Source organism: Periplaneta americana, chromosome 13, assembly GCF_040183065.1.
Source record: "Periplaneta americana isolate PAMFEO1 chromosome 13, P.americana_PAMFEO1_priV1, whole genome shotgun sequence".
Taxonomy (NCBI): Eukaryota; Metazoa; Arthropoda; class Insecta; order Blattodea; family Blattidae; genus Periplaneta; species Periplaneta americana.
Genome location: NC_091129.1, coordinates 125,564,881 through 125,794,415, shown reverse-complemented (window position 1 = coordinate 125,794,415; position 229,535 = coordinate 125,564,881). Strand labels below are relative to the sequence as shown.

Genomic DNA, 229,535 nt, shown 5'->3' with positions numbered 1-229,535 from the left:
TTATGTTCTGTTCAATATATAAAACGTTATTTCAATGCTACCCATGGTAAAGATTAGGGCGAAAACAAACTTACAGGTACTTAATTATGTAAAATTCTTGTTGTAGTTCTTATTTTATGGAATTTTGTTTATATTTGGGATTTTTTAATTTCACAAATGACAAAATGGTTAAACAATTTATTTGCAAGTTTCATAAAAACATTAGGAAAAAGTGGTCGAGATTTATATATTAGTTACTGGCAATAGAAATTATTTCAATAAGAAAAATAAAATAAAATAGCATATAACAAGGTTCAATTCAAAGATGTTAATTGTAACTGTGCATGGAAGTCACAATCATGAGTTCGAAACATGCCTAATGCATGGATGTTGTTCCTTATAAATGTGATATCCTATCTGAATGATTACTATACTACTAGATCTGAGGTTCACAACTTAAAACCCAGCTGAAGGAAACTGGTTTTTAAACGCGATAAAAATCCTTAGATGTCTTTCTCCAGGAGGGAAGTCCAGTCAAGGATTCTATGTTATAAATTTAGGACGTGTAAAAGAACTCTGTCCATGCAAAATAAGTCTATGACAAAATTCGTCTGTGTTCATCATCCTCATATACCATCACATCATTACAGGTGTCCCCACTTGAGATATGGAATTTGACTCTGCAAGATTATCTGAGTCCAGAGGATATTAGTTAACCAAATCTGAAGGCACCAGAAATGAACCAACATAAATATCACTAATGTCCATATTGAAGATTAAAAACCAATGGATATCAATGAGTACATCTACTGCCATCACAAAATTAGTTCACATAATCATATGGATTCACATAAAAGCAATGGAATGTTATTCTGAAGAAACAGCATTACAAAATGCAGTAAATCTGTTTAACCTTTGTTGTTGTGTTTTGGTTTCGGATATAAAAATACTATTTGTAATTCTATACCAGGGTAAATTTACATTAGAAGTGTACAGACCAATACTCAACATATCAAATTTGTCAAAAGTGGGCTTCAGACTTTCGCACATATGAGGAGCATCGTTTCAAAACGTATTAAGTCCCCCAGTGGACGAAATTAAATTTGTTACTTTCTATTTATTTACTTTCATGCTGTGAAGTCTGATGGTTCCAAGTCGTCATATTTGTAAACTGTTAAACCAGTACTTAAAAATGGTTTTGTGTAGTGTTTTGAAAACTTCTCCGGTTTACGAGTAATCCAGTTTTCCGTCGTTCGTGTACAAAAATTGTAAGGGGCACATAATACGTTTTGAAACGATGCTCCTCATATGATGTCAAATGTAACTTTTTGGGAGAAATTGCTGGAAATATTTTCCGATAAAAGTATCAAGACTTTTTCTTTCTTTCAATATTACACTACTTAATATAGTGTCATAAAAAATTTGCCAGTATTAATGTAACATAATTTAAGAAGTGAAAATTGCAAATATTTCTAATTTTGTAATCGAAATAGGAAAAGGATTTCACTCGACAATTCACTAAATATTTTCATAAAATTACATGTCCATGTGAAGCAAATCATAGATATTGGCTTTTAGATAATTTTGTTCAATCGTTGAGATAGTTGAGGGAGTAATATGCCTGCTGAAAACCCTGGATTGGTACATTATGTCATGTTGTATTCGTTGAGTGATGTCATAAGTTTAACTCGATTATAATTATACGATGGGCCAGTATTATCTTCACAGGTTTCTCACTTATTAAAGAAGGTAAGAAGCAAATCTGTGGGACAATCAACTACGATTACTTAAACATTACGTTAGAAATTGTTGACTTACATTTCATTAATAGTTGCAGGTTTCTATACCAGTAAAGATAATTCTGGTCCGTCTCATGCTTCATATTATTGGTCTGTTCAGTGCTCTTTCATTTCTCACAATTCGTGACCGCAGAACAAAAAGGCTTTATCTATACAAGAGACCAACATTACAGGAGAAGCTATAAATGTGTTTGTTAGAATTCTTTACATGGCATATAATTCGAGCAAGAAGCAGAACTTACAGATTACATGAAACTATGTATGAATGGCCAACTAGCAGTCATAACTTAATTTTGAGAAAGGTGCAGAGAGAGCCTTTTTATTTCGAGGCCATGAGTCTACAAAATCAATATGAGTATTACATCCAACATTGTCCGACCGTCTGACAGCTCTTCACTCTCTTTTGATTAATCACACATTACCATTTTGATTAATTTACAAGTCGAAGGCAGGGCTTCCTAATGTTGGCAACATCGGGTTGGATGTGAGACTGCACCATCTTTACACATACTGTAAGTGGCAAAAGCTGACGTGAATGCCGACAGCAGTTATTGCTTATGCATTTTATATTTGTTCCTGATTTTTTCACGATAATAACAATGTGTTTAGGATCTAATAAAATATATTTCTCGACAAATGATTTAATTAAACACAAACAGAGTATGATGGTATTCTGTTTCTAAAGAGTAATAAACTGCAAAATCTAATTCTATTCTAGTGTGAAGACACTACAGAAATACAGATGGACATACTATAAACAAAGATGTTGCTACTTATTGACAACAATCGTACTAAATGATACACAGACAATTGCAACATGCAAATTTGTTTACTAGTTAGTGACCGCCCAAAAAAATGGCAAGTCAAAACGAAAATGCGACATTAGACAGAGTTTAGACATTACACGTGTGTCTCACAACCTTACCCTGTTTCGTCTCTATTCCCTGAGACTCACTGTTTTCAATTTTGTGGTCCAATGTTCGTAACCTGAGTCATGTCAGTGACGCGAGTTGTGCCAACAGTTGGCAGCCCTGTTTCACTTGCCACAAATTGACATCGGTGTCTGCCACTCCCCACGCCATCACAAAATATCCTGCCCAGCAGTTACCACTGTTACAAAGTTAAGAACAAACCCTAACTTTACACTTGAAATAGAAAACAAAGCTGTATATTAAATATTTGTACTAAGTACCTAGTTACTTTCCACAACAGTTGGTAGCATTGTCTTTGTTCCCTCGAATGGAATGACTAAAATGGCTGTCTGCTCGCACCATCAACATCACCACCACCACCACTGCCTCGAAGCTGAGAGTGAATAGAGCATGCGTCGAGTTGTGCTGCACGTCCCCCCCAAGCACTAACATCAGATAAAATGCACATCTCTATAAAAACATAAGTAGTCATGTTTGTACACCGCGTTTCAACCACACGAGAAGTGCAATGCCAGCACAATGTTGCCACAGGCCTCAAACTTTAAGCTGTAACGCATGTAAACAATGACGAGGTGAGAAAGACTCCATAAGAGCCATGATCAATGCTGCACAAGTGAGTACAGTGGCAGGTGAAATACACTCCAAATTGTGACCATACCTAAAGCTTCTGCCCATATAGTGAGGCCCTTCGCAACATCCATCACCATGCTGTCCGTTCTATGCTGGCTGAGGTACTCAAGGAAGTAGGGTTTACAGACCATCAAGAGGTGCAGGGACTAGCCACACAAGGAAGTGTTCGGCGAATTGATATCATTGCCATTAAGAACAACTCGGCATACATTCTCGATCCCACCATCAGATTTGAGACACATGCAGATCAATCGCATGAGGTGGACAGTGAAAAGAAACGGATCTATGAACCAACATTCCCGTTCTATAAAGATAAATATAGCCTGTCCCACATTGATATAATAGGTCTGATGGTGGGAGCACGAGGTACCATACCAGCCTTCTTTGCCAACAAATGTAAAAACCTGGAGCTAACACACAGCATTGTGAAGGAAATAGCCATTAGTGCCCTCAAAGGATCGGTTCAGATATTGAGAAATCACTTGTATGGGAGTGATAATGGAAATTTCAAGTTATCTTAACCGATGGCTGTTGATTGGTTTATATATCAATGCCAATAAATCCGTACTACTATTTTTCTCGCGGTATATGGCATTCAAATCATTCTAACCTATCTGATGATATTCCCCCCCCCCCCCCTACTTAACTGTAAATGAGCACAAACGCTATTTAGGTGTAAATTTTTCTGACATTTTGTATATTCGATTCCCTAACCATTTCAAATGTATATCATTTCACCTTTTAGGTGTGTTTCCAAATTATACGTAATACGCTTTGTCAAATCTGGCAACCTTTTCATAAGGGAAGCTAAATTTATTATTATATTGATTATATTCACAATCATCAAAAATGAGGTTTGAGTATTCATTCAAAAAGTGTGATACATACATGTACACACTGCTGAGTAATATAGCTGGCAAAGGTCCCATGCTTTCTGGACCTCAGCATTAGAAAGAGTTGATGTGGTCAGTATTATACTCCAGACATCATCTACTCTTGGGGAAGAGTCAGTACTCAATTTCATAGAGAGCTGTGAGTTCCCAAATCATGAAAAATGTGTGTTACTCCACAAACAAATACTGAGCTTCATTCCGACTTAAGTTGAATTTGCTTTTCTAATTATTGTTACTGAAATCTAATTATCTTCTACGAAAGAATGCTCAGAAAAATGAAATTAATAAAAATACTTCTGAAATAATGCATATATTATTGCTTATAAAAAACTAATGTCCACTAAATTATTAAAACTCTATAATAACTGCTTCAATTTTGTACTTTTTTATCATTCAAATTATTTAGATAATTATATGAAAATGAAATTCATTTTCATTTTTTTAAGTTTATAGAAAAGATTTTAGGTCTATTTGTGTTTAATTTCATTTCTGGGTTTGTAAGACAATTAAGAGGACCCAACTATTAAGAACAGTGATTTGCAAAGTTCTATATATTTTTGCATCGAAGTCAAATATTTAACTATATATTATTTTATTACAAAATTTAGAAGAATAGTACTAGAGAAGCTACAGTTAGAATTAGGTTGTGATATTTCGTATACTTTCAGAGTACAAATAAAACAACATTAGGAAATGTCAAAATTTAAATTTACAAAATATATAAGTTAGGTACAAACGAATACTGAATCAAGAGACTTAAAGCTTTACTAATAGAGTAATGAAATCTGTACATGAAATGATGTTATGATGAGATCCTTGGAGCATAAAAACATATTACATATGAATACTTTTAATATTAAAAATTAACTTTATTTCTTTAGATCTGACATTATTTTCATGGTATTAATTATCCACTGATCCCACCCAGCTCAAATGTGGGAGTGGGAACACTAAGAGCTATCCTCCATTGGAGAGGCCATTGCCCTATGTGGGATTTCAAGGCTATTATTATTATTATTATTATTATTATTATTATTATTATTATTATTATTATTATTATAATTATTATCCATTGTATGATTTTCATAATACATTATTTTATTCCTAATAAACTGATTTTTCACTATGGAAATTCCAAAACAACAGTCTAATACTTTCTGAGAAAAATGTACCTAAAGTTTAAAAAATGTAATAATTAGAAAAATTGCCTTAAAATTACTCGTATTACAGTGTGCTACACAAGCGTCCATTTAAAAGCCAAAGAGGATCCTTAAAAATGGTGGAATGTGCGTATCTTTGATAGAAATTGGCTCAGAATCAAATGTTTAATATTAAGTGCATTAAAATTATTTCTTTAACGTCCTGTTACTTGTAAGAGATTCAGCATAATGGTGCTGTTGTTCTGTTCTATTGCTATATAACCTTTACTTATCATACATTTCCCGTCTAAATACTAACATATGTAGTGCCAACAAATGCATCAATATTGTCGACATTACAGCAAAAACTTGTTAATTTTTAATACACAATTGAAACAATCACAGAAAGAAAAAATATGAGCAAAGAAATTGCATATCTATTCTTATATATGATGCATGAGTGATCGAACTAGAACTTTTAATGTGCGTCCAGTTATGATTATTAACCAATTGTACGACATCCACAGAAATCTGTGGGATGTCAATCTCACAGTACCTCAAACTAAGAGGAGAAACTGTAGGCAGATGGTACTTTGGGGGAGGGACAGGGTTGTGCACGACGTTAATTAGTTGAACATTATAAGGGTTTTTGAATTGCCAAAAGTTTGTTACATTGGGCCCACAGCTTACTTTTGCATTTTCTAGCTTAAAAAAATGCATTTCCCTCAGCGAAGTGTGAACATGTAGTATTTTAATTCAACATTCTAGAATTTTCCTTAAATTGCTTCCATTTTCTGAGATCACTGGTCCTTATATATAAGCAGGCACGTATTTCTCCTAATCAAAGAAAAGTGACTCTGCCACTTATCTTGTACAGCATTGATCAACAGGCTATCCATTTTATCAGTGGTTCCCAAACTCTGCTCCATTCTGTCTCTACAGATTAGAATGTTACTGTTTTTAAAATCGTCTGAAGGGATATTTCAATACTGTAGTATTAAAATAATCGTGAAATTTCTTTATACTGGAAATACATTGTTCTTCTGAATACCATACTTTTACTTACTCGTGCATATAGTATGCAGCATAAATGTCATGATAAACAATGTAATACATTCTTGCATGTGCTCGCAGCATTAATATATCGGTATGCCTCAATATGTCAGGTATGGAGTCAAACATTTTGACTGACTTACTCGAACCAAAAATTGCTTTTGACTCCATGACTTGATTCAAACTTTGCAGCCTACTTTTACTAATATTTACTCTTTTTTTTTTAAAAAGAATCAGATTTATTAAGGGAATGGTATTTTGTTTAATGGTAATGGCTACTGAAAAAAAAAATAACACCTAATCAATACGTAATCGTCGCCATTGCATAATAGTTGCACTCTTATTTACAGACAAACTGACCAGGACTTTAAAATTTCACCGCATAATCGTCGCATTGATATTTGTTTATCATGATCTAGAATTGTTTCTGCCACTACAATACAAAGTATCTTTACACTCAAGGTCGAATATGCAAGAAACAGTAGAGAAGCTCATGAAAATGAATGGAATGGAGTTACGAGATGTTAGCACCAAGCCAATAGCCAGAAATGCTGTGTTCAAATACTTTTTTAGACCTACACCCATGACCATCTTTCTGCGGACTGGTCCAGTAATCATATAATATCGAGGTCAGTGTATCAGATATACCGGTACATGTGATTCAACAATACTGTAAATGTTTTAGTCAATAAAAAGGTGTTTTTAATTCAATAACAACAAGTCATTTTTATTTTTTAAGATATTATTCACGTTACAGTTCAAACATTGCACACTAATACCGTTTCCTTTCTTTCCCTCTCTTTATTCTTCTGCTACAAATCACGCAACTTGACCCTGCTTGCGAAATTGTTAACTGCATAATTATGAAGCAATCAAGATACAGTACTAAAACTACACTCAATATTGATTTGTAAGTTTATTCGACCTTTTTATCTGGAACACCTTATATGATGCTTATTTTTATAGGCATTGTTATAACTTCATTTATAAAATTAACACTTGTCAATTAGTCGCCATTATTTCCATACCATATGATTGAACACATTGTTGTATCTTTCTAAGCATGAAATTGTCAACTCTATCCCTCTTATGTAGCCGAGCTGGTTGTACACTCTAATGCTTTTTTTTTTTTTAACTTCCTTCTTATGGTTGAATATAGTTTTCTCCTCACAATTTTGGAAAATGACAATTCTCCCTTTTCTTCCTGTCTCGAAACAATATCCTGCTCTCTATCTCAACTCTCAAGGCTAATCTACTATATTACCTACACGAACTCTCATCACACATTTCGTTCAACTTCTCTACCTATGATTCATAAACAAAACAATGAACTATACCATTGAAAACTAGTGAGAACACCCAATAAGGACAACTTTGATTTGGGAGTGGCAGTCCTGCTCACCGAAAGCACCAGTTCTCTCTTGTCTATGGAGTAGGCAGAGTCACAGCGAATACACTTTGCCTACACCATGTAACTCAACACATCAATATGTTCCTAAACATGAGCCCACTAACTTATGTCCATTATTAACTCTGTTTATGCTACAGTAGGTTCGTTCCAACAAGCGGTTCATGGATCAGTTCATGTACGGTTCCTGTACCATCTTATGTGCATGTGCTAGTTGAGCATCTGCTATGGGATTGAAACTGGACTGGACGCTGTTGGAACGCTTTCACGGATCGTTATGTATTAAATCCAGAGATGCTAGAACTGTGATCATCTTTGCTAAGAACGGGACGCTTATTATTATCATTTCGCAGCTAATTCTAATTGCAGAAAATAGAATTTCGATCATTTTCTATTAAAAGATGACAAAATGTATGGAAGGCAAGAATTCCGCTAATTCAATGTCGTGTACTGGGGGACTCTCATCTAAAAATAATTTTTTTTATTATTAATTTATGTAAGTTATTTATTATACTTTTAATCAAAGCTGCATGTTGAAATTGTAATTAACTATTTCAATACCAAAATAATTTCCATTCCTTTTCTTTTTGGCGAAAATTTAAATTAAATCTCTAGTTTTATTATTCGTCTGCACTGTCACTTTTCATCTTAACCTCATTGTTGTGAACAGTCGAGCTTGTCTTTCTTCAGCATCCAGGAGACGTTGGTGAGCTTATGCGCATCCGCGTCTTGCGTACTCTTCCGTACATGCCTCAATCCGCGGACTATTTCTGACCGTTCCGAACCCATGTCAAAAGTTTGTTGGAACTCCCGACTGCAGTACATGTTTCCAGTTCAGGACTGGTTCGGATTGTGTTGGAACGCTTTTTCTGTACTGCGAATGCTCACGATGGTTACGGACGGTTCCTGACTGTTGTTGGAACGAACCTAGTGTTTTCTTCACCTCCTCCTTGTGGTCGAAAATCACCTCTTTCTTCTGATACTTGAAGGAAAATAGCTCGAGATTGCATAGAAAGTTGTATATTTCCTTCCTGTTCTTTTCTATATCAATTCGCAAGTCTAACCCCTACTCTCTATATGCGCGTTTATCTTATCTACCTTTCAACTTCTTCACCCACAGGAATCAATGCTACTCAAAAATACAATAAACTACATCACAGGATAGCAGTTGAAAACTCCTATGAGGAGCAGCTTCATTTAAGGAGTGATGACACTGCCTACTGAGCACTAGGTCTTCTATGGTGTAGAGCTTGATGTCTACACACACAGAATACTAACAAGAGGTAGTAAAAATTGTATGACAAAACAATTCTGTAGGAAGCAGGTACCCAGGAAGACAATCCGAAACATTGGGAGATTGCAGCTCAGCAACTGAGTCTCCAACAATCGACTGGTATAATTAACCACAGACCTGTAGTAATGACGAGGAATAAAAAGAAGAAACAATTAAGTGTTCTCGACGTTACCACCAAATTCTAGCTCTCTTGCCTGTAAACACGTTTTCCTTCACCTCTCCTTCATTCCAGAGAGAGTTTAACAGAATTCATCTTATGCAAATCTGGCTTTCAGGTAGAAGCTCACCATGAAGCAGGCTTGAATAATTTCAAGGAAAAAAATTGTTCTGGGCTGGGTATCGATCCTGGGACCCTTCACTCAGTGCACGAATGCTCTACCGACTAAGCTACCCCAGGAACTATACACGACACTGTCACTGTAGGTATGTTAACAGAAAGCCACAATTTAAGCCACACAGATTGTGTGCACTCAAAATTTGGTTTCTGGCATCTTGCCAGCCTAATTGAGTTGTGTGGATATAAAGGGAAGAATTGTGACGGTGTCGTGTATAGTTCCTGGGGTAGCTCAGTCGGTAGAGCATTTGTGCACTAAGCAAAGGGTCCCGGGATTCATACATGGCCCAGGAACAATTTTTCCCTTGAAATTATTCAAAATGCATCTTGTTTCAGTATGATCGATAATCCATTATTGCTCAATTTCCTTGTATTATATTTCGTACTAAATCAATTTCTCTAGAAGCAATAATGCATTATGATCATTGCAAAATCAGTCATGGTGAATACGGTTTGAAGCCACTCTAAAAGTATTACATATGAGCCAGTTTACAGAAAATGGCAATCTGTACAATTTTTTGAAACCAAAAAGATTCAGTAGTTTGGGAAACACTGATCAGAATAAAAGTTTCAATTCCTCCACCCCAATTACCCGACTTTAACAAGATGTAATACAAACAAAGATGATAACACTTACATCTCGTAATATTTGTTAGTCAACGGATTGCAGCAACATGTGGCAACACTGCACTGCATGAGTATTGACTGGCCAGGCACTTGGAGGTCTTGATGTCCGTGTAAGATTGCTCGGCCACAGTCTTGAGCTATGATTTTGATTTAAGACAGGAGCTTGGCCAGTTTTTGGCGCAGGAACTCCTTGGCTGGTTCGTAGTAGTCGCGCCTCAGCACCACCATCTCTGGCCAGCGTCGAAGTGTGCCAAGCACCTCACAGTCCGACTCCAACACGAGCACTGTGGCCAGTGCCAGGGAGAGTGCAACACACAGGAACGACGGCACGAACACCTGCAGCAGATTGAACCGCTTGGGAGTGGCAGCCGCCGTGACTGGGACAGGGGCAGGCGGAGCTGGCAGTGGTGCGGGCTTGGAGCCAGGACTTGGCCTTGCAATTGGCTGCGAAGTTAGCTTCGCCCCCAAGCCACCAGAGAGCTCCACCAACTGCGACTCAGATGAAGAATGCTCAAATGAGTCGCGGAAGTAGTAGTCGTCAAAGCCATGGCCACCTTCACCTTCCTTACCACCTGCAACATGCAACAAAGAGTATGATCCTCTTATTGAAATTAAAAATGAAGTTGGCAGAGAGCAGAGCTTTCCGATTCCTGAAATATCACTAATTTCTTAAATTTGACACTGTTTACAAAATCCATCTTCAGATGAATATTGCTTGAGGCCTGAAAGAGTAAACTTCTCTTTTGGGTTTGTTAACAAGACGTAGCTACCAAACACATCAAAATATGTCATGACGAAACATGATATACACAACTGAAGTTGAACATCTACAGAGCATAAAAGTGGGGAGTAATAATAATAATAATAATTATCCGTGAAGTAAAATGTTTGGACTTCACAAATAAGAAAAGGAAATCCATGTGGTTGATAGAAGAAGAAATCGAAAATGAAATAATAGACAAACAATTAATACTGAACAGATGGACGAAATATGTAGAAGAGTTATATGAGACAGGGAATTGTGCAGATGACTTAGCTATAGAAAACAAAGTGGCCGTATCAGAAGACGAAAAATTTTGTATTTTAAGGGAAGCAGTTGAACTAGCGCTTAGGGAAATGAAAAATTGAAAAGCAACAGGAGTTGATGGAATCCCCATTGAATTAGTGAAATGCTTGGGTGAAGACAAGAAGGAAATTCTATCATTATGCAACGAAATATATGAGAAAGACGAATGGCCTGAAGATTTTACAGAGACAGTGTTGCATCCAATACCGAAGAAAAATAATGCCAAGAAATGTAACGAGTTCAGGACTATCAGCCTGATATCACACTCGGCGATGATTCTCCTGCGAATATTGAGTCGACATTTATATTCTATGATGGAAGGACAGTGGGAAGAAGAGCAGTCTGGCTTCAGGAAGGGAAAAGATACGAGAGATGCAATTTGACTGCTATGGACAATTGGTGAAAGATACCTAGAGAATAATAAAGAAGTGTATGTAGTTTTTGTGGACTTAGAAAAGGCGTTTGACAGAGTGGATTGGAAAAAACTGATGGGGATCCTAAAGAAAATTGGTGTGGACTGGAAAGAGAGAAGGCTGTTCAGTAATCTTTATATGAAACAAGTCAAATTCAGGATAGCAGAAGAAATGTCAGAAGGAAATGAAATAGAGGAGTATGTCAAGGATATCCTTTATCATATACCCTGTTCAACATCTATTTGGAGCATTTAATGAAGAACTATTTTCAGAACATAGGAGCATTGATAATAGGAGGAAAAAGAATAAAATGTGTAAGATTTGCTGATGATATGCCATTGTTAGCAGAAGAGGAGATATTGCTATTTTGTCAACTGTCCAAAGACACGTCTGAACCTCATAAGCGATATCAACAAGGCACTACTTATAAGGCAACTAGGCCAGGAGATAATGGAGCAGGGTGGCCAGTTCCTTTCCCCCTCCATTGCTGATTAGCTATATATTACACTAATCAGACTTCAGATGCATACAAACAATTGTTCTTCCTCTGACACATATCGTCAAGTGAGATGTACTGCCTGATAAATAATAGATGTACATATCAGCTAGAATCTCAATTAGAGGCAAAGAGGATATGATACTAAGAGATATGCTAGTGGAGCTAAATGACGGCTGTGAGCAGTATGGAATGAAGATAAATGCAAACAAGACGAAGACCACAGGAAGAAAAATAAAGAAGGTAAACTTGCGAATTCTAAATGAGGCAGCAGAGCAAGTGGACAGCTTTAAATTCTTGGGGTGTTGTTGTTGTTGTTTTCTAATGCCAGGCGTTTGACAATAAAGTCATTTGACCTCTTGCACTCCAATATTTTTCAAAGATATTATCATGGCCAGCCACTGAAGCACAGATTTTGAGGTGTTCCGAATCCATTTCTTGGTTTGAGTTGCACAATGGGCAGTTAGGGGACTGATATATTCCAATTCTATGCAGGTGTTTGGCCAAACAATCATGGCCTGTTGCCAATCTAAATGCAACTACAGACGATATAGAAGCAGTAACATGAGCTACTGCCAAGAAGTCAAAAGGAGGATAGCAATAGCCAAGGAAGCTTTTAACAGAAACAGCAGCATTTTGTGCAGCCTCTGGAAAAAGAACTAAGGAAGAGACTAGTGAAGTGCTTTGTATGGAACGTGACATTGTAAGGGGCAGAAACAAGTTACATTATGATATATTTGAAGATATGGCAGAAACAGCAGCTGAACCTACATTACAACAGAAAGTAATGTCATCATACTATGTAGTCTGCTAATACAAACCAACACAGAACCAGATATCACAATTCGAGACAATAACACAAAAAGCAGATTATCTATGCAGTTATTCCAGCTGATATAAAAATAATAAAAGAACAGCTGAAATCTACTCCAAAACGTTGATCTATAAACAAAAATACAACAAACATGAGAAGTGCAAATTCCCAAAAAATTGCCTGCTACTGGTACTCAGGAAACAAGGCAACTCACGATTATCCGGGAGCAGATTATCTGCACTGAGGCTAACTGGGATATAAAAAAAGCTGCTGTAACAATATTTCAATGTTTGTCAAAATCATCTTTACTATAACTCTAAGTGTTTATTCATGCTCGGTCACTATTATTTTTATAGTTACAGCAAAACAACAATGGGTACGACAAAATGACAAGAGGAGGAAGAAGAAGAACATCAACGACAATAGTAATAATGTTTCTCAATTATAGCTAAAAATGTATATGACTTGGCATGGGGAAATGGGATGATAACGACAATTGTGATGACAGGAATGATTGTTATTACTAATAATTAAGATTTGTTACAAATTACACCTTTGTGTTCTGTTACAGTAATATACAGGGTGATTCACGAGGATTTACCGCCACTTATGAAGCTTATTTCCGATGACATTTTGAGCAAAAAATGTCATATAAACATAGGTCCTTTTACTTTACTTTACTTTACAAATGGCTTTTAAGGAACCCGAAGGTTCATTGCCGCCCTCACATAAGCCCGCCAGCGGTCCCTATCCTGTGCAAGATTAATCCAGTCTCTATCATCATACCCCACCTCCCTCAGATCCATTTTAATATTATCCTCCCATCTACGTCTCGGCCTCCCTAAAGGTCTTTTTCCCTTCGGTCTCCCAACTAACACTCTATATGCATTTCTGGATTCGCCCATACGTGCTACATGCCCTGCCCATCTCAAACGTCTGGATTTAATGTTCCTAATTATGTTAGGTGAAGAATACAATGCGTGCAGTTCTGTGTTGTGTAACTTTCTCCATTCTCCTGTAACTTCATCCCGCTTAGCCCCAAATATTTTCCTTAGCACCTTATTCTCAAACACCCTGAACCTATGTTCCTCTCTCAGAGTGAGAGTCCAAGTTTCACAACCATACAGAAGAACCGGTAATATAACTGTTTTATAAATTCTAACTTTCAGATTTTTCGACAGCAGACTGGATGATAAGAGCTTCTCAACCGAATAATAACACGCATTTCCCATATTTATTCTGCGTTTAATTTCCTCCCGAGTGTCATTTATATTTGTTACTGTTGCTCCAAGATATTTGAATTTTTCCACCTCTTCGAAGGATAAATCTCCAATTTTTATATTTCCATTTCGTACAATATTCTGGTCCTATTCTCAATATTTTCAAAGTTACACTAATTTAATTTTGTTTGTAAAATACCTTTATTCTTTAGTTTTAGGTGTAAAGGAATATCACAGATAAAGAATGAACTATTCAGGAGTATCATTTCTTTAATTAGCTAGTATTTTGAAGCTAAAAATGTGTTTTTGAATTCCATAGATGTTTCGTAAAGAATTTTATTTTCGATTTTTAACTACAAAATTACATTTTTCTTACGTACTTATCACAACAATTGTTACAAATCACGCCACTCTTGTAAATACTTCAAGACTGTTCATTAGGATGCAGAATTAAACTGTAAAGAATCAAGTTCCTAAAGTCGCATGATTTATAACAATTGTGATAAGTGCGTAAGAATGATGTAATTTTTAGTTAAAAATTGAAAAACAAAATCTGTACAAAGCAATTAACATATAATTAGTTTCAGAACACTAGCCAATTACAAAAATGACATTTATGAATAGTTCATTTTATATTTGTAACATTCTTTTACCCTTAAAAAAAAAAAAAAAAAAAAAAAAAAAAAAAAGGTATTTTACTAAAAACTTCAAATTAGTGTAACTCTGAAAATGTTGAGATTAGGATGTATGTTTATATGACATCTTTTGGTCAGTCAGAATATCTTCGGAAATAAGCTCCGTAAATAGCAGTAAATACTCCTGAATCACCCTGTATATGACTTTATTAATAGTTTATTAAAAATTAAAAACTTAAATTGTATCAAGTCATAATTTGTACATGCCGAAATAAAACTTACACAATCAATAAAAAGAGAGTACATTCTTATAACATGATCATGCTGGTTACACAGATCTCAAAAAGTCTAAATTTTCTGATGGAAATAAAATTTGTAATTTACCATCAGAAAAATGAAAAACCATGCAGAAAAAATTGTAAAAATGTAAACAGAACTTACTCAAAAAATTCTGAAAAACATTCAGCTTGATAAGAAGAAAAAAGAGTAAAGTATGTAACAAAGTGAATTTACAAAACTGTGATTAGTCGTAACTAGGGGAATTGTGCCCACAGGATGAGATCTGCTAATTCGTAAACAAAAATACGTAGAGGAAGTAGTAAAGCAGTATGACAACTGAAAACAAGCCATTTGTTAGGTGCAGTGAACAAAGAGAGCAAGGATATAGATTTTGCATAAATATAACACTTGCTGACGAATCTTTAAGGAAAGAAGGAACAGAATATAAACAAGTTCAATCTGTGCGTCACTGTCAAAGATGGTGGTGAATCAATAATATATGCTTAACCAAGTATGTAAAAGTATTAACACTTCAATGATGAATTATACATCATAACATGTATCCAACTGTATGTAAAATAAGCTTGCAAACATATGCAAAAACTGTGCAGTAAGAAAGACTTCCGGGAAAATTATTGTAAGTATAATTTTGGAAATCATCTGTGTTCATTCAAGTAGTTACCACGTTTTCAATATAGTTAAGGTTCTCAAGTGCGAATATGACCCTGTACAATGAATTTTTTTTCCTAACCTAGAGAGCTCTAAGTAAAATTCATCAGCTATTTCTCGCTTACATTTAGCTCTGTTAATCATCCTCAATCCTCTGATTGTGCAAGATATACTTACAAACATTTTATACAGTCTCTAAAATACAGTAAAACCCTCCATCAACTGAACCTCTATCAACCGAAAATCAGTTTAACTGAAACGTGTAAGTCATGTAACTGAATTTTTTATAAAGAAATTTAAACGTCATATTATGTACTGCATTTATAAAATACAGAATTTATTTATGATGTATTGTATACCCATTATATTTATTTTTAACTTCAACACTTTATGGGCAAAATATAAGGGCAAAGTAGAGGCAGTTTCGAAGGCAAGTAGTTGTTACTAAGCAGGTCAGAGGAAGGTGTGAGAGCAACAACACGTCCTATTGTTTATGTAAACCACCCTTGGCAATAAGCAGACGTACATTGCTGCTAAAATAAAATGCAAACAAAAAACCCACAAGAAAATTTCGGATTTTTTCTAAGAAATATTGTAATGAAGAATCAATGATTAGATATGGTAATACTGTACCTACTGTATGCACTGTATAACTTTTTTTTAATACACGTCATGCTTTCATGTACACAACTTATGAGTCAGTTTCTAACCTTTAAGTCTAAAAAGGGATCCGAAATGGGGTCAGTTCCCTTCATTTCGGTTACCGTATTACTAATATGCATGATTTGGCAGAAAACAGCACTTTCTTTACCTCAAATCTTCCATTTGTTTACATGTTGGACTGTAAATATCAATTTCACCCAAACTTGATTCAAGCCCTATATGGCTAATTTTTATGAATAGGATAAACAAAATCTTGTTTAGATTTATAACGAATATCTCAATGTAGATGCTATTTGTGTTAAAATGTAGATCAAGACAAAGAATTTGATGAAAATAAAATACACTCACAAAATATCACTATAACACCCCATTAAAGCTCTTTCCACTGTTCCCATACATATTTCTATTGAGAGCAGTATTTTCTGGTACTCCTTGAGGAATTTTCCTTGTCAAATTATGGCTTATGTGCATACCAAACTGTTCTATCAATAAATGTTATCCTTCCAGCAATAAAGTTTATATATTGATATTAATTTCTGGTAGCGAAGAAATACAGTAAAGGACTTACATTCTTACAAATGACTAAACTGAATTATTTTGTTCAGCATTATAACTAAGAATGCCTGTCTAATAGCATGATTTGTCCCTGTCACTGAACAATTCCCATCTAAACTTTATACACAAGGTGAATCTTTGAACTCGTCACTGGACCTGAAAAAGAAAGAAAGTAGCCAGAAGATTCATTTCTGTTCCTTTTTGCTCCTATCACCTGCCCATGACTTCAGATGCAGTCAGGCTTCAGTCATGTTCACAGTAGTCAACTAATGCATTCTCAGTCAGTCATAGTCATATCAGTGCATATGTGTGAAAATGAAATATGGTGTTGAACAATGCACAATGCATTCTTATTTGTGAGACATTCATAGAGCAATTCGCACAAAGAACGTGTTTATACTCTAAAGGAAGTTCCCCAATTCTACAGTTTCCGACAACATAACAATATACCGCTTAGTTGAGAAATTTCATTCAATGGATTGCGTTGGATGAAAGTTTTAAAATAGAACTAATTGTCTTAACTGAGGAAAAGTTGCACAAAATTGATGCTCGATTAGAAATCAGTCCTTGAAAGTAATCAACCTATGCACATCAGATGAGGAGTAAGTCCAGAACATCAAGCCACAAAATTGCTTAAAATAAAATAAATTCCTAAAATTCAATTTTAAAAATTCTACTGAGTTTCAAGAAACATAATCCAGAGATGAGAGGTATGCTCACAGAGTGATGATTATTTCGAACATCTACTTTAAATAAAAGATGTGTAAGTATACTTATTTGATTACAATTTAATGGCGGACAGCTCATCATTGTAACAAAAACTGTCATTTGAGACACTTGGGGAAATTACGGACCATTTGTGCAATTTAATAGCGTCATTTTTTCTCAATCTTACACCTCTCTTCACTCTGAATCTCGAAGATTACTTGTATTATAACCAAGGGAGAATCTATAATAGGTAAATTAGACATGACTAAGTACAATAGTAGTATCATATACATCTGTAACTAATCAATGGGGATATGCTTATTATTTCATTTGGGGACAAAATTTCAATCCTACATAAGTTATGATATGAAAGACATTTTTTCATAATAACAACACGAAATATTAATGTTATGAAAATACTATTATGATGAAATTTCATAACTCTGAAGAATTGTAAAGAAGAAGAATCCATAGCAAAATGTGTGAATGGTTTAAATTACTTACCACAATAGCGTACACAAACAGCTAACTGTGTAACTTGCCATATCACCAACCACCCCCACCTGGCAATAGCAAATTGTCTTACCTCCACCATTCACCAAGTGGTGCATCAGAACAGGTTCAGTCTGAGCTATTGGTTCACTGGCAGTTGCAGTTACGTCATGTTCACCACGTTCATGTCTTAGAAAGTCCTCAATCACTTCTCCTGCTAGGGTAAACAGAAACCAAATAAAAACAACGCAAACTGAAACAGAACAATGGGAGGGCAACAAACTACGACAGGCACAAACACAGCATGAAACACCAGACAGGCTGTCTGCATCTAGCAAGTCTTCAATGTGCTTATCTGCAAACTGTGGCACGCCTAAGTGTTGTACTCCTAAAATATCTACCTAAAGTACTTTCTATAGTTATAAGTATTTTCAACGTGTATGACAAACAAGATAAATCAAATGTGAACTGGTAAAATAAGTAATAGCATCTAGGAAAATAAACCTCAAATGATACTTCTTACTTTTTAGTATGTTATGTCTATACATTATTATTAGCTGATAACATTACATACTGCCCGTGCCTCACTTCCTGAGCTGTTTCTTTGCGGGGCGATATGCAGAGAGGGGGAGTAGGAGGTGCTGGGTACTGTATGTGTCTACTACCCTACGTTCAACACATCGGCCTTTTCAGGATTCCTTTCGTCAGCTATGGAGCAAGATCAGCCATGGACAAGCGAATGTGTAGGCTATCCCCTCACAAAACAGATTATGTCCTCAACAATTCCTGTAACTAAACACTAATACCAGTGGTAGACTACAGTCTCTACTCGAGATTATCGACCTAATCGCGATTACGGTTGTCATGTGTACACATCCGTAAACTCTTTCTTCAATGGCAGTGTTTCTCAAACTTTTTCCACCGCGAAACCCCTTTTAATCTAAAGTGTAATTGAGGAATCCTTGTAATATTTTATTAGTATTTAATAATTAACAGACAAGTGAAAGCTAGTATCTCAATAATTCTGTTCAGTGGGACGAATGTTTTTGCTTTTTAAGCCTGCAATCTGGTTTTATGGAGGAAAGTTGTAGTCTCATTTCTACTGTACTCCTGAATTTTGTCTTTTCGATATTTTGTTTTAGTGAACACATACACAGAGAATCCAGTGATGAAAGTGATAAGTATTATGGGTATTTTCCGTTTTAGATGTTCATTAAACATATTATTATTACACATATTCTTGGATTATTATTATTATTATTATTATTATTATTATCATCATCGGTGGTTTCATGTTATTATTGATTCATATTTTCGTAACATTTATATATTTTTATAGTATCCACTAAGTATAAAATAGCCACCAGAGCAGCCCAGTCAGCTAAGGTGCTTGTCTATCGATCCTGAGTTGCGCTCGAGCACGGGTTCGATTCACACTTGGGCTGATTATCTGGTTGGATTTTTTCCTCGAGGTTTTCCCCAACCGTAAGGCGAATGTCAGGTAATCTTTGGCGAATCCCCGACCTTATCTCGTCAAATACTATTTCGCTATCATCAATCCTATCGATGCAAAATAACCTAGTAGTTGATACATTGTCGTTAAATAACCAAGTAAAAAAGTATAAAATAAAAATTTAAAATCGCATAGGGCTCACGGAACCCCGGAACATACTTTGAGAAATGTTGCTCTATGGTAATTCAGCAGTTGTCAGACTCAACAAAGAATGGCCTAGTGTGTACATACATTTTAGGAAATCGCCATCAGAGATAATAGCGATAGTGGTAACCACGATTAGTGTCTCCAGTAATATAAACAGTAAAGACTCCTGCAATGGCATAGGATAATGTTTTCAGAACATGTAATATGCTGCCGTGCCGCCACGCTGCATCTGCCGTGCCGGTCCGAGCAGACCTAAGAGGCGTGGTTATAAGCACTAGGGAACTCTCGGTTCAGGATGTGAGACACGGGCAGTACAGAGATGTGCAAGGCAGTGAACCTTACAACATCCATGATGCTAAGATATCACTTGAAAAATTTTCACATAATTCCTACTTTCATGCCTGAGAACAAGTGTAGACAGCCGATACAATGACTCTTTTGAGAATTTTGTTTACAATATTAACCAGTGAAATGTTATATTGTCCTTTTATATTCCACAAACTTAGTGCAACTTGAGGGCTTTTCTTGGGGTTTCTCCCGTTTCTCTCCATCATTCTACCATCACTCTCCATTTCAATGTTGTTCAATAAGAAAATGGCCATTCAAACTCCAGTAACCATTACCACATAAAGGAGTGGTAAAGCCAAATAAGCCTTTGGCTGCATTGCAAGTCTTCGGCACTCTCCTTCATACAAGTGAGGTGAAGGGGTGGATAGATAGAACCCACTTTCTTCCCAGAGAATGTTTCATTTTAGAATTTTTCAAGAAAATTTCCATCGTTCTCAACCATGTTTGAACTTGCGATACTTTAGACAGGAAGCAAACAATGTTAAGCATTAAGCACTATGGGGGGGAGGGGAGGGGGGGCGAGCCGCACAAGATGTCCAAAATCGAAAACAAAGTTTCTGTAACTGATACTTTTTAAAATTTCATGTCTTATTTTTCTGATGTGATGAAATGCATGTTTAATTTTTTATCTGCATTCATAATTATTAAACGTACCAGCCTAATAGGCTAATGGTCAGAGCTTCTGACTACATTTCATGAGGTCCCGGGTTCGATTTCCGGTTAGAACAGAGATATTTTTTCTTAAAAGGGGAATGATCCTGTGTTCGTCCATGGTCTGGAAATTAGGTTAGGCTTAGATTTAAGACTTCTCCTGGCACTTCATAATATATCATTGGAGAAGCATAACTCCGCATTTCAGATGCCCCAACCTCAGATGTGGGTTACAAATAAACCAGTGCCAGAAGAGATCAGAAATGTCAAATGACAACCTGATGGCGTTGGGGGGGGGGGGGGGGGAGAAAAACTATATGAACAAGTAGACTATGAGATGTTTCTATAAGTTTCTGACTTCTTTCTTCTAAGCTTACAATTATAGGACTACTCATAACTCACATATTCCCCAGACTATGAAATTTTAAAATACAATTCAAGAAAAGAATTAACATATTTATTCCATTGTTCTCTCATGTGTGCCAACAGTACTGAGGTATCATTTTAGCCACACATTACCAAAATCTTGGGGAAAGTGCAAACTACTAATACCCAGATAAGAAAATAGTCACAAACTTTTGTGTTGCAACAAATGGATGGTGGTGAACTTGTTACATTTTGTAGTGTGCCTGCAAAGTACTGTTTCTCAAAACCAGCAAACATATTTTGGGCACTGATGCAGAGCAGCCTTGCTGGTGTCTCAGAACAGTCAACCATGGAATACCTGCACTGGGCGTGGCAGCTGTGGCAGCAGAGGGTGCCCGATGCTTGTTGCACATTTCCTGGTCTTCACTCACTGTCTCCAGCAGTGGCAGTGTGTTGTCAGGAATGTACGGCGACGAAAGGGGTGCTTCCACCAGCAGGCCCCCATCCAGCCGTGAGTCTGACACAGGTGCAGAGTGGTTGGCACGAGGCAAGCTCCCATATCCTGCAAAAAGCCATTATAAATCTTCAGTCATAAAAAAACGTACTAGAAAGACATGAAATGTCTCATGAAAATATGCACATAAAAGTTTCGTTTGCAACAGAAAGTCAGCTCAAACATGCCACAAAATTTGATACAAATAATTATTATGATAAATATATATAATCTTTTCGCTGTAAGAAAAATCCTAATGTAAACAATAGCACGTGACTGAAGTGAGGCTTCATTGGCTGCTGTTTGGCGCCATAGATTCTCAGTACATGTTCCCGCCTACTGTTGTACATTCTGTTTCATGTTAAACATTTCCCGTTACTCGTCAAGTAGGCCTGACCTCACTACTATGCATCCATTTGCCTAGGAGACATTTACTTTACAATTACTGTGATTAAAACTCACATAACTTATTATATACATTTAAGACTATTTCTTTTTCTCCGCTTATGAGAGGGTTTCCACTCTTATGTTTAATAACCACACACCGAGAATGCAGAAGCCATACTTCAGTACCACGTGCTTATGTGAACAACTACGAGCTCAAGTGACGCCAGCTTGTTACAAGAACAGACTACCTCGGTATTACTATTTTTATTCATCCGCGTTCACAGTACATAACAAAATATAAAAGTATCTTTTCTTTTACATATCGTTTTAGATATGAGTGAAGTTACATGTTTCATTGCATTTGACAACCAGAATTCAATTTTTTGATTTTCAAATAATACAAGATGATAGTTTCCAAATATGGACTATATTTTCCTGTGTCGTGTGAGTGTTTCGACTGTGAGCCAATCACGAGTATGACAGTAACGTGCTTGTGTTTACATTAGGATTTTTCTTACAGCGAAAACAGTATACATATTCTTTTTTACTTGTCGGTTGTGTTTTACTTTGTCATAATATCACAGCTTGATAATATTGTAATAATCACACTACCAATGATTTGAGACCAAAACATTATGTTTAGCATTTTTGCTGTATTTATTTTATTTACACATTAATATATTATATCCAAGATCTTTCACTTCCACTGTTTTTTTTTCAAAAAGATAAGACATGACAGTTAGTGATCGAGCTTGGAACAACAGGATTATGTTGCCAATATGGGCGACTACACAATCAGCTGATGTTAAAACATTACTACTTACAATATTATATATAATATTTGATGTTTTATAGAGAACTGTGATACATAAGATAAAGAAAAATGTAACTATTTATTCCATATTCTTTGCATATGACACAATATGACAATTGAACACTCACCACGTAGCATAAATGTAACATTGACAACTCAGTCATTGCTACCATAGCAACAGGTCTTCCGTGCTATGTTATATTCAGTTCTTTTTCAGAACTCAGAACTAATGTCATGTCCCATCTTTAGAAAAACAGGCATAAACTAACAACCACACATTCAGATATTATAATACATCTTACTATCAAAATCCCTATTGCAAGTAGCATAATATCACCCTTTGGCTTTTTGTGTTACATTTATGGTTGTAATATGCCTACCTAATTTTTGTTTCCAGGTTTACTTCTAAGCTCCTAGAAGTGAAAAGACTTTTTCAGTAAAATGTACATCGAATTCATGTTAGTGGAACAATAAACATGACAAACATGCAGGTAAATACTGGTGAAATATAGTCCTGAAACTACCACAATGCACAGATATTTCAGTAACAAACACAATAAAAACTGGCAATGCTATATCACCAACAATTCACATGCAAGCACACAAAACACGTTTTTGTTGTCATTTCACTAATGCTATCTCATTCTAGTACTGCACCAAATATAATTTTCCACGTTTTGGTAGACTAAATAAAATACGAGAAAAGGAAACATTTTATTCAACAAAATAATCACTTTACTCTAGTTCATTGCAGAGAAGGGCAGCACTGCTTTTTACAGACCTGTTACTAAATCTACGTATTACTCTGTGAAAAGATTTATTAAATCTACCTACTTAGACTTCAACAAACAAAATTTGATAACACAATCTCAAGGGAAAAAATGAAACTCTCTGCATCATAATCCAAGTTAATTCCCGATTTACCACGAAAATCGTCTGTAGCTGCATTTAGATTGGCAACAGGCCGTGATTTTTTGGCCAAACACCTGCATAGAATTGGAATATATCAGTCCCCTAACTGCCTATTGTGCAACTCAAACCAAGAAATGGATTCGGAACACCTCAAAATCTGTGCTTCAGTGGCTGACCATGATAATCTCTTTGAAAAATATTGGAGTGCAAGAAGTCAAATGACTTTATTGTCAAACGCCTGGCATTAGAAAACGACGACGACATTGCAGCATAAAAAGCAGCATTCACTAGTTAAATGTTATTTCGTAATTAATAAAGGAACTTAGTATTTCATTTGTAACAGAAATCTCCAAACAAAGATTTTTTAATACTTTCGATAAAGCAGTAGTAATCCTATAGAATTGTTAGATTAGAAGATTACTGTATGACTCCATAAAGTGACCAAAATGTTTTTTTATAAATAACAATGTTGTCATCCACACGTTCTATCACTGGATTGTACTGTCATGCATTGAAGATGCTGTACTACACAGACAATTGCACGTTGATAAAATATGCTGTATTACACAGACAATTGCACATTGATAAAATATTCTTCTTTCAGAAATCTCTCCTAGAACAAAATTACAGTTGTGGAAGAATTTTGTCCAACCTTTCCATAAATAACTTTCAAGTACACATATCTGCAGGTCATGAATCTATCATGTTAGCAGTTGTAATAAATAATAATAGTGCTGATTGACAAAGGTGCTGTAAAACTAATACTGTGATTGCGATCAGAAAGAGGGACATGGAAATGGTTCTATAGTGCGATTCACACAATAACATTCTTTGTTAGTATTGTGAAATGGCACCTGCATAAAGCGAGACCAAAAGGCTGGATAATGCTTGCCTCTCCATCTGGTGGTCTCAGTGATTCATACAGCTTAGTATTTAAATGTAGTTGTTATTGTTATTTAAAATCAATTCCTTAATGCTTTTTGCTAAACCATTTTAAATTTCATTATTATTGTTAAAAAGAAAAATTATCCCATTTACAATGAAATGTAAGATCTAAATTACAATTATTACTGTTAAAACACATTGTTAAAATAAAGCCATACATTTAAAATTTTCTACATTTCATTTACGGTTGGGTAGGAAATAAAATTAAAAGAAAAACAAATCATTTGCGGTTAGTTCATTTTCTTTGTTATAAAAAAATAAAAATGGAAGATTTTGCAATTCATATTTCAGAGAATCAGATAAACCAATTTTAATTTCTTGTGTAAACGTTTTTGCCTTTGTGGCATTGCTAATTTTAATATCCAGTGTATACACAGCGATCATTTTTATAATTAATTTATACAAACACAATTAAGTATATTTATATAAGTATTTTATGCAATTTGACAATGAACACTATGAACTTATTTGCGATTAATTTGTAAATACATAATACAACACATTTTAGATAGCCTATATAACTTCATCACACATACTGTATGTTCCGATGTACATTTATGCAGTTTTTAAATCTTACTTGATATTGTATCACCCTATGTCTGAAGATCCCACAAAGGCGAAAATGTTTACACAATAAATGTATGTAATGTAAACTGTTTTAGTATTAAATTTGTTGTAAGTCATATGACTGGTTTACAATTGATTACTTTATTTATAAAAAAAAAATGAAGAATTTCTTTCATGTAGTTACCTATCTACCTCTTTGCTAACTGTTCTTTCATTTAGCTACCTATCTACATCTTTGGTAACTGTTCTTCCATTTAGCTATCTAATCTCTTTGCTAACTGTAACGTTTTGAAACTCGTAAAAGAAAATTAGGTTAACAATTAATAAGAATAAATTTCTATAATACTGATTTATTATTCAGAGCACATTAACATTTTTCTTGCAGTTTTTCAAGTCAGTTTCGGAATGAGTTCCGACAACAAACCAAATAGACTGAATTTCAATAACCCAATTACGTGCTATCTTGTGTATATGTGCTCTGGGTCTCTGATCATGCACATCTACTTACACAGTACAATTCATAATTGAAGTCAAACATCTTAATTTTTGGGTATAAAATATATTTGTGTCCAAAGCAGAAAATAACATTTTATAATGTTATTCGGGTACACAGTGCATTTCATTTTTGTATGTCTTGTAAATGATAGCTCGATAGGAATTACTAACGGAAATATCATTGGTAACAGGGGAAAAAAAAACATATTAGTTGTGAAACACTTAAAATGTTTAAAGAAAAAGTATCGGTTATCTTTATAACACCATTTTATTTTCCACTTTAACAAGGCATTAAAAACTATCACAATACATGCAAAACAGACAAGCCAGAACCCCTGCATGCTGCATAACAAGTGATGGAACACTCCCTTACTAATCTCACCCAGTTCGGATCCGACAGGGGTTGAAGGCGTGGCAGGTACAGATGAAGCCTTACGGCGGAGACTCGATGATCGAAAACTGCGATTAATGGCAGGTTCTTCCCTTCGAAGTGGTCCAATATCTTCCAATATCTCTCGCTCAACACGACCTGAATATCGAAACTTGGTTCCCCACGAGAAGAAACTACCTCCAGTCACGACTGTTGGAGCCTCTGAACTTGATGGTAACCTATGATAAAACATTAAAGAAAGACAGTAAGCATATATGGCACTGGTTCCCAAAGTGTACACTACGGTGCCCGAGGGCCTTAATTATACTGTATCCAACAAACACACAAACATAAAAAAACTTGACAGTATAAGGAGTTTGATTATGTAAAACTATAACATAGAACTTGTTAATAAAATGTACCCAAAAAATGAATAATTCAAATAAAACCTTCCCCTGTAAAATTTAGTTTTCTAAACTTGGGCTGTTGTTTTATGGGAACCTCAATGGTATATAAGAAAAATTAATTAAATCACAATTACCTCTTACACAAAATGTTTACTAATTTCACTGTCAACGAAATTTTAGTGAAATAGACTGTTTTTGTTCATAACTGTAAGGAAGGTTGATTAATAATGGTAAAAAAAAGTTCCAAAAATGACCAAAATGGATTAATGCAAGTTTAAAATGTCTCAAGGGAAAATATTTCTGTTTACAAATTGCAAAGTGATTTGCTTTTCTCAAAAAATTTAAGATAATATTAATGAATAGTACTTTGTTTGATGTGTAATATGGTGGATGATCATAAAATTTGAGTGCATTAAAACGAATAAATATAAACTAGCTTCACACACTTATGGTTAGTAAAGCTAACGAGATACAGTATTTTATAAGTTCAAACAATTATGTAGCATAAGTTAAAACAGATTGAGCTGACTTATGATCATTTTTTATACATACAGAATTTTATCTAACAACAAAAATGTGTCGAATTTTTAATTTTGTATGTTAATTAAAAATGATCAAATAATAAAACTTAATATTACGAAGCTAGAAATAAAGTTTAAAAATAGCACACTTCAGAGAATTTCTGAGGTGGACATTATATGAATTTAACCCAGAATTATCCTTTTGCAGCATTAAAATTATAAACAAACAACTTCTGTTGAAATAATTTCTTCCAGAAACTACTGTCCAAGTGTTATTTTCTTGAGTTTATTACCTTATTTTTAATAGATTCATTTAACTTTATAACTCATACCAGAAGTCAATTTCTTTCTTCACTCCATGAATAAATGTCTTCCCTTCATCTGGCAGAAAATGTCCGAATTCAAGCCTGGCCACAAAAATTTGTAGAGAACAAAGTAATGAAGTGAAGCTCTACATATAAACTACAGCTCTTTGCCACAGAAACAAGATGCAAGATCAAACCTTAATCTGCACAAAGCCATGAGTGTGATCAAACAAACTTACGTGAAGAACAGCATCTGTTCAATCGCACAGCGCCACACATGTCGACATGCTGCCCCCGTCGGACACTTGAATCCCACTGTGTGCTTCTTCTGGAAGAGTCACAATGCATATACAATGTCAATAACAGTAGAACATTACACGTAATAAGAACAGAGATAAACTTGTTTATGGGACAGAGGATATCATTCTTTGCATTAATAACACTTCAATTTTGGCTATATGAATTAAATTTCCTTAAATATCTAAATTTCAACTCTATTACAATAAATTTCGTTTTATATGTTCTTAAAATTATATTAACTTATTTTACTTGTAAAAAAAAAAAAATTCAAGGCAATCAAGTAAAATTGAATCGTTGAGTTGGAAAAGGGGCCATGTCCTGAAAAGTAAATTGTTCAGGAGAGACAAAAAACTCTGGACATGACCCCTTCTCCAACTCAATACTAATCTAATGCACACTACTGTGGACGGGACATGACTCCTAGTTATACTAAACGATGCGTACAGACATAGCAGTCAGATATCACCAATAAATGCCAGTATGAAAAATGATGGACTTGACCCCTTTTCCAACTCACCGATTCAATTATATTACAGTAGTATAGTATGTTCATGTTATTTGTTAAAAGAGCCTGAGTACATGGTTGTTCAAAGATCTAATATATAAGTACTTCAAATGCATTCATACACAAAACAGAGGTAGGAGACATGAAAATAGAATCTCAGTAACAGCTAGAGCAGAGAAGATTATCTCTGTGCAGGCAGATGCTACTCTAATCTAGATATTGTGACAGTGAAAATCTATTTTGAGTTTTCTATTTTTTATTTTCAAGCAGTGCTCAGATGTGCATTAAATATTATAACGGAAGATGGTAAATGGTATTATTAAACAAACATGTACGATATATCATTTTAATGTACCGAAGTACATATGATATTTCCATGCAGATATTCTGCGTAATCATACGATGAAAGAGTAATGGAACGGAGAAAAACTCTCTGGAAATATCATATGTACTTCGGTACATACGGTGCTTATTCTGTCGGATCCCGGCCAACTAGTCACTCATAACGAGTGCACCTCAGCACATGTGTGGACTTTAGTCCTACGTTCACAGACATCTATGACGTAGTGCAGAGGGCGGCCACTAGAGGGAACCCAAGAGTTGGAACTTAAACTGAGACAATTCTGTCCGACACCGGGGTGGGTATCCGGTGTGGTTTAGTGGATAAAGCATCAGCACATAGAGCTGAAAACCCGGGTTCAAATCCCGGCGCCGGAGAGAGTTTTTCTCTGTTCCATTACTCTTTCATCGTAAACATGTACGAGACTTTAAAATTCAATATCATAACACTAAGTGTAACACTTGTTCATATGCAAGATGTCAAAAGCTTTTGCTTGTGGAATCAAGATTTTCATAACAGAAAACATTTTAGAAGCTAATACTAATAACTATGGAAACACCATAGCTGATGGAAAGAAAGTCAAAACTTGGATGACTTTGGGTCATTGTGCTCAATGGAATATAAATTGCAACATCGCAAATATATATGTCTCATTCCTGCTGCACGAACAAGTTTTTATTCCCCAACGCTGATACTGTATAACTCCTGTACTCTAATAAAATTGAAAATATATAACAACTCTATTATAAAATGTATCTTTCAGAATTACATCTTAAAAAAAATTGAAACTTAGAAGAAAATTTTGGGTTTTTCAACTGTGAGATGAAGGGAATTCTCCGACATTTTAAAATTACTTGCAGGTTCCTTCATCAGAATTGTAACACCGAGAATCTGCTCGCACTATTGGGTCTGTCTTTGCACTAAGTCCTAATGGAACTTACAGAGTACTGTAATCGATCTTTTCAGATCTTCGATGATACAATCCTGATGATAGAACCTGTAGGTAGTACCAAAAGTGGCAGGAAGATCATTATCTCAACACATGGGTGAAAGACCCAAAATTTCCTTCTCTACTCAATCATAGCAAAGGCTTGAAATCTCTTCCAATCTAATGTTCTAGGCAGAATGACAAAGAGATTCTGACTCAAGTACCAATGCTAATTTTAAAGTTATCTCGAGAGAGAAAGACAGTTAAGATATTTCCAAAATGATACAAGACCTTGTCATTTCAACACTATTTAGTGATAAGATGTGTGAGGAATTTGGTCTAAGAATGTCTAATTTCTAAGACACAAAAGAAAATCAATTCTTCACAGAAACCGAGGTACAAAATCACGATGTGAGTGATGTCGTATATTTCTATTGACCTTGTATTTAAATGAATTATTGTGCATGTGTTTCTGGAATTCATATAAATTTAGCAATTGAGGGGTTTGCCGGAAAAAGGGCGTATACGTCAATATGGTGAATTGAGATACAGGCAATCAAAGATTTTAAAACGCATCTAAATAAAATGTTATACAGATAGTGAACAAAATTATACATTAAATTAAAAATCTTAGCAAGTATAAATGTTTTGTAGCATTTAAGCAATTTATATTATTAAATTTCCTTATATTTGTACCATATAAAACTTCGGTCTATACGTCCTTTATCCATATAAGGATTTGCTTAGGGGATTTAATGTAGATTTCAGATTTAAATTTCACACGGAATTGAAACAAAGATACATTTTATGACATTTTATTATCTACTTCTAAAGTAATTTACATTATTTCAGATATACTGAGTAGACATTAAGTACGCAAAGCAAAATCTCTGAATATAACAGAAAAAGAAATCTCCATTTTGTGTGAACATAAATAAATGAAATTTATTCTTTGTATAATCCTGATAACAATAAGCCCAAAAATCTGAATACTGTAACAAATCTCTTTATAGAACATAAAATATTTCTGTCTGAATCTACGAGTTTCATAAGTTTGTTTACTCTTAAAGCAAGGACAATAATGAACATAAAAAGCAGTCAAAGGAAACAACTGGACTGACTAAATTGAACTATATATATTTGCTTAGTCTCTACCAAGAGAAAACGCATGCAGTACAGTATGCGGTAAAGTGCAGCACTAGCTCTACTTGTAGACTGACTGACTAAATCACGCACGCACGCAGCCCTGTACAATCAAAACAAAATTTCGCTCCTATAATTAGCGAATTATTCACTACATTTTAAACCGTTTTCCCGAAGAAGGGCGTAGAGATCTATCCGCCTTTCTCCTGGCAAACCCCTCAATTACAATTCCCTATTCACTAGTGTATAAATGTGTTATCATTCTCACATATTTTATATCACACTGTTTCACTGTATTAGAATTCTAGTTCTGTATGTATATTTTTATGATACAATATTTTCGAACAGACTATTAATAAAAAAATTGTAATTCTTCGACCACTTTTAGTTTATAAGAAATTACAATGTGACTAACGGGTTATTCTTGTTGCAACAACAAAACATCAAAATGGTGAATCCAAAAGAGGGTTCACTCGAGTTGACAGCAAGTATAATTTGTTAGCTTGTAATTACGATAAACAAAAACAGGGACAGAAGAGGCAGGCTCAGGCACATGGTATGAAGTCATCTATATCAAGGTATATCATTTCTGTGTTACAGCCAACATACTCACTTTCGTTCTGGGATCCTGGATTAGCAGCATAACATAAATTTGAATTACATGACTAATTTCGAAAGAAAAGTGACGGTGTTTAATTACAAACAATTTAGAGGTTCCCCCCCCCCCCCACACTCAACAAACCATGCAGAAGTAACTGAATAGAGCTTCGATAAAATATTGTTAAATCTTCATCAACCCTTTGACAATGGAATGAATATCACAAGACGTACTCTTGATACACAACTGTACAATTTATATTTGAACTAAATGGACTACCTGCAAATTAACAGTGACTTTCTATTCAAGAAATTTGGGGTTGAATTCTCAATGTCCACTACTTTGGATGATGAATTTTTATGCAGAAAAGGCTATAAATGCAACTTCTCACATTTTAATGACTTCAACTAATCTCACCTCATTGTACGTAAGGTGAACAATGAACATTTTCCCCTCATAGTTGATTTTCTGTACTTCAGCCCATCTAAAATGGTGAGTCTTTCGGGAGCCCTGGAAGGTCAGAATGCCACAGTGGTTGATACCCAGGTACAGCTGATTGCCTCGATGGTCCTATAACATGTAATGTACTTGATAAACAACAGGACCAGTCACTCATATTCCACATTTATGGGAGAATCTTGCACGCAACATAGTTTATTATATTCTTACATTATATGTAAAATAAATAAATAAATAAGTAAATAAATAAATAAAATCTTCTTAATGTATCCAGCTGTTTGCTGACAACATAAAGTCCACTGTAGTCTATTCAGTTTTTGTTTTTCATGAGATATGAGGGGTATTTTGATCGGTGTTCATTATAGATGGCTGTTGCTAATAGCCAAAGTTGGGGTGTAGTCAATATATACTGCAGGGCTGTGTCTTCTGCAACTGGTACTGATGATTTTAATTTATTCTTTTGTGGTTTATGGCTGCACAATATAGTTAAATGGCGTTTGGATTAGTGGTACATCAAACCCAAGTTCAAGTGTTTTAAGTATATAGTTTGTGTAATTATATTTTGAATGGAGTCTTCATGTATGAGTATGCATATTGCTCGTTGAAAAGAGCTTAAAAAATGTAGCACCTCCTATCAGCTGGACGGAACAGAGGACATGTTTAGAGAAGTGGAAGTGAAGACAAATGCCTGGGCGATGACGATGACGACAATAATGACCAAAACAGCGCAGAATGAAGAAGTTAGTAGTGATGACAGGTATTTATTATAACAAACTACGTAGTATCATGTTTTTAATATCGCACGATATCGTATAAACAGCCAATTAAGCATGCAGTGTGTGGGTTTGAAATGCGCCCTGTTCCAGGATAAAATTTATTGTTACCTGAAATGTATTTGTGTTTGTTTTTAATTTATCGTGAATACATTTGATAAAAACTTTATTTCTGTAGTTTTTTCTTTTCCCCCTTTTCAAAAGTGGTGTGGGTGGTTTATTCAAGGGTGTGGGGTATTCGAGGTCTACATATCAATCTCTCTACTTACTTATTGAACATAATTTACTTAACCAACCTTTTCCACTAATCATACTTAACATACGGCATGTTACCCGTTACCTACAGTACATGTTGTATATATTTTACCCCAGAAACCTATCATACTTATCTAATGTATACCAATGTTACCCATTTATCTATTCTAACCTATCTAATTCTTCTGCAGTTTTAATGTTTAAAAAATTATTTATATTTCAATGCATAATTTTTATTTTACCTTGATGCACACTTATATAATTCTAGTTTCGGTTTACTTTCCTATTTAAAAGCCACAATACATTATACATATCAACTCTAACATCATTTACACACACATACGATAACAATTACCATTCAGAAATACCCAAGTACCTATGTAACGGAATATCAAATTAATTAATTTTTATTTGGCTTCAGTTAAATTCTGTAATTAAAAAAAAAAAGTCCTCACTAAACATAAACCCAACCTAAACTAGATTAGGCTAGGATAGGTTAGGTCTATTTAATATAGGTTAGGTTTGGTGAGGAAGGGAGAGCAACCTTTCCTCTGAAATTAGCCTAAATTCTATTTTGAAAAATATTATTTTTCTATCCAAAAAAGGGCTGATTGATTACCTTGACAGGGTGAGGATCAACACCATATGTGTCCAATTGGCAGGCTTTACGTAAAAAGTTATTCTCTACTTGTGCTGGTGTCTGTCCCTTGAGCTGTGTCTGATGGATCTCCATCATCTTCTCTTCTATCTCTGGTGTCTGTTTCAGCAAAAGCTTGAACTCTGACACATAATTCTCCTCATGCTCCTCTGGATCATAATCCCCCAGTTCAGCTGAAACATTCACATACATTGTCAATCACGATAAAGAAACAGCATAATGCATTCAATTCGAGGCATGGACTAAAGTTTACTCATTCTTTTACCCAATGACAGATTCTGTACAACAATAAGAATAAAGTTTTCAATGTTTGATATTATTCACAAATGGAACTCAGCTAATTTTATGAAACCACATCTATCTGCAGATGGTTACAATATTGTATCAAACAATAAATATAGTGCAAAAAATAATAAACATTATAATTCAAATATAATCTAAACATTCTACAGAATATTCCAAATTGATCAAAATTAATTAATGATAAATTGTTTTAACAAGCTAGTTATTTTAGCATATGTGGTACTATAAACAGAATGATAAAATATTTAAGAAATAATTAAAGTTTTATAAAATGATGGCACTACTCTGTCATACGATGAAAGATGGCACTACTCTGTGATGGGTATCCGGTGTGGCTTAGTGGATAAAGCATCAGCACGTAGAGCTGAAAACCTGGGTTCAAATCCCGGTACCGGAGAGAATTTTTCTCCGTTCCATTACTCTTTCATCGTATGATGATGCAGAATATCTGCATGGAAATATCATATGTACTTCGGTACATTAAAATAATATATATGATATACGTAAATCACTTCGTGATTTAAGACGGCGCTTATTCCATTGGATCCCGGCCAACTAGTCACTCATAACGAGTGCACCTCAGCACATGTGTGGACTTCAGTCCTACGTTCATAGACATCTATGACGTAATGCAGAGGGCGGCCACTAGAGGGAACCCAAGAGTTGGAATTTAAACTGAGACGATTCTGTCCGACACTGGGATGGGTATCCGGTGTGGCTTAGTGGATAAAGCATCAGCACATAGAGCTGAAAACCTGGGTTCAAATCCTGGTGCTGGAGAGAATTTTTCTCCGTTCCATTACTCTTTCATCGCATGATGACGCAGAATATCTGCATGGAAATATCATATGTACTTCGGTACATTAAAATAATATACTACTCTGTGAGTCACGTGGGGCAGAAAACTTAAGACAATGGAAGAAGAAAAAGAGTAGGCCACAAGCAGAGATTGGAAAAAGAACTAAGGAAGAGACTAGTGAAGTACTTTATGTGGTATTGTAAGAGGCAGAAACATTGATATTATGACGAAGTGAAGAGAAATGGCTGGAATTATTTGAAATGGGATATGGAGAAGAATGGTACGTGTGAAATGGATGGAGAAAATAAGAAATGAAGCTGTGCTAAAATGGATGGATGAAGAAAGAGTAATATTGAAAATCATCAGGAAGAGAAAAAGAAATTGGCTGGATCAGCTGACTAAGAAGAAAACTGCCTATTGAAGAATGCACTGGAAGGAATGGTGAATGGGAAAAAAAGTTCGGGGCAGAAGCAGATGATACAAAATGTTAAGATATATGGATCATATGCGAGGACTAAGAGGAAGGCAGAAAAGAGGGGATATTACAGAATGCTGGGTCTGCAGTGAAGGATCCGCCCTTGGGCAAAAAACTAAGAATGAATGACAGACAGAGAAGCCAAAATGAGATTAATCAATATTGGAAATTACAAACTGAAACAAAGTGAAAATGTTTTCTTTCAAAATTAAAATTAAAGTCGAGAATTATAAAAACAATGCCTAGACCGCATAAAAGAATGAATAAAAGGCGACTTCTGAAATAAATTATTAATTATAAACCAATATGAAAAAAAAAAAACAAGATGGTAATAGACATAAGAAGACAAAGAACAAAATGATTATGATTATTCAATAACAGGATAATTATAAGTTTATAACTAACAAGTTCATAATAAGAACTATTGACCAGAAATACTAAATTTAAAACGTTTACTAACCCCATTTTAATCTCAGTTCAGAACGTTTAGTATGCAAAGCCATCACTGTGACAATACTCAAAACATTTCTCTTCATCTTCCGGTGATGATGCAATGATGATATTAAATTGGAAAATGACATCTGTTTCATACCTAACTGACAGCTAAACAACCAGAACAACTATAACAACTACTTTCAACGCTCTTGCTTTATATGTACATTAGTGTCGTCAACTAGATCATATTGTTTTCCAGAACGTTAAGTTTTTAATCAATTATTTAACATTGCTGTATCAACTGCAAAGTTATATAGAGTCTGAGGAATTGGTGCTGGCGTAATGGTATTTCACAAGATGAGACCAAGGGGGTTCACCATGGGATTACCTAGCATTTGTCTAACAGGTGGGAAAAACCTTGGAAGGAGGGAAAAATTCAATAAAGTAATCAGCCCAAATTAAATTTGAATCGGAAAAAAATCCAATAAAGTAACCAGCCCAAGTGAAATTTGAATCGGAAAAAATCCAATAAAGTAACCGGCCCAAGTGAAATTTGAATCAGAAAAAATTCAATAAAGTAATCAGCCCAAATGAAATTTGAATCAGAAAAAATCCAATAAAGTAACTAGCCCAAGTGAAATTTGAATCGGAAAAAATCCAATAAAGTAACCAGTCCAAGTGAAATTTGAATCGGAAAAAATCCAATAAAGTAATCAGCCCAAATGAAATTTGAATCAGAAAAAATTCAATAAAGTAATCAGCCCAAATGAAATTTGAATCGGAAAAAATTAAATAAAGTAATCAGCCCAAATGAAATTTGAATCGGAAAAAATCCAATAAAGTAATCAGCCCAAGTGAAATTCGAATCAGATCAGAAGACCTTCATCTGAGTTACATCAGTTTCCAAAAATGTTAAGGAAGTATCTTTCGACTTTAGTTTAAAATACCTGAAGAAAGAGACCTCTCTCTATACGTATCTCCAAATTCAATTCCTGCAATCTATACTTACTATAACTAACCCTGTATTTCTCACTGTTCTTATTCTGCAAATACGAGAATATAAATAAATTAGACTTGTTGTTCCCACTGTATGTTGCACTTCAGAATAGTAGTATCATAACATGTTATTTAGTGCACATCATGTTGTTCATAAATTTCTTTTTTGGAACATTGTTTTTATTTTTAGTTCCAACGTAAAAAATATGTAATAATATTTCATCTCTAAAACACAGACTCTTAAGACCCTAACAAGCTAGTACCTTCACCCCATTTCGATATTAGAAACTGTTCGTTCGTTGGTGCAAAGAACTCGCAAATATCAATTTCGAGTCAATATTTCAAAGAAAAAAATCGCCCATAAATAAAATATTTGTCATAAAATTTTAGGGATGGTAAAGATTTAGGGGGAGAATTTTGGAGATTTATTCTAAAATCATCAAATCCTTCTTAAATTAGCACTTATTTATTGTTCTGTAAAAAAAAAAACTTTCTTTTGTTGTACTTCTTTCACGAAGTTCTGAATTGTATCCTTGTAAAGTACATCTACTTGGAGGTAAATTATTATTTCGTTTTAATATTTAATATATACAAACAAGTACAGGTCTTTATGGAAGAGAGAATTACATGCATTCATAGACAATACAAACAGTTACTTGCTTCAGTCAGGGACTGCTGCTCATTATTACTTCGCATTATTCATTTTATAGATTTCTTTTATAAAAGATTAATTTTCTTTCCATTCGCGTGCACTCCTAATAAATTCATAAGTTAAAAATTTGACTTCCTAGTCTCTTGTGCTTTGCTTGCCCTTTGTGCAAACTTATAAACTGTGTTTGAAAATTATAGTAACACTTTAATATTACCATTATTAAACGTTATAAACGCTCAATGTGAGAACCTCTTGTTACACTGTATACAGCAACATGATAGTCAAATTCTTGCCATACTCGCTTCAACATATGTTTATGGATGGAATCGCAGCAACGATCCGATGTTTTACTTCTTCAAGGTCTTGGGGGTAGAGTTGTTACATAAACTGCATCCTTCACATAGAACCCCAAAGAAAGAAGTCACATGGTGTCAAGTCTGGTGACCTAGGAGGCCAAGGGCGATAGGCAAGATCAGTGGTAGCACGTCCAATCCAACAATGTGATAGATAGTAAATTCTGAAATATCTACGAAACAATCTTTGTTACTGAATTTGTTTTCGCAAGCTGCAGAATGCAAAATGATTTATGTTGTGGAGTTTCCAGTTTTCAACAATGCCTCTCATAGCAACAGAATGAAATATGTTTCTGAAACTTATAACTTGAAACTTTAAAATTTTGACTGTTAACTGACGTGTACCGTGTCAATTTCTCATTAATACTGACTTAATAATAAATAATAATCATATGAAAGTGTTACCATAATTTTGAAACATAGTGTATTATCTTCATCTTTCCCTCTCGTTCTGAATCCATAAACAGTAGAGTTTCAAGAATAATAATAATAATAATAATAATAATAATAATAATAATAATAATAATAATAATTTAATTCGCAAGAAATGAAAACCGATAGCATAAAAAACAAACGTACTTTATGAAAACAATTATACAGGGTGATTCAGTGACTGTGTTACAAACTCTTAGGAATGATAGAGAAGACAATTACAAACAACTTTCATATAGGAACCTATGTCCGGAACCAGCTAGAATCGAACTCAAGGCCAGCCTTTTCAAGTTCGGTTGCAGACGAACTGTTCCTGCAAACATTGGTGATTTCTCATAAACATGGTACTCGGCATTGTAAATCATATTTTAACTGATTATACCTTGCAACTTTCCTTCATTGCCTTTTGCTCTTCCATAAATGAAATGCATGAGCCAGTTGCGAGAAATGTTGCAAGATTTAATCAGTGAAAATATAATTTACGATACCAACTAGCTTGTACCATGTTTATGAGAAATAATCAAATTTGCAGGAACAGATCGTCTGCAACCAAACTTCAAAAGGATGCCGCTGAGTTCGATTCTAGCTAGTTACACTGACTAACATATCTCGGTCTGTAACTACCAAACAGAACGTTTCCGAACATAGGTTCCTATATGAAAGTTGTTCATAATTTATTGTCTCCTCTATTAGCCATAAGAGTTTGTAACACAGTCACTGAATCACCCTGTATATCTCTGTTCCGTGTGGTTCAGTACACCTAGTTTGCATAGTCAACAAAGACTGGACAGACTCACACTGGATGATATAAGCTGCTAGCAGCGCTGCCTCTGCTGGAGTGCAGTAGAGCCGGCCATGCAGTAGATCCCGCTTGAGCTGCAGGTAGATCTGGTAGCGTGTGATCTCCTCCTTGAGCCGAAATGGGTCTGGGGGGTAGAATTTGACCCGAAAGCTAAATAAAATAGGTTCCATATCTGCAATGATAACGCAACATGAAAATGATGACTTTTAAATATCTTGGAAATTATCACACAATTCCACTTCAGTCACTGATCTACAGATCTTACCTTTGACTTGCTTGACGACTGTTTTGGCAGGATCCAGCCAGTGCTGTAATGCAAAAGAAAAGCTTCTTTACTAAAATACTGATTTTAACACCTTAAGTCCTACCCATTTCTGATTAGACTTATGAGATACATCAACAAAGTCCACATCTGTGGAGTAACGGTCAGCGCGTCTGGCCGCGAAACCAGGTGGCCCGGGTTCGAATCCCGGTCGGGGCAAGTTATCTGGTTGAGGTTTTTTCCGGGGTTTTCCCTCAACCCAGTACGAGCAAATGCTAGGTAACTTTCGGTGTTGGACCCAGGACTCATTTCACCGGCATTATCACCTTCATATCATTCAGACGCTAAATAACCTAGATGTTGATACAGCGTCGTAAAATAACCCAATAAAAAAATACATCAACAAACAAGTGAAATGTACAGGGTCCTTAAAAAGATACTCCAGTTTTCATTTAATTTTATTTCAAAACTACATAATAAGTGTAACAATTTTTGTGCGTGGGTAACCAGTAAATTTGGGAACATAGTAATGATGTGAAAATATTTTCAATATTTGCTCCACTAGCATCCAAGATCAGCGGCATCTGATTTCTTTAGTTCTCCACAACTTCAACAAGGGTTTCTCTTCTCATGCAGCTCATGCAGATCACTGCAATCTCCAATCCTTTAATACTAGTTAGTTAGTGGGGTTTAAAAAGGGCGCGTCAACTACTATGGCTATTTGCGCCTTTTCTAAAATCCTTCACAAAACAGAAACACAATACAATAATCAGAATACTTAAAAGAACTAAAAAGCGTTGTTACGGCTAAAACGAGGTAAACAAATGCAGTTTCATCCTTTAATACTTTCCAAACTATTCTTGTACATGGTATCCTTTAGGAAACCCCATAATACAACAAGAACTGAAATCGGGGGAGTATAGTGGTCAGGACCATGCATAACTGAATAGTTCCGGAAACTGATCAGACAACATTCTGTGCTCAAATTGCTTATTGATAATATTCAAGATTGTAGCCTATTTGCAGTATGGAATCAAGACCAGTCATCATGTTGAAAAACTTTTCTCCAAAATTAATGTTCATTCCTTGGAGAAAAAAAAAAATTAAAATAAAAAACTACGGTTTATTTAACGACGCTCGCAACTGCAGAAGTTATATCAGCGTCGCCGGTGTGCCGGAATTTTGTCCCGCAGGAGTTCTTTTACATGCCAATAAATCTACTGACATGAGCCTGTCGCATTTTAAACACACTTAAAATGACATCGACCTAGGCCAGGATCGAACCCGCAACCTCGAGCATTCAAGGCCAGCGCTATACCAAGTACGCTACTGAGGCCGTCCATTCCATGGAGAAAAGAAAGAATCATACAAGTAAATGGCTACAACGAACAGTATTCACAGTATCCATAAAAAATATTGGTTCAACAATAGCATGTGGTGATACTGCACAACATACTAAGTATTTTAGGAGATGTAATAGCGTCTCCATTATAGAATGCAGTTGTTCACTGACCCAAACACATATTTTGTTTGTAGACGCACCTATGTATTTAAATGAAAATGAACCTCATCATTGAATCACACATTGTGCAGTAACTCAGGATTAGTTTCCACAAATATCTTAAAGCTAGTGTACAAATCAACTTTGCCAGCTTTATTGAATGCATGAAGAACTTGGTACATTTTAATTTTGTGCACAAAAAGAATTTTACATTTTTTTAACACCCGGCATCATGTTGTCGACGAGTTGTTGAGCTACAAGATTTAATGACTTTTTGGAACTCTGTACCAGTAACATATCGAGTGTATCTTTCAGTGTTGTAACCGACCTCTTCTTACTACACTTCTTGTTATCCATTAAATTCCCTGTATTTTCGAATTTATTCAATAATCTGTTCATTGCAGACTTACTCCGTAGTTCTCTGCTTTCGAATTTCGCTCTAAATTCACACTGCACTGTAATAACATTCTTTGTTTGATAAAATCATGTCATAATATCATAATATACACACGCTACTGTAATGTTTACCCCACATTTATCACTGCTATACTGCCATACTGCTGCCTCAGAATTAAATTTCTCAACTGATTCCCTAGACAGTTTTGAAATAAAACTGAATAAAAACTGGATCTTTTTTTTTTTTTTTTTGAAAAATACAAAGCACGCAACTTACAACAAAACAGCAAGAAAAATATTTTTAATTCACCCAAATTACAATATTTACAAGATTAACTTCATAAATTGTCGTCTTACAGCTGGGGAAAACGTCGGAAAAAACTCAACAAGGTAATGAGCCCAAACTGGAATCGAACCCATACCCGAGCACAGCTCCGGATAACACAGGCAAACGCGCCTATCACGTGGGCTACGCCGATGGCCTAAAATTATTTCATAATCCGTATCTGTATCTAATCTCTGAACAGAAGTACACATTTTGTAGACAAAGCCTGATTTTGATTTATTTGAATCTTTCTTATATTTTAACATGTGAAATAGCCACGGAAGTATTATCGAGCTTCTATGCAAGAAGATTTTCCAAATACACGTTATGAAAAATCATAGAGAACGAGGAGCGAGCAAGCTTATAGATTAACATTTAATATACAGAGTGATTCAAAAGTCTCTTGACATTTTCCTGATATCGCCAATGTATGGACTTCTTTTATATATAATTGGAAAGAATGCTCACCATACAAGAAAGAATAGCAGTCGTTTCAGCTCGACTACGTGGAATGACCTACGAATAGGCACAGCAAGATTTCGAGAGAAGATTCAGGAAACCAGGGCCTAGCAGGCAAGCTATCAGAGATCTGGTAAACAAATTCCAACGAACTGGCAATTTTGCAGATGAGGAGCGTTCGAGAAGACCGGCTACAACACCACATAACAGTGCAAGCCATACAGGATGCCATCACACGGAGTCCCACCGCTTCTACCAAGAGACTGAGGAGGGATGTTTCACAAAGCACTGATGGCGTACCTTACGCTATACGCCATATCACATCCAGATAATGCACAAGCTTGAACCTGAGGATTTTACAGCTCTACAAGCAATGTGTTTTGACTTGTTAGATGCAGTCGAGAATGAAAACCTGATGAACAATGTGCTGTTCAGTGATGAAGGGTCGTTTATGTTCGCTGAGCGAACAATTACAGGGAATACCTACCTTGACATGCTACAACACTTCTTGGTACCCCAGCTGGAACAGGATGGAATAACAGACACCGTTGTTTTCCAGCAAGATGGCGCACCACCCCATTTTGCCTTAATTGTAAGAGAATACCTCAATGAACACTTTCCCAATAGGTGGACAGGTCGTGGCTCATCGAGAATTTGATCATCCCGCTCTCCAGACCTGATGCCCTTAGACTTTTTCGCCTGGGTATTCATTAAGTCTAATGTGTATCGATTACGGGTCGACACTCTATAGGAATTAGGACAGCAGCAGACGAGATCATGCATGCTATGTTGAACAAAATGTTCCGGTCTACGGAAGAAAGATGGAGGCTCTGCCTAGACGTAGAGAGCAACCACATTGAAATGCACTAAATGTAGTCTTTGGTGTAGTATGTTTCAGAAGTATAGGAACTTTTGCAATTACATGCCATTTTCCATAAAATGTCAAGAGACTTTTGAATCACCCTGTATTGTTTCTCTGACTTAAACAGGAGTATAAAGAGACCTTTGACGAATCGTCGAAATAGCATATACAGAATGATAAGCCACTCCATATTTTAAACTATTTATTTATTAACAGATATTGTTGAAACCAGTTTATAATATACACCATTCCTTGAAACCAATATAAGATTCTTTGCAAGTGAACTATGGCGCCTGTGTTCAATGTGGAAGTGAAAGCCAAAGTTGCAGTCCCTTATAAGGTCTGGGGATCTGTGGTACGAGTAAAAACGTGGAATCCATGTAACACTGGTCGCAAAAACTATATACAAATTATCATCGTAAGTTACTAATAATGGACAGTGTCACCGATACAAAAAGATCAGAAAGACCATTAACCTCGAGAACACCAGAGAATGCCGCCAGAGTTAATGAGATGTTCGTGAGGAGCCCACGGAAATATATGCATCAAGGAGCTAGTGAAAGTGGTCTCTCACGTCATGCAGTTTCAATTATTCTCAAGAGAGATCTCTTTTAAGGAAGTCTCATTATGTACAGCTATAGTTCCCTGATGGCCGATTGTGACAAAAGAACTGAATTTGCAGAAATTTCCTTGGATGACTGGCCCGATGAAACAATGTTTCACAATGATAATGAAATGGAGAAATGGTGACGGAATGATGTAAATGCCTAATTTGGGAAAAAACGGGAAAACCCCAACTGCAACCTTGTCCGCCACAAGTATCACTATGGAGACCTTACCGGGAATCGAACCCGGGCCACCTGCGTGACAGTCTGAAGGTCTGACCATTCAGCCACCGAAGAGGTGTGGTTGGGTATCACTTCTTCTACAGTAAGTTTTTCCTTACTTTCTGCAACAACAATGCATTCCGAAAGATACCTGGAAATTCTCTAAGAAAACCACGCGACTTGGATGAATTGGAAGTAACAATCTGCAATGTGTTAAATAAAAATATAATGATTCGAAAACTTTTTGGTGTCGGCAATAATTGAACTTAATAATAATTTACTGTTCGCTTAATCCTGTCACATGTTCGAGTAGGTTACAGTTTTCAGTTTTTACCTTCAAAATTATGTTTTTCTTGAAGAAGAAAAATTGCTTACGTGTCTAGAGTCTGGAAATTTGTATGAATGTGATTGTGAGAGTGTCGGGTTAATATTAATTAGCCAATTTTCAAAACTATAAAATACAATATATCAGGACTGTCGCTGGGCAGTAACTGAACACAAGTTTCATCGTCACATTGTTAACAAGACAACTCTATCTGTTAGCACGAACATAAAGCACTAATAGATGTTCTAGAGTTACCAACAACGAAAAAAAAAATGCAAGTCTCTTTAGCTCGACAGTATACTCAAGATTGGGACTAATAGCTAACAGACTTCGAACTTACAAAAGGTCTTTCGTCAGTTTAAAAACTCTTTACGAACAATAAAGGAAATAAATATATTTGGACATTCAAATTGCCATGAAACGGTTACAGAATGAAAGTGTGTAATCTTCATGATATCGTTTATTTAGATTTTGTCCAAATTTCCGCTCCTTGCCATTTTTTTATTTTTACGCACGGCAGGCATATCATCCTCCGTGACTGCGGTAATGTTGCTAGCTATAAACTGAGTGTACTCGTGTTCGATTCCGATGATAGAATAGAACATTTATCTATAGTAATGTCACAAGTTCTCTCGTGGATTTATCGGGAAATCTCAGACCTCGAGTGACATTTATCAGGACTATTCCGTGAATAAAATAAAAATGTAAATAATATATCCCTAAAATTCGTTCACAAAATGTTAATAATTGCATATGTATGAATATCGATTACTGCAATAAATAAATTGGAAGTTATTAAGTAATGCCAATTGAGAAAAGCGAAATACAGGTTTAACAATGTTAATTACATGTATTGCGCTTTTATCTTGTTATTATAACAGAAATACGTTTTCATTATAACATTTTATAATATAATTACAAATAACCTATTAATGCATTAATTAAATGAACGCTTGTTGAAAACGTAGTTATCAAATATGGATGAAGGATTTGTAATTTTCTTTAGATACAATGGACATGGAATTAAAAAATTAAGATGTAGATGTGGAAGTAGGATTTCGCATTTTATTTAGTACTTCATCGTTACGTTAATGGATTCATGCTCTTCGATTTACGGGGAAACAGTTGGCGACAGTGACTAAACAAAAGATTAATCATGCGGTAAATTGATTGTGATAAATCTGGTTGCAAAATTATCGCGATGTATGATTGGTTGCAATTCAAAATTTCGTTACACTTCATTGGTCGAAAATGGAGTGACGTTGTAAAAACGAAATAGTCTCCTTTAAATATACAGACATACAGTCTATAGTGATAAGGCAAACCACGCAGTGGCCCAAGTGGCAGCAAACTTGAGTACGTTTACTATTCCATCATTCCCGAAACCTCTTGCGCGGACACGAAATTGGGTTTACCTTTGAGATTTTTATCCCCCCCCCCCAAGTTCCCTTTGACATGTTTGGATTGTTCACTTGTTTACGGAATCCGTCGCCTCATCCAGAACTTTGTATTAAGTTCGCCAACAATTGTTCCACTAGTTATAATCCTCCATGTTTGTCTGATTTTATGAAATTCGTAATATTTCCATGCCTGTAGCCATAGAACATATTAAGACACTGGAAAAGATTAAAAAACGGGCTCTCAAGTGTTGTCGGAAAAATTCATCATTAAAATGGGACACACTCAAGGACAGGAGAACGCGAATTCGATTATGCGCACTGTTCAAAACATATAGAGGTGAGCCTGCCTGGAGAGAAATAAAAAATAAAAAATAGGTTGCAACCGCCAAATTACTCTTCAAGGAACGACCACTCATACAAATTGAGGGAAAGAAGACAGAGGACGGACACTGGAAAGTTTTCTTTTCTCAATCGTACTATCAGGGACTGGAATGCTTTACCTGCAGACTTACTAAAGGCTTTACCAACAACCAAAAACGTATTTAAAATAGGCTTAAGAACTTTACTAATAGACGGTAATTATACACAGTATGTAAAGGATGTAAATGATATTTTGTTATTGAAATGTTGTATCAGTGTAGAATTATGTTGTGTCAGTGAAGTGTGTTGTGTCAGTGAAACGTGTTCCTGTCAGGGAAGCTTTATAGTTTATAGTGGCAGTGCAAAGTATTTGAACAGTGAAATGTTTTTGAAGCGTTAGTGAAATCAGGATAGAATCAGTGAAATGTGTCGTAGTTCCAGTGCAGTGAGTGAGTTGACAGCGAAATGAGTGTAATGTGGAAAGGTACTTGTGCAGATATGACCATATCATACTCGTGGGTTTTAGTTCGAACTTAGATTTAAGATACAAATTAGATTTATTTTAAATGTTATTTTAAGTGATCATGCTTCATTTAATTTAGGATATTCCCTATTATTATTATTATTATTATTATTATTATTATTATTATTATTATTATTATTATTAATTATTTTAATTATTGGTATTATTATTAACTGTATTTTTAATTAATAAGTTTATTATTGTCATTATTGAGTGTAATTAGTTACCACTGCCACCGGGTATATACCCATTGCAGTGTGAATAAATAAATACATACATAGTCACCTTCAATGTGAGGCCCCAGCAAGGTCAACTGGAGACATTGCAGAAACAGATGTATACTGTACATCCGACGGAACTGATATCTCACATTGAGTCAGGGGCGACGCCAGCAGAGGGGCTTCATTGGGCTAGTGCCCGCCCAAAATTAACTAATACCCACCCATATGGAATACTGCCGCCCATCTTCCCTCTCTTATCTGCCCCCTCCCACATTCCGCACAGATATTGAAATTGCAGCTAAAACTAGTTTCAGAACACTTTTCAACCCACTTTACTAATCTATTATTATTATTATTATTATTATTATTATTATTATATCATTTAGCTCACAACTTTGTCCTAGTAGTTTCTTCGCAGCTTCTCTAATTGCTGTGGATAAACCAACAATGTTCATCTTCTAATACGTTAAATCATCTTTAAATTTTAGTGTACACTTTCTTAATCATTTTTCACGTCTAGGTGATACGCAAAATAGAAACTAATGTTATACAAATTAACACCTATAATATTTAGTATTTATTTATTTAACCTGATAGAGATAAAGCCGTCAGGTAATATGATTAATCTGTTGAGCTATAATAATAATAATAATAATAATAATAATAATAATAATAATAATAATAATAATAATAATAATAATAATAATAATACTGTAATGGCATAACGAATTCATTGGGATAGGCCATAAGGAGAAAGAGTTGCTATATTTAGTAAGTTCTCCCACCTGAAATCAAATTAAAAATTCTTTCTCCGCCTATGCATTGAGCACTGTGTAACGTGACATACTCGTACGTTGTTATACAAATTCAAATTCAAATTCAAATTTATTTACAATTTACATTTGAATTGAATACATATGAATAGATACCCGAAATGAGCATAATGCTCGTGCTCGGGTACAGACTGATCGTTTTGAGAAGACAAAATAAAATCACTATAAAAATTATATCAGAAGTAATACAAACGTTATCCCAGTTTCAACTAGTGTCGACCGTGGTTTAGGCATTGCGCGATCTTCAGAATGAATCATATTTGGTCTTCATACCACAGCTGTTGCAGGCAAACCAATGAACACCGTGTTCCAGCAGACTGGCGCACCACCTCATTGAAGAAAAGAAGTTCGTGTTTTCTGAATTTTAGAAATCGAATGTCTGCGTTATTTAAATTATGAAATTTGGGTTAAATTTGTTGTGGCGGTAAATATTTTACCCCATCTTTTGAATGATTGAGAGTTCTGTGAGAACTCTACTAGTCGTTTGTTCAATAACCTACTGTACACGTCATACGTTCAAGACACTCATTGCTTACTAGTTGTGAATTACATTCATTTCATTGTAATTTTTCACGTCAGAACTCTCAGCTTTCCTATTCGAGATTTGAAGGGTAAGTATTTCAGATAAGATTTTTTTTTTTTTTCCGGAAATAATACACATCCCCCCCCCCCCTCTCCCGTACAAAATTATGAAAGATGAGTTTGCCACGCCATCTCTGTTTATAAGCTATGGTGATTAGTATTACAGTTTAAAATGGCAAGTTGGAATTCATTCTTAGTAACTCGTAAAATTGAAAGTATACTGCGTTGTAACATAAATTTTAATTATTACACAATGAAGAAGTTCACAAAAATAATCTACGTCAGTTAGAACAAGGGATGAAATAAAGTTTTCGTACTAAGACGCCGATTGGTCATGTACCAATGTGCGCTCTTATTACGAACAAATTCAAACATGTATTGGCAGTTTTCTTACGCACAAACTGAAATAATGAACGTATCATTTGCAACACCGTACACAAGTGTTAGACGCTAATTGGTACACTCTGATGAATCCTACATTCCCTGTGGTGTCATTATAACGACAATTGGTTTAACAGCGCCGTCAGTGTTGTATTTTACAACTTTCAAATGGGTTAAATGCCTCACAATGCCTCGACTTGTGTTTAACTGCTCGTTGAAATGCTCAACTTCCAGGGCACGTAGATGTATGCAGAACGTACGTTCCATGTGGAAAGTCGTATTTTGTATTATAATTTGCGATGACTATAAAAACTTATTTATGAATTAGACAAGAAGTGTGTGCACGTTTCATGTGGTCACATTTTTAATGTGAATATGAGGATGTTTCTGTGAACTTTTACCGTTTACCGGATGAACACGAGGAGTGGTGTGCTTTTATGTAATTTGTTGTTTAATAAACAAACATTACATACCGTGGCTTGTACAAAAACAAAAGTTTGGTGTCATATAATGGGCACATATTTTCTCATACATTTTATATCTCATACGTTTTACGCTGGAACTGCTGTGTTAATATCTTCTGTCAAATTAATTGTGCATAATTATTATTTCGACATATATTTAATTTCAAACATTCACTAGCTTCCTACCATTTCAACACAATGCCAAAATCATAATTTCAGGTTAAAGAAAGAAATAAAAAATCTTTGTTATTCTACAACCGAATAACATTTTTATTTTGATATGAGCAATTCGAAATTACAGGGAGTTGAATTGAAACGGAAGTATCCTTTATTGTAAATGATCGCTACAGAATGCCTGGTAAGTGACTCCCTATTTTAAAATAATATAATTTCTTTATTTTGTTAACCGATTTTGTTCAAACTGGTATTATAATACACGTCATCCCTTGAAGTTTGTTTGACATAATTTTAAAACTACAAAGTGCTCCAGCACTTCCGATACATTTCTTTAAACGAACTGATACGTTCGCAATTAGATAATCTGTTAGAATTATATACAAGATTTAGTCAAAACTCTTTACGAATGGAAGATTTGTATTTTTTTTTTTTTTACTATTTCTCACGAATATACAATTAAAACATTACAAATCAGTAACTTTAAATTAATAATGAACTTTCACAGGAACTATGCCGTCAAGGCATCAAACAACATTCCGTTTATTAACATGCTTACCCTTTGTCTGGTGTGGTCAACATAGCGAAGCCCGAAGTAGTCTTTTTCGATGAGATTTAACTGGCGACAAACGTATTCCAACAGGTACTTCCCTTTGTGATGACTCTGCAACAGAAAGTGACACGTGACCAGCTAAGAGATGAAGATACAAATGAAAACTGTATATTAAGCATAGCATACACTGTTAGACTAAGATAATCCGAACATAGCGTGGATCTCGTCTGTATATTTCTAAACACCGTCACTACATTCACCTTTTCTCTCCTCCGTTACGAAAATCGAAATCTAAATCGACATCATTTATAATGGTGAGCTGTCTATCTCTTTTGCCTCCAAAACGCTTCGGTCTATGAAGGAGTATTTGCTGCCACTTTTCTGCTTTGTCCGTCAGAAGCATATGCGGTTTCACAAGACGCCTAGAGGATAGTGCAAAGCTTGCGATAGAATTACTTACATTAAATTAAATTACGGTTTATTTAATGACGCTCGCAACTGCCAAGATGTCAGCGTCGCCAGTGCGCCGTAATTTAGTCCCGCAGGAGTTCTTTTATATGCCAGTAAATCTACTGACGTGAGTCTGTCGCATTTAAGCACACTAAAAATGTCATCGACCTGAGCTGCGGCACACTACCTAAGAATACGAAATAGTAATGTAGAATATGTCAGGTTCCCTTCATTCTTACAGAATATAATACAACTGTACATACAGCAAGGTTCTGCTACTTGCATAAACACCAGGCGGTGTTCTATATCAGCGCTATTCTTTTAAACATATTGTCGGGATGAGCCCTAAAAGAAATGGGCCACGGACCACTTCCCTTCCCCCACTCTTTCTCTTCTACTATCACAAAGAACTTGCTAATTTCTTAGATAACAAACATGTACTATGATAATAGGGGAAATAATTGTATTGCAACTTCACAGGGCTAACGGCTTCGAAGCTGGGTACCTGGTTCAAATGAAGTGCACTGGTAGCAATTTAAACATGGGGGCATGAGATAGTTACTCTGCCTGCCATAAAAAATTCACTTCAATTAAATCCCCAAGGTAAAAATAAAATAAAATAAAATAAAAACATGAAGATATAATAAGCAGATTCTATAACATGCGAATACGGCTTCGTGGTCTAGCAATCAGTATTCCTGACTATACATCAAGAGATTCCGGGTTCGATTCTCGTCCTTGGGATTGAGATTTGTCCTTAAAGATATTTCATACTTTCACTACAAGAAGAATTTTCTGGAATACGACGATTCTGGAACTCATAAAGTTAGAGGAACAGATTGAATTAGAAATGAGATATCAACGTTAAATATTTAGAAATTAAGTATTGGGTCATCACAAGTGTTGGATTACATAATTTTTCTTGTTAGAATGGATTTGATTTTATTTTATTTATAGTCTCAGCCATATCATTTGATTTTAACACTCAAATTATTATTATTATTATTATTATTATTATTATTATTATTATTATTATTATTATACAGGTTTACAATGCATAAAAGTATCTTCCGGTGCCCAATGTTGTACACATTCATTCTCTTCCTCCAACGATGATAAAATTAACATAGTTCTGTTCATTTACTTATATTTTTTAAGTAATAACTTAAGTTTGTGCAGAATTACTTTAACCTTGTTTTGCATGCCTATGTCATTGTCACTAAACTGAAAGTTACTACTATAGTAGAAATATGTCTGTTATTTATGATTGTTTAAGAGACGTTATACACAAATTTATTTCCACATGTCTGAAACTTGTAGCTAAACATTTTTTCATATTTTACACATGAGCCTAAATTACCATTCACATAAATTATAACACTCATAATTAGGGATAAGATTTTTTGGGTAAACAAATATTTTATTTGCACTGTAAGTTTCGGACAAAGGTCACCTGAGCATATATTTTACATTTTATTTCACATAGAAACACATATTTTGAATTTTAATGTAAATACATATTTTCAAATATTCACATAAAACACACACACAAAAATACATTTTCATCAAATATAATTTTCGATAAAAGACCTATTTCAAATTAATCATTCCGAATGTTCAGTGCAGTAGTATAGACGTGACAGCTGGCAACTGTTTCTCGTTCAGAGCAGTTGCTTAGACATGACAGCTGGCAACTGATTCGCGGAATTGCTCTATCTGTGGACCTGCAGTCCACCACAAGCGATAAAAGCTGTCATCACTGAACAATTACATTCTAACTAACACATAAACACTGGTGTGTCATTTAGGAGTGTCTTGCAAGTTATAACGCTGATTCAGGGAGCAATTATAATTCCATAAACATCAGCTACCTCTGTTTTCGTTTCCAATCATAAACATGTCTCTAGGGAGTGCATGTTGTTTCTCAATGGTAGAGTGCTCTTTTTCCCAGTACAAGGCAGTGTTCCCCGATAATCGTCAGTCATTTGTGATGGACAACTTGAGGATGGATCTCACTGTGTACGGTAATTTTTAAGCAGTTGGCGAGATAATTTATACTGGTGAGTACAATATATTGTTTATATTCACATAAATAGAAACATAATTAAACATTTTTCCTTTTTTGTCACATATTTTCCCCATTTTTAGTACATAAAAATAAATATTTTCCCGATTTTTTGCACCTAAAAATTCGAGCCCTACTCATAATCAGCTTACATCCTATTCTACAAAGGCATTTCGTTCCTATTACATGATTCTGTAATCTTTAATATATACAGGGGCATTATTTTATTTTTACTAACATTTTAAATATTAACTCGGCTATACCTATGAATCAACGCCGTTTGCTACCCCCTTCCACGACTGGAGTTCGATGATACTGGCGTAATATACAAACAAATCACTTTACTAGGTATAGGAGGGAAGAAAAGTAGTTCATCCATTTACGTAAACTAAGAAATATCGCGCTTTTGAGTTTGATCATTTTCATTAGGTTTTTGTTTAATCAAAATACAGTACAGTATTAACAATGAGTGTTTTTACTCACGAACTGAGCTATCCATGTGGACGTATTCATTATGCAGTGTATATTATACTGCCTACAGCACATTAGCGTACAATATAGAGAATGAAGTTAAATTGAAAAATAATCATAATATGGATATTTAAACACAACTTTTTTTTTTTAAATGGTGACCATTCATTTCGATACAGGCTTCAGTTATAATGTGCATATTATCGAACTATAGACTATTGTACCTAATCCCAATTACCAGTTTCGTTCTTCGTACTAGTAACTCATGTTGAAATAATTCTGTACCTACTCTATAAAAGAGTACCTTACGTACTGTAAATTCAATCTTCACTTCTGCCCGATCCGAAAAGATAAAATTACTCAGACATACTATCTACTGTCCGTCCAAGTGGTTATGTCGTAGGGTCGTAGAAAGGGAGAAAATTAAGTGAAAGTTAATTACTTAACGAGGCACTTCTATTTAAGTTATTTTAAACAGTTGTATAATATTACGTACACGCCCAATTCCTAACAGAAATTAATGTTCTCAGAAAAGAGCTAAGACAGCCCAGCCACTAGCTGGCGAATAAAAGCTGGTGGGGGAAACCGAGATACGACGTAGGCAAATGGACGACAGTACCTGTGCGAAAATGATTCAATATTGAAAGTTCTGTCGTCACTGGAAAACGCGAACATATTTTTGGAACGTACTGTTTACTATGACCGTAAGGCTGCTATGACTGTATATGCGATCTTGGATCTGTGTGGAGGACGGCTGAACTTCATTAGTAGAAGGGGTGGGAGTGAAGTACATTCAAAAACTCAGGTACAATAAAAATTGAAGTAAAAATAAAATGATGTCCCTGTATATATTCCTATACAAGCATTCACAAGCTTATCTTCGGATCAGAGTTGCAAATTTTGCGACGATATCTATCGTAGAATATCTGATTTTATGTGTTCTACCAAAACCACCGGATCAGTACTCTAAAAAGCCGCAACTCTACTTAAGGAGATAGCAGCATTGATACCAATGTTTTCGTCACATAGTTAATGCCAAAAATTTTGCTTTATTGCTTACAGCTCAATCACAGTATCTTTAATGTAGACGTAAACACAGCTGAGGGATATGCTGCAAGTGGAGTTCATTCTGTGGTACTATACTGGTATGAATTAATTACACATATTAGAAAAGCTCTGCAATTGAGTCATCATCCTTGACGACAGTATAGGTTAGCTTCACCAGCACTTAATCCAATGGTTTATTTTCGAAGGAAGAAAACATTTTAGAGGATCTGTTAATTAATGAAAAAATCCCTTTGAAACTAACAGAAAATTGTCTGCAACATTAATTAAATTCGTAATTAAAATTTCATTCGACTATGAGGGGGTGATAGCACTGCCTTCTTGATCTCACGAAGGAGTTGTTGCAGGAAAGAGAAATAACCGTTGTCTTCTTGCGTTGCTCCCTGGAAGTAATCCCTGAAATAATGCGTACATCATTGACAGATGTCACACGCATTTAATGCTGAACGATCAAATAAGGTGGGTGCTCCTGTTATGGCCATGTTCCTGATATGGCCACCCCCCTATTGTGAGTTAGTTAACCAAAAAATCCGCTAAATTGCAGCAGCAGCCAGTGAAAGATCATCCTGGTATGTCACTTGATCGTTTTCCATCCAGTCAGGTTGAGCAATATGGCGTCAGTTGCCTGTTTTGCGGTTTTCATGTGACCTCTTCTTATTTTTCTCTGGTAAGTCTCCTTTGTTTTATGCATGTTTTTCAATTACCTTTTTTTCATGAAAACCATCGTACTCCATTAAGTTTTTAATGTTCTGTTGATTGGTGTTGTAGTTGATGGCGTATCTTTTACGAGTTGTTCATAATCAAACGATTTTCGTGAAAGCTTACCTGCTCCTGATATGGCCATATCAAATGCACCATGGCCATATCAAGTTCATTTCACTTTTATTTTTTCACCTGACAAATTTACATGCCTTATAGCTGGGATTACGCAAAAATTTTGTATTTTAAGAAAAACAACTTAATTTTTATGGAAAAAACCTGTTTTGACTACACTTTTGAATTATAAAAAAGATTATTAAGTGTCATTTTTATTCATTTTACACCAAAATTATTTAATTTTAACACAACTGCGCTATTAAACTGAAAACAATCACGATTTGTAGAACATGGAACAAGGGTAGCCATATCATGTGCACATGTTCCTGATATGGCCACTAGGTAGACTTTTGGAATTTGAGACTTTTTGGACAATTAAAGCTATTTTTATCGGGAAAGGAAATTGTTTTAAGAAAGTCCATTAGACTGAGAACGAGTAAGAAAAAAGTGGTTTACATTTTTTCAAAATGGCGGCTAGAAAAATTCTCAAACCTTAGCATGGCCATATCAGGGACACCTACCTTACATGTATAGATATGTTTAAGTATATTTTATAACGAAGCAAATTTCACGTTTTATTTGAAAGAAAGAGTCATTTTTCGTGCGAATTCTCTATAAAACCAGATTTTTGTTGAAAATATCGTGATTATGAAGTACTTTCGTGGATTTTTATTAATTTCGCGAATATATTTCACTCAATTTCAGACTTCCATTAAGGAATTTGCACTTTCCATGCACAAAATTAAGTTTTTAACACATTTCGCGTATATCGCTAATACAAAAAATTACACCCCTAATGATACGCAATAAAAAAGCACCTACTCGTCTTGGATATGCCGCGATTTGAACTCTGATCTTCATCATAGAAAGCCTTTCTGCTACTGGCGCGGTACTTGTTCAGCAATATACTGAATATTCGTATTCTCTTCGTTTCCTTCAAGCTGAATAACATGAAGTTTCACATTACGTATCTATGGTATTGTGTGCCATATCGGCTCGTTACAAACTTCATTAATCAGCCCATCTCTTTCTTTGTCTTCCAACGCCGCTTGTACGTCTATTGAGTGATGATTTCAAATTATTTTCCCCGAAGGGGAGGAGAAGAAAACAGTGGAGGGTGAGACTCGGCGACGTTAATAAGCTGAAGGAAATTTTTGTATGAGCTACTGCTTTAAACTTTCAGTGAGGCACTTTAATTTCATTAGCAGTCTTAGCTTTCAATTATGCCCTTAATTTAATTAGCACTATTATATTATTATTTCGATTACGGTGGTGTAGTGGTCGTTACTTTCGCCTTGTATTCGGAAAGTCCGGCGTTCTATTCCTCATAGTTTCTCAAGTCTCTACAGATGAATGTTAAAATAATACAAAATACAAAGGGTCACCATCCGCTTCCTTCCCTACTCTAATAAGTAACCCTTCACCACCACATTTCATATATCATCCATCTTCCGCGATAGATCTCCCACCTATCCCACGGCAAATGTGCCCTCTATGGACATGACGGAGAACTACGATAGGCTATAGTGGAATTTTTTTAGTACCGGTAGGTTATTTTATGACGCTTTATCAACAACTTGGTTATTTAGCGTCTGAATGAGATGAAGGTGATAATGCCGGTGAAATGAGTCCGGGGTCCAGCACCGAAAGTTACCCAGCATTTACTCATACTGGATTGAGGGAAAATCCCGGAAAAAACCTCAACCAGGTAACTTGCTCCGACCGGGAATCGAACTCGGGCCACCTGGTTTTGCGGCCAGACGCGCTAGCCGTTACTCCACAAGTATAGACGATATTGTGAAAAAAACAAATATAATAATAATAATAATAATAATAATAATAATAATAATAATCATCATCATCATCATCATCATCACGAGTCAAAGTCAGGATAGCAGAAGAAATGTCAGAAGGAAGTGGAATAGGAAGAGGAGTACGTCAAGGATGCCCTTTATCATCTACCCTGTTCAACATCTACTAGGAAAATTTAGTGAAGAACTGCTTTAGAATAAGGGACAGGTGACAGTAGGAGGAAGAAAAATAAAGTGCATAATATTTTATGATGTTATGGCGTTGTTAGCAGAAGAGGAGATGATACTAAAGAATATGCTATTGGACCTAATGACAACTGTGAGCAGTACGGAATAAAGATAAATGCAAACAAGACGAAGACCATGGTCATAGGAAGAAAAATAATGAAGGTAAACTTGCGAATTCTAAATGGGGAACTAGAGCAAGTGAACAGCTACAAATATTTGGGGTGTGCTATAAGCAGTAACATGAGCTGCTGCCAGGAAGTTAAAAGTAAGATACCGATGGCAAAGGAAGCTTTTAATAGAAAAAGAAGCATCTTCTGCGGACCGCTGGTAAAATAACTAAGGAAGGGACTAGTGAAGTGCTTTGGTGGAGTGTAGCATTTATTGGGGAAGAAACATAGACATTACGACGAAGTGAAGAGAAGCGAATAGAAGCATTTGAAATGTGGATATGGAGAAGAATGGAGAGTGTGAAATGGACAGGTAGAATAACAAATTAAGTTGTGTTGGAAAGAGTGGGTGAAGAAAGAATAATGCTGAAACTGATCACAAAGAGAAAAAGGAATTGGCTGGGTCACTGGCTGAAAAGAAACTGCCTGAAAGATGCGAAACGAGAGAAGACTGGAAAATGCGGGGTTTGCAGTGAAAGACCTGCCCTTGGGCAGAACACTATGAATGAATTCATCATCATAATCATCATCGTGTCGCATATGCACTTGATGAGTACACTATGTTCCGCTAAGAGTAGATCAATTTATTATCTCTTTGGAAGTTAATAAATAAAATAAAATAAAATAAAAGCTAACATGTGTAGTTTATGTTAATACATAATAATAATAATAATAATAATAATAATAATAATAATAATAATAATAATAAAACGTGTCACATGTACTTGATAGGTACACTATGTTCCGTTAAGAGTAGATCAATTTATTATCTCTTTGAAAGTTAAGAAAAGAAATAAAATAAAATAACAGCAAGCATGTTAATACACAATCTTAAAAGTAAATACTTTTTAGTAGAAGAATAATTTAGGCTAATTTGTAGGTATATGAATGAATAAATAGAAGCCACCGGCGTGGCTCAGTCGGTTAAGGCGCTTGTCTGCCGGTCTGAAGTTGCGCTCGGGCGCGGGATCGATCTCCGCTTGGGCTAATTACCTGGTTGGGTTTTTTCCGAGGTTTTTCCCAACCGTAAGGTGAATGCCAGGTAATCTATGGCGAATCCTCGGCCTCATCTCGCTAAATACCATCTCGCTATCGACACTAAATAACCTCGTACTTGATACAGCGTCGTTAAATAACCAACTAAAATAAATAGAGGAAAAGAATTCCTTAATTCTCAATTTGGTTCCTTCTTTTGTAAGCCAGACTTGTCATAAATTGCTGGAAATTAAACCCAACGGATTTAGGTGTACCTGAAATCCTCGGGGAGCAGGAAATTATGAGCTTCCCTTCTCCCAAGCCATTCCCAATACAAGTCTTGCTCCGTTATTAAGTCACTGTGCATTCTCTTAACAACACGATCATGCCAGTTACAGGAATTTGAGCAATTCGTTTTGTTTAGTTGCGATCTAATTACTTCACGCCGTAGTTTGAACACTTCCGGCGCCCTGGGCCACATCACTTCTCTACCTATTGTGAATGAACCCAGCCAGAAATGTCCAACTTTCCGCTGAAAATTCGAATAACAAGACTTGCACATACTCCAACAACTTAGCCACATGCACAATTCAGGCAGTATTGCGCTTACTGCTGATCTGGGCTGCGCTCGCGCGTGGGTTCGATTCCCGCTTGCGCTGATTACCTGGTTATATATATGGTTGGGGTTTTCCAACTGTAAGGCGAATGTCAAGTAATCTATGGTAAATTCTCGGCTTCGACTCGCTAAATACCATTTCGCTATCAGAAACGAGTAACCTCGCTCATGTAACGGAGTTTATGGAAGCTGAGCCAGGGCATTTATGTCGACAATTTAAATAGCAAATTTTTGGGAACTTTATAGTGAAGGAGATGTGGTTCGTGGCCCATATATTTTAGAGCTCCTCCCGACATTTGTCTTAAGACCTTAGGGCAAGCATGTCAATTGATGCGCACAGGAGCAAGCGCGCGCTTTAGAGCCCAGGAGAGCCTGAGCGCTTTACAGCGGAAATGAAAGAAACAGACGAAAGAGGTGATATACACCGCTTGGTCGAGCTATATTCAGGGATGGCCAGCACTGATTCAATAGATAAAGAGAAGAGAACTTATTAAAACTGTATCCATGTTAATTTTTAGATTTGCCTGAGAAGTATAAGTGCATTATAGGAATGTAAGTTTTAATTTTAATGCTCATTTTTCACAAGTTTGATTTTTTTATTCAAAAGAAATATTTTCTCAACTTTTCGTATAGACAAGTGAAATTTTTAGGTCTAGGCCTATTTATTTAGTAGCCTTATAGAATGTTTTCGTAAATCTAATATACCGTATATACGTATTACTGAAGATAGTGTATTGAAAATTTTGAAAATATTCGCATGGAAATTGTTTGTAAGGAAATGAATTAACAAAGCAACTACTGTTACATCATTAGCAAAAGATACGTGTGTTGTAAAAATGTCAGCTCTATAGCTTCAGCACGTTTCGAGAAAATAATTTAATATTCTGATGATAGGAAGTTGCTCACAAATATCACCTTAAAAGCATAATGCGATAAGAGTTTTGTTATGTAATATTAGTTACACTTAAAACAGATACAGTACCTAGGTAACTTTGCTTTGTACTGTAATATTTTTTTTTATTAGTTTATTGATTACTTTTGTAAGGCTAAAGATACCATCAATATAAATTCCAACTTATCATGTCATACTCAATCTCTTTCTTTGGAATATCACTTTCTTTATGAATGATGTGTTTCATCCACTTAATACAGTATAATATTATACTACTATGGGATTTAAGTGAATATTCCTTCTTAACTCTCTATTATGTTATTAAGATTTAAAACACAAGTGCAATATTAAGAAATCAGTGTTAGTACTTTTGTTTTACAGACAATATAGATAATATTAAACAGAAAGAAGCCATATAAAAATAACGACATAAAATTTCACGTTCCGTTTGACGTTTGTGCACCACTGTTTTCTTAATCCAACAGGTTGCTTATTCATATACACAACCCCTCCTCTTTCCATACTTAGCGCTTGCTGCCCGCGCACGACGTCAAGGTCAGAAAAATGCGCTTGCTTTGACATCACTGCCTTAGGGAAACAACGGAAACACCTTAGGCAGGATGAGTTGTTTCAATTTCAGAAACTAGCCAATTGGCTCTTTGGAAGGGGATCTATTGAATCTATGACTTTATACTTTCTGTTCAGATCTCCAGGTTTATGTAATATCTCGTCCACTCCTACCCTCATGCCTCACCCATCCAACTATCTACAAGTAGCCAAAAACATGGGTCGCCCTATAGCTGGTACCCAAATCCAAAAAGCGTAAGTTTTACATGTGTGATACACCACGTGCAATAGTTAGACTAGGAAAATAATTGTGATGTACAATGGACCACTGAGTGTTAAGTGCATGGATAAATCCCGGTCCGGTCAAACCAAGCATGCATTTGTGTTGTGAAGTCAGCCAAGAGACGCATGAGGTGCACAGATAAATCATAAGAGCACAGGCCCACGCAGTTTACAACTGGCTAGACTTTTATGTTGTGGCAGTACTTTTCATTTAACGACGCTTTCATCTGCAAAGGTTATTCAGCGCAGAAATTCAACGTGGGCGAGAAATAGGCGAGAAATTTTGCTTTGAGCCAACTACTGTATTAGGTACAGAGATCTTTCACGTGTCATAAATCTATAACACTGGTCTCTCAACTTTGCTTCCCTCCCAAAGGAAACCATTTAAAATCAAATGCCATGGGCCGAGTTTAAACCCGCAACAGAGCCAACAATTAGCACGGTAACCACTAGACTATCAAAAAAAAACTTTACGTTCCAGTCATTAAGTTGACAGGGAAATGGAATTCTAAGATACAATGCATTCTTTTTACCATTCATAGACGGAGAGAGAACCGTTTCCTGGGGGGGGGGGGGTAAAGCAAAACCATAGAATCCCCATATAACGCGGTTATGAGGGTCATAATTTCCCCCGTTGTAGCTTGACCGTGGTACAGTACAGTATATGCAACAGTACAGTATATATGTACGTGTGCAACATCCGACGATATGATCACATATCACCGTCCTTCGCAAGTCTCTCGTGGCTCCGACTTAAAGAACGCAGAACTTTACACTCTTTGTCTTTACTCTTTCGAATTCTGCACACCTCAACACCAAATTACATTTCGTCTCGTTTCTCTTATCTATACTCTAACCACGACGTAAATACCAGATCACTTATCTGTGGCACGCTAAATATATCTCTTCATAGAACATCTTGTTATTCCTCATCTTTTACAATATCCACCTCGCGTCAATGGAATTCCTTGTCACAAAGTATTAGGGGCTGCAAGACAACAAACACCGTTAAGAACAGCTTAAAAGATAACCTTATTAGCATTTCACTCCAATCATACTGATTTAAAATATTACAGACTACACTGTTGCTTTTTTTCTTTAGACATCATCCTGATTGTGCTGCATTTTCAAAATTGTCTCATAATAATCTCTTTCTATTATCTAATATAATTTGAAATATATTAACATTCTATGTATTTTAGTTTAATTCTGCTACACAGTTTATTTCAGTGTTTAATTAATAGTTCATAGTATTTTGTTGTTTAATTCGTAAATAACTCTTGTATACATGTAACTCTCATCTAAATCAAATTGTTGAATTCTTTGTAAGTTCATGCATATGTATATACACTTTTTGCTGGTTGTGTGGAAGAGAAGGCCTTACGGCCTTAACTCTGCCAGCTAAAATAAATCATTAATTATTATTATTATTATTATTATTATTATTACTATTATTATTATTATTATTATTATATCGGAATATGATCATTTATAGTCCCGTCGCTCTAATTTTCGGCAGCCAATCACGTTGCAGGTCGGCTACATTTAAACGTGTGCGTCTTGTGATTCGCTGATGAAGATGTTAAGCATTTCCTAAGGCTGGATAAATACTTAATATATAATCGCCCGCCATTTTGGCTCTTTCGTTGGCGTTCGCAGAAAGCACACGAGGACGTTATTTGCCGCTCAATTATTTGCTGAATTACAGTGCGTTTGATTTATTATCATAGGTGCTACGACATGATAATGTTTAACGGTGTGGCAAATAGATCCCTCGTCTGGTAGCTCGGCAACGAAAGAAGAAAAATGGCGAACGATACTATCTACCTAGAGCCTTCACTTCGTAAGACGTAAGCAAAGAGGAGTCACGCCGGGAATAACAGCGTCGCGACTGAAATGGTATAGGGCTTAAACTGTAGATCTGCTAAAACTATAATAGGGCATAATTTAAAACAATCTCTCCCTTTTTCTCTCTGGTACAGAAACACATAATACATCAATAAAACTAACAGTGCTAACAGAAGTACTTTTTTTTATTAACCTTTCCTGAAGATATCATAAGAAATGTAAACTCTAATATTATTTTATTTAATCTCGTCTTTAAGTTTACACATTATACCGGGATTACTTTTCCTTTTTTCTGTATTGTTGTGCAGTATGTTATTCATATTTCTCCAAATGGCGACCTGAACACCTGCAGACTTCTAACACATTAGTACAGGCTGTTACAAAAGAAACATTTACAGTGCTTCCATTCCTCAAATGAGGTATAGAAATTCTTATACATATACATACATACATACAAATGGCTTTTAAGGAACCCGAAGGTTCATTGCCGCCCTCACATAAGCCCGCCATCGGTCCCTATCCTGTGCAAGATTAATCCAGTCCCTATCATCATATCCCACCTCCCTCAAATCCATTTTAATATTATCCTCCCATCTACGTCTCGGCCTCCCCAAAGGTCTTTTTCCCTCCGGTCTCCCAACTAACACTCTATATGCATTCCTGGATTCGTCCATACGTGCTACATGCCCTGCCCATCGCAAACGTCTGGATTTAATGTTCCTAATTATGTCAGGTGAAGAATACAATGCGTGCAGTTCTGCGTTGTGTAACTTTCTCCATTCTCCTGTAACTTCATCCCTCTTAGCCCCAAATATTTTCCTAAGCACCTTATTCTCAAACACCCTTAATCTCTGTTTCTCTCTCAAAGTGAGAGTCCAAGTTTCACAACCATACAGAACAACCGGTAATATAACTGTTTTATAAATTCTAACTTTCATATTTTTTGACAGCAGACTAGATGATAAAAGCTCAACCGAATAATAACAGGCATTTCCCATATTTATTCTGCGTTTAATTTCCTCCCGAGTGTCATTTACATTTGTTACTGTTGCTCCAAGATATTTGAATTTTTCCACCCCTTCGAAGGATAAATCTCCAATTTTTATATTTCCCTTTCGTACAATATTCTGGTCATGAGACATAATCATATACTTTGTCTTTCCGGGATTTACTTCCAAACCGATCGCTTTACTTGCTTAAAGTAAAATTTCAGTGTTTTCCCTTATCGTTTGTGGATTTTCTCCTAACATATTCACGTCATCCGCATAGACAAGAAGCTGATGTAACCCGTTCAATTCGAAACCCTGCCTGTTATCCTGAACTTTCCTAATGGCATATTCTAAAGCGAAGTTAACAAGTAAAGGTGATAGTGCATATCCCTGCTTTAGCCCGCAGTGAATTGGAAAAGCATCAGATAGAAACTGACCTATACGGACTCTGCTGTATGTTTCACTGAGACACATTTTAATTAATCGAACTAGTTTCTTGGGAATACCAAATTCAATAAGAATATCATATAATATTTCCCTCTTCACCGAGTCATATGCCTTTTTGAAATCTATGAATAACTGATGTACTGTACCCTTATACTCCCATTTTTTCTCCATTATCTGTCGATTACAAAATATCTGATCAATAGTCGATCTATTACGCCTAAAACCACACTGATGATCCCCAATAATTTCATATACGTACGGAGTTAATCTTCTCAAAAGAATATTGGACAACATTTTGTACGACGTCAAGAAAAGTGATATTCCTCGAAAGTTACCACAGTTGGTTTCTTATACATTCAGAAATTTAAAATAAATATTATAGTCCAGACACATGACCTGCAGACATTAATTGAATGGGTTATTTATGAAAGGGCCTAAGTCGCTAATTTTGTGAAAGCGAGTTTGTAATGTAATAGGTACTGCTCTTTGGGTGTAGATACATCGATTTAGATATGAAGAGGACTAAGTTTAATACTCTAATGCTTAGTAGAATTTATGATACAATTTTTATTTCAGCCTTAATTTCAAAATTTCGGCCTGTAAACAGTTTTTCTTACATTGCTAACAATTTATTATTCAAGACTTAGGCCCTTTCATAAATAACCCATTCAATTCGTCAATTTAAGCACAGGAACTTAATGATAAACAAAAGCAAAAAAAAAATAAATAAATAAAATCATTATTTCCTAACGTTAATAAAAAAAAGGAGTGTAAACAAGTTTGAGGGGTCAGAGGCCCCCCCCCCTCCCTTAACTCCGCCTATGTTACCATTTAAATATAAAGAAACGTGAAAAAACTGTTAACGTTTAATGGCACTTGTAGTTCAAAACAGAAACAATGCAAGCGTAAATACTCAAGTCATGTGACACAAAATAAGAAGAGGTGGCTATATTCGGCACGCATATTCAACAAGAAATCATTACGGTATGTGACATATGCACCTAAAAATTGCAATATCATTCATTATTATAATACTCAGTCTATGAATTGTTAAATAAGGAAGGAAATGTTCTAAATATCAAGTGTGAGGGTCGATGGTGACCTAATCCTCAAAGATAAAGGCCTCTTGTTTTCGAGAAGCAAGAAAAGTGGAAGGTCATCTTTTACAAGATAATGCAACACAGAGCGAACACTGTTAATGGCAAGCAAGTGAACTGACAGAAACATCATAAAAATAAAATTTGCAGACTTCAAATCCAAATTAATTAACAGAAGTCTAGACACCAAAATACAGCTGAAATAAACACAAGCCAATGATATTCTCAAATAATTATTATCGCTTCATTTAGAAAAGCGGCTACATTTTGAAGATTTAGGTGTTAGTATATGAGGATAATGATGATGATGATGATAATAATAATAATAATAATAATGGACATGTCATGTAGCACGTATGGGCGACTCCACAAATGCATATAGTGTGTTAGTTGGGATGCTAGAGGGAAAAAGACCTTTCAGGAGGCCGAGACGTAGATGGGAGAATAATATTAAAATGGATTTGATGGAGGTGAGATATGATGATAGAGACTGGATTAATCTTGCTCAGGATAGGGACTGATGGTAATAATAATAATAATAATAATAATAATAATAATAATAATAATAATAATAATAATAATAATTCATCACGTCTAGCCTACATGCAAAAAAGTATGTCTCACTGCATGACGACGACTACAGTATATTGTTACCCATAACAATGCTTTGCTTGGAAAACTGAAAAAAAGGTACTACCAATCATTCACAGTAAATGCAGTGTTTTGTGGACCATGAATGAGAACTTTCTTTAGCCCAATTGCTTACCAGTGCAAATTTAGAATAATAATTATGATAATTAAGAGGTGCACAAACTCAGTGTTGCCAACTTTAGCGACAAGTCGCTAGATCTAGCGGGGATTGTCTAGCGACAAAAATGAGGAAATAGCGACCAACGACTTTTCTGGAGTTCTTGTTAAATTATTTGGAGACGAAGTCAGCGATTTTTACGTTTAGCAATTTTAACTGTTTTTAGTAAGATGTAGGAAACATTAATTTTGTATTTTGACATTTTTAATACGATTATAGAGAAAATATTTTCCTTGACTAGTTTCAACCTGATATAGATTATCTTCAGAACTGGGAGTTCCTGATTTTCGCACCTTCTGATTAAGTGCTTCCTGTGAGGGTGTGTTTGTGTAGTGTAATGTGGAGTCAAATAGTGTGTGTGTTCTGAAATTGAGTTGTGTATTGAGAATATCTATTTGACACACTACTTGACTCCACATTACGCTACACAAACACACCCACACAGTAAGCACAATCAGAAGGCGCGAAAACCAGGAACACCCAGTTCTGAAGATAACCTATAACAGGTTGAAACTAGTCAACAACGAGGTACTTAATTTTAACACGTGAAAGAAATACAGTATATATTCCGAAGTGACAATTATTGTTGGCAACACTGCACAAATTGAATGAGCATCAGTTAAGAAGAAGAAACGAAATGAGTCGAGCCATGACTGGTTGTGAAACGTTCGGCATTAGAAATCAACCAAGCAACTTACGCTATTAAGAAAGGATCATGAATGAAAGAAGAGAGAAGTTCACTGTAATCGCTCAGGATCTCTTTTCTGGGAAGAGCGGAATTATCAAATTTATGACCGGCATGTTCGAGACATGCAGTGGATTCTAGTTTATGCAATTCGCCTGCTTTCTCAACTCCTGCAAGTTCTACTGGCAGTGATGAGTGCTAGCTAAAGCCATGAAAAGAAATGAAGAAAAAGAAAGATGTCAATGTCTCCAAGATGACGCATAATTTCTCTTTCCAAGTTTTCTGCATTTTGCAACAATTCAGTTCTTTATCATCTCAATGGCATTTCAACTTGAGATTTATTTTCTAAACCAACAATTGCACGATATACTGTACATAAATGAAATCATATATTGTGCGCCTGACTGTACATAAAAGACTGTTTTTTTGTAATCTCAAGAAATTAGATATTTAACTTGAATTACAAATTGTACACTTGCCTCTAAAACTAGGTATATTTCCACCAATCACAAAATGTATTTGCAGCTATGTACTTGGAATTTCATTGTCAAAACAAAATTAATGGTTCACTGAACTTGTAAACAATTCTATGGTTAACTCTTTGTCCCTTGTGGCAGCTCACGAATAAGGTGAGAAGATTTCTAAATTCTAAATAAATATAATTAATGTTCAACAAGTTCCATGATACCTACAGTTCTTCATACATTGTATTCGCTTCTAAAATAATTACTTTGCTATTTACAAAAATCAATATTTAAAATTGAGAGATATAAGAAAAGGTATCGGCTCTTTATAAACAGATATAACTACACTATTACAAAAATATGGAACACCTTACAAAATTTCAAAGTAAAAATACATAGATACCTTTTTATACATCTTCAAAATGTCATCCCCTTGGGAAGACATAAAATAAAAAAGATGCTGCCATTTTTTTTCAAGTAATGTATAAGTATGTTCTACAATAATGGGAGTTTTAATCATATTAGATCTCAATGTACCAATCATATAACATAATTCATATCGTAAGATTAATTTCTCCTATTTGTGAGTATTTAGTAATCTCATGGGTATTTTTTCTTCTTCAAAAGTCGACACAATTTTTGCTTTGAGATCATCTATATCCCTGGACCGCTCTACCGCCACAAAAAAAAAAATCATATGGCGCCAGGTCCGGAGATTCTGGAGGCTACATAATTGTCCCACCACAACCTCAACAGTTGATGTCAGATGATTCAGAATTCTTGTGACTTGCTGTCATAGCAGCGCTATTCGGTTTCGAGAAAACGCCTACGGCCACCAGAGTGATGACTTAACAAAGATGCACTTCCTTGAAATGTGCGATACCCTAACTTTATCGACTTGTAATTCGGAACTCTCCGAACACCATACTATCGGCGACTTTATGTTACACTTTCCAATTTTGCAAGCCACAACACACATTTCGCTCGTTGTCTTGCAGTAAACATTCAGTTATTGCTAAGCGATGAACTGATTTCTTTCGTTCTTACAGGCAAATCTAATTTAATATATTTTAATTCAATTTATTAGTCGACCCAATATTTTGGGTTTGCCTTGAGATACAGAATAGCTCACAATAAAATTTAAAATGAAAAATTATATAAGCAGGTTTCAAACGAAAGAGATTAAGACATGTGAAAAAATAGACCCTAGTAGGCCTACAATTTAAATTGAGTGTACACCATAAAGATGCTGGCGAAATATCGCTACAGAAAATGTTATTATGGTGATGACTATGGCATCTTGAAGATCTCTCTTCAGCTTGTATTCTTCCCTCCATTTTACAAAGGTTTTCGGAATGATGCCTCTCGCTCCAAAGAAGAGACCGGTAACTGTGATTTTTTCAATGTTGTATTTCGCTGATAGGTACTGAATCGTGAGCTCGTAGATTTTCTTGTTTTTCTTCGTTCACTTCAGATGGTTGAATGTCTTGAGATTTCAAAACTGATCATAGAATCAATTATTTCGGCTGTTTGTTTATTTCTATTTATAGGTATGATATCGATCCTACAATTTTATTGCTCCTACCATTAGCAATATAATGAACTTCCTCGTGGAGTTCTAAATTGTTGGCTCGAAGTGCATCTGCGATCATAGAATGTATGGTGTTGTGACGTTTTATTCCCTGTGGGCAACTCCCAAGCACACGTGGCAAAGTTTCATATTCACTGCAGTGGGTTGTGCCTGTAGGACGACAAGGGAGAGAACGTAGCCTACTGATGCCACCATCGCATTCATTTTTAGAATTTCTCTCCACTCAGAACTTGATAATCCTTCATGCTTGATGATCCACGAGCTGGCTGGAGGTACTTCTTCAAACAAAACAACTCCTTTCCCTTTCTGGGGGTATGCACACCAGGTTTTAAACTCATGGTGCCGAAGATGTTGCTCTCAAAATTGTTCCACGGATCCTGTAGCCTCATCTATGCTAACTTGCGATTCCGACAAGCAACGGGTTTTTATAGTTTCGTAGTCTCGTACTGAATATTGTGTTTTATATAACTTTCCATAGTCGACAAGATTTATGTATCACTCGCAGATAAATTCACTTGTGGACACTGAATGTGAATAAAATCCGTCCATGAATTTGGAAGCGATCGCTGTACGAGACAGACAGACAAACGGTATATGAAACTACTTTCTTTCTTTCTCCCCCCCCCGTATCAAGATGGTGACAAACTGTAGACAATTTCTCTGAATATCTGGAGATTGATTTTTCTGCAGCATCACAATTCTTTCTCTTTATAGGCCTACTTCATATGACGCGAAAGTAAAATACATTGTACTGTACATAAATTATTCGATTAATTTAAATACAAAAAGGAAACTTAAGTAACTTCTAGAAGTTGAACAAATGGCCTCGCAAAAGAAGTATTACTAAATGGGAGATTTGTATAAGAAATATACCGGTTCCAAAAATTGCTCATGTGAAAGCACGAGTCCACAGCGTGTGTTGTAAATCCGACCTTTACTATCCTTCTGAAGGAAACCATGCTAAGGTTTTTTCGCTCTAAAAATCCACCGTCCTCGGTGGGAAATGAACCCGCGAACTCCGGTATCAGGTTTTTATTTGATTATTTAACGGTGCTGTATCAACTACTAAGTTATTTAGCGTCGATGGAATTGGGTATAGCGAGATGAAATTTAGCGAAATGAGGCCGAGGATTCGCCATAGATTACCTGACATTCGCCTTATGTTTAGGAAAAACCTCAGAAAAAGCCCAACCTGGTAATCAGCCCAAGTGGGAATCGCATCCATGCCTGGGGGCAGCTACGGATCAGCAGGCAAACGCGCTACCGCCTGAGCCACGCTGGTGGCTGGCATCAGGTTACCGAAGACAACCACTCCTGACGGTGGTATAGTTAAAAGCTCACGGATTGAAACTATACACGACGGAGAAAAATGCACACACGCCCAGTAAGAAAGTAAATTTTCACTTTTATAACGGGAATGGAACCCGGGTCCCCCAGAGATGTGAATGAATACACCATCAGCTGAGCCATAGTGAAGGAACTTCAAATAGGATGATAACAATGTGCGCGGAATATTTCGAGAATAGAGGAAAATGCTTATTGTACGGTGTTGGCTGGTGTGATGAAGGCGGGTTAGGTGATTTTGAATCAACTGACGGGCCCGAGGCTAGTGAACACGATCTGCGAGCGTGACGAGGAGGCCGCTCCGATAACCTCAGATATTTTGCATAAGTCCAATATTACCATTACGCAATATTATTTAGACTGCAACGTGTAGATAGACGATCAAAATGTTGCTACGGATGGAAAGAACGCCATTATACTACAATATACTATAATAATTAGGGTGACCATACTTCCAGATAAATAGGGACTCTCCCGTTTTGAGGGCAGAGATATTTGTTCCGATTTTTTAAAAATTGCCTTTCTGATATTTAACAGCAACATGTAAAAACCTGAGAACTTCTTTCACATTCTCGGCCTGGGTAGTATAGTGGGAATAGCACCGGCCTTCTGTGCTCGAGGTTACGGGTTCGATCCCGGCCCAGGTCGATGGCAATTAAAGTGTGTTTAAATTCGACAGGCTCAAGTCAATAGATTTACTGGCATATAAAAGAACTCCTGCGGGACAAAATTCCGGCACACCGGCGACGCTGATATAACCTCGGCAGTGCGAACGTTTAAATAAACCATAAATTAATTTTCTTTTACATTAACCAATTCTTAAATATTAGTGACAGTAGCGGCCGGTGATCCAAATCCTCGGTGAGGCCAGATCCAACTAGTTTAAGTGCCTCCGATAGGAAATGTTTATTTATGATATTAATATTATTACTGTTGTTATATTATTAATATCATTATTACTGTATTAGTATTATTATTATTATTATTATTATTATTATTATTATTATTATTATTAGTCTATTATTATTACTAATAATGAAAAATAATAATTTCACTCACCAAATAAGCTCTTATGCTGCGAGTTTCAGTGATTGTTTCAGTGTGATGAAGCAACCCATATTATGTGTTGAAATTTTCCTTTTTTATTGTTTTCCTTTGACAGCAACAAACAAGGCCAACAGAGAAGTTTATTTTGCACCACATTACCACTTAACCATTTGTTGCCCATACCAGGATGCAATAGAAACTCGCGTTTTAAGATTATCTGTCAGAATAATCGTCAGCGATGTCGTAGGTATCTCGGTCGGCTCTCTCTTTATTTAAAACGTCCTATCTTTCAATATTATTTCTTCTCGAAAAAGGACACTCTAACAATGAATTAACTACACCAGCATCATTTCTGGCATTTGTTTCTGTCTATATTTTCCCGAAATACATAACAACATTGGCCCAGATTCACTACACGAAGTACAATAGTACAACACCCTCACTTAAGTCATAAACTAAGACATAAGAGGAGAGAATAATGTGGGTCTCTGCCTGCCAAAGAGCTGGAATGTTTGTTATTTATGGCCTATTTAGGAAGACACGTCACCCTATTCCCACCCCACTCTACCCTTGAGGCCGGCTCATTGTTGAGAGGAGTGAAATCTGACCAGGCCAGACGAATTGTGCCTCAGTTACAACGTTTAAAGCGCAACGTCAAAAGCCCGCGAAGACAAACGAAAATCCAGAAGCAGACCCGGCACGAGCGATCCTGGCCTCATGAACAAATTTTACTGCAAAACAGATCTATATACATCACAAGCCAGACCCGGCACGAGCGATCCTGGCCTCAGGAACAAATTTTACTGCAAAACAGGTCTATCTACATCACAAAGTTTTCAAATGCTTCTACAGCGAAAGATGCTTCATTCAAATAACTAATACATTACATAAAAACAAAATATGATTTCAGTTAAGCCAAGTGACTGAGGCCCGGCCTCACTTGCCTCAGTCAATCAGCCGCCACTGGTGACAGTTAATCAGTGAAGAGGTTTCAGACAGCTCATCTACAATTTATGATACTGCAATTGAATATTTAACATTTGGTACGATAGACTGGCTACCTAATTTTTCCACATTTTCATGGATGTTGCTACTAGACAAGTAGCACGAAACTGGCCAGTAGGTACTTGAAAACTCTATTAAATGGTTGGAAGATGAAGGTATTGTAGTACATAACAGTTCATTAATTAATAAAATAGATCAATATCAAATCATTTAAGTCAATGTAAAACATTAGTGAAACGAACAGGGAACATAGGGATGAACTAATGAGTCATAAAAACATTCTGTTGCTTTTAATTCTTGTCATACTGGCGAGAAGTTCAGTAAACCCCATAAACATAGCACCGACATTGATATAATATCATGGGTTTTCGGACGCTTCCACGTATTTTTAATGTAGTTCCAGTAACAACCGTTACGGCACTGCTAGAAGTCAATGACGGAAGTAGCCCCACTCGTGGCTACTTCCGTCATTGACTTCTAGCAGAATGTGGTGCCCACAAGTGGCGAGGTAACACGTTAAAGTACAGAGTGTCCAACATGCCCGACTGTCCAACAGACCCTAGTTTACCCTAATGGGTTTTCAGACGCTTCCACGTACTTTTAATGTAGTTCCTAAAACAACCGGTGCGGCACAGCTAGATATATCATGGGTTTTCGGACGCTTCCACGTACTTTCAATGTGGTTGCTATAACAACCGGTGCGGCACTGCAAGATATAATATCACTGGTTTTCGGACGCTTCCACGTACTTTTAGGGTCGTATTCATAAACGAGACTTTGGATGAAGACTTCCCAAAGTCGACTTTCGTAGTAAAGTTTAACTTTGTTAAAAGTCCCATTCATAGACACTACTTCTGAGAATTTGATTTTAACTTTGGTAAGTCGAGATTTGACGATCTTGTTCTAATGTTGGCAATCACAATTATGGCCTTCTAAATGAATTAAATTAATTAATAGCTGAAGTAGAGTAGGCATTGCCACAATAAAAGCCATCTTTTGAGTCTCAAATCAGTGAAACAATTGAACATCGGCAGACGTTAAGCAATTGTTGCAGCATTATATAATTTATTTCAATGTAAAATAATTATGAAGACGTGAAAGATAAGATGATGCCATCAATGACAGATTTGAAAGAGACATGCTACTAGAACTGGTGAAGACGTATAAAGAATACAATTAAATATACAAAATCAATAGTAAACCATTAATCCTTATACCCATAGAGCAATATCGAAGTGAAATAAGAGTATTATTAATGGAGCAGGTAATCCTTCTTTATTATTCTATTATTCATTAGTGCATGTTATTTAACACGGTCCACTTTTCAAATCTGTATCTTGATTTGAATTAATTATCTCTATAAAATTTAATAGAGTTTTGCAAATGTTTTATAATACGCCGAGAAACATGAGGCGCTTCAATAATTTCGTGGATGTTATTAATCTTCTTGGCAAATATAACAATTTCCCAAATATCTGCCATTTTTCTTATGTCCACGAACGAAAGTCAAAGTCAAAATCAAAGTCTAGATTTTCGGCGACTTCGAAATAAAGTCACAATCAAAGTTTACTTTCGAAAAAGTGTCGACTGTGAACAGGAAAATGCGACTTTGTACTTTCCAAAGTAAACTTTGGGCCAAAGTATCGTCTATGAATACGACCCTTACTGTAGTTGCTATAACAACCGGTGCGGCACTGCAAGATATAATATCACGGGTTTTCGGACGCTTCCACGTACTTTTAATGTAGTTCCCATAGCATCCGCTGCGGCACTGCTCGATATAATATCACGGGTTTTCGGACGCTTCCATGTACTTTTAACGTAGTTCCTATACCAACCGGTGCTGCACTGCTGGACATATAATTAAGTTTTTCGGAAGCTTTTATGTACTTTTAATGTAGTTCCTATAACAACCGGTGCGGCACTGTTGGCCATAATATCACGGGTTTCCGGACGCTTCCACGTACATCTAATGTAGTTCCTATAACAACCGGTGCGGCATTGCTAGATATATCACGGGTTTTCGGACGCATCCACGTACTTTTAATGTAGTTCCTATAACAACCGGTGCGGCACTGCTAGATATAATATCACGGGTTTTCGGACGCTTCCACGTACTTTTAATGTAGTTCCTATAGCATCCGGTGCGGCACTCCTCGATATAATATCACGGGTTTTCGGACGCTTCCATGTACTTTTAACGTAGTTCCTATACCAACCGGTGCTGCACTGCTGGACATATAATTAAGTTTTTCGGAAGCTTTTATGTACTTTTAATGTAGTTCCTATAACAACCGGTGCGGCACTGTTGGCCATAATATCACGGGTTTCCGGACGCTTCCACGTACTTCTAATGTAGTTCCTATAACAACCGGTGCGGCACTGCTAGATATAATATCACGGGTTTTCGGACGCTTCCACGTACTTTTAATGTAGTTCCTAGAACAACCCGTGCGGCACTGCTAAATATATCACGGGTTTTGGACGCTTCCACGTACTTAATGTAGTTCCTATAACAACCGGAGCGGCACTGCTAGATATAATATCAAAGGTTTTCGGACGCTTCCACGTACTTTTAATGTAGTTCCTATAACAACCAGTGCGGCACTGCTAGACATCACGGGTTTTCGGACGCTTCTACGTACTTTTAATGACGTTCCTATAACAACCGGTGCGGCACTGCTACATATAATATCACGGGTTTTCGGACGCTTCCACGTACTTTTAATGTAGTTCCTATAACAACCGGTGCGGCACTGCCAGATATAATGTCACAGGTTTTCGGACGCTTCCACGTACTTTTAATTAGTTCCTATAACAACCGGTGCGGCACTGCTTGATACAATATCACGCGTTTTCGGACGCTTCCACGCACTTTTAATGGCGTTCCTATAACAACCGGTGCGTCACTGTTAGATATAATAACACGGATTTTCGGACGCTTCCACGTACTTTTAATGTAGTTCCTATAACAAATGTGAACTATTGAGGTTTATGCTAAGCTCCAGACTTGTTCGCTGGTGGTATTTCCGAAGGGTCAGCGCGACTCATTAATTCGGATGTAATATATTTCTCGGGCGAACCAGATTCAATTTTAAATCTGATTTCGATGTGAAAATGGTAAGGGAATAATAATAAACACCTTCCCTAACACGTGAACCGCCAGCAGCCTCCTACTTAAGAATACTGAGTACCACGAACCACGTGGTGTAGAAATAGAGTAATTATATTCTTTGCATATTGTTGGCCTTGGTACCGTCAGAATACAAACTGTCTCCAAATCAAACATTTCTACGATGACGCAGATGTATCACGCAGTATGTAACGAGAGTCGATTCAGACTTATTAGAGTTGTGTATGGTGAGAAGGCCGGCGGACTCACAATGAAAAGTCGTGACTTGGAAACGAATATTTTAATTAAGCACGTGTGAAGTTGTGGGTTTGAAGAGCAGACTGCAACTTACCTACAGCATGGAAGAGGATGGTCAGTTGTTTTAAATAATAATAATAATAATAATAATAATAATAATAATAATAATAATAATCAGGGAACGGATTTATATGGACTAAAAATATATGAAACATGTAAATATATATGTAGTTATTTTTACCAAAATATGGAATTAAATATGGATTTTTACCAAAATATGGAATTAAATATGGACTTAAAATTATAAAAAAATGACTATGTACGTTAAATATTGGTACATTTTAATCAAACTAAACAAAAAATATAATGGACGTACCTTATCTTCCAATGTAGTTTCAACAAAACACAATTTTTATTGTCTGTTACCATAACAATAGGTTACAAACATTTCTTTCAAGTGCTGAAAAGTGAATCTTCTTCTATTGTCTCTGAGGATAGATTTATACTGACTAAAAGAGCGTTCGACGTCACAAGAAGTAACTGGTACATAATTCAATTTCACAATGTCTGCTGGGGATAAGTCCAAGTTAATCTTCACTGTTGATTCACCACTCATCACAGCAACAACCTTTTGTAGTTCTTCATATCCAGGGTTTTTTGAAAGTACAGTGTCCACCTTAGCTCTTACTGCATCTGCAACTTTACCTCTACCACGATTCAGTTGTTCCACAGTACTATTTATAATTTCAAAACTTTCAGATAGTGAAAGGTGCCTATTTTGGAGACTTTTGAGCGTTTTTATGATGCATGAAAATGTATGCTGAATGTGAGCTAAGTCATTCTTCACACTTATGTCACAGGTAACTGTTTTCGCAGTATCAATTGAGACTGCATCTTCAGAGTCCAATGCAAGGAGAACATTGTTAATAGAGTCTATATGTTCGGCATAATATTCAACTGCTTCTAGCCATGTACCCCATCTAGTTAAAATTGGCTTTGGTGGCAATGGAATTTCAGGGTACATTTCTTTCAACACGTTAACTCTACTGGGAGCTTTGAGAAATACTTTTTTCACTGATGAAATCAACAAATCTACTTTAGGGAAATTGTCTCTGACCACTTCTGCCACACGATGAAATGCATGCGCCACACAAGTAAAATGAGTCAATTTAGGATATACAACAGATAATGCTTGTCCAGCTTTGACCATATAAGGGGCAGCATCGCTAATAAAGAATAACACATTATCGTACATAATACCCTTTGGCCACAGGATACCCATAGCTTCGTTGAACAGTTTAACTATAGTTTTGTTATTGCACTTTTCTAGAACATCACAATGTAAAAGAATTCGTTCAGAATATTGTTCACTTAACAAACCGATAACTACATTACCAACAAGTCTACCTTCTTTGTCGGGAGTCTCATCAATGGAAACCCAAATTGAACTATCTTTAATTTCATCTCTTATCTTCTGTATTGTCTCATCGTAGATGGATGGAGCATACGTCTTCCTAAGTGTTGACTCATCCGGGATTGTATGTTGAGTATATTTTTCAAGGAATTCCCTGAAGACCTTATTCTTTAGTTTGTAGAGAGGAATATCAGCAGAGATGAGAGAACGGCACAGGTCGATGTTAAACTCAGATCTTACATTCGATGTTGTTGGTTGTGTTAAAAACAATTGTCTCTGCTTGGAATTTAGTTGTTTGTTGGCCTGATGTTTACTAGTTGTAATGTGTTGTTGCACCAGGAACTTTTGTGTAGATGATACTGCACACTGACACAAATTACAAAATAATATTTTATTGTCAGTTGATAAACCATCTTCTTTAAATTCTGAAATGTAACTTGTTAGTTTTGATTTTAAATTGACTGAATGACGTACTTTTGGCATATTTACCGTCTTTATAGTATGATTTACAAAACTGAACCTATGTGTACTCTGACTGGCATTTAACTGTTGAGCTGCACAACTGAAGTCTGTTAAAAATTTTAAATTAAATTAATACAGTTTTGTAACTTACTTTCCCATTGTTGATAGGACTGCTAATTTTCAAATAACTCTGATGTTAAAGGGATTACTGAACATGTGTTTAAATCTCTATTGTTGAAATGTATTTTTAAAAGTTAATGGAATTTTGTTTTGTTTTATTGTTAAACCTAATATAATATGGACTGTTTTATATGAAATATGGAAAATATATGGAAATTAACGAAAATATGTACTAAACTCTAAAATATGGAAAAATATGGAAAATAAAAGTAGGATTTTTCAACCCTACACATTGTGAAACATAAAGATAATGCAAAATATAAATTATATTAGCTTTATAAGTAAATATGTATTTACATATAAATCCTTTCCCTGATAATAATAATAATAATTATTATTATTATTATAAATGTTATCAGCTATATTGTTATTACTGTATTATTTATTATTATTATTATTATTATTATTATTATTATTATTATTATTATCACTATTATAAGCCGGTACCGTCGTTCGGTTTCTTAACTACGCAGCTGGTATGCCAACGGTCGGTCTAGCATTAGCCTACTGAATGACGACGCAGGTTAATAATGATTCTAGGTTCACAAGTCACAAGCTTCCATAAATAAGATTTTACTTGCCGTGCTAACTTGGTACAATTAGTTAAGACTTTGTTTTATTTTCGTGACGGCTCACGGCTCATCTTGTTCTTACATTATTTTTACTTAGAATCCCTATACCGTAATTGCCTGGAACGTTTAAGTGGTTGTATGGGTTTGGATATTTGCAATTTATTTTGTGTATGAAACAAAGATCATTGTGTATGTAATATTATTAAGAGTTATTTTATTGTATCCTATAGCCAAGAAGTCAAAAGAAAGATAGCAATGGCAAAGGAAGCTTTTAATAGTAAAAGAACTAAGGAAGAGACTAGTGAAGTGCTTTGTGTGGAGTATGACATTGTATGGAGCAGAGACAATGACATTACGACGAAGTGAAGAGAAACGAATAGAAGCATTTGAAATTTGGATATGGAGAAGAATGGAGCTTGTGATGAGGTGGACAGACTGAATAAGAAATGTAGTTGCGTTGGAAAGAGTGGGTGAAGAAAGAATGATGCTGAAACTGATTAGAAAGAGAAAAATAATTTTTTGGGGTTACTGGCTGAGAAGAAGCTGCCTACTGAAGGATGCACTGGAAGGAATGGTGAACGGGAGAAGAGTTCGGGGCAGAAGATGATATCAGATGATAGACAACATTAAGATATGTGGATCATATGCGGAGACTAAGAGGAAGGCAGAAAATAGGAAAGATTGGAGAAAACTGCGTTTGCAGTGAAAGACCTGCTCATGGGCAGAACATGTATGTATGTATGTATGTATGTATGTATGTATGTATGTATGTATGTATGTATGTATGTATGTATATACAGCAGCATGCAAATTAATCCGAACACGACATATTTTTACATTTTCTGTCATTGTTGGCCTCACAGCTGCTCATACCGCTTTAATTGACATCTGTAGTACGTGTAATTCCATTGTTGAAGGTCTGTCATTATTTTTTTGTATAATATGTAACATTTTGCCTGTCGTTTTGTACTTATAAGCATTTCAGTTGTGTTGAAGACTTAATACTGCAATCCTGTGTACATTCTGTCGTCTTCACAAATGGATACAACTCCACGAAAACGGTCTAAAATTATAACATTAGCAGAGCATTCTTCTATGACACAGAGGCAAATTGCTGCAGAATGTCACATAGGTTTGGCTACTGTTAATTTGATCATAAAACGATACAGGGAGACTGGATCCATCACACCCCAGAAAAAAGGAAACTGTGGCCGGAAAAGGAAGACTTCACCTGCACATGATCGTTTAATTGTCAGGAAAAGTAAATTAAATCCTAGACTAACTGCTGTCGACTTAACCCGCGAGTTAATGGCTACCACTGGGGCGAATATTCACGTCACAACAGTGCGGCGTAGGTTTTTGGAAGCTGGACGAAGGGCTCGTAAGCCTATTAAGAAGCAACTGCTAACCCCTGTTATGTGCAAAAAACGCTTAATGTGGGCAAAATTACATCAACACTGGATAATGAATGACTGGAAGAATGTACTTTCACGGCCACCGTGTTTCTTACGTACGGAAAGGATCCGAAAAAGTAACAGCAGCTCATCTCCAACAAGCACCCAAATACCCCCCTAAAGTAATGTTTTGGGGTTGTTTTACACATGAAGGGCCTAGAGCATTAATACCTATCAAGGGAATGATGAATTCTGACAAATATATTCACTTATTGGAAATCAGAATCGTACCCCAGCTGCAAAAATCATTTCCGGGTGGCAGAGGTGTGTTCCAACAAGACCTGGCACCATGCCATACGTCTCGAAAAACTACAGAATTCTTCAACAAGAAGAATATTCAGGTACTCCCCTGGCCAGACAACTCACCCGACATTAACCCCATTGAGAACTTGTGGTCAATTTGCAAAAGAAGAATGCAAAAAATGGATTGTTCTACAAAGGAGAAGATGATTTCTGCCCTCATTGGTGCATGGTTTCGCGATGAAGAAATGAAGAATATTTGTGGGAAATTAGTGGAATCCATGCCAAATCGTCTCAGAGCTGTTATTAGGAACAAGGGAGGCCACATAGATTACTGAGGTATGTCTTAGATCCTTTTCTATTCCGTTTGAGTGTTTTTGCATAAGTAATTGCGTTGTTCGGATTAATTTGCACGCTACTGTATGTATATATGTATGTATGTAAGTACATACGTACGTATGAACGAACGAATGAACGAACGTATGTATGTATGTATAGGTCACCATATAAATCGATCCATCCATGACCTGCTGTAATCTGCTACAGATTATGTTCCCTTTGGACATCGCAGGGTGTTTTATTATGACCATGAGAGTAAAATAATTTTTCTTCTAAAATATGTCTTTTGTTATGGTAATAGGTAAAATTATGTATGTCACTTGAACACTCACTTATCGCTCTTCCTGAGAATGTTCCACTCTTGCAAATAATAATAATAATAATAATAATAATAATAATAATAATAATAATAATAATAATAATAATAATAATAATAATAATAATAATAATAATAATAATCCCACGGTACACACAAATTGCATAAATAACTATTATGCAACTTAGATTAAATTTATCTTATATTCTATTTTCTTGTCTGTATTGTTTGTAATTTTCTGAACAGTGAAATGTACCATATTTACTATACTTCCAGCCATCGGCGTGGCTCAGCCGGTTAAGGCGCTTACCTGTCGGTTTGAAGTTGCGCTCGGGTGCGAGTTCGATCCCCGGTTGGGTTGATTACCTAGTTGGGTTTTTTCCGAGGTTTTTCCCCAACCGTAAGGTGAATGCCAGGTAATCCATGGCGAATCCTCGGCCTCATCTCGTCAAATACCATCTCGCTATCACAAATCTCATCGACGCTAAATAACCAAGTAGCTGATACAGCGTCGTTAAATAACCAACTTAAAAAACTATACTTCCATTATCTAAAGAACTTCCATTTTTACAATGACGGTTTATAAATTATTTTTGTTGAGCAGAAATCTCAGACGTTCCATTCTGCACTGGTCTTACTAGTCATGGAACAGGAAATAGAGAAAAACACGTTATTTTAATAGTAAGACTGAACAGTACGTTCTACACACGTGACTATCACCGACTGGTTGAAGCCAGTGGGAGGGTTGCCCAGCATAACGATCAAACACATACAAAGGTACACTACGCAGCTTCGTCACGGTCTTTGTGTTACTTTACACGGATATTGGATTACGCACGCCGCCATCTTCTTTGTACTGTCACAGTTGATTTACAATAGGAATTTTGGCCTGAAAGATCATAGCGACTTAGGGTAACGCTTCCCTATTTATGTTCCCTGCTACAGTATAGTCAAACTGATACGATACACACTGGATAAGGATAGATGGCGTGATCACGTAATGAATATCCTTTTCGTAACAAAGGGTACGAATTTTATTTTCTGTTGTACAAGTTTCACTTTATATTTCCCGGCTTTAAATTTTTGTTCCAAGAATGAGTTATTTATCCATTCTTTGCTAAAATCTTCGATGTACGTCCGTGACCTAATGATTAGTCTCTCCGCCTTCCACCGTGGTGACCCGGGTTCGATCTCCCGTCTGAGTCATGAAGTAAATTGTGGTGGACAAAGCCGGCATGGGGAGTTTTTCTCTGGGTTCTCCCGCTTCCCTCACCATTATCATCATACTACCAATACTCCACAATCATCCTCACTATGCGAGTCCCCGAGCTAGGCCTCCAGGACAAAAATAGAAAATGACTGAAAGTTAACACTTTGTGTTTAATAAAAACCATTATTTAAAAGTTTGATGTAATATGTGTTTTTCTCGTTTATTTTGTTTGTCTTGGTATTATATCAGTATATCACATGCATTTAATAGTGTACGAGTGATATTTTCTATGTAAGATGTCGCAATGGCAAAGCGTCCAACGTCCATGCTCTTATAAAAGATGGGAATTCACGACGGGTGAAAGCAGCATTTAACCGTTTGTTAAGCCATGACTGGAATACGTACTATATCATACTATAATACCTAATAAAACAATGGAGCCAGTTACACAGAACAGGACTTAAGATATCGGAGGCATTTATTGCTATGCTGACGTCAACTGAACTAATTGCCTTTACAGAAATGAAGAAATGTGGGCGCTTGAGCTGTAGGGAGGGCAAAGGTACTGTGCACAGAAAGGAAAATACGTTTCTGCACACAGACAGCAGGCACGAACCAGCAGAGCGGAGATTGAGACGACTGCAACAAACTCAAGTCCTAGATAACCGGCCTGTCAAGCACGCAGTCCGAGTTCGAGTCCCGAATGTGGTCCGGGATTTTGAAAAATTCATAGTGACACTAGTGGCGGTAAACGTAAGTGTTTTTCTCGAGGTTTTCCCGTTTCCACAACATAGGCAATGACATCAGCCCACCAACACTTCCCCATTCCATCATTATTTCATCAGTAGGCGACGTGCAGAGAGGTCTGATCCGACTTTTAAAAATATAGGCCTATATATTCGTAGGAGGGAAGAAAATACTACATAAATCTGTACATAGCCTTCTCGGATAGAAACTGCGCGACACAGTTCACCTGTGTCTTCCATACTGAATAAAAGGTCCTTTCATATTAACAATAAACCTTATTTAGGCCCTACATGGTACGCTACGCCAGTTTCGGAGCAAAATTCATTCTTACTTTCGAGTCCACACCTGTGGAGTAACGATTAGCGCGTCTAGCCACGAAACCAGGTGGCCCGGGTTAGAATCCCGGTCGGGGCAAGTTACCTGGTTGAGGTTTTTTTTCGGGGTTTTCCCCTCAACCCAATATGAGCAAATGCTGGATAACTTTCGGTGTTGGACTCCGGACTCATTTCACTGGCATTATCACCTTCATCTCATTCAGACGCTAAATAACCTAAGATGTTGATAAAGCGTCGTAAAATAATCTACTTACTTTCGAACAGTTCGAAACGCCATAAGTAATATGAAGAGAACGACTTTTATTAACAGCAACAGCCAACTTTTTTATGTCGATTTACTGGAGACTGAGGGCATATATTGTAACGAATGGGACGGCAGTCCGCAACTTTCAATGTCAATAACTTGACAATCTTTGAGAGCTGTATAACTTAACTTTTATACTTCATTCAATATCACGAATCTCTATCGGAAACAATCAAATCGGTGATCCCAAAAGCGCACCTTCTCCTACCGGTAGTCCCACAGGAACAAGCGCGCTCTTTAGAGCCCAGGAGAGCGTGAGCGCTTTACAGCGGAAAGGAAACAGACAGACGAAAGAGGTGGTATATGCCGCTTGGTCGAGCTATATTCAGGGATGGCCAGCACTGATTCAATAGATCAAGGGAAGAGAACCTATTAAAACTGTATCCATGTTAATTTTTAGATTTGCCTGGGAAGTATAAGTGCATTATAAGAATGTAAGTTTTAATTTTAATGCTCATTTTTCACACGTTTGATTTTTGTTATTCAAAAGAAATATTTTCTCAACTTTTCGTATAGACAAGTGAAATTTTCAGGTATAAGCCTATTTATTTAGTAGCCTTACAGAATGTTTTCGTAAATCTAATATACCGTATATACGTATTACTGAAGATAGTGTATTGAAAATTTTGAAAATATTCTCATGGAAATTGTTTATAAGGAAATGAATTAACAAAGCAACTACTATTACATCATAAGCAAAAGATACCTGCCCATGTGTTGTAAAAATGTCAGCTCTATAGCTTCAGCACATTTCGAGAAAATAATTTAATATTCAGATGATAGGAAGTTGCTCACAAATATCACCTTAAAAGCATAATGCGATAAGAGTTTTGTTATGTAATATTAGTTAAACTTAAAACAGATACAGTACCTAGGTAACTTTGCTTTGTACTGTAATATTGTTTTCATTAGTTTATTGATTACTTTTGTAAGGCTAAAGATACCATCAATATTAATTCCAACTTATCATATCATACTCAATCTCTTTCTTTGGAATATCACTTTCTTTATGAATGTGTTGTTTCATCCACTTAATACAGTATAATATTATACTACTATGGAATTTAAGTGGATATTCCTTCTTAACTCTCTATTATGTTATTAAGATTTAAAACACAAGTGCAATATTAAGAAATCAGTGTTAGTACTTTTGTTTTGCATACAATATAGATAATATTAAACAGAAAGAAGCTATATAAAAATAACGACATAAAATTACACGTTCCGTTTGAAGTTTGTGCACCACTGTTTTCTTAATCCAACAGGTTGCTTATTCATATACACAACCCTTCCTCTTTCCATACTTAGCGCTTGCTGCCAGCGCACGACGTCAAAGTCAGAAAAATGCGCTTGCTTTGACATCACTGCTCTAAACAATACTGATATGCTCTTAATACTGATAATTATGCTCTTCTGCCTTCAGTGTATTAAATGAACTATTCCATTAGCAATAACGAATTCAATGAATAACAGTTTTTCTTCTCATTTTAAAGTGGGACTTGAAGGAAATTGAAAGACATGAAAACGCTGGAAGCAGCGGGAAAGCTTACAAAGCTGCTTTCTGAACTCGCATTTTACATGTTATGCCCAACAGTGCGCCGTCAGCATCGACTACCTAACAGCTGGCGACCTGTTTTCTTTGTATATACACCCCATGGCCGGTACAGACACGCTCCAGTTTACCAAGTCTCCAGTTTCCTCTCTATCCCAAGAGACCTTCCATCTCGCTACGCTCTTATCCGCTGAGAGGCCGTGTCATTAGACTTACGCCACATAAAAGAACATTGACACGTCCCTGAAACAGGGCGCCGGCCAAAATTCGTCTGCCATTTCCCACCAAAGTTTAATATCAATGCTGAATAACATCTGCAGCTGAAAGAGCCATTAAATAAACCACCACCACCACCTTTTTTTTTTTTTTTTTTTTTTTCAGAATTCATAATGGTAGTAGTTCACTGTGCAGTGATAAATCGTTTCTCTCATAACTCATAAACTTGTTAACTTTTTCATGTTCTCCCTCTTTTATTTTATTGCTGAAACTCATGTTTACAATATCATGCTCTTTCAACCATATTCAATAATATATATTTTTTTATTTTGTGTTAGAGGAAAATACTGATATTTGACCATTTTTAATGAATTTATTTTTTATCGATCTATCAAAGGTAGAGAAATGATCTTGTATCATATTGTAGATATGACATACTGTACATAAATACACACAAAAAATTCATGACAAAATGTTGGATAGTTTTTGAGGTACGTGCACATCACTGCACAGCGAACTGAATTTTGAAAAAAAAAAAAAAAAAAAAAAAAAAAAAATGTAAATATTTTTTTTAAATCGTAAAAATATGTTTCTCATATAACAGAAGGACAGTGTTTTACACATACTAATTTTCATTATTGTACAAGATACAGTAATGGAGGGAAAAAAGGTTGAATATTTCCAAAATTTTAGCCTACTGCTGTAAGCTGTACCTAATCCCTTAGGGTGCTATTCATAGACATTTCGCTAGCCCGCGCTACGAGCGTGCTAAACTAGCCCCGACTATCGACTGGTTACTTGTACAGGATTCATATCATATCGCTAACACTGGTTTATGAACACGAAAAACGTTAGTTCGCTGATTATCCACCGGAAGCCCGCGCTAAGAATGTCTATGAATACGGCCCTTAAGGTTTAATCACGGTATAACGAGAAGTGACCTGTAGAGTGAAAAACGGTGGTTGAGACGAAAAAACTGCATATTAGTACAGTATAAGAAAATTTAAGTCATCTCTCAATATTAGGAACTCCAAGCACTATTCGGAATCAAAATATTGCCATGCGGAATTACAGTAATAGGTAGAAATAGCATGGGGGACCGCCCCCCCCCCTCATCAAGATATAGGATTAGTGATAAATTACAATGTAGAATCGTGCGAAGACTAATTTACTGAATCTCTTACAATTACGAATTTTGCTAATTATGTTTCTTTTTTTGGTGGGGGGGGGCATCTTTTCATCGCGTTAATATATGAATCCCTCCCCAATATACGACGAGTGACCTTTGCAATCATGTGCACTGACGGTCGGATGGATGTAAACAACAAATTCTCATTCTTCCCCGAACACAAGAACAAGTAAAAAGCTGGTTCACAATAAACCGGGAACGAGAACCAGAACGAAAATTGGAAACGGAGGACGTGAAAGTGAAGATTTTTGATTAACAATAAACCGAAAGCGGCTATGCATATCGGTATGTATGTCAATAACGATATGTAAGGTCGATATTACGCATTCTGATGTTATTTGTGTATACTTGACCAATGACGTTTTCTCATGAGTCCACACCTGTGGAGTAACGGTCAGCGCGTCTGGCCGCGAAACCAGGTGGCCCGGGTTCAAATCCCGGTCGGGGCAAGTTACCTGGTTGAGGTTTTTTCCGGGGTTTTCCCTCAACCCAATACGAGCAAATGCTGGGTAACTTTCGGTGCTGGACCCCGGACTCATTTCACCGGCATTATCACCTTCATTTCATTCAGACGCTAAATAACCTAGATGTTGATACAGCGTCGTAAAATAACCCAATAAAATAAAATAAAACGTTCTCTCATGAGAACAAACCTGCCAACATAAACACAGGTCAACCAACTTCAGAATTCATGACAGAGAATATTTAAGAATTTAGTTCACGTGGTATTCTGGTCACATAATATACACATAGCATAATATATTGAAAGTGATTCTACTGAATTTCCGAGTTAGTTAGAAACGATGCATGGAGAAGAAATTATGACATGGCTTTCTTGCTACAAAATATACGATGAATAGCTTTATCATGGCAACAGAATTAATCTAGTAGGCTGTGATCGGAAACGAGAACGGCAAAGTTGAAACCTCACGTTCCCGTTCCCGGTCACCGGCAAGCTTCTCGTTAATTTTGAATGTTCACATTTAAATATGTACATTTTAACACTTTTTCCGTTCTCCTTTCCGGTTTATTGTGAATCAGCCTTTGGCAGCAAGCTGTATTCAGTGCAGGAAGGAGGAAATTCAGTGGTGGAATTCAACACCTACTGGCTAAATGTTTCCGGATAATGATTAATGAATATTTTATACGGAGTAACAAAAAATATAACATACATTATATTCCAGCGTCGATTCCAAAATAAAAAGTATATTTTCATTTAATGCTGCACCCATGAAACCTATAGATTGCAACTGCCACTCGTATATGGGGGAGGAGATGTGGTAGATAACATTTGTTCACACCGTCCAATCATCAATGCACTCGAGTGTACATGCTTCAATGTTACGGTAAATACCTGAAATATTGTTAGGCTACTGTAGGATAAATCATAAGCAGAATAAATGTCAAGACTTCGATATTATTCGAACACACACACGGATGACTGCCTTATGTAAAGTTATTAAGGTTCTTCAAAAGGTACGATGGAACAGGGCAAAGAAACAGGAGACAAGACATTATTATTATTATTATTATTATTATTATTATTATTATTATTATTATTATTATTATTATTATTATTATGCTGAGTGTTGTCTTTTGTATTAATCTTGCTCATACTGACAACATAACCAAAGAATCCTGCTACTTGTGAAAGTTTTATAGTTGTGTTTGTTGTTTAGTCAACTGTCCTAAGACAGGTCTGAACCTCACAAGTGATATCAACATGGCACCACTCATGAGGCAGCTAGGCTAGAAGATATTGGGGTAGGGTGACCAGTTCCTTTCTCCCTTCACTGCATACAATTGTTCTTTCAAACTTTTTTTTTTGTTCTTTATTCAAATTTATTCCCAATACTTTTCGATTGCAGCGATATTTTACTACTTAATTAACTTATTATTCCCAGAACATGAATTTTACCAGCTTATTTTCTAATGGCTTTCGAAATGGGCTACGTCAGCAGTCCAAACTACAAGTTCAATAGATTTTCTCGCTATCTTGTGAATGCGTGCGTGGCATGCGCAGTGGCTCATTTCGGGGACTTTGATTATTCCGTCGGTCCGGTTTTTTGCCGCTACTGTACATATCAGCCAGAACCTCAATTAGAGGTGTTTTATAGTGTATCGGTTCAAAATTCTTACAAATGAGGAAGAAGGGGAGGCCCAATTTATGAAAAGAAGGCAATAGACAAGAAGATAGATAGTTGGCATAGTTCGCCACCTCTGCGAAGAGCTGGGTGTTTGAGAAGTGGAGCAATTAAGCAATTGACCCTGTGGCGGAGTCAGGTGACGCACTGCGGACCGCACGCCTCTGCGCCGCTTGTTTAATTACGTAATAAAGCCAACTACTTCTTAAGTCGCATTCATCTTGTCAATATCAGAGTTTTCTTTATTTATTTTTTTTTAATACATTTTCTGGGAAGCAAACAGGCGTTTTCTATGACCAAGCCATCATCGCCATTACTGTTAACAGTGTTCACCCTGATCCTGCAGCTCTCCTTCCCACCTTTGGTGAAGAGTTTGATAGTTTAGCTTTCTGTGGGGATGAAGCAACACTGTAGCAGCGGAATCCTGGGTGGGCGCTTATTGTACAAGTGGCAAATTCGTTTGACCTTGAAGACACTTCACCTCAAAAGGCGTTCGCGGCTTGACAAGAGCTCCACAACGCATATCACCGAAGCGGCTACCATCACTATTCCATCCTCTATGATCACCGACTTCCAACATCACCTTAAGGATAGTAACAATGCAATGTGAATTGCTGTGTGTTACTCAGGAGAGACAGTATAAAACAACTGAGGCGGTATACGAAACTATTATGTGTGCGTTTTCTGCAGATTTCATTAAAACCACCATTTTTCAGAAATTATAGTCTATTGATTTCATTTCACGGAGAAATTTTTAATATTGGGGTTGGTATGACCTATTTCATAACATGGAAAGGCCAATCCCACAAGGAATCAGAAGTCTACATATTTCAACAGTGATGTATCCTAAGACAAGACTTGGATAGAATTATGTTGATTGAAGGTTAAATTTCTTTATACCAGTACAGCATCAGAAGTCTTTCCTAACAGAAGAAGACAAAATTGGATAGTAAAGATGTTTCATGAAGATTAAATTTACTTTTACTTTCATCCTTAGTGACTGTGTGGCGTGGTATTCGAGATGATACTCTACTTGGTCCGGACATTCTTCGTGAAACAATGAATTCGGTGAGGTATGTGCACGTGTTAGAAAATTTTGTTCATCCTATTGTTACAGCCTGGGATGATGTAGACAATGTGCACTTTATGCAAAATGGCGCGCCTCCCCATTTTGCAATGATTTCACGAGAATGGCTTGGCAATGCTTTTCCAGGCCGCGTCATCGAACGTCGCGGAAATGTTGCAACGGTGGGCCTCTGTTTACTTTGAATAGTTGGTATAAATAATAATTAAATAATACTTAAACGATAAAGTTTTGCCCTGCCGTCAATCGTATGATAGGGTCGATTGTCTCATGAATGAGGTGGTACAAAAGAAAACACTCAGCATAAATAATCAACTATCCGTTTACATTATTTATTAATTAGCACTTCCGGTAATTGGAAGATAAACAAAAAGGATGCAGTAGAAATACAGCCACCTATAACTCCACCAATGCATCGAAACTGGCTTGCCACTAATCGTCACTCAACTGGCATTCACCATTGCACACAATAGTAACACCATCTATACCCACAGATTATAAGTATAAGTAACTTGCTAGACAAGTCCAAACTTGTCGGATGTGGCAGACAGCACTAATACGAAACCAAACACAACCAATGCAAAATATACACTTGACGAATGCCAGCTTGTTCTTTAAACAAACGTGAATTACCCAATACTCTGTATGAAATCAAATATACTTCTACTAATCAAAATAAACATACAATTACTGATGTAGAAAAACCTGTTATGATCCCTGGTAGGCCAGTTCCGAAACCAAACAACAATGGTCTCTCTTCAACTCTCATGCCTCCGTTATCACACAGCAGACCACACCACAGCTCGGCCACGCTTCTACATGTAGTAAGACACTATGCCCAATCGAGTCCCGACTACAGCAGTACACGTCCCTGCTCGGACTGGGTTATCCGTGATCCCATCACAGATAGCCGCTAAACAAAAACCCCTCAGCTCTCCACGGCTGTCACACAACCATACTCTTCGAGCGTTGACCCCAGACTGCACCGCGTCAAGCGTCCCTCTCAGGAGAACCGACGCTAATTAATAATTAATGTGAATAGGGCCAATGGAAAACTAAAGCCCACGTCACGTGATAACTTAAATTCGCTCCTTATACGTGAGAAGTAAGAGACCATGAATGGCGGAAAGAAAACAAGCTATCTATAGAAGAAAGAGACCTAAAATGGCGGAATAGAATGCCATCTATGAGAAATAAGGGTAACTAACAAGAAAAATGAAATAAATAAGGAAGAAAAAAGAAAAGAAAGAAAGAAACACAGAATGCCGAAACTAAAACGGCACAATGTTGAGTGACCACCAAGAAGCCCAGACTTGACTCCCATGGATTTCATTCTCTGGGGTGGCTTGAAAGAGAAAATGTATACCAGAAAACTGCGTGATTTGGACATTTTGGAAGCAGTGATTAGGGAGGAGTGTGCGCACGTGCAAAGAGATATGTTGCAACGGGCTGTCGTGGACATTGGACCCCGGCTGCAAAGGTGTGTTACTGAAACTGGTGCCTACGTTGAATATGAAATGGCAGGGTCCATAGTACATTATACGATTGAAAGCAACCGTGTAACTTCATTAATGACAGAGCTATAGTGCAAAGATAATAGGGACATAATTGTGGATTACTCTGTTTGTAGGGCACACAATGGGCCAAAACAATCCCTGTAAGTGCAAGAAGGACTCGTCCCGGAAAATCCAAGCCAACATTTTTTTTACCAACTTATCGAACTGTATACTTGAAACCAATTTTTTTTATGAGACGTTGAAAATCTCGAAATTTAAAATTTAGAACATTTACTCTATAGTATATACTTCATACTTCGTACTGAGAAAGTGCAAACCATAATACTGCAAGCCTGTATGCAGAGAGGACAAAACGTTCAGTTAGATCGATCACTGACTGAGATGCTTGAAATGATGCTGCAACTGACCTAATACTTCCTTAGAGTCTGTTCCAAGTTTCCTCAGAGCCATCAGAATTTCAACGAGGTCACACAATGTCAGTTTGCCCAGCGAACCATGTCCACCCCCCCACTTCCGTCAAAATAACAATAAAACACAAACGTGCGGGTTGGTGAAGGTTGATTTGCAACAAGCAGTCCATTTCCATGCTACGGTACATTTTTAAATACACGAATTCCATGTATTTGTAACATGTAACTTATTTGCTTCCTTAATGTAAAGCGATGCATCGCAACTCACATCAACGGACAGAATGTTTGACGTTCAACAACGATAGAATCATTGTGTTATATACCACGAAACTGCAATGTATTCTTTATTTACAATAAACAAAATGTCGGCTAAATATCTTCTTAATCACGACGCTATTGACATGACACATTTCGAGTGACGGCATAATTATTGTTGCAAAAAAAACTTATATCCAGGTAATGAAAATAAAAAACTGATTTAAAAATTAGCATTTCTTTTATTCGATTGCTTGTCCAGCTGTACTCTTCAGTACGTCGACTTAGCAAACATTGCGATTTTTGGATTTATTTTTATGATTCGATATTTCCGTTAAAAACTTCAAAAAATTCTCCACTGGAAAGGAAACTTATAGCAACTAGGTTCAATAAACGAAAAAGTTTATGGCAATCGATACCACTTTAAAAATTCGTGTCGAGGCATTCTTTATCCGAAGTCTTTTCTTCGTCGTGGGAAAATGACTCAGAAAAGGTGAGTGCGAGTAGCGTGAGAAGGAGAGAGGAAAGGATTGAAGTTTTTATTGACACTTTCGAAAATTAGTATGATTCACAGTTTCACGAAGAGCATTAAATGGAAAGAGAGAAATATGAAAATCTACCGCTCATAGGATTAGACTTTTCCACGAAGTCTACATGAATACATGACGTTGGAAATTATCTTGTCGAATCTTGTAGATAATGAAGTAATTTTTTTAATCTGCCACATCTAACCTCGTTGCAATGAACATCAATATCACTACCACCATCACTGTCATCAACAACATCCACCTCCATCTTCACCACCACCTGCATGCATTAGGCACCTCTGTCTGTAGCAAATAACATATGCATTGTTTGAAGTACTTGTCCTACAAAATGGCTTCCAGCATTTTAATATTTATACTAATCTTATTTAAAGTGTTAATTTGGCAGAAGATCTTTTTTTGTTATGTTATTAAATATTTAGTTCATATACAGAGTGGAAAGGAATGAGGAACCACCTGTCGACAAGAAGTAGGCCTACTACCCAACTGTTCTTCGTCGCCTATGAGTAGAGTTCGAAGGTTTATCCCCGATCTAGCCCGTCACATGGAGGAGGTAGCATTATGTCTGTTTACTGCTGCGCCTTGCATCAAGGTATGTACAGTCAGCTCGTAACACTTACGCAGTAAAGCCTCGTTCACATTTTTCAAGTAACTTGAATTCAAGTCACGTGATTTCAAGTACCTGAATTCAAGTCGCCGTTCAGATATAATTCATATTATTTTGTTTTCAAGTAGGATAAAATGGCGTCCATGGATGTTGTGCAATTAGGAATTTCTGTAGTAGCAAGTCTCCGTGCCAGGGAAATGATAAATATATTGAAGAAATGGAAAACGCGTTGTTCAGTATGGGTTAGGAATTAGATTAGTAAGAGAAATACACGACCACTGACTATTACAAATAGAATAAGTCAAATCTTCAAGCAGATTTAATAATTCTTATCGCAAATGTAATAAAATATAAGCGAGTCTGGTTTACCATAATTGAAAATGATTGTTTTGAAGCTGTTACAGTTTCCCCACAAAAATCTATCAACCACATTGAACCATGCCAGTTTCGGCGATAAATGTCATCCCTTCAAGCAACGCTCTTCTCTTCTCAATCCCGCTTATATTCCTCATTTCTTTTCTACCTACAGTTTAGTGGTTTTTTTTATTTATTATTTTTCATTGGTTATCTCATCTGTGTCCACGTTAAAATCTCTGCTGTTCAATTCTTCAATGAACTCTTCCTTTCTTTGCAGCTTCCTTTGCATTTCTATTACGAAACTTTGCAGTTTCTATAATCCGCAGGCCTTCGTGAATTTTATACAACTTCAGAAACTCAAATATTTGGTCATAATTTCATTCTTATTGCTGTTTCCTATTATTTTTACGTTCCAGTAGAACTGAAAAACAGTCAGCTATTAATTTAACGCTCTAAAAACAGCTGTTAATTTAAATTCCCGCTCTTTTCTCCTTGAATTCAAGTTATCAAGTGACGTTCACACTTGTCAAGTGTCCTTTCAAGTCAAGTAAAAAGTAGAAAGCGATCCAACTTCACTTGAAACATGAATTCAAGCCGTTAATTGATTTCAAGTCAACTTGAAACATAGTTCACACTTTTCAAGTTCGTCTTTTCAAGTGACTTGAATTCAAGTTACTTGAAAAGTGTGAACGAGGCTTAAAACTGTCAAGTTCCAGACAACCCTATCAGTCTCATAGGATTTACCATGCGTAATAATACGATTAACCATAATTTTTCAGTTATTTCTGAAACTATCACCATTTTGGAATCACAGCAATTGCCAATGACCGAAGCTCTAAATATATAGGACAATATCTCACATATTGTTTGATTCTCTACATCATATTGGATTTCTTTTAGCAGATAGGTTGGAAAATTTCTCACAGCGCCATAACATAAATAGTAAGTAGCAGGCTCTAATCTAGTCTAATTGTGACTCACAAGTAACACCAATCTCTTCAACTTTACTGTACTGTAAGACTGACGCATCTGGCTTGCCTTTCCTAGCGACAGGTTGAAAGATTATTCTAGTACTAATGTAACGTAACATTTTACGCTATTTTTTGTCTTATAGTCTGTATTGATAGCTACTCTTTTGTAAGTCACATTTTCCTTTACAGTATTTACCGATGTGTAAATTATCAAAGGGATTTCGACCTGATGTGGAAGGTTCTCTTGCAAAGACTGAACATTTATTTACTGCAACATGTAGTAAGCAGCGGTTGATGAGCCAGAACAACATTTCGTTCTTTATACTTCATCGAAGAGCTACAACACAAGCAGTAGAGACCCGGATTCACAGTCTGGTTTCCAAACTATGACGGAATGTGATAATTATATTTGCATTTATCCTGTGTTCAGTTCAAGTGTCTGGCAACATACAGCATCTGCTTTGTGCCAGAACAGATAATCAACATCTGTATTAATTTCTTGACACTGATTAGTATACTCTTAGCCAAGGACAAAACCGGATTGAAACAAGTTGTAGCCGTAATGCTACTTGGAAATTTGCAATCCGAATTAGGAGTGCAATCAAACTGGTTAATGTTAAAAGAAATCAATGTCATTAATGTAACACAAAGTGTAACATTATATGTTTCAGGTACTTCGTAATATTTCAGTTCTTTATCATATTACCATATTACTACTCTGTAACTTATTTTACAACTATCATACAAGTCCAGCGCCATAGATGCGTCGCCTGAGACCTTGCAAGACTAAAGGCTGGTTCACAATAAACCGGGAACGAGAACCAGAATGAAAACGAGAAGCAGAGGACGTAAATATGAAAATTTTTGATTCACAATAAACCGAGAACGTAGACGACTACGCATATCGATATGCATGTCAATAACGATATGTAACGTCGATATTACGTATTCTGATGTTATTTGTGTATAATTGACCAATGCCGTTCTCTCATGAGTACAAGGCAGCCAACATAAACCAACTTCGAAATTTCAACTGAAACATTTCATTAGGTACGGTACTATAAATATGCCCATGCATCTTTATTATCACAACCTATTTTAAGTCTACCATAACGTAAAATAATTAGAGAAGAAACATTTGTAATAGAACAAAAATGAACACAACTGTAGTTATTGAATTGAAGCATTAATATGTAGTGTGTAATACAACCAATACAATAATAAAATATGATTCGCTTCCGATCGGTGTTCAAAGATGCAGCTATTGAAAGCCACGTATTCGCCTTCATTTTCTCATCTTTATACGAGGCGCGCCGCTTACCGTAAACGTGAGGATTTTCCTCAACACTCAATATTAGAATCTCACCAAATAAAACTTGTTCCATGATGCACAGCACAGAACAAAATAATGCACAGGTTATGTCACGGTCTTCTTGCTACAAAATATATGACGACAAAATAGCTTTTAGACGGCAATAGAATGAATCTAGTGGGCTGTGATCGGAAACGTGAACGCCAAAGTTGAAACTTGGCCAACTCTCCGTTCCCGATCCTAGGCTCCGGCAAGCTTTTCGTTAATTGTGAATGTTCACATTTAAATGTACACATTTTAACAATTTTACCGTTTTCGTTTTCGTTCCGATTCTCGTTTCCGGTTTACTGTGAACCAGCCTTAACATAACGGAATGAGCGCTGATTCGAGTCTTCACGGGGAAGTAATTTTCTCATGAAATACATTTCATCGACGTAACACGAAATGGGAGACACTTTCAAACACCACTGAAATATGTGTGCCTAATGGAGTCTTTTGCAACAACAAGAATAACATTCTCTTCAGTCTCCAGTGGCGTCTCTTATGTAACTGCTTATGTGGCATTCCAAAAGAAAAAGAAAGACAAATGAAATGAGGTCCACTGATCTTGGACTATACGCAGATCCGACTCATCTCGACCATTCATCGGCTACCGTGCAGTTCAGAGAGGCACTCCCTAGCAGCAGTCTCCTATTACAGTGTGCTAGCGCACCATCGTGTTGGAACTGTATTCAGTTTATTTTGTTCTTTACGTAAAGTGGGACATCCTCTAGATCAGGCATCGCAAAACGTCACTAATTCATGACGGCATATAAATACTACCCGCTAGACACGAAGTGAAGACAGGGATGCCTCAGTCGCAGTAAGCTAGACATCAGAGGCGCTTTGTGAGCATCACTACCTTCCGTGTTCATAACAAAAAAATAACAAGAGAAAGAAACAATGCACATCATTTTAGGATTATATTATTTTCATTTGCAGTGTTTTATTTTTTATTACAATATTTTCATTCGGTAAGATCTCAAAATCAGGGATTACTTCATAAGTAGCCACTGCCAATTGTGTACGAAGGCTGACATCTGTTAAGCATATCCTCTTTGATTTTAATGTTTAATTTTGAAAAAAAAAAAAAAAGTTCACAAATCTACATAGAAAGTAACACAGCTGCGATTGTGGCAGCAAATGATCTAAGACACTATAGTGTCTAGTGCACTGCGTTTTCCGCGGGTAAGAGAGGCTAGCCCCAGCGTGCTCTGTGCTGACGACCCCTCATTTAAGACGTGAATATTTAGAGTAGTCAATATTTTTAAACAGCCTACATCTAAACCAACACAATCCTTATGCTTGCTTTTCACAAATGTGGAGATCAGCAACCTCAAATTGTAAGTCTGATCGTACCTTCAGAATGGGTACGTTAAAAGGATTTGCAAATAGAGAGAAATCATTTTCCATTTCTTTAAAATCACAAAACTCCTATCTCTAAATTCTGAAAGTAATGTTTCCAGGATGTCGTAGTACTTATCTATTCTTGAATCAGAAACATTTGAAAGTGACTTCGGACAAGAAAAATGATGAAACTCATTTTCTTTCAATTGCAATTTCCAAACATTTATCATTATGAAAAAAAGATTTCAGTGCGTCATACATGTCAACTGTGTCCTGATCACGTCTTTCAAATCGGCAGTTTAGTTTGCTCAGCTGTTCAGAAATATCTTTTATGAACGCCAAATCATAATTCAGACAGTACTGGATGGCAGGCAGAATGAGCCACTGCCAACTGTACAGACAACGCTAGAGGAAGGGGTTCAGCGCGGAGAGGGATGTTGTCACGTGGAACTTATGTCAAGAGTTCAGGCGCTGTTTCACGAAACACAATTTTGCGATGCCTGTTCTAGATATAAAGCCTAGTAGTACTTGAGACAAAATAAGATAAATGTCTACTTTCAAATGTTATGGAAACATAAAGGATCGTATTACACTATCCCCAACAATTTCTGTCCACAAACTCATCACAAATTGCTGTATAAACCTCTAGTGAAGGTTGTGTGTGAGCTTTTCTGTACTTGAGATGAGTTAGGATTGTTTAAAATCATTTAGTACGTGAATAAATTGTGTCATTCAGAGGAGTGGTTTAAAGTTTGAACGAGTTTGTCAATTTTGCAATGCTCTGATATGTTATGTTTGTTTTCGATTAAAGTATGTGACATTTTGTCTTAGTTTTGATACTAATACAGTAATCTGCACACACTGTGTTCCAAACATGTTCTACATTTGAACCAATGTTATACAAAACTGCTTCGTTGTTAAATAAAATTTGACTACATTTATATCAACATTTTACTACAAACTGCTCCATTTGTTATTACAAAAGTTTGACAAATGATTCACGCGTAGTAATTTTACGTCTTTTTCAACAGTGTTAATATACCGTATACTCACTTCAGTAAATGGACACTTCTTTTTTGTGGCCAATTTCATCATCATCATCATCATCATCATCATCATCATCATCATCATCATCATCATCATCATCATCATCACCATCACCATCATATTAGCAAAGACTAGGCCTGTTGTTTTCGTGCTGTAGGTGTATGACGCTATATTCAAGAAGGTATCCTATTATGTGTCTATGCCAATTTTTTCTATATTTTAATAACGGTAGTAACGCATTCAATATATAATTCTTGACAGATCTCTTCGTTTCTTTTGTGGTCTAGTAGTCCAAATCCCGCAAGCGGTTTCAGAAGTCGCATCTCAGCGGCATCAGTTCTTATAATTGACATACATTCTTTGTAAATATAAACCAAAGAAGCTACCTCTGACCACTGTCAGCAGCCAGAAAACTTTTATAGATTCCCCCCTATATGACGGCCGACTATAGACTGCTTCGAATGTTGTATTTTCTTCATCTACTGACAAATAATTTAGAATGTCACTGTTTAAAATAGTAACGGAAACTCTGAAATTTATTTTTAAGATATGTCAACTGTATTAGAAGTTACCGCTATGGATTTTGGGAGTTCAGTGGACAGTGATACATAAATAACACTGCGACAGGAAGCTTTGTATCTCGTCTAACAACGAATTATTAGTTTTTCTTTTCGAGATAATTAATAAGGCGACATGATTAGAAAGACTAACAAAGTGTTGGCTAATTCAAATGGCATTGCTCTTTATACAGTGTTCGGCTAGAAAGAAATACTATATAAATATGATTATTTTTCATAAATAAATGTCTTCAGAACGTTTGTACTACAAGCTCATTGTTCTGGCTTATAATAAATCAGCTTACAAATGCATACACTCATTAGAAAACAGTTAACACTCGATTAACCAAGACCCAATTTCACATTCCAAAATGTTTTCATCTTAACGACCTTTTTCAGAAGAACATCTGATGGCCGCTTACCACATGTTCCACTAAGCTTAATCATAGTATTCCCCTTGTTTTTATACCTGCAGACTTTCATTCCAGTTTTTAATCATAACCCAGTATAGAACATCTACTGTATAGTTGTTATATTTTCATAACAACGAGGCCCATAGCATTATATAATACTTTACTGAACTATTGTGGTGCAATATAATTATAGTGGAAACGCCAAGATTATTACCACGTTGACAGTTCTCCGCGGTGTTGCAAACAAGTATAATTTTAAATCTTCCAAAGATAAACACAACAGTACATTACAGGGATTCTTTGTGTTCCCTTGGCGAGACGTCTGAAGCACGTGCTTTGGGAACAGGAAGGTCAAGCAAGTTCTGGGACTTTCTCTTCGCTTTCACAAGGGCTGTCAGATCGTTTTAGTGGCAGCTATAAATTAAATAACCCTTTAATAAACCCACCTGAAATCATACTGAATAGTGTGTCCCATGTCTGCGTTAATACTGCACAGGATTCCTTAATTGGCCAGCACTATTTGGCTGTTGTCAATATAGTAGGTCCCATCTTGCTAACAAGATTTGGAATTGTGATTTTACGTAGACTTATTAGTGAATGTACGGAAACCTTCTGAGCTCTCCCTTTGACTCATTTTATAATATGTAGTCTATGCCTAACCGTAACGTCGTGGTCTAAGAAATCATGCTGAACTCGCGTTACGAAATGAGCGCTGGTATGAGTCCTCATGGGGAAGAAATTTTCTCATGAAATGTCAGCCAGTGTATAGGACCGGTGCCGATCCAGCATCGTGATGAATTTGAAGAGCTACGATAGGAAGTGAAATCCGGTTTCGAAAACCAGCTATAACGGCTGGGAGGATCATCGTGCTGACAACACGTTACCCCCGTTGGTTGGATGATCATTCACCTCTGCTAAGGTATGTAGACATTAGGCCAGCAGTCGACTGGTAGGGCTTCGCCCTTCATGGGCTGTCGCGCCACGAACGGATGCCTAACATAAGGGTAGTACGTAAAATATACTGATCTCTATTTAAATCAATGGTATTGAATACCACCGAGGGACAAAAATTCCTTCAGCTATCGTTGGGCCTAGCAATGACAAGTAGGTGAACGTTAGAGATAAACAATCAAATAATGGAAATCGACGGGCCGATTATAAATTATGTATCTTCACAAAGCAGGTCACTGGAATCGGGAAAGAGGTTCGCATTTTACAGTTGATACCATTAAATTAATCACAAAATCCTTAGTAAAATTGTAAAATTTTATACATAGGAGTTCAAAAACTGTGTACATACTTCAAACTGCAAAATATCTGCTGTCTGGCCACGAAAGAGCGGGCCCGGGTTCAAATCCTGGTTGGGGCAAGTTACCTGGTTGGGGCTTTTCCGGGGTTTTCCCTCAACCAACTGAAGTAAAATTTCTGGGTAGCTTTCGATGTTGGACCTCGGACTCTTTTTTTGTCATCATTAATTCACATAGTCCCTATCATCATCCATACAATAGCCCTAATTAAGTTCATGGTACGGCGTGCTGTACTTGTACAAGAGAGCGACCGTTCGGCTACCCAATCATTCACAGAATAGTCGCCCTGGGTGGTGCAGTCTGTATAGCGCTGGCCTTCTGTGCCCGAGGTTGCGGCTTCGATCCCGGCCCAGGTCGATGGCATTTAAGTGTGTTTAAATGCGACAGGCTTATGTCAGTCGATTTACTGGCATATAAAAGAACTCCTACAGGACAAAATTCCGGCACACCGGCGACGCTGATATAACCTCGGCAGTTGCGAGCGTCGTTAAATAAAAAGAGGTAATTTTATTTTATTTTTTTCACAGAATAGGAACGGTGAGCACAATAAGCTTCAGGCTGCAGTGCAAGGCTTCGGATCCCTCCTCCGTACAAGAGAAAAAAATTTGCATAAACATTTCGTTACTAAATTGATGCACACATCCTCTAGCAGTAAATACGCTCTCGGGCTTCCCTTTATGGACGGAGAGGGTAGAAGTGGTTGAACTTTGATAAAATTCGCAACATAAAAGTAGATAAACTACAATTCTGCATAACTTTTTCCAGGAAAACATTTTTACCTCCATACTACTGTAACTCCACCTTCACGTTTGTCAATTTATTATCGTAACACAAAAACAACGTACAAAATCGTCTTCCTAATGTTGATGAGATTATACATAACATTTCTTTTATTTAAAAATTAAGACATACCGGTACATTTTATTAAAATTATATATTATTCATGCTCATCATTCCTGAATAAAATGGCTCGTCTGACGAAATAATGTTACTGCAAAGTGTCTATTTTCTGGACAGGTTGTGCATAAAAAAACATATAGGCCTACATATTATGTACAGATATGGAATTAAAATTTGGAGCGAGTCCTGATGGGAGTCCATCTGTATGTAGGCAACAATTTCACACAACTGTTCACAAGTAGCATATTATATATATATATATATATATATATATATATATACACAGGGGTTATTGTTTACTGGACAGGCGCAGTGTATTGTAAGCGAAACTTTTATAATAAGGGAGCTGCAAATTTTATTTCCGTAACTGTACATACAGTATAATAACCATCTCAGAGCGGCATTCCTGATCTATCTCACTTCGCAGCAAGTCAATGTATATTTCTCATGAACAAACTATTACGGATTAATTAATTCGTGAGATGGAACTGTGTGAAATGTTACCCGTTAGCGAGAGAAACGTCTGACAAAATGATTTTTTTATTTTTAGTAGGATATTTTAAGACGCTTTATCAACATCTTTGGTTATTTAGCGTCTGAATGAAATGAAGGAGATAATGCCAGTGAAATGAGTCCGGAGTCCAGCACCGAAAGTTACCCAGCATTTACTCATATTGGGTTGAGGGAAAACCTCGTAAAAACCTCAACCTGGTAACTTGCCCCGAACGGGAATCGAACCCAGGCCACCTGGTTTCGCGGCCAGACGCGCTAACCGTTACTCCACAGGTGTGGACGAAATTATGTTATTGCAAAGTGTCTGTTTCCTGGACAGGTTATATAATATGACGGTTACAGCATAACAACCAGCTCAGGGGGCATACCTGATCCATCTCACTTCGCAATACTGAGTATGACAATGTACACTTGTGCACTAACTTTTATCCGAATTAGTTTACGGGTTAGGAAATATTTTAGCTTTTATTGAAACAGATAACACAGCACCTATGAGTACAGAACGATGAGAACAACCATCCGCATCTCTCCGTGTAGGGAACGAAAACTCCCTTCAAGCGGCTAACGCGGCAATGGAGACCGAAGGGATGCACTATACAAACGACTCCCTGTCATTATCATGTGGAAGGTCTGTAAAAGAGGCAAGCGCAGACGAGACTCGGACGCTCGGTATAACCGTCGCGAAGGCATGTTAGTGACACAAACAAGCACTCGGTAAAGCACGGAGGCAGCCCCTCACATCAAACTCGATTCTGTAAGCATAGCACTCATAACGCGGCCTGTGAGAAAAACTTCGTGACCGCTGAAAACTGTGGCACTAACATTTTGACTGGATGTAAATAAACGTGTGTGTCTAATCCATTACATTCAGTCTATTATTATTATTATTATTATTATTATTATTATTATTATTATTATTGTGGTTTTAGGCGTAATAGATCGACTATTGATCAGATTTTTTGTGCAAATCAAGATTTCAGGTATAACTCCCTGTAAAGTTGATTTGAATAATTTCGAGGGAAAAATTGTTCCGGAGTCGGGTATCGAACCCAGGACCTTTGGTTTAACGTACCAACGCTCTACCACTGAGCTACTCGGGAACTCTAACCGACACCGATCCAATTTTTCCCTCTATATCCACAGACGTCAAAGTGGGCTGACAACCGTCAAGCAACCAACTTCGAGTGCACACTAACTCCGTGCGACTTAAATTGTGGTTTTCTGTTAACGAACAGTGACGTGTATTATGCAAATCACACTGTTCGTTAACAGAAAACCACAATTTAAGTCACACGGAGTTAGTGTGCACTCGAAGTTGGTTGCTTGACGGTTGTCAGCCCACTTTGAGGTCTGTGGATATAGAGGGAAAAATTGGATCGGTGTCGGTTAGAGTTCCCGAGTAGCTCAGTGGTAGAGCGTTGGTACGTTAAACCAAAGGTCCCGGGTTCGATACCCGGCTCCGGAACAATTTTTCCCTCGAAATTATTCAGATTTTTTGTATTCGACAGATATTTGAGAAAAATGGGAGTATAAGAGTACAGTAGGCCTACATCAGTTATTCATGGATTTAAAAAAGGTATATGACTCTGTTAAGAGGGACGTTTTATATAATATTCTTATTGAATTTGGTATTCCCAAGAAACTGGTTCGATTAATTAAAAATGTGTCTCAGTGAAACTTACAGCAGAGTTCGTGTAGGACAGTTTCTGTCATATGCTTTTCCAATTCAATGCGGGCTAAAGCAAGGATATGCACTATCATCTTTACTTTTTAACTTCGCTGTAGAATATGCCACTAGGAAAGTTCAGGATAAAAGACAGGGTTTGGAATTGAACGGGTTACATCAGCTTCTTTGTCTATGCGGATGACGTGAATATGTTAGGAGAAAATCCATAAACGATTAGGGAAAACACGGAAATTTTACTTGAAGCAAGTAAAGCGATAGGTTTGGAAGTAAATCCCGAAAAAAAAAAACAAACAAACAAAGTATATGATTATGTCTCGTGACCAGAATATTGTACGAAATTGAAATATAAAAACTGGAAATTTATCCTTCGAAGAAGCAGAAAACAGTAACAAACATAACAGTAACAAATATAAATGAAAAAATATGGGAAATGCCTGTTATTATTCGGTTGAGAAGCTTTTGTCATCTAATCTGCTGTCAAAAAATCTGAAAGTTAGAATTTATAAAACAGTTATATTACCGGTTGTTCTGTATGGTTGTGAAACTTGGATTCTCACTTTGAGAGGAACAGAGATTATACTTGGCTCGGAAACATGACGGCCTCTCTTCTTGGAATTGGTAATCCCTCATAAACCCCCATCCTCTACTCAACCCCTAGCCGCGTGGCAGAAATACAATAGATCCCAGCATTGCCAAATCTAGTAGTCATTGCCTCTACCTGTTTGGTTTCACCCGTTCTCAGTGTCTTTTCAGACATTTGTCGATGTGTTGCTTTATACCGTTGTGCGCTTCAATTTATCTAATTTATTCCGGCCATGATTAATGAGTGTTGGAGCAGATGATCCGCAGCCAGGCCTTCTGATTCACTTGAAGATCGAGGACCATCACAAGAACAAATAACACCGTCGAAGAAAACAGAATTTCTTATTTGCAGAGGAGCGTAGCTAAGAAAACAAAGTGTTAAAATATTGTGTCTAACGTTAGAAATTCTATGCATAGAGTAATCGAAAGTTGAGGTAGTTTGATAAGTACAAATCTTAATCACTTAACATCGGACGTAACCGGCGCAGTTGGTAAAAAAATATATATAGGGCATAGAAATTAAGAATTACGGTTCACCAACTAAAGAGAAAATAAACAAATTAAAACAGAATTCGGTATGATAGACGATTTTATGCGTGATTTACTTCGTCGAACAGTATGTGAACAGTACGCGAAAGAGATATCGCCAACAGCAAATAAATTTGCGAAAATATATTCTGGCCTGATTTGTACATTACGTTTAAGAATTCAGAAAAAATGTCATTCATTTCTATCCAGCACTTTCGGAATTACCAGGAAAAGGGTTTTTAAGGAATATAGTTTGCGAAGAAGAAGAAAAAGCTCATGCCGTTTTCCACTTAACAGCTATTACAGCCAATGCCGCACTTTACATTAAAAATCATAACTTCAGAACTAATACAGAGCCACTGGCGTAGCTCAGTTGGCTAAGATAACTAACGATCTGAAGTTGCACTTGGTCATGGGTTCAGTTCCCGCTTTGGCTGATTTATCTGATTGGCGTTTTCCGAGGTTTTTCTCAACAGTAAGTCGAATGTCAGGTAATCTATAGCGAATCCTCGCCTCATCTCGCCAAATACCATTTTGCCATCACCAATCCCATCGACACTAAATAACCTAGTAATTGATAGTGTCGTTAAATAACTAAAAAAAAAACTAATAGGCCTACAGGTTGTTTTTACCTGAATGAACTTCAATAGTTGGTGTAGAAATTTAAATTTTATATTAGGCCTATATTTTATATAACAGAATTTTAAGGTATAAGAAGTGTACATGCCCCCTTAATTAATTAAATCATATTTCGTATCTTATAACGTTCCTTAGGCCTACAGAAAATTTCCATCGAATCAGCAACTAAACTGGCAGACAAACAAATGTATTCTTTCGTGCTTTAATATGGTTTTCGTGTTATGAAAAAATGATGTAAAAGGAATACATTTATCCATGACTGGTATCTAAACTGGTCTTTATTTCACCGTCCTTAGCAACCTAAATAATGACATTATTCACAGCAGTGAATAAAAGTTTTCTAACTTACAGCAGTGAATTAAATATTTTTAAATCACTCTCTACATGACAACCAACATATTGGCATTAATTAAAATGAATAAATATGAACTTCTTCGCCAACAACACATTACAAAGAAAAAACCTACAATTTAAAATTAAATTTACATCGGTAATGAATAAAATATTGTATAGCACACTAGAGTAAACAGATTTTATGCGCTCGTGGAAATTATCACCCAAAGCGAAGCGGACAAAATCTAATTTTACTCTCTTGTACTATAAATTGCTATTCAATGATCACAGTTTCCGAAAATTTTACAAGCGCAACATCCTTAATTAAGTATAAAATTCTGGAACTTCAATAACATGAGAATTTAACACTTATTATATAATTCTGCAGTTCTTTGTTTATTTAGGCAAAACATGTTAGTGAAAATATAAATATAAAGTGTTTTTAAAATAAGTTTGTTCATTTTTATACCAATTTTGTTTCAGTAATTATAAATTAAGGTATATTTACAAAGATAATATAGTCTCGCTGAAAATCGCGGTTTCACGGAACACAGTTTGAAAAACATTCGCAAATCGCTATGACTTCAAGAATTGGCAACTCGGCTAAGGGTTTATCCCTTGCGCGTGCCAGCAGTTAACTGGTGAAGGGGATGAGGGAAGGTCGTCATGTTTTCGTGCGAAGTATAAGAGTGTTTGAGAATAAGGTTCTTAGGAAAATATTTGGGGCTAAGAGGGATGAAGTTGCAGGAGAATGGAGAAAGTTACACAACGGAGAACTGCACGCATTGTATGTTTCACCTGACATAATTAGGAACATTAAATCCAGACGTTTGAGATAGGTAAGGCATGTAGCACTTATGGGCGAATCTAGAAATGCATATAGAGTGTTAGTTGGGAGGCCGGAGAGAAAAAGATCTTTCGGGAGGCCGAGACATAGATAGGAGGATAATATTAAATGGATATGAGGAGGTGGGATATGATGATAGAGACTAGATTAATCTTGGCTCAGGATAGAGACCGATGGCGGGCTTATGTGAGGGCGGCAATGAACCTCCGGAAATGAACACAAAGAAATAAAAAGTAGTAAAACTTTGTCGCAATTCACCCCATTTTACGGTATTTAACACAAACGTCGAAGTAAACGTGCCTTCCTCTCCAAATCATCTGAGACAAAGTGTAACGTGATGTAGGAGTAGCTATTGCACCTAATAGATAATAATGAAAAGGAGTTGAAAACCAGAAGAAATATATGGCTCTAGAAACAGAAAATTCAGTCCATTGCCATTACTATGGTGCTCTGGGAAATGTTACAAAAAAATCTAATTGAACGTGTTTCTTTGGTACCAGCAGTACCAGGTTTGGATATAGTGCAGAACCTACTTACGTCATACGTATGACACATGGCTGTATCACATCATCTTAATTTAAATCCTAAAAAATTAGTTCAATCTCGACTGTTTCTTTCCGCCTCTGAACTGTGTAAAAGCTTAAAATAATAATAATAATAATAATAATAATAATAATAATAATAATAATAATCTATACTAATAATAAATCTGTAGCCGAAATTTTTCTGGTAATTTTCGATTTTCCACAAATAATTGGAACTAACATATATAATTAACCACCCTGAAACCGAAAAACGCTTTTTTGAAAGTTTTGTTTGTATGTATGTCTGTCTGTCTGGATGTTTGTTACCTTTTCACGCGAAATGGCTGAACGGATTGCGATGAAAATTAGAATATAAATTAAGTTCGTTGTAACTTAGATTTTAGGCTACATGGCATTCAAAATACGTTATTTAAAAGGGGGATTATAAGGGGGCCTGAATTAAATAAATCGAAATATCTCGCTTATTATTGATTTTTGTGAAAAATGTTACATAACAAAAGTTTCTTTACAAATCATTTCCGATAAGATTTATTCCTTGAAAAATGTTGATAGGACTGATATTTAATGAGATAAATGAGTTTTAAAATTAAAATAACTGCCATTTAAGGCGGTATAATGAAATAAAAAAACAAATGACTTCGTCTATAAGGGGCCTTGGACAACAACAATCGAAAGCTATGAAACATAGCCTACAGAGAATGTTTCTGTGTTTGTATGAAGTAATATCGGAAGCTAAATTAACTTATTTGTATAATTAATTATTATTTCACCATTTGAAAGTGTAGTTTCTCTAGATGAGCATAATGCTATAATGTTATTACAGTAACTTCTGAGTGAATTGAGGACAGGTAAGATTAAAATAGCTTCTTATGCACAGAAAACTTGATAGGCTATTGTGTATATTTGTTTCCTGTATTTCTTAAAATAATGTTTATGTAAGTTACACATTCACTTTAATCTCAGAGAATTAACGAACAACGAGAGTGTATTGATTTAGTATGCAGTAATAGTAGCCTATGTTAGCTTAGCATTCCATTATTTTATAATCCAAATTTTAACTATGCTCAATTGAATCGTGTTTTTATTTTTTTTATTTTAGTAGGTTATTTTACGACGCTTTATCAACAACTTAGGTTATTGAATCGTGTTAAAATACATAAAATACATATGCATTAAATGCAATGCAAAAAATTGGGTAATGAGCCAAGCAGATTATGTTGCGCTGTTGTAAAAGTTGCTCCTCCTGAGATTCAAGAGCCCCCATAACAAATTAAAAACTTACTTATCGGAGTACATCCGTTATCAGCACACTTAATATAATATAATATAATTTAAGTTATTTAAAGGGTTCAGAACCATAGTGGGCCAAGCGTCATTTACTGAATACGTAGAAAACAAGGGTTAAAATTAAGTTATTACCATAATTCAATGGAAGCATATAGCAAGTAAAATAAAGTATACACATTAAATCTAAATGATGTCAATGTTCATTAAACTATGGTTGCATGTAATAAAAATTAAGAAACATGCACCAAATGAGTGGTCTCTAGACCAAAATGATCGCATTTTAATTATTTAAATACAATTTAAATTAAGTAACATATTAAACGATTTATCCTTCTATTAAACACGAATGTTCCCTGGATCAAACGTCCTATTTTAATTATGTAATTACTTTATATTTATTTCTAACGGGTGCAGCGGAGCGCACGGGCACGGCTAATAATAATAATAATAATAATAATAATAATAATAATAATAATAATAATAATAATGAAAGGTGTGGAGGGGTTGCCGGACCTGTACAGGTTGCTCCCGCAAGTAGCGGATTCGGGACTACAGACCACAAGCGAAAAAAATGAAATATCAGGGACGGAATAAAAATTGGTTATGGATTCTCCGGCACAGAATGGGCGACTCCAGAGGCCAACCGACCCCGGGTTAGGGACGTCTCGCATTAATTCCTGACAGCAGGAATCAGTGATGAATTGAAGGGGTGGTCTGGGAGGGATTTCTCCCCTTCTCCTCAAAGGGAAGTTAATTCCCCCCGGAAACAATTATAACGAACTACGATCAAATAACCATTTTCCAGAATATAGAAAATGTATTATTTGTAGGCACTAATAAACCATTCGTAAGTTGTCAGTGCTAACAACGTATGCTTTTCCAACTGTTCCCCTCTCTTTCCAGTAACAAGAATAATATTGGGTAGGGTTATCTAGAGTCACACAACTTGGTTGATCCACCGCGTATCAGAAAGGCATTCCAATGTTTATTTTTAATAGAATATATCACAGCGATATATATTTGTACGATTCACTAAGTGGCAAAACTGAAGTTCTAATGGAACATAACGACGGAAAAAACAGAAGTGAAAACAAATACAGTATTGTAATTTAGACTGTAGAGCACACTCTTCAAAATATTTATTTTTGGTTTCAAAATAATAATTAATTGTATGTCTACAACTGTGAAAATGAAGTAGGAATTGTTTTTCTGTGGTTATAAACTATAAAATTATTCATTTTGCTTCATAATCTATGGTTAATTTCCCAAGGAGAAAAATATCTGAATTCAAGAATGATAGCTAGTGTATATAAATACGTACGCTTACATATCTGCCTTCGGGCAGAAAATTATGGATGAATGAATAGTACCATGGCAAAATCTGTTGATAATTATCAAATTATAATGCTGACTCGATTGCATCAGAAAATGACGCTGTACCTGGTGTGGACTCTCAGTCTACCTATAACGATCGACCGGACTTAATAGTCATAAATAAATAAACAGTTGCACTTAATAGATGCAACTACAATGTTACCAGATGCCCTCTTTTTAGTGTCTTTCTTTCGATGACCCTCTTTTCAATTTGTCCTTTGACGCCCGATCTCTTTTTTATTAAAGCATAAAATATCCTCATTTTCTAATTCTGTCCAAACTTTCCTAAAACCCTCAATAATTACTTGACAGCACTGGTTTCTATGCGAGGTCCAGAAAGATATGCAACAATAACGGTCGTTTTTCCTAAACACAGCTCGAACTTGTTTGCAAGTGGTGTGTTCAATGTTGCCAAAATATTTGATATTTTGATATTTATTTTAAATTACAATGTAGTTCAAAAACATTATTTTACTCGTATTTATCACATGCAAAATATGCGAGTTTTTGTAGGCTTGCTGAATATTACATCCAATGTTATTGGCAGATCTCACTTTTACCCGTGGACTTCACACTTGCCACCACAAGAATGTCTTTTTTTCTGAAAGGGGAGTGACAGCATATAATTAGGACTGTGGATGTTATGTTCCTCATTTTCCTTTCAAAACTATAATACGTATCACAAAAAAAAAGCGGGTTCTCACTCATCTAGGTACAATCAGTATGGCATGAAATTTCTAAATTTCAGCGTTGTTAGTCAACCAACACTGACTATCTTCGGAACAGAAATGCTGCCAATGTGTACTGTTATTAAGGTTGTGTACTATTTATTTAAACCAAATAACCATATGGCAATGTTAATAGATATACTAGCCTGAATTACATAATTTTCTACTGCATTTATTAGTATAATTATAGGCCTTAGCCATAGGTTTCCGAAAAAGAAAAATGTTACTTTTCGATTCACATTTTTCACTTTATACAATGTCCCTGCAGTTATCTTCTTTTGGGTGTAATTGTGTTTAGGAAATATTTCTTCTTGAAAGGATTAATGAGTTGTCCAAGACGCTACTGCTGCAACACGACTTACAGTACTGTACCTGTACCGTTCTCCTTGTGAAAATAATTTAAGACTTTCTGTTTTCGTTTGATTCATTTCAAATGACAAGATAAGAGCACTTCCCCACTACGATGTAGGCCTATAATTTGCCATTCTAAAATTTCAACATTTTCACTTGATATTCTTCAAGTTTACCACTGAGAATAGGCAAATCACTAAGTAAAAGTACACAAAATACTCGAAAGACCAAGAAAACATTGGAGAAACCAGTTGAATCCTGGAGACAGAACTGACTGACCTATGTCTTGATGATGATAATAATGATAATGATGATGATTATCATCATCATCATCATCATGATACTATCGATATTTTCTTCTTTTTAAACTGAACCTCTCCACAAGACGCCACTAATGAAATTGTCTCTCACTACAAAACTTCAGTGTCATGCGTCAAATATGTATTCCAAAAGAAGACTAACTGAATGGTTTGTTTCCAAAACCTATTTCACTTCGAGTTATTTTTACAGCAAACGAATCAATTTTGAAAAATACTTGTTTATTCTTATCTTACAGATATTTTATATCATTCTATGTGTTTAATGTACTGCAATACTTCGCAGTTTCTAAATTATAATATAAGACAGTAGATTTTGATTTGAAAAACATAAAATAGGCTAGGTGATTTTTGAAAAAAAAAATCATACTTTAAACATCATTTTCAGTGACAAATAGCACGAATTAGGAAAAAAAAACTTCACCATTGGATTCACAGTGCACGATATATAGTATTGCTATTGCCAGAAAGTTTAGGAATACCTTATAATTCTTATAAAATGCTATCCTGGCCTTAAATTATTAGAAAAACTAATAATGTTTTTAACTGTTGATTAACAATAGGAAAGACTAATTTTTGGTGCAATTTCGGTATTTGTATGATGACTGTTAATCCTTATATAGAATTTATAAGTTTTTCAAATAAAATTAAAAAAAATCGTACATTTTCAGTATTACAGTTGAAAATTAATGAATAATTGGTATACGATTCTCAACTGTTGCTGGATGATGTAGAACATAGTACTCTTTGAATTGGTAAAGATCAAATAATTATAAAAAAAATTATTTTTGAATGACCTACCGGTAGCAGTTTCTACATTTTAAAGTTAAAAAAAGAGGAAATTTTGTTATTGATCAGTTCATCTGTAGCTGCTGAATGGAGGCAAGTATAGTTATGAGGTTTGCACTGTGGCGTCCCCCCCTTTCACTGTGTTCTCAAGGAACGCAGCTCCATTCAACAGTTACAGATGAACCGACCAATAACAAAATTTCCCCATTTTGTTTTTAAACTTCAAACCTTAGAAACTGCTAGGACATTCACAAAGAACATTTTTTTTACAAATATTTGATCTTTACTAATTTAATGAGTAATAATCCTACGCTGTCCAGCAACAGTTGAGAATCGTGATCCAATTAGTTACTAATTCATTTCCAATTTTAATACTGAAAATGTAAGTTTTTAATCTCGTTGTGTTAAGTCTTGAAAAGAGTCGAAAGTTTAAGCTATAGGCTACATTGTCACATCACAGGCTACTCTGAAGTGAGCTCTAAAAAGAAGGAGTGAGACAGATGAAAAGGAAATGAAACAGTATTTCATATTAACAGTGTAGTGTTCTAGTATTCTTACACTGAGTTCAAAATATTCATCGTAGTAAAAATAGGAGAATCACTGAGATTTTACCATATCAGTGCGTTCAGAATAAAGGTATCCTTGCTGAAACTGTAGGCCTAATGTACAACCTTTCTGACAGATGATGACAATGATTATCAATGTCAATGGTTTTATACTGGAGTGGAATAGTCACAAAAGCAATGGCAAAGGAAGCTTTTAACAGAAAAAGTCATATCGACATGAAAAGAAGCATCTTCTGTGGACCTTTGGAAAAAGAACTTGAAGGAAGAGACTAGTGAAGTGCTTTGTGTGGAAGTGGTACTATACAGGGCAGAAATATGGACACTACGACGAAGTGAAGAGAAACGATTAGAAGCATTTGAGATGTGTATATGGAGAAGAATGGAGCGTGTGAAATGAACAGACAAAATAAGAAATGAAGTTATGCTAGAAAGAATGAGAATGAGTGAAGAAAGAATGATGCTCAAACTGATCAGGAAGAGAAAAAACTGGCTGGGTCACTGACTGAGAATAAACTGCACACTGAAGGCAGCAATGGAAGGAATGGTCAAAATGGTCAACGAGTGAAAATTTCAGGGCAGAATAAGATAGGCCTATCAGATGATACACAGCATTAAGATATTATATGGATCGTAAGCTGAGACTAAGAAGGAGGCGGAAAGTAGTAAAGATTGGAGAATGCTGGGTTTGCAGTGAAGACTTGCCCTTGGGCTGAAAACTACGAATGAATGAATGTATTAATCGTCTCCTTTACAATCATGACTTAATACGAGCACGATCTTCGCCGCTACCACTTCTTTACTTTATATAAATTTAAAACGAAATGTCCTTTCTGCAAAATTTGTGCAGACTTCCCAGGGGCGTCAATGGCTTCGAACACCTGAATTGGGACAGTTAAGTGTTACGTTACTTAGGTCTTCGACGAAACATAATTATCCTTTCCTCATACGGTAAGTTTATTTCATGCAAAGATAAATACAGATTCGATATGATACATGAACACATAAGCAGCTGATGAGGTCGCCATTAGCCTCACGTGTGTATGACAACGAACGCATCTCCCGCGCGAGATGAGCTACCCGCACACTAGCGAATCAATACCTGCCTCCGCCACAGCAGGCAGGACCACACCATATGTTTACAGGTTATAAACACCATGGAAAGCCATAAACCGATGCTTTTTATGTAATCTGAAATTGACGCCACACCTCCACAACTCGAACTTTGCATTGTTGAGACCCATACAAGTCATATAGGCATGAAAAGCCATATATACACAAAACACAGCAATAGAATAATAAACAGCAGTACGTAAATGCCAATTACGTACAAAATAGGAGTAACATATCGCAGGCTTATCTGGATACTTTTCTCACACTTTAGTTTCCGCTTGGAAGGAGAGGTTAGGAACAACATACCTGAAACTCGCATTCTATAACTTCTGTGTCTTCCAACAATCTCACTGTACACTTGTAACTAACATTAATGTCACTTTTGCTCCCAAACTTTAACATCGTTGTGTTTCTGTAACATTAGACGCGAACACTTCCCAGCACTTTCTTCAGTTCAACAATGTAATTCACCCGTCACCACAGTAAACCTAAAACACCTTCGTCAATACACAGCTGAAACATGACGGCAGAGCACGATTCCCCAGCCTCCTCGTATGTCATAAACAAGAACCAAAACATTGGTGTTGGGAACGTGGAATCGGACTGCGCACCAGTCCAAAAAATAAGCTCATTCTACGATATACAGTAATGACATCCTACAATGAGCACATAACGCATACATTTGGATTTAATCAAGTACATAATTCAAGTTCTTGATAGGATATATTTCTTCAAAGTTAATGATTATACTTGGTTATAGTGATCCAAGTAGAACTCCACCCATAGCAGCTCAGAATAAAATGGCGGCAGAAGGAACAGGAATTCTATGAAAAGTTTACGTTCACACCTACTCTACCGTCACTTTCAAGCGTTAACTGCTGTAACGTGGTTTGATTATTATAGCCTCACATTGGGACTTTCTATCTTCAGAAAGAATTAAAAGAACACAATCCTGACAATAAAAGAGAAGTGGATATTCACCGAGTATGAAAATTTCACTGATAGCAATGTCGGCAGTGACACATAAAAAAAGGTTATTTGGGTGCGCTGTTGGCTATATTCCTCATAGCAACTCAGCTATCAATTAACAAAGGGTGCCGAACAGGCGGTTTCAGATTCAAACATGGCAGCGGCGACGAGTGTTGTTGTGCTCGACAGAGGAAACAATACGACATGTACCATCAATTTGCACGGTAAGTCCCTCTCTTCACGCATATATCACTTTAGAAAAACTAAATAAGTAATTTTCCATTAACACGAGTATACAATATAGTTATTCTAATTTAATATGGGAGCAAACAAGTGCTCTAGAGACATAGTCATGCCCATCACATGAGGCCCCATACTTTTGCTTTAACTGGACCGATGCTCTGATTTTTTTATGTTTTGACAATCCTTGGCGAATGATTTGAGTGTAAAAAACATCCCGTCCTTCGTTTCAGGTGCAACAGTGGTTTCTTGGCGTGTAAATAACCAAGAACAGTTATTTGTAAGGTAAATATAATGCACTGTTATATTTTTATGTACAAATTAAGTAAAATGCAGCCAGTAGCATTGGCTGCATCCAGCCTAGTTTTTTATACGTCTGGAGCTAGGCCGCCTTATGACATGCCTGGGATCCCGCGGAGGCTGCGGCGACTGCATGCAATGTAGCTAGAGCTAAGTTTGTGTGAATGCAAAACTCCTCAATTATGATTTAAATGTATAATTACGCATAGATATTCGATTAAACTTTCAATTAACTCGCATAACGACATCCAAAAGTAATTATCATGTATCGTTGCTTATATACTTTTTAATATGGGTACTTTATTTTGTGAGGAAAATCGAGATGACCGTACGAGTTTTCCGTAAACAGTTTTGTGTAATTTATACAATTTGGAACGTGAAGACAGTAACATAAGCTAAAGTGTGTATATTAAAAGGTGTTTTAACGCACTGAAGCGTAAAATTGAATGCGTATTGGCATTCGCGGCAGGAACTTAGAGCCAAAACAGTGAATGAAAAAATTAACTTCGAAGACTACGAGGACAATGCTTGTCATGTGAATCTTGCTAACATAGCTGACTACCAATATGTAGAACAATGAAGATATTTATTTTGTTGTAAGATATTCGGTTTTCCATACAGCTCGAAAGGTGTGAAACAAATTGAAAAAGAACAAGTTATACAACTTTCGGTCAAGATTGTAATCTTGCGTTATTTTCTGAAATGAAAAGTAAAAGTAAAGTCATACACAAGAGTTATACCTATCGGCGACAGTAATATTGTATAACATACTAATTTTCGAAGACTAGTATTAACCATAATGTGTCCTGAAGTCGCCCATATGAAGACACGTGAGCGTAACTTGACAAGATTACTTGGTGTGAAGTATAGTTTACCGGTACGTGTTTGCTTTCGCGTCTCTGAACTCGTGTATCGTTTGTCACTCGGGGATTGCGTGGCGCCTTTGAATAGTGCCGCACCACTCTGGCTGCGTTGGTATGTTGTATTCTGAGCTCATCGTATTTTAGAGTTATACTTTGCAATTTGAAAAATTACTGAAAAGTAACCTGAAAAAAAAAATCATTTAATAATTGAGGCGATTATAGATCTCGAAAATCTCGCGTCGTCACAGGACGTTTTCAAAGATCTTCATTGTCATCAGAATTAGTTAGTAACGTTATTGTAATAATTTAAAATTATTTATTTGTACGTATATACTATATAATTATACTTTGAGAATCGCCATTAACTGTTGATAATATGTTTAAGAGACAAAAGAAGTTTAAAAACACTATGAAAAGATGGTGTAAGACCATAACGGGTCAATGATGAGGATGACAGTGATTTGCTGTCAAGGATTTGTCCCGCCCGTCCTCACATATATGAGGGTTTTTAACTAAATTTGGACTGGTGAAGATTTTTAAGTAACATTGGACTGGGCTTTCATAAGTAGCTGTACTCCGATCATGTGGTCAACATGTCGCAAGGCCATTGCTGAAAGCGACAATGGACGAACACAACGTAAAGGACATACACAGTCCCGAAATGAGACAAATCACCAAATCCCTGCCACGAATCCATGTTTGTAGGATGTTTACAGTCACTCGTAATATGTAGAGTCGTAAAGCATGTAGTCAGTGTAAATAATTTGGTCTTACTGTGATTTATTGTATTGCAATTTCCACTATTTTTATAAATGTGTTTATACATAGTCCGTGTCCAATTAGAACGTTCACGTGTAAAACATGTAGGCCTATTCATAATTAATTTCTGTGAACTGGTATTAGAGACGGTAATACATGGAGACAAAAACAACCTACAAGCATTTCTAAATGAACAGAAGTTGAGCCAAAATATATTTTATATATTTCAATATTAACACATTTAAATTGTGAATATTCAAATTTCAATCCTTTTAATAAAGTATCACATGATTTACGTTATTTATTTTAAAAAGTGCAATTTAAATATTCAAAACTTTGTAAATAGGAGAAAAATAATAAGCATTGGATTTTAGTTTTTAGGTGAAGATGTATCGTGAAAGAGAAAAGTAGACCTATCTAGAATCTAGATGTGTTTTACTTATTGTGAGAATGATCTGTTGTCCGTAAGATGACTTTATATAAATATTTTGTTTGTTTTTAAGTACATTGACAATAGCCTATATTTTGTACGTGAGTACTGTTCTCCTTGTTCATTACCTATACTGACAGACACACAGATAAGCAGATGTAAACACACGAAACGGAGTGGGGAGAAGAGTCAGAGCCAGTGTTGCCACGACCTACTCACAAAAATCAGGAGACAATCATCGAAAAAAAACAGGAGATTACAGTAGATTAATTAAACATGAATTTCCTCTTTGTATTATATTAATTACAAAACAGTGTACTGTAAGAAAGATGATTGTTGTATTTACTATATAGCACATCCCTAACCAATGAAATGGAACAATTTTGCTAAATATAATTAGTCATTTCTACTCAGCGTACGTAACTAAGTATTCAATTTTGTTTTTACACAGTAATGTCTTATAGACTATGTTTTGCATTAAAATGTATTAATCAGGAATTTTTCGTGTATTTACAAAAGATTTTCATTACGACGAGATTTATTTTAAAGGTAGTATTAAATACAGTACTGCATTAGCTGCGACTATAACAGACGAAAAATTATCCCCTTTCCTGCTTTTCCATAACTATCCTTTAAATTGTTCATCATTTTCCCACTCTGATTTATAATATTCTGGGAGTATTTACTTTCCTTTCTTGCTGGGACACTTTCATTCATTTTAAAATATCACTATGCAAGATATGTAGACCTAACACAAAAATGCCATTACTTACACTTCACTCTCTCACTGTTTCACGTGCACACAGTCAGAAACAAACTTCACTACTGAATAAGTTTCGTTCTTCCTCTGTTCCCCGGGTCCCCAAAACAATAATGAAATAACTTAATTCTATCGTCGATTTTCAAAAGGGGACACGTCCAAAATAACAAAGTGCTGGAAAATCGCAACAAAAAAATCATAACAGACTTAAAATATTAAAATGTATCCATAGTGATCTAATTAGAAAAAATATATATGAACATTTTAATTTAACTTATAGTTTTTGCGATTTTCCAACACTTTGTTATTTTCGACATGTCTCCTTTTGCAAATTGACGACAGTTATCACATGCTTACGTTGCATGAAGATTATATACTTGTGTTTGTGTGTGCGCGTGCGTGCGTGCATCCTTTCATGGTATGGTTTCATACATTCGTTCTCTATCATTCTGTAATATTATGGAGAGACCCATAACTCTGAGCCATGTGTATGAAACGGTCTTTATCTGCTGTGCTTGCTTCTTGTAAGCATCATTGTGGCGACGCATTATGAGCAGGGAGACGAAAACATTGACTTGTGTATAAGATGCAAAAATAAGACATGATGGCAACATATGTGTACTAAAGTAATTAGTTGAAAATCCGGGCGTAGAACTAGGTGACTGCAGCATGCCAAAAGGCAGGAGAAATTCGGACTTCGACAAAAAAATCAGTAGAGCAGTAGATTCAATGAAAAACATGAAATCTCCTGTTAAATCAGTAGGTATGGCAACACTGGTCAGAGCTCTCCGTTGCAAGCGAAGCTATTATAGTATGATCCATATGCATCTAACTTGTACTCCCCCCTCCGCGATCCGACTAACAAGCTTTTGTTAGTTTACTATTGCAATCCCAGTAGTAAATCAGAATTTAATCTCCATAAATTTGGCTTCTTTTTGCTTTTGCATTACAAAAATTACTGTGATGTTGCAGAAATTCGATTTCAAAATTTTCATGGAAATGCAAGTTTTCAGCATCACTGATAACGAAAACGAGGAATGACGGGGAATGACGCACATGAACTATAGCCCAATTTTAAGCCCAATTTTAGTACAAAATGAATAGATTTTTATTTCAAATCAAAAACACACAAGAAAACTATTACTTATGTTGCAAAAGATTCAAACTTATTTTTTCTTTTACTCTATTTCATGCATAAAATGAAAAAAAAATTAATTAATTAAGTGAACTTTCCACTATATACTCAGATTTATACTTTTCAGATAAATTAATTGTCATATGCACAATTATTTCTATTTTTCGTTGCGAATATTCTAGTTCCCCTAGTCTCCAGGCCAAGACAGGTATAGTCATTAGCAGAGACCGGAAGTTTAGGCATTATGAATCATTAAAATAGGCAGCCAAAAAGGCATCATAAATAGCTAAAATAGACAGGCAAAAAGGCATTCTAAATAACTAAAATACGCAATAAAAGGCAATTACAAAAACCTTGCACTAGACTCACAATCTTGCACTTTCCACAAAGGGATTTCGGCAGCAAGAAAAGCTTTACATAAGTCGAGTGCAAATTGAAATTTTCGACAAAGTTCATTTTATTCGAATGCATGTTAACGTATATTTCATTTATATATGTATTTTGAATAAAAGTTAAATAAATTAAACTACAGTATAAGGAGTATCATTATTCGCAACATGACAAAGGAAATTGGATTATTTCGAAATACACAAAATGTAGTCTTTTTTTATTGGGTTATTTTACGACGCTGTATCAACATCATGTAGTCTTTGAGGAAGTACAGTACATGTTACTGCTTCACATTTATGGCATTAATTTTGAAACGTTATGAATAGAATTGTTCATTGTAAAACGAATTTAGTAATCAGCTGTGCATAATGATAGGTCTGTCTCTGTCTGTCTGTCTCTCTCTCTCTCTCTCTCTCTCTCTCTCTCTCTAATGTGCTCTGTTGCGTTACTTTTTTTTTTATATAATTCGTTTTCTTGTGACAAAGTTCGGAGCGAGACAAGCGAGCAAGCCTTTCCTATCTATATTCGTAACGAAAACCCGTACTATTTCCAAGATTTCACCCCAACCTGTATAAGTGTTGCAAATGAGAGAGACCAAATGAGATTGATGAAGTGTGAAAGAGGTAAACGGAAGTACTCCAAAAGAAATCCTTTATAATGTAAGCTTTGCCCATCACAAATCCCATCACGATCAGGCTGGGCTCGAACCGTGCCACCTCAGTGGAAAATCAGCACGGTAGCTCCGAACCAGAGACGTGACATATGTAGAGTTCATTCATCTCACTTTCCCTCCCGTTCTGTTTACGAGACTTCATCCACCCTCCGTACACACACATAGTTAATTTGCTATCGTAAGCGACATCACACCTCGCGCGGAGTCGAGCAGAGGTACCTCCACTCAAGCGGAACAAACCCCCGACCTCCACTCATATTCCAGCTACTGTTCAGTGTAAGGGTTGTCCAAACCTTTGAACTTGTAGCTATTCATTGGTTTTTTTCAACAGACACGGAAAAAAAATTGATATATGCTGGAACTTTCATTCTTATCATTTAATATCCAATTGTAAGTGAAGTAGGCCTACATAATATACATTAGGCCCACTGCTGGACATAAAATACATTTCTTTTTGGCTCGAACTTAATAATAGGCCTATATTTCTTTAATATGTATTAGGTATTCGTAAAACCACATTTACTCTATAACAACATTAAACATAATACTTACTTACTGGCTTTTAAGGAACCCGGAGGTTCATTGCCACCCTCACATAAGCCTGCCATTGGTCCCTATCCTGAGCAAGATTAATCCATTCTCTATCATCACATCCTACCTCCCTCAAATCCATTTTAATATTATATCTTCCCATCTACATCTCGGCCTCCCTAAAGGTCTTTTTCCCTCCGGCCTCCCAACTAACACTCTATATGCATTTCTGGATTCGCCCATACGTGCCTTATTTGAAGGATTCGTAACAAGCTGTTTTTTACGGTGATGGGTTGTTAGCCCCTTCGCCCAACCCCCAAGCTGGAGGACCACCCCTCACCGGCTGTCCGCGACTGCTTATTCAATATATTCACAGCTACCCTCCATATCTGGAGGCCGTTTCCTCGATCCGCAACCTGAGGACGCGCCATGCCGTGGTGATAGAGACCCACAATACATGGACATTAAACACAATATTAATGGAAAACATAAATTTTAATATAAAATATGTCTCTCCTTGCCACAAGTTATAAGGCTTGTTATGCGTAACATTCAAACAGCTGTATCTGCACACACACATTGGAAATTGGACACACATTTATGTGAACATTTTTACTTAGAATATTCCATACTAACACCCCCTAAGATTTTACTGGAAGGAAATCCTAGAGACCCTGTGAGATGGTTATAAAGCATAGTTCTTGCGTGTGAAAATGGATCCTCTTCATTAACTGCATAATATAAATTTTTATTCGTCCATTGTAGGGCAGATACCGCGATGGAATTGTTTGTACACAATACGTTGGACGATTTATTTCGAAAATTCATAAACTTTCATAAATAGGCCTACTTTTTTTATTCAATTTACGTGAATCAGGGCCCATTTCGAGCAATAGTTGTGTGGATTCCAAGCGCCCATACATTGATATTACGGGATTCTTCACTGCTGGATTCGAACATCTTTCGTGTAGCAATCGCATAATTAGAGCCTAGTATTCGTCGTCTCTTGAAATAGGACCATACCGAATCAGTTGTGAACATAATGATTCCCAAAATCTGCAAATTGCTATCACTGTAACAGTGCTTCACGTGCTAAAATGGTCGACAGTTTTGGTGGATACGCCCGATGTTTGTAAATTCAAGCACGCAGTTCGCACATTGACACACAGACTAAAGCAGCAGTAAGACGAGTTACTGTCCGAGGCTTAACACCAACTGCAATGTCACGATACTGAATGAACTATACACGATACCCGTAGTAAGTATAAAAAAGTAGATCTATTTGTGAAAGTTGATGAATTTTTTAAATATATCGTCCAACGTGTTGTGTACAAGCAATTTCATCGCAGTATCTGTCCTACAGTGGATGAATAAAAATTATATTACGCAGTTAATGAAAAGGATCCTGTATTTCCATATGAAAGAACTATTCTTTATAACCAGGCTTGCCATAAACTTTGGAACTAAAACCGGGACATAATTAAAACACCCGGTAATTGTGCAAAATTTGATTTTTATTGGAATTAAAATAATTTTGCAAAGAAATTAACACAATATTGCTTGCTTCTTTTTTCATAATCATACCATTCATATTTCTCAGATTTGCTTACAGTCTGCATGATGGATATCTTTGTACATACATGTAAAATTCAGAACATGCCATGTTCAAATTGTATTGCACTGCAATATGCTTTCTATAGTGTGAATGCTTAACCGATTTCTTTCACAGTCTATTGTGCTGCCATCAGAGAAAATTTGCGTTCAAGATTTGCATTGTGAGCAGGCACAGCGAAAATATACTGACAGATTTCCAATAATTCTGAATACTGTTCTGTATAAGAAACGTAAAAAAATTATATATTACAGTTATATGAACATTAATAAATATAATATAATTATTAAAAAAATTAGTAAAAGTCAGACATGTTTCGGAGATGCTTCTCCATCCTCGGTGACTTTACCACGACGGCTGGTTCAGGTGATCGAAGCCAAGCAACAACACGGTTCGATCACCTGAACCAGCCGTCGTGGTAAAGTCACCGAGGATGGAGAAGCATTTCCGAAACATGTCTGACTTTTACTAATTTTTTTAATAATTATACTATATTTATTAGTGTTCATATAACTGTAATATATATTTTTTATGTTTCTTATCAAATCTATGAACACTGTATAATTGGCCCAACATGTGTGGTTTATCTTTGAATACTGTTCTGTATGGTTTAGAGTCTCAAAAAGTTTAAGCCATTTGTCTTGAATTTTTCCGCTTTCCCATTCATGAACATCCAAGTTTGTACTCACAAAGTTTTTCAAGCAAACAAACTGATCAAACACTTCAGATTCTGAAAGCTGCACTTTTTTTTTGTTTTGTTTTTAGGTAAGTCAGTGTTTCTTCTATATCACTAAAGTTTTCAACAAGTTCGGCTAAATCACACAATAGATATATTATAGTAACCTTAAAATACAAAGAAGCTGTAAACCAACTCAAAATCGGGACATCTGACCGTCCCGAACGAATTTGTCGGAACACCGGGACAGTGGACGCAACAGCGGTGACAATCCTGGAAAACCGGGACGTATGGCAACCCTGTTCATAATGTTCTCACAGGGCTTCTAAGATTTTCTTCCAGTAAAGTCTTAGGGCGTGTTAGTGTGGAATATTCTGGGTAAAAATGTTCATATAAACATGTGTTCAATTTTCAATGTGTGAACAGATACAGCTGTTTGAATGTTACGCATAACAAACCTTACAAGTAGCAAAGAGAGACATTTTTTATATTTATGTTTTCCATTAATATTATGTTTAATGTTGTTACAGAGTAATTGTGTTTACATGAATATCTAATACATATTAATGAAGTGTACGTGATTCTTGTTATTAAGTTCATCGAGCAACAAAAATATATTTTTTTACGTCCAGCAGTGGGCCTAATGTATATTATGTAGGCTTACTTCATTAATGATAAGAATGAAAGTTCGAGTATCAATTTTTCCCTTGGCTGATGAAAAAAAAACAATGAATAGCTACAAGTTTAAAAGTTTGGACAACCCTTACACTGAACAGTAGCTGGGATATTAGTGGAGTTCGAGGGTTTGTTCTGCTTTAGTGGAGGTACTGCTGCTCGAGGCTGCACGAGGTACGGTCTGTACGGTGTCGCTTACGACAGCGTATGAACTATACGCACAGACGAGCTGTAAAAACCTTTACATCAATTTAGACATAACTTCGATAAAATATAAAGATTCTGTTTGATAATGAAGGATAACATTATCTCGAACCTCAGATTAACCTTGTTCAGATTGCTTAATTTTCTCATATACTGGCCAAAAAGGAGACGATGACAATTTGTGGTTAGGCCTATGTTAATATTTAGGAATATTTTGTAGCTCCTATGAATAATTCTGCACATTTCGAAACGAAAAAAACTTAAAACCGGGATAATCCCGATGAAACTAGTACCTATGACAGTCCTACAGGCAGAGAGAACGAAAAGGGCCAACGAGCCCAATTGAAGACGTCCCTCAAAGAAGGTTGTATAACCTATCACATTTTTGACAATGTTGAGTTTCTGGTGGTATAAGGTTGTACATCAAAGAACTGACAATTTTTTCTATTTTCTGTAAAAATCATACAAATGACATATACAACCTTCTTTGAGGGAGGTCTTCAATTCCTGAAGACAGATTGTAGTGGTGGTGATGAAGATGTTAAGGAGGACAACGACGGCGATGATATTTGTCATTTATAATTTTTTTCTTCATATAGGGTGTCCAAATGTAAACCGACATACTTTACAAGAGTATTTGGGAAGTCAATCTAAACAAAAATGTTAATACACAGCATTGATCAATTCGCATTTGTTAATGAGATGTGGTTTGATTTTTTGTACTAAGTCGAAATTCTTTATAACTCGTGTTAGTCTATTAATTTTACATTGCTTCTGGCATTAACATTTGGATTACTTTCACAAATTCTATTATATTGTTCATATCGTACTTCTAAGTTACTTCTAGGCGTTGTTAATCGATCATATCCACTGAACTATAACAAGTTTGTTCCTGATGGTGACACTAGCACTATTTATGTGTGTTATTAACCGCTGTCGCGTTTCTGGCTTACCATTCAAGTACACCCTTGACTTTAAACATCTCCACAGGAAGAAATCTAGTGGTGAGAGGTCAGGCGACCGAGCAGGCCATGGCACATCCAGCGACAGGGAAAAACAGTTTTAAGGCTTAAAGAAATATATGAAATTTATATGAGATGTATTGGTTATAATCCACTTAGTTCTAATGCCCTGTATACTTCGGGTCACAGAAGTCATTCCTGTGAAATCTATTCGTGCTGTTAGGCTGAATTCATGGTGATCATTTCCATTCTATCTCTCACTCTTTTTTTTTTCCGCACTTCAATCGATTTGCGGCACTACAATACAGTCACTTGACAGCGTTGTAATGTGTGTTGGCAATGAAAATCGGTTTCTAAGTGCAGGCGAGTATTGTTATAGCAAGTTTACGCAGTGCGGCATATCCTACCTTCCTCGGATGTGTGAGAATTGAGACCAACTCCGACTAGGCCTATAAGCAAGGGCGGAGATACGGACCCGTAGCACCCACCGACTGCGGGGAGGTGGGCGCAAGAAATTCGGAGGGATTTGTGGGTGCAATGATAATTTGTAGGGGCGCAAGTTATTAGAATAAACAAGCAAAAGAATAAACTCCGTAGTGTAAGGAAACATTATGACGAACTTAGTCAAAACGAAAGGATGGAAGATAGTGAAAAGAAGTTCAAAATAAAAGAGTATTTTAAACAGTTCGACATTCACATTTCCCGAATGAGGTAATTTTTTTGAGTAATTGAGACAAATAGTAAACAAAATTAAAGGTTTTCAGTCCCAAAATTTTAGACAGAATTAGTGGCGACGAGCATTAGCACATTTAAAATGTGTGACTCACATAATAGGGATCCCGCATTAGCTTCCGTTTAAATTTAAAACGTCGAAAATATCATACAACTAGCTAAAGACACCATTTATCACAATTCAACTTCGATAGCTTTCCTCGAAGTTCGTACAGATTGTACTTTTATTTCATTCATCATGGTTACGATGGCTGGGAGATCATTTTCAAAACTGAAGCTAATTAAGGGCCTATCTTAGAAATATGTGACAGGAGCGACTCAACTGACTTTCTGTTTTGAGTACTGAAAACGAGAGAGATCGGGAAACAGATTTTAATCTGAATATCTATTAATTTACTGCATCGAAGTGCCAAATGAAGTTTTTGTAAAAGTCAGTATAAAGTTTGTGCTCCTTTATGCAAATCTAACTTTCGGGTAGTAGCTCCCTGCAAAGCAAGTTTTAATAATTTCAAGGAAAAATTGTTCCGGGGCCGGGTATCGATCCCGGAACAATTTGTGCTCCTTTGTTTTATAGATGTTGTGTAAATTGTATTCTTTTCGTAAAATAAAGGTAAAGTCAATATCATTACAGGCCAAATAGTTCCAGAGGATAGCGGGAGTTAAGAAACCACCTTTACAAAAAATCGGCATTAATGACATTAGGGATGTCACTCCTACCTTTACCCTTATGGAAATTTCCCTAGTACTCATTTCTGCTAGAGGCTAAATAAACCGTAGGACCGTAGTGCTGTAGGAAGGATTAGACCAATGGAAAAAGTCCATGGCCCCATCCGAAATCGAACCCGAGACCTTTCGTCTTTGCAGCGTTATGCCTTAACGACTCTACTGCACGCCACACAAAATACAAAATATTAGCAAAATAAATACAATTACGTATTTAATATTTCGCATTAAAACAATATTTACGTAAAAAATAAATAATACAACCCTCTACATATAAAAATTGGGCGTTTCTTAACAGTAAAGTGCTGTGATGATGACAGAGCTAAGTGGAGGGGTGAGATAAAGGAGACTCCGTTTTTAAGCGGAGGGAAGGAGGGGGTAACCAAACCATTATCCGCCGCTGCCTATAAGTCTGTTCCAGTTTCATGTCTGACCCGTTGTTTTACCTAATGATTGGTCTGTCTTCTTTTCTTTATCGTTGTGACGTGGAGGTATTGGGAAAGCCTTATATTCCATAGGTTCTTTGTGCATAAAAAATCTAGAGGGTAAGGTTGAGGTAAACGGAAAGCTTACGGGTGGATGTTCAACCCTGGAGATACCGCAGAGATGATTAAGGCAGATCCCTAACGGTCACTGGATAACACAGGCAGTCTTAACACAGCATCGGGACGCCACTTTTGTTGCCTTCGATTACCATTCCTCGGTTACTGACGAGTCTCGCCACAGGCGTCCATCAATTGGCACCATGAACATATTCCCGTGTGCCAAAGGAGCAGTAGTCTGGCGTCTGGCTTGTCATCTCCATCTGGCGTTACCAAATGTTGAAACCCAGGAAAAACAATCATCCTCCGATCTTTTTCACATCACTCTATTCAGCGCCGAGGATTAAATCCTCATTTTCGCAATGAAGAGTCACACACTACTTTAGTACTAAGCTACCGGATGGACTAATGTACAATATAATATAGAGTATTATGCTTGTATCCGTTTTCACATTTTATCTTATCGTTTTATTTTATTTTATTTTATTTTTTTTGCGTAGAACTACGTCTTCCTGCTCACTAGATATACGGGGTATTTCTAACTTGGGAATTCTATTCTCTTTGTATTCCCCTTGTTCTCCTTGTATTCTCCCTCTCCTTTGTCTTCCTTTTGTTCTTGTATTCCTCTTGTTCCCCCTTCCTCCCGTTCTCATTGTATTATCTTTGTATTTACCTTGTTGTCTCTATATTCCCCTTATTCTCCTTGTATTCCTCTTGTTCTCATATTAACATTATTGTCCTTGTATTCGCTTGTACTCTTGAATTCCCTTTGTTCCGCGGGCTATCTGACAACACAGAAGCTCGCAGGATGATATTTCTACATAAAGGTATGCAGGATACCTTGATGTAGTTCTACGTAAATATATGCAGCATAGTAAAGCTACACACCAGTATATAGTCTTGCTTCAAGTCTTAAAAATAATTTTCTTGCAGTTTCTATTCTTTTGCTTTTTCGCTCCTTTAATGCAGACATTATACGCCCTAAAAGCAAAGGAAGTGTAACAAACACTTTGTAACATATCATTAAAATTTAAGATTTTTTTAAAGTTAATATTTAAATTAGCCATTTCGGTTTTTTTTTATTTTACGGTAGCGACATAGTATTTTGGCGAGATGAGTCCCAAGATTTGCCATGAGATTGTCTAACATTCGTCTTGCTGTAGTGGAAAATCTCGAATAAAACCCGATCGTGTAATCATCCGAAACGGAATTTCGAAACCACGCTCGAGCGCAGCCTCGAAGTCCGAGTTCGTCTTATCAATTCCTATTGGCTACAATTCCGATGACGTTTCATTTCTTACCTTATTTTGCAGTGTCCATTTCATTATGTCACAAATAAGCAGAAATGATTTTCATTTTGCGTCTCGATTTCGATCCTTTGATCCACGTATTTGAAGTCTTAAGTAGTTGAAATCTTCCACGTGCCATATTTGTTTTTCTGTTACTATTATTTTTTGCTCTTAAGTGTTTAAATTTCACGAAATTTTATCGTCAGAATCCAAGTTCGGTTATAATAAGTATAGTTAGTTACTTTGTATGCTTGTCATAAAAATGTATATGAGTCATAACCGTGTTATGCGATCTATCACTTGTCTGTAGCCGTTCACAGTACGCCTAAATTCGTTTCGAAATGGACGACTTTCGAATTTCTGAAATGGAAAATATCATTTTAACACTTTCATTTCCATCCACCTACATTGTCACCTTCAATAACACGTTGCACGACATGGTATTTAAGTGACGAGTATTAATTTCAACATTTCATGGTGAAAATTCATCGCTAATTTCTTTGATGATATGTATAAAAAAGTAATATAATATTATCCTAATAATAATAATAATAATAATAATAATAATAATAATAATGATTTATTTAACCTGGCAGAGTTAAGGCCATACGGCCTTCTCTAACACTCAACCAGGAGTAAAAACTGCGTTACAAAAACACTACAAATTTACAAAGTACACTACAATTTTACACACAAAACTGAATAAGATAATAATAATAAAATCTAAACAACAAGTAAGAAGAAATCAGACATAATATATAACATACAGAAAGAAAGAAAAAAGCATAATAAAATGTGAACAGCAGGTCAATATAAATGAGGCATACAAAGTATAAAAAATAAGACAATTATTGATAGTAATAATAATAATAAATAAGAATAGTAATAATAATAATAATAATAGTAATAATAATACTAATAGTAGTAATAAAATAGTGCAGTACAAAGCATACAATGAATATACTATTTTTAAGTACACTCAGTAAGGAAAATTATGATTATATATAGCTCAACTTATCACATTAGAGATATACCATTATCGGAAAATATGAAAACAAAAATATAAAATAAGTTAAATATCACTAGAACATAAAAAATGTGAATATGTGGAAACATGCAATACAACACTTGTCATAATAGTAAGTTAGTTTGGCAACTCGTCATAAGATAATTTTCTAACTTGGATTTGAAAGATTTCAATGTTCGGCAGCCCTTGACTTCAGGCGGCAGAGAGTTCCAGTGACGAGAGGTAGCAACAGTGAAAGATGTGGAATGCAGAGTTGATGTGTGAAGTGGAATTTCTAGCGTGTTATCGCGTTGTGATCGAGTATTAATATTATGATAGCGAGAGAGAGTATGAAAACGAGCGAAGAAATAATAAGGGGATGAAGTGTGCATAATTCGATATAAGAGAGAAAGTGAGTGCAGATTTCTCCTCTCATGTAACCTAAGCCATGATAACTTCTCGAAAGAAGGTGAGATATGATCCTAATACTAATGGTTTGTTGAATGTAAAATTAATTATTGTTTAACTAGTATATTTTATCATATTCTTGGAACACTTGCTGGATAGATAACTAAGATACCAAATTAGCTTACGACTTAATTGCTCTTAGGGGGTCCTTTCATACTTAGGTCTAAAATAGGTCGATTGTCCCAACACCGTATGTAACTCGAGAATCCTGTTCTCTATAGAACTGCTATGATGGCTAACTTCTCCTAATTAGCTAATGTATTCTTGTCATATTCGATTCCAGTACTACATGATTTAGTATTATTAAGACATCACATCGTCATAGTATACGAGTCTATGTTTCATGTTTCTGCCCGAATTTCCCACATCGAGTGTCTTGCGAGTTACATTACATGTAGGTGTCTCTTCAAGGAATTATGATCAGTGAGAATTCCAGTTATTCCCCCGTATTTGACTTACGCTGAAAGACAATCCTATTTATGGTAGAACACGTGCTATGAAACGACAGTGGTTTGAATAAGACTTTATTTTCTACCCATACATAACAGAAACTAAAGGCTGTGTGATGTATCTTGTCTCATTGTGAAAGGAGAGAGAAAGGAGATATGTCTTACTTCGTCTGTGTTGTTATGGCGATGGGGGAGTGGAGCGGTGCCGTCCATCTATCCAGTGGCGGAAGGGACTAGTTGATACATTCTGTAGCACAAAATAAAATAACAAAATATTTTCTTCGTACTATGTAGTTCCGTCACTGAGCTTATCTTTCAAGAAACTGAGTTCCAGCAGCCTGTACAATAAAAAATTTTTAAAAAAATTCTGAAAATTTACAACCCTCCTATAATCTCCACCCTCATTTGAAGGGACTTGGTTTTATTGCTACTGAGACAAGATAAACCTTACCAGGTTATAACAGTAACAATATTGCCAAATTTACATAAACATCGCGTACTAAATTGCAGTTATTTTTCAGTATCTCTCTTGGAAAGTACCTACAGTATATTATCTATGCCTCGTTTAAGCTTTTACCTCTCGAACGAATACCCTAAAAATTTACTTAGTGCATTAACTTAACAACCCAAATGAGAAATTTTATCTTATTAAGAGTGCTAAAAACCACCTTGTTCTCATTGCTGAAATGTACACGTTTTTCAACTTTATAATACAAAGAATAGCATTTGAAATGTGGATTTGGATAAGAATGAAGCGTATGAAGTGAACAGACAGAATAAGAAAGAGTGGGTGAAGAAAGAATAATGCTGAAACTGATCAGGAAGAGAAAAAAATTGCTGGCCCACTGGCTAGGAAGGAACTGCATACTGAAGAATGCACTGGAAGGAATTGTGAACGGAAGAAAAGTTCGGGGCAGAAGAAGATATCAGATAATAGACAATATTAAGAAACATGGATCATATGCGGAGACTAAGAGGAAGGCGGAAAATAGAAAAGGTTTGAGAATGCTGTGTTTCCAATGAAAGACCTACCCTTAGGAAGAACACTGTGAATGAATACAGGGTGATTTAGCTAACGTTGTAATGTACGTCGGCTAACCAGCTGGAAACTTCTGAACTGGTCCTCCATGAATCTACGAGTATGTCGATAGTGGAATATGCAACCAATAAACTGAGTATTGTGTCGGGAGTAATCGGTGAGTGTGTTTCAGTAAAATTTAATGATGTATTGAAAAATAAGCCAGGATACAGAACTTTTTCCACTAACTTATGTGCAAAATACTTGAAGGTGAGTTTGTGCAACTCCCTGAGAACATTGTTCTGAGTATCAATCCTTATCTGAAATACGCGCCAGTTGTTTCGTGTGAAGTTGAGAGGTCGTTTTCCATTTATAAGAATATTTTAACAGACAGAAGGCAATCGATGACAGCAGAAAATAGTATGGATTGCGCCTCCAAACATTAATTAAATTAAATTGAATCACATGTGCACCTGTATTTTTTTCAGTTCTGTTTTCTTATCAGTGTGCAAAAAAATACATCTAATAAAGCTTATATTTTAAGTTACATATTTTTTTTATTTATTACATATTTGTTACATATTTTGCCATTTTTAGCTAAATATTTATCTCCATATTTTGCCAGTTTTAGCTGCGTATTTACTCATATTTTGCCATTTTTAACTAGGTACATATTTATCTACATATTTCACATTTTCATATTACCTAAAATTCGGGCTCTAGTTATAAGTGTTTGTAATGTTGAACTTACAAGCCGGGCACGCGGTACGACGAACCGCTAGCCACCCGACGTACATTACATCAACGTTCGCTGGAACCTCTGTTCTAAAGTATACTGTGCCCCTGTAATGTTTGTTCTAAGTCGGTGGCCTCCACTTTTAAGTAGTATGCACTTCACAGCTATGAAAACTAGTAACACTGTATCTGTGATGTCTGTAAAACGTCTTCTTAGCCCGTAAACTTTGTTCATTAGTTAAACAGCTTTTCGCTTCACATCAAAGTGTTGAGTAAACTCTGAGCACCAAACTTTATGAATTTTCTTCTGTCTTAATATACGATCATGAACATCGATGAATTTTATTATTTTAAGAACGACTCCTATAGATTCCCTTGCGAATTTAAAAACGATTCGATTTAGAGGTCATATTATATGAGACGCTAATTATCGCATAAGATGTGGAAGAAAAAAAAAACATTAAAACATCGCATTTCTTTTCGAGAAAATTTTATTTCACCATGTTTCCGTTTGCGGTAAATCAGACACAATAGGTTTATGGTAACTTATAAAGTACGATACATTTTATAGTTATGATTCTGATGTATCTAATCGTCTTGCATCCATTTTGAATCTTGCGTACACTACTTTTAACACTTGAATATAATTAATTGATTAACTAGTGGACTTACTCGTGTTAATTATGTAAGATTTGTGTGGCTTACAGCTGTTTCAGTGCTTCACGCACCATCCTCAGAGCCTACTAGATCACGGCGTCATCTCGAACTTCTCTGCCTGTTATGTGGGTGTGTTTGATTGTTGAAAGGTGTTGAAGAGTGGAGTCAAATAGTGTGTGTGTACTGAAATTGATCTGTGTGTTGAGAATTTGATCGGGGTATGTTTTAGTGTGTTTGTATCAATTTCAGTACACACACTATTTGACTCCACTCTTCAACACCTTTCAACAATCAAACACACCCACATAACAGGCAGAGAAGTTCGAGATGACGCCGTGATCTAGTAGGCTCTGAGGATGGTGCGTGAAGCACTGAAACAGCTGTAAGCCACACAAATCTTACATAATTAACACGAGTAAGTCCACTTGTTAATCAATTAATTATAATCGTCTTGGGTGAGCCTACCTCCAATAAAATTGTTTGCACTATTCTGTCAGGCTTATTTATATTGTCTTAATTGAAAATTGTATGTTAAGTAGCCTATAATTTTATGAATTACGTAACATCTCCATATTCGTTATGTATGGAGAGGCTATATTGTTTCCTTAATTCTGACTTGCAAAATAATCTTTCTTTTTTTTTCTCGTTTTGAATTAGTTATAATTGCAAACACTATTTTGAAAATGGCTATGTTACAGCTTGAAATTTTTAAATGTTTTTTCTTCATTAATTTGTTAATGTTTTCATAAACTTCGCAATTACTATTGATACCGCATGAGTGAATGAATGAATCAATGAAATGGGAAATGGTAGTAGAAACATTTTATAAAGTGCGCGCACAAGCGTTATTGCTGAGAGGAATGAATGAATGAATGAATGAATGAATGAATGAATGAATGAATGAATGAATGGACTGGGGAAAACAGGAGAAACATTTAAAATGTACGTGAAAGCACGTCCTTGCAAGGTAGTTTGGGACTGAGAAAAACTGAATATCTGAACTCCAAGCCTGTTTGCCACTCCGAGTTTCGCCGTTCCACTGAAAGAACTTTAGATAGACGAATTTTGAAACGAATGAATTCTGTTGAACTCCGCATTTCTGGTTTCCATTGTAGTTGTTTACTGCGTGGTTCGCAATGTCTGTTTTCCATAACGGATTTCCGTTGCATTTCTCGTTACAATATTTTAAAGGTATAGGCTACACCAGATGCTTTTAGTCTACGGTTAGCATGCGCGGCCGTGAAGCGAGCGGTCCCGGGTTCAAATCCTTTTTGGGACAAGTTACATTGTTGAGGTATTTTCCGGGGTTTTCCCTCAATCTGTTAAGAGCAAATGCTGGGTAACTTTCGGCGATGGACCCTGGACTCATTTCGCTGACATTATCACAATCTCATTCAGACGCTAGATAACCATAGCAGTTGATAAAGCGTCGTAAAATAACCAACTAAAAATGTTTTCACATAAAATACGTACCCATTCCTTTGATAAGCATCCGTACAGGAGCTCTGTTTGCAACTGACATCGCGTCCGTGGATGCAGCGCTAGTGCGCTGGTCTTTCATACAGGTGACAAGGGTTTGATTCTCGACCAGGTCATGATGGGATTTGTGGTGAACAATGCAGACTGCACAGGGTTTTTCTCGGGGTACTCCCGTTAACCTCTATCATTTCAACAACATACACCATTTTCCCCTTATTTCATCAACCATCTGCAATAGTTTAAAAAAAGACTGAGGTGAAATCTTGGGGATAGTACGGTAATGCGGGCAACCTTGATCTTGCAATCGACATGTTTCCTGGCTATCGCTGAGACGTCACAGAAATATCATAAGACAACGGAAAAAAAAAACACCCAGTTCAGTCCTCGTTTCGCAAAGATCCGTACTCACAAAATAAAATTCCTTTTTTAACACTTGTATCGTAAATTTTAGCAGCCATATTCTGTAAAATGTAGAAAACGAAAGTTATCCTTTTGGATGCATAGGCCTACTATATTGTTCCATGTACCGTTAGTGTTAATTCTAAATAAAGTTAAGAAACTATATTATAGAGAAGAAAATCATTGCGATATGCTGAAAAGAACGTTATTGTAACACGCGTAAAGGTACATTGAGGAAGTATGTGTTGTCTTCGTGAAGTGTGAGCTGTTAAGCTCAGGAGTAAGGAACTGTTCTTCTGACCTGAAACTGTTCTAGGATGTGGGTTCGATTTCCGTTTGCGGTGATTACATGGTTAGTTTTTTTCTAATATTTTACTCGCTTCAAGGCAAATGTCAGATAATCCATGGCGAATCCTCGCTCTCATCTCACTGTCATCAGTTCCATAGACGTTCGATAACCTCGAATCTGATAGAGAGTCGTTAAATAACTGATGAAAATAAATCTTTGTGGCACTAATTTTTTATATATTTAATTCTTTATTTAATTTTGTTCATTCTAACACACAGCTAATATAGTGGCAACTTATTTCACTTAAAATGGGTGGAAATAACTAAAAAGATTAAATAACTTATTCAAATGAAACGTATATCCAACTGTACTAGTGTAGTTTAAGAAAATTTTAACATTATTAATTGAGAGTTTTCTTAATCTTGTCGGGGTTGGCCATCAATTCGTTAGTTCGATATCTTGAACCTGACAGACAATGCGGGGTTAATCACAACAGTCACCCATCTTAAGAACATTGGACATCACAGTGATAACAGACAAATATCCATTCCCAAGGTGAGATTCGAAACCAGTACCATGACTTTACTCAGTGATAATACTGTGATATTTAACCGTTGTATATGCTACTACTACTACTGGATTCCATAGTTCTTCACGATTGTAAGACCAGGTGGTCCGTTTCAAAGACATATGGATGTCGTCTGTCCAATGTTTCAGAGACTTTCCTAGACTTCTTTTCCCTTTGTGTCGATGTTCAAACGTGGTAGAGATAATCAGTATTCATTCATTCTTATAGCAATCTGTAGAGGAATGTTACCTAGCTAACCCAGATTGTAATCACAAGACATAATTAAATAACAATTTTCGTGAAAGAAAAACTTGGTTCCCTAATTACAGGTGAATTAAAAATGCTATTCATAACATTAACATACTCAACGGCTTGTGTGGCTTTATTTGACTAGTAACAGATTATAGCGTAAATATTCTGTAGATGCAGAGATAACAAATAAGTACCTATATTTGCTAAGATAATTAAGTATTGCAGTTCAACTATTCTGTAGTTTCAGAGATAATAGGATACAAACTGCAGTGTCGGTCAGTTGTTTGCCAAGATAATATGAGACACATTGTAGTTAAAATATAATTTTAATTACCGAGATAACATCAATTGTTTGTATATATCTGAAGTCTGATTAGTATAATATGTTACTAATAAGCGATATATGCAATGGAGGGAGGGGAAGGAACTTGCTACCCTACATCATTATCTCCTGGCTTAGTTGCCTCATTGGTTCAGGTTCAAACCTGTCTTCGGACAGCTGACTACACTGAGATAGGCAAACAAGAGACTGACTGCACCGTAAATATGTCTGTATTCGCTGAGATAGATAGATAGATAGATAGATAGATAGATAGATAGATAGATAGATAGATAGATAGATAGATAGATAGATAGATAGATAGATAGATAGGTAGGTAGGTAGGTAGGTAGGTAGGTAGGTAGGTAGGTAGGTAGGTAGGTAGGTAGGTAGGTAGGTAGGTAGGTAGATAGATAGATAGATAGATAGATAGATAGATAGATAGATAGATAGATAGATAGATAGATAGATAGAAACTTAATAATTATTTAAAATTGATCTATATACGAAAAGTAGTTATACATCATAAAAATCTGTATTCGTTGAGATAATAGAAACAAGTCTTTTTGCAGTGTTACTGTGCAGTTACCGAGAGGAGTGTAAAGGTATCTCCTATATATACGCCATGAAGGCGTTTGGGAGCATGAGGTTAGAGTTGCATGCTTTCTTGACATGGACACTAGAATAAGGTGGTGTGTAATGTTGCCAACATAAATTGTATCCCCGTCAGTCTAACACCTGAAAATCCGTCAGAATCCGTCAAAATTAAAAAGGAATAAGATCCACTCAATGTATCTATATACAAATAAAAGCAAATATTAACGCAACTTCCTTACTAATCTTCATTAAAATAATAATAATCCATCCACATCATTTGCCTCTAGTTCTGCAGTTGATGTGCTAGGTTGGTCTACTCTCCCCCAAAAATTGAACAATTAAAAATGACAGCAGCTAAAAAAAAAGCCAAAAGACGATGTAAATCGTAATTTCCACCAGAAAAATTCATTCTTTTTCCTCCGCTACTTTAAAATTCCGTCAGTTTTGACGGTTTGACGGAATTTCCGTGTAGTTGGTAACACTGGTGGTGTGATCAGACCGCTATCTGACCATCCTTTACTCCTGGGAAAGACCCGGTATTCAATTTGATTGACAGGAGGCTGAGTGAACCTCGGGGCCGCTTTGGAAGTTTTGGCAACGAGACAATCCCGTCACCACCGGAGATTGAACCTAAGACCTTCCAACTACGAACTGAGCTACTCGGCCGCCTAGTTGCTGAGATAGGAGGAGATAAACCGCAGCGTGAACGTGTCTGTATTTGCTCAAATGATACGAGACATAGTTGATCGCAAATTTATCTGTACCAAGATAACAGAGACATACCGCATCGTGAATTATATTATTAATGCGAACAAATCTGTAGTTCTAAGATAACAAGAGACAGACTGCGGAGTAAATACATTTTCCGATATGACACGAGATATATTAGAGAGCGAATGTATGTGCAAGTTGCCGAGGTAACACGGAGGCAAGACTGCAGCGTGAATGTAAGTTGCGAAGTTGGCGAGATAACTACAAGACATTATTGCCGCCTAAACTCTCCTAGGTCTAGGATATATGTAATCAAGGGTTTGGATATGCATGATATCCGAAAGTAAGTTTGAGTTTCTTCCTCACACGCCCCTTTTGCCATGAAATCTCGTTTACACGATCAAACATTTTCCATGCGATGCAACTCGCCTGCAGCTGCTGCCCGGCTGCTCGCAGCGCCTGCCGAGCCCAGCAGCGCGCAAAAAGCGGCCTTGGCTGCGGCTCAGTTTTTGTGAGGCGCACGACTAATGACCCGCAGCGCGCTCTCGGATGTTCCTGCGATTTAATTGATTTATACCTTCTGAGAATCCAATTAATTATTGATGTTATTCCTCCAACTTAGCTTATTTTCAAAAGACTACGCTATGAGATTTTACGCAAAATGGTAATAAAATGTCTGTTATTTTAAAGAACAGAGTTAATGAAATCAAAAACAGCAATAGAAGAATAAGTAGCAGAGAAAATTAACTACAGTATTTGAACTATTTATGATTTCAAACAAAAAGGGCAAGAGATTGAAAGTTAGATATTATGTTTCCATACTGTTTGGAAGTTGTACCTGTAGCCTCTCTCTTTTTTTTTTTTTTGCGTATTAGGCCTATTAGAATGACATATTACGAAGTCATTACGATACCAAGTTTACACCTAAGACAAACGGAACGTTGAATTAAGGACAAATATCCAAGTTCCGGGTGGTGGAATTTAAACCCAGTACCGTGCTTTACGCCTAGTTGTTGCTTACACCGCGCCTGCTCCAAATTCAGTACATATAGGCTACATTTGTGCTTTTTTTCTGACTCATTGGAAGGGAATACCAAAACTAAAGTAAGTACTTTAAAACGTGTAAAAACCTTTTTTGCCTTACGGTCCAGAATGCAGGATGCTACAGGAAAAGATAGTTAAAAGAATCTAAACTTTACTAATGAGATTTTGTAGATACAGTGGAAAACAATTTATTAGAGAAAATACGAAAGCAACTATTTGTAAGTAGTATGAATACCAGTTGAATTACAGTTTTATTAAGGACTCTTCAATTTCTCGTTAAAAATGTAAATTTTATGGCTTAAATAGATATACAGTAGCTAATTCATTTTGCACAAATTTGCATAAACAGTCACACACGTGTGTTGTATTCATTTCCAATATTGTCTTTTCATTTGAAGAGTCCACTGCAAGAATGATGGATGTCATTTGGAATACATTTTGCAGGAGAAGCAATTGAAAGTTTGAAATGCTTAACGTTCAAAGCTTAACTGTGATTTTCCGATCATTACTGGACAATGACTATCAGTGTTAATACCATATAACCACAGTCTACTATATACAGTTGCGAAGCTTGAGGTGTTTTTTTTGCAAATCTCGTGATAAAGCGCTCCAAGCGGTTAGCAACTAGAAACAATAGACTGTCCATGGTCGACTTTGGACTGTGTCGTATTTCTATCGAGTGCTAGCTCGTTGCGTATTTCACATTGATGCTTGTGAAATGTTCGTATTGGTTATAATGAAAATGTTAATGGCTAAAATATAATAATTGGAATAATAATATGGCACAAGGAGGAGACGTTTGTAGTGCTATAAATTGTAGCAACAGTAAGAGAAAGAGGCCAGAGTTATCCTTTTTCCGATTTCCGAAAGATTCAGAAAGGTTCCTGGGTTTCCACAAGAATGCTGTGCAGAAACAAAACTGTTAATTTGAAGTTCTTTGTGACTGTTAGAATACATTATATCCTTAAATTTCACAATGAAATGTTTCAGTCTAACCGAAAGGACATTAGATACCGGTTAAAGTTCTGTCACTTAGGCTGCTAAATTTCCAGAGAAATAAAGGTTAGGTCTACTTTTTTTTTCAAAGGATATATTTTTAATTGTACCTATTAATTTTGTTATTATTTTTATGTGTTATTTTACTAAAGACGTAGAAAAATTAAGTTTGTTTTAATGAAATTTATTGATCACATTTTATTTTCAATTCTGGTGGGATTATTATTGCTTAGGCCTACTTTTTTCTTCAAAGGATATGTTTTTAATTATAGCTGTTAATTTTGTTGTTATTTTTATTTGTTGCTTTACTAGAGACGTAGAAAAGGTCTGTTACAATAAAATTTATTGATCACGTTTTATTTCCAATTCTGGTGTGATTATTATTGCTTAACCTCATCCCACTTTGTTAACTACGTAAGCCTACACAACAAGTACCGGTACACGTAAGTTACTCCATTAATTCATATTTCCATTATTATTGTTGTAAAGAGAAATGCAAATTAATATTTATTGGTTTCATAGTTAATTATCGCTATAATCTTGAATGAGTGAAGCTATTATAGTAAATTTCAGTACGTTTTGCACAAACAAAAATTATATTAACTTATTTCTTGCAGGTATCTTCGAGTTTATGGTGGAATTTAATATACTTCATTAAAATAATAAATTAACTTTATGCATTTAATATTTCAATAATGGAAGGAAGGTGTTAATTTTTCCAAAAGAACACGACAACGAAAGTGTAACATATTTTGTCGGCTGCTAGGAGAGAGATCTGCGATGATGAGGCGATAGTAGCGATCCTAGTGGTGGGCAACTACCCATGTTTGCATTTTTACTACATATTGAGCTTCGCGACTGTATATAGTAGACTGTGATATAACTCTCTTTGTACATTCTACATGTCTTAAGCTATGCATTGACAGTCTTGGTTCATTTTCGACAAGAAAGTGACATCCATCATTCTTGCAGTGGACTCTTCATTTACTGAAATCGGCATTTAAAATTGATATGAAGGCTGAAATATACCTATTAGTAGTTTATATTGAGGATAACTAGACAGAATTATCTTAATCCTTAATGCTTTGCTTTAGAAGTGTAGTTCATCTGCGCTCATATATCTTCGCCTAACTTAAAATGAAGTTTTCTAAGTTGTAAACGCTTGTTGTAATTTAATGAAACGTTGCTTCTACAAGCATTTGTTTTGATATTTTATATTGTATTTTTCATGGATTAACACAGTCACTATTGGACTTATTCTGACTGATATTGTAACATTATAATTATTGATAATCTGGCCGATGTTCATGTAGATTCCTTGCTCAAAATGACTCCAAGAACAACTTCCGTAAGTGATTATGTACCTCCATGATTCATTGTTTACCATGACGTGCGAAGATAAGCCTTGGCGAACTTTGTAACAGTGAATCCTTCATTATAACTTACGTTAGTAAAACAATCTGTAGTTTACTGAACCCTCCCTTCAAATATTGCATAAAATCGATTTCTCGTGTTTTCATATATTATTACATTTAGGATATTTTAGGAATATGCATACTTAATTTCATCTATAAACAATGTTCACAACATACGGCGTGATCTAGGTGTAGTGATCAGCACTCGTGCCCCGAGGATACGCTCGGGCGTTGTTTCGAATCCTGCTTGGAATGATTTCCGATTGGGTTCTTTCTGAGGTTCTCCCCAACTGTAAGGTGAAATGTCAAGTAATCCCATGGCGAATTATCAGTTTCATTTCGTAAAAATACTGTCCCGCTAGTTCTCCGCTGTAGCTCTGTGGATATTGTACGTACTTTCCAACTCTGCGGTTTGTGGTTCGATTCTCGGCGTTGAGTGGAGATTTACCTACATTCCATAGGATTGGGTGTTTATCTCTTGGTGTGTAGCTTGTTAAACTTATCGCAGTTCGTAGAACCGGTTGTTAAATGTTTTAAGTAAAAAATTGCCTTTTTTTATACAAAAGGAAGAACATTAATTTAACACGACATTTTTTTGTGTTTTAATATTACAGTAAACGCAATTAAAAATAAACGACAACACAGCTCGAAGCATTCCTATTTATTATTACATTGTTTAATGTACAAGTCTGCAGATAGAGTAGAAATATGGTATGCTTGCAGCCGTCAAACCCATCTGTGATTTCTTTGGCAGTCGTCTACCATTTTCCTTTCCATTGCTAATCCGCATAGGCAACCAGGCAACATAGTATTCAGAAACATCATTAAAAATAAATGTACTTTCAACTACAAAATACATTATGCAAATGTGGCTTTCAGGTAGAAGCTCCCTGTGAAGCAGGCTTGAATAATTTCAAGGGAAAAATTGTTCTGGGCCCGGGTATCGATCCCGGGACCCTTCGCTTAGCGCACGAATGCTCTACCGACTGAGCTACCCCTAGAACCGTACACGACACCGTCACAATTCTTCCCTTTATATCCACACAACTCAAATGGGCTGACAAGACCCAGAACCCAACTTTGAGTGCACACAATTCTGTGTGACTTAAATTATGGCTCTCTGTTAACGTACCTACAGTAACTAGTATATTATGCAAATCTGGCTTATTATTACCTTATTTAACATTATTGATATTACAGTTTTAGAGTTTTCTGTTATTAGTTGACAGAACCGGTTGTTAAAAAATTAGATTGGTGGGTGTGTGTGATTGTCCTACGGTCTCCGCGATGGTCCTGTGTCTCACGGCCAGCAATGTGATAGCCAAGGATGGGCAAAACTCCAATATCTACCGGCACTAGTCTCTTATTCAGAAACCATCACATTTTACGCACACATGCAATGAAAAAACCGAGGTAGAATAAAGATACGTTTACTAAAGTATACTGAACTATATTACACACTGAACTTCTACCTACGGCCGCTTTTGTTAACATTATGTAGCCTATTAGTCATAGTGACATGAAAGAAATCTAAGTCTTGAAACGTACTGAACTTGATAAAAAAATTTAGACGTCACAAAAATTTTTAGGCGCAATGGCTCCCGGATGAACTAAAAAAAACTCTGGCGTCACATAGATGTTATAGGTGCAATGTCTCCCGGGATTTGTCTAGCCTTTGAATAACCTATCTCTAGTGTTGATAAAATTAAATTACCTCTCCAACACTGCAGTGGCTTGTAACACAAAGAAAGAACTATCTCGCTATCACCAATTTCATCAACGCTACATAACTGCGTATTAGACATAGCGACGTTATGTAACTATTAAAAAAACGAGCAATAAAATGTTACAATATGAAAGATGGTAGTAACATTTACAAAATTTCGTAACAAGCGGAAAATAATGTTATAAACATCTATAAAATTTCCTAACCAACGAACAATAAGAATCTTGTAATGTACAGATTATGTCACATAAAAGACTGCTGTGGTCTTGAGATCTTGTAGAATAACTGCTCATTGAAAACAAGGAAAGTTTAATCAAGATTACGATTTTCCATCCGTGGAAAATAAGAAAACGGCATACTAGAATCAAGTATTAGAAGTAATGTTAAATAAGAAACTGAAACAACATCCTAGTACCGATAATATGTCGGCACTTCAAATGCTTTAGTGAATAAGTGTAATAGACATTGTGTTTGATACAATTGGCTTCTTTGTGTTTTAAACCCATTTCGATCCAGTATTTTTTGTAATAAGTAGGATCTATATCTATTACAGAAATTTACATAGAGGAACCCCGGGTACGGAACATCTAACGTTAATATAGTAATAGAATGTTAAATACGTTAAATAAGGAGCAGAAAATTCATATATGTGTGTTAGTTATTTTCATTAAATAGTACAAAAGCAAGGAATAAGAATATGTAGGCGTAGCCAATAACAATAAGTAAATAAATAATGGGAAATGCCTTTCTACCCCAACGATGGGGCAGAATAGAACACAATTAATTTGTGAAATTTCTAATACAATTACCTACCGGCAGTTTAAATTTCTTTAAACATTTATCTACAAAGTCTATACTGCACGCGCTAACAAATTATACATAAAAATCTTAGTTGATTAAAAAATTAAATGATTAAAAAGTTTAAAAGGTAAAGAGATATAGGAAATAATCACGATCGGTACAGGATTCACAAATGTTTAGCATTGCGTCATCTTCGCTTTCAATTCCTGCACAAATATTGTGTGCCCACTTGTGGCAGAAAGCCCAAGCTACCCATCCTCCTGTAGATCTTGAGTAGAAAACCATTGCAGTAGAGGCATTCAGCGTCACTGTCATCATCTTCACTGAATTTTGGTGTTTTATCACTTCTCTTTACATGCCTTTTCGTCTTCCCTGTTGAATTTTTAAACTAGTTTGTACTTTTTTTTTCGGAGATGAATTTCAGCCTTTTCCTGGCTCATTCTTGTTGTTTTTCATCTTTCTTTTAGAACTTTAACACTTGCTTCAAATTAATTTTTGTAGGAAAATGAGATCAAAATCACTTCATAACCTCTTTTCTTTCCCTTGAACCTTTAGATAAGAAGAAAAGGTTTGTCAAGAAACATGAGGATATGTGGTTTAACGTCTTGATAGTTGACACACTAGCTCACAAGTGTTTCTTACATACTTCGATACAGTTCCTTCAGTAACTCCTTCTTCTTCTTGTATATACTCGTACTTTTTGTCAAGGAGCATGATGCAATGTGTTGAACTTGATGGTGAACAATATACATTTTAAGAATATGTAAAGCAGAAACGTAATAAATAAATTAATTAATTTTACGTACCTTTTTAATAAAAAAGTCACATGCATTACAACTAAAAACAACTTGAACACTATTTCAAGTCAAGGTGCAGTTTATGTTTTGGTGGAGATGAATTACATTTATATTTATTATTGGATTATTAGTTGAAATTTTATTATGAAATTGGATTTAATTGTAACTTTTTGTAGATTCTATTGGTGATTTTGGCTCTAAAATATGTACACATCGCCCGTCGCTCTCATTTACAGGAGGAATCTATGATTTCAAAATAATGTAAAATGGTTTACCATCTTTCTTACAGTTTGACAAGTAGTTCCTCAAAGTTAACCTATAATGCACCACCTTACAGTGAAGTGTATTTTTGTTCTACCCCGGGATTCTGATCGGCTCGGGTCTCCCCTATGTGAAAATTCATCTCTTAATTTTTCATGAAAATTGGATATTTCATTTAAAGGTTTGCGTCGATCCGTACGATCCATATAGGAAATTTATGCAAGTACTTTGGAAACGAATCCGTAATTTCGTTGTATTCTTATAAATAACTGGATCCTCGTTTTTATTTTTACACATGTTTTTATATAAACGGTATACGAAAAAACGAAATTATAGCCTATAGACAGTAAAAAGAAGACGAATTGGTTGTTGGGAAGTATGTTCCAATCATTAAAGATTATTATAAAATTATTATTATTATTATTATTATTATTATTATTATTATTATTATTATTATTATTATTATTATTGGTTATTATTTCCTATTAATATTACAGTCACACCTGAATTAGGGCTTTGTACTACGTCGTATTAATGTAGGCTACATGCGTTTGTAATGGAACCATTTCACATATTCCACTATAGTTGTGACTGCATCTGCAAAAATAAACAATCCCCTATTGTGCAAATCTGGCTTTCAGGTAGTAGCTCCCTGTAAAGCAGGTTTGAATAATTTCAAGGAAAAATTGTTCCGGGGCCGGATATCGATCCCGGGACCCTTCGCTTAGCGCGCGAACGCTCTACCGACTGAGCTATCCCAGGAACCATATACGACACCGTCGTGTCAGATTTGCACAATAGGGGATTGTTTATTTTTGCAGATGCAGTCATCACTATAGTGGAATGTGTGAAATGGTTCCATTACAAACGGATGTACATTAATACAACGTAGTCCAAAGCCCTAATTCAGGTGTGACTGTAATATTAATAGGAAATAATATTGTGTCGACGGTGTCGTGTATGGTTCCTGGGGTAGCTCAGTCGGTAGAGCGTTCGCGCGGTAAGCAAAGGGTCCCGGGATCGATACCCGGCCCCGGAACAATTTTTCCTTGAAATTATTCAATCCCCTATTGTATTGGGTAAAAGGAAATTATATCAATTGGCTATTAGCAGCAGAAGTTTTGTCTGGTCACTGTTGTTACCTTCAAAATCTTCTTTTCCTTCTTCAGTGTGGAGATTAGATCAGCGTCTGTTCTGGTTTCGTCCTAGAATTATTTCTGATGTTTTCGAAACCATCTGTACTAAGGAGGATTCCTTTGCTGCCTATTATCAATGCTGCGCTAGTCCAGGCTTCTTAAATGCCGTCATGCTTGCGTGCACCGGCTCATTCAGCATTCCTGCCTCCATAGAATAATTAATGCAGTTTGGTAAAAAGTACATGGTTGCAACTTATGCTTATGTTAAGTGTGACTTTATTTGTGCATTATTTTAAGTTATAAAGTTATCTAACTTCGTATGCACGTATATATACATGAATATATACATACGTACCCCAGCAAGCACGTATAACTTGGCTGATAAAACAGTTGCCGTTCGCATTGTAAATGCTGCAGGCTGTTTACGTGTGCATTCCGTAAATGTTGTTGGGGTAGGGGATATATTCCGGTACAATGAAAAATGGAACATAAAGCTGCATGAACTCTGCGTGGAAAAGAAAATTATCATTAAAAAATACGGGGTTTTCCAAGTCACATACACATACGTAATATTTTCCGTGGTGCAGTAACCCAAGGCCGACCATCCGGCTGCTGATCTCACGTTCACATACCTCAGCAGAGGTGAACTATCATCCAATCAGAACGGAGTATCATATGATTAGCAAGATGATCCCCAGCCGCTATAGCTAGATTTCGTAACCGGATTTCGCTACCTATCGTAGCTCCCCAAATTTATGACGATGCTGGATGGACACTGGTACATACACTGGCCGTTATTTCATGAGACAATTCTTTCCCTATGAGGACTCAATCGAACGCGCATTCCGCAACGCGAGTCCTAGGCGTCATGCCGCCACGGCGTAGGACCATACGTATATTTGCTAACATAAATTCTTGGTTGTACAACACCGTAACAATCTTGAAAGATCTGCAGTCATAGCAGAAAGAAATGCACCTCATCGACAACGGGAATTGTGCCATAATTTTTAATTCTAAACAGATGTACAGTACAGTACAGTTCGCCCAGTTCTTGAACCCTGTGCCAACACTGTCACTTTTTAAGAACCCTTTTCCGCTACTCAAATTTCTCCCCCCCATCTAACGCGTACTATAACTTGTTCGAATGCTGAGGAGCTAACGAAAGCTACTGTTACTTCGGTGGCGGAAAGATTAAAGGGAGGTAGGAAAGGAACTTTTGTAGTTCTACCCCTCAGGGACTCTATTTGTTGGGCGAACAATATATTCAGCACGGCGGTCACCGACAGGTTCAATCGGATTTAACGACGTATCAACTACTATAATAGGTTGTAACGATATGTATTCAACGATGAGGCCGAAGGTTCGCCATGTGATTACCTGACGTTCGCCTTATAGTTTGGGAAATTCTCCGTGAAAAACCAACCAGCTAATCAGCTCAAGTGAGAATCGAAGCCACGCCCGAACGCAGTTCCGGATCAGTAGGCAAACGCACCTACCGCATGAGCAACGACTGTGGTTTCAGTGAATACAGCACAGAGTAGTAGCTCGTTCTTCCGTCGTCAGTAATTCTACACTAAGTAAGATGTATATATAGTGCGTTTTACGAATAGAGAGGGTTGCCTCGTCAGATTCTTAAACCAGCGGCAGGTCAGTTTTGCAGAAGAGCGCAAGGACTATCGAACTATGATCTTTGCTTATGATCACGAAGGGAACATCATAACGATAGAGTACCATGTGGAACAAGTGTCACAGCAGTGTATTATCGTAACTTCATGGAAAATCTGCGCAGAAAAATGCACAAAATCGATCTCAGTTGCTCGAGGCTGGGCTACTGATTCTTCATAACAATGCTCGCCCGCACATCGGGAATGTTGTAACCTAAAAGCTGCGCAAATACGGATGGAAAGTGTTCTCTCATGCTCCCTACAGTCCGGACACGAGTTCACCAGACTACGACGTGTTCCCAAAGTCGAAAGTACCTATGCGTGGACGTTGTTTTATTTCCCTGGAAGAGCTGTCTATCGCTGTTCTGAACCATTCGACAGATGAACAAAAGTGGTGTCTTGGATGGAATATTAAAGCTTCCCAGATGTTGGGATTCAGTCATTAAGAAGCAAGGAGACTATATTGAAGGACTGTAAAGCGATACTGTCAAAAAATTAACATGTAAGAAAAAAAAATTGTGCATTATTTATGAAATGATTCTCGTATATGAAACATTTCCTAGCATGTTTTGGGAAAACCATTGATTTAATTCCCAATATGCTCAGTCAATTTAAGAGAGCATTGTATTGTGGTAATAAATTATTGAAGGAATCTTATTTTTGTCTTTTAAATTGCAGAAATTTCATCCGAACAAATGTAACTTTTCGTTCCGCAAAGGAATTTTACAATGTTACATTTGTTCGGATCAAATTTCTGCACATTTAAAGGACAAAACTAACATTCTTTCAATCATTTATTGTCATAGTACTCTGCCCTCTTAAACTGATTGAGCATATTGGGAATTAAATCAATGTTTTCCCAAAACACGCTAGGAAATGTTTCATATAAAATATTTTGTGCGAGATGGTGCGTATTTGCTTGCTTTCCGCACAAAACCAATACGCGGTAAGTGTGAAATACCACATTCAGTATTCCCAACGTAACACACATAACAATTTCCCTATTCTTACCGCTTAAGCGTCATATTCATTTTACTGCTTTAGGCTTTTAACATATTTTTTAAAGACGTTCAATATAGTAATACTTATAAATTGGAAACTTACCACTGCAATTTCACCTAAATTTCACTGTTAATTATTGTTTTTAAGTATTTGCAAAAATTAAGTAAACTCTACAATACCACAAAAGTTACTGCATTTGTAATGCAAGTAACATTAAGGAAGCCGTGAAAAAATCAACAAGATTCCAGACTCATCATAGACTGGGGGAAAAAAAAAGACAGACGTATATCACGGCCTGCTGCAGTATAGTAAACACAGAAAACATTTTATAGGAACAATGTTGAAGATAGGTATATTTGTTTTCCAAAGTTGCCGTCATTGAACAGAAACCAAGATGGAGATTTCATTGCAACTAATTAGAAATTCCTCTTTCAGGTATGTAATAAACGATCTTCGCACAAAATAATGTACGATACACGAGCGGTATGTTTGTTTTCATGTTCTCGGAAATTAAAAAAGCTCAACTACGTTTCGCTTTTTGAATCTTTTCCTCGAACATGAAAACGCCAACATACCGCTCTTGTAACGAACGCATATTACTATTTTGTCTCGAAAAGGAAGCAAAAACGAGCAAAACTGTATTAAAGTTTTTTGTTTGATAATATCACAGAATAATCTCCTGAAATTATTGGCATTACTTAGGTTCACTCTGTACTGTACACACAGCATATAGGCCTACCTTGCACCACACGAGCTCCTTTTAATTCATTGTTAGTCAGTTTTCTCTCTATATGTTTGTTACTCAGTTTTATGTGTAAAGAATTCGCAGTTTTCATTGACTTATCTCTCTATTAAGATCATTGTCTGTGTTGTTTATTTTTATGTTGTGTAGTAGAAGTAAAACTGTCCTTGTGTTGTTTCTTTAGTGCTTCTGCCCCCCTCTGACTTCGACTATGCCTCTGTTATTACCTTCCTTTCAAAAATTGGAATACTTAGCGTTGTGTTTCTTTGTTGCAGTAAGCAAGCAATATTTGATGGGAAGAAGGCAATCCGTGGTGGCATTCCTTTTGTGTTCCGTAAGTATATCTGCATTTGCTAATTGTTTCTCTGATTTGTTTCTACAGGGACATCATTTTATTTTTACTTGCATTTTTATTGTACCTGCATTTCTGAATGTACTTCACTCCCACCCCTTCACTAATGTCCTTGCTCCCGTCAGACACACAAACTTACGGCCGCTGTTGCATTCGAAGTCTTCAAGCAGTGTATAGTGTGTTTCAGAAGTATGGTTGCGTTTTCTATAGAAGAAAGAACCTATATTAATAATATCATACTAAAAAATTATATTCACGAAATGATAAATTCAATTTCAGAGAATATGCTTCAAAATGTTTTTAATAATATGCGTAAAGAATTGAAGCCTGCATTGTAATGAACGGCAACCATTTTCAGCAACTTGTTTAAAAATTCAGATTAGCTTATTTTGAATTGAAGTGGCTAGAAGCAAAGGAATGCTAGTGACATTTGTAATAACATGAGTTAAGTGCATCCAGTGTAAGCTAAAGTATCTAAAACTTTAGTGGCAAAGGGATATTTTAATCGCATCACATATTAAAATTTAAATAAAAATTTCACCGATTTTACGAAAGCTTAAATATTTAAACCCCATTTTCTCAAAAGTAACTTAAATGCACTTACAGCCCTTTACTTATGACCCCCTCAATTTAAGTGCACTCTCTATATTGTATGTTAACATCAATAATTAATATGCTAAATAAAGTAGATATTACATAACGAACATAGCCACCTGAAAAGTTGAGTTTTTGAAAAAAAAAATGTTACTACTCTGCTGTATTTTGATAAATTCCGTAAAAGTGGTGATCAAACTGAAAATCGTAATACCTATCGTATTTCCCTACAACATAAATGGATACACTACTTTTCTCTCCTCCTATACCTAGTAAAATGATTTGTTTATATATTGCACTAGTAACATCAAACTCCTGTAATGGAAGGGGGCAACAGTGTTTCCGAGTATAGCCAGGTTAATGTTAAAAATGTTGGTAAAAATAAAGTGATGTCCCTGTATAATAATGTAACAAATACAGTACATTTTTCGCACGACTTTTCCATTCTTAAATCCAAAGAGGTACGAAAAAAATTTTCGAATTTCAAACGTTAATAGCATTAAAATGTTGCATTGTATTGTTATAACAAAGCACAAAAAAGTGGTCTCTAAATCCATTTTTCACGCCATTGCCATTGCTTGCGAATGTCTAATCTTGGTTCATAACGCTCATCAGTAAGATCAAACGTGCTTCTTAGAAGTAGTTGACGGTGAAGAAATACATCACTGTGATATTAGCCTTCGTCAAGTTGCGTCAAATGACGTGTCATGATCACTGCTAAATTACACAACCATATCATACTGTATTTATTATTCTTTTCTTTGTCATGTTTCACCTTGTCCTTTCATACCGAATTATAATTAATGTTGTGTATGGAAGAGTATATATCTTTTGACCAGCATTAGATAAATATCTTCCTCCATATTTAAAAGAACGATAAAATAATTACTGCAGTTAAAAAAAATCTTCGAATTGTTTAGACCATTCGTAGAACTGTAAATTTAATCTTTTTCCCTCGTATTAGTACCTGAAAAAGTGTACTGTGACGACACTGACTACTTGTAAATGTTAAAATGATTTACTTTCTTGAACGATTTAATCTTCACCAAAACCGAATAATTCAACACATCATTATTATGGTCTGAATCGAATTTTGAACCTCTACTTTAGGTCTCTGATCTACCAAGTATGAACAGCCATTATTCTGGTGCAAAGTCAAAATTTTCTTCACTAGTAACTGTCGCAGACTTTAAATCACTGCATCAGTTGCAAAGGTTTATGTGGAGGCCTAGTGAATTAGTGAAGCCATTTCCTATCGGCTGTAACATGATTTTGAAATAAGTGTTTCACTAAGCTCATGTCACCCTTAATGTTCTTCGAGTAGCGTACTTTAGGAAACTTTCTAGGCAACTTGAACCACGTTAAATTTGACCTCAGCTCCTAAACTAACCTGTATAGTAATTTGTGCTCCTTCTCTTATCTTCGTCAGGCAGTGTAGATTTGCTTTGGCGATGCTTCTTTTTCTTCCCTCGGTTTCCGTCCACCCCCCGGAAACCGAGGGATTTACTACTAGGGACTACTCTTACAGCCTAAGGACCTCAAGTTCAGGGGAGACGCATAAAAAAAGAGGCGCTAAACTCGCAAAGTGAGAAAACTTGTTAATAATATAATCTTAATAATTTTTGTGTTATTATTATTAGTGTATTAATACTATTAATAATTCAATAATAATAATAATAATAATAATAATAATAATAATAATAATAATAATAATGGTAGGGTCTGAAACCATGGCTAGCCTAGGGTCCTTTATGAATCCCTCTCTGTCCGTTGCTGTGGTAGATCGCTGCGGAAGTCGTCGTAGTGTCATTGAGAATGACTGTGCTAGACTGGTGCTGTAACTTTTCCTACTGTTCCTTCCAGTTTTCAACTTTTTCTCCCTTCAAATTTTTCTTATATCCTATAAGTGGGACATTGTGATCGAAATGAGACAGGAGACGACTTTTTAGGCTTAGGAGCTCACATAAATGATCAGTCCCCAGAACCCTTGCAAGGACTCGCACTTTTATAGCTTTCAGTTTAATTTCTATTCCCGTTTTCTGTTATCGATTCATTATAAAGTAATCTAGTCGTCCTAGATGGTCTAATATCTAGTGATTAATTACTATGTGAGCTGTCGGATGCGAGATTTGTAAAAATAAAGTAATATTTTTGTAGAATTTGGTAAGCGGAAGTAATTTTTTTGGCTTTACACACATTACCCAGTATGAACTTTTATTAAAAAACATAATTACTACGCTTTCTCCAGTGCTTCATATTTAGAAAATTTAGACTACTTATTAATAAACGCATCACATAACATTTCACAACATAACATTTAGGGGTTTAGGTATCCCTATTCCGTACTTATTACATTTAATATTAATTTGAAACTTCAAAAAAATGTAACTATTGTAATAAACTGGAGACGTCGAGTACGCTGTATTGTGAATATGTACAAATAATTGTATCTTACGTAGTCAGACTAATCTATTCCTGAAATTTATAATCGTATCACAATATTGAGAAACCCCGTATGTCCAATTTTTTTTTTTTTTTTTTACGAAATTGAGTTGTATATGATTTCGTAATCTAAACATGAAGAGAATCCCCACATATTCCCATCAACATTTATTTTAGCTAAAGTGTAAACAAATAATAATAATAATTTGAGCACAAAACGAAGACCCGAAATGTTTTTTGTATCTCCCGAAAAGTTTAGTTTTCTAGATATGTGGGGTTTCTAAAAATTCCGAGTCAATTATTATATAATGCTTTTAAATCGGTAATGCAATTACTGGAATATTTCGCGGGTACTCGTGTAAAGGGGGTTAAGTAAAATTGCAAGGTATGTAAACTTCTCTCCTTTGGTACTGAACAAAACCCCTTTGTCACAAAATATGGAGCACTGTAACTGCACCAAAGATGGAAGAATGACTTAACCCCTTTAACACAAGAGAAAAGTAATTGTGGATAGTTCAAATCTGTACTTATTCCAGTGTAGCCAAATCAACTTAACCCCCTTTACACGAGCATCCGCGATTTTTCTCTGATGTGCATGATAACCCTTAAATTAATTCTGTTCAATCAGCTCTAAAGCGGCGTAACATTTTTCATCGTCTTATCTTCTTCTTCCTCCAGGAATATACCCTTTGATTCGTTCCAACCCCATTTTCTGAACAATTTGAAACAAGACTATATTTCATAAAATCTTTATTGCTAAATACTTTAGCAATATGCAGCAAGCGCGGTTCACACTATTGCGGCGCAGAGTTACAGGTTTGTTGCTGTTATACTTTATAGATGTACGAAATTTTATGAAACATGTGTGAAAATTGGATATAATAATTTTGTGTTAATAAGGAAGTTGATGCATTGGTGTAGTGGTCTCTTGTCACCAAGGTCGCGCATGAATCATCCTCACCAGTGTGAAAAATTGTAATGTGTTGTGCAACGTATTGCATTGTATGTACTGCTGTCTGCTGCTTCTAGCCAGTAGGGAAAGGACAAAGTTATTTCCAAAGGGCTGAACTTAATACATTGCTTCTTATTCAAGATAGATTGAATAAATTAGTATCTTGTAGTGAAATCCAAATTTATACAGTACTATCCTGTGTAGCTCACTGTACGGACTATGTGCTTAGTTGACCGTAAATGTACCAAAATATAGGTATCTTAACCTTTGTTTCACTGTAAACGTTGGCTGAAGAAAAATGTAGACACAAGTAGCGGAACTTCCTGCTCGTAAAGCCGGCAACCCATGAACTGAATCAAACCCGGGTTCGCTGGATCTGTAATCCGATACGTTACCACTTCAGAAAATTTTTGACAGTAAAATATTGAGTTGTACATGCTCTGATGATGAATAAATATTATCTCCACAAACATTAACAAAATTAGCAATAGATTTGGATGTTTTATTATAAAATTCTGAACATGGAGAATGTTTGTACATTATTACAGTACAATATTGAAATTATTGTGTTAAATGTTGCGTATCAAGAATAACTTTTTTTCAGCTATCCAAACAGGACGGAGATACGGACCTACAAGCCTCGCGACTGCTGGTGGGTAGGGGCAGGAGTTCAGAGGGATTTGTGTGCAGAATGTTAGTTTAAGGGGGCGCTAATTTTAAAAAAGAACAAGCAAAAGATTAAAGAGTTTGTTTTATACAGCTTATGTTTTATTCGCTGCATTGCTCGTGACTAATGCGACGGCTGTGAGATTGTTTTCAAAATTGAAACCTCACCGTCATAATTGTCATTTTATTCTACGTAATAGTCGACCTGGTTGGCGAGTTGGTATAGCGCTGGCCTTCTATGCCCAAGGTTGCGGGTTCGATCCCGGGCCAGGTCGATGGCATTTAAGTGTGCTTAAATGCGACAGGCTCATGTCAGTAGATTTACTGGCATGTAAAAGAACTCCTGCGGGACAAAATTCCGGCACATTCGGCGACGCTGATATAACCTCTGCAGTTGCGAGCGTCGTTAAATAAAAAAAAACATAACATCTACGTAATACAAAAGATCACGAAGTATAACTTATCGTATGCCGAATCTTGAAATGGAATGCTCGTGCGTGTGTGCGTGCGCGTGTGCATGTGCGTGCGTGTGTATCGCGCGTGCGCGTGCGGGATTGTGTGTGGTTTTTTATTTCATATAAAGATTATTTATTTTTACGAAAATTTATGTTCCATGTTGAATCATAGAATCTGCTTAATAAAACCTGAATCCGATGAATAATTTAGGAGAAATCGCTGTACACATGAAGACATGCACGAAACTCCCCCCACCCCCCCACGCTATCAAAGACGCTGAAAACGTGTTTTCCGCAAAAATAAAATCGAACTTTTTGCAGATCCACTAAATTTGTTCTGTACACTTGTATAACAAGATTGTAAGAACACATAAAATCTCACATGTAATTTAATTTGCAAACCTGTAGGCTAATATTCGATACAATTGTAGTTATTTGAGTTTCTATATCCTAAAAATTCGGCGCCTAATAATAAAATGTATGGAATGAAGATAAATACTAAAAAGACGAAGACCATGGTCATACGAAAAAAGTAAAAAAAGTAAACTTGCGAATTCTAAATGTTGGCAGTAGAGCAAGTGTACAGCTTCAAATAAATACTTGGGGTGTACTATAAGCAATAACATGAGCTGCTGCCAAGAAGTCAAACGGAGAATAGCAATGGCAAAGGAAGCATCTTCTGCGGACCTCTAGAAAAAGAACTAAGGAAGAGACTAGTGAAGTGCTTTGTGTGGAGTGTAGCATTGTATGGGGCAGAAACATGGACATTACGACGAAGTGAAGAGAAGCGACTAGAAGCATTTGAAATGTGGATATGGAGGAGGATGGAGCGTATGAAGTGGACAGACAGAATAAGAAACGAAGCTATATTGGAAAGAGTGGATGAAGAAAGAATGATGCTGAAACTGATTAGAAAGAGGAAAAGAAACTGGTTGGGTCACTGGTTGAGAAGAAACTGCGTACTGAAGGATGCACTGGAGTAAATGGTAAACGGGAGAAGAGTTCGGGGCAGAAGAAGATATCAGATGATAGACGATATTAAGATATATGGATCATGAGGAAACAAAGTGGAAGGCAGAAAATAGGAAACACTGAAGAATGCTGGGTTTGCAGTGAAATACCTGCTCTTGGGCAGAACGCTATGAATGAATGAAATAATAAAATAATGTTTAAGACTACATGTTAAAATACATTGAATACGGTGTAATTTCTTAAAAGAATCACAGTATTACTCTTTTTCTGAACATCGCTGTTTTCTTTTATTACTCTCAACATGGTCGTGTCTTCAAATGAGTTAATGAATGCGACAGGAGGGTGTCTTTAGGACCGAGTTTATGAAAGCTCTGCCTTCGCAACCTTCTTTGTTTTTCATGGTATGGACTGTGGACACTTCTGTCTTACCCATCTTTCTGTTACTTGTTTCCATAGTTCACTTGCTTCATTGCTCATTTTGCAGTAATACAAACTATTGCAGACTGACTTCTTTATAAAAGAAATGGTCTTAACAACACTGTGCCATTGTGCGCAAATGCCCTTCAAATAACTTTTGACTCTGCAAGGAATGAAATATCATTGACGGAGACATCAACTTATAATCTGTTCATTCATTGGCCTGTCGGAAAACTTGCCCCGCCATTTATCCCCGCAATATTTTTTTTAACACTTCGACTACTGTATTAACAAGTACTCATATTTAAATTACCTCTTTACAGTATCATGCAGACTAATATTAGTTTTAAAGCTAAAGATGCTATTTAAGATTAGAAATGTCGGATATACGTAGGTATCTGTACATATTTTGTCCCAAAGACTTTTATCGGTTAACATCCCTATAACAACTCATTCATTTAACTCCTTGGACTTGTTAAAAGCGAGATTGTATTTTGGCGAAATGAGTCCGGGGATTAGTCATGGTATTGGGGAAAGCCTTGGAAAGAAACCTAATCAGTCTTAGTAGAATTCGAACCCTTGCTTGAGCGTAGCCTTGGAGTGCTGGACGCATCCCTCCCAGTCATACTTAAGACAAAATGCTCAACTTTGATATAATCGGTGATTTATCAGACTGGTCGATTGTAAACTCAGAACTGTTATGTTAACGCTCATGTTTAAAAGATGTTATAACTTATTGGAAATAGTTCTCGAAAAAATAGATTCAACGGCAACATATTTAGTTGGGAACTGTTTACCAAAAGAATAGTCCAATATTTAGGAGATCCTATACCATTTTACGTAGTAGACAATGGAACTGAAGTTTTTAATTAAAGAATTATCTCTGAAGATCTAAAAATTACAACAAAGTGGCTGTGTTTAAAGATGCAACGAACATGACAAAGTATAGCTAATTTCAATACGTACAGAAATTGTGTGGAACTTTATTCTTTTACAAGAAGCAATTATGAGTTGTAACAGTGGCCAGCATGCACTTTTCTTTCGATTTCATTTTATTCATATTCTTTCTGTTCCTTTCTCTTCAGCTGTGATTTGTAGGAAGGTGTTCTTATCCACTTCGCTGGTTAAAAATGCTAGAATATTACTATATTTATGTTCACTATCTGTCTCACCAGATAAAGAATAATCGCGTAACGTAAAACACCAACACTGACACAATATTTCTTCAACATTTTTACGAAACCTCCAATGTGACAGCACAGAAAATAATTTTCCAGGAGGAAAAAAAAAATTGATCCTGATGATGCCATTTATGTTCATCATATTCACCAACGTTTTCTGCCTAATTATTTCATATTCTTATGTAAGCCCATTGATTTTTAATTAATTTTTTCTTCCTCCTGAAAAATTATGTTGTGTACTGTCACATAGGTTTCATAAAACCAACGATGATATTAACATTTTTGTCATTTAGTCGTAATTGCGAATAGGAGGATAAAACCAGTATTTCATTGACTGTGTGTATTTATACTAATAATAATTTACGCGAATATTTTTAGATATACAACTTAGATGTATGATGAAGTCTTCGACTTGAGATATATTTTAACATGAACTACTGCTCTGACTTCGGAAGGCATTCAAACAATCTACATCATAAAATTTTAATTCTTTCTTAAAGTGCGCTGCTTTTCAATAAGACGTCACTTTATTACATTTCCATAATGACCTCATATGAATCATTGTCATTAACCTATTATCTCCTGGCCTAGTTTGCCTCATGAGTGATGCCTTATTGGTATTACTTATGAAATTCAAACCTGTCTTTGGACAGTTGACTAAACAACAACTCCTTGAAATTCATTAAGTACTATGTAGGGATATGAAATAGTGGCAGTTTCTAACAAGGTTACAAATTTGCGCCTCCACCAGTTATGTGACAACCACGCGATCACTGAGGTAATAAAATTGCACCAACAATGAACACACGCTCGTCACTTGTGAGCAATGGCTTCCAAGCACTTCTTGGTGAGGCCGGTAGAAAAGTATGTAATCCGCACTAGCGAAGTATTGCTATCTTTGTCTTTCACATAGTTCTTACTGTGCTGATGGCGTTAGATGTGAATAAAATAAATAAAAACCAATACTGCCAGATGCAACTTCAAAAATATATATGTCCACTGTCATTGTTGCTTTAGGAATCATAATTTGCTTTCTAAACTTATTTTTGTGTGTTGTAGCTCAATTCGGACAATGGAGTTTTGGCCCTCAGCATGGATTTGCTCGCATCATCCGTTGGAACCTGGAAAAGGCTCCTGAACGTCTGCCAAGTGGAGACGTGGAGGCTATCTTCTCCATCATGGATAGTGAATTCACACGTTCAATGTGGAATTATCCGTGAGTTAACAGTAGAGTGAAATTTTCAGATACTTCCTCATTGTTCTTTTAAGTCAGAACTATCATAAAATTATTTTACTAAAATTTGCGACCAAGGGTAGTAGAAGGGATACTTAATCACTGTTAATGTAAAGTACTTCAGTTACCTGGACAAATGAAATGTGCAGAGTGTCTAAACATGTTATCTTTGTTCTATTTATTTTGTATTATTTTTACTAAGAACTTTTATTCTTGATTTTTCCGTTTGCTTCCAGAGAAGACAACACATTAAGAACAGACGTTATTATGATTTTATAGTGATTTGTGTCCATTGACATTTTTGGATCAAATTGCTTTCCAATTTTAATCTAAAATTTTTTTTTCTCTCTTTAAGTGTTAGACATTCAATTTGTGTATTATCACAAGTATCATCTCAAATATTTGAGCTCTTATGCAGTGCATTGGATGTTGTTGTAGGTTTCGTCTCACATACAGGTTGATATTGCGAGAGAAGGAACTACATTTTAATATTGGGGTGTACAACCCTAGCAAGGAGCTGACGTTTAGCTTCAACTTACTGTTGCACACATACTTCAAGGTGCCAGATGTGCGACGCTGCCAGATAACAGGCCTGCATGGCTGCACATTTATAGACAAGGTGATTTTGCTGTAAAATTGTTGATTCCAATGCTGCAAAGCCTTTTAAAAACTTCAGTTGCATTCTTATATCACAATGTAGATTTCTAATTACTGTGCTGTTATTCACGGCTCTGTCAAGATAGTTTCACCTGTGGCAGAAATATTGTATTATCACAAGGAATGCATTTTTATTCGACAATTCCTGTTTCATACAGATGGACTGCCAAGTGGTTGTCATTGCTACAAAGCTTAAAATAAAAGAACGGCATTATGAAGAATTTATATTTTTCGATCATGTGTGGAGATTTAATTTTCCGACGTTTTGGAACTATATACAGATTGCATTATCAAAACCATATCACTCAAGATTAGAAGGATCGTCTGCTATGTTGTTAGTCAAGCATAATGGACAAAACAGTACCGGTATATCTAAATCTTGAGACTGAGATACCCTCTGATATGGAGCTTTTAAGTAATTCCGAAATATTATGAATCTTAAATCCCTATACGCCTACATAGTACACAGCTAAAAACTTCTAATTCTTCTTCAAATCTCAACCACCATGAAAATTTAAGGGGCTATGGCATCTTTACTGAAGAATTTCTGTCTTCTCAATGATATTATCGAATAGTGTAGACCAGAGACCATTTGATTATAATGCTTCTAGTTTTCTCAATTCATGTTTAAATGTTGTACAGTATTAACATAAAGTTCAGTAAATGGAAGGATAGTACAGACATTTTTGTTTGCCTCTCTTTTATTTCTGAACTCTTTTTTTGGTAGTGTTTGCTTTCTCTCATTAGCCCCATAGTGTACTGTGATCCATTATAAAGCTATTATTTTTCCTACTTTTTACTAGACTAGAAGACATTTCGGAAGGCGGTTAGCTTCTATATGCGCTGTAGCATTTCTGGTATGTGATGTCACAAGCTTGTACAGTAGAACCAATCAGAATCAGTCTATAACAAGCACTTCCCAAGTTCGTTTGTTCACGTGCGAGTGTTTCAATACATTGAATAAGTAAAACTAACATTTACTGTGTGTATGTGAGGTAAATAAATGGAAGAAGAGACCGTAAAAAGACAAGTATTACACAAGCAGACGCGGAAAATAGTGTTTAAGGTGTATAATTATTTTAAAAACGTTAACGAGCAGAATGCTGCCGGCCATCTTGATGCTGGCAGCAACGTTGCCAACATGCAAGAAACGACTGCAGAAGCATGTGGTGTGGGATTGAGAACCGTGCAAAGAATATTGCTAGTGAAGGAAAGAGGGTTTGTTTGGTGTCATGCTTACAGTAATCAACGGCTAAGGTCATTATTGTCTTTTGATAATTTAAATTCTCTCCTGCACTATTTGTATTGCACGTGCTCATGAAGTACGATGTGACAATGTTGTACGCTGCCTTGCTGTCTCTGTCTGTCTCTCTCGACACAAACGCTAGCAGACAACCGCCTTCCGAATTGCCGTCGACTCTAGTATACTGATAATTTTTTCGATTTCTTGAATTTCATGACAAAAGTGTAAAGATATATAATTTTTGTATTGCAGTCTAGGGAGGGTGCAGTCTTCCAAGAAGGTCGTGACGTGGTAACAATTTCAGAGTGGACTGATCGTATCTATCAGAACACACCCCAGGAGCACATCATTACAAATGTTGTATCTGGGCGTAAAATGAGGATACAAAAATACAACTTTCCTGACACAGGTATGATGATCACTTCTATCAGGTTAAATTAAATCCTCGTGTATATCATATATGACACATGAAAAGATTTCAGTACGACTATTTATGAAATCTCACAATAAGAAAATAACTTTTTGTATTGCTCTGCACATAAGATAGCTCACCTCCTCCTCAACTGGGCTAACTTCTTGTCTGGTGTTGTGATGACAAAATCATTTTTATTTTCTTTGTATTTAAAATTATTGTAGATGATAATGGAATAATTGTTTTAGACACTGCATTATAAATTACAATATAGTTAACCACAGTTATAAATTTGTATAAATAAGGATTACATTATAATCAAGTGTCACTCTGCACTGTTTTACTGCAGTAAGTTTTCATGGTGCTATCAACCAATCATGAAACTTTATACCACATGCATTTGTTTGTATGCAATTGCATTTAGAGGTGGGGGTGTGATAGCATTTTGCCATCACAACTTCAAACTGTGACAGCTCCGGAAAAATCGCTGTGATAGATAATAGCGATTTAGTCACAGTGTGATTTTTGTGTTCGTTTGGGTTCTTGGAAATTACGAATGTTGTAATGCCCTGGCATTCACAGAGTCATTCATTAAAGACAATGGCAGGCAATACACGCCACTTTCCAACGGTAATATCAGCAGTTGTAATGTAAAACTTTCTGTTGCTGCAAGTTCCATCTTGTCTGAATTCTTCAAGTCTTCAATTCGTGATCATTTTACAAAATTAAGAAATATAACCAGCGCCTTTTTTCAGCCAGAACGGTCCGGAACGCATTCCGATAAACTTTTTGCCATTACAAATTCCAACGAGATATATTTTACAAGCGAAATTGAAAATTAAAATTGCCGCCACTGCCGAGTCCAAGAGTTTACATTTTCTCATTATTATCGTTGGTGCAAAAGTAACTCATGCAATCTAGTGCTGCCATCTTACGTTATTGATCCTGAAACTATAGCTCGAAATCGCAAAATTTCCGTTATGCTTAAAATCGATGAGCTCCGTTTGGAACTTATTGTAATGTAAGGTATGTAGGTCTAATATTTTTGTGCGAGATCGTGCGTATTTGCTTGGTTTCCGCACAAAACCAATCCGCAGAAAGTCTAAAATTCCACATTTAGTATTCCCAACCTAACACACACAACAATTTCCCTCTTCTTACCGCTTAAGTGACATATTGATTTTACTGCTTTAGGCTTTTAACATATTATTTTTAGAGACGTTCAATATAGTAATAATTATAAATTGGAAACTTACCACTGCAATTTCATCTAAATTGCACTGTTAATTATTGTTTTTAAATATTTGCAAAAATTAAGTAAACTCTACAACTCTACTAAAGTTACTGCATTCGTGATGCAAGTAACATTAAGGAAGCTGTGAAAAAATCAACAAGATTCCAGACTCATCATAGACTGGGGGGAAAAAAAGACAGATGTATATCACGGCCTGCTGGAGTATAGTAAACACAGAAAACATTTTAAAGCAACAATGTTGAAGATAGATATTTTTGTTTTGCAAATTTGCCGTCATTGAACAGAAACCAAGATGGAGATTTCATTGCAACTAATTAGAAATTCCTCTTTCAGGTATGTAATAAACGATCTTCGCACAAAATAATGTACAATACACGAGCGGTATGTTTTCTTTCATTTCTGGGAAATTAAAAAAAGCTCAACTACGTTTTGCTTTTTCAAACTTTTCCTCGAACATGAAAACTTCAACATACCGCTCTTGTAACGCATATTACTATTAAACCTATGTTTTTGTTGTATAATGTGATTGAGTGTTAGAGTTCCGGTAAATTTTTTTCCAGAAAAAAAGCACTGAATATAACTGTTCTTTGCAAGGAGAATGCATGTCAGAACAAAACCGGGATGAATCCAAACATTACAATCAAAAGGCATAGTATAGACCGTAATGTACCAAACACAAATCTTCGTTTTGAGACCCAAATCATTACTTCTAACTGGTGACCAGTGATGTGTTCAGTCTTTTCTTTCACATATTTCATAACATTAGATTACACAACGCAGAACTGCATACATTTTATTTTTCACCCGACATTAAATCCAGACGTTTGAGATGGGCAGGGCATGTAGCACATATGGGCGAATCCAAAAATGTGTATAGTGTGTTAATTGGGAGGCCAGAGGAAATAAGACCTTTGGAGAGGCCGAGACGTAGATGGGAGTATAATATTAAAATGGATTTGAGGGAGGTGAGATATGATGGTAGGGACCAATGATGGGCTTATGTGAGGGCGGCAATGAATCTCCGGGTTCCGTAAAAGCCAAAAGTAACTAATTATCCATCCCAACTGAGTAGGATACTCTTCTCACGCTTTTGTTATCTGAAGACAAAGGTAGATCCAACCTTCGAAAGATAGCGAGTTTCTATGTGCACATACAAAAAAAAGTCCAAACTATACGTCTTCTAATAAAAAGAAGCAAAGTTTATATTTATATCGTAACTGTTTGTAACTAATCCTTAAAACACAATAATATTGGTGTACTAAATAAAGAACATAAGCTGGCAAGAAAGCTGAGCTCACAATTATTATGTAACCAATGTCTGAAATAATGAAGTGCACCAATCGTGTTAAAGTATCATTAAAAAACAATTTGCTTTGAAACTATAGTCCCGACGCTGTTATTTCCAGTGTGACTCCACCTCTTTACTTACGTCTTAGAAAGTGAAGGCTCTATAAAGTCTAGGTAGGTAGTATCGTTCGCCATTTTTGTTCTTACGTTGCCGAGCTACCATACGAGGAATCTATTTGCCACTCCATTAAACATTATCATGTCGTAGCTCCTATGATAATAAATCAAACGCAATGTAATTCAGCAAATAATTGAGCTGCAAATAACGTCTTCGTGTGCTTTCTGTGAACGCCAACGAAAGAGCTAAAATGGCGGGCGATTATATTAAGTATTTATCGAGCCTTAAGAAATGAATCAGCGAATCACAAGACGCACACGTTTAAATGTAGCCGACCTGCAACGCAATTGGCTGCCGGAAATTAGAGCGACGGGACTATAGTAATGAATTTATGAATATTTATATTTATTTTTATTATTGGTAGCAGTTGATGAAATGGGACATAAAGCACTACTTTTGCTTTTAGTTTGACTGTTACATTTCAAAAATAAATAATATAAGTCCACGCTCACACTTTTCACTAACTATCATAAAATTCCATCCTTTTTCATAACTGAGCCCTTCCATGATTAAACTCCATGAGTTGCCACTCTTTATACCATATTGGATTTAGATTACATTTTTGAGAAGTAAATTTCGGCATATGTCAGCCTACTGACTTATAATAATAGTAATAATAATAATAATAATAATAATAATAATAATAATAATAATAATAATCTTGTTAATTCAGTTCTACTAAATGAGAAATATTCAGGACCTTTGCAACAGAGCTAAGTTCTAATTTCTGTTCCACTATGTTTAACACTGCAGTCTCATAGGTTGTGCAAACCAGGAAACTTGAATGCATTCTGAATGGTAAACTTTGCCTTGAACCTTCTCGTTCAGGAATAAGGTTCTTTTATGTCTCTCAAATCTACGTAACTGTCTTCTTGATCATTGTTATGCTGAAGGCTTTTATTGTTCTTAAAAAAAAATCCTGAGTGTCTTTGAGTTCGTGAATTTCAGAACTAATCAGACGAGTGTAGTAATCAGTAGACTAGTGAGGATGACTTTTAGAATGTGTTACTTGGATATGTATGTAAAAGCTTTATGTCTGGCACAGTTATGCTGTCCCTTTAATACATTACTATGATATTCCAGTGATTTGGAATCCTTGGGTGGAGAAGGCAAAGGAGATATCAGACTTTGGAGATGATGAGTTCCCTAATATGGTGTGTGTGGAGTCAGGGCATGTGTCCAGCCCTGTCATCTTGCTGCCGGGCACAGCGTTCGAAGCCAGCCAGATACTGCAGGTATGTTTTACATTTTATACAGAAAGCTTTATGAGACTGCCAAAAATGTACTTTCATATTTTGATGGAATTACAATTTTCTGTCCATCTCTCTGTCCATTCATCCACACCTACTCTATGTACAATTTTTTCCCCTAATCTATTAGATGAATTTTTAAGTGTGCACGTACTGGAACAAGAAAGATGCCACTGGCGTAATTAAGGTAACAGCGCATTTGCCTGCTGATCCAGGGTTGCACTGAGGCATGGGTTCGATTCCCACTTGGGCCAGTTACCTGTTTGGGTTTTTTCCGACGTTTTCCCCAACAGTATGTCGAATGTCTGGTAATCTATAGCAAATCCTCGGTCTCATCTTGCCAAATACGTGCCATTTCGCTTTCACCAATTCCATCGATGCTAAATAACCCAGCAATTGATACAGCATCGTTATATAACCAAATAAAAAAAAATAAAGATACTTGATTTGAAGACTCTTAATCAGTATCAATGCTAATGTTATGTTTTATTTAACGACGCTCGCAACTGCAGAGGTTATATCAGTGTCGCCGGATGTGCCGAAATTTTGTCCCGCAGGAGTTCTTTTACATGCCAGTAAATCTACTGACATTAGCCTGTCGCATTTAAGCACACTTAAATGCCATCGACCTGGCCCGGGATCGAACCCGCAACCTTGGGCATAGAATGCCAGTGCTATATCAACTCGCCAACCAGGTCGACATCAGTATCAATGATTCAACCTAAGTAATAATCAATTATGGCAAAAATCAAACAGAATCCCAGAGACATTGAAATGGAATAATGAAAATATTCGTTAGTAAATTTGCAGTAGGCTGGAAGTTGCAATGAAACACATTGCGAGAAGGACCAAGTGCAGTTTGGATAGGAAAGTTGATGAAACACATGAAATGAGAAGCAAAAGAGTGAAGAGAAATTGAAGCATCGTACTGAACCAGACAGCATGTCTTTTCTGAAAATGTATGCTTCATGTCAGGCCTAGTTACTTAAAACTCCGTGAAAGGTGAATGAGGTAGTAATTTTCCTTTCCTGAAAAATGTTCGGAAGTACTACAGTTAAGTCTACTGCTGTGGAATAATGGTTAGCACGTCTGCCTGTGAAACAAGCAGACCTGGGTTCAAATCCTGGTTGGGGTTTTTTCCAGGATTTTCTCTCAACTAATTGAAGCAGAATTGCTAGGTACTTTTTGGTGTTGGATCTCGGACTCATTTTGTCATCATTAATTCACATATCATCCATCCATAGCCCGGGTGAAGTTCATGGTGCGGCATGCTGTACTTGTACAAGAGTGCGGCCATTCAGCTACAAGTATTATTCACAGAACAGCAGTGGTAAGCACAATAAACCTTAGACTGCAGCGTAAGCCTTCAGATCCCTCCTCTGTAAAAGAGAAAAAAAAAAATACTACAGTGAAGTCATGTTTCCAGAAATTAGGAACTTTTGTTGAATGTTTCTCACTCTTCCTCCCAATGCAGGGCCTTAGCTTGTCATTATTCACCCTGACTCTGCAAGCGAGCTCATAGATATCGCTAATGCCAATAAGTGTAGACTACTTAATTCATTAGAGACTATCCAGAGAGCACCACAGACAGTGGATTTACATTACATTCGTAATGAATGATTATGATGATGAAGAAGAAGATTGAGAATTGTTGAGATGTCACAGGGGAACCAGAGTACCCAGAAAAATTCTGGACCATGGGCTTGCCCAGCACAAATTATAATTCAGGGCAGAGCGGTATTTGAACTCTGGCTCACTGACTTATAAGCACAACACTCTAATGCTAAGCCACCAAGGCAGTTATTAAATTCTAAAATATGTCAATAAAAAATTCCAACATTTAAGAAAATGCACATAAATCACAGGACATAGATTCATTTGAAGTTCATCATGCAGGAGACAAATCAAGAATGGCACAGGTACTACCTCAAATAAGTACAGTAGAACTTCGTTTTAACGAATTTCTGAGGAATTGCTTTTTTTTCCTTAAATATGTACCAAACCTATATGCACATAGAATTATTCCAATTCAGAAACAACTAAGTAAACTAAAATAACTCCAAAAGGAAATAACATTTCAATAGATACCTAGTCATTGTGGTATACCTGGAAACAAGAAAGTCGATAATATTGCAAAACAGTCAACATATTTGCAACCAAGACCTCTTCAAGTGATATCTCTATCCACTGTTTTTGCTTCAGTAAAGTCTCATTTTACAAACCTATGGATCAACAATTGGCTCTCTTCTGACAAAGGAAAAATTTTACAGTCTGTACAAAAGAAACCAAATGACCTGGAAATATACAAAAACTTGCCCAGACATGTTCAAACATTTTTAACAAGAGCCAGAACAGGTCACATTGTCACTCAATTGTACCTACACCGATTTCAGATTTCTGATAATCCTACTTGTTTGTGGTGTAATAATCATGATGAAGATCTGGAACACATTCTTCTATACTGTCCATCCATAAACCACAAAAGAAGTAAATTAAAATCATCAGTACCAGTTGCAGAAGACACAGCCCTTCAGTATATATTGACTACACCCCAACTCTGGCTACTAGCAATAGGCATCTATAATGAACACCAATCAAAATATCCCTCATTTCTCGTGAAAAACAACAACTGAATAGACTACAGTGAACTATAGTGGACTTTATGTTGTCAGGATACATTAAGAAGATTGATTGATTGCTTAAAAGGGGGTTTAAATAAAATAAGAAGGAAAGGCTAAAATAACTAGTACTAACATGTGTGTTATATATCAAACATTAGATTTATTTAATTAGCCTACAATTATTACAATACATTTCATTATAATATTTTTCTAATTCTTCAAGTGGTGAGTTTTTCCACTTGGTTGAACCTGAACCACACTGAAAATTTAAAATTTCTTCTTTCTTCTTCATTATTCCCTGCAATGAAGTAGGTGGCAAACCATGCCTTTTTGCTGTCTGTGATAGTGTTATTTGAGGATTAGCCTCGACATCCCTTATTATTTTCTCTTTCTGTCTGATAGTTAATTTCTTCTTAATATCGAGTATATCGCCATTTTGTTTTATTTTTCAAATAGTGATATTTTCAGTAAAAATTGATGTATTCCATGGGCATAGTTTGTAAATGAATGTACTGAATATGAATTAAATTCGTTGAGTGGTTTAGGAGATACAGTTTCATAGCGACATCCAGCAAAAAACCACCTTTTCAGCGTGATGGGTGTATTTTCTTTAAAATATTGATTCTTTGCTTGCAGTGTCACAATACTTTCTGTTATAAATACTGAATAGCCCATAGACAACAGATGTTTAATTGTAAAATTTGTGTGATTTGAAACATTTTATTCTTTTAAAGGAAAATGAGCTCTGTGTTTCATATACAGTGAAACCTCTCGTTTACGGACATTGAAGGGACGTAACAATCTGTCCGCATCTGGGAGGTGTCCTTTATTGGGAGGGAGGCTCCCCAATCTAACAGTAAATTTATAATATGCCTAATGTATCCTTTCATGCTTTAAATGAAATGTATTACAGTACTGTGCCATGCAATTTCGTTCTAGGTCTACAGTTATGCAGTTCTGTAATTTACAGTTTTCAACTAACCTTTACGTTCAGGTGCCATGTCTCTCGAAACAGAACAACTGATTGAAGTGAAGAGAATAATCCTATTAACCCTATCGTGTGTCTAATACAATTTCACGATCGCGGAAACCTTGGACTCATCAGACAGGTTAAATTTTATGACTCCACCAGCTTCCAGCTAACAAGGAATAGCCGGTTGGGCTAGTGGTAGCTTATGAGAAACATATTGTTTTCGTTCACGTTAAGGAATTTCTGTACAGTTCTCAATACTAAATTTTCCATTTCTTTTAACACATTAGGTCTTGAAAACCAAGTTCTGTCCGTAGTCAGGAGGTAAAGCAACCTTTAGGCCTGTGAAACAGTTGTCCGTGTCCGTGTCTGAGAGTGTCCGTAAACGAGAGTTACATTTATCATTATTTCTATATTATTTCAGTTGGGACATAAAAATCTGTCTGTATCTTGGGGGTGTCCGTAAGGAGAGGTTTCACTGTAGTATGTAAACATTTGCATTGTTCGATTCCAAATAGACATATGGTGGAGTTAATAACACCTTTGACTTGATTTTTTTTTTGAAAGGCATGTTGGTCTGACAAGTTAACAAGTAGACGAGAAATAAATATCAAATGATCCTTCAATAACTGTCTATTCTTTAAATCTAATGCATGATACAAAAGTTTACATTAGATTACATAACATTTGCGACTAGTGCTTTCGCTACTAAAATAGCATCTTCAGGTCTGACTTGCATGTTGTTAAGCTTTACACATAAAGACATAGATGGAAATGTAACAGCGAAATATAAAGTTACATGACGTGAGAGTATTAAAATAACAATGCTAAGAAGGTAGGTAAAAGTTGACTTGAGAACAATAAAATATTTGTAACAATTGAACCTCTAAAAGGTCCAGAAAATTAAATCATAAAAAGTATGTCAAGAATTAAAAACTGCAAAACATATGTGCAGCTTGTAAACAGAGAAAATGACAGTTAAAAAAGTAACAAGTTAAAAATATTATTTGCATCAGTCATCACAACGTACGATATGGCAGCACTTAGTAAAATGAGATGTTTGAAGTAGTGGTGACCACTACGTAACTGGCCAGACAACATCACCTCTCTCCACTACTTCAAACATCTCATTTCACTAAGTGCTGCCATATTGTACGTCGTGATGACTGATGTAAATAATATTTTTAACTTGTTACTCTTTTAACTGTCATTTTCTCTGTTTACAAGCTGCACATATGTTTTGCAGTTTTTAATTCTTGACATACTTTTTATGATTTAATTTTCTGGACCTTTTAGAGGCTCAATTGTTACAAATATTTGATTGTTCTCAAGTCAACTTTTACCTACCTTCTTAGCATTGTTATTTTAATACTCTCACGTCATGTAACTTTATATTTCGCTGTTACTTTTCCATCTATGTCTTTATGTGTAAAGCTTAACAACACGCAAGTCAGACCTGAAGACGCTATTTTAGTAGCGAAAGCACTAGTCGCAAATGTTATGTAATCTAATGTAAACTTTTGTATCATGCATTAGATTTAAAGAATAGACAGTTATTGAAGAACCATTTGATATTTATTTCTCATCTACCTTTGACTTGATCAAAATCTTACAGCTATCTTTCATTTATAAATGGGGAGTTTGTATGGTTACTGTGTGACGTGTTGCAGGTGATGTGAGTGGAGGGAGGGGCTGCAGGGGGTCCAGGGGGGCGGAGAGGTGCTGCCGGCCGCTTGCCACAGCAGCAACCACAACAAGCAGCACAGCCGCAGCCACAGCCCTCTCCCTCCACGTCGTCTGCCGGAGGGGACAACCTATTGGCATCCCCGTCCCCTGTGTGGCCCCCCGCCCCATGGCTTGCGCTCAACAATGTTTATGTGGGCGAAATGTTGCACCATCGCCTCCTGCTGGAGCAGCGAAGCAAGGGCACGGGGCAGCAGCCGGCAGCCGAGCAGCACCCCCATCCCCATCCCCACCCTCATCAGTGCGCCCCCCAGACGTCCTGCAGCATCTGCTCCCTCAACCTGTAGCGCGGTGCCAAGTTAGACGGTGACACAGCCTCCAGACTCATTCAACCCCATTGAAGACTTATGGAAAAGGCTTATCATTTGAATACTTTTATTTTATATAGAGTGAAGTGGGGTTAGTGTCATTTTCTCGATACCACAAAGTCTTGTTATTGTAACACTTAATCCAAATTTGATATTTATTTTATACTGTTAAATCTTTATAAGAACATACATTTTTTTTAAGAAAACCCTTTCATGTGTGTTTTACTCCGAATATTTTGATGTTTGGTGCAAGTATATGATCACACATTGAATTTTATTATATTTTTCATTGTCTTTTTTTTTTCTAGACCCACATTAAAATTTATGCATTATTATTGTACATGTTTTATAGTAATTATTGTAACTAATTTACCATACAATTAAAAATTATTCATTTGCAAACAAATTAAATGCTTCACCAGCCTGGCATAGCTGGGTTGTATGCTGACTATAGGCACTTGGATTCATATGAAGTACAGTCCAGCATCTTTTATTGTTACATTATTGCTTTCACAGAACATAGAAGATATATTTGGTCATGGTCTCAAAATTTTTCTTTTCATATGTTTCTTTTGAAAGTTGAACTGATCACATTTTAAGTCGCACTTGCCCCACTTTACCCGATACATAGCGATCATTGTAGTCTATCTGGGTGTATGTGCAATAGATATTAAGAATGTATAGCTCTTGTTATTTGTACGGTTATTAAAGGACACCACTTAGGGTCACTTGGAAATTGCGGAGAAATAATTTTAAATGCATGCAGCTGAGATCCCAGACCACTTAGAATAATGATAATCACAGAATTTGTATTATGTTATTTTTATTTCTTGCCTGAAAATCAGTTAGCACCTAAAAAGTTTCGTAACAATAACTCTTAATTCTTAAGTACTAATCGAGAAAGACAGATACTGGTACTGTGAATAAATACCATACAAAAATGCTTAGTTGCATGGTACATGTTTCGAAAGATCTGGTTTTTATTTAAATGTAAAATATCAATACAGGGAATAATGAAAAATAATCATTATTGACTATTCGAAAGAAATAGTGTGAACAATCTGAAAGTTCAGATGAACACAATACATTTGCATTATTTTATAGTAAGGTTATTACCTATTTATTCACCAGTATTTTGAATCTTTATAAAATACTTTTATCCTTAAAGTGAATTTATCTTTTACACAGACCTCCCTTACCAGTTTCATTCAGTTGAGATTTGTGTGCATTATCACAATATTTCTACGGTATAGTTCTATAATCTTACAGAAGCAAAACTCTGCAGTATCAGAGCATTTAGTATAATGCGCTCCCAAAGTGCAGTATAAAGTTCTCAAAAGCTGGATGTATAATATACACTCAGCATTATCTATAATAATTTAGTTTGCAAGTCGTTCACAGAGAGTAGAATCGATATTTGTAACAAAAACAGTGAGGGCAAAGTTGGGTAAATGCTTGTTATTGTACACACATGTTGAAACTTTACTCAAGAGCCAGTATTTGCAAGAAAAGAGAGTATCATTAAAATACTAGGTTTTGAAGCATGTGCACTGTTTCTGTAACATCGAAGTAATGAATTTAAATGTGGAATTTAGTATCTACTTTTACATGTTTATTAGAGCTTGTACTTGTCTTTGAACTTCTGTAAATTATTATTATTTTTTTTTTTTTAGTTGTCAGTGTTTGAATTTTACCAAAACAAACCAGAATAGCATTCCAGACGTTTTTTATTATTATTTAATATTTACATTCCGATACTGTTTCTTCGTAAATGCATACCACAAATGAAATCGAAATTGAAATAGATTATTTATAGTGTAACTAGTGCGTTATTCTTGCTTCTCTGTATGCACAGTAGGAATATTTAAACCTTTAATGTTTCCCTTTTCTTTAAACTTCGATTGAAAATTATGCATGGTTCTTGTATATTTCTCTAGTTCTTGCTGTAAGTAACTTAGCGTGAGGAAAAATTACTACTTTAGTGCTGATTTTAACTAAAAAAAAAAAAATTCTGAATACAATACAGCCATCTCAGTCATGTTCCGCACATTTATTTTGGGGTAAGAATATACTGTAGCAGTATATACTTGTATCTTACTACATTACAATAATTCTAATAATAACTAATACAGAACTTCGTGTCAGAGAAAGAATCCTTAGCTGTGTAGCATGAAGCTGAATATAGCACTTCCAAAAAAAATTCACCCTGTGTATTTCAAACTGAGCTGCACATTTTTTAGTTTTCCATATATTATTTTCAGCAGCTTCTATCCACTTAAGAAAATGGGAATAGAAATCCTGAATTGTTTGAGTTAATGCACGTTTTTCTTTGGAAATTTTGGATAAAAAAATTGCATGTTCATTGTTCTGTTGTAAGATGAAAGAATTGTAGGCCTATTACTTCATTTAGTGAGATTGCCAACATGTGATGCAGTTTCTGCATCAACTAAAGAAAGAATGGCCGTTTTTGGCCAATAGAGTATGTTACACAGTTGTTTAAAGAGAAGATGGTAAGCCTGAGCTAGGTGTGCTAGCTCGAAACAACTAACCATCCAGTCTTATAACACAAATTGGCTCACTGCTTGTCTGCTGGTCACTTGTTTGATATAGATTCTCCTTCATGCGTGAAACGTTTGTCACCAACCAAAGGCCCAGCAAAATCTCGCTTCTGTCTGGATTTATCACATGAATACATTTTATAGGAATGAATCATTCCACACAGTACTGAAAATAAGAAAAAAAGAACAGTTTAATTTCTGTAAAAAGTAATAAATAATTGTTCATAACCTTACTATCAGTCCTATTTTGTAGAGATAATTGAGTTTAATTTATATACTAATAAAAACTATATACAGACGTTTAACTCTCTTATACTTATACAATGAGTAGCTCGTTTATAAGTCGTGTGTAAATTCCTTACTAATAATCACTACATACGTCGTGTATAACAGTATAACTGTTACACAGCTACGTCATAGTTTCGTCATTACTTCATTACGAAAGGTAATAGAATATCTGAGATTATCTGTTGCATCTGGTAGAGCACTCTAGTGTGCCGTGTTAAGTATCGATAGTAAGCTACAACTGGCTCTGATCGATTACCACACTACATTTTGGTCAAAGAATACAAGCTACAGCAATAATATTCTACTTATTCTGTGCTCTTTGGTGTGTTCTTCTGTGGTTACAAGTCATCCATCATCATAAAATGACAGTCAGCTGTTAGAGAGGCGGCCATTTTTTCTCTATATACAACGCCTAAACAAGGGGTTTCATATATATAACTACTACAAAGGAATTCCCATTGTATAGTTACAGATTGTTTATACATCCATCGCTTATGCATGGTTTATTAGTAATGTGTTCTATCTCAACGCTGCATAAGTCTCATATAAAACCTGTACATGGTTTATTAGTAAGACCGTTGAATGTAGAAAAACGAAGTTACATGATTGACTCAGTTTTTCTTGTTTTGTGGGTTGGCTTTCCCCTCCTCCCCCTCCTACAAAATGTCCATGCAAATACTCGTCAATGAATCGACAGCTTCAAAATTTCAACATGCAAGAGATGGCTTCTGTTGCACATTACCAAACCCAACAGACTCTTTGATTCTGTAATTTAGATGTACTTGTTGAATACTCTGTTCTTCATAATTGTTTCACAATGGTGTCTGTCAGTCGTTTTCAAAATCTCAACAAGATATCACCAGTCAGTTGAATTGTTGAATTTTTGAAAATGCTGACAATTACAGTGAACAAAGCATTGTAATGGCAGGCGTGTTTAAACAATCTAATCCAGGGGTCTGTGTCACCGTCCATCAGATTGCACGCCTGCCTGTCTTATTCTTAATTTTATGATAGAAATAGATAGTTAATAATTATAATATGAACATTAATGATTGATGATATAGGATTTTCTATTAAAGTACAGATTAGTTAGGAGTTGATGTGTGCGCCTGCAGAACATGTAGTAATATAATCAACGCAAGTTGGTACCCACATTCCTGATTGTGTTACAGCATAGAAATGCTTCAACTACTGCAGTTTTTAATTCTTATTTTGCCGGTATATATTACTGCAGATTTATTGTTATATTCTTATCAGTAGAAGTCATGCTTTAAATGACAGGTTTGATAGTTCACTGTTGGGTATAATAATAATAATAATAATAATAATAATAATAATAATAATAATAATAATAATAATAATAATAATAATGATTTATTTTAGCTGGCAGAGTTAAGGCCGTAAGGCCTTCTCTTCCACTCAACCAGCAAAAAGTATACATACATATGTATCAACTTACAAAGAATTCAACAATTTGATTTAGATAAGAGCTACATGTATACAAGAGTTATTTACGAATTAAACAACAAAATACTATGAACTATTAATTAAACACTGAAATACAAACTATGTAGCAGAATTAAGCTAAAATACATAGAATGTTAATATATTTCAAATAATGTTAGATAATAGAAAGAGATTATTATGAGACAATTTTGAAAATACAGCACTATCAGGATGCATGTCTAAAGGAAGGAGTAACAATGTAGACAGTGATAGTTTAAGTCAGTATGATTGGAGCGGAATGCTGAGAAGGTTATCTTTTAAGCTGTTTTTAAAAGTGTTTATTGCAGCTCCTAATACTTTGTGACAAGGAATTCCATTGTCGCGAGGTGGATACTGTAAAAGATGATGAATAACGAGATGTTCTATGAAGAGGTATACTTAACGCACCACAGATAAGTGATCTGGTATTTACATCGTGGTTAGAGTATAGATAAGAGAAATGAGACGAAAGGTAATTTGGTGTTGAAGTGTGCAGAATTCGAAAGAGCAATGCCAAGGAGTGTAAGGTTCTACATTCTTTAAGTCGGAGCCACGAAAGACTTGCGAAGGACGGTGATATGTGATCGTATCGTCGGATGTTGCATACGTATCTGACGCACATATTCTGAACTCGCTGTAACTTGACTGACAATTCAGAACTTAGGTCACTTAACAAAACGTCACAATAATCGAAATGCGGCATTACTAGGGTTTGTACTAGGGTAAGGTTTAGTTGCTGGGGCAAGAAGTTTCTTAAGCGACTCGAACGGTGAATGGAGGAACAGATTTTTTTTTTATCGTTTCTTTAACTTGAAAATGCCAATTTAGATTATTATCGAAAAAGAAGCCAAGATTTTTTACGACAGATGAATAAGGGATTAGCGAGTATATGGCTAGATTCCCGGAATTCAAATAAACTAAATACAGTACTGCAATTGAAATTGTTCAGATATATAAAAATATTCCAACTAGACTCCCAGAGTTAAACTAAATAGTGCAAATACTGCAATAGACGTTTTATGATCACATAAAATATCCAAACTCGAAATGTAGCCTGTAATATTTCCGTTGTGGTTTCAACTTCTTTCTATATTTCACCTCTCCCCCACGTAACACTAATTTCTGAAGAATTTGTTCTTCACACATATTATATTACATCTACTGGAATAATAATTATAACCTCTGTAATTTGTGCTAATAATGAAATTTAGAGCTTTTTTGGTAGTACTATTGTGCTAGCCTTTTAAGCATTTATGCTGTATTATCGAGTGAAATACTTTCCTCCATATTGCAGAATGCTCAAATAAAAAAACTCTGCCAGTATGTTAGTATGAGTCTTAGAGTATTTTTTAATATAATGTTTATATACACTTTTTTTTTAAATTTAATAACTTGTTTTGTACAGATTTGGAAGCACAAAATTAAATCTCCCTAGCAAACAATTATTGATATTGCAATCGTCGATGTGTTTATGGCATTTTTTAGTTTACTTTTAATTTTTATTTACTACATGTAGAACATTGGTTAACTTCACACGTGATTGACATGAATAATAATTATAATTTTGTTACTAGCTAGATTTAAAATTTTTTTTGTACATAATGCACAAAGAATTATTTCCGTTAATTGCGCTTTACTTAATGTGTCTCAGCAGTTATGTAAGCTTACTTTAATTTAAAAAATTGGTGGAAAAATTCCTAGAAATGTGGTCATTAAAAAAAGAAATATGGCATTCTTTGAAACAGATGTATGGACTTCCTATACAAGATAAACAATTTAAACCCTGTTCCAAGCGTCAGTGTACTGTGCTCCAAGGTTCTGAAGTGACATTTTCTGACAACACAGTGTTCAGTTTTCTTTATATACTTTAGGCCACACACTTACAATGTACAGTTCTCGAGTCATTCAATCTGTATACAAATTACAATTCCCACATTATATTTTTTTACCAAATGAATTGCTTTTCATGCATATAAAATCAGTATGGAAAGAAATGTGAACTATTAGCATATTGAAAAGTAAAGTTACATACCTTCAACCTTATTGAAAGTTAGGAAATATGTACGAGTATAAAATACATGGAATCTCACATTGAAATTATATATAGAGAGTGAAAGTAATGTAACTGTGCAGATTTTAACAGCTTATTCCTTGGATAGAGTACAACAAACAATTCTGATACCATATTAGTCCGAAATGAATACTTTTTTGAGAAAAATTTTCCCCTAAATGTTAACATTGGTTTACTGGATAAATACCATCCCTACAATTCTGATTTTTTACTGTTATCATTAAACAAATTTTTCAATAAAATGGGCAGTTTTCTTGCAAATTAAATAAAAAGAGTAATATGTATCATTTCCTGGCATTAGGAATTTTGACAGTCTTAAGAGTGACTAAGGAATGGAACTCATCTGTTAAGATCGTGTGTGTGTGTGTGTGTGTGTGTGTGTGTGTGTGTGTGTGTGTGTGTGTGTGTGTGTGTGTGTGTGTGTGTGTGTGTGTGTGTGTGTGTGTGTGTGTGTGTGTGTGTGTGTGTGTGTGTGTGTGTGTGTGTGTGTGTGTGTGTGTGTGTGTGTGTGTGTGTGTGTGTGTGTGTGTGTGTGTGTGTGTGTGTGTGTGTGTGTGTGTGTGTGTGTGTGTGTGTGTGTGTGTGTGTGTGTGTGTGTGTGTGTGTGTGTGTGTGTGTGTGTGTGTGTGTGTGTGTGTGTGTGTGTGTGTGTGTGTGTGTGTGTGTGTGTGTGTGTGTGTGTGTGTGTGTGTGTGTGTGTGTGTGTGTGTGTGTGTGTGTGTGTGTGTGTGTGTGTGTGTGTGTGTGTGTGTGTGTGTGTGTGTGTGTGTGTGTGTGTGTGTGTGTGTGTGTGTGTGTGTGTGTGTGTGTGTGTGTGTGTGTGTGTGTGTGTGTGTGTGTGTGTGTGTGTGTGTGTGTGTGTGTGTGTGTGTGTGTGTGTGTGTGTGTGTGTGTGTGTGTGTGTGTGTGTGTGTGTGTGTGTGTGTGTGTGTGTGTGTGTGTGTGTGTGTGTGTGTGTGTGTGTGTGTGTGTGTGTGTGTGTGTGTGTGTGTGTGTGTGTGTGTGTGTGTGTGTGTGTGTGTGTGTGTGTGTGTGTGTGTGTGTGTGTGTGTGTGTGTGTGTGTGTGTGTGTGTGTGTGTGTGTGTGTGTGTGTGTGTGTGTGTGTGTGTGTGTGTGTGTGTGTGTGTGTGTGTGTGTGTGTGTGTGTGTGTGTGTGTGTGTGTGTGTGTGTGTGTGTGTGTGTGTGTGTGTGTGTGTGTGTGTGTGTGTGTGTGTGTGTGTGTGTGTGTGTGTGTGTGTGTGTGTGTGTGTGTGTGTGTGTGTGTGTGTGTGTGTGTGTGTGTGTGTGTGTGTGTGTGTGTGTGTGTGTGTGTGTGTGTGTGTGTGTGTGTGTGTGTGTGTGTGTGTGTGTGTGTGTGTGTGTGTGTGTGTGTGTGTGTGTGTGTGTGTGTGTGTGTGTGTGTGTGTGTGTGTGTGTGTGTGTGTGTGTGTGTGTGTGTGTGTGTGTGTGTGTGTGTGTGTGTGTGTGTGTGTGTGTGTGTGTGTGTGTGTGTGTGTGTGTGTGTGTGTGTGTGTGTGTGTGTGTGTGTGTGTGTGTGTGTGTGTGTGTGTGTGTGTGTGTGTGTGTGTGTGTGTGTGTGTGTGTGTGTGTGTGTGTGTGTGTGTGTGTGTGTGTGTGTGTGTGTGTGTGTGTGTGTGTGTGTGTGTGTGTGTGTGTGTGTGTGTGTGTGTGTGTGTGTGTGTGTGTGTGTGTGTGTGTGTGTGTGTGTGTGTGTGTGTGTGTGTGTGTGTGTGTGTGTGTGTGTGTGTGTGTGTGTGTGTGTGTGTGTGTGTGTGTGTGTGTGTGTGTGTGTGTGTGTGTGTGTGTGTGTGTGTGTGTGTGTGTGTGTGTGTGTGTGTGTGTGTGTGTGTGTGTGTGTGTGTGTGTGTGTGTGTGTGTGCGTGCGTGCGTGCGTGCGTGCGTGCGTGCGTGCGTGCGTGCGTTTTTTTCAGCTTAATTTTATAATTTATAATGTACTTAATTACAAAACATATGATACTTTTTTTTTCTATTTTAATGTATTCTATTGCCCCCTTCAATCGGCACAGTTATTTTACTTTCGCCTTGTATAAACACAAATAAGTTATCTTCACTATAATGCAGTTTTAATGCTTTTAGTTAAAAAAAAACAGTGTAATTAATAATAATAATAATAATAATAATAATAATAATAATAATAATAATAATAATATATATATATATATATATATATATATATATATATATATATATAAAGGGACAAATGTCTAACTTGTTTCGACTTATTAATGTGTCTTAAAGAATTTGAAAAATCAAAATGTACTTTTGTATCACTATTCATAAGCATAAATCAGTGCAATATCTTCTGGGGTTCAGAACATGCAATTCCTATCTCGCTGACAACAGTCAGCACAGTGTTATCAAACATTACTTACACAAAATTTACCAAAAGATGGGTAAACTATATCAGCTGTCAACAAGGAGAGGCTGCTATATTAGCACTCTCATCAAAGATAACCAGTTACTCCCTATATTTATAGTGTAAAAAATCTGCGATAGACAGTAGGAATTGTTCTGTGTTATTGCCATGTTCTCACAAAATTTAGAGGATTTGTGTTGGAAAATTTTTGGATTGGTAAAACTCCAATTTCTAACAATCTCAAGTTTGTCCAGCATTCTTAAATGGCTTGAGCGATGTATGAGTCATTAAGGAGCTGGTAACACATTGGATCCATGTGAGTGGCCAGGCCATCTCACCCCCTACCCTTTCTAATCCAATTCTAGAGTCAGTACACTAATTTCAAACTTTTGACTTCACATTAATCACAAAATAGCAGAGTATATTTATGGCTCATATGATGAAGTGTGCATAAGTTAAACCAAGAATACTAGAATACTCACTACATAGACATTGTGATGAAGTTAGAGATAATTTTGTAAAAATATATTTCACGAAGTTGAAACTTACTAATGCTATAGTCTTTCATTTTTCTGTATTGTCAGTCTGAATAATATTGTAAATAATTACATAAATTTCAATTTATTAAGAAAACGAAACTTCTCTTGGCTGGTTTTCCTTTTTTACTATTATTGTTAGTATAAGAAAATGTTTTATGAGGATTTGACTGCACAATTAAAGTTCGAAGTTTTGAATATTTATCTGTTTCTCAATAAGCTGCATATGAAGTGTTAGTATGAAAACTTGATTACATCCGCGTTATCTCAAACACAAAAACATTGGACAATTCTCAGGAAAGCTTATACAACGATTCCATATGATACGGTTTTGAAGCATTTCTATGCTCCAGTGTACTCATTCCACTGAGCCAGCTTGCGTTGCATTTCTGCTCATTCCTTAGCAGCCAGCTTGTGTTGTCATAGTTCACCTGTTCTGGCGCTGCCTTACAACAAGTATACGAATATGATGCTGTTGCTATGTACAGGGCTCATGATTTTCAGCGTGATTCATATTCTGCTCTTATTGTGACATAGCTTGCAGAGGCCAGAAATTAGTTGTAATTGGAAAAACGTCTTTGAGATGTTGAGTGAAGGGTGAAATTAACAAGAATTTTTATTGCTGGTATAGAATCACAAACGTGAAATCAGCTGGGAATCTTCAGTATGAAATAAGTTTGCTTATGCTGGAATTTACACTAACTGTTTTAAAATTTTCCTTATAAAATATATGTGAAACATCGGATTTCACATACTTTCGATTTTGGCTTAATAGTGACAGGTTTGAAGCAATGATTTATAGCAGAGCTGGGCATCAAAAGTGGAACCAGACTCTAAACGGGGACGCTTAATATTCATCCGTCACTGAATCAACGCTGCTCGGTGTTCGACAGGGAAGAAAGAGGATGAAGAGAAATCACATGGCTCCCCATGAGAGAGTAGAATCCGCCCTTTCTGCCCAGCCCTGATTTATAGAATTAATCAGTTCGTTATTGGACAGATTAAAGAGTGAATTGACATAAGCGTGTCTTAATTTAAAGTATTTTGAGCAGTTTTTGAATTCACTTATGTAATCTTTATATTCGCCCAAATGTGTAAGTTAATTAAGGGTATATGTACGTGAACGACCACAAGTATTATCAGAAAATGCAGGCTTTAAATTTCTAAAATTTTATAAGGAAATGAACTCACAATTGGACAAAAATTACAAGGTACCACAACAAGTCTTATTAGAACTTAAATATCTGATAAAAAATATTAAAATGGTTACTAATAATATTTTTTTTTAGAATTCACTTTTTATTTTAAATTAAATTTTACAAAAATTGAAAATTTTCACACAAATTATTTTATAACTCCACAACCATTAGAGAAAGAATTCTGAAATTTTGTACACTGATTTAACATGCATTTATGCAAAAGGTAGACTACAATAATGCCCATTTCTTTGAAAATAGAAATATTAGGTCATAAAACATTATGTAAATTTTAATATATTTTATAAAGGACAAATAAAAACTTAATTGTATTGAAATAAACAACTCTACATGTCTCAGAGTAGTCTACTTTTCAGAAATAAGTGTTTATTACATGCAGGAAAAATATTAAAGATGTCAGAGAGACCATAACAATGTTATGGTTACCAAATGATGTAACTGCAGAATTTTTGTTCATACTTTGATAAAACTGGTTTGAAAAATATTATTAGTAATATTTTTTTATACTTTTATCAGATATTTAAGTTCTAATAAGCCTTCTTCTGGTACCTTGTAACCTTTGTCCAATTGTGAGTTCATTTCTTTATAAAATTTTAGAAATTTAGAGCCTGCATTTTCTGATAATATTTATGGTCGTTCACGTACATATACCCTTAAACCCTTAACCAATTTATAACATCATGCTGTGTATGTTATAATTTTCCTGCATTTCTCAGTCTGATTTCGCTTTTGCTGATCTAAATCAACTTCTTGTTTTCAATAAGACACAATCGAACTTACTAACAGAGCATTTGTAAGGAAACAAAATCATCAATAATGCCTCTGACTTGTGAACAGTTTTCTTGATTGTTCAGATGGCCTAATCTCTGAAAACCAAAGGTCCTCAGCAATCCCTTGTTAACTTATTTGCATTTTTCGATATTTGAAACGTTACGACTTGAAAATCAAGTGCCCTAGTTATTTAGAGATGTTAATATCCGGTGTGTCTAATACTTTGTTATTGCAACAGTGACCCACCGTGCACCTCATAGACTACTCAGCCATGTATATTTCAAAATGTGGGTCTTGTTTTTTAACTTAAAAAACTGACATTGCCGCAAAATATTTAGCTCATACATAAGACCATGCTGACACAAAATAATCGACTTTGTCCTAGTTCCCAGGCAGGCAGCCTTAGAAAACTTCTTGTATGTTGTTACACTGTATGTACATTAGTGTGTGTTGTGGCGGCATTGTCATGTAATTTATTTAAACTCCATGTTGTATCATGTTATCTTGTTATACAGACTGCCACATTTGCTCAATTGTTAAACAGAAGATGCTGAAACAATTCAATCCGCCATATTTGGAAAACATATATTTTCTGTTTGGAATGTCAGGCTGCAGTTGTGGTATATTGGTAGAATATAATTGCCAGGGTTCTGTCTCTTATAGCACTTGCATACCACCTCCTTTATAATTTGTGTAAACTATTTAGCCTTAGTGATCCCTAATTTTACTTTTTTCAAGGCTAAAAAGAATTAAAAAGTCAGTGGCAGCTTGTACACTTAGCGGCAAAAAGAATGGGCCAACTCTTGGTCAATAGAAATGCTAAGTTCTATCGTGTGGTTCACTTGTGTAAACATAACCCACTGCAAGACATTGCTGTGGTGTCTCTTCATTGAAAGTCGTCCGTCTATAATGTAGTAAACCTTACGAGCAGTGTGTAGCCCAGTGGTAAGAAGTCTGACATCCATACCAGAGGTTGTGAGTTTGCCTCCCGATACGGAAAAATTATTATTTTTTATTTAAATTTTTACTTACTTTATTAGTTTAAATGTGAAATGGCATTTGTTAACAAACTTCGTTATGCCTGCCTTGTAAAAATATTATTGCCCATCACCTGTGGGCTATTAATAGGTGAGACCTGGCCTGTATAAACAAAAATACTTGTTTCACATCCTAAAAAACCAGACGCATATCAAACACAAATAAATAATTAAATTAACAAAAACAAACAATTTTTTAATATAGTAACAAAACAAGGCCTGTGGTGGGGACTAGTATCTCGTTCACAAAACACCTGCGTCAACAACTGCCCTCATTCTGCGCGGTATGGAGTCCACAAGATTATGGAACAGGTCTAAATTCTTGGTCATATTCTCCCTTGCATCTAGAACTCTGCCCCACAATTCCTCAGGTGTCCGAACGGGTGGTTGTTCTGCCCAAATAGAGCATAGGATCCTTTTGACTGCAGCTCACAAATTTTGAATCGGATTCATATCTGGTGAATTTGGAGGCCAGTCGACTGGGTCGACATCACGCCTCCTCGTGATCTGGTTGGCGGTGTGTATTGGATGATTATCCTGCTGGAAGAAAAGTGTTCCTTCTGGATATCGTTTTCTGTTGTATTAACAGATAGCAGTATTGCTTGAAAGAGAGAGGGAGGTTTATTATTTATTAGAGTTTGGGAATATTCTAAGAGATATCGCCACATAATTATAGCTTTGCGAGACACATGTGATGGCAAATTTGTAATTAAAAAAAGAAGATTGGGGGAGATTCGAACCTTGGGCTACTATTATCAACTTGTTCAATATACCAATGCCGTAACATCTTATGGTACTGTGACTGTTACTATCAGTTTGGCATAATACGTGGTTTTCCTGTTCATATTCACTCCAGTTGATTTTGTATTTATAAATTTTGTTATTATTTAACTATTCAAGGGCCCTGGTGTATCTATTACATATTTTAGACTCTTAAACAAAATACAGCAAATTTAAATGGTTTAATTATGTGTTACCTAGTGAACTACAGCTTTGACGAGACGCGCATGCGCAATGTTATGTGTCTGGAACTTAGAAATTGTCAGCTGACCCATTCTTTTTGCCTCTAAGTGTACGTAAGGTTTGAAGTCCAGTAATGTTGAAGAAATCTAAACTTTGTGTGGATTTCCATTATTAAACAGAGAAGTGAGTTAGCTGTGCCCTGTTCAGGAGTTGTGTGGTGATGAGAGTTCAGCTATGAGAATAGTGGCAGAGGCTGCAGATTATATTATAGCCACAAACTGCATTTCTTGCAGCTCATAACAGCCAGAGCTTTAGCAAAGAGGAATTCTTATATGACTATGCATATTTTCTAGTGATTTATGGAAATGTTTTTACCATTTCATGTTAAGTGGCTACAACTAAATAACGAAACAAAATAAACGCTTTTGATCAATCATAACTCAAATATCAGCCATTCCAAAGAAAGTTCCACGAGCCACCACTGATAAAAGTAAGACCGTACATTCTTTTTGTTCTTAGTTGCTTAGAAATTAACGTGGAAAATTACATATATCACTGTGAAACTATTCCTATGTAACATTGTAATAATTTACGAACACAGTGAGCTCATAGTTATGTTTATTTTCGTGTCTTATTTTTACTAATGTCTGAAATAACGAAATACATCAGTGGTATCAAAACATCAAGTAAACCTAGTTTGCTTTGAAGTTGGTGATAGAAAATTATACATATTAGTATAGTTGAAATGAAATTTTAATTTGGTCACATCTGTACTAGTACCTCAAGAAGAAACACTTGATGTTCATTTGGAACTGTTTTTTTTAAAGGATCATTTTCAATTGAATAGTGTAAAAGACCACTTCGTAAGATTAATGTATTGTTTGTTTTCAATATTTGATTACAGATGGTCATAATCATGCTCGAAAAACTTGCAGTTCATCTTTTTCTTGATGGATTTCATAAGTTAAAATTCTTATCCGAACTGTTGTACTGCACATAATTACTTTTACAATTTTTTTAAACTTAACCACTCTCAGTAATAGCAGTATAGATACAAGTCAGCCGGTAATTTTGTTTTTTGGATTGTATTTGTAGACAAGGGACGTCACGTCAATGTATCTAGAGATGATAAAGATACAATTAATTTCTTGCATTTATCCAAAGTTTAAGTAGGACGTTCTCTTGTAAGTGTCACAGGTCTCCTTATGAGTCATCAGTCACATCCTCAAAAATTATTTAATTGCATTGCTTGTTTCACCTAGTCTACTACTTCATATCTGCTTTCAACAATTTAAAACTAGATTTGCTATCTCTCGTCAAATAATTTATAAATTCTTTCTATTTTTCTAAAGTCATTGTCATACAGTACACTCAGACTAGCCCCTTATCCCCTTATGTTACTGCATCTATGACGACGTGGTATTTTCTCATATCACAAATATGTTCAGTGTTTTAGTACATGTTTTAATTAATAATTGTTAATGTTTTTATAAGAGAATTTATAACCACATGCATGCATATTTGCAAATGACCTATGTGATCTATGGCAATTCTCATGGTTTTCTATCACTATATAAAATAATCTTTTCTCACTTCACCTACATTTTTAAGGAATATGCAATGTTCCCAAGTCAGTTTGTGTCCAAAATATGCAACTTAAATTTCTTTAAATTTTAACTTTCAAGGAGATTAGAGTAATAAGGACGTAACTGTTATTGGTAATGTAAGTGGCCACACGAGTTCCAGTTTTCAGTTGAGGTAAACTATGCTGCACATGGGATTGTAATATTTTGATTAAATATCTGTAGTGTATCTGTATTATATTATTCTCATAATACAATATGATTCCAGAGCTTCGTTCTTTAAATAGTAAGTGAAGGGTACAAGGGAAGAGTGGAGATGTTCAGTTTTGTCTAAATATTATATTTTGCAGTTAATCAAAACTTTTTAAAGTACTGTTATGACAAAAAGGACTTAGGGAGAAAAATGATTTAATTACAGAATTATTTAATTTGGAAGAAGAAGCGAATAAGAAGCTAACATAATTTCTTTTTAGTCTGATTCCTAAAAGATTAAAAAAAAAAAAAAAAAAAACTGATGAAATAATATCTCTGTTCTTGTCTTTTCATATATTTTCGTACTATACAAGGAGTATGTTATACTTTGAATTCAGTCCTTTAAATGTTCAGCCAATTTCAAATGTACTTATAATAAGCTTAATAATTATTGGCATCTTTAATTCCATTATGAATTACTGTTTGCACTATCTGACAATTAACAGAGGACTTAAAATCCAATCAGAACATCAATCTGTTGTGAGCAATTTCTGCATCATGTCCATTTAACTTACCATTACATTTGATTGAAACATATTTTTCCTCTGTAAATATGTTCGTGCCCTTTATTTGAGAAAATATGCATAATGACAAGTTATTTCTGAATTTCATTACTATATTTTAGAATTCAAATGGTGATGCAAAAAAAAGTTTCATTTAAACTCTAATATGTTTCTAAATATCATACCAATGTTTTAAACTTGAAATGCTCTCTCTTGAACAATTTATGAAATGGACATCTCACCTTTTACCCCTGCACTCTTCAAGTGTTATCAACTTTGCTGAAGAAAATTACAGTAATCACTTAATGTGACAGTTGATAGTGGTGAAGTTTGTTAACACGCTGCAGCATCAGACAAGAGTTATGAATTCCAAACAAGTATTGCTATCGATAACTTACATATGTACTGATTCTTGTTAAAATATGTTCATTTCCTCGCAAAAGTTACTGCAGATAATAGCAGCTGTTCCTGCATTTGCTGTGTCCCATTCTGTGGGACAACAATTCTGGTTAACAATAGCAGAAACACGACCTGTTTCTGCAACTTCAATTTAACTCTACTCTTTGAACAATGGTGTACGTCCAATGTAATTAATTCACTCTTGTTAATCACTGCTGCGGTTTTCCTATACTCAGATGTTTTATGACCAAATGTGGCAACGTGTCTGAATCACACAAACGCTTACTAACTTCATTTTGTTCACTCCCAAATCTTATAAATGTGGTAGATGATGGCGGCGACGATGATAATAAGATGAACTGTGATTGATGATTATGTTTGTGTGTATGGATGTAGAGCTAGAACAGCTTGTTATCATGACTATGTAGTTTTATTGAGTCTTCCAGCCATTGTGTTTGATATTGCATGCAGTAGGAGGAGACGCTCGCTGTATAAGGGAATGGTGCAATAAACAGACTTTGTATTGGGATTTGTTTTTGTGTTGCAAGGCACGGATTCCTAACTGTAAGACACTTGAAAGAATTCATATAGTAATCGAAACTTTGTGATGTGCCTAATTTTCAACAGTTGATGGAATAAAATAAATTTAAATGGAAGTCTCTGACACATTAAATTAAACTGCAGCATCAATTTAGCATCTGGGATACATTTCGGCGATTATAATTTTATACATAAACAAGAAAGCAGTTGGGATCTATTCCAAAATATGCTGGATGGTGGGCTTCAATAACTGTCACACCTCAGAGTCACAGTTATCATTCTTAAATGTTTTATTACTATTATTATTATTATTATTATTATTATTATTATTATTATTATTATTATTATTATTGCAATGTTGCCAATAAGATGTTAATTTAAATTGAGCTGAGTGAACAGCAAACCTTTACTTACTTACAAATGGCTTATAGGGAACCCAGAGGTTCATTGTAGCCCTCACATAAGCTCGCCATCATTCCCTATCCTGAGCAAGATTGATCCAGTCCCTACCATCATATCCCACCTCCCTCAAATCCATTTTAATATTATTCTCCCATCTATACGTCTCAGCCTCCCCAAAGGTCTTTTTCCCCTCAGATCTCCCAACTAACACTCTATGCATTTCTGGATTCACCCGTGTGTGTTACATGCCCTACCCATCTCAAAAGTATGAGTTTAATGTTCCTAATTATGTTGGGTAAAGAATATAGTGTGTGCAGTTCTGCATTGTGTAACTTTCTCCATTCTCCTGTAACTTCATCCCTCTTATCCCCAAATATTTTCCTAAGCACTTTATTCTCAAACCCTTAACCTCTGTTCCTCTCTCAAAGTGAGAGTCAAAGTTTCACAACCATACAGAAAACTGGTAATATAACTTTTATAAATTCTAACTTTCAGTTTTTTGAAAGTAGACTAAATAACAAAAACTTCTTAACTGAATAATAACAGGCATTTCCCATATTTATTCTGCATTTAATTTCCTCTTGAGTGTCATTTCTATTTATTACCGTTGCTCCAAGGTATTTGAATTTCTCCACCTTTTCAAAGGATAAATTTCCAATTTTTTATATTTCCATTTCGTACCATATTCTGGTCACGAGACATAATCGCGATTTACTTCCAAACCTTTCTCATTACTTCAAGTAAAATTCCTGTGTTTTCCTTAATAGTTTGTAGATTTTCTCCTAACATATTCACGTCATCTGCACAAACAAGCAGCTGATATAACCCATTCCAATTCCAAATCCTCTTCCTTGGACATTCTCAATGGCATATTTTACAGCAAAGTTAAAAAGTAAAGGTGATAGCACAGTCTAGTATATACAGTCACGAAGTTCAATACGTAGTAAATATGCATCCATAGATAGTTGCTAACCACGAGGATCGCTACTATCACCTCATTACAGACAATCCGAAATAGTACTTGCACAGTCTTTTGTTTCTAGTACCCACATAAACTCAAGCTTCTTGATTGTATATACTAGACTATGGTGATAGTACATCTCCTTGCTTTAGCCCATAGTGAACTGGAAGGGTGTCAGACAGGAACTGGCCTATACAGACTCTGCCGTATGTTTTATTGAGACACATTTTAATTAAACTAGACTCTTGGGAGTACTAAATTCAATAAGAATATTATATAAAACTTCTCTCTTAACCAAGTCATATGCCTTTATGGAGTCTATAAATAACTGATGTATTGTGCCCTTATACTCCCATTTTTTTCCAATATCTGTCTAATACAAAAAAATCTTATCAATAGTCTAAAACCACATTGATGATCCCTAGTAGTTTCATCTACATATGAAATTAATCTACTCAAAAGAATATTGGATAAAATTTTGTACGTCAATAAAAGTGAAGCTGTTATGATTGTTAAAATGGTTATTTTGTTGAAATTGTAACCAGAAATCAAATTTTAACTTCTTGCTTTGCCCCACAATAAAAATGAGCGATTTTATCCAGTTTACAGTCTCTAATTCCGCAAGTGAAAATGAAGGTTCTTCATCTACCATTTAATGGTTGAAAAACAAGAAGTGCTGCAAATACACTCCCCAAGATTCATCGAGACAAGTGTGCATCTACGGTGGGGCTACATGGTGTATTTTTTAAATCAAGCTTGTACAATTAAAATGTAAAGCAAAACAATTTCCTTACTTCTTCTTTAATATTAACAAAATCATTAAATGACAGTCTGAGAGATAGAGATAGGAGAGTAAAACATATTTCAAGGTAGAAAACAAGGGGTGGGGCATATGGCCAAGAGAAAAATTACCATGACAGCACTGGGTATAACAACTCAAATTTTTTTGGGTAGGCCAAGCGTTAAAAGCTTCTTAAGAACTTTGCCAATGATATATGTAGTCACATGATGTGAGTGATTAAAGTTTTTTTGGATGCACTCTTCAAGGAACTTAGAGGGTAAAGTGAGTTAAAACGTGAATTGGGATAATGTGAAGAGAGATAGTCTCATCCCTCAACATTCCACCTCTAGACCATTAGTGTATCTAATCTCAGTCAGCAATCTCATTTTTAGTAAGGTAATCTTTCTGCACCTTGTTCAAATAAATTTGTTAAATTTTCATTCATTTGTTCACATTAACGCTTCTTGTGTGTTAGAAAGATGTTTACTTTGTGTTTATATCTGATATGAAGGTAGCTTGATATACCTTACGTAGATCTTCAATTGACTTGTATTCCTCAATAACTAATTGGATCCGAACAGCCCAATAGGTAAGTGAAATTCCAAACAGAATTTTGCTACAGTTATTCAAGTTATGATCACAAGATTCTACCTTTTCACGTGAACAGACAATTTCAGAAGCTATGTGATTGGTATCTTTTCTTATCTCACTTTGTTACTTGATATATTAGTACAGATAAATCATAAATAAACCACATAATTATACAGAAATCTTTGAGGGACAGCACTTAAATGTTTCCAAGACCCTGCTCTGCTTTTCTACAGAAAATGGAGGGCTTCAGCAGGCAGGGGTGCACAATTATTCTGATTTCTAACTTAATATAGGTGGGCTATCCCCATTGCCTATCAAAATTTAGACTTTGCGGCCGAAGACAAAGTAAGTACAGTTATCAAATGCGTTTTCTTGTAATGCTTGTGTTAATAGAGTTTTTAAACAATAATTACTCGTATTTCTGAAGAAGATATTTGAGTACCGGTAGTTCATTCTGTGTCAGGGACTAAACATCTCCAGTGTTTCAGAAATACATACAGGCTCACTCTAATAGCTCCAAAACACTGGAAATTTACGTCTTAACACAGTTGTTCTTTAGTCAACTGTCCGAAGACAGGTTGGAACCTCATAAGTGACGACTCTTGAGAGTGCTGCTAAATTAGTTGTGTTCAATGAGACTGTCAAAAATGACCACTTAAGCTAATTTCTCTTACGTACACTAAGAAATTGACAATCTTCAGAAGCAACATTTTGTGTTACCAAAAAGTTTAGAAATCGTGGAAAAAAAACTGTTGAGGAATTGCACCATGCAAAAGAGAGAATGGGTGATGTGCAAAATAAACTGGACTAAGTTAAAATTAGATTTATTTCCAGCTGATGTACTTTTAAGACATACTCATATCACTTCAAGTTTAAATCTGTACAAATCACTAATAAGAGAGAATGTTTTGTAACAGATTTGGAAACAAAGTGTAAATCTTATGTTTGGAAGATGAACGAGAGATGGAACGGAGAAAAATTCTCTCCGGCGCCGGGATTTGAACCCGGGTTTTCAGCTCTACGTGCTGATGCTTTATCCACTAAGCCACGCCGGATACAATCCCGACGCCGTTTAGAATCGTCTCAGATTAAGCTCCATCTCTTGGGTTCCCTCTAGTGGCCGCCCTCTGCACTACGTCATAGATGTCTATGAACGCAGGACCGAAGTCCATACATGTGTTGAGGTGCACTCAGATGAGTGACTGTTTGGCCGGGATCCGACGGTATGGGCGCCGTCTTTAAATCACAAAGTGATTTATTACGCATATCATATATATTTTGATGTACCGAAGTACATATGATATTTCCACGCAGATATTCTGCGTCATCACGTGATGAACGAGAGATGGAACGGAGAAAAATTCTCTCCGGCGCCGGGATTTGAACCCGGGTTTTCAGCTCTACGTGCTGATGCTTTATCCACTAAGCCACGCCGGATACAATCCCGACGCCGTTTAGAATCGTCTCAGATTAAGCTCCATCTCTTGGGTTCCCTCTAGTGGCCGCCCTCTGCACTACGTCATAGATGTCTATGGACGCAGGACCGAAGTCCATACATGTGTTGAGGTGCACTCAGATGAGTGACTGTTTGGCCGGGATCCGACGGTATGGGCGCCGTCTTTAAATCACAAAGTGATTTATTACGCATATCATATATATTTTGATGTACCGAAGTACATATGATATTTCCACGCAGATATTCTGCGTCATCACATGATGAACGAGAGATGGAACGGAGAAAAATTCTCTCCGGCGCCGGGATTTGAACCCGGGTTTTCAGCTCTACGTGCTGATGCTTTATCCACTAAGCCACGCCGGATACAATGGAGCTTAATCTGAGACGATTCTAAACGGCGTCGGGATTGTATCCGGCGTGGCTTAGTGGATAAAGCATCAGCACGTAGAGCTGAAAACCCGGGTTCAAATCCCGGCGCCGGAGAGAATTTTTCTCCGTTCCATCTCTCGTTCATCATGTGATGACGCAGAATATCTGCGTGGAAATATCATATGTACTTCGGTACATCAAAATATTTATGCTTGGAAGTTTCGAACAAAAAAAAAAATTTAAAAAGAAATAGAAAATCAGAATAATTTATTGTATTATTTAAGCAAGCACCCAAACAGATTCTAACATTTATTTCTTATTAAAAGTTATTTTTATCTAAATGTATTATGTCACCATATGCATGTTATCTTTTCTTTTTTAGGAGATTGCAGTTCCATTTCTATAACTAGATTTCTTGGGACAAATTATCCAGTTTATCTAATTTCTCAATCATGAAATAATAATCAAGGTCAGTAATAAGTGTTTAAAAGGTACATAAATATTTATTTTAACTAAAGCAGCCTGGAACTCACGATATTACCACAGTCTAGTATATACAGTCACGAAGCTCAATACGTAATAAATATGCATCCATAGATAGTTGCTGACCACTAAGATCGCCTCATTACAGACAATGCGAAATAGTACCCGCACGGTCTTTTGTTCCTAACACTCTCACAACTCAAGCTTCGTGACTGTATATACTAGACTGTGATATTACGATAAAGATCACATCAAGGACCAGAATAACGACATAGACCACAACAAAGATCACGATAAGAACTACGACATAGTCCGCGATAAGGATCACAAGGACGAAAAAAAGACCGCGATAAAGATAACGTTAAGAACCAAGACAACGATCAGGAGCAGGACTATATTAAGGACCATGACCAACTATAACGATAAGGACTATGACAAAGACATGAACGATAAGGCCATTAAAATTACAAAAAAAAAAAAAATGATAAGGACTAAGATGAAACATTATCCAAGGCAGGAATAAACGTTCGAAAGGAGAAAGACAATAAATAATTAACGTAACAGTTTGACAGCACGTATTTAACATAAAATTCGTAACATTCATGTGATGATATCGGTGAACATTACACCCACCCCTGATTCCGCCTACGAAACCTTTAAATACCTCCCACATGTCGCAATTGTTATTTGGGCTGCCTAAGCAAAAAATGAACGGCTTAGGTCAGACACCTTGTACAGATTCAGAAAAAATAAGTGGGCCACCTAATTTTACTAAGTTCCAGATACAACGCAATGCGCATGTGCAGTAAAAAAAAAAGCGTCTATATGTATGCTACTTGTGGACAGTCTTGCAAAGTTTGTTGCTTACATAGAGGACTGCTATCAAGACTCGGCCCATTTTTAATTTCATATCCGTGCAAGCGACTGATCGTAGAACCTATCAAATATTCATATTGTTAACCGTTCTTGTTTTGCTAGGATTAAAATTGCTTTGTCGAGAATTTAAACTTATACATTCGATGGTTAACTTTCCTACCCAACCTGCAAATGTGTAGGGGTACGTACTGTTCAGAGTGTTACAGCCTCAGACGAAAGTCTGATATTCTAATGTCAAAATAAACTTTAAAGCATTAATCTGAAAATATAAGTTTGGAAACAATTACCGATTGAAAAAAGAATAATGAAAACTGAATTTATTTCATAATCCCTCGATTTTTATGCTTTTAACCTCAAGGTTTTTTTTTTTCCTTTTATGATAATGGTCCGAAGGCTTGCACTGCAGCCTGAGCTTATTGTGCCGACCTCCTTATTGAGGAATGATTGTTGAAGTCCTTAGGATCGCATTTTTGTAAGTACGTAATTCACTGCTTTGTGCCATCTTATCGATTCACCTAGGCCTACGACATCTAGGTATGACAGTCTCTCTCTGTCGATATTCCGCATGATAACTATTCGCAAATCACGTACTACGTCATCCTGGATCCTATATTGACCTAAAGATCGCAGTTTCTTAGTTATCGTCATTCACCATAGTGCCATCTCCCCGAAGGTGCTACACTGAACTAGGTACCAGATCCCTAGTCTTTCGTAGTATGATTTGGAAGCCCCCTCGATTCCCTGATATTCTGCATGTTACTATTCTAGCGTACTGGTAGCATTTCGGGCTGGTATTGATGAGGTCATGCGTTCGAAAACAACTAGTGCTTTTTATGTTTTTTTAAGAGAGAGAGAGAGAGAGAGAGAGAAAATATAATTGCTCTCGTCTCTTTTATGACTGTTTTAGTAATTGACATCAGGTTCATAAATGTATTATGCCATTGTGTATTATGACATTATGGCTGCAAATGTAGAGAAAGAAAGAGAGATTTTATTCTCAACAAAAATATATTTCTTGGCATGAACAAAACAAACTTATTGGCGTCTGCCTTAGAAAATTGAAACAATTAAAAGTAAAAAAAAAAAAGAAACAAAACAAAACAAAAAGCCACGATTCAATATTTAGTCAATCTTCCTCCCAACTCGATCACATCTTGCAGTCGAGTGGGCATGGAATCGATTATTCTTTTCAAATAGCGACTGTTCTCAGCCACGGCATCCCCGGCAACCTGGACGAGTTTCCACAAATCAGAACGTGCTGGAAGGGGATTTGAACAATTTTTCCGCATACGTTTCTTTACTTGTACCCCCGTAGCTCAGTCGGAAGAAAGTTGAAATTTAGTTGTCAATATCTCAGATTCAAATTCTCGTCACTCCTTTTCATTTTATATTGTTTCAGGTTAGTATAATGTAATAATACAAGAAGAAACAAGTAACACTACTATTACGGAACTGTATTGTTCCAAATCTAACATTAAATTTATATTATTTATATCGCTAAAGAACGATAGCAGAATATAAATGATAACTAGAATATTATTTACTGTATATTGCTAAAGAACAACAAAATAAAATGACAACTTTAATATTAGGCCTATTTATATCGCTAATGAACGATAATAGAATACAAATGGTAACAATATTATTTATATTGCTAACAAACGACAACAAAATAAATGATAAATTTAGACTAATATTATTTATAACGCTAAAGAACGATAGCAATATAAATGAAATCTTGAATATTATTTATATCAATAAAACACAGAATATAAATGATAACTTTAATATTATTTATATCGCTAAACAACGATAACAGAATACAAATGATAACTTGAATATTATTTATATCGCTAAAGAACGATAACAAAATAAAATGATAACTTGAACAAGGTTCGAACTCTCAACCTTCGAATCATTAAGCGAGCACTCTACCGCTGCTTTACGAGACGCAGATATCGAATGATCCATAGTTCCAAAACTGCTTCTACAAGCACATGCATCGTGTAACATCACCGTGATCCGAAGTGGATTTAGAAAATTTTCGCTGTTCACGAGTACGGCCACTTTTTTTTTTTTTTTTTACAGCTGTACAGGATGTTTCACTAAGTTAAATCGGCACTTAAGCCAAGATTTGGAGTAAATAATTTAGCAGTTGTTAAATTTTTATAAAATGAAAAAAGAAAACTACAATTTTCGATGAAACTATCGATGTATAACAAATCTTTTTTTGTATATAAATCTAAAGTCACAATTAAGTCTATAAAAAGTATGATCTCAAACTTACCAGACATACATCCAGAATTGAAGAAAAACCATCAACTTGCGTGTTGGCACCGATGTGTCCTTTCTCGTCTTCTCTTCAACGTCAGAGAAGCATTCGACAAAATTGTCAGGCTGCAGTGCTAGCTTTCGGGCCCCTCCTCCCTACAAAGAAGCAAAAAGTCCGGTAAATTAAAAAAAATGAACACAGTAAAGATATTATAAAGTAATTCAGACAAAGAAAATATTTCTATATATGGATATAAGTATATAATCCTTCAATAACTGTCTTAGTTTAGTAGCCTAATGAATTATACAAATAAAAAACATCAGTCTTTGTTACAATTATGTGACTAGCGCGTTCGCCGCGTGTCGCATCATCAGGTCTAAAAGAGTAACATATCAATATTATGAACATAAAAACATGGACAGTGTGCAAATATCATATAACCTTGCAAAATACATGACGAAGAATATAAAATCATTGGTTACAAACAATATCATATGGCTGACTGCACAAACACTGAATTGCGAGCGAAACCAATTATTTGGATGTACAATTATTTACAAAAGTAGGTTTCAATATTTTTTGTATGTAAGTAATGAGTATTATTACAAAGTCAATGTATTAAAATTGCCAGATAGCATATGTTAAAACAGAAGTCTTGAAAGAAATTACAGTGTTTGATGTAGATGCACAAAATAACGAAGTTGAATAGGGTAATGCTTTGCAGCAGTCATTATGACGCAAAGTTATGAGTACGTATTGAAAAATAGAACGTGATCAGGTGCAGATATATGGTGCTTCATAGACGATTGCGTGATGTTGACTGCCGCAAAGCATTACCCTATTCAACTTTGTTATTTTGTACATCTACATCAAACACTGCAATTTCTTTGAGGACTTCTATTTTAACATATGCTATCTGGCTATTTTAGTACCTACATTGACTTTGTAAGAATATTCATTACTTACGTACATTTAAAAAATATTGAAACCTACTTTTGTAAATAATTGTACATCCAAATAATTGGTTTCGCTCACAATTTGTGTGTTTGTGCAGTCAGCCATATGACATTGTTTGTAACCAATGATTTTATATTCGTCATGTATTTTGCAAGATTATATTACATTTGCACACTGTTCATGTTTTTATGTTCATAATATTGATATGTTTCTCTTTTAGATCTGATGATGCGACACACGGCAAAAGCGCTAGTCACATTATAATTGTAACTAAGGCTAATGTTTTTTATTTGTGTAATTCATTAGGCTAATAAACTAAGACAGTTATTGAAGGATTTTATCAATATTATTTTATATTATATATTTAACTTGTCGGACCAGTAATGTCTATTAAGTGGATAGAAGTGACAAATGATGTTTAAAACCTAAACTTTAATAACACTACAAATATAATTACTTTTACACATCTCTCTTGATGCACCGTTTAAATCAGTCATTTTAAACAAAGTTTCGCGGAAATTAACAATATTTATTATTAAATCAACGTCTCTGTATCAACTTTGCGGTCAACTAGCGTTAATGAATTGGTGATGGAGAGACTACTGCCGTAATTCGACAAGAAGTTACCTAACATTCGCCTTACATGTAGTGATAAAATATAGCCTACTCTTAAAAAAAAGGAAATAAATTATTATGTACACTTCACGCATTATCCCAAGCCGAAAATCCCTCTCACAATCTTTCTTAACGAAAAATTAATGATCGAATCAAATGGATAACATCAAAGAATTTAACGACACTACAAATGTAATTACTTTTACACATCTCTCTTGGTGCACCGTTTAAATCAGTCATTTTAAACAAAGTTTCGCGAAAATTAACCAAATTTATTGTTAAATCAACGTCGCTGTATCAACTTCGCGGTCAACTAGCGTTAATGAATTGGTGATGAGAGACTATTGCCGTAATTCGACAAGAAGTTACCTAACATTCGCCTTACATGTGATGAAATATAGGCTACTATGAAAAAAAATAAGGCAATAAATTATGTACACTTCACGCATTATCCAAAGCCGAAAATGCCTCTCACATTAATCTTTCTTAACGAAAAATTAATGATCTGATCAAATGGATAACATCAATGAAAGAATAAGAACCGTTAGACTGAAAATTCATTTAGGGCAGTGGTCGTCAGTACTAGCTGAAATGGGTTACGGGTAAGCAGTGCATGAGGAAGCATACCCGCCAACAGCCGCGAATGCACGCTGGTGCTGTAAGAGACATGCGGGTAAGAGACGCTAGCCCAAGAGAGTATTGTTCTGATGACCGCTGATTTCGGGCATTACCCATCAAGTTTTTAAAATCTTAAAATTCGAGAAAGATTCCTTATTAATAATTAGCCTACCGCTTTTTCCTGACAATTTGAAACGCGCTAACAGTCATTTTTGTGAACAACTAACAGTAATTTGTATTAAGCATTAGCAGTAATTTTTATTAACCACTAACAGCCGCCTTACTGCAATTTCATTAGCTATCGTATTTTTTTTCAGTGAATTTTATTAACAAGTTTTGAAGCAATTGTTGGGCCAATTAAAAATGTAACACAAAATTCACCTGGATGTTCGCGTTAATATTTTATCAACTTTTATCATTTTACGCTTATTAGATACACGAAGATATGACGTGAAAATATGAACATTTCATGTGAATAGCTTATTACTATAGTATCTACTTATTCCTCTTAATTTTCATGTCGATTTTCGTATTGATTTTTCAGACTAAGACCGAGAAGAATTTTACAACATGACTACGGCTGAAATGACAATGATTTCATTCTCTTTCAAAATACTTTCCAAATTCTGACATGAAAATATGAACATTTCATTCAACTGCAAGACAAAATTCAATAACGCTTACCTTCAACAAAATAACACGTTAACTTATTTATTAATCCGTATTATTATTTAATCCGAACTTTCAACATTATTCTGTGTCCATAACTTTTATAAAGTTACAAATTCACTTTTAAACTAGATCGTATTTCCTTTATACCGGTTACCTGCTTAAATAGCAAAACTATTTTTAAGTATAACATTTCACATAGTTCGGTTAATTTGCAGTCGTTCATTACATTACCTGATTGAGTCCGTTCTGCTCCACGCTCCGTGCAGGACTAAACAGAGCGGATCTTCGCCACCAAGAGAGGTAACACAGTCACCGAAGGGTAGCTGGGAATTGAGCGCTGTCCAGCCAATGGCAATGCAGACAGACAAACAGTATGTTTTGAAATAAGAATACAATATTGGGCAAAAAATAATGCTTGTTTCTTATGATACAAAGAAATACAGTACACCTGTTCTTGAATTTCCAATGCGTCTATTTAAATTGTTTGTCTTCCCAAATCCGCACGCATACAAATATTCTTAATGAAACACAAAGTAAGAATAAACTTTACTCCAATTCGAAAACTCACGCTATCACATTCGACTTCCTTCCATACACAGCAGGAATTGTACTCTGCGTAGCTTGAGAACAGACAGCTATTAGCCTACTGCAATCAACCACGAATAATCTGTTTGTGGAAACAAAAATGAAATAGGCTCTGGATGGAGAAGAAAATAACAAAACCCATACTTTGATATAAAGTTGAAATAGCCTACTGTTGTGGTTGGAAAATATGAATGAGTATGAACTTAAATATTTCAATTTCCTTTAATATAGGGACATCACTTTATTTTTACCAATATTTTTAACATTAACCTGGCTATGCTCGGAAACACTGTTAACCCCCTTCCATTACAGGAGTTTGGAGTTGCTAGTGCAATATGTAAACAAATCATTTTACTAGCTATAGGAGGAAAGAAAAGTAGTGTATCCATTTATGTTACGGGAAATACAGTATTACGATTTTCAGTTTGGTCATTACTTTAACAGTATTTTATCAAAAATACAGTAGAATAGTAACAATTTTTTTTCACAAACTCAACTCTTCAGGCGGTTATACACATTATGTAATGTCTACTTTATTCAGCATATTACTAATCTCATTTATTCCTGAGAATTTTGTGAGCACTTCCGTAAGAAACCCCAATTTCTACAGCTAACTTCTTGACCGACTTATTAGAACCTCGCTGCATCCTTTCTCTAGCATCTTCTACAGTATCTTCTGTCACCTTTGTTCGCCATCTTACACTTTTCTTCCTTTCTGTACACTCTGTTGCTCTAAATTTATCTACCAGATTAATGACATTTCTACGAAAATATTCCGTAATGATATAATCAGGAAATCGTAAAAAAAAAAAAAAACTGTTGTTCACATTCGGTTATATTGTAATTCCAATTTCCATCATCGTCCTTCATACATACAAACAGTAAAATAAAACTCTTGTTTAAATAATGCTGTTAAGTACCATACCATATTATAGGGTACTGTACTTTCGGTACCTCTAATCTTCACTTGTGCTCAGTCCACACAGAGAAATTCAGTTATGCTATACACCATACCTGTGTGAAAATAAACTTGAATAATATAAACTTTTTCTTCTATAGAAAATGCAACATATTTTTGAAACGCACTGTACTCTGTACCGTTTATTTCACTGCTAGCAACAGCGGCCGTAAGTTTGTGTGACTGACGTTAGCAAGGAGATTAGTGAAAGGGGTGGGAGTCTAGTACATTTAGAAACGCAGGTACAATAAAAATTGAAGTAAAAATAAAATGATGTCCCTGTATATAATGCATAGAAACAATGATTTATGGGCGTATATAAGAAAATAAAACACTCTTTCTCGGTTTCTCAAAACGTGGGAAAACGAAAACATATGAAGAGTCCACTGCAAGAATGATGGATGTCACTTTCTTGTCGAAAATGAACCAAGATTGTCAATGCATAGCTAAAGACATATAGAATGTACATAGAGAGTTATATGGCATTAACACTGATAGTCATTGTCCAGTAATGATCGGAAAATCACAGTTAAGCTTTGAGCGCTAAGCATTTCAAACTTTCAATTGCCTCTCCTGAAAAATGTATTCCAAATGAGATCCATTATTCTTGCAGTGGACTCTTCATATGCTTTTCCTGTCTTTCTATGACAATCATAATTTCATGGGTCATAAATTTTAACACAATGTTTCACTCTTGCTAGCAACTCTTAAAACACTCTTTCGTTGTTTCTCAATATATATATATATTTTTTAAATTATGGTTTATTTAACGACACTCGCAACTGCAGAGGTTATATCAGTGTCGCCGATGTGCCGGAATTTTGTCTCGCGGGAGTTCTTTTACATGCCAGTAAATCTACTGACATGAGCCTGTCACATTTAAGCACACTTAAATGCCATTGACCTCGGCCGGGATCAAACCCGCAACCTCGAGCACAGAAGGCCAGCGCTATACCAACTACACTACCGAGGCCGACTTTCTCAATATGTGGGGAAAAGTAATAACAAGTTTTTCTTTGAAAATATACAATCTTATTTGAAAACGAATAATGATGAAACAAATTAAATTATAAATGTATAGATCCCATGAAACAAATTAAATTATAAATGTATAGACCCCTCTACAATCATATAATCAATGAAACGGCCAAGAACTAACAGTTCACTGATCGCAATACATCTGTTATTTTTTTCCTACTTTCTGTGAGTTATTTTCTTCCCCACCCAGACCATACGTGGTATTACTTTAATTAAGCGAATAATTATAAGCTATACTCAAAATGAAACTAAAATTCACTAAAGCAAAGAATAACGATAGCAATAAAAATCAAAACTCCAACTAGTGAAGCAATAGAATGTTAACATAATATTATTTACAAACTAAATCAATTAACTTTCTTATATAAATATGACTTCTCGAGTTTAAATTACTTTAATTAACAATGAGTAACAATGACAGTTTTCCTAACCGAATTTTTCCGACTAGGCACGATATCAAACAATTCCTTCGACTTGTCTGGAATTAAGTAAACGAATTCTTATGGACTTCAATGAAACCCGGTTAATTCGGATGTGGTATTCGCGATAATTCTGGCAACTATTTTTTTTATAGAAGACATTTGGAGATTAATATTCTACACATTCAAGATAGAAGTGAATACATAGAGTGAAAATGTGATAATAAATTCAAAGTATCCACCATAAGATTCACTTAAATACTTTGTATTAAATTTATGGACTGTAATCCGAACTATCAGAAATGTTATCTTGTTTTAAAAGAAATACGTCGTGAATCATTATGTAGGCCTACATAAAGAATAGCAGCGCAAACAGACACAGACATACCTTTTTTAAATCACAATCTGAAAATTCCAAAGCTAGTACTTCCTGTGCAGTAATTGACTTGGACTAAGGAACTTCATACTCGTCCTTATTTTCATTAATGTTTTGTGCCCCAAATGTTTGTGAAAGGTACGTGTGCTTCCCGTGCAGTAACTGACTTGGACTAAAGAACTTCAAACTCATTCTTTGTTAAATTGATGTTTTGTGTTCTATACTTTGCAAAAATGATTAAACACTAAGTTAGTTGCTAATTAAACAACTATATTAATATAATTATTTTTTTCAAATTGTCGAAATAATTCTGTTCCATTAAATTCTCTATAATTCGGACGTTCACTAATTCAGACTGGATTTTTCCCAATTAGCAAGGTTCTACTAATACAAAGAAATAACTTTAATGTCAGTATAGTCTTTCTTGCACATCCAGTGCGCCTGTTTAATTTGTGTCTTCCCAACGCATAGGCCTACAAATACTATTAGCAAAAACACGAAGCAAGAATTTATTTATATTCGAAATCTCACGCCACCGTATTCGACTCTCTTCCATGTCCAGCAGAATTTGTACAGCTCATGCATTATGTCCAGACACTCCCCCACTCTTCCTACAGAGCTGCGCACGAGATCGGATGAGTCTACTTACAAATTATAGGGGAATGGGTTAGCTTTTGCCTTGAACTCGGTAGACACACGACCGACCTTCCCTTCTACTCCTACTTCCTCTACAGAAACGTTGTTCCCATACTGCACATCGCGAGTGTCTTGACAAAATGCATGACCTGTACGACAGTGATGGAAATAAACTATCATTTCCAGCAGACAGTTATTATTGCAATCTTACGAGCAGCAAAAGATTAATAAGAACAATATGATATTACTCGTGTATTTTCAAACGTCTAATTACCTGAAATGCTTGAACTTTCACTATAATTAATACACGGTGTCCCAAAAGGTACTTTACAACTTTGATGTGTTGTAATTCGGTCTGTAATTGACATAGAGGAACAAACCATGGTTTATATGATTCACCAACTCTTGAAGTTTTTTTTCTGTTTTTGTTCTGTTAATTCACTTCAACATGCGCACCTCTGGTGGCGCGTACAACGTCAAGGCGAAATTCCAACTCTGTCCATACTCTCCTTAGCATATCGATGTCAACTGAGGCAATGGCAGCTCTTATTCTAGCCTTCAAATCATCAAAGTCAATCATACGAGTTCTATAGACTTTGTCTTTGACAAACCCCCACAAAAAGAAGTCCAGGGGTGTCAAGTCTGGGGATCTGGGAGGCCACGCAATTGGACCTCCCCTTCCGATCCAACGTGCGGGAAATGTGTTGTCCAGGGTCCGTCTTACTTCTAAAGCCCAATGTGGTGGTGCACCATCTTGTTGAAAGAAGACTGTTGGTTGAAGCTCAAACAGTTGTGGTATCGCATACAGCTTCAACATGTCTTTGTAAGTTGTTGCATTAACCGTTTGTTCAGCAAAAAAGAATGGGCCTATAATGCGGTCAACCATCACACAACACCAGACATTGACTTTGGGACTGTCACGAATCACCTCCCTTACCATATGTGGATTGGTTGAGCCCCAGATTCTTACATTATGTGTGTTGACCTTACCGCACACATGGAAAGTTGATTCATCCGAAAATGCCACTTTGTTCAGAAAATTGTTATCATCATCAATTCTTGAAAGAATATCCACAGCAAATTGCATACGCAAAGGTCTGTCATTCGGTTGCAGTGCCTGTATCAGTTGTAATCGATATGGATACAGACTTAGGCGCTTTCGGAGTACCCTGTGTACTGTCGAGCGAGGGATCTGCAACTCTCGCGATGCCGTTCGAACAGACTTCTGCGGTGATCGCTGGAAAGACAGCCGTATTCATTCAGTGTCTTCTTCACTTGTGCTTGGACTGCCCATATGGTGCTTAACATCCACACCTCCTGTCTGCATTAAGTTGTTGTACCACGTTCTTATGGATGGCCGAGAGGGTGGGGGTTTCCAGTATCGTGTTCTGAATCTCCTCTGCACCTGAATGTCTGATCTGGTTTCAATAAACCACTCCACACACTGAGCTTTTTCTTGTACAGATGCCATTTTTTTGTTCAAATGTTCGTGTCACCTGGAAAAGAAAAATCAGTCATTTAACAGGTGACATAACAAAACTTCAAGAGTTGATGAATCATATAAACCATGGTTTGTTCCTCTATGTCAATTATAGACCGAATTACAACACATCAGAGTTCTAAAGTACCTTTTGGGACACTATTTATATTGTCCGACCTTACGAATTGTATACAGGAGGGTTGCCCCACTATTCGAAAATAGCCTCTCCGAATACAGTGTGGTGATTTTCTGCAAGGTCATAAAATGTGAAATGACTGTAAATGTTTGTGCTTTCGTATTTTCATATTTCACGACCTATATAACTCATCCCTTTTAATGAATTTTATTCTGAAAATACGAATTTGCTTGAATGTGTATGTTTTTTCATTATGCACGTTGTTTAGTCAGCAGTCCGAAGACTAGTTAAAGCCTCATAAGGGACACCAAAAAGCATAACTCATAAGGCAACTAAGCCAGAAGATAATGGGGTAAAGTGCTCATGATGATCCATTATATTAAAAAAAAGATTAAAAAGTTACATGTATGTATTCGTTCATAATATGTCAAAGAGTTACTGCTTATAGTTAAACAATAGTAATGAAATTTCGTATTTATGTAAAAAAATATATATATGTCCGTGTTTTTATTTTATTTTATTTCATTTAAGCTGTTCTTATCTTTGAAAAAGAATAACTCTTTAATTTTGGAAAGTTTCTGTTTCCACAGATCACAAAATATTTGAGAAAAACAAATGAAATATTAAATATGCATTATTATTTCTCGTTGTCATACGGTATCAACAAATCATGAAGTATAAAGTTTATGTCGTGATTGATGAGCTTTAAAAGGAAACTGGATGTGAAGAAAGGAGATCACACTGAAATTATTATCCATCATCTGGAAGTTCAAGAGTAATAATTGTATGTTTTTCCTCTTTCGTTTTTTAATCGTTTTGGATAGATTTATACTGACTTATTCCCTAACAGAATTTGAGTTTTCGAAAGTTTGACTAGTATCAGAAAGCAATGAACGTATTTATTATACATTATTTACATACTTAAATTTGTATTATACTGTATAATGATATTATATACTTTATATACTTTCCATTTTTGGTGTACTAAATCAAATTACGTCAATTTCTTTAAGAAAGACAAAATTGTGAATACGAGAAACTACGTATAATTTTATTATTTGATTTTAGTCAGAATAGAATTTTCACATTCTTTTGAAAACACTACTTAATGAAGTAACTTAAATCAATATCATTTTTAAACGTTAAATTTAGGCCTAAGAGATATTAAAAATTTCAAGAGATATGAAACTGGAACATAGTCTACATTTTTATATTAGTATAGGCTACAATCGTGTCAAACGAAATAACAGAATTATGTTCAGTCTGTCCAGTCTATCCATCCTGGTAAAATAAGCATTTGTAGAGAAAATCTAATGATATTAAATGACGAGCTGTATAAAGCAAATATGATCATTCTATTTATTCTCTACATAGGCTACCATTAAAAATATTAGTTTTAGAAAAGCAAAATGAAAATAACATCGTAAAACGCATGCAACTTACCAATTAGACGTGATTGAGAAAATTTAACCGATCATTTCCATACATTCGAGTATTATTACACGAATCAAGCTATTAACCTTACGCTCGACTTCACCCGTGGTAGTCATGCTGGTGACATAACGCTACGCTCTTTATACTTTGATGAAAAACATGCATGATTCCCTTGCGACATTTCTATCAGATTAAATTTGATTCTGAACCATTAAAATGCATTTTTAATTACTTCATTTGTTACATACAAGAAGGCTACTTATTATTTTTGTCAAAACCACGGCAATCTAGAACTGTCTCTAACATACCCGGCTGAATAGCAAATGAAAATATTGAATTACATTACTGTTAAAGCAAATAACTTATACTTTAATATCTATGTGCAACTTTAGAAATTTGGGGCCCCTCTGAAATCTTATGCTACAGGCCTCACACTAGCTGCACTGTGTGTGTATGTACGTGTATGTATGTATGTATGTATGTATGTATGTATGTATGTATGTATGTATGTATGTATGTATGTATGTATGTATGTATGTATGTATGTATGTATGTATGTATGTATGTATGTATGTATGTATTTTTAGTAGGTTATTTTACGAAGCTTTATCAACATCTAGGTTATTTAGCGTCTGAATGAGATGAAGGTGATAATGCCGGTGAAATGAGTCCGGGGTCCAGCACCGAAAGTTACCCAGCATTTGCTCATATTGGGTTGACGGAAACCCCCGGAAAAAAAACCTCAACCAGGTAACTTGCCCCGACCGGAAATCGAACCATGGCCACCTGGTTTCGCGGCCAGACTTGCTGCCGTTACTCCACAGGTGTGGACCGTATGTATGTATGTATGTATGTATGTATGTATGTATGTATGTATGTATGTATGTACGTACGTATGTCTGTACGTATGTATGTACGTGTGTACGTATGTACTGTATGTGCATACTTCTAAATATTAGACCTACACAGTGTGCCTGTTAAATAAAGAGATTTTTTGCGAATGTGCTGTGAAATGAGTGTTGAGAAGTACAGACCATTTTAACTGTTGGAAGCATATGTATATTACGATAGTTTTATATAGGCCTATTCAATAGATGCTATTTTAGTGACACAATGTTCAGCTGCCGTTTCAAAAATTCGAAAATGAATAAGAGCAAATTATAAATTTTGCTTTAAACTCAGAATATGTATTTGTGTGTGTGTGTATCTAAAGCCTACCCACTTCACTTGCGTGATTCGGGTTCCACATACTGAGGATAGATGACAGGACTGTGACCCATTTTCAAGTTGCACACCACTTCGGCGGGCCACATTATGCATTATGTGTATCTGTGGTTCAAGTGCTAGAACGCTGATTTTCCATCCAGGCGGCAGGGATTTCCGATACTGATATAGGAAGGGCTTGGGTCTTCGGGCCCCTGGGACATATCAGGATACTTATCTTCGAAATGGGACCTGGTTCTACCAGGGGCTGAAGCAGGATGGCCGCCTGTCAGCGTCATCCAGGCCACCTGTCGAACTTTGACAATCATCCCATGTTCTTCTGTAATTCCACTAACATTCTCCACTTTCCTCTTATTTCATCTATCATCTGCAATAATAAAAATGCCTGTGCTGAAGTCTTGGAGGAGTGCGTAATAAGGGTTTCCGATGCTGATATAGGAAGGACTCGGGGCTCCGGTCCTCTGGGGCATATCAGTCTACTCGTATGAGGATGGGGCCTGTCTCTTTTACGGGTGAGGCTGGATAACTCACCTGTCAGCATCATATTCGCAAATGCCACCCAGGTCACCTGTCGGTCTTGGACAATCATCGCATATTCAGGGTGCACAATGGGCCAAAGCATGCCTAAGTAGTATATAAATCCGTTCCGAGTCCAGCCCTCGAAAATGAAGTCAACCAATAGTATCACATAGTAATTGAATGGTTGATAGCAAAAACTGAACAAGTCCAAAAATTCAAATTTTGAGCATAGTGCAGTTCTCTTCACTTCATTTTTATTGGGTTATTTTAAGACGCTGTATCAACATCTCAGGTTATTTAGCGTCTGAATGAGATGAAGGTGATTATGACGGTGAAATGAGTCCGGGATCCAATACCGAAAGTTACCCAGCATTTGCTCGTATTGGGTTGAGGGAAAACCCCGGAAAAACCTCAACCAGGTAACTTGCCCCGACCGGGATTCGAACCGGGCCACCTGGTTTCGCGGCCAGACGCGCTGACCGTTACTCCACAGGTGTGGACTTTCACTTCATTTCAAACGGCATCTATTGACATAACAAGTTTATACAAAAACCGGATTTGTGCCATTGAAATTAGTATTTGAAAATGTAAAAATAGGAAAGATTGGAGAATGCTGGGTTTGCAGTGAAAGACCTGTCCTTGGGCAGAACACTAAATGAATGAATGAATACATTTTTACGGAAACAATATGATTTTGTATAGATAATAACTTTTTAATATAACAATGTTACAGTCACTCATTCGACAAGTTTCAGACAAAAGTAGAATAAAATTTTATATTATCATACCTCATAATATAGAAGAAAAACAAACTGAAAAACAATCATAAGAATAAATCGATATCTATTCTCATATAAAGTCGAGTATAATTTATATCTAATCATAATTATGTAAATCCGATGAATTAATTTAGGAGGCAGTGATAGATTATTATGTAACAATGACATAATCAAATGTTTATCTAGTAACAGGGAATAGTCTTTTAATTTTTTCGAAGTTAGTTAAAGAAATAATTCTTATTATTTGGTTCTGGACATGAATTGTACAATAACATGACATAACATAGGTAAAATATAGGAGTGGTAGACTTCAGTGTCTCGTAGCAGAGATTCTTAAATGGTTTGCTACGGCCTTCTCCCTCAGGCAAGAATAAAACTGAAGGAAGAAAAATTTAATGCTTTGGTTACATATATGCTTAGTTTTGATTTAGCGACATATTTCATCTCTCACCGATGTGGAACTGTGATAAAATTAAGGGACACTAAATTTCAGGTATATATTATGAATATAAAATGAAATATAATAACAAAGTGATTACAGATTTGTGTGGGGAGTAATTTAATTTTATTTGGTATTTCAGACATTTGATTATAAATATTTATAAGCGAATTAAAAGCTGAAATACAGCACAATATTTTTATATAATTTTCATAAAATTTCTTCGCCAAAGTAATTCTTTGCTCTGTTTATTTTTTCAAGGAGTAAGTTACTTAGCCGTTTCGCAGCTCGAGTTTTTTTATTAAATCTTCCCAGCTCTCTTAGTTCTCTGGTAGATGATTCTAAACGTCAGAACAATACGATCAGATGATATTTCTAAAATGGTCAAACCACATCTCTTTGTATTCTCTGATCTCGTGAGATAAATTAAATAGTTTTCATCTTGGAATTTGCCTGATTGTTAATAGTCCTTACTGCTTGCAGCAATCAAATTTCAACTTTATGTGCCTTAGAAATCTCCCATTTTCTAAGAACTCACGTTTTACTATCACAGAAAAAGCTGGAACTGCTATTCTTTTATAAAATATTTTCTGTGTCTAGTTGTAATACCGAAGTTCCACATTCGAAACTGTCTTATCTTACTGCTTCACTATTGTAATATTAAAAGAAATTTATTATAGATTCTCAGTTATAGTGAAATATTTACTGATATAAAATTTTGGTGATACCCGTTCAACTATTAGTCTACCTAACTGTACTGCTACATAGACAATTTAATAATATTTATCCCTATTACGATTATTCATACTTCACGTTTAATAATTAATTATAATTAGTCGTACATTACCAGTTTTGTGCAAAAATTGTTGTTAAAATACGAACACATTAGAAATAAGACCGTAACAGTCCTCAAATGCTAACCGAAGCTACTGATATTAGACCTACTGTAATAATTAAAGAACCTAATCAAATGATTGTAAGCATTGTTGCTAAATCTATAATTTTAAGATTAAAGCGGCCGTGATACCATACACTGTACGTCTAATAAAAGAAATCTAGAATTGAAATAATTCTAAAATGATATTTAATCACAAAATACGGACAATTGCAACATAACTTTTATTTTATTATGCATCTATATAAAGAATGAAAAACAAAACGAGTTTCAATTTATATAACATAATTTCACTTTCTCTTTATGAAACATTTAATCGACATTACTGTGAAACTACAAAAAAGATTAATCTGAGATTTTCATGGAAATACATGTCTTTTGCAGATAAGCTGATTTATGGAATGCCGCCACACTGTACACAGCGAATTCTTCCAAATGGACGGCTATTATTATTTTTTGTGTGTATTTTGTATCTACGAGTTAAATCAGTGGGAAATGATACAAATTAAATGCTATCGTTAAACTAAGGATATGGTGAGTTCTTATTTTAAAAATAAAACCAAATGACAATATATCAATTTCAACGATTTCCTTATCCTACTGAATTTTTCTTACACAACATAAAGTAATAAATGGAAAGGTGTAGACTGTATGACTTCAAAATTATGTTTCAGATATTGGCTCCAGAATCGAAAACTTTTTCAGATAAGAATTATGGCGCCTTAGAAGAATCAAAGTATCTCTAGGGCAGGATTGCAGAACTGGGGAAGAAAGGGGTAGAAGCATGGGGAAAGAGTTCGTTCCCCCACCCACAAGGCCGAAGCATTCTGTGACGTTTGGCAAACACACTGCTATCTCTTCTCTTCTCCCCCTACCATACAATGACGCGAGGTTGCAGGCAAGGGATGAGTTACATGTTACGACTTAGGCCTATGACGCGTGCTTCAAATGTATCACAGTTTTACATCTCTGCTCTAGCGGTTTGGGAGCAAGAGCTCCGTACTCTCTGGTCGCTTCATCAGCAGCATCTCATGCCAGTTACTTGCGAGTTTAGTTTCGAGCTTATGGAGGAGGGTTGAGGCACTCTTCATTTTTATGTATTTCAGACCACTGCAATTAAAGTAAAAATAAATAGTAAACTCCCACTCTGAAGAGTTCTTAACTTCGTAAAAGAAGATCTGTAAGAATACGAAACCTTTGATTAACTTAGTGGTTAATTCAGTTCCATAATACAGTACATATAATGAAAAAAAGTGCTATATAAATGTATTTCCTGTCGTTCTCTGTGATCTCGCGGTTATCATGCTGATCGTTGAATCTAATGTTCGCGCTTTCAAATCCGATTCGACCGAGAGTGATGGATTTTAATGCGCCATAAAATCCTTTGTATGGCTTGCTCCCGTGGGGAAGTAAAGCAGGGAGGCTTGTGTCGTAAATTTATGGCATACAAAAGAACTCAGTTCCTGATAAAGGACTCCAAGCAATATTTTTTTCGGTAATTTCTCGCTCACATTAACCGTGAAAGCGTCGTTAATAAAATTAACATAATATCATTAGGTACGGTACAATTAACACAATCGACACTCAGAGCCGTCTTAACGTATGGGCGTTGTGGGCAGTTTCCCGAGGGCCATGCTAATCTATGCATAGACCAGAACTTAACACTAATTTCCCAATAATCCGACTCAACATTCAAATCTCCTGCTAACTAGGTAGGAGAAAAATTACTAATTGTGAAGGATATCCTGAAGACCATTGACTTCAAGTCAAATTATAAAGGAATTCTCTGTAAATAAATTTAGTAAAGTTTGTGTTGAACACTTTATCAACAATACTTAAATAATTCATGATAATTTCATAATGTGCGCCTGTGTTCTCTCAGTTAGTACGATTTACCAACCAAGTACAATTTTTATGCTGAAATGTTTGTTTTTCAAGATCAAGGATCGTTTTGCATTGTCCAAGCCTTGGTAATGTTTTTTTTTTTTTAATATCAAAACACTGATTTTGTTGGAGGTACTAATAAACATTCGTTTCTTTTGTAGATAATTTTCATTTTAACTCCTGTGAAATGTTGTGTAGGCAGGGCCCAATGCACTGATTTACCCGGCGCCTATAATGCTGTTAAGAAGGCCCTGTAGCCACCATCACCACCATTGCCGCTACCACTATCACTACTGCTACTTCTGTTGCTACTACTCATACTACTACTACTACTACTACTGTACTAGTACTACTAAATTATGCATCCCTTTTTACATTAGTATAAGTTTATAAAATTACAGAAACAAAATGACATTTAATGCTGCGTTGTTTTTAACATGAATAGTCCTTGTGTTCACTTTTTTTAAATAGAGTTCTGCTTTGATTTTGTCTTAATGTGATAAAAATATCATAAATTCGAAAACAGTTTTGTGAAAAGTGTTTATTGACATAGACTATATGAATAACATTTTTTCGAATGCATGATTTCATGTTCTATAATTATACAATCTATATAGGCTATTTCAGTAACTTTTTATACAGATGAGCTATTTACATTTCGCTGTTTCTACCTCAACTCGAATGAGAACATGTATTTTCATAAATTAATTTCTACACACCTAGTTCCATTAAAAAGTTTAAAATATCGCTTTCTGCCAGATGTTTTCAAATATATCTGATCTCCAAAATTGACAAAAATATTAGGTACCGGTATATTATTATTAAGTACTTTAAATATTGTTATTGTTGTTAATCACACGTTCTGAATCTAAAACTGTCAAATTTAAACTTTTATACAGTTTAGGTTTCTGCTTTCTCTATAGATCTTTAAAGGTAGAAACACATTATTGACACGGCACGGCACGGAATGTGATTTCCAGTGGCGTAGCATGAAATTTTGAGCAGGGGAAGCTAATTCAAGTTGTCTTTCATGCAATATGAGAAAACGTATTACAAAAATGTAGTCTTAAAATAAATTAGTAGTCAATGTCAAGTCAGCAGTCGAAGATTGGTTGGAACCTCGTTAAGTAACACCAATAAGGCATGACCTCAAATGGTACGTAGTAAAATATGATTTCACGGTTTACACATCAAATATACAAGTATAGTATAACACTAGCTCACTCCCTGTCATAGTTAGAGGAATCACAATATTAACGGTCAACAGCTACAGTACGTAAGTATGCGACTGTCTTTTGGTTATGTATTTCATTGACAGCAAGGGAGTCGGTCATTTGTTTTTTAGATCACACTTTTGTTCGTAAGTCAGTCTTGATAATAGAATTGTCCTAAAATATTGAAGTAAATTGGTGTCAGGAACTGTTATTTCACTCATTATTTATTATATCAGCCACAATGCACACTAACACTTCAACTGAACACAACTGACGAAAAGGGATAACTCGGAAACTACTTATTTTCAATGTCAAAGCTAGCTTTCTGCGAGCCTAGCGACTAGGGTAGTTTAGTTAGAAAGGGATGGAAAATCTACGGAGTGGCTTACATAGAAGAATGAGTGTAAGAAACCAGTCTGCTTGGAAGCTGGTGTGTGCAGGCTTCTTGTTTACTGCTGCATCACAAATCATCCTGAGCTGCCGCATCACAATATTTTACGCGTAAATATAATTCTATTAAAATTAATAAATAATTTTGTCCATAGATTGCAGATTTATTATGAAATTATTAAACTGGGGAAGCTGAGCTTTTTAGCTTACATTGACGCTACGCCACTGGTGATTTCCTGTGCTGTCACGTTCTGCATTCAATGTGTGGTATTCGTTTTCTCATTTATTTACGTTGCTTAGAATCACACTGTTCCCACGCCACGGACGCCACGTCCTCTCCAGTGTAGCACTCGTGCCATCACGTTTAGATTTTCTGTTGCACCGGACATCGGTGGATGGTGGAGAGCACGTGCAGATTCATTATGGAATGATACATGATTGAAAAAGTAAGGAAACATGAATTTTTGTATAAGTTTAAGTTCTCTAATTACGGAGACCTGAATATGAGAAACAAAGGATGAGAAAAAATGGAAAGAGATTTGAATATGGGCGGTGAATACTATAATTATGTCAATTTATCCAGTATTATACAGAGCGTTTCACGTTAAGAAAAAAGCATTGAATATATGGAGGCTGTTCCCATCAACTATTCATAAATGTTTTCTTGAGAATTGGTAATTAATTAGTTCCTTTTAATTAATTGAACACAATTTCATTGAGAACTAGAGCGATTTTATGTGCTAAAATATTGTTACACTTCTAAAATTACCATATATTTAATTTACGAAAAACGGGGTAACAGCTAAATTGGTAGAATAGCCTTCCGCTTTGTTGCCAAAGATCTCCACTATGGACTTCAACAGACAAGTGGGGGCGGTACAGTTGAGGCCAAGATTTCACACTGTTAAAACACGTACAACATTGTCTGCGATGTTTAGAAATATATGTATACTGCATGTAATATTCTATAATTAGATCTCACATTTTAGGCTAAATGCCAATTTTTTTTTCTGCAGGAATAAACTAACACTGTTGAAATAACTTCAAGTTTTACACAAAATGTTAACATTTGGTATGGGCTTTATGGTGCGTAAAATACCTATTTATCCCCATTATGAGTTATTTTAAAGTTTGAGTAGAAAAATGCCTATTTCTGTTTTGTTAATATGTGTTTTTAATTTTTCGTATAGCAGTAATAGCCTTTATTAAAATGTGTACAACTATCAGCCAGTTTATATTTGTTTTGGAGGACTGACTCGGGACTCTTAGAATGAGGGTGTTGAGGTGTATTGAAACAGGAGAACCCCGAGAAGAACTCCGCACGGCCGCTTTGTCCACCACAAATTTCTTCCTGGCTCAGATGGAATCGAACCCGGGTTCCTACGTTGAAAGGCAGGGAGGCTAACCAGTCCAACACGGGCGAGGTATTTTTAGTACAGCAATGAAAGAGTAAGTTTTGGCTTAAAAACATTGTAATAATTTGTTTGTAGGAATGAAAAATTTCCCGGAAAATAACAGTTTTTTTTTGAGCACTTGAGCGGGCAATAGGAATACAAAAGAACAGTGTCGCGTGTAAAAATAGAACCATTTTACAAGCGCAGAACTTAAAAAAAAAAAGGTAAAGTCTCACAACAGAAATTTAGGCTTATATTATCATTGATCATGATGTCCTACAAAGCCAATAATTCATAATTCATAATTATTATGAATAATATGTTAATAAGTAATAATTTATTAGTTTCATTCTAATATTGAGATGTATGTATCAGGAACCATACAGAGCAATGAGGCTAATGAATTCATTAATAATAAGTTGATTATTCATAATTTAAGACCTAATAAAATGAAGTTTCTAATCACAGTAACTTCTTACTGTCTTTAACACTCTATCCAGTGATATTTAATATTCACCAATTATTTGCATCATTATAGTTATTGTAGTTTGAGCGGGTAAAAAATAATTAGGTGCCTAAAATCGATTTTCAGCTACCTAAAATTGTATTTTTAGTGTCTAAACTGTATTTTAATGCCATTTTATTTTTCTATTATTTAATACCCTAGTTCAGGTACCTAAAAGTTGGTTAATGGCCTAAATATCCGAAGTTTAATTATAATGTATATAAAATATAATATGCTTTTTTCTTTCAGAAATCATTATGGCATTAATAAGTTTTTTTTTCACTCACTCTTTTTTCTAACGGAGGCACCTAGCGGCAACAGTGTACTAATCAGGACCCATAAGACCAATGCTTTTTTCTCAACGTGAAATCCTCTATAACAATTAAATCATCGACTGAACTAACCTTTTTATTTCATTTATTATTATTATTATTATTATTATTATTATTATTACAGTGGGTACATCAGTGTATATGTGACCATACATATGAAGTGACATGGCGTGGCGATAATGTGCACACAACGCAGCACAGCACTTGCCTTCCAATTTATATGATCTCACAGGAGAACACATGCCGTGACAATAATGTGTTTCTACCTTAGATATGGCGAGTATTTAACTTTCGTCATTCATCCATACGAAGCCAGTTGTGTAGACCGATTTATCGACAGAGTCGTTGCCCAGGGTGCGTCACAGGAGGCTGGTCTACGCTACAACCACGATGACATGAGATGATGTAGAATTGTTGAGATGCCGCAGGGGAACCGGTGCACCCGGAGTAAACCCATGTGTTAACTGGATTCTTTTCTCAGGGTTCTCCCGTTTCTCAATATTGGGCATTTACAGTACATCATTTCGTCAACATTTCTCCATTTCGTCATAATTCCATAGCATTCCCCGAACGCCGGCTGGCGACGCACGGAGAGGGCTGGCCTAGGGACGAACTGGGTGGCTTGCTCGAAACCTGGGTGCGTAGCGAACCTTAGACAGCCGGTGTGGATTAGCGCAATAAATCGTAAAAGGTTGCAGTGCTGGATTATAGTGTCCATCTCCGAAAAATTCCACTCTATTCCATACCATTTTCATATCCACTCTCGGAATAGTTATTCTGCGGAGAAGTTCTCTGCAAATCAACACTTCGCATATAGGGCCGGATTTAGGTATAGTGCCGCCCCTAGGCAGTGCTAAAATTTACCGCCCCTCAACTCTCACAAACAGTTCATGAGCAGCTATTATACCGGTCATGTTTAGTTTAAATTAGTTTTAAATGAAATGTTACAATTTAGAAAACAATAAATGACTGGAATCAAAATACATGCATCTTACTTGTGAATTATAAAGATTTCCTTCCCACTTTCTTCGCAGAGAAAGCATTGATGATGTCATCAAAGTCGATCTGACGAAGCACATCAGACTCGATGCAAAGAAATATATTCTCACTTATTCATTGTTGAAACAAAATTGATTTGTGAAAGGCAAGCTGTGGTTTATTTTTTAGCATTGGTTTTGTTGGTGGTATAATTATTACGAGTATTTCTTACTTCGATAGGAAGTATAAGGTAAATTGAAAAATAAACTCCAACTCTTTGAGGAATAAACTTTTCATATCGAATTAGGCCTATATAGTGCACATGCTGGTAAGTGATTAAATAGTATTGTTGACGATATATTATACCGGAAATGTAACTGAGAGTTCTGGTTACTGTTCATAGCAATAATATAATAAACACACATCTAATTTAATTTTCAACAAAGCATTCTTTTTTATACAAGCAGTTAAATTTAAGCAGTTTCATAGTACCTATTCGTCCTGATAGTACTATATAATAACTTGATACCGGCATTACAATATAACTATGCAGCTGCACACTTTCCTTTTATTCCCGCCACGACTACGACAATGCGATAACAAAATAATATCCGACTTCCACAAGGTGTTCAAGAACAAACTTCTGAAAAGATTTATCAACAAGTGTTTTAAAAACAAAATTCAGTGTAAAAAAAAAGAGAGAGAGAAAATGCCTAAATCCGGCACTACGCATAGAGCAGAGGACATGAATTCTGTTAAACTCCGAAGAAAGGCAGGAAAATGATTTTTTTTCTAATGTACAAAAGAAATATCAACACGGAAACATTAATATACTCTATCTGGCTGTGAATCATGGAATGGAATGGAATTTTGGAGGGGGGGGGGCACTGCGACCCAGCACTGCGATCTTTCACGATTTATACGCAATATAGACCTAAGCTTACAAACATATTTACAATATACAACATATTTATGGCATACATGAAAAGAAGGCAGTACAGGGTAAAGGTTGGTAATATTGTGATACTAATAATATTATGATAGTACTTTTTGAGAATTTTTTACAATTTTACTGAGCGAGAGAAGAACCGGTTTTGTGCAGAAACTTGTACACGAACATTCGCTTAATATGTTGACGTAAAAACCCGATCTTCCTCTCGCTCAGTAAAATTGTAGAAAATTCTCAAAACGAATTATAATAATATTATTAGTATCACAATATTACCAACCTTTACCCTACACATTAATTTGATATTATTGTGTTTTCTAAATTTCGTAACAGTCGTGACTGGATTTGTTGCAATAAACAATAATATACTGTATATCCTCTGAACGCCTACGTTTTTTTTATTAGAAGCAGAGTTTGTATTGAGAGAAAAGATCTTCACATATCGCATGGCGTGCTAAGAGCGAACTGAAAATATGAGGCATCATTGTTCTCATCTGCTTCGTCTGTTAGTAATGTATTTCTCAAATTGAATAGCCTATATTTTTCTGCACAGCACTTTCGAACTGTCTTTGAATTCCTTTTGGCAATGGGCTCCTGTGGTACTTACTTGAGAGATAGTGCTGCTTTTTTCACTACGCTGATGCTTTCTGGCACAGCTAGGATTGATGAGTGTAATTTGTTTATGGCTTGGGAATATCTTTGAAATTCTGTTACATAAACAATTTTCATTGTCTCTGCATGCAGTCAAAGGCGATCTGTCGTATTGGTTTCACATGTTTCAGTAGCGTGGACAGCTATATCTCTAATATGAATATATATATATATATATATATATATATATATATAGGGCATATCAAAAGTCCGGTAACACTTTCAATATTTTATTACACAAAAAACTACTAATGATAGCACTTTCAAACACACGTCAGTTTAAAGTCAAACTCTCAAAGTTATTCAGCCGCTTAATTTTCAGCGACGAAGCGACATTCCATACGAGTGGGAAAATTAACAGCACAACTGTCGTGTTTGGGGTACACAGAAACCTCACAGAATCATTGAACATGAGCGTGATTCACCAAAGGTGAATGTTTTCTGCGCTTTGTCACAATGAAAACTGTACGGACCTTTCTTCTTCATTGAGGCTACTGTGACTGGATATTCATATCTGGACATGTTGGAGCAATGGTTGGTGCCTCAACGTGGACAAGATCTCGATGACGATTTCATCTTTCAGCAAGATGGGGCTCCGCCACATTTCCACAATGCAGTTCGTGCTTACCTGAATACGGAGATGTCTGATCGTTGGATAGGACGTGCTGGAGTAAGGGAGAGATGTTTCATGACATGGCCACCAAGGTCACCCAATATGACTGCATGTGACTTTTTTCTATGGGGGTACCTAAAGACCGTGTGTTTGTACCGCCTTTGCCATGTGATTTAGAGGAACTAAAAACCAGAATTCGAGAAGCTGCCGCCACAGTCACAGAGGATATGTTGTAAAGGGTATGGGAAGAGTTTGATTATCGTATGGACATCTGCCGAGTCACTCGTGGTTCACACATTGAATCTCTGTAAGGTGTAAACAGAACTTTGAGAGTTTGACTTTAAACTGACGTGTGTTTGAAAGTGCTATCATTAGTAATTTTTTGTGTAATAAAATATTGAAAGTGTTACCGGATTTTTGATATGCCCTGTATATATATATTTCTAAAGGCTCGTCCTGAATAAAGATATTCAAGGAAAAGACACCTGAAATTCCCCCTGCCTCCACATCTACTCACTCAATAGGGTACCTGGATAGAAGCAGTACTTTATCGCTCTCAAAATTATATCAGACAAGAGTCGACGTAGTCAATCTATTTGATGACGATGAGTGTGCTGCACAATGTGAATGGTAGCATGGCCGGAGCATGTTAGATAGTAGAGTAGTGCTGACCAGTCCATATGCTGTAGGTCGGTAAATCAAACCAATAGCAACCTTGTATAAGTTGTTCATTAGGCTAGGTAACAGGTTAGGTTAGGTAACGGTGGCTAGGGGTGGGTTAGGGACGACCCTTAGCATATCGGCCATACTGAGGCCTATTGTGCACACCGAATTTTACGGGATGAATGAGGATGAGGTGTATCAGTCCACCAGCCGCATGTGACTCCTCACCCGCTCACTCAATGGGGGCCTCCTACTTCCCCCTGTCCTGAGTTCATATCACCAAGGTGACCAAGCAGAACTGATCCATTCCAACGGCCCTTCCAAGTTGTCGAAGCGCCCTTGGAAGTGCTCTTAAGGAATGAATCCTGATAGAGATATTGCGGAAGGCTGGGAACCTAGGGACGGTTGCAGAGATGACACTTCCTCCTGTAAGAGGACGAAGACATGCTTCTTGACCTGATTATGGCTGTGGAATGAGATGAAGAAGATTAATGATATGAAACCTAAATTCTTTTTCTACACGGGAAGGAAGGGAAATGGACCGTGGCAATGAAAATTACAACCTGGCATTTGCCTAACTAACTGTGGGAAACCACGGAAAAACTACAGTCAGGTTGGTCGGTCCGAAAATCGAACCACGGACCTCCTGAATGCGAGTCTCATGCAGAACTCATGACCCACCTCGCTCGTTTTTAATAGGCTATATTGTATTATGTCACAATTATATGAATTTTGTCTGAAAAGCTATATAATACGATATTACATGCGATGTGTTTCTTTACAACAGAATGCAGGAATAAAGGTACATTCAAGGAATAATAAATTCTCTACATTATTGGTCTCAAGCCTGAAAGTCTGTGACGTTAAAGTGAGGAATAGAGGGAAAAGCACAAATTTAGATACTGGTAATAAAATAAGATATAGGCATACAGTATATATTTTCCTAAAAACAATAACTGTAACAATTATATTTCGCACAGGTCTATCACCTCTACAATAAGGTTAGTGTATATTTTGTAATTGGTATAATCCACTCCATCTCACTTTTCGCGGCTCAAGCAGCACATGGTCTACATCTTTCCCAGGTTTACAAAGCTGGGATGCAAACAATAATTAGTAATCGATGATCATATTCTGCTACAAATAATTTGATGAACCATTTCAAGTAAATCAGAATATGTCAACAGGAGCTGGTTGTTTCTGGACTGTCTGGATCCGGCCATGATCCAGGAACCCTGACATCCTGTCCCGAGAGCAGTGGTTCAGTACAGTGTACATCTCAACACTCATTTTCACATTCAGCTCGTCCACCTTCCAGCCTTCCAGTTTCACCCCAGATACATCCTCATGGAGTTCACATGCCTGCTCTGTACGACCAGACGACCACAGCTGCAGGTAAGACACTACTGTTGCCACAGTCAACACAGCTTTTCTCTTTGTTAGTCCTCTCTATTCAAATAATATATGCTAATCTAATATAATATATCTGATATTTTGATATCAGTTGCTATTAGGTTGCAACAACAATTTTAGTCGAAGATCTCAGATAGAAATAAATCATTTTGCAATAAATAGGAACAATCACACGAAACAGACAAATAAATAAATAAAAATGAGGTTATAAATGAGGTTTACCTAATCTCTGTTAATTTATTTATTTAATGTCTTGTAAACGGAAAATGTATTATATATCTTGTTATTTATTGTATCTTTGGTAGTTTTACTATTCTTTGGAAAACTTAAGAGTGTTAAAATTAAATTCATACTAGAGATCAATTAAATTCATACCAGAAATCTTATTTGTGTGTGTATGTGTGTCTGTGTGTGTATTTTTGCGTTTGTATCTAATGACGAACCTATAATCTGTAATAGATTGTACAGGGAATGAATAAATACAATACAATACAATACAATACAAGTTAAAATGCAATTAGCTATGTAGATTTCTACATAGCATAGGCTGGAAGATCATTCTAAATAAACACATTAAAGCAATAACTAAGCCAGAACACATTACTATTGTGTGTGTGCATGTGTGCGTGTGTGTGTGTGTGTGTGTGTGTGTGTGTGTGTGTGTGTAGTACGCCCATAATTTTTCTGTCGGTAAACTTTAAATTTAGGTATGTTATTTTCAGAAATACAGGCAGTTTTACAAGTGCTTCTATGAGCTTTATCCTATGTAGGCCTAATGGCAAATAAGGATTCGAACAATTGAAGCAAAGTTACATAATGAGAACTGACATATCTGTTCATTTATTCTAATTAAATTATATGTTTTCAATAAAATTATTTGGGTACAACAAAATATATTATCCTAATAATTCTTATGTTTTGAAGGAAAAGGAGTGACTAATCGATGGCAAGCAAGGACTAAGAATATCCCACGACAACAGCTGCAAAATACACAACAGCAAAAAAAACACCTACAAAGTCAAACGCCTCTCACCAGCAGCGGATACCAACTTCCACAGACAAATGGACCTTTTCTTATATCATATAGTCCTCATCAAGGCTCCAGAAATCAGCAATTAGTAGTTCTGGACCCAAAAGCAACTAACATACCAACTACATCACAGACACTGTTGTTGTCTCCCAAAAATAACCAATCGGTAACCTCACACAGCGTAGGTCGTACTGTACAACTTCAGCCACAGGGACATTCACAATCTACAACTCCCACCTTGTATCCGATTCTTCAGATCAATCCTTGCCTAGAGCACATTCAAAATTCTACTTATCCACATGGATATTGCATTATAGAGGGAATATTTCCTAATTCTGCTACATCACAGTTAACGATTCCTTGTTTTGTGCCTGTTAATCAGACAAAAACTAATACTCACAAATCACATTACAACTCCTCCAGCTCGAATTTACAGTCATTAACAATAAATAATAAACTACAGCCACAAACACAGTTTCGATATCAACAGCAAAAACAGCAGAGGCAGCAGTATTCTGCTGCTAGATATCAACAGGTGTCGCCTTCACTGTCAAAACAACAACAGTCACTTTTTCAGACTGTTCCCCAGCAGTCTCAGCTTGTTGTATTTCGACCACCACCGCGAGAGAAAATAAAGAGTCCAGCATCTCAGTCCGAAAACCCAGCACAAGATTTTGGTAACAGTCCATGTTCTAAGATATTTATACCTCAAAACGCTGTTCAATCTGAAACAACAGAGCATTATTTAAACAGTAATACTTCCAGAATTCGTAACATAGAGAAGAGAAAAGATTCAGTAGGAAGTGCAAGAAATCATTCTCCGCCAAATAATATGAGTGTAAATAGTAACCAAAACGTTCAACAGAATTCTAACGTTGTTTTCACATCAGGAATCAGCTCCAACTCCCCAGAAGGTATTGATGTCGTAACCTCAATTCAATCCACCTGGTTGTCCACACAGCCGTTGGGTAATGTGCATTTGATAATGGGTTTGTCAGCTGGAAATGCTTCAAAGAAGCAAGAAACAAACGAAAATGTTGATTCTTTACCAAATCCTATTGCAAGACCTACGAGTATTAGTTCTCAATCAGTGGAACTAGAAAATGTTCAACTGTCATCATCTACTGATAATGATATTCAAACCAAAAATCTCCATCTTCAATCTGATTCTTCTACAAGTTTTGATTTCAGCATAGAAGCTGAAAAAATGGTTTCTGCTCTTTGTAACTCAACGCCACTAAAAGACATAGAGTGTAGAGATAATTCACTTCCCATAGAAAATATGGACAAATCACACAATGAGGGAACTCAATTATTAGTCAGAAGAAATAGTGAGGGGCATTTAGTGTCATTGGGAAGGTTAAAGGAATTTAATGACGGCAGTGAACCAAACTTCTCAAATAATCCAATTTCAACTAGAAGAGAATCCAAACTTTGGGCGTCAGCAGCTGCAACAGAAAGCTCAGATGATGATGCAGTTTCAATTAATTCCAACTCATCTTTAGATTTTCAGACGGCACCAGAAACATTAAATTTACATGCAATGATTGACTGTGAAAGTGAAAGAAATATTACTGTTTCTCCACTGAGGCTTTCCCCATCAAGCAATAGTTCAGCAAGTACTGCAAAAATTAATGAGTCAAAAAGAAATAGTATCACTTGTTTACAGGAAAATTTCGTTAATAGAACCAGTGAAGTAACTGGACCACGTATGGAACGTTCTGAGGAGTCTGTCAGTTCAAAAAGAAAATTGAAAAATGCATCCTGTCAGAAAGATATATGGGAAAGTGCTTACGATGAACAACGCATGTTTCGTGAGATTACTGTAAAAGGATGTTATGAAATTAGCAAAATTATTGAAGAATATATTATGTCACCATCACTAGAAAGCTTGAATAAGTTTTGTATGGAGGTGCAACAAGCAGTATCTAAACCAGAAAACTTATTAAGTGAAAGTGTTCAGAAAGATGTAATTATGGGTTTTCTTAGATTAGCAAATTGTTGGACAAATCTTTATCCTTGTCTAGGAATATCACAGTACAAACTAGATAACTTGGACACTGTAAATGTTGAAGTTAGTCGACTATATCAGAATTGGACGTGTGCTTCAAGAAAATTAATGGAGGGGTTAATTAAGTTGTTTGAGAACCAGGTGAGCAATACTCACGTTGAACATACAAACAAAAAAGACAATGTAAATTTAGGCCAAGTGCATCAAAGTGATCTTATTAGTTACGATAATCAAGAATTTGCTTGTCAAAGTGATTGTACATTCGGTGTGTCTCAAGGCATCTATTCTAATAATAACTATTCTTCCACAGCAGCTCTAGCTGATGTATATGGGATAGTAACTGCGGAAAGTAGTGATTCTCCCTTGGTCTTAGCGTCCATCTCAGAGAATGTTATTCCTGGTTACAATACTTCACCAATATATGACGTAAGATCGAGTACTGTTAATCATGGTCACATACAGAACAATTTAACGACGTCCAAATCAAACTGGAGGCTTCGAAGATTTACTGAGTTGCAATCAGAGAATGCAGCAGGAACGCGAAATCAGGCTGCAATGCGTAAAAATAAAGCTTCATTCCAAACTCCCAAAGAAAATAACAGGAGATGGAATATGACGTCATCAGAAAGTACTGCATCATTTCATTCCACCTACACAAATCCGAAGTACAGTGAAACTCCACACAGTGCCTCCAGGAAGATGGATGATGCTGGAACCAATTCCTCAAGAGCATCAAGAAGCGAACCACAAGTCACAAATGATAGGTACAATCGTCATCACGTAAGCAATAGATTTAAACAAAAAGGTAACACTACCTGTCAAAAATCAACTGCAAGCAAACTTAATGTGGAAACACACTTAAGAGACAAAGCAATAGAAAATGTAGCTTCCAATAAACACTGGAAACATCAACAATCAGATTTGTTACAAGTTAACCAAAAGACCTCTGGCCATGAGGTTTATGTTGGAAAAATTTCAATTGATGAAGTAGACGCAGTACCAAAACATAAGATGACCCCTCTGAGTCAGATAGAAACAGGTTTTCAGAGTCCAACACAACAAGTAGATTTGTCATCTTGGTTTCAGAATTTGGGTGGTACTACTCTTCCAATTTCTTTAGAATCTTCACATGTGACACATTACCAAAATTCACCAGAATATGTATCTTCAGATAGAAGAAATCAGTCTAATTCTATTATGAACAATATACTAGTGCCGAATCAAGACAGTTCGGCTACATCAACTGTAATGTCATCACAACAATCAGCACTTCATTATAGTTATCAAGATAAAAGGAATCAGTTGATTTCTGGGAAAGGCAAGACTTGGTCAAATAAACGAAATACCGGTAATAATTATGTAAGCAAAAAATCTGTAACATATCCAGCTACAAACCATACTAGTGTGTTGATATCTCAACAATGTGATGAGCATGACAGCTCAGATGACCTTCAGGATCGAGTCTATATGAAACCTGGAAGCTATGATGTGCCAAAGAGAAGGCCATCTGTTGTCAGTAACCGTAATGCTACACCCTTTACCATTAATAACAATGCAATTACTACACAAAGATCGCCATCACCTGTGACTGGTGTGATAGTACCATTTCCTGCTGCACCAATTGTTCTACCACCCTCTAGATCTAAGAAAACAGCTCCAAGTATCTTCAGACATATATTGACTTCTGAAAGTCAAGACAAAACTACATCATCTCCAGCTTCCGTTAGACAAAATAATGTAACAGTAGATACTTCTGATCTTGCATGGAAAGCTGCATGCGCATCAGCTGGAACACTTCTGGAAACTTTGCAGGCAAGCAACAGATCTCCTAAACCTGAAGCTTCCAAAGACACCGAATTGGAACGTGGAGAACACACTATATCTAATAAAACCTGTATTGGCAATGAAAGTAGTGAAGGCGAAGATGATCCAAGTCCAAAGTGTGATGACGAGTCTAAAGAAAAATTGATGTGTTTTAAAAAAAACAAATCTATACCCGAAAGACGTAAAACCAATGTGGTGAAAACAGATGATTGGCTTATCAGTACTTTAAATAATAAGTCTAAACTTCGAAGTCATAATGAAACAAAAGATAATGAAGGTAATGAAGCGGAAATATCTTCTTCAGATTCAGCTAGAAGTAAAGTTAATAACACGAATAAATCATGTGAAGAAACAGCAACACATACAAGTGTTCAGAAAGGATCTGATTCTTCCAATCCAGTAAATGTGCAAAAACCTACTTCTACAAAGAATATGTGTAACAGACGCAAACAAGAAGGAAAAAAAGATGATGAACAAACACTAAGATCTAGGAAGTCAGCAAATGCAACTACAGGCAAGAAGTCACATTCTCATCACAATGAAGCAGGTAGAAGCAACTCAGACTCAAGGAAAAGGAAACTTAATGAGCGCTCTCCTAGAGAAGATCAAACTGAGCACATAAATAGTGAAAGTTCTGTGTCAAACTCTGCTTCAACCAGTGAACAGACTCAAACGGTTCAACCTGTCTGCAATAACAAGAATAAAAATGACATTCGTAACAAAGCCACGTGGAATGTTTGGTACAGTTCAAGACGCCGACGAGGGCTTAGTAGTATTGCTGTTAATAAACTCGAGGATATTCTCAATGTCGTGTGGAATATGGATGCGTCAGATTTTATAAAATATCCTGTTTCTTCTAATGATGTAAGTATTGCCTACCTATACATATATCATATTTATTAAGTTGTCTTTACAGAATACATTTTAGGTTCTATTTAGGAAAAACTTGTCAATATTATTATAACAACTACTTCTATATCTTTGCAGATAGATGACTATTACAAATATGTGAAACATCCAATGTTTCTTGAAACCATTGGCTACAAACTAAAAAATCGTATTTACGAAACAATAGAACAATTTGTTCACGATTTCCGGAGAATTTTTATTAATGCTAAGTTATATAATAAGGTAAGCTGACTATATACATAATTATATAACCAACTAAAAAGTACCTATTTAGATTACGGTATTTATATGATTTTATTAATGCTAATATTCATTTTGATTTCAGTATCACTTATTTCACTTCCATATTCGTTTAAGATACCAGCAAAAAGAGGTTCACACATGAACAAAGACCAAACATATGTTAGCACTTTAAATAACCTCCCATATAATACAGCAACTATATTAACTGCACGGTAGTATTGGAGTTAAGCCATTACTGGTATTCTGGAAGTCAGAAGTTCACTGGTTGGATTCCTGATGGAGTCATGTATTTTCTTTATCAATTTACTCCTTCTGGCCACACTATGGTCCTGGGGTTTACTCAACTCTAACAGAAATGAGTAAAAGGGGTGTTTTCTTGGTGATAAGGGACGTGGGCACGTAGGACTGACATTTATACTGCCATTAGTGCTGTCTGTACATGCTAGAACCTTAACTTCCAGCTACATTGTGAGCCTCCAGGGCCTATAAATGGGAATGACTTCACTATAAACGGTAATATGAGATCCTATTCTCAAGATTATCCCAAAACCAAATGATCATTATTGCCATGAGAACAGTTCTTAAGGAAACATTATTTTATGATCTCCACACACACGCACGCGCACGCACGCACGCGCACGCACGCACGCGCGCGCGCGCGCGCACACACACACACACACACACACACACACACACACACACACACACACACACACACACACACACCCGTATTTCATAAAGATTTGAGGGGTTGTAAAACTTTATTGCAAGTAAACTATTGAACTTACGTTAATGAAACCAGTCCAGAATGAATGAGGAACTCAAACAGTTTTTTGATACGAATGTTCAATGTGTCTACCATAGTTGACATGGCACACATCCACACAATGGTCTAGTTCTTGCCACATTCACATTAACATAAACTTATCAATAGTGTCAACCGCTGCGAAGATATGCTCCCTTAGGTCTACGATATCAAGTGGAATTGGTGTGACGAATTCCCTGTCATTGATGCAACCCCACAAAAGGAAGTCACACTGTGTGAAGTCTGGTGATCTTGGGGATCACAGCATTAGGTGCTGGTCATTTTCAGATGCACGTCTTAACTAACGTGTTAGCAGCACTGTGTGGGTTATTTTCGAATTTTCTACGAAATTCACGTTGGATAGTAACCACTGAGCTAGTAGTCTGAAATTCCAAAACACAGAACGATTTCTTCACACACATAGCAGCATCTGCAGCTGAACAGAACAATGTGAGTGACTGCCTAGCAGCAGCGAAATATGAGCTTCAGCTGCAGCTGAACAAAACGAAAGACTTAGCGGGAGGCAAGTGAACTCTCTTATATACACAAACTGTTTGAGTTCTTCGTTTGTTCTGGACTAGTTTCATTAACGTAAGTTCAGAGTTTATTTGCAATATAGTTTTGTAACCCTTCAAATGCTTATGAAACACTGTGTATTTTGTTTGAATTTATTACATATATACATAAGTGTTCCGCCCATGGGCAGGTCTTTCACTGCAAACCCAGCATTCTACAATCCTTCCTACTTTCTGTTTTCCTCTAAGTCTCCGCATATGATCCGCACATCTTAATGTCGTCTATCATCTGATATCTTCTTCTTCCCCGAACTCTTCTCACCATTCCTTCCAGTGCATCCTTCAGTAGGCAGTGACCCAACCAATTCCTTTTTCTCTTTCTAATCAATTTCAGCATCATTCTTTCTTCACCTATTCTTTCCAACACAATTTCATTTTTTATTCTGTCTATCCACTTCACATGCTCCATTCGTCTCCATATCCACATTTCAAATGTTTCTATTCGTTTCTCTTTATTTCGTCGTAATGTCCCTGTTTTTGTCCCATATAATGCCACACTCCACACAAAGCACTTCACCAGTCTCTTCCTTAGTTCTTTTTCCAGAGGTCCACAGAAGATGCTCCTTTTTCTATTAAAAGCTTCCTTTGCCATTGCTATCCTCCTTTTGACTTTCTGGCTGCAGCTCATGTTCCTGCTTATAGTATAGAACATTCCAAGTATTTGAAGCTGTTCACTTGCTCTACTGCCTCATTTAGAATTCGCAAGTTTACCTTCTTTATTTTTCTTGCGACAACCATGGTCTTTGTCTTGTTTGCATTTATCTTCATCCCATACTGCTCACAGCTGTCATTTAGCTCCAGTTGTAGATATTTGCTCATCTACAGTAGATATTGTAAAGTGATTTTCATTGTTACAAGGTGTGTGATAAGTGACTGCCTGTTCACAAATTTTAATAATGATGTTATTTAATGTTCCAAAGAATAAGGGAGTAACAGGTGTGTGATTATTATTATTATTATTATTATTATTATTATTATTATTATTATTATTATGTACAGTTTCAGGTGAAACATGTCTCCAGTTCTGAGTGTGGAGCTAAGTACTAAAATAGTCGCCAGGTATGAAGTATGGAATTCAGTTGTCTTGGTGCAATGTTGGCGAAGATATTATTTTACATGCCAGTTGACCTAAAAACAATGATAACTGGTTCTAGTAAGGACGGACGTATAGCAGGCCGTCTGTCCATATTCCAAACTCGAGGAAACATTGAACATTTCGTTGAACACTGCAATGTTTCCTGGAGTCCGGAATATTGAAGGATATCCTACTCTCCAAATGTTCTTAAGGCAGTCAGCCAGTGGTCATTTATTTATGATGACTGTTATTATTGCTTATTCTTGATTATACAATTTTAACACTTGTATATCACTAATAACATTGAACTTGTTAAATTAACAACTTTTATAACTTCACTCTGTTAAATAATCAAACTGTTATGGTGGAGTACATTACCTAATAGTTTCAGCGGGTCTTTATGCCAGAAGTTTGATAATGGCGTGAAGTTCCACCCAAACTAGTCACTAAAGTAAAGTACCATAATAGTTTCATTATTTAACACAGTGACGTTATAAAAGTTGTTAATTTAACTTATTGTACATCTTGATTACACAAACTGTATCTGTGTATTGTATACTTATCTCATCTTGATTATACATCTTGATTAAACTTGATATCTGAAGATAGCCCACAACAGGCTGAAACTATTCAACAAAGTACTGTCCCTAATATTTAACACGCGAATGCAATAAACTACATATTCCGAAGATGTTATTGCCTTGGAGTCAACTGACGTATGAATGTCATTTTCTCTTTCCCACTAATGCTGCACCAAGACAAGAGTTCTATATCTCGTACATGGCGGCTACTTTAGTTTTTTGTTCAACACACAAAACTAGAGATATCTTTTACCTGAAATACAATAGAATAAGAAAATCGAATAAGCTTGTTATTCCTTTCTTATTTTTTAAGCAATGCTTTATGACAATAAAGGACACAGTTCTAGTATGTTAAAACAGAGTCATTTATGAAACATCCTGTAGAATACCAATTCTTGTTGTGTCAGGACAATTCAGTATATCTCAACTTGACCAGTATATTGGAGACGAAATTTAACACTCTGCTGGAAGACCACTTCTCAGGTTGGGAATTTGGACATATCACTGGAGATCCAAATGAAAGTACACACATACCAGCCCTCAGATATTTGTCATTCAGTGATAAGAGCACATCTTCCAAGAACAGGCGTGCTAAATCATCAGGTAAAGCCTCTGTTAGCGTCTGAGTAGCCCACACACGAAGTCAGCCTCTAACTCAAAAGCACAAACCTCATCTGCATAGTGTGTGGAACAGTGAGACAGAAGTACCGATAGCACATTTAAGTTTTCTGTGATATGAACTGATGTTTATTGTCACTCTAGAGTGTTTCATAAGTGAATGTAACTTTGAGTGCTAAATTCAAAGCAATTTTGTGAAGAATTTATAATGAGACTGCAGTTTAGTAAGGCATAATGTAATGTATGTGCATAATCTGAGTAATAGGACAACAATATTAATACTTTATTGATTTCTTGTTGAGACATGTAAAGTTATTTTAGAAGTTTCTATATCTCAGTCATTGGTGAGAATAATGGTTCCTATTAATGTTAGCCACGTATTGCACTGTAAAATGATCTGGCTGAAGAAGTAAATTTGATTCACGAAGTGTGTAGGTATCTAGGATTCGTATCTCCTGAGTAAGGTTAATATTAAGTAGGTACTGAAAGATAGATATATAGTTGTTACAAAAATCAACTTCAATCGTTAATAAGCAAGGAGTTTTTCTCATTATCACAAGAAATTCTTAGATGAAAGGCATTTTCAGAATCCTTATCTGTTGATACTACAGCCAGATTAACTTTTATGGGAATAAGTTTGACAAGATTTGGAACTTAATGATCACTCTGGGTGTACATAGCTATAGTGTTTGTTTAATTTTCAACTAGTTATGTTGGGATTGCTTGTATTCAGCATCCTTTTACTTTTCTTTATGAACGCTTGTTCCAAGATTTAACCATACTGATATTTTATATGCTAAGGATCTTTTGAATTTGGTACATGACTGACATGAGCTTTCATGGAAATAAAGTTACAGTGTATTGATCCTATGATATTATGCAACCTACCTATTACATAAAGTTCAATTTGTTACTCCAGCAGTAATTTCGATTATTATATCATCAGCATCTGAGAGTTAATATTTTCATTATTAAAATTTTAAATATTTTGTTAACTGTGGTAACTTTTTCATTACTTAAAATTCGAATTTTGAACTAATACTCGAAATACTATAGTGATTTATTTTAGAAAGTCAAAACAATTTACAAACTATTAACCTTTATAACAGTAATAATATTAATGTAACTACAATAATCTATACAGGATCTTTCATTCTTGGTAAATGAATATGACAAAAGATAGAAACTTCGACCAGAAGTAACATCTAGATTGATACTCTTTGAATAAAGGAAAGATGCATGACATAATAATCTCAGTGCATTAATAACAAAAATGTTTATATTAACCTCTGTTACAGAATTATTCTGTGTAAGAAATGAAGTCTTGTATTTATTCAGTGAGACTGTATGATAGGATCAGAATTCCTAATTAATTTCTAGGTTTCTGTCGATGAAACAAATTAGTGCTTTAATGCAAAGAAATTATATAATTAAAAGTTATTCATATATTGAAAAGGCTCAAAATTAATCAAAAGTTTGTTTCTTAATAAGCATTTAATTGTTGCATTGATCATTAAGAGTTGTTTTACTGATGAGAATTCTTTTCCTGTCATATTTTCTCAGAATATTTAAGTAAAACAATATTATAAATATTATTTTAACCAAATTAAGAATTGTATAAAGCAATGTGAATAACAAAGTTACTGAAAATGGGATATATAGGCCTACTTTATTTATGAATTTTGGTAGGTAATGATAGTGAAAAAGATATGGAGGAAGACACATTTTTTTGTTTGATGTAGAGAATGACTTTCTCTCACTTACAAACATATCTGTAGCTAAAATAACAATATAATACATATTATGTACTGTATTTCTTGCCAGTAGCAATGGCTAGTACTAAAATATTTCTTCTCGTATGTAATTTTAAATAAGAGCACCAGTAAAATGAAAAATCAATATACATCATTTAACAAAATTTGTAAATAATAGAAGAACTTCAAAGGAATTTTTTATTAACCTGGTACCCATAAAATTTGTCTTCTTCCATTAAAATATCATTCATTCCAATCGAATTTTCATGCTTAGCCGATGTAAAAAGTAATAAAATATAATAATTTAAATGAAGAAAGTGAATTGTTTTCTGCAAGTCCCTCTATATTGACATTGAAATGCAGTCCTTCTGTTAAGTCCACCTAGCCTTGAATTCGGGCAAGATAGTTACTATCTGGCTGAGTGGTTATGTCACATCTCAGTTTCTCCCACCCGTTTCTGCTGGCCCCTCTGTAAAGGCTAGTGACTGAGTTGTTAGCCTTTTTCCTGAAAATATTTTCTTACGGAATTAGAATTCTACGTAATAATATACAACTGTTAAAATAATTCAAAGAAAAGGGCCCTGTTAAGTAAGTAGCTGTCATGTTATTTCCAGTTTCGACAACCCTGTGACATAACCACCCGATTGGACAGTATCTACTTGCGAATAGTGATCCTTCATCCTTTTTATATTCAACCACATTTCATCAGTTTTTATCCATCTGATCTTTAGTGCTGTCAATGTCCAAATTTATGT

General features: G+C 35.8%; 3 protein-coding genes and 1 non-coding gene across 10 annotated transcripts; 3 read left to right on the top strand and 1 right to left on the bottom strand.

The window, feature by feature from the left end:
* Positions 1-8,307: 8,307 nt before the first annotated feature.
* On the bottom strand, positions 8,308-112,407 carry Frmd5 (FERM domain containing). 6 transcript variants are annotated; one of them, XM_069844148.1, is made up of 12 exons: positions 111,938-112,407; positions 49,000-49,104; positions 38,811-38,853; positions 38,541-38,717; positions 33,260-33,471; positions 31,571-31,723; positions 31,169-31,183; positions 27,579-27,667; positions 26,110-26,345; positions 21,482-21,685; positions 18,193-18,312; positions 8,308-10,660 (listed from the first exon to the last, which is right to left on the bottom strand). In XM_069844148.1, the coding sequence occupies exons 1-12, from the start codon at positions 112,031-112,033 to the stop codon at positions 10,239-10,241; spliced, it is 1,872 nt and encodes a 623-aa protein (XP_069700249.1). In that variant the 5' UTR covers positions 112,034-112,407; the 3' UTR covers positions 8,308-10,238. The 6 variants fall into 6 exon arrangements, with proteins under 6 accessions (XP_069700249.1, XP_069700248.1, XP_069700250.1 ...); XM_069844147.1 differs by having other exon boundaries at positions 18,193-18,315; positions 111,938-112,404; XM_069844149.1 differs by having other exon boundaries at positions 18,193-18,315; positions 26,119-26,345; positions 111,938-112,402.
* A 254-nt stretch (positions 112,408-112,661) lies between these two features.
* LOC138712400 (uncharacterized) lies at positions 112,662-171,779 on the top strand. 2 transcript variants are annotated; one of them, XM_069844166.1, is made up of 8 exons: positions 112,662-112,824; positions 113,074-113,125; positions 146,903-146,961; positions 155,718-155,874; positions 156,331-156,511; positions 158,045-158,201; positions 162,008-162,159; positions 167,436-171,779. In XM_069844166.1, the coding sequence occupies exons 1-8, from the start codon at positions 112,755-112,757 to the stop codon at positions 167,442-167,444; spliced, it is 837 nt and encodes a 278-aa protein (XP_069700267.1). In that variant the 5' UTR covers positions 112,662-112,754; the 3' UTR covers positions 167,445-171,779. The 2 variants fall into 2 exon arrangements, with proteins under 2 accessions (XP_069700267.1, XP_069700268.1); XM_069844167.1 differs by lacking the exon at positions 113,074-113,125 and having other exon boundaries at positions 112,763-112,824.
* On the top strand, positions 143,049-143,122 carry TRNAT-GGU (transfer RNA threonine (anticodon GGU)). Its single transcript has one exon. It is a non-coding gene; the product is annotated as a tRNA-Thr (tRNA).
* A 29,974-nt stretch (positions 171,780-201,753) lies between the features above and the next one.
* On the top strand, positions 201,754-228,969 carry LOC138712381 (rho GTPase-activating protein gacF-like). Its single transcript, XM_069844081.1, has 6 exons — positions 201,754-201,863; positions 206,754-206,903; positions 217,130-217,337; positions 218,280-223,084; positions 223,208-223,351; positions 226,816-228,969. The coding sequence occupies exons 2-6, from the start codon at positions 206,901-206,903 to the stop codon at positions 227,032-227,034; spliced, it is 5,379 nt and encodes a 1,792-aa protein (XP_069700182.1). The 5' UTR covers positions 201,754-201,863; positions 206,754-206,900; the 3' UTR covers positions 227,035-228,969.
* The last annotated feature ends 566 nt before the right edge of the window (positions 228,970-229,535 follow it).

What these genes read in the sequence shown, in the direction of transcription:
- Frmd5 (XM_069844147.1), bottom strand. Translation starts at nt 112,033, where the DNA reads ATGTTAAAGTTTGGGAGCAAAAGTGACATTAATGTTAGTTACAAGTGT. An exon ending in TTGACCACACCAGACAAAGG is followed by an intron (nt 38,854 to 48,999) that starts GTAAGCATGTTA and finishes TTTGCATTACAG; the next exon opens with CACTGGCTGGATCCTGCCAA. An exon ending in CCACTTGGTGAATGGTGGAG is followed by an intron (nt 10,661 to 18,192) that starts GTAAGACAATTT and finishes TGCATGTTGCAG; the next exon opens with GTGGTAAGGAAGGTGAAGGT.
- LOC138712400 (XM_069844166.1), top strand. Translation starts at nt 112,755, where the DNA reads ATGGCAGCGGCGACGAGTGTTGTTGTGCTCGACAGAGGAAACAATACG. An exon ending in CGTTCAATGTGGAATTATCC is followed by an intron (nt 155,875 to 156,330) that starts GTGAGTTAACAG and finishes ATGTTGTTGTAG; the next exon opens with GTTTCGTCTCACATACAGGT. An exon ending in ATACAACTTTCCTGACACAG is followed by an intron (nt 158,202 to 162,007) that starts GTATGATGATCA and finishes ATGATATTCCAG; the next exon opens with TGATTTGGAATCCTTGGGTG.
- LOC138712381 (XM_069844081.1), top strand. An exon ending in CCAGACGACCACAGCTGCAG is followed by an intron (nt 217,338 to 218,279) that starts GTAAGACACTAC and finishes TATGTTTTGAAG; the next exon opens with GAAAAGGAGTGACTAATCGA. An exon ending in ATCCTGTTTCTTCTAATGAT is followed by an intron (nt 223,085 to 223,207) that starts GTAAGTATTGCC and finishes ATATCTTTGCAG; the next exon opens with ATAGATGACTATTACAAATA.